At 51.6% G+C, this 285,026-nt stretch overlaps 4 protein-coding genes and 1 pseudogene across 20 annotated transcripts; 2 read left to right on the top strand and 3 right to left on the bottom strand.

Annotated features, from left to right (window-relative positions):
* Positions 1-18,091: 18,091 nt before the first annotated feature.
* CDCP2 (CUB domain containing protein 2) lies at positions 18,092-39,851 on the bottom strand. The gene is made up of 7 exons (XM_060142583.1): positions 39,846-39,851; positions 37,700-37,836; positions 29,772-30,119; positions 26,568-26,903; positions 25,188-25,541; positions 21,484-21,662; positions 18,092-18,706 (listed from the first exon to the last, which is right to left on the bottom strand). Exons 1-7 carry the CDS (start codon positions 39,848-39,850, stop codon positions 18,380-18,382), a joined length of 1,686 nt encoding a protein of 561 aa, XP_059998566.1. The 5' UTR covers position 39,851; the 3' UTR covers positions 18,092-18,379.
* A 3,540-nt stretch (positions 39,852-43,391) lies between these two features.
* Positions 43,392-68,950, bottom strand: LOC132514760 (NADH-cytochrome b5 reductase-like). Of its 4 annotated transcripts, none has more exons than XM_060139982.1 (7): positions 68,865-68,950; positions 63,395-63,670; positions 62,352-62,500; positions 59,516-59,603; positions 56,023-56,127; positions 51,926-52,129; positions 43,392-48,107 (listed from the first exon to the last, which is right to left on the bottom strand). In XM_060139982.1, the coding sequence occupies exons 2-7, from the start codon at positions 63,584-63,586 to the stop codon at positions 47,904-47,906; spliced, it is 942 nt and encodes a 313-aa protein (XP_059995965.1). In that variant the 5' UTR covers positions 63,587-63,670; positions 68,865-68,950; the 3' UTR covers positions 43,392-47,903. The 4 variants fall into 4 exon arrangements, with proteins under 4 accessions (XP_059995965.1, XP_059995967.1, XP_059995966.1 ...); XM_060139984.1 differs by having other exon boundaries at positions 43,392-43,607; XM_060139983.1 differs by having other exon boundaries at positions 68,869-68,944.
* A 71-nt stretch (positions 68,951-69,021) lies between these two features.
* MRPL37 (mitochondrial ribosomal protein L37) lies at positions 69,022-90,448 on the top strand. 3 transcript variants are annotated; one of them, XM_060139979.1, is made up of 8 exons: positions 69,022-69,434; positions 72,592-72,775; positions 72,870-72,985; positions 82,394-82,579; positions 83,142-83,201; positions 84,917-85,074; positions 88,147-88,350; positions 90,227-90,448. In XM_060139979.1, the coding sequence occupies exons 1-8, from the start codon at positions 69,089-69,091 to the stop codon at positions 90,302-90,304; spliced, it is 1,332 nt and encodes a 443-aa protein (XP_059995962.1). In that variant the 5' UTR covers positions 69,022-69,088; the 3' UTR covers positions 90,305-90,448. The 3 variants fall into 3 exon arrangements, with proteins under 3 accessions (XP_059995962.1, XP_059995964.1, XP_059995963.1); XM_060139980.1 differs by lacking the exon at positions 83,142-83,201 and having other exon boundaries at positions 69,024-69,434; XM_060139981.1 differs by lacking the exons at positions 82,394-82,579; positions 83,142-83,201 and having other exon boundaries at positions 69,023-69,434.
* A 9,474-nt stretch (positions 90,449-99,922) lies between these two features.
* On the bottom strand, positions 99,923-263,412 carry SSBP3 (single stranded DNA binding protein 3). 12 transcript variants are annotated; one of them, XM_060139966.1, is made up of 19 exons: positions 263,236-263,412; positions 262,147-262,219; positions 261,863-261,924; positions 259,217-259,301; positions 218,533-218,736; positions 148,725-148,814; positions 126,830-126,910; positions 125,875-125,934; positions 121,686-121,752; positions 121,493-121,569; positions 112,989-113,077; positions 112,256-112,304; positions 111,588-111,623; positions 111,051-111,105; positions 109,671-109,741; positions 101,921-101,999; positions 101,656-101,684; positions 101,440-101,541; positions 99,923-100,591 (listed from the first exon to the last, which is right to left on the bottom strand). In XM_060139966.1, exons 1-19 carry the CDS (start codon positions 263,289-263,291, stop codon positions 100,562-100,564), a joined length of 1,395 nt encoding a protein of 464 aa, XP_059995949.1. In that variant the 5' UTR covers positions 263,292-263,412; the 3' UTR covers positions 99,923-100,561. The 12 variants fall into 12 exon arrangements, with proteins under 12 accessions (XP_059995949.1, XP_059995950.1, XP_059995951.1 ...); XM_060139967.1 differs by having other exon boundaries at positions 112,989-113,053; positions 263,236-263,410; XM_060139968.1 differs by lacking the exon at positions 126,830-126,910 and having other exon boundaries at positions 263,236-263,408.
* A 5,421-nt stretch (positions 263,413-268,833) lies between these two features.
* On the top strand, positions 268,834-269,144 carry LOC132516179 (transcription and mRNA export factor ENY2-like; annotated as a pseudogene).
* Positions 269,145-285,026: the final 15,882 nt, after the last annotated feature.

The raw sequence follows: 285,026 nt of genomic DNA, 5'->3' as shown, positions 1-285,026 counted from the left end.
GATTGAAAGCTTGCCAGCTAAGAGTCCTTGGTCAGGCCACCTCCCCTCTGAACCTGAGCCATCTCAACAGTGGCATAGAGGTGATAATGTCCACCTGGAAGGTTTGTCAGGAGGATCACATGAAGCCTATATACATGAAGCCTGGCACATAGTAGGTGTTCAATAAAAGGCAGTTACCATTATCATTATTATACTGTCTGAGGCTGGGTTTCCCCAGGAACTGTCCCTGAAACAAGGATTTGAGACGAGAGGAAGCACCTGCCGACATGTTGGAAGGTGAGACAAGGAAGGGAAAGAAGTGGAGGATGTTATCAAATAAGTTTCTGATAACCAAGGATTCCACCAAGGGATTCTGGATGATAGTGTAGAACGCACCTAAAAGTTGTCCCAGTCAAGGAGCAAGGGAGCTGGGATGTGTATTCACCACTCATTGGCTGCGATCTGCTGTGCTGTGTCTGTGTTGGTCTCTGTATGGCAGTTTGAAGCCCTAGAATGTCAGGGCATTAGACAGTCAAGTGAATCCATGGTAGAGACGAGAAACAGCTCTGGAACAGAGGAGTCCTAGCCCGCAGCCACTCAGTGAGGAAGTGAGAAGCCAGACCCAGAGCCCCGGTGTCCACATTCTTCCCTCAGCTCCTACCACCGATGTGGACATCACCTCTGGGCTAGCAGCAGGTGGGAGTGGGGGTCCTGTGAGCCATCTGGATTTAAGGCCAGCCCTCCCTCTAACTTTAGGTGCTCCTGGGGTCTCTCGGCCTCTCCCAGATGCCTTTCCTCTTCCCATCTGATGTGCCTGGGGCTCATGAAAGATCTCAGCTTCAGAGAAGAGAAGGAAAACTATTATGGATCCCTAGAAACTCTGGCAAAACAGGCAGAAGCTTCTAGTTCTGCCTTCTCCACTTACCTGCTTCCCAGGGCCACTTAAAGACAGGGGACCCATCAGTGTTCCCTGAGGTAGGGAGCTCTTCCCTATGCAGAGCCAAGGGGCCTGGGTCACATTCACAAGTAAGGGGGTGCTGGGGAGAGTCGGGGGGGTGGGGGATGTGCAGCTAGTGAGGATGCAGTAGAGTCACTGCAGATTCTCCAGGAGCAGCTGTTCAAATGCCTGAGAGGGGAGGGGACTCAGCCAAGTCACTCAGTCAGATCCTGGCTTCCTGACCAGGGCCTAGGCTGACCAGATGGGACCTTGCAGCCCACCCTCTCCACTCCGAGCACCTCTCCTGCAAGGGCTCTCGGGATTGCCCCAACTTTGCACCACTGCAAATCTGACTCCACGCTCACTGGGCATTGACCTTCGCCTTCACCATGTCACTTGCCTGTGTCACCAGTGCTCTCCTCCTTCCTAAATATAAGTCAAAGCTGTTGGATCTTAACAGAATGATGGCTGGCTGCAACATCAGCACCGCTGACCACTTCATCCTTGAAACACATTCCTCTCGATTTTTCCAACATCATATTTTTCTGGTTTCTCCTCCTGGGTCTCTTGGGCTTCTGTGGATTCCTTCATTCGTTCAGCTAGGATGTATGTGGTTACTTTTATGTGTTAGTCATTGTGCTGCAGCCTGGTGAGTCAGTGGTGAGCAAGATGGTCAGGACCTGCCTTCAAGAGCACACAGTATAACGGGACCCTCAGGGTCCTGTTCTGAGCCTCCCCACATCTGCTACCTCCCCACCCCCTCCTGTTAATCTCAGCTACAGGTTGATGACTATCAGACTCCAATCTTCTGCCCAGACCTTCTTCTTGAGCTCCAGGCCCACACCTCTCACTGCTTGGAGGACATTTCCATCTGGTCCATAAGCAACTCAAACCTGCAAGGTCCAAACCAAATTCATGACCTTCTCCTCAAAGTTCTCCTCCCCTATAGCTTGTCTCACAAGCAATGAACTGGGGAGTCATTTTGAACTCCTCCCTCCAGCATCTTACAACCATCTGCCCTCTATACCGATGCAGCCCTTCTGTCTTCCCACAGTCAGTGACCTAGGTCTGCATCACAGACACAGCCTCCAGCCCATCTTCCTCATCCAGTCTTGTCCCCTCCAAACCATTGCATGGACATAGCTAGAGGGATCAAAAGTAAACCCAGACAGCCCAGAGGCCCATCAGTGGATAAATGGATAAACAATCTGTGGTTTATACAGTTGGCCCTCTGTATCCACATGTTCTTCATCTGTGAATTCAGCCACCTGTGGATCGAAAATATTTGGGGGGAAAAATTCCCAGAAGTTTCCAAAAAGTAAAACTTGAATTTGTTGAGGGCTGGCAACTATTCACATAGTACTTACATTGTATTTACAACTAAGTCCATTGGATTAGATAATATAAGTAACCTAGAAATGATTTAAAGTATACGGGAAGATGTGCCTAGTTTATATGCAAATACTAGGCCATTTTATATAAGGGACTTGAGAGTCTGTGCATTTTGATATCCACAGGGGTCCTGGAACCAATCCCCACAGATACCAAAGGATGACTGCACCTACAATGGAATTTATTCATCCATAAAAAGGAATGAAGTATTGATAGATGCTATAGCACTGATGGACCTCGAAACCATTAAGCAAAGGGAAAAAAAGCAGACACAAAAGGTTTCATATCGTATGGTTCTATAAATGAAATGTCCAGAATAGATAAGAGTCCATAAAGACAGAGTGAAGGTTGATTGTTGCCAGAGGCTGAGGGGAGGAAGAATGGGAAGAAACTGCTTAGTGGGTAAGGGATTTTACTTTGGAGTCATGAAAATGTTTTGGAATTGGATGTTGGTTGCACAATAGTGTGAATGTACTAAATGTCACTGAATTGTTCACTTTAAAATGGTTCATTTTATGTTATGTGAATTTCACCTCAGTAAATTATTTTTTAAAATATCTCCTCACACACATTAGGATGGCTAATATCAAAAAAGCAAAATAGGGCTTCCCTGGTGGCACAGTGGTTGAGAGTCCACCTGCCGATGCAGGGGACACGGGTTCGTGCCCCAGTCCAGGAGGATCCCACATGCCGCGGAGCGGCTGGGCCCGTGAGCCATGGCCGCTGAGCCTGCGCGTCTGGAGCCTGTGCTTCGCAACGGGAGAGGCCACAACAGTGAGAGGCCCGCATACCGCAAAAAAAAAAAAAAAAAAAAAAAAAAAAAAGCAAAATAACAAGTGTTGGCAAGGATGTAGATAAATTGGAACATTGTGCATTATTGGTGGGAATGTAAAACGGTACAGCTGCTGTGGAAAACAATATGGTGATTCCTCAAAAAATTAAAAATAGAATTACCATATGACCCAGGAATTTTACTTCTGGGCATATATCCAAAAGGACTGAAAGCAGGGTCTCCAGGAGATATTTGTACACCCATATTCATAGCAACATGATTCACAATAGCCAAAAGGTAGAAGCGACCCACATGTCCATAGAAGGATGAACAGATAAACAACATGTGGTACATACGTACAGTATTCAGCCTTACAAAAAGAAGGAAATTCTGCAATATGCTACAACATGGATTAAACTTGAGGACATTATACTAAGCAAAATAAGCCAGTCACAAAAAGACAAATACTGTGATTCCACCTATATGAGGTGCTCAGAGTGGTCAAACCCATAGAGACAGAAAGCAGAATGGTGGTTGCCAGGGGCTGGGGGGCGGGTGGCGGGGAGAATGGAGAGATCTTGTTTAATGGGTTCAGAGTTTCAGATTTCCAAGATGAAAAGAGTTATGGGGATGGATGGTGGTGATGGCTGCACAACAATGTGAACGTATTTCATGCCGTGAACTGCACACTTAAAAATGGCTAAGATGGGGCTTCCCTGGTGGCGCAGTGGTTGAGAGTCCGCCTGCCGATGCAGCGGACACGGGTTCGTGCCCCGGTCCGGGAAGATCCCACATGCCGCGGAGCGGCTGGGCCCGTGAGCTATGGACGCTAAGCCTGCGAGTCCGGAGCCTGTGCTCCGCAACGCGAGAGGCCACAACAGTGGGAGGTCCGCGTACCGCAAAAAAAAAAAAAAAAAAGACTAAGATGGTAAATTTTATGTTATATGTATTTTACCACAATAAAAAAATTCTTTTTTAAAAAAATTCTTTAAGTAAATCTGACCTTGTCAGTATCTTTTCAGTTCCTCGCAAAGGCCCCATTGTTCTGAAGATTACGTTCCAGCTCCACAGCTTGGCAGCCAAGGCCCTCTATGACCCGGCTCCCTACCCACTTCTCAGGCCTCCTGTTCTGCTTCTTGCCACACACATTCTTTACCCACATTCTAGTTATAGTTTGTCACACCAGCCAACCATTTTCTCTAATGCTCTAGGTGCCCTGCACATGCTATTCCTTCTGCCTGGGACACTTTTCCCCATTTCTTCAGGCTCACATGCCATCCTTTAAATTATGCTTGGGGATTATTTTCTCTAGGAAGACTTTTTTTGCTCCACCGGTCCCTGGTCCAGGGCCTCTGGGCTCCCCTTCATCATACGATACTCATGTCACAGTACCATCCATTTATGTGCCTATCTCCCCCTGCCCCCCAGGCTTTGTGCTGAAGGAAAACCCTGATGAAGTTTTGTTCATCTCTGTGCAGGAGTCAGCAGAGAAGAAGGAATATTAGCGTGGAGACTACTGAGGCGGTAAGCTCTCAGGCTAGGCATGTGAGTAAGACAAGAATACAGGAGGTGGAGCCAAGCAGGGTGTACAGAGGAGGGAGCAATCCCGTCCCTGCCACTGAGCCCCGAAAGCTTCTTGGAGGTAGGGGCGTTTGAGAGGGCAGCATTTCTACAGACAGAGATGGAGGTCTTCGAAGAGCGTGGGTAAAGCACAGAGATGGGAACCCGCTTGGCATGGAGGAGCAGAGAACAGCAAGTCATCTTAGGGCAGCGATTCTTCATAAGGCTTTCAGAGCTGCAAAGGTCTCCTTACAAATGAAGTCATGTGAGAAACCAATACATTAAAACAGATGCAAGTGGATCAGCTCTGGTTGAGGTAGACTTGAGGGGTCTGAAATCCCTATTCTTTACCCCCACCACACACACCATCGTCCCAGCCACTACACACACCATCGTCCCAACCACCACACCATCATCACAACTATCACATACATAAATACCACCAACACACACACCATTCTCACACACACACACACCATTACACACATATCCTCTTTCTCTACAGAACGCAGTTAGAAAATCAGCAGCAAACCCATGCACCTATGGTCAACTAATCTATGACAAAGGAGGCAAGGATATACAATGGAGAAAAGACAGTCTCTTCAATAAATGGTGCTGGGAAAACTGGCCAGCTACATGTAAAAGAATGAAATTAGAACACTCCCTAACACCATACACAAAAATAACCTCAAAATGGATTAGAGACCTAAATGTAAGACCGGACACTATAAAACTCTTAGAGGAAAACATGGGCAGAACACTCTTTGACATAAATCACAGCAAGATCTTTTTTGATCCACCTCCTAGAGTAATGGAAATAAAAACAAAAATAAACAAATGGGACCTAATGAAACTTAAAAGCTTTTGCACAGCAAAGGAAACTACAAACAAGACGAAAAGACAACCCTCAGAATGGGAGAAAATATTTGCAAATGAATCAAAGGACAAAGGATTAATCTCTAAAATATATAAACAGCTCATGCAGTTCAATATTAAATACACAAACAACCCAATCAAAAAATGGGCAGAAGACCTAAATAAACATTTTTCCAAAGAAGACATACAGATTGCCAAGAGGCACGTGAAAAGCTGCTCAACATCACTAATTATTAGAGAAATGCAAATCAAAACTACAATGAGGTATCACCTCACACCAGTTAGAATGGGCATCATCAGAAAATCTACAAACAACAAATGCTGGAGAGGGTGTGGAGAAAAGGGAACCCTCTTGCACTGTTGGTGGGAATGTAAATTGATGCAGCCACTATGGAGAACAGTATGGAGGTTCCTTAAAAAACTAAAAATAGAACTACCATATGACCCAGCAATCTCACTACTGAGCATATACCCAGAGAAAACCATAATTCAAAAAGACACATGCACCCCAATGTTCATTGCAGCACTATTTACAATAGCCAGGACATGGAAGCTATCTAAATGCCCATCGACACATGAATGGATAAAGAAGTTGTGGTATATATATACAATGGAATACTACTCAGCCATAAAAAGGAACGAAATTGGGTCATTTGTAGAGACGTGGATGGATCTAGAGACTGTCCTACAGAGTGAAGTAAGTCAGAAAGAGAAAAACAAATACCGTATATTAATGCATATATGTAGAACCTAGAGAAATAGTACAGATGAACCAGTTTGCAGGGCAGAAACTGAAGCACAGATGTAGAGAACAAATGTATGGACACCAAGGGGGGAAAGTGGCAGGGGGTGGTGTGCTGAATTGGGCGATTGGGATTTACATGTATACACTGATGTGTATTAAATTGATGACTAATAAGAACCTGCTGTATAAAAAAATAAATTAAATTAAATTTAAAAAAGAAAAGAAAATCAGCAGCATAGCAGGTACAGGTAGAGCAATGGATGTAAGCATCACTCTGAGAGTGATGCGAGCTGGTCATCAGGGCCTTGTGGGCAAGGTTGAGGAGCTCCACCTTCATCCTGAGGACAGTGGGGAGCCATGGCGGGGCCTCAGCAGGAAGATCTCCACTGCAATGTGGGGATAGAGTAGAGGGTCCTGCAGCCAGGATCAGCCTGCCCAGACAGAGGCCCTAAAGGACGGAAATGGGACCCTCACAGCCCTTCCAGTGCAGGGTAGGTAAGGAGTGTCCTCAGGCTGGCATGGCAAGAATTCTCAGGACCCAGAACTTGGAACCAAGTCCAAGCTAACATTTTTACTCATCCTCATGCTGTGTCCAGACTCCATGGTCTGCCCATGGTCTAGATGAACCCCAGGCAATAGCTGGAGGCAGGGGAGGCTAATGATGGCAGTGTAGTGGCATTGGGGATGAGAGAGACAGGAGCAAACTGGAGACACGGGGACATGGAATTGACAAGCCGGATGTGGGAAGTGAGGGAAGGGGAGGGATCAAAGATGAGCCCAGGTATCTGTCGGGTGACTCACTGAGATAGGAGCACAGGAGGAAGAAGAGGCTCGGGGAACGTAATGATTCCATTTGAGGCTTACGGGGTGGCTTTGCCTGTGGGGCAGCCTGGAACTGTCATCTAAAGCAGCTCATGAGGGGACTGAACCCAGGAGAGAGGTCTGGATGGAGACACAGGCTGGGAGTCACCAAATACCACAAAGATGGTACCAAAACCCCCAGGAAAAACAAGATTGTCCAAGACCCTACTGGGTGAGGGCAGAGGCCTCCTCTCACCCTTCAGACTTAGCTAAGCTCCTGGGAAGTTGTCTCCACTACACTGGCTGTTTCCCCTTTGACACACTCATCTAGGAGACTAGCAAGTCCAGTTTGCCCAGGACTTCCCTCATTCTAGAACTGAAAGTTCCACATCCCGGGGAGCCCCTCAGTCCTGGCAAACCAAGGCAAGCCAGCACAATTGGTCAGCTTTCACATATCCCAGTTTCAAGGATTTGGTCAGTGTAATAGGATTTAAGAGTCAGGGGAAGGAGAAGGATGCCAGGAGGACTCAGGGCTGTTTGGGATGTTGGAGAAAACCCTCTAGGAGGCATTTCAAACCTTTTTCCTTCAGGGAAACTGGCACAACCCGGATGTAGTGGCTGGGTCTGGCTCCAGGGGTGGTTTGGCCTTCCTGGTCCCCCAGGCCACGCTTCCCTATCACCATTCGTCCTCCCCAGGGAGGCCATCAGTTTCCTGGTGATGCCACGGATCCCTCCTTGCGGCTCCACAAGGTGGCGCTGTGCCCAACGCCAGCCCAGGACTCTGCCGGGTGGGCAGAGGGGCCTCCCGCCCACCCTCTGGGCTGGCTCCCCCATTCTCTCCAGGCCTCGGGCCCTTAGGAAACGTCTGGTGGAGGAAGACACCCCAATGCACCCACAGTGCACACAGGGGTTCTCTCTTCTCTCTCACCAGGCATGTACACCACACTCTCCTGCCCACACAGGCTCCCCAAATACCCCAAACCCGACAGCCCTGCGGGAACATGCTCGGCAGAGCCAGGAGGCATCTGAGGGATCACCACTTCCGGTCCCGTCTAGTGATGCACGCACACACACACGGGAACACCCCTGTACGTGAACACATGTAGCTGTCTCCTGCAGTCAAGTGCCCCTCCCCTCGCTTCCTTCTCAACCTCCCTTTCTCCACGACCCCCTCACAGCCCTTTGGTGGGGATCAAATGAAACGCTGGAGGAGATGGAGTTTCATAGAGCGAAGCAGGTCGGGCACACATGAGAGTGCAGTGGGGGTAATGTTAGACACACACATATATTTCCAAACACACCTGCACACGCAGCAACATGCAGCCTCTCGCACCTGTGACCCAGCCACACGCGAGGGGAATCCCGTCCAGCCGCACGTGGGAAGGGCAGCACAGGGACTCAGGCACACAAAGTCACCTGCTGCTCAGCACTGCAGGCCTGGTCTGCACACCCGACACCCAGCGGGCCCCTCCCTTCCAGGGTCCCTTTCAGGTTTGAAACGGAGCTGGCAAAGAGAGCCAGTGTCCAGGCAGTGTTTCCCCAAACCTCCAGACAAGCCCCCAGCCAGCCTCAATTTCAGCTCTGGATGGACACGTGCTCTTGAGACCTGTCCCCCACCGCCAGCCCTTGTTCTAGCTCCCTCCACTGGCTGTGTGACCTCAGGCAAGGCCTTCCCCTCTCTGGTCCCTCCTCTGTTCCCTGAGACTGGATTGCCCTCTACAGACCTTAACGGGGCTTGGGGGTCCTGGTGAGAAACTTGGGCAGTGGGGGACACATTGCTCTGGAGGGTCCCATCCACCTAAATCGGAGCTCCCTTTCCACCTCTGACTCTGGGCGACCTTGGGCGTGCTCTCCAGGGGTGACACTGTTAGCAAGGAGTCCGGCACACGGCCTGGCACACCAGAGGCAGATGGGAAATCTTTGCTTCCTTCATGATAGGGAACCAGCATTTTGTGTTGGGGTTTGTGCGGACGGGGACGACTGTAAAGAGAGCATTTCCACAACCCTGCCAGAACTAGAGTTGCCTAAGGACAGGGAGCTGCAACCCAAGGAGAAGTGGGTGAGAGACTCAGAGCCCACCTGAGCATGGGGCTGTGGCCTGGGCGTCCATGTTGTATGCATCCATATCTGTGTATGTGTGTGTGTGTGTGCACATACGTGTGCAGGAGGACATCTCTCCGCATGCCTGAGAGCGTGTGCAAAATTTCTCCGATGAGCCTGTGGCTTGGGTTTGAAGTCCAGAGATACTTCTGGGCTTTGTGCCTTTGTCCAAGTTACTTCACCTCTCTGTGCCTCTGGTTCCTCATTTGTAAAATGGAGATTATTAGGATAATACAATTTAAATGCTCGCACAGGCCTCAAGGGATTAAAGAGAGGATACATGTAAAAAGCAGTTTTTAGCCAAGCACCTGGTGGCACACAGTTGGTGTTCAAAAAGCTGTTAGCTGCTATTTCATACGCAGCCCCAGCACTGTGGACTCATTCATTTATTCATTTTTATTCATTCGCTGACTCCATCTCTATGCCAGGCCAGCCCTGTGCTGGAGGCTGAGGGCACAGAGATGAACTGGACAGGGTCCTTGATCTCCAGGACCTTCCAGAATGACGGGGGAGACAGATCTGAACACTGACAGTGACAGCAAAGCAGATGTTGAGAGAGGCAACTGGAGACAAAGGAAGGGAGAAGGGGGCCCCTGGGATGGAGGGAGAGCACCTCCCACATCCCCACACCCCCTGTGCACCAGCCCCCTTGGAATACTCCCTGTTCTGGAACTGTCCACCTGCTTTCCTACCTCCAGGCCTTTGCTCACTCTGTTCCCTCTGCTCAGAAATCCCTTCCCCCCATTCTGCCTGCTGACTGCTGTGCATCTTTGAAGGACTCGGCCTCAGTGGCACCTCCTCTGTCCCACTCAGACCAAATGCCTCCTGGCTTTGCCCACCACCCTCATCAGGGACGAGCCATCTGGTCGATGTGTGGGCAGCAGATGCAGCCTCCTGCGGCTGCTTGTTTCTAACCTTAGATCTGTCATCAACTCTCAGTGTGACCTTGAGCACATCACTTCACCTCTCAGGCCTCAGGTTCCCCCTCTGCAAAATGGGCAACACCTTGGGACTTCCCTGGTGGCGCAGAGGTTAAGAATCCGCCTGCCAATGCAGGGGACACGGGTTCGAGCCCTGGTCCGGGAAGATCCCACATGCTGCAGAGCAACTAAGCCCGTGCGCCACAACTACTGAGCCTGCGCTCTAGAGCCCACGAGCCACAACTACTGAAGCCCGCACGCCTGGAGCCCGTGCTCCGCAACTAGAGAAGCCACCGCAATGAGAAGCCTGCACACCACAACGAAGAGTAGCCCCCGCTTGCTGCAACTAGAGAAAGTCCGTGCGCAGCAACAAAGACCCAATGCAGCCAAAAATAAATACATAAATAAATAAATGAAATTTTTTAAAAAATGGGCAACACCTCATTCTCAGGACAGGTGTGAGGATCAAAAAGACAGAATATTTGGAGAAAGCACTTTGCAAACTGTTAAATGCTGGGCACCCATCCAGGGGAGTTTTTATTCAGACAGCTTCCTTCCCTCTCCTGGGTGTGAGCCAGAAGGTGTGTACACCCCACAGGCTTGGGCTGCGACTACCTGCAGCTCAGGTGTGGGGCAGATTCTGTTTGGGGTTTGTTTGTGTTTGATTTCAAAGACAGGGAAACTCCCTCACCCAGGTGATATGGGTGGGGCCTGGTCAACAGAGTTGCCAGGGGAATGCCAGGGGCTGGGGGCCCTGATCGCCCCCACGGTGATCAGGTGGAAACTCACCCCCCAGGATGGAGAAGGGCCATGAGACTGCGCTGCGGGGATAGAGTGTCCCTTGGAGTCAGGCGACCTGGGTGTGATTCTGGCTCCTCAGGGTAACCTTAGGCCAATTGCTTTCTCTCTGGGCTTCGACTATAAAGCCAGTGCACAGGCTTCATGATTTGCGGAGCCCTTTATACTCCATGGGGTCTGACAGCACCAAATGGGGACCAAGAGCTGACGTGGCCCCCCCAAGATCCCCCAGGCCTTGGCCTCGCTGTGTGGGAAGAATTTCAACAGCCAGGCTTTGTCCCCACCTGCCTTTCTGGGCTTGTCACCTCCATTCTCCGCTCCCACTCTGTGCTGTCCCACCTGGTGAACTTGGGGTTCCCTCGAGGCTCCCAGATCTCTGATCTACAGCCGTGCCCTGCCTGAAATGCCCTTTCTCCCCTTTCAGCTGTTTAACGCCTCCTCATCCCCCAGGACCCTGCCCAGGCATCACTGCCTTCAGGGGACCCTCCCTGCTTCCAGGCAGTGTTGGGGCTCCTCTTCTGGCCCCAGCGCTCACCTGCTTTGTGTCACTGTTGGTTTAGGAGCAGGTTACCCACACCACTCACATCGCCCTGTCTCCCCAGCAGCCGCAAGTTCAGGGCCAGGCACCCAAAGGCATGAATAAATACCCCTGAATTGTCCTCTCGGTACAAACAGCAGGAGGACCATCTGGGAGAATCCATATGGTTCTGGTTTTGTGGAAAGATCCCCCAGAAGGAGCTGGGCTCAAGTTCCCCCTCCACCACTTACCAGGCAGGTGGTCTTTGGTAAGCTCCTCAGCCTGGCTAGCCTCAGCTTTCTAATCTGTAACACGGGATAGTCATGAAGAATAGGGTGGTTGAAGCGCCCATGTCCCTGGGGGGCTCAGTAAGCAGGAGCAACTGCTACTATATCTCCATTTCTGCAGCAACTCTGAAAGATATGGCATCCAGGCTCTTTGCAGTGCAGCCCCCAGAGCTGTAGCCAGGGATGTTCAGTGTAGCCGTGGGGTCCAGGCCCAGGTGGAGCCAGGGTGCTGAGATCGCCGGAGCGGTCTTCTCAGAGCCTGGGTGGGCCTGGAGGAAGCCAGCAGAGGGCAGTGAGCCCACTGATTTTCCAGGAGGGAGGCCAGCTGGGGCGTCGTTGACTTTGGAGGGGAATGTAGAGTGGCCCTGGGAGGCCCTGAGGCTCAGTGTCCAGGACAGCTGGGCCTGGCTTCGGGCGCTGTGTGTTCCGGGGCCTGCAGGGACAGAACAGCAGGCCAGGGTAGCCAAGGGCTCCTGGAAGGCTCCACCGGGAGCAGCCTTTGACAAGGCAGCCATGATGGGGCAGCAGTTCGTCAGGGCCTCTCTGGGACCTCAGGAGCCCCAAGTTGTTTTGTAACTTCAGGCTGGGACTGGTCAATACTTACCGAGTACGTGCTCTGCACTAGGCACTGTGCCCCATAGTGTTAGTCTTGCTGGACTCTGAAATCAGAACTCCTGATCTGAGGCCTGGCAGCACCACTAACTAGTGATACGACTGTGGGTAAGACACCCACCCTCTCTGTCCAAGCTCCTCTCCTGTGAGGTCTAAACAAGTTGATCCATGTGACGTGCCTAGAACAATTCCTGCTGTCAGTATTAGCCTTCACCTAATGAGAGCTACAAGCTGTGACCTCAAGCAAGTTACTCAACTCCTCAGTGCCTCAGTTTCCTCATCTGGGGAATGGGCCTCATAACAGTACTCATGCCTCATAGCATTATTACAAGGATCAAAGGCACTAATTTATGGAAAGTGCTTAGATTCTTAGAAGAACGCCAGGCACGAAACGCTCAGTATTAATATCTAAAATGTATTTTGTTACAGCTACAAGCGTGAGTTACAGGTGTTATCTGTTTTTCTCATTGACTCTCCTCACCTTCTCTGCTGTAAGGTCTGGGCTCTGCAGACAGACCTAGAGCCTGGGTTTCAATCCTCCCTCCACTGTTTCTTTGAGGAAATAATAATAATAATGACTGTTTAGAGAATTAAAGGAGAAAGTAAATGCAAAAAAAAATCTAGAAAAATGCCTGGAATAGAGTAAACTCCAAAAAATGCTTCTACTATGATTCCCAATTCACAGATGAGGAAATTGGGATTTGGAGAGGTTATGGAAGCTAGTGGCAGAGCTAAGATGGGAATCCTACTCCCAAGTCCAACTCCTGACACCACCTGTGCCTCATTCCTCTCTGGACACCAGAGCCTTGGCCCAGGTCCTGGCTTGTGGTGGGTGCTGGGGAAGTGCCTCTTGAAGGGGGCCCAGAGAACTGGTGGATGGACAAAGCAAGGTTACTTGGCCAGGAAGCGGCAGAGACAGCCATGAAGCTAAGGTTCAGCTCACGGTGCTAAGCTGGTTTACCCCCCAACAACCTGCGTGGTGCCAACAGATTAAGAGCCCTTCTACGTGGTGGGCTGTGTCCCAGGAGAAGACATCAATGACAGCTAAGAGCATCATTGATGAAACCAGTGGGTTTCATTCTGAAGCCAAGGACACAGGGGCTGCTTCCATCATTGTTCCGAGAGAAGCTGCTGGTGTCATCCAGGTGCCCTAAATAATAACTTCCCAGCTTGCCTTTCCAGCTTCGCCCCCCAGCATCCCTCCCAGCCCCTGCCCGCCGCACCCTTCCTGCCTCCCAGTCATGATGTGCTCCTTCATGCCTCTGTGTTAGCACATGCAGTCCCCTGTGCCTGGATGCCATTCCTCCTCCTCCGTCTGTTGAGCTTCCTGGCGCCATGAGTCTCTCTGGGCTCCTCTAGCACAAGTTTAACCCTGTCTTGTTCCCAAAAGGCTTTGAGAGGAAAGTACTTTGCTTATTTCTGTGCTAGTCTCCAGATCCACTGTCACTCTTCTCCACCCTGCTCTGTGCCCATCCCTCTGGGTTCAGCCAGTGAGGAGCCCCCCACCCCCCCGGAAGACTAGAGGGCAGGAGGAGCCAGGGGTCCCCTGGCTGGCTGTGTCCCTCCAAGCACAAGTCTCCTCTCCTCACCTTTCAAGCCAGAGGACAGCAAGGACCCCACGGTTAACTAGCCCCAGGTTCTGCACACTCCCCTGTGGTTTCTCTGCACCCACCCGCACATCTGTAAACAGCCCCTTTATTAAACACACTTCAGACTCCTGAATGCAGTGGGCTATCTGCTGGTTCCCGCCAACCCTGACTGACATAGCTGATACAGTCCCTTTGAGCACTGTGTGCCTAACAGCTGGCTCGTCCCCCCAGATGTGAGTTCCTGAAGGGAGGGGTCGTGTCTGAACCAGTCTTCATCTCTGTGCCCAGATGCAGTACACAGAAGACATGGGAAGTGTCCTTGACTCAGAAAGCACCAAAGTACCAGTACTGCCACGCACGTGGGGTCGAACGAAGGGAGTTGTGTGAAATCGTCCATTCATTCACTTGTTTGTTCGCTCATTCAACCACAAGTGCTCACTGAAGGCCACGTGTACCAGGCTCTGATGAAGACAGACTTCACGGAGCTAGCGTTGCACTGAGGGGAAGCGGGCGTAAACAGGCAAAAGTAAGCACACTCCTCACACCATTTCGGGTGACAGTTCATTCTGTGAAGGAGACAAAGCAAAGCAAAGGGGTACCAAGTGACGGGGTGGAGGTGCAGTTTTAGATACGTGGTTGGGGGCCCACTGGGCAGAGAAGGTTGTGCAGGAGCCAGGTCAGGGGGCGCTCGGTGCAAGGACTTTCCACACAGCGGGACCAGGAGCGAGCAAGGCTGTGGGGGGGAACGACCTCGGTCTATTGACGAACAGCAGGGAAGCCGGGAGGCCAGGGCAGGTTGGGTGCAGGGGAGACTCCTAGGAGTGGGTGGGAACTTGCTTTCTTGTAAGGCCCTTCCAGCTCTGGGATGTGAGAAGAGCCCAGGGCCGGCCAGCAACCACTTCCTGAAAGGTCCAGGAGGAGGCCCCATGTGGGGCACACCCCCTTGTTCTCTCAGTCCTTACAATGACCTCATGAGGAGGGTTTTTCTACCCCCATTCCACACATGAAGAAACTGAGGTTCAGAGAGGTTAAGCAACTTGCCCAAGGTCACATAGAGTCAGAGAAAGAACTGGAAAGGAACCCAGGTCTGCCTGACCTGCAGGCCAGGAGAGGTTTTCCCAGGACCAGCACAGCCATTTGCCAAGGGCTTCCTCATCAATAATATCGGCCCTGCAGGGACAGGCTGGCAGGAGAAACCAAAGCTCCAGGCTGGGGGGAGGCACATCCCAAGGCCATACGCCAATAGGGAGGGACCTGGGGTCTAAGCCTGGCTTTTCCCACAGCCGCCTACCCTCTGAAAAGGGGAAATGGTAGGTGAGCTGGAAACCTGCGCCATGCCCGCCCCCTCCACCCCCCGTGCCCGACACCTCCAGGGCCAGGGCGCACTGGCTAATGGGCATCATTTCAGCCCTTTCGTTTCTGGAGACACTATGCTGTCATAAAGACTGTCATTTCCTGCAAGATGATCAATGCACTGGCTGCCCGGAGGGCTGGGAACGGCAGTATCTGGGCACGATCGGGAAGATAAAACCATCCTCTCTTTCTCTGCCATTCCAGTCCTTTCCCAAGCAGGTACAGCCCTCGTGTTTCAGAGCATTGGCCTGGGGTCCCAAGAGGCCCCAGATCGCTGCATAGTCCCCCCAGCACAGGGAAGAACAGTCCCTCTTAGCCTAGTTTCAACATGTCATAGCCATGTGACCTTGGGCACAGCACTTTCCCTCCCCAAACCTCAATTTCCTCATCTGTAAAATGGGGGCAACTATGTCTGCCTCACAAGGTGGCTTAAGTGGGAGGATATATCTTAAACCCTTGCCATGTAGGGGTGCTTAAGAATAGTAGCTATGAAAGTGATTGTGCTGGGGGTGATAGCGATGCCTGCCACATTTTGGAAATAGGGAAACTGAGGCCAGAGAAGGAAATGGGCTCCCCCAAGGTCACACAGCAAGTCAGTGGCAAAGCTCGGCCTAGAACTTGGGTTTCGAGGCCAGAGCCTTTGCTCATTACCATTGACTCATAGGTCAATGGTAATAAGTGAGTTTTGTTGACTCCTTCCATGGGCGGGCACTGTCATGCATTATCTCATTTAATCCCCACAATGGACTGATGAAGTCAGTGTTATTATTATTCCTACTTTGCTGGTAGAAGGCTGCAGCTCAAAGAGATGAGGTGACCTGCCCAAGGTCACACAGCTAGCAAGTAGCGGAGCCTGAGTTCAACCCGGGTGGTCTGTCTGCAGAGGCGCAGCTCCAGCCTCCGTGCTGGGGCCCTTGAAGATCAGCTGCTGAGGGTGGAGATCGAGGCTCCCAGCTTTGTGCGCAGACGCCCTTGGCCCTGCCACAGGCTGGCCTATCGTCTCCCCCATCTGATGACCTGATGAGGACAAGGCAAGCTTAGTTCCCGCTGCCACCCCAAAACCCAGCTCATGGGCCCGGGAGGCAGAACCCCACCCAAGGTCGTCCTCAGAGAGTATATGCTGTGTGTCCAGTCCTGCCCAGACAGGGAAATTGAGACCTGGGAAGTTTATGAGGTGTTCACAACTCAGGCTGGTGAAGGAAGCCTGGCTCAGCGGCTGGAGGAGTCTGAGAGCAAGAAGTGGATGGGAGAGGAAGAGGCTGGGGCCTCTGTTCCAAACACCCCAGAGTCTCCTGCTGGCACAAGACCCTGACAGACCTCTAATTCATCATGTTGCTATGCCCTCACAACAGACCTGGAACTTTGGTCCCATTCTGCAGGTGGGTATATCAAGGCTCATAGCATCAAAGTGGCTCGCTCAGGCTCACTCAATTAAAAAGAAGAGTGTGGACTTGAACCCAGTTCTCCCAATGTGCAGGCTACTCTTTTTCCCTTGCTTGATTCATTTCTTGCTATATCAGCTCTTTTCTCTCTAGGTCTTTTCTCTGCAAATTACCAACTTCTCTGCCCTCCCTGCCCCTGATTTGGCTACACTTGACTGTAAGCCTCTTGAAGTCAGCAATCTCTTTTGACTTGCTCCCCTCTGTATGCCTGGAGCCTGTCGCAGCAATAGGCACAAGGCTAGAAACCAGTGGATGTTTGTTGGATTGTTGAAGGGATTGTAATTGGACTACAATTTTTTAAATTGATGTCAGTGGTCGGCACGGTCAATTTGGAGATTTTTGTTATTATGAAAGTGATTCATTATGCAAATATAAAGGTGAACAGGGGAAATTCATGTATTATAAATGTATTTTTTGTTTATTTTTCATTAACAAGACTGCTCCACTTCTTTGGCCTCTCCCCTTGCAGAGCACAGGCTCCGGACGCACAGCCTCAGCGACCATGGCTCATGGGCCCAGCCGCTCCGCGGCACGTGGGATCTTCCTGGACCGGGGCACGAACCCGCATCCCCTGCGTTGCCAGGCAGACTCTCAACCACTGCGCCACCAGGGAAGCCCTCCACTTCTTGATATATAGGGCTCTGGGGAGTGCTGGACCAATTCGCATAAGGATGCCAGAGGTCTTCTCACAGGGAAGCATTGGAAATCCAACCCCTGGTCACTGTGGTGTGAACTTAGAAAAATGTGGGTGGACTGGAGTAGCTCTGAGTGAAGTCCAATGGCAGGAGAAAGTCCAGAGGACTCAAAAGAGAGCTCAGCTGGAGGAGAAGGATGGGCTAGTAATCTGAGCTCAACATCAGGGTGAGGACAGAGACACATGGGACTTCAATCAGTTTTTCAGTCAAGGATCATGGTTTATTTAAGGAAAAATACCAACATGAAAGAGACACCAGTCCTCAGCCTCCAGCCTCACTACTGAGCATAGTATGGGCCTGCCTGTGGTTTATACTCTAGGGGTCTGTCCATCCGGTGGACAGGCATCCACCAGGATGCCCAAGACCAGTCTTCAACAGCGCCACCATGTGGCAGGGGCTAAAGCAACAGCACTAGGTGGGGTTTCAGCTTCCTTTCTCTCTGTTCCTGGAGTTTGGAAGCAGGACTAATCTGCTTTAGATCAAGTCCTCAGGGTTCCTGGATCAGTTCAGGAGAGTGGAGGCCCCTGGATGGATACCGAACTTCCTGCTAATGAATGCTTAAGATGAGCAATTAGTCAGAACATTAGGAGGGGTCTTATTGGTATCCTGAGCTGGTGAAGCAGTCATACAAGTTATAGAACAAGTCAGTTTTATCAACTCTGTCGCCAGTGACCACAACTATCTATGCTGACAAATACACACAGCAGAGTTCTTTTCTATAGCAGAAAATCTTCAAAATTAATAACAACAACAACAACAATTGCACACACATGCATGGCATGCTATAGTTTACGCAGCTCTTATCCATCCTCTTCTCTGAGCCTCACGCCAGCCCTGTGAGATAAGCAGGGCAGAGTAAAGGTCCCCAGGAAACTGAGGCTCAGAGGGGGATAGTGACTTGCCCATGGTCATCATAAAGTCAGCAAGGCCTGGTCCTGCCCCTGTTGTGGGGTGCCCAAGCTGCCTCCCAGGGATGCCAGATGCCACTTCCCTACCCTCCCTGCTTACAGCAGCATCAGGACCACTATGGCAATGACCATGAGGACTCCAGCCAGGATGCAAAGGCCCAGGAAGATGATGTCACTGGTGTCCTGGGCCACCATGGCCACGGGGCCCTCCAGTGCCTCTGCCTCGTCCCTGGGTGGTGCCTCCTGAAGGTGCTCTGCCGTGGCAGCATAGGGCCCAAGCCAGTGGGAGCCGGACAGCAGGTGGACAGAGGCCTCCTTTCGCCTCGGCTCACAGCGGACCTCGTATTCGTGGATATCCTCCTGCCCACCGGCTGAGAAGTCGATGTACAGCACGCTGACGATCACTGAAGTGTTATTTCTTCTCTGTGGGGGTCAAGGGGCACTTGCTCACACCTGAAGGGGCCAGGGCTGACCCTGTTCCCCTGGATATGTAGGCACTGAGTGCCAAGGGGGCACAACTCCAGAGCCTGGTTTCCAGTCCCAGCTTGGCTACTGACTCCCTTCCCACTCAGAGCCTGTGTCCCCACCTGTAAAAGAGGCACTACGACGGTGTCTGAAAAGACAATATATACTCGATGGGTCAGTGTTTGCTCTGGCTTGAAGGACGTGGGGTCTATGAAAGACAGTAACAGTAACAACAGGGACATTCGCCATGTTCCAGGCTCTGCATTTTAAGGGCATTATCTCATTTAATCCTCACAACAACATTCTCTTATTGGTACCATTAATATCCCCATTTGCCAGATAAGGAAAATGAGGCCCAGAGGTTAAATCCCTTGTCTGAGGTCACACAGCACACAGTTGACAGGGAACGTATTCTCTTCCAGATCTGCCTGATTCTTAACTGTGCTCTTAGCCATCACACCTCACTCAAACCAAAGACTGTAGAACCAAAGGGGAATTTCAGGACATCTAGTTCAATCTCCCTTCCTTGGCAATTTACAGATGTGGCTACTGAGGCCCCGCAAAGGCAGTAATCTGCCCAGAGCTAGATCCAGAAGCCGAGTCTCCTGCCTCCCAGTTAAATGCTCTGTCCCTGGTGTTACTTGACTTTCCTTATGGAATCGTTTTGCCCAATTATGTCTGCAGCAATTATGTGTCCCTGTGGTTGAGTGCTGTTCAGCCCAGTAGCACCACCCTGGGGTTGGGAAGAGCCATTGAGGAGTGTGATGTGGGAAGCCCGTCACACTTCTGCCCTCCCCACCCCCATGGATGAAGGAGGCAGGACTTAGGACGCCCTGAGACAGTGGAGTGTTTGGGCTGGGGACTGAGGGACAGCATTTTGACGGGCAGTCTGGTGTGGTCTGGATTGGGTGCTGCAGTGATGCTGGGCTACTCTCCCCACCCACCCCTAATCTAGCGCAGCCGTTACACTCCTCAGGCCGCCCAACTGCCCCTGTCCAGTCATGGCTCTTCTGAGCTGAGGCTTCTCTAAAATCCAAAGCTGCCCAGAACAGAGCAAACGGGCGTGACCTGCAGGAAGCTGCCATCGTTGGACACTGGGTGGTCCTTTTGGGGAAGGCAGTGAAGGGGAATCACGGATCTGGAGTTTCATGGACCAGATGACCTTGTGGGTCTCTCCCAACTCTGGGCTTCCCAAAAGCTCTGAGTCCGTGTCCCCAGAGGAGCCTCCTGCATTGTGCCCTCAGCCTGTCTACCACCACACCCTCTGAGGAGAACCGGTGTCCTGGACTTTTGTGACACAGAATCGGAAAAAGAAAGACAGAACCTGGGAGTGGAAGGGGACCCAGTGAAAGGGCCGAAGTGAATCCACATAATAAAGAAGGGAGGGAAAAATCACACAAAACAGGTGTGCGGGGAAGTTTCATGGGGTTTTGATGAGTGAGACTTGAGGAAGAAAGAAAGTCCACACGAATGTGGTGTTACGGTCATGAAATCAAGTCTCTGTGGTTCTTAAGAGATGCACAGACAGGCTGTCATGGCTTTTGGCCATTTGAACTGTGCATCTTTGAAAGCAACTCAATGCAGAGACTGGTCCTCATGGGTCTAGGACTTACAAGTGTTACACTAAGAATCCATGAGTCTGAGGCTCTCAGTTTTTATGTTTCCATGATATTGATGCCAAGATTCTATGATTATGTGATTATGAGACCTTGAGTGTCTGTGAGTTCTTTGTTCTAGATTTCATGATTCCTTTCTTCTGTGGTTCTCTGTCTCCATCATTTTATGACTCTATGGAACGTGGTTCGGCCCCCAGAGAAAACCCCAAGGGGATTTAGGGCATGCTGTAGAGGTGAGGGCAGATTATCCTGGCAGCTAAGACTGCCTCCCACTTCTCCTCTGCTCAGGTTAAAAGGATGATGGCCGCCAGGAGGCTGGGGAAGCAGAGGGTGGACTGGAGGGGCCAGAGGCATACATTCGGTTAATGGTGGGTGGTGGGGAAATACGGTTGCTGGAAAGCACGTGATTTCTGCCAAGACAGTCTAACGAATCCCCAGATTCGTCACCAAGGCTGGGGTGTTGTCCCCGATGGAGACCACTGTGCCTTCTCCGCCTTTCCCCTTCCCAACCTGTCCCTGAGAATCCAAACATCCAGGGTTCCTGGGCCACTACCAGGTGACTCTGAGGGCCCCAAGCCTGGGTTCTAGGCCTCCGAAATACAAGGCTAGTAGAAAAACCTCATTTGTACACCTCACTGCCTTTGGAGGGAGGCGGATCCTGTCTCTTGAGGGGCCCCTTTGTTTGGCGGAGCCCAGCGAGGGATTTGGATCGCAAGGTTGGGGAGGGGGTGGGCAGGAGGCAGCAGCCCTCAAACAGCTCTGTGCATTAGAGGGGTGGGGGCCGGGTGGCCCTGGGGAGCTCCAGGGGGGAGGGGGGGCAGCAGGAAGGCCCCCAGGAACAGTCAGTTCCCAGGACCTTGAGGGAGGGGCCTCCAGGAGGGGCTTTTGGCTGTCACCAGCTTGTGCAGCAGGACACGCCTTCTCTGTCTCCCCTGAGTTCTTTGCTGTGTCTACACTGAGCAAGTGTGTTTAGGTAAAATCAAGAGGGGCTGAGCTCTGCATCCAGGCTGTGGGGTGACGAGAGCCAGGAAGAGAAGCTGAATTCTCAGGCCTGGCATGTGCCTCTCCCCAGGGATCAGAGCCCCTCCCTCGTGCCCGCCCTCCTCCCCCAGCCCCTACCTGAGACTCAGTGCCGCAGGTGTCAAAGCGGGCCTGGATCCGGAAGTTGCTGCCGACTTCCTGAGCAGCGCAGCTCCGGCTGCCCAGGTAGACTTTGGTCCGTTCTAGCGGGGCCACTGCCTGCGCGGAGATCAGGATCTGGAAGTCCGTGCGGGAGCAGCTCACGTTCATGGGGACCACTGAGGATGGACGGGAGTGGGGAGCTGGAGGCCATGGGGGCAGGCGGTCTGACCCCCACCCTCTCCAAGCCCCTATCCAAAGGGTGGTGGATGGAAAACCGAGGCCCAGAGAGGGGATGGCTCTTAAGCAGTCCTACGAGGACGTTTTACACGCGTTACTCCATTTAACTCCATCAAACTACGAGTTCCAGGGCAGGCCCCCTGCCTACTTCTCAGCGCCCTCTGAGCCCAGAGCTTGGCAGGTGCAGCGAATGCTGAATAAATGACTGACTGACTGACTGACTGAATATTCTTAATCATAATGAAAGCTATTATTGGCTGATCATGTTTGCCATATACCAGGCAATTCATTCAATCATTTAAGAAGTATTTATGGCCCACTATGTGCAGGCGCTATTCTAAACACCAGATGCAGAAATGAAAAGAGAAAAACCAGCCACAAATGCCTACCCTCTTGGAGCTTACATTCTAGTTGAGTGAGGAGGCAGTAAATATGTAATATACACCTAAGCGTCAGAGTAGTCTGAAGGAAAATCAAGCAAAGAAGAAAGACGGGGAGCGGGGAGAGCAGAACGTGTGTGGGTAAGGGTTGCAGTGTCTGCAGTTTGAAAAGGGTGGTGAAGGAAGCCCCATTCTCCCTCCTCACGATGACGCCTTGAGGTGGACATGACTAAACGCATTTGAAAGTTTGGGAACCCGGAGCTCTGAGAGGTGAAATTGTCGGCAGTGGCTAAGCCAGGATTTTAATCATTGCGTCTGTAAGATCCCACAGTTCCTGGTCTCTCCACCTTATGTGGTGGCTCCCTGCAGCCCCTCCCAGCCAGGCCTGTGTGACTCTAAGTGTCTGGGCTCGTGCGAGCCTGTGTGTGCGTGCATGCGTGTGTGGACGGAGGCAGTGCTTGCTGGGGCAGGGGTGAGGGTAGGGAGAAGGAAGCTGGGTGGCTGGCAGGAGGAAAAGGAAAGAGCTGGTAGGCAGAGGCCTGGAAATCTCAACCCCTCTCCGGGAAACGCCTCAGACATATATCAGCCTCTGGTGTCTGGGCAGCCGGGGATTTATGGGCCCGCCGTCTCCCACGATGATCTTGGTGATGCTGAACTGTGTGTCACCCCTGATTGATGCCGAGGCTGTCCTCCAGCTGGGAGGCCGCCTGCAGCCTGGGCCACATCTGGAGCCTGGCCCAGCCCTAGTGCAGGGTCTGACCCTGGGCTCCCACAGCAATCGGGGAGGTGTCTCTGGAGGCACCAAAAGGAGAAGGAGCTTGTCCAAGATCACACACAGCTGGGAGAGGACCCAGGACCAGAAATAAGATCATCAGAGTAAAAGGGACTTCTCAGCTCCTTCAGTTGATATTTTCATTTTACTGAGACCCGCAGAGAGAAAGCGACTTGCCAGCTAGATGGGGCAGAGCCCCATGGCACCTGGCTCTCTGAGTGCACTCTGGGAAAGGGGTCGCTCTAACAGAGGGACAGCTCTCCTCCAGGTTTATGGATGGAGATAACTGAGTCCCACAGAGGGAGCGTCTGCCCAAGTCACTTTGCTGCCACTAGGTTGCTGCAGCTCTACCGTTTCCTTAACCATCCCTGGGCCCCCAAACTCCTCTTGCACATGGGTAAGGAAAGAGGAAGAAGGACTTCCCTGGTGGCATAGTGGTTAAGAATCCTCCTGCCAATGCAGGGGACACAGGTTTGAGCCCTGGTCCAAGAAGACCCCACGTTCTGCAGAGCAACTAAGCCCATGCACCCCAACTACTGAGCCTGCGCTCTAGAGCCCGCGAACCACAACTACTGAAGCCCGCATGCCTAGAGCCTGTGCTCCGCAACAAGAGAAGCCACTGCAGTGAGAAGCCTGCGCACTGCAACGAAGAGTAGCCCCCGCTCGCTGCAACTAGAGAAAGCCCGTGCGCAGCCACGAAGACCCAACACAGCCAAAAATAAATAGAAAGAAAGAAAGAAAGAAAGAAAGAAAGAAAGAAAGAAAGAAAGAAAGAAAGAAAGGAAGGAAGGAAGGAAGGAAGGAAGGAAGGAAGGAAGGAAGGAAGGAAGAAAAGAAAGAAAGAAAGAAAGAAAGAAAGAAAGAAAGAAAGAAAGAAAGAAAGAAAGAAAGGAAGGAAGGAAGAAAGAAAGAAAGAAAGAAAGGAAGAAAGAAAGAAGAGGAAAGCCTTTTTTTTTTTTGGTTGCACTGTGTGGCATGCAGGATCTTAGTTCCCTGACCAGGGATCAGACCTGCGCCCTCTGCATTGGGAGCACGGAGTATTAACTACTGGACCACCAGGGAAGTCCTGAGGAAAGATCTTTTGAATGCAGACCGGGACTGAGACACGTAAGGGAAAGAAATCCACACTCAGCAAGGATGCCCTCGGAGGCAGGCACTGTGACCTGTGTTACCTCATTTCATCTTAACGACCGCCTATCTAGAGCATCCGTCAACTCCTCCTACAGGTGAGCACCATTGGATGGTCAGTAAATGGCAGCATTTGGCTGAGGCCCCCGTCCGTCTGAGCTCAGTCCTGGGCCTCCTCCCCAGGCCCTGCTTAGCCACACAAAAGGCAAGGGTGTGAGTTCTAGCCTTGGCTGTGCCACCCACTACCCGCGTGACAGCAGTGAAAGTTTTCCTCTCTGCACCTCTGTTTCTGCACCTGCACAACAAGAGGCTCTAGCCTAGTCAGGCAGAGGGCAAAATGGGTCCAGAGCACAGGCATTTCTGGGACCGTGGCCCAGGGAAGGATGATGAGAGGAGGGGATAGATGATAGCTGCTGTCAGCTGGCAAATCTAACTGGCACTATGGAGGATGGAAAAGCTGAGTGCCAAGTTCCCTAGCCAGCTCTTCAGCTAGGCATGGCCATATGACCAAGTGCAAAATAATGAGAACAAGAAGAAGTCTTTTGAGGGCTTCCGAAAATGCTTTTACTTTCCTGATAAAGGAACATTTGTGGCTGGCACCTCCCCTACCTTCTTCCAGCCTTGAACATGGACATGATGCCTGGAGTTGTGGCAGCCATCTTGTGGTCATGAGGTCAAGAGACTCCCAGACATATCAGCTGGGGCACTGCTGAGTCCCTGAACCAATACAGCAGCTGCCTAGCTCTAGGCTTCTTGTGTAAGGAAACCAAAGGTCATTTTTTCAAACCACTGTCAGTCAGGACTTATGACTGTACAAGCAAGGTTGGTCAGCATCTCCATGATTATATCAATTGTTTTCCATAAATAGTATTACCATATCTTGTGTATTACCCCTGGATACAGAGGATTAATCATAGTACAAGAGAGGCCAGGGGCCCATGGAGGAAGGTGACAGATAGGGAGGAATTAGGAATTGTGGATTTAGAAGCTGGAAAAATAGGGCACTGTAATAGTGAAAATAAGCAAGGGCCACATTGATATAGCCTCAGAGGTCCCAGGACGGGAGTCCGCAGTGGTGCAGCCAACCGAGAGGTTGGTGAGATGGAGGAAGGAGGCTGCAAAGACCAGGAACCCCGGCCTCACCTTCCCCCACCAGCACGCCCATACCCTCAACCCCAGCTGACCTCCAATGTAGGCCACAGAGAAGCCCCTGCGGGTGGTGCTACGGTCTGTGTGCAGCAGAAGCAGGAGCTGGTTGTGACTCGAGGTGACCGGTGGTGGCAGGTGGTGGCCACACCAACTGCCCAGCAGGGGCGCCTCCTCGCTGGCCCCGTCAAAGGCTGCCAGATGGTCAAAGTCACAGGTCTTGGTCAGGCTGTTGGGCCCCTCCAGTTCCAGGTCCAGGAAGAACACTTTGACCCGGTAGCCAAGAGGCAGGCGGATGGTCCAGTGGCACCGGATGTGGTTGGGGTAGGAGCTGGGGTACTGTGGGCTGGAGAAGTTGCCCCGCACCGCCGTGTATACCTCCTGGCATTCTCCTGGGTTGGGGAGAGCAGGACAGAAGGAGCAATGGTGAGAAGGGTGGAGACCGTCACCCTCTGCAGCTACAGCTTGGGCAGTAGGCGCTATAGGGTCCTTAAACCACCCTGGCAGGTTGTGGACACCATGGCCAGAAAACCAGACAACTGATCCCAAAGCCTGCTTTAAACTGAAACTAGCTGAAAGCTGAGACTGTCATTCCAATTGGTAAACCATTTCATGAGTGTTGACCCTGATAGGAATTCAATAACAATGCCTAATACCTCTCCTCGCAGTTGAGTCCAACTTGGACTTGACAGACAAGGTGGTTCATGACCTGACCTTGCCCTTTTTCTCCCTGCCCCTCATCTAGCCCTACCTTCCAGCCTCACCAAATATTTCCTAGTAGTACAAGCACACAAATCCTCTCTGTCCTCCGTGCCTCTGCACATGCTCATCCCTCTGCTTGGAACACTCTTCCCTTTCTTCTGCCACTGGCTAACACCTTCAAAGCACTGCTCAATTCTCTCCTCCTCCAGGAAGTCATCCATGATTCTTACTGTTAGACAGCACAGATCACAGTGCATTGTCATTGTCTGTTTCCTTCTCTATCTCCTCCACTAGACAGTTTAATTCCCAAGGGTTCATTCATTCATTCATACAGACATTAATTGAATACCCTCTATGTAGCAGGTACAAAGATAAGTCCATAGGAACTCACAGTCAAGCAGAGGAAATCAGCATGCAAACCAGGTACAGAAGTGATGTGTTAGATCATCGCTATGAGAAAACTTCTCTAAGGAGTTGAAGGAAGGGAATAATTCTGAGTGAATCAAGGAGGCTTCCCAGAGGAGGTGACATGCTTGTGCCTTGGCATCGGCCAGACGGGAGAGGGTGTGCTAGAACATTTCAGGCAGAGAAAGAGCAGGAAGTGTTAGGCCCAGAGGCAGAAGAGTACGACCCCTCCCCACCCCGCCACAGGCGTGACGGGGAGGCAGGAGCCCGGCACACACAGGGCACTCAGCGTGCAGCTCCGGCCCTCCTACCTGAGAAGTAGTAGGCCTTGAAGCCCCGGCCCCCGATGTTAAAGTCAGACTTGAAGACCACCTGCAGCTCGTGGCCCAGCGACACGAGCGTGGGGGGCCTGGAGCTGCCGCAGTAGTGGTGCCCATGGGCGGGGCCGGGCCCCCCAAGCACAGCCACGTAGTCGTAGGTGCACTGCTCGCTGCCCTCCACCTGGAAGTCCACGAAGACCAGCTTGACGGTGGCGGGGCCAGAGGCTCGGATCACCCAGCGGCACTCCACATTGTTGGGGTAGTTGTTGGGGTGCTCGGGGCTGGTGAGGACCCCCGACAGGCCCGTCAGGACGCCACCACACACATCTGCAAGGGAGCCCGCTTGAACCAAACTTTCTCCCTCCCTGTGGCTCCCCCATCTCCTCCCTTGGGAAATGCCACGCCCACGGGTGTTCACGGGATTCTTGTCACCACCCACTGAGCGCTCGGTAAGTGACAGGCACAGGCCATCTTTCTAGGCCATCACCATAACCCCATGAGGAACGCACGGTGGTTTCCCCCATTTTACAGCTGAGAGACTGGAGGCAGAGAGAAGTTAAATAACTTACCTGTGTGAGTTGGGCTTCACCTAGACTGAGCCCGAGACAAGGATTTGAGCCCAAGTTGTTTATCTGGGAGAGACAGAGGACCGCAGATGGGCAGCGAGGGAGAGAGGGTGGGGGAGCGGGGGCATTCCCCAGAATCGAGGCTGAGGGCCGCTGGGGGTAGAGGTGACCTGCCAAAGCTTCGGAAAAAGCCCTGAAGCAAAGAGATGTGGAGATTGGCAAGAGCCATTGCAGTGGCAAGGCCCCAAGGGACAGGGCAGGACCCTGACAGCAGGTCACCCCCTGGTATCGGGGAGGGCAGGATTTGACTAACTTCAGAGTCTGTGCACTTGACCTTATCAGTCTCACTGTCCCCTCCTACCAGGCTAGTGGAGCATAGAGGCTGAGGTACCTGAGACCAGGAACATTATCAAATCTCCCAAAAAGATGAAGAAACTGAGGCTTAGAGGGAGGATCTAAAGGAGTAGAGATGGGCTTGACGTCTGAAGACAGGTCTCCTCTCAGCTCAGTCTTCTATTGCTGTGTGACCGTGGACAAGTAACTCAGCCTCTCTGAGCCTCATGGGAATATTAGAAATCATAAGACCTGTTCAGACGGATCCACCAGGCTCAGACGCATGCAGAGTTTAATAAGTTTCTGGCGAAAGCCCTTTAGAACCCAGTGTAGCCAGTACAACTGGGAGCTAGGTGATAATGAATGCCAGGACTAGCTGGAGGCCACCAGCAGGGAGGGGCACACTTGGTTGTGTCTCCTGAGACTCCAGAATCCCACTCCGTGGCATGGCTGTGTGAACGGAGCACTGTGCTGGGCGGCTCAGGCCTTGACCTCTTGTCCCAGTTTCCCCTTCCCAGATGTGTGACCTTGGGAAGGCACACTCCCTCTCTGGTCTCAGGTGTATTGTTTGTCAAATGAGAGGGCAGGTTTTGACAGTCTGTGAGATCCCGTCTGCTGTCAATACCCTTAGCAGAGACTTTCAAAAACGTGTTCTGGGGCTCCACGGTAACCCCAGGGCATCTATTTGCAGACATCTGGTGTAAATGTCCTTCTTTTTCTGTATTCAAACTATTTTTTAATTCAATGAAAGATAGCATCCACAGTCACATATCTTATATGTAAAAATTTAACTAATCGGAGGCCATCAATATTTACTTATGTTTTCAATGATTGGCTTATAATAAGTAAACGTTAAAAATATGAACTTATAAATGCTTACAACAAAAATGCTGCCTTTGGGACTTCCGTGGTGGTGCAGTGGTTAAGAAGCCGCCTGCCAATGCAGGGCACACGGGTTTGATCCCTGATCTGGGAAGATCCCAAATGCCACGGAGCAACTAAGCCCGTGTGCCACAACTACTGAGCTGTCGCACTACAACTATTGAACCCTTGTGCCACAACTACTGAAGCCCATATGTCTAGAGCCTGTGCTCCACAACAACAGAAACCACCGCAATGAGAAGCCCACGTACCGCAAAGAAGAGTAGCCCCTGCTCACCACAACTAGAGAAAGGCCACGCACAGCAACGATGACCCAATGCAGCCATAAATAAATAAATAAAATTTATTTTTTTTAAATGCTGCCTTTATCTCTTTTACATATCAGGGATTAACATAGGGTTCCATTTGATACAAGGGTACTCCTGTTTTAAAAAATATTGGAAAACATTGCACATGGTAGTATAACTTTGATACCCTAAGAGTCTAAAAATCTAGGGATCTAAAACTCCACTGCTATGATTAGATCGGTCTGTGGTTCTTGTGTTTTACCATTCTCCAATGCTATGCCTCCAAAGCCAGTGGGAGCTGGTGTCTGGCTTTGGAGGCATAGAACTGTGTGCACCCTCGCCCCGGCCCTGATTGCTGTTGGTGAACCCTGCGCACCAGGAGCCTCTGTGGAGCCTATTGCTTGAGCTGTGGTGAGGAAGGCCTTTGGTTTTGGCCTTGGGAGAAGGTAGGAGGTCTGAGTCTGTGCAGAGAAGCCTGAGGAAAGAGGAATGAGTCAAGGAGAAAGAAAGGCAAGGAGGGTGAAGCCTCTGCTCCCCTCACTAGCCTGAGGGGTAGGCTCCAAGCCTGGCTGGGGGAGGGAGGGGTTAGGGATCACTATATAGGAGGCGAGCTCAGGAAAGGCTTTGGGAGGGAGAGCGTCACCAGCTCCACGCAGACGCTCATGCACCTTCCACTCCGAGGACATGATGGGGAGGGGGAGAGAATCCTGTGCCCGTGACATGAGATGCCACAGAGGGATCAGCAGCAGTGGCAGCACGGTGTCCCCTCTGGTGTCCCCTCCAGTGTCCTGATGTCATGTATGGGGTGAGAAGGACAAGGATAGGAGAGCGCGAGAGGCCTCATTCCTGAGCACAGTGAGACCCTCCGAGGACTCCCGGAATAACGGAGGGATACGTGGGGAGTGTTGCAATGAAGGTGGGAACACACAACCACCAAGACTACCAACAGAAAAAAAACCCACTACCAACAGAGGCTGCCTTTGTCCCATGAGCTATGAGAGCAGGGGCATCCAGGTTACAGAGCAGCCTACACGCTAAGATGCTGAGACCCTGCCCGTCACCTCACCCCACCGCCTGCCCCCCATCCCCACCCAGGGCCACCCTCTCCACTGCCAAATCCCCCTTGCCTTTCTGGTAGCCTGCAGAAAAGCCTCGGCTGGCCACGTGCTTGTCTGAGTGGAAGACCACAGACATGACGTTCCAGGAGGAGGCGAAGGGCGGTGGGGGCACCTGGCCGCAGAACCTCCCCAGCAGGTTGCCCTGGTCTCCGGAGGCCCCGTTGTAGATCTCCAGGAAGTCGAAGCTGCAGGTGTCATGGTACTCCAGGTCGAAGGCGTGGAAGGTGAGCAGCACGGAGGAGCCCTCAGCTACCACAATCAGCCAGATGCACTCCGTGTTGTAGGGGTAGAGCCTGGGGAAGTTGGGGCTGGAGAAGTTTCCAGAAGGTGCTGAGAGCACACCCCCACATTTGACACCTGTGGCGAGAGGCAAGAATGTCTCAGAGTCAGCCCTGGGGTCGTGGGTAGTGGCCCAGCTCCAAAGCGGGTTCTTTGGGATGGGATGGGTTCTTTGGGATGGGATGAGGGAGCATGAGGTCATGGCCCTAAGTCAATTCATTTATTCATGTAGCTGTTCATTCATTTACTTATTCTTCAAATACTTGCCAAACATTCTTTTATTCATTCAAGAAATATTGTTTGAGTGCTAAGCATTGTTTTAGGCGCTGGGGTTACAGCAGGAACAAATAGACTAAAATTCTGGTGGGGAAGACAAACAATAAAGATAATAAGGAAAATATAGAGCATATTAACTAGTGATAAGTGATCTGGAGAAAAATAAAGCAGGGAAAGGAGACAAGAAGTGTCAGGTGGGACTATAACTTTAGGCAACTGCTAGGCACTAGAGGTGTGCACTGGGGAATTCGAAAATTAAAAATAACATTACCTGCTGCCATCCTGAGTGAAAATGTGCACAGAGTACTACAAAGTTAAAACTACATTCTTTTTATTATTATTATTATTTATTTATATTTTTGGCTGCATTGGGTCTTTGTTGCCGCGCACGGGCTTTTTCTAGTTACGGCGAGCAGGGGCTACTCTTTGTTGCAGTATGCGGGCTTCTCATTGCAGTGTCTTCTTTTGTTGCAGAACCCGAGCTCTAGGCGCGCAGGCTTCAGTAGTTGCTGCACGTGGGCTCAGTAGTTGTGGCTCACGGGCTCTAGAGCTCAGGCTCAGTAGTTATGGCATGCGGGATTAGTTGGTCCGTGACATGTGGGATCTTCCTGGACCAGGGTTCGAACCTGTGTCCCCTGCATTGGCAGGCAGATTCTTAACCACTGCGCCACCAAGGAAGTCCCCAAAACTACATTCTTATATGTACATATTTGCTTATATTTTGAAAACAATGGAAGGAAACTAATAAAAATTGTTCTCTGACACAGGAAGATGTAATCCAAGGGGAGGAAACAGGCGCGACTGCTAGACCTCTTTAAACGCAATTTATTTGATAATTTTAACTTTATAATCATAAGTAATTTTTAATATAATTTTTAAATTATCAAAAATATTTAAGTAACCCATATGCCAAACTAAAACAAATAAGCTTAACTATATGTCAAGTTGGAGGCACATTCACAGGGGAAAAATGATTTCAAACGATGTTGAAATACAGTATTTTGACTGTACCTTCCTAGTGGAATAGATCCCAAGAACAAAATGAAACACAAAGAAATATTAACCTATATTCAGTAGACTTACTATTAGTGGTAATAGTGAATACTGTTATTTTACAATATTTTAAATATTGGAGTAAAGGAAGTATGTTAATGTCAATAGAAACTAAGATTTGCAGTGTAAGAGGAGAGTGATACAAGTATAGAATTAAAAAACTAAGCAGAACTCTTGAGATCCTTAATTTGAATTGAAAACATCAGTACGAATTTGATTTATTTTTATTTCTAAAAATATTAATTTCCTAGCTTTGTTCATTAAAAACCCTAAAAGTGGGGCTTCCCTGGTGGTGCAATGGTTGAGAGTCTGCCTGCCGATGCAGGGGACACGGGTTCGTGCCCCGGTCCGGGAGGATCCTGCATGCCGCAGAGTGGCTGGGCCCGTGAGCCATGGCTGCTGAGCCTGCATGTCCAGAGCCTATGCTCTGCAACGGGAGAGGCCACAACAGTGAGGGGCCTGCGTACCGAAAAAAAAAAAAAACCCTAAAAGCAATGATATCCTGGTAGTATTTGTACCACTTGGACTTAGATTAGGATTATTATGTCCAACTAAATTAGCTTAGGATCGTTATGTCTAACTAAAATGAAGCAGGGCTCCTTAAAGAAATAGTTAGTCTAGGGCAGTAAATATACAAAATACACTTGGGATATCTTGTCACACCAGAAAGTAAAGAAACTATTGGAACTGCTGGGATTGTGTCAAAAGACACAGAAACCTTCTTGAAGGGGCTCCCACTGGCTAAAGAAGGTATAATTTGAGCTTCAAAAAAATTTATTGCAGGGACTTACCTGCGGTTCAGTGGTTAAGACTCTGTGCTTCCAATGCAGGGGGCGCAAGCTCGATCCCTGGTTGGGAACTAAGAGCCCACATGCCGCCGGGAGTGGCCAAAAAAAAAAATTTATTGCAGTGGGTTGAAACCCATCAAATATATAAAAATGAATGAATTCATAATACAACTAAAAGAAACTAAAAAGGAGCTTATTGATTTCCTTTAGAGATTGCTCGGGCATGAACTCGTTTTCTTCTTGCTACATGAAGAAAGAATTAAGCACTTACTTTGCCTTTCCTGTTACAAACTATATATATCAGGATAACCAAATAGCTGATGAAGAAAAATTGTTATTTAAAGAAGACTACAGAAAGAATAACAACATTAGAAAAACATAACTTTGCAAACCTTAATGGAATCATCATTATCGTTGTCTGTTCTAATCACTGAGAAAAAAGGTAAATGATGAGAGATAAAACCTAGTTGGTTGAGTAGGTAAATATTTTCTGTAAAATTCTTTCACCTTTGCTAATGTTTGTAAATTTTTATAATTAAAAAATGCCAAAAAAGTTACCTTTATAGGGAACTTTATAATAGATGGATCAGGCTAACAACCCCTGAACTCACTGACCAATCTCAACGTCAAAGTGAAACACTGAATAATCGGTGCCCTAATGAAACACCTGTAACATCTTCTTGGGGGGAATAAAAGGAACCTTAATCTAATGGAGTCTCTGGATCTGTCTATAAGTTAGAGTGACTATGGAAGCTAGAGGAACAATCTAAATGACACCGTGAGGACACATTCAGTCAAGCCCAGAGTGTGGGAAATTCTAATGACCCAGGTGCTTCAACAGTAAATAAGGTGGGGGGGGGGAGACACAACTGTTATATTAAAAAAGACTCAACTAGAAGAAAACATAGGAGGTAAGCTCCTTGACGTTGGTCTTGGCAATAATTTTTTGGATTTGACACCAAAGGCAACAAAAGCAAAAATAAACAAGTGGGACTACATTGAATGAAAAGCTCTGCACAGCGAAGGAAACCATCAATAGCGACTTCCCTGGTGGCGCAGTGGTTAAGAATCTGCCTGCCAATGCAGGGGACAGGGGTTCTGAGCCCTGGTCCAGGAAGATCCCACGGGCCAAGGAGCAACTAAGCTGGTGTGTCACAACTCCTGAGACTGTGCTCTAGAGCCCGTGAGCCACAACTACTGAGCCTGAAAGCCACAACTACTGAAGCCTGCGCACCTAGAGCCCCTGCTCCACAACAAGAGAAGCCACTGCAGTGAGAAGTCCGCGCACCTCAACAAAGAGTAGACCCTGCTCGCCGCAACTAGAGAAAAGCCCATGCGCAGCAGAGAAGACCCAACACAGACAAAAGTAAATAAATATAAAGAGGAAGGCTTTCAACTTCTCCATTAAAAAAAAAAAAATGAGTAGAGGACTTCTCTGGTGGCACAGTGGTTAAGAATCTGTCTGCCAATGCAGGGAACATGGGTTCGAGCCCTGGCGCAGGAAGATCCCACATGCCGCAGAGCAACTAATCCCATGCTCTACAACTACTGAGCCTATGCTCTAGAGCCTGCGAGCCACAACTACTGAGTCCATGTGCTGCAACTACTGAAGCCCGCATGCCTAGAGCCCATGCCCCGCAACAAGAGAAGCCTGTGCACTGCAACGAAGAGTACCCCCACTCGCCGCAACTAGAGAAAGGCCGTGCAGCAACGAAGACCCAACGCAGCCAAAAATAATAAATAAATAAAATAAAATAAATTTAAAAATGTAAAATAAAAATAAAATGAGTAGAGAAACTGAATAGGCAGTTTTCCAAAGAAGGCATACAGATGGCTAACAGGTACATGAAAAGGTGCTCAACATCATTAATCATCAAGGAAATGCAAATCGAAACCTCAGTGAGATATCACCTCCCATCTGTTAGGATGGCTATTATGTAAAAGACAAGAGAGTAACAAGTGTTGACAACGATGTGGAGAAAAAGGAACCTTTGTGCACAGTTGGTTGGAATGCAAACTGGTGCAGCCTCTATGACAAACGATATGGAGGCTTCTCAAAAAATTAAAAATAGAACTCCATATGATCCAGCAATTCTACTTTGGGTATATTTCAAAGGAAATGGAAACAGGGTATCAAAGAGTTATCTGCATTCCCATCTTCATTGCAGAATTATTCACAATAGCTGAGATATGGAAACAACCTAAGTGTCCATCAACAGATGAATGGAGATACATATGACATGGAATATTATTCAGCCTTGAAAAAGGCTGCTATTTGCAGCAACATAGATAGACCTTGAGGGCATGATGCTAAGTGAAATAAGCCAGACAGAGAAAGACGAATACTGCATGGTATCACTTATATGTGGAATTTAAAGCGTCAAACTCATAGAAACAGAGAGTAGAAAAGTGGTTGCCAGGGGAGAAGTCGATTAAAAAAGAGAGAGAGAAACTGAGAGAGAGAGAGAGAGTGAGGGAGGGAGACTTGAGTCAAATATCAACCAAAAGCAATGTGTGGACCTTGTCTGGATTCTGAGTTGAAAAAAAAAATCGCAATGGGATTTTTTTTTTTTTTTGCCGTAATGGGGAAAATTGAACATGAACTGAGTATTAGATAAAATTAAAGAATTATTATATCATTATAAAAATATTGGGAATATCTATCTATCTATATATATCTGTTACATATACTCTGAAATATTTATGGGTGAAATAGTGTGATATCTGAGATTGTCTTTAAGTTTCTCTGATCTGCCCCCCTAAAATGGGGGTAGGGGTAGGATAGAAGAGCCAAGAAAGGCAGAATGTTGATAACTGTTGAAGATGGTTGATGGAGACATTGGGATTTATTATACTATTTTCTCCACTTTGTGTGTGAAAATTTTCATAGTTAAAAGTTGAAAAAAATGACCTTCTCGGTGCTTTCCCCAACCATCATATTTACAACTGAAATCCTCTCTCCATCCCTGTACCCCTTCTCTCCCTTTTCTGCTTTATTTTCTCCATAGCACCCATCACTGTCAAATGTACTACTTATTTCCTTATTTGTTTGGTTCACTGCCAAGTCTCTCTCCACAAAACTGTAAGCTCTATGAGAGCAGGGATTCTCGTCTGTTTTATTCTCTGCTGTCTCCCAAGCACCTAGAAGAGCTCCTGGTACAAAGCAGGTGCTCAGTGTATAGTTGCTGAGTGAATGAATCAGTGAACAATCTTATATCATCCTCACAATATCCCCATAAAATAGGCAGCGCAGGTGTTATTGACTCCATTTAACAGATGAGAAAACTGAGGCCCGAAAAGGGAGGTTACTGCTGTAGCTGACATCTCCTGTTTTGTTCCACCCAGCCCTCATTCCTTCACCTCTTGCAAGAACATGCCCTCAATTTTAGACACTGCTCCCTTCCCTTGCCTCCATGTGGTGACCCTCCCTCATCTTTCCCAGGCCCACAGGAGGACGCAGGATCCTAGCTGGGCAATCCTGGGGCCCTCAGCACTGCCACAGCGACTGGCCTGTGGGGTGCGCCTGTGCCACCAGAGTCCTGCTGCTGAGTGCCTGGATGAGAACCCTTTCCTCCCTGGTACCTAAGCTGGGAGTGAGAGCCCTGGGTGGACCCCGCTCAGGGCCCATTGAGAGAGCTTGTCGGCAAGAACCATGTGAAAAGAGGAAATGTCCCAGAACCCAAGCTGCCCAGCTCAGCTATACTCCCGCCTCCCTGGCACCAGCCACTGCATTTCTCTTCTTGCTTAAATTCATCCAGATTAGATTTCTGTCCCTTGCAACCAGAAGCATCCTGAAGAATATACTTAACCGAAGTTCCCGTAAGAGACACATTTGCCAAGCATGTGCCCTGTACAGGCCTGTGCTGACTCATAACGGGCCCCTTCCTGGGGAGTTCCCAGTTGTGGGGTAAGATGGGGGGAGTTAGGCAAATGAGACAAAGCCATGTGGCGTGATTGTGCTGGGGCCACAGGGGCTCTGGGGTCCAGAGGGAGCGGGGGCGGTCTTGCCAGGGCCAGCACTGTTGGGGGAGGGACACAGGGGAGTTGATGTTTGAGTTTGGCTAGAAGGAGCAAGAAGGCTTTGTGAGTTGGGGAAGATCTGGAGGGAGGAAATGGCATGAATAAAGGCTCAGACTCACAATCACTTAGCCTACCTGAGCCTCAGTCACGCATCTGTGAAATGGGGATAATGACCTTGCTGGGCGGCTGTGAACACGGATGAGAGAAAGCAGTGCAGAGGCTACAAGATGCACACCCAGCTCACATCAGGGCTCCCTGCCTGGCCCTGGGGACAGGCCAGGGAGGGAGCAATGTCTGATTCATGCCTCTATGGCAAGAGGACAGAGGGACATCCTGTTCATTGCCTGTCCTTGTCCTTCCCCCAGCCTTGCCCACTGGACGGGAAAAGCCGTGAGAAGGTTGGAGCAGAACTCCTGGTGGCCCAGGAGGCCCTGGGTCCCAGCACAAGTAGAGGCCTTGTCCGGCAGGCACCCTGAACTCCAGGGTCACCCCAAGGCCACTGAAGCCCCAGTGGCTAGAAATGGGAACAGTTAGCTTCTCCCACCACCCAGGCATGGGGTGAGACACCTGGGTGCCCAGGCCATCTCTGCCACCAACTAGGTGACTGGAAAGTTACGTGTCCTTCCTGAGCCCCCCTTGAACCTGCAGGAAGACAAGGCACTGGCAACCGCTGGCTGAGCCCCCGCTACACACACACCCCTTGAAGACGGCCCTGGCTTCCCAGACAGGCACACAGTGCTCAGAGGGCTGGAGCGGCACAAAGCGACCCGGGACCAGGGTGCCAACAGAGGGTTCTAAGATCCCCAAGGAGGGAGTTTCTGAGGCTGATGAAGGGATACGGAAGTCTTCCTGGAGGAGGTGGTGTTTGACCTGAGCTTCATGGATGAGCCAGATGTTCTCAGGTAGAAAAAGAGAAAAGGGACCTTCCAGGCAGAGGGCACAGCGGGTGAAAGCCCTGAGGGTGAAGCATCTCCAGGAGGGGGTGTGATCCTCTGCCAGAGTATGGGATGCCCGAGGGACTCTGGGAACCGAGGTTGGATGTTATAGAGAGATTGGAGCCAAACCTGGGAAGGCACTGAATGCCTTTGATTTCACTTGGCTGGCGATGGGAAAGTACAGCAGGCCCTCAGGAGGAAAATAAGGACTCATTCCAACAACAAATCTTTAATCGTTCTCTGAGCCATTCCCTTCGTCCTTGGTAAACATGTAATCTTGGACAGGTTACTTAACCTCCCTCTTCCTCAGTTTCCTCCTCTGTAAAAAGGAGGACTAATACCCACTTTGAAGCTGGTTGTGAAGATTAAATGCATTCATACATGGAAAGCACCCAGCACACAGTGGGCACTTGATAAATATCGTCTTTCCCCATCTCAGAAGCAATACATCTTCAACTCGGCCAACTGCCCCCAAAAGGGCCTTCTGCTTTCTGGCCTTCCACATGGAAACCTCCTGAGACCCCGCTGCTACCTGCCACCCCTCTGCCCCCCTCCAGGTTTCCTGCCTGTCCCCAGCAGCTCCTACCTTCCATGGCTTGGGCCCTGGGGACTGGGCTCAGCAGTGTCACTGCCAGCAGCAGACAGAACTCCAGCTCTGCCAGCATCTCCTCGCTGGGGGCCCCGCAGGTCTGCCGAGCTTGGGGCAGGCCAGGACCTGAGGGTCTGGAGCAGGGGAAAGAGAGGTGAGGCTGAAAGGGCCTCCAAGTTAATGGTGGTGTGAATAATTCATCAGCACCTTGAATTAGTAAGCTGATCCCCAGGTGCTTCCCTCACTCCACCCTAAGGTGACGGATCTAGTGTCACCAGGTTGACACTTCGGAGGTCTGCACTGGCCACACTGGATGGGGAAGGGAAGCAACTTAGGGCTGGGAGGGAATTTGGTGGTGGAGAAAGGGCACGAGTTTGGGGGCTAGGCAGACCTGAGATCATCTCCCGTCAGCCTCCAATTGGCCAGGTGACCTTGAACAAGTCATCCAACTCCTCTAGGTCATCTGTCCAGTGGTACCATTCCGCCCTGCCTCTAGCGCTACTGTGGAAATGAAATGTGGTAACATACGCTAAAGCACACAGTGAGCGCTTGCTCTAGGTTTCCCTATCCCCCACCGATGGGGGAGTGGGACAGCATCCCTCAGACATGCTTAGATGAGCTCAGAGGGAGAGCGAAGGGAAGAATGCAGCAGGGACAACAGAATGGGAAAATCGTATAGGATAACTCCTAATGCGGTCATGGATCTGGGCCATAGTGTAAATTCTGGCCAAGGATATTAAATGTTCACCTTTTTATTGATCCACAAACCTGGCTTGAACATCACTATGTGCCAGGCCCTGTGCTAGGAGCTGGGCGGCAGCAATACCCTCAGGGGCGCCATGTCCAACAGGAAACAGGATCTTTCAATTTCCTCTAGGAGCCCTATTTGGTTCAGTCCGGCCCAAGGCTCATTTCCTAAGCTCCTTCTCTGTGCAGAGCCTGCACCAGGCACAGGGCATCTGAGGTGAACATGGCATGTTCCTGCCTCCCAGTGAGGAGTCTGGGCTCTGGCTTGACAGACAAGGGCTGAATCCAGGCTCTACCCGTCACTGCTGGGCTGCGGGGGCCTCTCTGAGGCCCAGTCTCCTGGACCACGACAGGAGAGCAGTGCAGTGCCTGCAGTTTGTGGAGAGGATTAGATGAGATAATGTAGGGGAAGCCCAAGCCAGTGCCTGGCTCAGTACATAGGAGGAGTTTTATTGACCTCTGAGGAGCTCAGACATCCATCTTCCAGACCACGTGTTGCCTCTGGCCCAACCTTTTGTCAGGAGGTCCCCAGGGAGCCCTTTGCTGCCAGCATGGGAGGGAGGCCACCTGGAAGGTGTTCAACCAAGAGCATCGGGAATGGTCAGGCCTGAGGGATTGGCTTACCGGTGGGGCCTGATTGGCAGGAACAGAGAGGTTCTGTGTCCTGAGCCGTCTGAGGGGACTGGAGCTTTTATTAAACACCTACTGTGTGTATGAGTAAGGGCGCTAACCCAGCGCCTGCTGAGTACTGGGCACGGTGCTGAGCCTCCCAGACCTGTGCTTGTGTCCCCCCAGTCTCAGAGGCACATATCGGACTCTCCATCTTGCAGAGGAGGAAGCTGAAGTGCAGAGGGTTTAAGCCACTGTCGTGGGTTGAGTTGCTTCACAAGAAGACCCTGTGGCAGGGAGTTGAGGACAAGGCGTTTATCCGGGAGGTGATCCCCGGAAGCACAGGTAGGGGATGGGGGCAGGGAGAGGGTAGTGAGAAGAAGCCGATTCAGAGTATGTTAGCCAGCGGCTGACCACCGTGGGCAACCGAGGCTCCACCCCCAAGGGCACCTCTGGGAGATGGTGTTTCAGGCAGGAGGAGGCAGCGTGTTTGTCCACCACTGCCAGCTGCCCCTGGGGGACGGCCGCTCGAGGCCATCCTCTCCCAGGCATTTCCAACCTGCCTGTGAATGCCCCAGTGTCCAGGGGTCGCAGCAGAAGCTTGGGAATGGTGAAGGCCACAGGGCGTGGGCAGGGCTGTGACAGCATCCACTTGTTACCCCCTGAATCCCTCCTCTGTTATGTGTTTGTCCCACCCCTGGAACAAGCGCCTCTCTCCCTGCCCGCCCATGAAGCTCCAGTCTCCTTTCCCTGCCGTTCTCCCCGCCCCGCCTCGCATATTCCTCACCCCATCTTCCCCCTTGGGCTGAGATTCCAGGCTCAGGGTCATCCTGCCCTCCCTTCATGACATCTGCTGGACAAGCCCCTCTGGCCACACTCTCCGCCAGGTGTCTGGACCTCTGGGCGCTGCTGGGCAGAGTCCCGTCACCATGTAGTCAGCATTAGCACCCATTGTTCATGGTCTCCAGCCTCGTCTAGGGTCTCAGCTCCGCCCCCCAGCCTTTCCATGTTTCCCCAGGTGATTCTCTCTGTGACTCTCCACAGACACCATCCCAGGCGGTCACCAGTCTCCCCGAGACAGTGCATCCCCACGTCTCCTGCAGATGACCCCCTCCCTTCCCGTGGAGGGAAAAAGGGAAACAGTAAAGCAGGAGCCCCTTCACCTTACAGACCTCACCTTATGCTCATACATCCCTCCCCGCAGCCTCTGGGGAAGGTGTTCCCACCTCCTGTCCGAGGCCAATCCCTCCAACCTGTGCCGGGAGCCCAGCCCTCCCACTGCTTTGGGCACCTAGCTCTCCAGTAGCTCTCGCCTCCCCCGTATCCTTACAGCCTCTCCTGCCCAGCTGGCGTTCTCCATCCACAGTTAAGCGCATGCAGGTCTCCCTACCGTGGCTGGGGATACAAACCGTTTCCATGAGCCTGTGTTTCCCTCCAGCTCTCACCCTACCCAGCTGCTGGCTTTCACTGCCAGGCTTCTTGAGAGCAGTGTCTACACTTCTCTCTTCCATTTCTCCCCTCCTCTCCCTCTTCCAAGGTTTGCTGGGCTGCATTCCCCCGCTGCAGTCAAACTATGTGTCCTGGTCACCAACAATTTCTGGTCACTAGGTCCCACCAGTGTTCCCCCTTTCTCCTAAATAAACCATGTGCTTTCAAATCCTGTCTCAAGGTCTGCTTTTGGGAGAGCCCAAACTGGGATGCACACCCACTCCTAGAACATCACTGGCAAGAGGAGGTTAGCATGATTCATCCCCAAAGATCAGGCATTTCACTTCCACAGTGCTCCAGAATTTGGGTTAGCAAGAGCAAGGATGGCCGTTGGGCTGGCAACCACCATAGTGCCCCTCGGGTCCCCCACAGCTCCCAGATGAACTTATCGCCGCCCCTCCCCCAAACTTGCTTCTCCCTCGGGTTTCCTATTCAAGGTGGCGGCACAACCAACCCACCAAGCCAGAAACGACGCAGGAGCTGCCTCAACTTCCCCTCATCCCCATATTGGCAGTCACACTTGAGTCTGGTCACCACTCTAGGCTCTGACACAACTTCTGAAACCATCACTACCCCTTCCCCATCTCACCGGCCTGCGTGTCTCCGCTCTTGCCTGTTCCTTGCCCACCCCACCTACTCTCTACTCTGATCTTTCTAAAATGCTAATCTGACCATGTCAGCCCTCTGCTCAGGATAAAATCCAGAGTTCTCTGCTTGGCATTCATGCCTCTTCAGGACACCCCCCGCCCTCCCACACATGGAGCACATCTCAGACTTTGTCCCCATCCTGAGCGTCACATCCCAGCTACCTGTATCTGTCTCACTTCTCCTACACACCGTGCCCTGAGCCTGGATTGCCTTTCTTTCTGCTCTATCTTCCCTTGACAGACTCTTACTCATCCTTCAAAACACTGTCACCTCCTCCAGGGAGTCATCCTGACCCCACCCCAAGCTGGGAGTGTGCCCCTCCCTGCGTGCACCTCTAGCACAGAGAGGACAACCCGTGCTCTGGCCGCCTGGTTTTTCTGTGAATACCCTCCATCTACTTGGGTTTTCATCCCACCGCCCAGCACAAGCTTCACCCAGAGCACATCCTTTCGTCGTCTCCGTCCCACTGCACGTCCTCCCCCAGCACATGCTAAGTGCTCAGCAGCCATTCATAGATTGAACTGCTCAAGGACACACAGCTAGGAAGTGTCCTTGTCTATTTGAGCCCATGTTCCTCTATGCCAAAGCGTATGCTTTTAACCCCGCCCAGTGGAGTGGCAGGGTGGTCTGGTGTTGTGGTTAAGCCCAGAGCCCCTAGAACCCGGACCATATGGGTTCAGATCACAACTCTGGCAGTTACCAGCTGTGTGACCTTGGACAAGTCACTTTGCTTCTACAGACATCATTTCCTTGCCTGTGACAGTTCTGCCAGGCGTGGTGAGGGTAGGTGGGTGGGGACCTCTGGCGTGGGAGGAGTGCCAGCACACAGTAAGCTGGGAATGCGTGTCTTCCCTTATCCTGTGTTCCAACTGTGTGAATGCCAAAGGCTGCGCAGAGGGCCTCCCTGGTGGCGCAGTGGTTAAGAGTCCACCTGCCAATGCAGGGGACACGGGTTAGAGCCCTGGTCCAGGAAGATCCCGCATGCCGTGGAGCAACTAAGCCCCTGTGCCATAACTACTGAGCCCACGTGCCACAACTACTGAAACCCGCATGCCTGGAGCTCATGCTCCGCAACAAGAGAAGCCACCGCAACGAGAAGCACACGCACTGCAATGAAGAGTAGCCCCCGCCTGCCGTAACTAGAGAAAGCCTGTGCGCCGCAGTGAAGACCCAATGCAGCCAAAAATAAATAAATAAATAAGAAAAATATTTTAAAAAACAAAACAAAAAAACAAAGGCTGCAAAGAGGCTGCACAGACCCCAGGTCTTGCACATGTCTTTCTAACCCATCTCTCCTTGAAGTCACCTCTGGTGGGGCCTCCCCTGCCTAGCTGCCCCTCCCTCCAATCAGCAGCCTGGCCTCAACTGCTCTCCCAGTCCCCAGGGGAGGTGGTGGAGAAGGAAGAAATGCTGCCCGCCGCCACCCCACCAGGGTCACTGGGGAGTGCCTGTGTCATCCACAGGACCGTCACCCTGGGCAGTCGGGGGCCTTCCAGTGTCTTGCTGTGCAGACTCCCATGGCTGAGCCCTGAGGACCCACCTCAAACTTCCAGGGGTGTCTTGGCGTAGAGAGGACCCTCCTTTCTGCAGCACCCTAGAGCTACTGGACACGGAGCTGTCCCTGAAAGGGCGTTGTGAGTATGTCTGGGGGTGGTGTGCTGCCAGGCTGTTTCTGTCACTGTGCATATTTGTCTGTCTCTGGGTGCACCTGTGTCGCCATCTGGTCACGCTGTTTTCTTGGGCTCATGAGCCCACATTAGTGTCTATGCATGGGGCACCACGTACGTTGGTCTCTTTGTGGGTGACTGTCCATTGCTGAGTGCGAATATGCCCTTTTGTGACTATAGCCACCTGTACCTGTTCCTTTGCACACATCTCTGATGCCCCTTCAACACTCACTGGCCAGATGTTGTGCTGGATGGGGTGGTGGGTGGGGACGGCACAGGCTACAGTGCCTGCCCTCATGCAACACCACTTTCTCCACCAGCTGTTCTACCCCGTGAGCATCCGTTTCTTTGTCAATAAAACAGGGAAGCTACTGCTCTCAACATGTTGAGAATTAAGTGAGATAACTCAGTGGACACTGTTGATGTGCCACCTCTGTCGCCCTGGCCCGGCTGGAGGAACACGCACCGGGGGCTTCCTGCGTCTCCCTGCCTGGGGGCTTCTCTGGCTGCCAGGCTGAGCCCACACAAAACAAAAAAAACAAAACTGTGGTGTCTGGAAAGTCACTCTGGTTTGAGTTTACGAGGAAAAGAAGAGGGACAAGCAGAGGGAACAGCATGTAGCTATGCGTGCAGGGCACGGTTTATACCATTGACTGTTGTGACTAATCAGGGCACATGGTAGGTACTCACCATAGTTTCAAATGAAAGACTGAAAAGCTTGGAGGCATAAAAGGGCACAGCCTATCCTGAGGTGGGAGAGAAGGAATGAATGTTTTTAAGCCTCTAGTTTCTGAAGTACTTTGACCAGGAATATTTAATCTTATTTTAACAAATCTCTAATTATGGAACTATTTCAAACACAGACTAAGATAGAACATTAATAAGCAGACAACGGTGAACCCATCACCCAGATTTACCAGATGATCGTACTCTGCTGTATTCAGTTCAAATATTTATACAGTAAAGTGACACAGATAAAAGCCCTCATCCCGTCCCATCCCCCTCCCTTCTCTCGGTCAGAGGTCACCACTATCCTTGAAGTTGGTCAATCTCCTTCCTGAGCATTTGGTATTATTTTGTGTTTTTAAACTTTCCAAATATGGCTATCTTACTGTGCCTTTCCTTTTACAATTTGCTTTTCACTCAATCATTATGTTTTTAGGATTTAGTCTATGTTGATACATGTAAATCTAGTTTACTTACTTTAACTGTTGTATGGTATTCCACTGTGAGACTACATAGAACAGTGCATTTCTCCATTTTCTTACCGATGAACATATAGTTAGTTTCCATTCTTTGCAGTTTCAAACAGTACAGCAGTGACAGTCTTTAAACACGTCTCCTGGTGCACCCTCGTGTCACATACAGCCTTTATAACAATTGCAGCATGTACCCCTGCGTGACCTTGGAGAATTGTTTAATGTCTCAGAAGCTTAGTTTCCTCATCAGTAAATTGGGGTAATAAAATAGCATGCATTTTGGTGACAACTGCATGCTTCAATGTAGGTGAAAAGCCTTTTTCAACCTGTAAAGGACTCCATGAAATGTTAGCTGTTTATCATTCAGGTGTTTGACATCCAGGATGTATTGAGCACCCTTCCACGCTGGGGACACAATGAACAGGGGCGACCCCTGATGCGCTCACATGCATAAGAGACGGCTTGATGGGTGCAGCAACAGAAGAACACGCAAGACTCTGCTCAGTAACCTAGCCTGGAGTATAGAGGCAGGCAAGGCTTCCGAGAGGCAATGACACTAAGCTAAGTCCTCTAGAGACAGGGAGGCTTAGGCGAGTGGAAGATGGGAGGGTGGAAGGCTGGCCCAGGCAGATGGAGCAGCAGATGTGAAGGGACTGAAGGACGCACGAGAACGTGCTTGGAACATGAGTTGAGGGGAGGGGTAGTAAGACAAAATGAGCCTGGAGAGGTAAGCAGAGCCACGATGCTGTACCCTGTGGGCAGCAGGGAGCCACTGAAGGATTGAAGCAAGGGAGTGATAGGCTCAGATCTGCGTGTTAGAAGAAGCAGTCTGAATAAGCTCTGGAGAGCTGCAACACTGGACTCACACTCAACAACTATCCTACACTTAGATCTCATGTTAAGTATTGGGTTGGCCACAAAGTTCGTTCCGGGTTTTCCATAACATCTTACGGAAAAACCCGTATGAACTTTTTGGCCAATACAGTGTTACCACTACAATTTAAAAAAATGGGTCTGGACACAGTGTGAAAGGGGGTGTAGGGGAGAGGCCGGAGGTTGGAGGCTGAGGATGGGAATGCTGCAGGCAAAACATGATGAGGGCGGAACCAAGGCAGCCATTGATTTTGCCACCAACACCCTGACAGCATCACCAGGAGAGATGGGAGGAATGGGCCAGCTCACCCTGAGCTGGGAACCTCACCCTGATTCAAAGAGGTTCATGCTCACACACTCCACCTAGTCCCCTTCTTGGACTCACTTATCATCTTTCGAGGCACAGGACCCAGCCATGAGTTCTCAAGTTTCCGGATGGTATGAGCCCTTTGGCATCTTGGCACCCAGGGCGTGGCTGGGTCTTCACCAATGTCCCATACGGAACCCCACCAGCATCTAGACCACACAGATCCCACACGGAGTGAGGGGAAGGGGAGGGTGACACATTCTAGGGTAAGAGGGGCTGTTGGTTACCACTGGATAGTAATAGCTAAACATCAAATATCTAAAATGGGAAAAGACAGACATACAAGCACTGCCCCAGACCCCTCACTCCCTAAGTGGGGACCACCTACCACGCCTAACTATGAGTGAGAGGCCTCTACCCTCAGTGCAGCGGTGCGTCCTGGCCTCCCCTAGGCCAGGCTAGAGCATTGCCATCCATTCTCCTAGCGCTCCATACTTCCCTTTTTAGCACACTCATCCCTTTAGAATTACAACTTTAATTTCTGCCTTCCTTGTCGGACTATAAGCTCCCCAATGGAGCTTCCCAGAACCGCACCCACCTTGTTCATTGTTCTTCCCTCAGTGCCTAAGAGTCTGGCTCCTAAGAGGCCCTCCAGGAGTATTTGTGAGTATAATCAATAGGACGTACTGAGGGAGGAGAAAGGGTGGAGGAAGATGCGTAGATCCAGAGGCCCTGAGAAAGAAAGTGCCTTGCTCAAGTCACAGGAGAGGCCGAATGAGATCACAGTTCCTGCTCGGGACCTCCGCCTCTCAGGGAAGGGCCTCCCCACTGATTATGCTATGCTGCAAAGAGGCTTTGCAGCAGACCAGCATCTCCTGAAGTAGTCCATGGAATGCTGGTCTCAAAGTGTTCTCTAATTAAATAAGCTTAGGAAACTCTGGGTTAAACAAAATGGAAAACGTTTCTTCACCACTGGACTTTTCAGAGCCTTTAATATGCTCGTGTGCACGTGATTCCTGGTGAAGGTCACATGCAGTATTCCCCACATCTATTTGACCATGGAATTCTGTCTGTGAAACTTGGTTTCAAACCTTTGGCACCATCCCCCAACTGCTTGCCATAATTATTTATTGAACATGGCACAGCAAGGAGATTTGTTGCAACTTTTTGGGCAGTGCAGGAAAACCTTGTTTCACAAATGAAAATGACTCCAAGCTCCAAGATATAAATGGGATAAAAACAAAACTGTTCTGGTCGGAAGGGGGCCTGGAGATCCCACCTGGCCATTCCTTCACTGCTGTCATGCCAGGAACTGTAGTGTCCTGCAGAGCCCAGTTTAAAAATCACTGGTACAGAACTCTGAGGACAGGGCTGACATTAGAGACCTGGCTTCTGACACTGGCCTTGCCATGAGCTGTTTTACCTTGGGCAGGTCACGTGGCCTAGCTGGGCCTTGGTTTCCCCATTGATACAATGAGTCTGGTAGATGGGATGCTTTTTGGACTCCTGAGCTTTAACCTCTGATATGATGAGGGCTGTGATTCTATGACTGCAAAATTCCAACTCTACGATTCTATGGTTCTTTGATTCTGATATATATCCACGGCTTAATATTCCAACTCTGGGACTGCCTATAGCCAGCCTGAGCTGGTGCAGCATACTGGAGCCCAGGCTACAGAAAGCAGAACTCGTGAACTGCGGTGTGCTGTCCAGGATTGCTAAGTTCCCTGCGGAGGGCATGCCCCATGAAGGATGGAGAGGGTGGGGTCTGGAGGAGGCAGGGAGGTGCCTCAGAAACAGCAGCAGCTCCGTGGGCAGAGCAGGGAGAAGGACCCAGGTCTCCGGACTCCTGCTCTATCTTTAGATCTCCATGGCAACCATCACCAGGGCGCTGCAGCTGAAGGCAAGGCTGAGCTGGCTGCCTGCAGGAGGGAGGGGCATTTGCTTCCATGGCTCTTTTGCTGGGGAAAGGACTCTGGGCTGGGCTCTTGAGACAGGAAAAGGAGACTGAGAGTGAAGCCTTTTGCAGCACAAAAGACCTGGTGCCAAAATAAAGGTAATCTAGGGCCCCACCTTGTTCTGAGACATGCTCAGGTCGCAGAACCCACGACCTTCATTGTGTCAGGCTCACGGCACTGGCACTGGAGGTACATACAGCAAGTGCCTCCTCTAGCCTCCGCTATGGTCATTCCCTAACCAGTGAGCACCTCACCTGAGCCAGCCCTGAGGTCACAAGAGACACACATCTCCAGGGAAAGCAGGCTTTGGCACAGGCATTACAGGGCAGGGCCCAGTGGGAGCCCCTCTCAAACCCTTGAAGCTGAGGAACCAGGAAAGCCCCTGCTAGTCCTTCTCCTGCCAACTCCTACCCAGCCAGGACCTGGCTCCCTCCAGGGAGTCCTCCCTGACTTCCGTCCCAATACTCTCCTCCCCAAGGTTCCTACAGCTCCATCTCCCTCCTCCCAGTAGGATGCCTGTTTGAGGGAGTTAGGAACCGCGTGGGGTGGATGAGAAATGGAGGTGTGCAGAGGTAAAGACATTTGTCCCAGGTCACCTGGAGAGTTAGCAGCAGTCTTCCATTCATGTCTTTGGATTTCAGTCCGTGTCCCTTCCTGCGTCCCAGTGCCAGGCCCCTGGCCTGAGCTTTAGAAGGGAGGCCAGGCCTAGAAGAGGAAGTAGGAGTCCTCGGCCAGGCCTGCGCTCAGCAAGTACCCGGCCACGTCCTTGGTAAACTCAGCTGAGCCGCAGACCAATGCAAACGGCTTTCTCCGACAGGAGCCGACCAGCTCTTCAATCAGGTCCTGGCCCAGGCGGCCAAAGTGGGTCTTGTCCCGGTAACTCCAGGGAAGCTGCTCTAGGGAGTTCTCCTGGGAGGATGAGAAACAGTGGGGGTGACTACTGGGGGTCCTCAGAGTTCACATGGCCAGCTCCTCTCTGGCCAACAAGGACACTGAGGCAGAGGGGGTGGGAAGCCAACCTTCACCCAACCCCACCACGGGCCAGGCACTTCCTCACACTGGGACTCACATCACCCTCACAGAAGCCTATGGGTAGGTAGTCATCCTCCACAACAGCTGATGCACAGGGAGGAGGGATGCCTCTCAGGGCACACAATGACAGGGGCAGCAGCAGGACCAGAACCTGGGGCCACTGCACCTGTCACTCAGGGGGGAATGTTTTCTCACCATGACTGTGGGTCTCCTAGCATCTTTCCAAGGTTATCCATCACCATCACCCTCGGAGCATAACTTTTGTTCATTTAAGATTTCAATTAGCTTGTTGAGTTAACAAATGTTTACTGAGTGACTCTGTGCCTGGCCCGGTGCTAGGCAATGGGGATACAGCAGCTGCCCTAAACAGACAGGGTTCCTGGCCCCATCTGGCTGTGTGTATCAGAGATCCCGGGCTGCAGTGCCCTAACCAAGAGAAGGGTTTATTTCTCTCACATGAAAAGGCTAGAGGTAGTATTCTGGGGGTGTGCAATGCCCCAGGCTCCTTCTCTTTCTGCCTCTCTAGAGTTAGCTTGTGGCTTTCATTCCCAGGGCCACAAAAGAAAATCTCCACTACTTGGAAGAATATCTTTTAAGTAAACATTTTATTGGAGTATAACATATGTATAAAAATCGTGAAATTTATATAGTTTGGAGAATTTTAACAAAGGGAAGAAACCATGTAACCAGCGTCCAAAACAAAACAGAACCCGCAACAGAACAGGACCATCACCTCTGCAGACCCTATTGAGATGAACTTCTGGTTCCCGGAGCCAAGCAGCGAGACAGGATGGAGAGAGAGGGGTTGGGGTTGGAATCCAAGCTTTGCCACCATTTCCTGGTGAGGAGCCATGACCTCTCTGAGCTACTGAGATGAGCGCAGCGGACGGGGAAGCGCTGAGAGAGCCTCCATGAATGCAGGCCTCGAATCTCAGGTGCACTCACAGAGCTCATCAGACCCCGAGGGCCTCTGAGGACAGTGCTGTGCTGCTGACAGGGGACACTCCCTGATGATCTGCATCTTCTTGCGTGCCCTTCGTGCTCTGACCTGCCCAATGGGCCCTCGAGGGCAGGAACGAGTAGGGCCCATTGGCCTTGCCCCTCCTTCCCAATGCCCGATCCCCCTAGGCCAGTTAGGTTCAGTGCAGCTGACCTTGACTGTGCACCCAGAGATGCATGGGGTCTGCTGCTCAAGTGGGGAGGGGACCCATAAACAATGATGATGCAGTGGGGTGGGTGCTAGGAAGCAGAGCCTGGGCTGTGACAGCAGAAACATCTACACCAGCCTGGAGGCTCAGGGAAAGTTCCCAGGATGGAATTACACCTTAGCAGAGAGATGCGAGGGATGAGTGGGCGTTAGGTGAAGAAGTGGGAAAAAGTGTGCCTGGCAGGGGGAACCATACGAGCAAAGACCCAGGAGCCAGAAAAGCACAGAGCACTTGCGACCACAGGCAGACCAGTGACACCAGAACGCAGCATGCAGCCGGAGTGGGCCGGAAGGCGAGGCCATGGAGGGCTGGCACATAGCCTTGAGAGCGGTGGGGAGCTAGGGGAGGACAGCAAGCAGGGCAGTGATGTGGTCAGAGCTGCCCTTCCGGCTGCAGGATGAAGGACAAATCGTCAAGGAGTGGCTGGAGCAGGGAGATCCTTGATGATGCTGTCGCTGTGGCCCAGGCAGCACCCGGAGTGGAGGAAGCATGGACAGGCAGGAGGCACCTCTCACTCCACCATCCCTCACCTTCCCCAGCTATTGACAGCCAGCCCACTCGCCTGCCCAACCCCAGGGCACTGGCCTCATCAAAGCCCCGGCCCAGGGTAGAAGGTCCCCTATTGCTGGTGAACTTTAACTCTGCCCTCAAGCCCGGGCTCCAATGCCATCTCCTCTGTGAAGCCCTCTCTGCTTGCCTCCAGCACCCTGAACACCCTCCACAGCACCTATCCCTGGGCTGTCTTACACTGACAAGCAATAAGAGCATGGCCTCGCCACCAACTTGCTGTGTTACCTTGGGCAAGCTTCTTAACCTCTCTGTGTCTCAGTTTCCACATCTATTAAAAGGCAATGATGGCAGTATAAGCCTCCTAATATGGTGGTGGGGATTAAATGAGTTAGTACACATGAAGTGCTTAGGACAGTGCTAGGCACAGAGAAGGTGCTCGATGAAGGGGAGCCCTTGTCAGCCATCTCCGTGGCTGTCTCCACACATATAGATGAGCACCTGGAGGGCAGTAAGAGGTCATCTTCATTTTTATTTATTTATTAAAAAAATTTTTTTCGGCCGCCCTGTGTGGCATGTGGGATCTTAGTTCCCTGACCAGGCACTGAACCCCCGTCCCCTGCAGTGGAAGCACAGAATCTTAACCACTGGACCGCCAGGGATGGCCCATTTTCGTTTTTAAATCCCTGGCACCTGGCACGTGGTGGGGGAAAGGAAGGCTGGCCAACCGCCAGGGCAATTCTGCCAGGTGCCTGCCTTCCTGCCACCTCCCCAGACCAGCTCTTAGGCAGGGCTGAGCGTGCTCCCGGCAGGAGTGGCCCTTCCCTCGCCCCTCTCCCCTCGGCTGGACCTTAGCCCTCTGCTTCATCCCTGACCTTGGGCGCTGCTGTCGCTGCTAATGTTCACCAAGCACGACCCTCTCGGTGTTCACGCCACAGAGCATTCTGCCCCGTGCACAGGCCTGTGGACTCTGGCCCCGGGCACCTCAGGACCTCTGGTTTCCTGACACCCTCCCCCACCCAGCCACAATGTCGAGGATCGTGTAAGTCTTTAGGGACACTCTAAAGCTGTCTCAAGAGGAAACTGATGACAAGGGTGCTCCAAAGTACAGGGTAATGAGGCTGACCCTGACCAAGAGAATGGAGGGGAGGCACCGGCAGGGAACCTCAACCCAGGGCGTGCAGGAAAGAGAAATAAAGCTACAGACCAGGCGAAGGCCAGTGAACAAAGATAGCTGAGGGCCTGGCTTGAGGTGAGGTGCAAGACAGCCCTCCACGCTGCGGCCCTGTGGAGAGGGCCCAGAGGGGCGGCTTGAATGAATGGAGGGGATGGGGAACCAGAGGGAAGAGGGCTCAGGAGGCAAAGCCGCTTCCAGCTAGAGTGGCTGTAACTTGGAGGATCTGAAAGCAGCTTTGTTCCCAGGTGGGAACAAAGTGATGTGGAAAAGACCCTAACAAATGCAGTGAACTGGACCCGGTTTACTCCACCAGCCATTGCCCGGGTGAGTGCCTACTCCATGCCTGGTGCTGTGCAAAGCACTGAAAGCAGGGTGATCCAGACACGTGGTCCCTGCCTCAAGGAGCTACCACAGCCAGAGGACGTCTGTGCCTGGCCCACTGATTCTACAGCCAGGCCCCCCGCCCATACAACAGAGGATGCCAGAGGGTGGATGGCAGGCAGCAAACCATGGTGGGTGAGAGCTGGTGCTCTGGAAGCAGACAGTCTCGGGTTCGTATCCTGGCTTCACCCTGTCTGGCAGCACGACACCAGCTGGTGCCTTCACCTCTGAGCGTCAGTTTCTTCATCTGCATAATGAACACGGCAACACCTGCCTTCCTTGCCAGGCACACACTGGGGGTTCCACCAGTGGCAGGGATGACTATTACAGCACAGGGCAGAGAGCCCACAGCATGTCCTCAAGACGGGTGCAGGGGACAGTAGAGTCTCAATCAGGGAAGGAAATCATCCCCCTGGGCTCACCTGGCTGAGTACAAAGAAGGTGCGGACATTCCAGAAACGAGCCTGCTCCCGGAGGAAGGTTTTCAGGTAGATGCCCTCAAAGGTCTTGAAGCAGCCCACCAGGGTGATGAAGGTCTCATCCTCTGCGTTGTCTGTGATGCTCTGCAGGATGGGCACCATGGGGGCCAGGCCAGTACCAGCAGCCAGCATGAGGAGCTCACCATACTAGGGAACAGGACGGTATATGACAGGGGTGGGCTGGGAAGGGGTCTGACCCCAGCCATCCACTACGGGGGCTTTTCTTGGGCTTGTCTGAACTGGATGGCACTGCCCTTCCTGGGCGTCCCACCCATCTGAGTTCGCCTCTCTACCTCCTCCAGAAAACCATCCTTGCCTGTGAAAGGCTACAGCTTATGAGGTCTATGGAACAGAAATCATGGAATCTGGAGGCTGAAAGGGAACATGATGGTGCAGTCATCCTGCAAGTGGCTTGGCTGCCTTCTGAAGCATCCCTCGGGACTCTGCTTACATACTTCTGCTGATAGGTAGTCCACTACCTCCCAAGGAAGTCTGCTCCATTACAGACTGACTCCCCTTGCCAGGGAAGGCTTCCCACCTGACACTGAGCTGACACCTGTTCCCACCAAAGCTTTGCTCTCCCACCGCCATCCCAGCCCTGCCCTCTGGGCTGCTTCCTCTGCCCCAGGGCAACCCTGCGGAGATCGGAGGCCCCTGGCTTGGACCCTGAGCCTGCTCATCTCTGGACTAAATGAGATACTATACCTCAGTGCCTGGCACAGAGAGCCAGGAAATCAAAGTGAGCTCCCAAGAGGCACCTGTTCCATCAGCTCCCCATCACCAAACCTGTTTCCTGGCTCTAGGCCTCTTTAAGATCAGTGCCTAGAAGGTTAGTGCCTGACCCGCACAGTGAGGTATTCACCAACATCCTTCTAGAGATTAGGCCTCTGTGCGCAGTCTGAGTGTTCACCAGCTTTAGTGACAGCCACTGCACACCACACTACTGCATGGAATGCTTCCTGGACTATCAGGAGTCTGGCAGATCTGCAGGAAAACCCCCAGTCACGCGATCTGGGCACGTTCTTTCACCTCTCTGAGCCTTGGTTTCTTCACTGGTAAGAAAATAACAGCACCTCCCCAGAATAGCACCTATCTCAGAACTGTCATGAGGATTAAAGAGATGACATAAAGTGCCTGGTATGGGACTTCCCTGGTGGTGCAGTGGTTAAGAATCTGCCTTCCAGTGCAGGGGACACAGGTTCGATCCCTGGTCCAGGAGGATCCCACATGTCGCGGAGCAACTAAGCCCGTGCGCCACAACTACTGAGCCTGTGCTCTAGAGCCCACGAGCTGCAACTACTGAGCCCGCATGCCGCAACTACTGAAGCCCGCGCACCCAGAGCCCATGCTCCGCAACAAGAGAAGCCACCACAGTGCAACGAAGAGTAGCCCCCACTCACCGCAACTAGAGAGAAAGCCCACGTGCAGCAACAAAGACCCAATGAAGCCAAAAAAACCGAACACATAAAATAAAATAAATTCTAAAATAAAATTTAAAAAATAATCAAGTGCCTGGTACGGAGCATGGGGCTTAATACAATTAGATTCCTTCCCTCACTGAGCCCTACTGCTAGCCCATCATCCTGTCCTGTGTTCATGCTCTCCCAGCCTCCCAGTCATGGGGTGTGCCATGCTCCCCCTTTCTCCCATCACTGCTCAGGCTCTCCTCTGGGGAGCCCTCTCTGAGCCAGGGGCAGGTGAGGGGTCCTTCCTGTGTTCCCACAGCCCTCTGTGCATCCCTCTTCACACTTGTCACACTATGTTGTTGTCATTTATTTGTGGGCCTGTCTCCCCATCAGACTGTGAGCTTCTGGAGGACAAGACTCATCTGACCCACCTCTGAGCCCCCAGGGTCCAGCACTGGCCTGGCCCTGGGTGAATACCTATGATAAGTCTGTGGAATGTCTCAGGGCTGATGTGATCCATCTGCATTGAAGATGGCTGCAGAGTGTCAAGACTGGGCTGCATCCCAGCATCCTCACAGGAGCAGAGCCAAGTCTTAGCCACAGTTTCAGCAGCCAAGTGTTCATGTGTGACACACCATGTCTTTTCCCTCATGGCTGGGCCCTACACCCTCCCAGACAGGAAGTGCAGGGCTTTCCAATGGGGTCTGTGGATGCCAAGGTAGTAAGGTATGCCAAGGTATGTCCAGGAAGATGGCCTGCAGGTATTCTTTATTTCTTCTTTTAGCTTCTTTATTTATTTTTTTTATTTAAAAAAATTTTTTTGCCTGTACCAGGCAGCATGTGGAACATCCCCGACCAGGGATCGAACCCGTGCCCCTGCCAGTGGAAGTGAAGAGTCTTAACCACTGGACCACCAGGGAAGTCTCTTTTAGCTTCTTTATATCTGCTGAATTTTTTTTTGGTAATGAACAGGTACTGCATTTGTAGTAAGGAAAATACCAATAAAAGCTATTTTTAAATTAAACAAAAAGAATGGACCCACAGACATAGAAAACAAACTTATGGTTACCAAAGGGGAAGGGAGAGGAGGGATAAATTAGGAGTTTGGGATTAACATATATACACTACCGTATATAAAACAGATAACCAACAAGGACCTGCTGTATAGCACAGGGAACTATACTCAATACTTTGTAATAACCTATAAGGGAAAAGAATCTGAAAAAGAATAGATGTATGTGTGTGTGTGTGTGTGTGTGTGTGTATACATATATATACACACATATATATGTATGTATAACTGAATCACTTTGCTGTACACTTGAAACTAACACAACATTGTAAATCAACTGTACTTCAATTAAAAAAAAAAGAATGGAGAGGAAAAATGATTTGTTCTTTTCCATTTGTTTTTGTTTTGCTTTGTTTCCCTAATTATAAAGGTAACAGGTACTCATTATGGATAATTTGGAAAACATAATGAAGAAAATAAAAATCACCCATAATTCCACTACCCAGAGCTGCTAACATTTTATTGCTTTTTTTAAAAAAATATTTTTTCTGGGGACTTCCCTGGTGGTCCAGTGGTTAAGACTCTGCACTTCCACCACAGGGGGCCTGGGTTCAATCCCTGGTCCGGGAACTAAGATCCCACATGCCATGTGGTGAAGAAAGAAAAGAAAAGAAAAGAAAAGAAAGAAGTAGGAAGGAAGGAAGGAAGGAAGGAGGGAAGGACGGAAGGAAGGAAGGAGGGAAGGAAGGAAGGAAGGAAGGAAGGAAGGAAGGAAGGAAGGGAGGGAATTCTTTAAAAATATATATATATTTTCTGTGCAATTTAACTTAGTTTCCTAACATTGTATATTCAGTTTACCTAGTGTTTGTCACTTGATCTTACAGCTTAAGCATTAACATCATTTATAAACATAATTTTAAAATCCAAGATAATAGTCTATCACGTATCTGTAACCCAGTGTACTTAACTGTTCTGTTGTTGGATGTTCAGTTGTCTCCAATTTCTTGCTATCATAAATAAAGCCGCAATGAACATGTTTAAGAGGCAGCATTTTGGATTCTTTCCATAGGACAGACTTCAGAAGTGGAAGCACTGGGTCAAGGGTGTGAAGATTCCTAAGACTCCCAGTGCATACTGTCAAACTGCTTTCCAGATATGCACCAACCGATGAGAAATTACTGATACTTCCTGGGAATGTCAGGGGAGGATGTGAACATGCCGTGAAGATGAGGGGAAGAGCCTTTGGGTTGGGAAGCAGGGGGTTCCCAAGCAGTGAGCCACAGGGTGTATTTAGGGAGTGGTCTCATAGTCTTGTAAATGGAACGTGAAACTGGAAAGATATCTGAGAGTCAGATGGCATAAGGGCCCTAAATACCTAGCTCATAGTCTGAATTTTTCCAAGCAATGGGCAGGCAAGGATGGTTCTGGAACATGGGCAGGCAGTTTTGTTTCTTAGCACCTATTCCCATCTCCTCCCAAGTCCAACCCCAAGGATACTCTTGGGATTAGGTTTGGGCTCAAGAAGAATGGCACAGTGAGATTCTATGGCCTGAAACATGAGAACCACATTCCTGGAAGCTAAGCTGGGAGGGGTCTCCTGAGGACTCAGTGCGGGCACTGACCTGGTTTGGTTTATAGAAGAAGCCTCCGAAAGGTCCTCGCCAGAAAGCCGTGTCTCCTGCTTTCCAGGACTCCACATACTGGGACATCAGCCCTGTCTGGTAGCACTGAGGAAACGAAGGGAGACCTCATTAAGACAGGCACATGTTGCCAATACAAACCACATCAGCCTCGAAAGTGGAGCCCTTCCTGCACTCCCAGTGCTTTACACGTGTTGTGTCATTTAATCCTAATTATCCGTGAAGTTGGTACTGTCGTTCCCCGTTTTCAGATGAGGCCAAGAAGCTTACACAGAAGGTAAATGGTAAGACTGGGATGAGAAACCATAAGACCTACGGCCTTAACTACAGAGGTCTCAAACCAAATAACTACAGTGGCCATGTGGGTAACATAACTGAGTGAAGAACTGGGTATGAGATGACTGATGGCAACTAACAGCCTCAGCATCAGGGAGACAAGAGTGAGTGGTGGGGACTACAGTAAACTGGTGAGTGAATACTCTTTCTAAAGGAAGAAACCACTCTGCAAATTCCAGTACACAGTCTGCGGGGCCAGCGATGCCAGATCTTCTGACTCTCTAAGAGGGGCAGGAAATCCATATTTTTGTGAAAATTTTCCCATTTTTGAAATGTTGGCAATTAATTCAAAATTTTAAAACACTGCAGGCCAAGACCAAATATATTTATGGGCTAGAGTCCACCTCATTTGCAGTCTCTGCATATCCCTGCACTGTCTTCTGGCTGGATGAAAAAAGTGAAGATTATGGAGGGGATTCCTCCACGGGGGAAGTGCACACTGCCCTGACTCTGTCAGGCACCATGCTGGGGCTGCAGGGGAGACAGCTGGACCTTAAGCTCCATGGAGGCAGCCAGTGCCTGAGTCATGGAAAGGACTTAAACATCTGAATGAATGAATGAATGAATGAATGAACCCAGATTCAGGCCCTCCCTCTAAGGAGCTCACAATCTAAGAGGGACCTAAGTCTCAGACATATAAAAGGTAGAGACCACCTAACACCCCGTGAGAAGGATGAAGTGCTAGGAGAGCCCTGAGGAGGTGCAGTCACTTCCAATGGAGTGGGATCGAGGACAGCTTCCTGGAGGGGAAAGCTAAGCTGGACCTTGAAGACTGGGTAGACTCAAACTCACTGGGGATGCGGGAAGGAGGGCAGAGAGAATTCTGGGCATCAGCTGTGGTATGATCAGGGGTAAGACAGCCCAGGAAGGGTGTCTGGAGAAATTATAACCAGGCTTGAAGGAGAGACTGGCCTTTGGTCACCAGACATGCTTTTAAGCACCCACAGCTACTTCTGGTACCATCCCTGCCTTCCTTGGGCACCACATGCATAAAGCAAGGGAAGTCTTCCGCTTACCTGAAGAGGTCTGGGGAGGAGGCTACAGTTTTTCTCCTAAGTTGCTGGAGGCTATATGTCAGCGCACACCTTGTTTTGTGGCCCCAGGCTCGGGGAGGCACAGCCCCAGGGGTAGCCTTAGGGGCCCTATGGCACAGATAGCCCTCAAGGAGAAAGGAAGGATTTTTCTGTGCCTCTGGCACCCACACGGAGCCTGGCACACAGTAAATGCTCAATACACACTTGTTAAACAGAACTGACACTGAACTTGTTCTTCCACTTGAGATCATATTACCCCAGGGACCTTGGGACAATGACATCATCTCTCTGGGCTTCAGTTTCTTCATCTGTAAAGTGGGGAGAATATGATATACTCTGCAGGGTGATTATGAGGTTGAAACGAGATAATTAAAATAAAGAGCTAGAAGCAGTACCTGGTGCCCAGAAGGTGCCAGAGAAATGAGAGCTCCTCCTTTCCATCCACATGGGAGGGTAAACCTTACAAAACCCGCCTGCCTTCCCAATTTGCAAAGACATTTCCAGATCTTCCCAGCCAGCGGCTTAGGGATAATTAAGCATCTCTCTAAAGAGAGGCTTTCCGGCAAACGAAGGAGAAAATCAGCCTTGCAGCTGGGAGAAATCCAGCTGCCCTGAAGAACTGTCTCCAGGCTTATCCTTTCAATAGAAACACACCCAGACAAGCAGCTTGGGGAAGCAGGCCATTTGGAGAGGATTTGTGGAATCTCCCAGACAAACAGTTGCGTGGAAAAGGGATCCCATCCAAGCTTATGTGTGAAGGAATAAATACTCCAGCTCTGAAGGCAGGCGGGGATGGTTGGGAGCCAGAGACGGTGCTGGGGACCTGGAGTCAGAAGGCCAGGGCTCACCTTCCAGCTGTACTTCTTACTACCTGGGGAGCCTCAGGCCCTCCTGGGGCCTCAGTTTGCTTATCAGTAAAATGGGGATAATTCCTGTCCTACAAGGGAGACAAAGGATGTGAAAACTATTCCTAAATATAGGTGTTCCCTAGGATTCCATTTAGAAATGATCTAGAGCTATGTATTAGGCTGACCCATATGAAACTGCTGTTTCTGTAAGTCAAAAATGTTAGCATGTCAGCAATTTCATGTAGTTCAACCTAATTGTTTTTGCACATAATTGGACCTTCATGACGTCTTATACATTTGTTGCCTATTCCTTGGGTCTCTGGGATATTTTGCATCCAGCCCACTTTGTTCATCTCATATCTGCCAATTTCCCCACCCATCTCGGCTGCCCCTACAAGCAACTCTCCTCCCGCCACTCAGACTGGGTACAGTTCCCAGAAGACCCTGCTCTATTTCACTCCTCCCTGCCTTCGGTTATCCGTCTCCCTGGAATGCCACTGCTAACTTGTATTCCTCCCTCAAGGCCCAACTCAAATGCCCCGACCCCTGCCAACCCACCTGCGAGATGATTTCAGGTTACTTTGGCCCCCAAGGTCCTCCATGTCCCATCTTTTGCCTACAAAAGTGTTCCAGGACAAATGACTAACAGTTCCCCAAATCATGCCTCCTTTGCCGCTGTACGTGCTGATACAGCACTCAGAGCTTCCTTCCCACTCCTGAGCTTAAACATAGAGCTCAGACACACAGCCTCCTCTGGGAAGCCCAGCTCACCTTCCCTGCAGCCCCAGCTGCCCTGAGTTGGGTTGGGGCCTCCTGTCACAGCATCTACCACCTTGTACTGTCCCAGTCTGGCCCCTATCTGAGGGTGGGCACCATGTCTGACTCTCCCTGGACACCCGTGCCCAGCACACAGTAGGTGCACATGACTTGGCTCCCCTTTTCCCGGCTCAGTGCTTACACTTCATCAATAGGGAAGAAGGTGAGGAGGAACGGCTTTACTTTTCTCAGTCCAAGCCTGTTTTCCATAAAATCTATCAGGAACATGCCCTCTGTTGGTGGGCCAGTAGCCTCCTTTCCCCAGGAGAGGAGGAGATGAGAAAAGGTCTCTTTCATTGTCCTTGTTCTTCCCTCAAGCCAGCCTCCTCCCATGTGAGCGCTGGCTTTTCCCATGTCAGAGGGCAGTGCCCCACACTGACCAAGCTGGCAAATGGAGGTCCAGTCCACAGCCTCTTAGAGCATCCGTGTGAGTTGGCTCACCTTGATTAAAACTTCAAAGTATCCTTTTGCGTTGGCAGGGCTGATGGGCGTATAGGCTCTCTGAATTTCTAAGCCATCTACTATCCCTCTGGGAAAGAGAAGCACTCAGTCAGGCAGTCAGCCAGTTATTCAACAAACCCTTAGACTACCGAATCTGTGCCAGGCTGGTGAGAGTGAAGGTGGGGGCCCAGTCATCCCCAGGGGTCCTCATTGAGGGGCAGGCAAGATGGAGCAGAAGAAAAGAGCACTGGGCTCCCCCCACTGCCACGTGCTGGCTGTGAGACCCTGGGCAGGTCATTTAAACCCTCAGCTGCCCCTTCTGTAAAATGGGGACAACAGTCTCTGCCCCTGCTGTGTAGCTCCACAGGGGTCACAGATGAAAAAGTGCTTCAAAAAGTACACTGATGGGCTTCCCTGGTGGCGCAGTGGTTAAGAATCCACCTGCCAATGCAGGGGACACGGGTTCAAGCCCTGGTCTGGGAAGATCCCGCATGCCACGGAGCAACTAAGCCAGTGCACCACAGCTACTGAGCCTGTGCTCTAGAGCCCGCGAGCCACAACTACTGAAGCCCACGCGCCTAGAGCCCGTGCTCCACAACAAGAGAAGCCACCGCAATCAGCAGCCCGCGCACCGCAACAGAGAGTAGCCCCCGCTCACTGCAACTAGAGAAAGCCCACGCACAGCAATGAAGACCCAACGCAGCCAAAATAAATTAAAAAAAAAAAAGTACACTGATGATGTGAGCTATTTTAGGACATCACTGGGGTTTTTCCTGACCTCTCCTCGACCACAGAATGATCAAGATAAAAATAACTATATTTAACAAGCGTTTAACATTTATCAAACACGACCGCATGCCAGGAGCATCAGAAGTGAAAGGATCCTCAAGGGTGCCCTAGTCCAAAGCCTGACCGCATGCATGAATCCCCTCCAGTGTTATCAACAAGGGGGCCGGGAGCACGATCGTGAGTAATAATAAGAGCAGCCATGTTGTAGGAAATGCCTATGATGCACCAAGCATACTATATGCAGGATCTCATTTATTTCAAACAATAACCAAAATGAGGAAACCAAGGCTTAGAGAAGGGATGTCACCTGCCTGAGGTCACACAGCTAGAACTCATCTGTAGCTGTGTCTGCCTCCAGGTCTGGGCTCCTTACCACTACTCAGAGCTTCCCTGGAGCACCTAAGCACTCCTCTCTTGAGCCCTACTATGTACAAAATTTTCTTCTTTGAGGTATGCAAAGATTAAAAAGGCCTGTCCCAATGTATCAAAAGTTGGGCAGAAATATTCAATAAATGCTTACAGAAAAAACAAGGAAATAACAAACAGAATATATGGCATGGCTCGGATGCAAAGGGCACTGTGACATTTGCTATGACAGGGGTAAAAGTGACAGGCACTCTCACCTAGGGAACCTCAGAAGGCCTTGAGCTCAGAAGGTCTTAAAGGACAAGCAGGCCACTAACAGGTAACAATGCGCAGGAAGTAAAGTAATTCCAGGCAGAGGGAACACCCTGGGCAAAGGCTTAGAGGTAGGATAATGTAGGGCAAGCCAGGAACTGGCGAGTGGACCTCGGGGCTGGAACAAGGGGCACGTATGGGGGTGGTTGGGGGGCTGTGGAGAAGAACTTGCTGGGCAAGAAGGCTGGGGCCTTGGGTTACAGTGTCACTGGGGAGGCACTGTGGAGTACCAGAAGGGGGCTGAATGAGGAGGGATGTGGTCAGCTGCATGTGTTAGGAATGTCACTGGACTGACAGAGAGGGGCCAGACTAGAGGCAGGTAGTTCTGGGCATCCCTGACTTATGGATGGAGGGTTGCTTGGGGCTGTGACCTGTCCTGTGGCCCCTCTTGTCCACTGGAACAGTGACCTTTAAGGACCGTCAGCCAGGCCACAGGCCAGAACAAGCTGGGCACAAACACCAGGGGTCAGTGCGAGGCAAGTACTGGCTAGACTTTCCGTCTCCTTTGATGGCTCTGCCTCCTCTTGCCAACACCATAAATGCTGGAGTTGCCAGGGTTCGGTCCTACCTCCTTCCCTCTTTCCATGCCCCACGTGCTCCCAAATGCCATCCAGGCATAACAATATACCTGGATGATTCCCAGATCCACGTCTGCAGCTCAGATTTCTCTGCTGAGCTTCAGACCCAGAGAGTCAACTGCCTGGCAGTCACCTCCATCTGGAGGTCCCAAAGGGTCCTGTCCCTGTGTAGGTGGAGGTGGGGATCAAGGTGGGAGAAGAGTACAAAAGTAAGCTGGAAGGAAGAAGGAAGTTCAGAGGAATGAAGGGTGTAACTCAGGAGGCGGGCTGTTTGGGTTTGAATCCTTATTAGCCGTGTGATACTGGGCAACACCCTTATTTTCAACAACAGTGTCTTCTCCGTCAACTGGTGCTAATCATATGAGGTTAGTACCACAAGCTCTGGAGCCATACTGCTTGCTTTCAAATCCTGGCTCCAACACTTCCTAACTGTGTGATCTTGGGGAAGTTACTAAACCTCTCTGACTTCAGTTTCGTCTCAGGCATGACAATGGTGTCTACCACACAGGATTCTGTGAGGGATGAATGAGCTTATACATATGAGCACACAGAACTGTGCCTTGGATACGAAGTGCTAAAAAAGTGTTTGCTGTTACTGTTGTTATTATTTATTAGGAAAATGCATTATCTAGTTCAATTCCAAGAGCCCTCTGAGTCACGTATTACTATGTTTATTCTGAAGATGACAAATGGAGGTTTAAGGAAGGTTAAGCAAGTTGCCCTAGACCACACAGCTAGCAAATGGCAGCGCAGGGCTGCAAAGCCTGGGTCCTCCCACTACCTGAGTGTACCGTAGGATGAGGTGCTGGCCAGGCCGCAAGCCGAGCCGGCTGTTCCCAGGTAATGCAAACCGGACAAGGTAGGTGTCCTTAGTGAGTCTGTCCGTGGCACTGATGCAGAAGGCTAGGAAGGTCTCTGGGCTCAGCTTGGAGGGACAGCTCTGCAACAGGAAAAGATTCAACAGCTAGAAGCTGGGACTCAAGAGACATGCAAGCATCCGTGGGCATCCTCCCCACAAGGAGAGGCTATCAAGGCCAATAAGTTTTCTCTGTAATAGCGTAGTCCCGCCTTACTTCCCTTTCAGGTTCTAAGAATGCCAGAACACTTTACATTGAGCTCACCCTGCTCTGAAGCCTTGTATGGCTCCCCTCAGCCCCAGGATAAAGTGCAAGGTCCTTAACTGGACACTCAAGGGCCCTGTGGATGGGCCCCAAGTCTCATTTTATCTCCCAGGCATCAGACACCAGACTTTTCTCTGTACCCCCAAGAATACCTTGCGGCTCCCTACCTGTGAGTCTTTATCTGCTCAAGCAGTGTCCTCTATCCAGAACACTCATCTCCAGTGTATGAAAGACCTACCCATCCTTCAAACCTGCTAAAATCCAGATTTGCACAATTTAGAAATTGATGGGACCTAATGGATGATCTAATCCAATATCCTTATTTTATATGTGGGGAAACTGAGGCCTGAGTAGTAGTGACTTATTTGTACAAGGTCACACCATGAGCAGGGACTCAAATTCATGTCTTCAAAGTCTCAGGCCACTGTCCTTAATATTCCACCCCACCTCTACCTCCTCCGGGAAGTCTTCTCTGAATGCCACGACTCACAGATCTCCCTCTCCTGTAAAATGCCCACACCCAATTCACTCCTGGGACCTCCCCTAGCCACCTGCCCCATTCCCCATTCACCAGCTCAAGGCCAGGCTTTGAACCTGGGTCAGTCTGCTTCCATTAAGCTCACTCTTTTCTCTCTGCTGTACAGAGTCAAAGGAAGCTTCCACGAGCAGTACACTGCACAGGGCTGAGGCCAGTGGACGCTGCTCCCCCTCACCTGTGTCTCTTCTCCACTCAGCAGGCTCCTGTCCTTGCTGGCTCGGGCTGCCTCCCAACTTGCTAGGTCTCGCTGGTAGAGGTCAAACACGCAGGGTGAGCAGCCACTGCCGCAGCACTGGGAGGGCAAGGGCTCCACCGGCCGAAGCTGCAGCCAGGCTTCCTCATCGTCGTCTTCCTCCCCCTTGTTCATTGTCAGTGGGCCTTGGTCAGGCAGGAGGTGTGGGCAACTGGGTGCTCTTCCCAGAGTAGGCCCAGGTCCTCCTCCCTTGCCAGCCTGGGAGAGGGAAAACATGTGGTTACACTCTGGTCACCTCTATTCCACTCATTCTCCCTGAGCCCTGCAGGTGCCAAGCTCTGTGTGAGCACTGGGGACAGGGATGAATCAATCCTGGGATCTGCTGCCTGGTGGGGGAGGGAGGGAGACAGGGCACAGCGATCGGAACGGGCAATCATGGTTTCTTGACCTCTTCGTGTGCTCTGAGGACTGCTGGATTAAGATTACATAGAAAATCTCATTGAATTTTTAAAATATTTTAAATGATGAAGTACAACATTTATGTACAACTTAATATTTATAAAAGTTATAAAAATAAATTACAGATAAATTATAAATAAAAATAAATAAAAGAACCCTTTCGTAAGCACCACTCACTCAAGTAAAAAGAACGTTGCTGGCATCCCAGAAGCCACACATTTGTGTTCCTCCCTGATCACACCCCCGCTCCCCATTACCACCACCCTGACTTTTTTTTTTTTGGCGGTACACGGGCCTCTCACTGCTGTGGCCTCTCCCGTTGCGGAGCACAGGCTCCGGACACACAGGCTCAGCAGCCATGGCTCATGGGCCCAGCCGCTCTGCAGCATGTGGGATCCTCCCGGACCGGGGCACGAACCCATGTCCCCTGCATCGGCAGGCAGACTCTCAACCACTGCGCCACCAGGGAAGCCCCCCCCTGACTTTTGATATAATCATTCCCTTGTTTTTCCTTAGTTGTGCCACCTTTATTTGCAACCCTATCCAGTATTTATCAGGTTTGCTTAGTTTCTACCTTTAAACAGAATCATATGAATGCATTCTTCTGTGTCTGATTTCTTTCACTCACCACTGTTGGTGAGTCACCTGTCAAATTGCTGCATCTCATTTAATCTTTACAACAAGGCAGTATCATTTTATGGATGGGAAAACTGGGGTCTGGAGAGGTTTAATAACTTACCCAGGGTGACAAAGGTCCCCAAATGATGGCACTGGGACTTTAACTCTGCTCTGTCTGGTCTCAGAACATATTGTTCTTCAATCACAGGAAAACAGGAGGAGGAGGAAGTCATGATGGTCCAGGTGAGAGGTAATGAGGACCTGGACCAGGGGACCTTCAGGGAGGATGAGAGGACAGCGGTCAATTAGAGAAATCCTGAAGCAGTAATTAACAGGACACAGAGACTGATGGATGTGAGGTGAGCAGGTGAGGGGATAGAAGGGACATCCAGGTGTCTGGCTTGGATCCGTGGGTGGATAGTGGGTCCAAGAGAAGCTGAGTTTTAGGGGAAAGAGGAAGTGGGGGAAAGTTCAGTTTGAGGTACACTGAGTGCCTGTGGAACATCCAAGGGCAAAATCCAGCTGCCAGTTGGATTAAATAGGTCTAGGTACCTGAGTCTGGAGATGGAGCTCTGGGTAACTAACAACAAGGGAGGGATGAGTGGGTAGAGGAAGAGAACAGGCTGGAGCCTCTGAAGGCCTGCTTGGCTTCCTGCTTCCTGCAGCACTCACTGCACTTGGTCCAGCCCTGGTCACTGTAGGTGCTCAATAAATGCTCTTCCAGTGAATGAATCTCTACCCTATAGCATTTCACACTGTTCAGAAATTACATGTTTACGTGGTTTTCTCTTCGAGACTGTGAACTCCTTGAGGGCAGAGACCTGTTTTTTATTCATTTTATGAACTAGCACAGTGTACATTTAAAAATATGGATGTTATATGAAAGGAAGAAGGAAAGGAGCTTGGTTTCAGGGCCATTAGGTAAACATTGTCTGAAAGAAAGATAAGGGAGGAAAATTTAAATGGTTATGATTTATTTTGAGATGTTTCTGTGAGGGCAGTTTGGGATTTATCAAGGTTCTCTGTCTTCATATGTGGAACTATACAGTTTATATAGAAATAGACTTGGTCATCTCACCTGTAAGGAAACTATTCATTGAAAATTCCACAGGCAGGGACTTCCCTGGTGGTTCAGCCGTTAAGACTCTGTGCTCCCAATGCAGGGGGCCCGGGTTCAATCCCTGGTCAGGGAACTAGATCCTGCATGCTGCAACTAAAAGATCCCGCATGCCACAACTAAAGATCCTGCATGCTGCAATGAAGATCCCACACGCAGCTATGAAGATCCCGCGTGCCGCAACTAAGACCCGGTGCAGTCAAATAAATAAATAAATATTTTTAAAAAATCCACAGGCAAATCAAAGTAAAAGAGGGTCTTCTCTCCCTCTTGTCTGAGAACAGAACTTAGGGGAAGTCTGATGTCCCAGAGCATTATTTGATGTAAATATCACTCCTCCAAAAGCTCCAGTCTTGGACTTCCCTGGTGGCGCAGTGGTTAAGAAGCCGCCTGCCAATGCAGGGGACACGAGTTCGAGCCCAGGTTGGGGAAGATCCCACATGCTGCGGAGCAACTAAGCCTGTGCACCACAACTACTGAGCCTGCACTCTTAGAGCCCGTGAGCCACAACTACTGAGCCTGCGTGCCACAACTACTGAAGCCCATGCGCCTAGAGCTGGTGCTCTGCAACAAGAGAAGCTACCTCAATGAGAAGCCTGCACACGGCAGTGACGAGTAGCCCCCGCTCGCCGCAGTAAGCCTGTGTGCAGCAATGAAGACCCAATGCAGACAAAAATAAATTAATTAATTTAAAAATATAAATAAATAAAATTTAAAAAATAAAAGCTCCAGTCTTTGATTTCCTCCTATTCATTCCTGCCTCTTAGACACTTACTGGGCAGGGGCTGCTGAATGAGGTGCTGGGACACAGAGGTGACTGACACTCATCTCTGTCCTGGAGGAGTCATCCACTAAACAGATAAGAACCGGGATAAGATAGATGCACTGCCTCACTCAGTCCTCTCGACAGCTGTACATAAGTAGGCCATGCTCTTCCTCATTTCACAATGGAGAAAACTGAGGCCAGGAAGCAGGAGTGGTAAAGTTAGTGCACATACCTGGTCTCTTAAGACTCCAGGCTGCTCTTTCTCCCTGGATTTCATGCTCTAGAGGGCAGAGGAGAGTGTCTTCATCTCCAATTCCCAGTGCCTGGCACTGGGCTGGCACAGAACAGGGACCCAACTTGCCAGACTGCCACGGAATTTTATAGGCACCCTGGAGCTTCCCAAGGGCAGTAGCTTCATTCGTGCATAAAGTGCTAGAATCAAGGTGTGCGCCAAGTCTGTGCAAAAGCAGAGGAGCAAACCACCACACCTACTAGAAGACAGTGAAGTCCTGTTTCTTGGTTACCAATCACTTCCCAGGAGCCCTAACCTTTAAGATCTTTCCCACTTTTCCTGCTTTCCACACCCATTTACACTGGAGCTTCCCATGGGCCCAAATGATGTGCTTCCAGTCTCCCCCTACACCATCAATCAGCACACCTCCCACCAGCTCTGATCACAACAGTCCCCTGCTTAGCAAGCTTCAATAGCTCCCCACTGCCTACAAGATACAATCCAATCTCCTTGTGTGGTGCCCAGTGTTCTTCTGATCAGAACTTGTCCAAATTCTCTTACCACTTACTATCATTGGTTTTAGAAGGGTAGTTCTTCTGTGTGCAATAAATCTTTCTCTTATAGAGGAAAGGCTGCTCTTTAGAGGAAAGAAAACCTGGTTCTACTGCTGGTTCTATGATTTCAGGAAGGTTTAGCAGGTTGAGAACCCCTTGAGGGCAAGCAGGTATCTTATTCTTTCTGTATTCTACCACCAAGCACAGGCCTGGCATATGCAAGGCTCAGGTGAGTGGTGAGTACTCAGTTTACATATAAGGTCTGGGAGCCAGGCGCAGTGCTAGGTGCTGGGATACAGCAGAGGTTAATAAAACAGGGGCTCTACCTTCACAGAGCTTGCAGCCTAGCTTGGTGTCACATCAGGTCAACCCATTTTTCTTGCATGTTATGTACCAGGTTTGTATTAAGAGTGAATGAGATCTGATTCCCTCTTTATGCTGACTTCTTACTCCCAAAAGGTATTTCAGAGATAAAGTGAGGTAAGTGAAGGAGCCCTATTGACTGTAAACTGCTGTACAGTGTGAAGGTTATTTAGCCTTCTTTGCCTTAAATTTACTTTCTCCATGTTTTACTAATCCCACTCTCCCTAGTATTTTGGAAATTAGTAGAGAAGCTGGCCACGTCAGTCATGAATTTTAAAGACCAGGTTCACATCTTCTCTCAGCCTCTACCTTTTCAGTCTAAGAAGCCAGGCCTTGACATGTTGTTGCCTCTGCCTGGATGACACTCCTCACCCTCAGGCCTTGCTTCAAGGTCACCTGCCCTCAGAGCCCTCCCTGAACCACCCCCTTCTCATTCTCTAGAAGGTACCCTATTTGCTTATTCATCACATCATTATGAATTCATTCATTAAACATATATTTACTATGTGCCAGGCACTGGTCTAGGAGCAGGTTTCACAGCAGTGAAGAAACAAAATCCCTTGCACTCATGGATCTTATATTCCAGTGAGAGCGTGATTAAATAAAATCAAAATAGAAAAACATGTTATGTTAGTGTTAAATACTGAAGAGAAAAATAACTGGGGGAAAAGGCATATGAAGTGTGTGTGTGTGTTGCAACTGCTATTTATTTACTTTACTTGCTTTCTGTCTGCATCTCCCACTAAACTGTACGCTCTACATCGCACATCTGTTTTATTCACCAGTGTAAACCCGATGCTCAGCAGTGCCTGACACTCAGTGGGCATTTGATAAATACGTGCTGCGCAAGGAGGAAGGTACACCTCCGCCGCTCTGGCCCTGCTTCTAGGAGGCGAAACGCGACATTCCGAGGAAAGGAACTCACTTTGGGCGCTTGGGAGGAGGCGTGCAGTGCAGCGCGGTCGGTGCGGCGCCGGCGTGGTGCAAGGGCCACGCTCAGGCTCCGCGTGAGGGCTGGAAAGGCAAGGAAATTTACGGCGTACCCACCGCGCGCCGGGTGCTGAGCTAGTTTAGGCGCTAGTTTAGACGCTAGTTTAGGCGTTTCTATCGCTATTTTTACAGCGAGTGACTTTAAGGCTCAGAAGGAAGTGCCCTGCCCAAGCTAGTTTAGGCGCTAGTTTAGGCGTTTCTATCGCTATTTTTACAGCGAGTGACTTTAAGGCTCAGAAGGAAGTGCCCTGCCCAAGCTCCAATTGCTCGTTAAGCGATCAAGGTTGTCCCGAGTTCAGGCTTGAAGTCCTGAATCTCTTCTCTTAGTCCCCCTGCCCATCACAACCACTCACCTACCCTCCTGCGCTTCCCCGGGGAGGCAGGCAGGGTTCCAACTGTGGGAAATCGCTGACGGCCTGCAGGGTGGGGCAAGACGAGGATGCCCTGACGATGATTGGTTAAAGTGGCTGCCACTCATAAAACGAGTCTGGGCGTTCGGCTCTTTTCGTTCCCAGCAGGCCTTGAGCGCGGGAAGATGGCGGCGTCCAGGTGGAGGTCTTGAAGAGATCGGATCGGTATGGCGTTGGCGTCGAGGTCAGCAAGGCTGGCGCTTGCTCGGCCCGGGCGGCTCGGTCTTGGGAGCTGCGGGGCCCCAAGACGCGGGGCGTACGAGTGGGGCGTGCGCTCCACGCGGAAGCCCGAGCCTCCTCCCCCGGACAGGGTGTACGAGATTCCTGGACTGGAGCCCATCACCTACGCGGGGAAGATGCACTTTATGCCCGGTCTGGCGCGGCCAGTCTTCCCGCCCTGGAACCCAGGCTGGACGCCCCCGAAGTTCCGCCGCTTGCCCCCGCTTCACGAGCACCCGCTGTACAAAGACCAGGCCTGCTACGTCTTCCACCAGCGTTGCCGCCTCCTCGAGGGTGAGGCCCCAGGACGGGCGGGAGGGGACCTTGGTCCTCTACCCAGCACTGACCCCGACCTTCTGTGGCCTTGGGCAAGACGTTGAAACTCAGTGGGTCTCGGTTTCTCCGTCTGCAAAGTGGCCCGATATTGATTTTAATATTCTGCGAATTGTTAGGATTAAGTGAGATGTAAAGAGCAGTATGTGTGAGGGAGTATTAGAGTTTTAGTGGCCAAGTGAAAAGATCTGGTTTCTAGGCCTAGCCCTGCCCCTCACCCTCTGTGTGATTTTGGGCAAGTGACTGAAGCTTCCTGAGCCTCCATTTCCTGTGAAATGAGTGGTTTAGACTAGGTGGTTCACATTGACCCAGCTCTTGCACCCTGGAGATGTAACTATGTTTGAGAACTAGTTGGAGGGGGATTATAGTGCAAAGAGACAACAGAAACGGTACTTAATCTGCAGGTCTATCGCCTCATTTCAGGCTAGTCAATCAAGTTAATTGGCAATTAGGATTGGTGATTGTGACAGAGGGGAAGTGATTTGCCAGTGATCTGCTCACAGGTGCACTGTGCGTTACTAGTGAAGCCAGGGCTACACCTCTGGTTTCCCAGGTCAATGTCCTTTGTCAACGGTCAGAGCTGAGATGTTTTCAGGGAAAGGATCTTGGGCCTAAAATCCATCTAGTCCACTTCTGCTCCCTTTCACTCTCACTAAGAACAGGTCAAAATGACTTTAGCCAAAACCATCTGTATGTCTGGGGCAGTACCGGAAATTATGTTCCAGAGTCCCTGGAGGGGGTTGTTTATTGAGAGTCCTCTTAACCCATTTTTTCCTCCTCATTCTTCCTTAGTCCCTAAATCAGAGTGGGGTTAGGACAGGTCCTGAAAACACAAAATGGTCCAGGTAAGTGGGAGCAGAATTTTCCAGTAAGTAATTAGGAAAGAAAGAGACCTGGCAGGATTTGGGGACTAAGCCAGATAATAAATCCTAGGTTTGAAAAAAACTTGTCAACTGGCTAGCCTCTTAAGCTGCTCAAACCCACTCCTGAAAGCTGTTTTTTTGGCCTTTAAATACTTCCAGTATCCTCACAGGGTGCTGTGAAGGACCTCACAAGACTTGGCACCCTTGAGTGGCCCTGGTAACATTACCATGTGGATGAAATGCATTAGCTGTGTCTTAGAAGTTAAGGTTAACTTGTTTGACTAGGCTGAAAACATACCCTATGCTTTCACCATATGTAGAGAGGTTCTGTAAAGTCTGTAATAAAACTGCAAGATACAGGGCTAGAGAAACAGATTGGGGTAATGGAGAGATCATGGGCTTTAACATAGACAGACTCAGGGTCTCCTCCCAGCCCCATCGCTTACAAGGTTTGGGACTTGAAACAAATTCCTTAGTCTCTTGCGTTTCATCCTCCATTCCATAAAATCCCATCCAACTTGTAGTTAAAGCTCCTGGCACAGAGTAGATGGTAATGTTCAGTAAATGGCAGCTCTTACATATTATTCAAATACTAGTGAACCATAAATTCTTAGTATTTTATCCATTTTCAAGTTTAAGGAACAATGGCAGTGTTGGGACTAAAAGTCAGGTTACCTGACCCCCAGTCCAGGGTTCTTTCTGCTGCACCACAAAATCCAGAAGTTAACATTTCTAAATATTTGTGTTTCTGATGTCTTATGAGCCTTAAAGTGAAAAGTCTCATTACCTTTCATTTATCACCACAGAAGAAATCGTCTGAGGGTGTTTCCCTCAAAGTGTGCTAAGTTTGCTTTAATCCCAGACATAGTTTTTCAAATGAAGATACATCTCTGCGTCGAGTGATGTTTGTTCAGCTGGGATGAGTAGCCTGCACCACAGCCCATCCTGCTGAGAGTAAGGGGGTTAAATTAGTTTTTAGAGACTAAGCACTCTGAATCAGATCTTTTAGTTTATTTATACTCCTTCTTTTCCTGAAAAGTATTTTGGGCATCTTACAGAAATTTTGTAGCACAGCCAGATTAAATTAAAAATAGGTGAGGGGATCAGCACAAAGGAAAAATGAAACAGCGAATACAAAAAATCCATTCTGTGAGGTTGTACTTGTCCAGGGGAGCCCCAGAGTTGACCCTCAGCTTGCTAGCAGTCAACAAATGGTACAGAGATGGGGTCTGCTGACTAGGCCAGTTGCCTGTTTCTATAAATAGCTTTATTATAGTGAAACCATGCACACCTGTTTACTTATTACCTATGGCTGCTTTCGTGCTACAGTGGCAGAGCTGAGTAGTTGTGATAGAGACTGGCCCAGAAGCTGAAAATATTTACTGTCTGGCCCTTTAAGAAAAAGTTTGACCCCTGGTATAGAGAAACATTGTGAGTTATGCAATTCACCGTGTCCAAAAGACAAAACAGTACTCTACTCAGGAAAAGCCCAACCTTCCTGTCAGAGGCCAGGGAGAAGTTCAGAAGGTCTCAGGGAGGACCCTGCATAATAAATTGAGCAACATCCTCAGTATGATTCTTTTGACAAATACAGCAGTACATTTCATAGGGCTTCATACAAAAATCTGCTTATAAAATAGCTTGTTACAGAATCTCAGAGTCAGATGCGAAAGATTATCTAGTGCTCCCAGACTCAGGGCTCCTCAGGTTATTCATGATCCAGAAGTTATTTCCATTATTTCCAAAAGCTCTTTCCCTTGATAGAGCAGTATGCACTTAATCCTGGGCCCATATCTATTAAATGACGTATATTTGGCAGACATGAGCTTTTCCAGTCAGGGACTAGGGTGTCGGTTAATAGAAAGGATCTAGGTTTTGAGAGGTTGGCATCTATTGATGTAGTCCTGTAATCTGGGATCTGAATTCTGCAGGTAACAAACAAATCCTTGCCTTCAAGATTCAGCCTCATGATCTCAGCCGTCTTAGTGGCTGTTTGAATTCCTCCTGAGGCAAGTACTCACTGCCTCAATCAACTGTTAACTGCCTTTAGATGGTCATTCCTGAAGCTGAGTTGAAATCTGGCTCTCATAGCTTCTGCTTTTTATTTTAGTTCTGACCCCTCAGATGTCGGAACAAATCCCATCTCTCTCTCAAGGCTGCTTTTTCCCCAAAATGCTACCCGGCAGGGATAAGCATTTCTTCCTGAATGACTTTTTTTTTTTGGTTTTGGTTTTTTGTGACTGATGACTCTAAAGGTGTAAAGCAGGCTCTGTGGCTTACCAAGACCAAGTTAATAGAAGGCCTTCCTGAGAAAGTGCTTAGCCTTGCTGACGATCCAAGGAACCACATAGAGAATCAAGATGAATGTGTTCTGAATGTGATCTTTCACGCTCGTCTCTGGCACTCTACTGAAGACATCCCCAAGAGAGAGACGTACTGGTAAGTCTCCCCCAAGTCAGTAAGGTTTCCAACTGATGGATCTTGGAGTCAGCCTGTTGCTTTACATCTCCAAATGTCTCTTCTTTTCTCCAAGCCCAGTCATTGTGGACAGTCTGATACAGCTGTGTAAATCCCAGATTCTCAAGCATCCTTCTCTGGCCAGACGGATCTGTGCCCAAAACAACATGTTATCCACCACCTGGAATCGAGGTTGGTCCTCCTGTATAGCAGAAAGCCTTTGTCTGTTCATTGTCTTTCTGCTCTTAGCCCCATCACCAGCTTATATTCCCTTCCCTGCTGCCATACCTATTCTCACTCCCATCCTTCATGGTCCAGTTTTGTGGCTCAGACATTGAAATGACATCCTCAGTGTCATTTCATTAGCCATAACCCAGCCTTTTTCTTTTTTCTTTTTTTTTTTTTTGCGGTACGCGGGCCTCTCACTGCTGTGGCCTCTCCCGTTGCGGAGCACAGGCTCCGGACGCGCAGGCTCAGCGGCCATGGCTCACGGGCCTAGCCGCTCCACGGCATGTGGGATCTTCCCGGACCGGGGCACGAACCCGTGTCCCCTGCATCGGCAGGCGGACTCTCAACCACTGTGCCACCAGGGAAGCCCCAGCCTTTTTCTTTTTTAATCATTTCTTTTCAAGACTTAATTCAAACCATATCTGTTGAGTGCCTCTCAGTGCCTAAATGTTGAAGATAAGGAAGTAATAAAACATATAGTCTGCACTCCAAAGCTCATATTCTACTGCAAGAGCCTTCTTACTCCATTCATGCTTTTCTCATTTTCCAAATCCATTTTCCACATAGCTGCTAGAATGATCTTTCTAAAGTGCAGGTTGTCTTATGTCCCCTTCCCTGTTTCAAATCCTTCATTGTCTCGCAATAGCTTGACCATTTATCGTGGTATCCAAGGCTTTCTGTGATTTGGCCACCACCTGGTCTTTCTAGTCTTATCTCCTGCTCTCCTGCTCCCACCTCCATTCCCAGTTTACACTTAGCCACTTGCAGCTTTTTGGCATCAAGCTTTGCCTTTGCATGTGCTGTACGTTCTGTCTGGAATGCTCTTTTCTTCTTTCCTCATTTGACTAAATTCTATGTGTCTGCATGACTCAGCTCAAGCCCCCTTCCCATGTGAATCCACAGGTTAGTTCTGTGCTCCTTGTGTCCATATGCCTACTTTTATCATAACACACATTATTACTATATTGTGATTATTTAACATCTGTCTGCCCCACTAAACTGAACTTCTGATGATAGAGACTGTGTCATATTCATTTTTGTCCACAGTGTCTAACAGTTCATGCCACACAAAAGGTGCTGACTGAAGGGACGGGTGAATTAATACCAAACCTCAGATGTTTTAGACAGGGATGTTCTGAGATCACAAGTTCTGTCTTTGGTGAATCCTGGAGCAGAGAAACCAGCTGTGGAGTAATTTGGGGTTTTCAGGACATCTGCTTGGTCAGGTTTCTCCAACTTGCCCTTTGAGTATGGACTTCCTGGCAAGGAGTCAGCTTTGTAGAGGTAATGGCACCACTAAGGAAGTTAGTGAACCTCATTAATAGAGGAGTACTTGTTGGCCCATTATCAAGTATTCCCTCTAATTAAACTGCCCCATTTGGAGCTGTTGCTGGAGGAGGGATGTGGAGGGAATTGAATTGGAAACCACAGTAGCGTGGTCTGTGGGGAGAACCTAAAACCCAAGGTTAGGAGAGGTCCAGGCACATTTATCTTCCTTTCACATTATGTGTGAGGAAACAGGAAATACTTGAGAAAACTGTTCTTGAGGTGTGGGTATGATGTTTGCATACCCAGTAAGGGAGGACACATGCTAATTAAATGACAGTGCTGTTGGCCAAACCAGTTTTTTTTCCCCACATCTTTATTGGAGTATAAATGCTTTACAATGTTGTGTTAGTTTCTGCTGTACAACAAAGTGAATCAGCTATATGTATACATACATCCCCATATCCCCTCCCTCTTGAGCCTCCCTCCCACCCTCCCTATCCCGTCCCTCTAGGTCGTCACAAAGCATCAAGTTGATCTCCTTGTGCTATGCAGCAGCTTCCCACTAGCCATCCATTTTACATTTGGTAGTGTATACTCTCTCACTTCATCCCAGCTTCCCCTTACCCCCCACCCGTGCCCTCAAGTCCCTTCTTTTATGTCTGTGTCTTTATTCCTGCCCTGCCACTAGGTTCATCAGTACTGCTTTTTTAAATTCCATATATATGCGTTAGCATGCTGTATTTGTTTTTCTCTTTCTGACTTACTTCACTGTATGACAGATTCTAGGTCCATCCACCTCACTACAAATAACTCAATTTCATTCCTTTTTATGGCTGAGTAATATTCCATTGTATATATGTGCCACATATTCTTTATCCATTCACCTGTTGATACACATTTAGGTTGCTTCCATGTCCTGGCTATTGTAAATAGAGCTGCAGTGAACATTGTGGTACCTGTATCTTTTTAAATTATGGTTTTCTCAGGGTATATGCCCAGTAGTGGGATTGCTGGGTCATATGGTAGTTCTATTTTTAGTTTTCTAAGGAACCTCCATACTGTTCTCCATAGTGGCTGTATCAATTTACATTCCCACCAACAGTGTGTGAGGGTTCCCTTTTCTCCACACCCTCTTCAGCATTTATTGTTTCTAGATTTTTTGATGATGGCTGTTCTGACCGGTGTGAGGTGATACCTCATTGTGGTTTTGATTTGCATTTCTCTAATGATTAGTGATGTTGAGCATCTTTTCTTGTATTTGTTGGCCATCTGTATGTCTCCTCTGGAGAAATGTCTATTTAGGTCTGCCACCTATTTTTGGATTAGGTTGTTTGTTTTTGTGATATTGAGTTGCATGAGCCGCTGTATATTTTGAATATTAATCCTTTGTCAGTTACTTTGTTTGCAAATATTTTCTCCCATTCTGAGGGTTGTCTTTTTGTCTTGTTTATGGTTTCCTTTGCTGTGCAAAAGCTTTTAAGTTTCATTAGGTCCCATTTGTTTATTTTTGTTTTTATTTCCCTTGCTCTAGGAGGTGGGTCAAAAAGGATTTTGCTATGATATATGTCATGGAGTGTTCTGCCTATGTTTTCTTCTAAGAGATTTATAGTGTTTGGCCTTACATGTAGGTTTTTAATCCATTTTGAGTTTATTTTTGTTTATGGTGTTAGGGTGTGTTCTAATTTCATTCTTTTACATGTATCCATCCATTTTTCCCAGCACCACTTATTGAAGAGGCTGTCTATTCTTGCCTCCTTTGTCAAAGATAAGGTGACCATATGTGCGTGGGTTTATCTCGGCTTTCTATCCTGTTCCGTTGAGCTATATTTCTGTTTTTGTGCCAGTACCCTACTGTCTTGATTACTGTAGCTTTGTAGTATAGTCTGAAGTCAGGGAGCCTGATTCCTCCAGCTCTGTTTTTCTTTCTTAAGATTGCTTTGGCTATTTGGGGTCTTTTGTGTTTCCATACAGATTGTAAAATTTCTTGTTCTAGTTCTGTGAAAAATGCCATTCATAATTTGATAGGGATTGCATTGAACCTGTAGATTGCTTTGGGTAGTACAGTCATTTTCACAATATTGATTCTTCCAATCCAGGAGCATGGTTTATCTCTCCATCTGTTTATGTTATCTTTGATTTCTTTCATCAGTGTTTTACAGTTTTCTGAGTACAGGTCTTTTGCCTCCTTAGGTAGGTTTTATTCCTAGGTGTTTTATTCTTTTTGTTGTGATGGTAAATAGGATTATTTCCTTAATTTCTCTTTCTGATCTTTCATTGTTAGTGTATAGGAATGCAAGAGATTTCTGTGCATTAATTTTGTATCCTGCAACCTTACCAAATTCATTGATTAGTTCCAGTAGTTTTCTGGTGGCATCTTTAGGATTTTCTATGTGTAGCATCATGTCATCAGCAAACAGTGACAGTTTTACTTCTTTACCAATTTGTGTTCCTCTTATTTCTTTTTCTTCTCTGATTGCTGTGGCTAGGACTTCCAATACTGTGTTGAATAATAGTGGCTAGAGTGGACATCCTTATCTTGTTCCTGATTTTAGAGGAAATGCTTTCAGTTTTTTACCACTGAGAATGATGTTTGCTGTGCGTTTGCCATATATGGCTCTTATTATGTTGAGGTAGGTTCCCTCTGTGCCCACTTTCTGGAGAGTTTTTATCATAAATGGGTGTTGAATTTTGTCAAAAGCTTTTTCTGCATCTACTGAGATGATCATATGGTTTTTATTCTTTAATTTGTTAATATGGTGTATCACATTGATTGATTTGCGTATATTGAAGAATCCTTGCATCCCTGGGATAAACCCCACTTGATCATGGTGTATGATTCTTTTAATGTGTTGTTGGATTCTGTTTTCTAGTATTTTGTTGAGGGTTTTTGAGTCTATGTTCATCAGTGATATTGGTCTATAATTTTCTTTTTTTGTGATATCTTTGTCTGGTTTTGGTATCAGGGTGATGGTGGCTTCGTAGAATGAATTTGGGAGTGTTCCTCTCTGCAATTTTTTGGAAGAGTTTGAGAAGGATAGATGTTAACTCTTCTCTAAATGTTTGATAGAATTCACCTGTGAAGCCATCTGGTCATAGACTTTTGTTTGTTGGAAGATTTTTAATTACAGTTCCAATTTCATTACCTGTGATTGGTCTGTTTATATTTTCTAATGCTTCCTGGTTCAGTCTTGGAAGGTTGTACTTTTCCAAGGATTTGTCCATTTCTTCCAGGTTGTCCATTTTATTGGCATATAGTTGCTTGTAGCAGTCTCTTATGATCTTTTGTATCTCTGCAGTGTCAGTTGTAATCTGTCCTTTTTCATTTCTAATTTTATTGATTTTAGTCCTCTCCCTTTTTTTCTTGATGAGTCTGGCTAAAGGGTTATCAATTTTGTTTATCTTCTCAAAGAACCAACTTATAGTTTTATTGATCTTTGCTATGGCCGAACCAGTTTTTAGACAGATAGGATCATCAGCCTTGGTCAGTTACCATCACATTGCGCTTTGTAGTATTTGATTTGTATTTCTCAAAACCCAAGCACCACGAGGAAGGTTTGACCCCATGGAGAATCCCTAGGAGGCCATTCTCCGGGAGTCTTTCCAGACGGCATTTGGCCTCCTGTGGGGACCTCTGTGAAGGGCATCTGGACACATTCACAGCGTGCAGTCTTGCTGCTCAGTCAGATGTCAGTTCATTTCCTCATATACCTATGTGTCCCTGTGGCAAATATGCTAATCTGACTTAAGTGAGGCTTTCTAACTGGCTCTATTTTTTTTTTTACTCTGAGCTGTTGAGGGCAGTCTGGCCCTCTTCCTGGATTTGGTAGCCTTTCTCCTTAGCCTGTAGTTTCAGTACTTCTCTCTCTCCATCCCTCCTTCCTACCATATCATACTCCAGTTATCTGGATTTATTTCCCTAAGCGCTGCCATGGAGCAGCATGCTCTGTGCTTTGGAACATGTTACTCCTCCTTCAGTAGAACAGTTTCCTCACTTTTCTTTGCCTGGCAAACTCTGACACAGCAGTTTTCAACCAAGGGTGGTTTTACCCTCTTGGTATTGTCTGGAGACATTTTTGTTTGTCATAACTTGAACCAGACCTGGGGCTGGTAGTGGAAGTTCTATTGGCATCTAGTGAGTAGAGGCCAGGGATGCTGCCAAATACCTACAGTGCATAGGACAGCCTCCCTCACCAAAGAATTACCTCATCCAGAATGTGAAGAGTGCCAATGTTGAGAAGCTCCGCTGTTATCCATCTTTCAAAAGCAAGTTTAAAGGCATTGCTTCCCTCAGGAAGCTTCTCAGGTATCCCAGAAGAGGTCCGTTGTCCCCACCTCTGCTCTCTCTGAGTGTGGTTCATACTTTTGTTGTACTCCCTAGCCAGCTCCGTGAAAGCAGAGAGTTACTCTCACTCATTTCTGCGTCCCCAGCTTAACGCAGGTGCCTGGGAGGGTCTGAACCCACAGCCTCTGAGCCCACAGAGATCCCCAGGCCTCAAGGCTCACTGGAAGGAGAACACAGGAAGAAGAGCGCATTGGTCAGTCCCTCTCTCAAGAAACCCGGGATTAACACCTTAACAAATGTTTTTTTTCTTTTAGGATAAAAACTATTCTTAACTAATCCTTTTTTTAAAAATTTTTAATTTTATATTGCAGTATAGTTGACTTACAGTGGTGTGTTAGTTTCAGGTGTGTATCAAAGTGATTTAGTTATACATGTATCTATTCAGATTCTTTTCCCATATACGTTATTGCAGTAGGTCCTTGTTGATTATCTGTTTTTCTTTTTTTCTTTTATGGAAAGAATTGAGGGAGGCTTCCTAGCAGAGGTGATGATTGAGGTGAGGTCTTTTTTATTTATTTATTTATTTATTTTTGGCTGTGTTAGGTCTTCGTTTCTGTGCGAGGACTTTCTCTAGTTGCGGCGACCGGGGGCCACTCTTCATCGTGGTGCGCAGGCCTCTCACTGTTGCAGCCTCTCTTGTTGTGGAGCACAGGCTCCAGACGCACAGGCTCAGTAGTTGTGGCACACGGGCTTAGTTGCTCCGCGGCATGTGGGATCTTCCCGGACCAGGGCTCAAGCCTGTGTCCCCTGCACTGGCAGGCAGATTCTCAACCACTGCACCACCAGGGAAGCCCCTGATTATCTGTTTTATATATAGTAGTGTGTATATGTTAATTCCAACCACCTAATTTATCCCTACCCCCCACCTTTCCCCTTTGGTAACCATTAGTTTGTTTCTAAGTCTGTGAGTCTGTTTCTGTTTTGTAAATAAGTTCATTTGTGTCATTTTTTTAGATTCCACATATAAGTGATATCATATGATACTTGTCTTTCTCTGACTTACTTCACTTAGTATGATAATCTCTAGGCCCATCCATCTTGCGCAAATGGCATTATTTCATTCTTTTTTATGGCTGAGTAATATTCCATTGTATATATGTACCATTATTCCATTGTATATATGTATCTTTTTTATCCATTCCTCTGTTGATGGATATTTAGGTTGCTTCCATGTCTTGGCTGTTGTAAATAGTGCTGCAGTGAACACTGGGGTGCGTGTATCTTTTCGAAGTATGATTTTCTCTGGATATATACCCAGGAGTGGGATTGCTGGATCATATGGTAGTAGCTCTATTTTTAGTTTTTTAAGGAACCTCCATACTCTTCTCCATAGTGGCTGTACCAAGTTACATTCCCATAAACAGTGTAGGAGGATTCCGTTTTCTCCACACCCTCTCCAGCATTTATTGTTTGTAGACTGTTTTTTTAATTTACTTATTGTATTTATTATTTATTTTTGGCTGCATTGGGCCCTCACTGCTGTGCGCGGGCTCCCTCTAGTTGTGGCAAGCGGGGGCTACTCTTCACTACGGTGCACGGGCCTCTCATTGCAGTGGCCTCTCCTGTTGCCGAGCACGGCCTCCAGGACTGTGAGCCTGAGCACTTGTGACACACGGGCTCAGTAGCTGTGGCTCGTGGGCTGCAGAGCGCAGGCTCAGCAGCTGTGGCGCATGGGTTCAGTTGCTCCGTGGCATGTGGGGTCCTCCCAGACCAGGGTTCAAACCCGTGTCCCCTGCATTGGTGGGCAGACTCTCAACCACTGTGCCACCACTCTGCAACCACTGTGTGAAGTCCCTGTTTGTAGACTTTGATGATGGCCATTCTGACTGGCGTGAGGTGATACCTCTTAATACCTCTTAATACCTCTTAATAGTTTTGATTTGCATTTCTCTAATAATTAGTGATGTTGAGTATCTTTTCATGTGCTTTTTGGCCATCTGTATGTCTTCTTTGGAGAAATGTCTATTTAGATCTTCCCATTTTTGATTGGGTTTTTTTTTCGATATTGAGCTGCATGAGCTGTTTGTATATTTTGGAGATTAATCCCTTGCCAGTCGCATCGTTTGCAAATACTTTTTCCCATTCTGTGTGTTGTTTTTTTGCTTTGTTTATGGTTTCCTTTACTGTGCAAAAGCTTTTAAGTTCGATTAGTTTCCAATTTGTTTGTTTTGTTTTTATTTTCATTACTCTGGGAGGTGGATCAAAAAAGATATTGCTGCAATTTATGTCAGAGTGTTCTACCTGTGTTTTCCTCTAAGAGTTTTATAGTATCCATTCTTACATGTCGGCTTGTGCAGGCTTCCTCGTGGGAGGGACTGGTGCTCGCCCACTAGTGGGTGTCGCTGGGTCTTGTCCCTCTGGCGGGCAGGGCTGTGTCAAGGGTGTGTTTAGAGGGGGCTGTGGGCTGAGGAAGACTTTAAGCAGCCTGTGTGCTGATGGGCGGGGCTGTGTTCCCGCCCTGTTGGTTGTTTGACTGGAGCCATCCCTGTCCTGGAGCCTGTGGGCTGTTGGGTGGGGTCAGGTCTTGGCATCAAAATGGTGGCCTCCAGGACAGTTCACGCCAATGAGTACTCTCCAGTACCTCTGCCACCAGTGTCCTTGACCCCGCTGTGAGCCACAGCTGCCCCCCGCCCCCCTCCCCCCACTTCCCCAGGAGACCCTCCAAGATCAGCAGGTAGGTCTGGCCCAGGCTCCTATGAGGTCAGTGCTTTTTCCCCTGGGTCCTGGTGCACACAAGACCCTGTGTCCGCCTTCCAAGAGTGGCATTTCTTTTTCTCCCAGTCCTGTCGAGTTCCTGCAATCAAGCCCCACTGCCCTTCAAAGCCAAATGCTCTGGGGATTCCTCCTCCTGATGCCAGACCCCCAGACTGAAGAGCCTTTTGTGGGGCTCAGAACTCTCACTCCTGTGGGAGAACCTCTGTGATGTAATTATTTTCCAGTCTGTGAGTTGCCCACTCAGTGGATGTGGGATTTAATTGTATTTCGAATGCACCCCTCCAACCATCTTGTTGTGGCTTCTTCTTTGTCTTTAGAAGTAGAATATCTTTTTTGGTAGGTTCCAGTCCTTTTTTGTCGATGGTTGTTCAGCAGTTAGTTGTTTGTTTTGTGTGTGTGTGTGTGTGGTACGCGGGCCTCTCACTGTTGCGGCCTCTCTCGTTGTGGAGCACACACTCCGGACGCGCAGGCTCAGTGGCCATGGCTCACGGGCCCAGCCGCCCCGCGGCATGTGGGATCCTCCCGGACCGGGGCACGAACCCGTGTCCCCTGCACCGGCAGGCGGACTCTCAACCACTGCGCCCCCAGGGAAGCCCAACAGTTAGTTGTTTTGGTGTTTTTGTGAGAGGAGGTGAGCTCAGGTCCTTCTCCTCCACCATCTTGTTCTCATGTCCCCTTCTATTCTTTAGAATGAAGATCACTAGATTAGGAATGATGTGACCTTCATTTCAACTCCAGTCCTGTTACATGCTTGTTCTGTGACTTCAGCCAGGCCACTCAGTCCTTTGGATCTGATGTTTCCTTGTCTACTCCAAGGCCCAGCAGAGGCAGAGGCAGAGGATGGCACCCAGACATCAAGTGAAGGAGGCTCACCTGCTTACATGATAAGCGCAAGGATGAATTTCCAAAGTTCTGTTTTCTGTGATGAGGCAGATCAGATAGTAAAGCTGTGAAAGACTTGAGGAGCATGGCAGGATGAAAGCTTTAGACTTTGCCTAGCTAAGGCTTTAGACCAGGTTAGACTAATCGTTTTTCTCCCCCTTTAGAGTCTACTCTTATTCAGGTCCATGGTTCCAGTGGAGCCCAACTGAATGCCAAGGATCCTCTGCCCCCCATAGCCTCCCAAGAGGAAGTAGAAGCTACTAAGAATCATGTTCTTGAGACCTTCTATCCCATATCTCCCACTGTGGGTCTTCAGGAATGCAATGTTTATGATGTGAACGATGACACAGGTAAGTATCAAAGCCTTTGACTTTAGGCAGTGTGCAGATGAGGGACAAGCTTTCTCCAAAGAGAAAGGAAACACTGAGTACTTAGTATCTGCTAGGCACCTCATGTGCATTTTCTCCTAAGAGCCGTGTAGCAGCCCTGTGAGATAGGTACCAGTAAACCCCATTTTATAGGCAAGGAAACTGAGACTCAGGGAGGTTTGGATTGGCTCAAAGGCTGACTTTACTTTTGACCCCTGAGAAGTAATTCTGTTACATCAGTTGTAATGGGTAGCTTGAGGGGCTTTTGACCAGGCATCAGGTGTGTCCTTTATTCATAGTTCCCTTGAAAGACACCCCCTCTCTGTGTACCCTGTAAACTCTGCCAACCTCCTGCTAGGATGGAGGAAGCCCCACAGTCCTTGAATGGGGCTCTTCATCCCACCTCTGTCAAACAAAGCACCACCACCTCCCCAGTGAGCCAAGACAGAAACTAGGGAGTCAGGCTGCGCAGGCCTGCAGTTCCTGCCATCCACTCAGTCATTAAGGTAGCACCTTTCTCCTTAACCTCTCTCCATTTCCACAGCTACACCTCAGTCAGTCCCTACTGTCTCTCATCCAGCCTGTTACCACAACCTCTCGACAGGTTAGTCTGACCCAGGCTGTTTTCCTCTCTGGTCCCTCTAGTTCACAGTTCCAGAGTAGCCTTTTGTTTGTTTGTTTTATAAATTTATTTATTTATTTTTGGCTGCATTGAGTCTTCGTTGCTGCACGCGGGCTTTCTCTAGTTGTGGAGAGTGGGGGCTGCTCTTCGTTGCAGTGGCTTCTCTTGTTGCAGAGCACGGGCACTAGGGCGTGTGGGCTTCAGTAGTTGTGGCACACAGGCTCAGTAGTTGTGGCTTGCAGGCTCTAGAGCGCAGGCTCAGTAGTTGTGGCTCACGGGCTTAGTTGCTCCGTGGCATGTGGGATCTTCCCGGACCAGGGATCGAACCCGTGTCTCCCCTGCATTGGCAGGCGGATTCTCAACCACTGTGCCACCAGGGAAGCCCCAGAGTAGTCTTTATAGAACACAGATTTAATTCCGTTGCTCTCCATGCCCACCTCCCCATTGCCTGTTGGATAAAGTTTGAACTCCTTAGCTTATCACATGAAGGCCTTCACATCTGACCTCTGTGCCTCTCTCCAGCCTCATCTTTGTCTCCTCCCCCACAAGCTCCCTGTATTCCAACTGTGGCTTTTCTCACCACCATTCTTTGGCACTTCCTTTTCCCTCTGCCTGCACTTTTGACCATTCACCTCTTTTTGTCTTCGTTTAATGACTACTCATCTGTCACAATTCATCTTAGGACTCACTTCTTCCCAGAAATGCTCTGCAACCTCGCAGTCTGGTCCGGGGCCTTTCGTCTGTCCTCACACAGCCCCCTGGCTTCCCTCGTGTCTTGACATGTCCCTCTGTGTGGATGTGATCAGTTTTCCTGTCTGTCTCCCCTCTAGACTTGGTGAGCCCCTCAAAGGCAGTGCAGGCACCACGTGGGCTCTGTTCCTGGTTCCTGTGTTAGAGCTTGGCAGAGAGTGAGTGCTGAGTGTTGGGTACTCACACGTGCGGAGGAACTGAGGCAGACAGGAAAGTCATGTCTCTTTTTCTTAAGTAGTGCTCTCCTCTGGGATTTTCAGAGCCCACACTTTCCCAGCCTCTTTCTGCCTCTGTTTCACCCACTTTCGCTAATCCAGGTCAGTCATTCTAGAAGCCCCCAGCCTCCGAGGGTTTGCTCATGGCCATGTAGGGGAAGCAGTGGTGACCTGGCAGGGTTGTGGGTGAGATGAACAAGTGCTGAACTTTGATGCTCAGCATAGTGTTGTGAGGTATGAGGCAAGTCATTTGTTACTAATAATCAAGTATTGAATTTTGCAAGTGATGTGCTTTTTAAAAAAATAATTACCATAGATTTCAGGTTATCCTTCTAATATCACTGTCATCTGTGTGCTTGAATGAGCGAGAAAGGGGTGGAGTTAGAGCTAGCCTGCAAGAATCACCTGGAACAGGTTGGCAAACATTTTCTGTAAAGAACCAAATGGTATTTTAGGTTTTGCAAGCCACGTATGGTCTCTGTCACAGCTACGTAATAGACATATGTAAATGAGTGGGTGTGGGTGTGCTCCAGTAAAAATTTTATTTTCAAAAACGGGCCAGATTAGGCCGGCAGGTTGACGTTTGCCCGCCCCTGAGCTATAGTGATAATATCTACCTCTACTGAGTCTCTGTCGTGCCTGGCACTAAGCTGAGGTCGGGTGACTTTCCTGAGGCTTTGGGGCAGGCTGATTAATCTTTTCTACCCCTCCACATGATGGCATGTCTTGCAGGATTCCGGGAGGGTTATCCTTACCCATATCCCCATACCTTGTATTTGCTGGAGTCAGCCAATTTACGACCACACCGCTTTCAACCAGATCAGCTGCGGGCCAAGATGATCCTGTTTGCCTTTGGCAATGCCCTGGCTCAGGCTCGGCTCCTCTATGGGGTACGTATGTGAAAAAGACCACCGAGCTGCCTTACATTGTGTTGGTTTCCTGCCTTACACTACTCAAAGGAAAGGGGGAATGGAGGGATTTATTTTTTTGCTTGACTGACGAGTTTTAGGGAGAGGCACTTCCACTCACCCTACAGAGATGAGCTGCCATCTGCTGGGGGCCTACGATGTGCTTGTCTTTAACATAAGATGCCTCATTTTTTGTATCACAATAACCCACAAAGTTTCATTGCGATCTCCATTTTTCAGATTATGCCTCTGAATCCCAGGGAGGCTTGTCCAGAATTACACAGCAGTAAGTGGTGGAGAAAGGATTGGGACTAGGTAGACCCAACTCCTAAGGCTTCAGCTGTCTGCTCCAGCACACTGCCTCTGTTCTGTACTGTTGGAGCCCAGAGCACAAGGCTCCATCGGGCAGGCAGGAGGAAGTGAAGCAGGAGATAGCCCTGCCTGCCCACTCAGGACAGGTTCTGAGGACCCAAGATACCACTTGGATGGTAGCCCTTTGATTCTAAGAGGGGGTCTCAGGGACCTAGATGTTATAGAATGCAGGCTGAGTGGTTGTCACACAGTGCTGTCCCATGATTGGAGGAAAGCCTGGCAGGGGAGCAAAGGCCTCCAGGAAGGGGATGACAGTATGGGAGTCCCCAAGCAGGCCTGGGACACCAGATCCCTGGCTTTTTGTGTGTGTGTTGTGGGGCGAGAGGGGAGGGATGATGCTGAGGGCTGCTGTCGGGCTCCCAGGTATTGGTTAGAGCCTAAGGCCCTCCTGGAGGAGTGAGGAACTTCAGAATGTTCTGTTTCCCATCTTACTTGGTCTCAGTGGGGTTGGTACAGTGTGGTTAGCCTAATGGGATAGAGAGTAGTATGGACCTTGCCTGTGTTGAGCATCTGCTACGTGCCAAACATTTAGTTAGGGCTCTTTACAGCAGTGGTTCTCAAAATATGGTCGTGGGTTAGCAGCATGAACATCATCTGGGGACTTGCTGGAAATGCAGCTTCTCAGACCCATCCCAGACATCCTGCATCAGAAGCTCTGGGGGTGGGGCCTGGCAGTCTCTTTTAACAAGCCCTCCAGGTGATGCTGGTACAAGCTCAGATTTGAAAACCACTCCACTAAAATTTGAGAACCATTATTTAATCCTTGTAGCAACCCCCCACCCCGTGGCAGATACTATTAGCTTCATTTTAGAGATGAAGAAACTGAAGCTCAGGGAGGCTCAGTAACTTCCCCAAGGTCACACAGCTAAGAGATTAGCAGCTCTCACATCTTTATGTGACCTTCTTGTGTCTTTCCAGTCTTTGGGAGGTTATCTTAATTCCCATTCTCTGACATACTTTCTGAAGGCTCTGGAAGGTTTGGTAACTTGCCCAGGATCCCACAGCTAATGAGTAGGGAAGCAAGCATTGGAGCCCTGATCTCTCCAGCCTCAGAGGACATGCTGCCTCCTGACTCTGGGCAAGGGTAGGGAGGCAGAGATAGTCACATGCCAGGTTCCAGGCCTGCAGGCTCATTGTAGCTTCTGTGCCAGCAGAGCATGGGTAGCACTGCTGTCACTAATTGCCACCCAGTTGGGTAGGAGAGGAGGCCTCCCCCAACCCCTCCAGGCACAAATTATTCCTGGGGATGTGAAGTTGAGCAATTACGGGAAGAGCCTCTGTGTAAAAGGTAAAATTGCTGAGAAATTTATGTACTACCTGCAGTTTTATTGATCTGTAGAGGGAGATAAGAGTCAATACAGAATTCTCAGCTAACACTTAGAGGTACTTTTCTTTTTTATTTCTCATGCAGCTAAAAACAGGTATTTCTAAGGCCAACAGTCCCAGTGTGGCCTACACTGAGGTCTGACATTAGCTATTCCTAATGTCAGATTCAGCCCTGGAGCAATGAATGTAGGCAGCATCTTTGAATCAAGGATGCTTTGCTTCATGGGGCCTGCCTATTGAATCTTTGTCCAGTGGATAGCAGTCACCAAACTGGATTCCTGCAGGCTCAGTAGGGTGAACATACGATTTGTCATCCAGACTGGTATACTTTTGAGAATGGCAGAGGAGCTACTATCAGATACAATGGGACACTAGGTGTAGACCAGAACAGTAAGATTCCAAGTGATTTAATAGCCTGGGGTCTGATCCTGGGTAACCTTGAGCAAATTATACCACCTCTCTGAACCTCAGTTTCCTCATCTGTTAAGTGGGTATATACCACTGGATTTTTGAGATTAGAGGTGACTTCATATAAAACTGGTGTGATACCTGGCACATGAGAGGCCTTCAGTAAATGGTTGCTAGTAGTATTACTGTTACCAAGTGGCACTAATTGAAAGAGGTGATCAGCAAATGTGTTGACTGGTGGAATCCTGGGGCCGACACAGCTGGAGTAGACACTCAGGAATCTGACACATACTCAGAGTTGCACTGAGGGGCTGAAGCTCAGGTGAGGTGCCTGCCAGTGGGCTTAGGGCATTCCAGATGCCCAGCGCTGAGGAGTAGAGTAAGGCAGATGGAAAGTGTGACTGGTCTAGCACTAGCCATTGTAGGTGCTGATGCCACACATCATTGTGACTTCAGATGAGTCACTGCCTCACCCAGTCTGTTTCCTCAACTGTCAAATGGAGTGAGAACTGAATGAGATTATATATATTATATGAATTGACCCTCCAGGTTAACATTTGATAGACGTCACTGTTGTCACCATCAGGTTACGGCCATGAGTTTGAGGGGTTCGCCGTCATTAACCTCCCAGCTCATCCTTCTGTGCAGCTTGCCTGGCAATCACCTCTCAGTGGCAGGAATTAGTACTTTAATGTGCTCAAGTTGAAGAGCAGGTACCCCGGGGCCACGAGGCATCTGAGGCCAGGCAGAGCCAGGCTGGGTGCGGGCGAGAAGGCCTGGCCCTGGACAGCGCCCTCAACTCCGCATTCTCTTTTCAGTGTCCTGCGGGGGAACCACTAAAGAGGGGTGGGTTTATTTCAAAGACCAGAACTAGAAATTGCCTGGTTTGTGCTGCTCCTTTCACCCCACCATTTCTGATTTGATTTACTTGTTCTCTTTTCCTCTTAGGACGACACTAAGGTTTTGGAGCAGCCAGTAGTCGTGCAAAGTGTGGGCACTGATGGACGTGTCTTCCAGTTCCTGGTGCTACAGCTGAACACCACAGATCTGGCCTCTGATGAGGGTGTCAAGAATCTAGTCTGGATAGACTCGGATCAGCTCCTCTATGAGCATTTTTGGTGTCTCCCGGTGGTCAGAAGGAAGGCAGTTGTGGTAAGTCCAGCCGCCTCTGGCCTGGTGATGGGCCCAGGGCCAGGACTCACCCTCCCCAGAGTGAGCCTGGCTTGGGGTTGACGGGATGCTTGTGAGTGGGGCCCCGGCTTTAGGGTCTTCATGCTCAGGACCTCTGCCTGGAGGGATACTTCAGCCCTGCCCATTACCTAAAACAGTGCCTTCCACCCTGGGCCCCAGCCCGCTCTTCACCTCACCTCCCGTGCTCCCCAGTGCCCACCACGCCCAGCTCCTTGTAGCTGTCCGGTACGCGCCGCTGCCTGAGTAGCTCAGGATCCCAGTAGGTGCTGTTCCCTTTACAGAGGAGGCTGCTTCCTTCTTGCTCCCTCCTCCCTCTCCCCCACCCAACCTCCCCCATTTCTCTGTCATCTGCTTGTCCTCTAATTGTCATTCCAGGTTTAGCATAAAGACCCACCATCCCAATCCCAGCCTTGCTTAAGTACCTTGGGTGGGTTCCCATAGCCCCTGGGTCCCCCCAATCACAGCGCAGTCACGCTGCTGTTCTATAGTTATCTGTTTATGTGTTCTTCTCCTCTGCTAAACCGAGCACTGATTTCCTCAAAGGCTGAGTCCATGAATGATGCGTTCATTTCATTCCTCCATGGCGTTGTCGCTCACTGCTGCACCTTCAGTGCTCAGCTGACACAGGGCAGGCCTGTGTTCTGTGTAGTGGGCAGTGGCAGTATCTAAATAGAATCATAATGTAGTATCAGGCAGTGATAAGCACTCTGAAGAGACAAAACAGGACTGGGGGATGAGACAGAACAGAGTGGGGTGCTGCTGGATCTGTGGCTGACGAGCCATGTCCCACACAGGGCCTCAGTAGATTTGTTGAAATGTAGTTGTTGAGCCTTTGAACATTATCTGTATGTTAGTGGAATGATGAGTTCTCCAGTGTCTGTCAGTATTGTCTACCCTTGAAATGCCTACTGGTCTGGTCCCTTCTCTTTGGCCCCAGACACCATTCATTGTCCCTCACCTGTGCGGCCACACCAGCCTCCTCCGCGTCCCTCTGCTCTTAGTTGTGCTCTCCCTCTCCCCTTCACGTCTTCAGGTCCTCTTCTTTCAGCCTCTTCCTTCCAAAATAGTGGCTTAGTGCCAGGCCTGTGCTGGTGTGGTCACGTGACTCCTCCTTACCTGTCTCTTCCCGCACCCACCCCACCTCCACCATCACGGACCCTGGGCTCCAGCCTCACCCTAGCTCTTCCCACCTTCATTTGTGCCTCCGGACCAGTGCATATACTGGCCTCTTTGAAGTCTCCTTTTTTCTTTCTGGCCCATTCTGTTGTACTTGCCCTTTAAGACTCATTCATACATGCTCTCTTCCATGTATGGAAGTCAATGTGTTAGTTATTTTCTCCCCTGTTTTCTTAGCATCTTTTTCCTACTTCTATTATGAGGCCCATCACCTTGTATTATCACTATTGCAAACCTGGCTGGAAGCTCCTTGAAGGTGGGAGCCAGATTCAAGTCATTATTGGGTTTCCAGCACTGGGCACAGCTCTGATACAGAGAAGGTGCCTGATAAATGTGTGTGGAAGAAGTGAGGGATTATTGTCCCTGGCAGTTAAAAGGGGCAACAGAACATTTGTTTGTGGTGGTTGAGGTGAGCAGGATTAGGGATCAGGGCAATGTCAACAGACGATTTGGCTGAAAGGTTCTGGGATGCTTCGTATCCTCCTCGCTAGTCCAGCACCCCCGGCATCTCTTGGCACCAGCTCCCCAGCGCTCCTCCTTGGTCGTGAGAGAAAGAAACAGTTATTATCCAGGCACTTAGGATTTGCATGAAACCTACCTTTGTTTTAATTGCTGCCATTAAACCTAGTAGCAGGATCCTAATGGGCTGTGTTCTTTCCAGGAACCTGTTGGGCCGACTGGTTTCCAGCCAGAGACATTCAGGAAGTTTTTAGCTCTGTATTTGCACGGTGCTGTGTGAGCCAAGGACCGTTCTGAGGCCTGGAGCTCCCTGTGCCCCTCTCCCCCTGAGGGTCCTGGGGCCTGGGTGGTGCCTGGGGCCTGCTCGGAGCCCAGTGCTCCTCTGGCTGGTGGTCTCACTGACAATAAAGAGCCTTCTGGTGCACTGGAGCCTGTGCTTGTTGTGGGGGTGCCATCGTGCACTGGAGCCTGTGCTTGTTGTGGGGGTGCCACCGGGGGGGCACCCACAGATGCGTGCGGGCCCTTGCCATGAGCCTGCCTCCGCACAGGTGCTGGCCCTGGAGCCTGACCTACCCCAGCTTTGTCCGTGACCCATCTTGTGACTTTAAATAAGAATCTTCATCTCTCTGAATTTCAGTTTCTTCATCTGAAACTTGAGGCTAATGTGACCTACACTGTTTGCTTCATATTAGGTGTTCTGTGATGGTCGCTAGGTTCTATGGCATTACTTAAATTGTGGACACATTCCACAATGACTGCAGAAGATCTGAATAGAATATTCAGTGTAAATTTCTCACTAGTACCTTGGTTAATGGACTGAGTACATCCCTGGTTCAGCTGGCCTCTGTTCAGATAGCATCAAGTCCTGCTCTGGGCCAGGCAGCTTATACACAGCATCTTGTTCAGTCCTCACAAAACCCTTGCAAGGTAAATGTTTCCATATTCAAGAGAAGTGTTGAATTCCTACTGTGTGCCGGGCAGCATTCTGGGCCCTGTAGATGAGGAGGTGCAGATAGTGTAAGGAATTGCTGAAGGTCACGCAGCTGGTGTTGTAGGTTGACTCCCCTAGGAAACCCTGAGATGGAGATTTGCAGGTGAAAGCTTGGGGAGAGCCTTGAGGGTCAGCACGTGCGGGGAGTGATGATAGCAGCACCGGGTGGAGGAGGGACTGAGCTCAGTGAGTTTGCACCTGAGGCCTTGGCTGGTTCCTGGCTCCATGGGCCCCCTGGAACAGAGTTGTCCTCATGGAGCCGAGGCGCTGAGCCTTTCTACAAACACCAGTGACTTGTCACCAGTCACTGGATAACACTGCTCCCAATTCGGGAGAGACCTCGGGTGAGGTGGCTTTGTTGGGCTGAGTGTGATTCCCGAGGGACTTTACTGAGAGCAGGCAGCCAGGACACTTCCTGCTGTGGGAGGATCACTCTGAAGAGGGGTCCGGGAGCCCATGTCACCTCCATCCATAACAGTGCTGTTTCCAGCCCCGTGTCCCTGACTCCCAGGTTGTACTCCTTCCACTTTACAAGGTACCTTTTAGGCTGGGCAGGGCAGGGTTTACCGGGAAAAGGACAGATTGGGCTGGTGGTGGTGTGTGTGAAGGGGTTACTGGGGAAGGCAGCGGGTGTGCAAAAGCAGGGGGGCGAGAAAGATCCTGGAGCACTGGGGAGTGGTTGGAAATGGGGAGCGCAGGGAGGGCGGGGGTGAGGCTGGAGGGGCAGCTCTCAATGGCCTTGAATGCTGGCGCTTCAGGCTTCCCCAGATAAAAGTTGTCCCCCACTCAAGGCAACTCTGGTCCTTTTCCCCAAGGGTAACCACAGCTTAGAGTTTCTCATGTAGCGCCATTAAAATGTATATGTATAATAAGGATGTATATATGTACATTGCTTAGTGTCATCCTATTTATAGACCATTCTGCACCTTCCTTTTTTCACCTAATACCTTGGGATCGCAGGATCTTGCCCCATCAGCACATATGAGCTATATTGTTTTTTTGAGCAGCTGCATTAATACCTGTCGATGGACATTCGCGTTATTTCTAGTTGTTAGCTATTACAAATAATGCTGCAGCGAGCATCCTTGTTCACGTATCTTAGAGTACTTCTGCCAGCGCAGCCATTGGATAAATTCCTAAGCAGAATTGCTGAGTCAAAGGGATTTTTTTAAAGAACACTCTGTGGGCGTGTGGAGGGCGAGTTGGCAGGGCGACTGTACCGAGTAGAGCTGGAGGCCACTGCGGTCATTCTCGGATGAGTGCTGGTGGTGGCTTGAAGCCAGACTGAGGGGGCGGAAGCCCCCTTGCTACTGGTGGGAGAATGGGGAGTGAGAGGGCGAAGCCAGCCTGGGTCTTGAGCGTGTGGGTCAGAGGCTGCAAGTAAGTGGGCCGTCAGCAGGTGACCTTGCAGCTTGAGGTGACCTTGCAGCTTGAGGGTGCCAGTGTTACAGGGCAGGCCTGGGTGCTCATCCCAGCCCCTGGAGTGAGGACAGCCCTAGTGGTTGGCCTTCGTCTGTCCCCTTGGACCTTGTAGCTAAGCTGTGGAGCTTGGCACCCTCTGCTCTCTCCCTTCAAGCACCTTGCAGCTGGTCTGCAAAGTGAGGCAGGCAGGACTGGCGTTTCTATCCTCCCCATGCAGGTGAGGAGACTGAGGCTCAGACACCACGTGGTGTATTGTGAAGAACTGGGAAGTTCATATGTGATGACAGCTGCTTCCTCCATAGAGTTGTGCCTACCTCCCCAAATCCCAAACGCCCACCTACCTCATCCTCCCCACCCTCTTACCTTCCTCGTTAAACACAGGGAGGGAGGAAATACAGGATGATTTTCAGGCCCTATTTGGCCTTAGACTTGAGAACAGAGTACTCACCTAGTCAGAGCCAGTCTGGGAGAAGGAAGCAGGAGGACTGTGTGAGGAGGGTGGACAGGGATGTCCCACTATTAGTATAAAAGTCGCCCTATAGGGACTTGGACTTTTAAGCAACAGGCATTTGGAACCAAAATTTTGACAATGGCATTATGAGCACGTGTGAACGTGCTCTCATTTGGTTATGTATTTGTGTCATGTTGATCCATTAGAAAGCTCAGTTCATTTCTGGCAGGCATCAGTGGACTGGGGAACGCCATTTCCAAGAGTCTCCTATATTCTACCTTCCACTCAGATCCTGAGTTTCCTCATCTGCAGAGTGGGAATAAAGCACCTCCCTTTCAGGTTTTCCCTACTTTGGGATTAACAGGCTGCATTTGACCAGGAGGTTTCAAGTAGATGGGTCTAGAGGTTTTCAGAAGCTCCGTGAAAAGGTGGGATTACTTCGGGGGGCCCTTTAGGCCGTCTCTGTCCTCTCCCAAGGCTGACTCAGGCTGGATGTAGGGCAGGTGCTCGCCAGAGGCTCTGTGACTTGCTGGGCTCTGTCCTTCAGCAGCAGGCCTGAGACTGGCGTAGGAGCAGGCCAGGGTCACCTCAGGCTTTAGACAGCATCTTCCTGCTTCCTCTTTTGTGGCGGGACAAAGTCCCTTAAAGTGTGTATGTGACCTGGGTGTCTCATACCATCTTCCCTTTAACATGAATACACAAATCACTGTGACTTACGGGGCCTACCTGCTTGGCTGCTGGAAGACCACCCTGTTATAGGGACCCTCTCCCCAGAGATGTCTGGGAACCTGCAGAGAATCCCAGTGTCCACTCCTCAGCTCAGGATGATAAGCTCTCAGCCACTTGGTTCGTTCCACGGGTGTCTGTGAGCATCTAGTATGGGTTAGGCATGAGGCAAGGCCCCAGGTAGAGAGCACTGAGCAAAACAAGGTCCCTACTGTCATGGAGTTTACATTCCAACGTGGGGAGACGGTGCAGAAAGAAAGGTATGTCAGAGGATCCGAAGGCAAGACTCTGAGACGGAGAGTTGTGGCAGCAGGCTTACTGGGGCGCACTCCCCAGAGACCCATGAGCAAGGGAGGAGGGCGTGACTGGGCGGGGGGAGCTGAGACCCCCGCGGGTCCTCTAGAGAGCTCAGTACCGGGTGGCCCTTCAGAGCCATCCCAAATCGAGGCCAAGTGGTCCCACGTCAGCCATTGGCCACTGGCCACCGCCTGGGAGGAGGTGAAACCTTGGGTGAGGCAGTCCCCTGGGGACCAGGGCAGCACCCAGGAAGGGACACCGAGCCACCAGCAGCTGGGGACGGGGCGTGTTGGCCCTTACCTCACAGGGTGAGGCCTCTGTGAGAAGGTAGTGTTTGAGTAGAGGCTGAACGAAGTGTGGGGCAGGCTGGGAAGGCGCTGGGGAAAACGCGACCGCTCTGAGATGGGCGTGCGGTTGGTGTGTTTGTGGAGTAGCGAGGACGCAGGGAGGCCCTGCTGGAGCACTGGCTCTGCCACCAGAACCCCACCCCGAACCCAGCCTGCAACCGCCAGCCCGCCCTTCTCTGCAGAGCTCGCAGAACCGGGCCTGGGGTGGTCTTTGGCAGAAGGAATACGAGTCACATCAGCAGAGTCTATGGAGATCTCTCGTAGAGGTCATGGAACAGCTGAAAAGCTGGGAGGGACTTAGAAGTCAAAGTGAGGGGTTCTGACCCCATTTCTGCTCCTGAGAAGGGGTTTGTTTATCTTTCCCTCTGCCCTCCACCTGAGAGCCCGGAAACCAACGCCCCCTTGCCCAACACAGGTAGCCCCCTCTTCTTCCCCTCCCCACTGGCTCGCACACTTCCAGCGATGCGGAACTTATTACCTCTTGAAGCAGCCTCTCACTGTGGCTGCTAAGCATTCTCGCACTCAGGAGGAATGTCCTCCTTTAGCTTCAGTTCCGGGGTCCCAGCTCTGACTGCTGGGGCCTCACACCCCATCTGCTTTCTGAGCCAGGGGAGATTTGAAGCTGGGAATAATAGGCCTCAAAGCCAAATAGCCCGGTGTCTACCTCCCACTGAGCCTCTAAGCCATTTCTCAATCCACAGCGTACCTCAGCCACCTGCTCCAGGCTGTATCACAGAGCAGGGACCCAGTGCTTCAGCTGGGCTGAGGATGGCAGGGTGGAGTGAGGCCAGCCTCTCCCCTGTTCTGGACACTGATTTGGCTGTTGCCACCTGAGATCCTCAGTCTATCCCATGCCAGATGACCTGGCCATGTCTCCTCATACCCAAAGCCTGTATCCAGGGGGCGGGCTTGTTGCCCCGGGCAAGAGTCTAGCCTGTCAGGAGCAGCGTAGCCCCGCCCAGCTTTCTGTCACCCACCCCACAAAACACATCTGTCTCCTCATCCTCAGCTGGGCTGATGGAATCCAAGAATAGGCTAGAATTGGGGACTGAGCCCTGAGGACAGACCTCTAGGGGATCCAGCAATTCAGCTCCTTTTATAAGTCCCTAGTGTGTGCCAGGCCTTGTGCTGGGAGCCAGAGATACAGAATGAGACATGGTCCTCCAGGAGTTCCCAGCTGGCGGGTGGGCAGTGATAGAGTAGTCAGTCTCCTTTGGATCTGCTGAAGCCATAAAGGCCACCTCTTTCCCCACACCTGAGTGCCTACCCACAGGTGACAGCATGCAGTGGGGAGGAGTGCAGGAGTGACTGTACTCAGCAGGCATCCACTCACTCTGTGAACACTCCCTGAACACCTACTGGGTGCCAGGCCTCGTGCTGGGTCACTCACTCTGGGGACAAACACTCAGGCATGGTCCCAGGCTTCGAGGAACTCCCAGTCTGATGGGGGAGGCAGACGTTGAACCATTACAGCATAGGGGTCGTGGGGGCTCAAAGAAAGCCTTCACCTCGGCCTACAAGGCTTCCAGAAAGGCGGCCCACGTGAGCTGGATTCTAAAGGGCAAGTAGGACAGGCGTGCCGAGAGGGAAGAGCAGGAACAAAGGCCCCAGTGGGCAGCGATCCCTAAGGAGTTCTGCATCACTGGAGCATGCAGTGCTGAGGGTTGAGAACGAGCAGGAGAGGCCCGCAGGGCCTGAATGAGGCGAGGAGCGCGCCCCGGATCCCAGGCCGTGTGCGGCACTCTCCTCTCTGCAGCTCTCTTCCCTTGGTGTCCGGGCACCTCACTCTCCTCACTGCCTCCTTTGCTAGTTCTTCCTGTTTCCCAGGGCCCTGGGCCCTTCTCCGTTCACTCTGCAGATGAGCTCAGTCTCATGGCTTTCAAGAGCATCTGAAGGCCAACAACTCCCCATGTCTCTAGCCGGGACCTGCCTGCTTGACTTCTTTACCTGGATGTTGAACAAGCGTCACCTCAACCTGCTCTTCCCGCAGCCCCCCTCACCTCGGTGACGGGCATCGCCAGCCTCCCACAGCCGTTTTGTTCCCTGCTGTATCCCTAGTGTTAGGACAGTCCTGGCATGTAACAGGTGCCCCATAAATATGTGAACGGATGGATGGAAGAGTTTAAGATGCTCAGAAGTGAGTGAGTGAGTTAGATCTTTGTGGGATTGGAAGGGCTGAGATGGAGGCAGGAAACCAAGGTGGTAGCTGAATGTCCAGGTAACAGATGCCAAAGACTGGGGCTCCATAGACACCTGCGAGTGGAGAGGAGAGTGCCAGCACAGGGCAGGATGGGCCCTCTTGCAGCACCCCGTCGCTTGGTCTGGTCGTTTCCAGCGCTCCCGCCCAGTGAGTCCAGGGAAGCTCCAGCTCCACTCAGTTCAGGGCACAGCCCTCACAGAAGCCTGGGATGTACTCTGGGCTCAGGCCCCTGGAGTCTGTGGAATCCTCAAGGGACAGCAGAGGCTGGGAGTCAGCGATTACCCAGGGTCACCCAGGGCATCAGGCTGAATGGCCCCAGCTGAGCCCAAACTGGAGTCCTGCTCTGGCTCTGCCTTGGTAGTTGCTGACCCACCCCTTCCAAGCCCCCTCCACACACACCTGTCCCCTGCCCCAGGCAGGCCCTGCTGGCATCAGCTAGTTTGCCTCAAGGCTCTCCTTTTCTGGATCCAGGGAGGGGTGCCCAGCCAGGAAGGACAGGGCCCTCACTTTGACCCCCAGGCTGGCTGGCCTCTAGAATTAGGCACTTGTGGGTAGTGATGAGTAGTAGGAAAGCAGCTGCTGAGCTGGGGCCTTTGGCCTGGCTTGTCCACTCCTGCCCAGGTTTCAGTGATGGGCTAAAGCCCTCCTCTGTGAAAGCATAGGAATGACACCCACCTTCTGCCTCTCACTCCGAGACCCTCATCCTGGCTGCAGAACCTGGATCTGGCCCGGCCCTGCTCTCAGCCAGGCCTGGACAGGGCAGGGTGGTGAAAACACTGGGGGGAACAGGAGCCTGTCCTCTCCTCAGAGACCTCTTGCTGAGAAGGCCGACCCCAAACCAGCCCTCATCAGGGCCATGAGTGTGGCAAAGGCAACTCTGGGGGTGCTGGGGGGAATCACAGGCTGAGGGGTGTGTTAGGGTGCCTGGTGTTCGAACCCCGCGCCCAGCAGAGGTGGGCAGTGAGGCACACAGCAGGCTCTCATTACAGGCTGGGGGCCCTTTCCTTCCTCTCTGCAGGGGCCCCTGTGACCTGGGCTCCCTTCTCCAGGCCACTGCTCCCACCTGCGCCTGAGGCCTGCTCTGGGGAGCACAAGGGCAGCGAGGGCATGGAGTGGGTGCTTGCCCGTCATCTCCACCTTCTTTGCTCAGCACTGGGGCTGGCACGTGGCAGATGCTCAGTGCTGGTGAACAAACACCTCTTCAGGACTGTCAGTGCAGGTCAGTAACAGCCTGCGTCTCCTCATCTGTCCAACAGTGATGTTTTCCCAGTAGTTCAAAGACGTCTGTGCTGACGAAGAGCCTAGGAAGCCTTATTCCCCGATGAGGACGGAAGGACAAATGGAATTTTCTAGGCCCTCCCAGCTACTCATACCCATTTAGATGCTCTCCAAAAGAGTAGTACCACCAACAGCTAACACTGCTGCTCTTACTACTTAAAAGGCCCTGTTCTAAACACTTTACAAATGTCAACTTATCCTCACAACCACCACATGATAGGTAAACCATTATCCCCATTTTATAGATGAGGAAACTGAGGACAGAGGTTATGAACTAACTTGCTCAGGGCCACACAGATCCCGCAGGATCTGAAACTGGTCCCTTCAGACCTTGTAAAGGCGGGCTAAAGCCACACTTCGCTCAGACATCGCGTGTTTCCCTCCCCTCCTGCTGCGGGCCTGGCCCCAGAGCTCCAGGGAGGCAGAAAGTTCTACTTTCTAAATGTTGTTCAAATCAGCATCCACAGCTGCTGACTTGGTGGGCTTGCAGTAGTTCTTGCCTAGACAGCAGCTGGGACTGGGTCTCCCCGAATCTGTCCAGCCCCACCCAACCATCTTCCAGGATGTGGCCTGCACCATTTTCAAACATTCAAGTCAAACTGTGCCACTCTCCAAATCTTTCAAGGGCTCCCTGTTGCCTTGGAGGTGAAAAAATAAAACTCAATGCCCCTGTGGCCCGGCACCCTAGGACCTGTGAAGCAAATTCCACCTGAAGGGAGAAAGCAGGGCATGGCTGCAGCCCATGGGGCCAGCCTAGCCGATGCTGACTCTCCGCTGAAAACAGCACACCGGGAACCTTATCCAGAAAAATATACTCTGGCAAACCAGAATGCGTTTGTGAGATCAGAAACCGCAACTGCCTTTTAGAATGTCCCCGAATATTTGAAGTGAGACAATGTCCTCCCAACCATCTTCCCCAACTCTCCACAGAAGATTAACATGCCCAGGAAAAGAAGGCCGACTCCTGAAACAGCACAAACCAAAATCTTGCCCTGCACCAGGAACAAAAATTCTGCCCAACCAGTTGCCTGGCATTTTGTAATCAGTATAATGAACTCCAACCCATGTTCCCCCCAAACATGTCAGGAAGGGCTGCGGAAAAAAGATGTCCCTTTAATAAAACGTTATCAACATATATCGTACACAAACTACAATGTATCATAATTACTTTTTTTTCCTCTCTTAATTCAGAACCAGACTACAAGGTAAGAAAAAACACAGAAACAGCTACAATGTTCCCAATAATCCGCACAAGGTCTTTTTTCAGGCAGATGATATCTCACATAATATGATATACATGGATCAGAAAGGGAGGGATGAAAACAAAGACCAGCTACAGGGGGGGAGGAGGAGGAGGAGGGGTGTAAATGTACAAAGAATTCTGGTGTCTTCAGGGCAAGACACAGAGGTTTCGATGGGGGGGTGGTGAGGTGAGGGAGGCCACAAGTCACCCCTCCTGGGAGGGGACAGGCTCCACTGTCGCATTTGTTGGTTTTTGAAAATAAAAATAGGACCGGAAACAGCACATCTGTTTGGTTGCTGGCGTCCCCCCTGCCTCCCACAGCTATTCCAAAGTCTCTCTGTCCAGTTCCAAGCGCACACAGAGCAATTCTGGTCAATATCCCATTTTTGAAAAAGAAGAATCAAGAGGGGAAAAAAAAAGAAAACCCAAACTCCAGCCCTCCACTGCCCGCACACAGGAGGACGACGATTCGAGGAATGAGAACGCGGAGGTCACAGTTTCCATGTCCCAGGTCATAGCCATCCTGTCGGGGCGGCCTCCCCCACTCCGCTCCAGGCCACCACCCCGCTGGCAGGATTCTCACTGGGAAGACTGGGGTGGGGGCTGAGGAGGGGGCTGGAGGGCGGGATGCTGGGCGGGGAGAGGTCCAGAAGAGAGAGGAAGCAGTCCTGGGAACACAGTGCATGCCACTGGGTCGCAGCACAGCTCCGCTGGGGCGGGATCCTGAAAGCGGTCGGTGGTCTGGCCCCTCCGGCCACGTAACAGGGGAGGGGGTCTGGGGTCGAAGCTGTGCAGCTGCTGTCGCCACCTCGCCAGGAGACCAAGCAGAAACAAGACAGGTTCCTGCCCTTCCCTTGCCCGTCAGCACAAACCAAAAACCCCAAGTGGAAAAGGGTGACTCCTTTTTTCTTTCCCAAAAAGGCCGTTTGAAAGAAACCACCGATTGTAAACTGCCCAGTTTATTATAATTATTATTATTATTTTTAGATGGCTACAAAGACAGGTGAGATCTCACACCTAGACTAGCTTTCCTGGTGGAAGGGCTTGGGTACAGACAGACAACAGGGCTTGGGTTTTTGTTTTTTGTTTTTCGTTTTTTGCTTTTTTTTGTCCTTTTTTTTTTTTTTTTAAAGAAGAAAGCAAAGAGGTTGATTGGGGTGGGGGGGGCTTGCTAGAAGCTTCCATTTTTAAAAATTTTTCCCCCAAAAAACCCCCCTGAAAACAAATTAAAAAAATCCCAACAACGGTAAAACCCCCAACAAAAAACAACAAAAATGTGTCATGTACATAAAAGGTCCTTTTGGGAAAGGGCAAGGGGTGGGATTTTTTCTGGTCATTGACTTGAAATGTATTTTTGAGCTTTGTCCTTCATGTTTTATGGAATAAAAAGTTCGGCCTTTTTATTGCATGAAACTAAAATTGAGAAAGGTTGGGGGAGGGGAGGGGGAGGGTTGAGGGGGAGCAGGAGATGCCCCTCCCCCAGCTCCTGGGTAATGACACCTCACTTCTTCTTGCATAATTTCTGGCACCTTCCCGCCTGCAATGCCGGCTCTCTCAGCGTCTCAGAGAAGAGGAGGGGGGATCACACACTCATCGTCATGCTTGGAGAATACTGGAAGGGGAGAAGCAGAGAAGGGGGGTCATGAGGGCCAGGGTGTGGGAGAGCCCTGTGGGGATCTGACTGCACAGAGCTGGACTGGGACTGTCTGGGGGTGGCTGGGCTGAGACACCCATGGTGGCACTGGGTGGGCAGGGGGCCAGCAGGCGGGACTTAGGAGCCACCTCTTGGCACCAGCCTGTGTCCCTGACTCCTCTCCCCTGGCCCCTTTCCCTCTCCAAATCACCCCTTCTTTCCAAGCAAAGCAGCAGCGGCCCCTGCCGTCCCCTCATGGGGCCACAGACTGCAGAGAACCGGGGTCTGACGAGCCGGAGCACAGACAGGGTGCCCTGGGGTGGGAGCCGGCCTGGGGTTCTCAAAAGCTGCTTAACCATGACATCGTTTCTTCAGATGACACTGTAAATAGAGGCCCAATGTGAAAAAGGAGACGGCCAGCTCCTCTGCACCGAGACCCCCGGAAGTCACTGGTTGCGTGAAACTCCTTCCCCAGGACAGGAGGAAATAAGACTGGGACAGAGACCCAGTGGGCCAGAGCCCAGGGCTCGTCCAGCCACGTCAGCTTCTTCATTGCTGGAGGCGCTGCGCCTCCATGTGGATGCTTCGGGAAGGTCAGACTCAGGTAGCAGGGGTCAGCGCCAGGCAGTGGGGGAGGGGGGTGGGGGAGGTGAGGGCTTTGCACTTTGTGTGGAAAAATAACCGAGGTGAAAGGCCCACTACACAGCTGCCAGGACACTGGCCCAGCAGGCAGGTCTTGGTCAGGAGACTGAAACTTAAATCAACAGGCCCCAGGGGATACGGTGACGACCCAGGGGTGAAATGAGGGTGGTGGCAGGCACACTTACATTGTCGTTCTGGAAGGAGTGGAGGAAGTTCCCTCCTAGCTCACCGTCGTCTCGAGGGGTGCCTGGAGGATTGCTAATGCCACTTATGTTGTTAGGAGAATTCTGCAGAGAGAGCAGAGGAGGTAAGCCCCCGTGCCCCCAGCAACCTGCCCCCCAGATGCGGGGAAGGCTTTCTGGGTGGTGCTGTCAGGGAGGAGACGTGGAATACACACTCACTTTTGGAAGTCCATCTATGTCACCTGACCCTGAAAGGAAAAATGAATCCAGTTCAGTTTCTTGCCCACCCTTCTGTGCAGGGGCCTCCAAACCCTTCCGCCCAAGCCCAAACATCTCTGCAAAGAGGATCTTCTACTTAGGCAACATCTTCCTCTTGGGATCTTCCTGTGGGGACCCGGCCTAGGGGAGCCAGGAGCCAAGGCAGAGAAGGCTTCCCGGGAGGGTTGGGCAGGGGCAGCATGATGAGGTCAGGGCGCTGACTCACCTAACGAGCCGTTCATGTGGTGTGGCTCCATGCCACCCATGCCCCCCATCGGGCCGTCCGAGCCTGGACCCATCGGGAACTGTGGGAGAAGCACAGAGCGTGGCAGCTGAGCGGGCCCTCGGCTCGGCCGCAACCCTCGCAGGGCTCCCATGCCCAGCTGCATCCCCGGGGAGCTTCCATTCTGGCGGGGCCACTCTCACACACTCAGGCATTTAACACCAGGAGGCCGGAGCTGGTGCCTCCCCTCGGCCCTAGGAATTGTGCAAGGCAGAGGCGCTCACTCCTATGCACCACGGGAGGAAACCAACCCAGAGAGAGAGGGACTGGTCCAAGGCCACCCAGAGACAGCTCTCAAACCAGGCCTGCTGGATCCCATCCCGGGCTCTTTCCATCCCTGGGGCAGCGTGCGGGGCTCGCCAGTGAACCTCACCCAGACGGAGTGACCAACTGCCAGGCCAGGAAACAAAAACATTTGTGCTTTTCCTCCCCATTTTACAGATGAGGAGACTGAAGCACAGAGTGGACCATGCTTTGCCCACGATCTCCCAGGTAGGAGAGATGGAGAAGCTGCGGCTGGACCGTGGGCAGCCTGGCCCTGGAACCATCACACTAGCCTCCTCCAGGCTCTTCCTCAGAAATGTGTGGGGAGCTGGGGTGTGGGTGGCAGGACTTCTCTCGCTGGGACTGTGTGGGGGAGCTCACTAATGAGCAGAACTGACGGCGCAGACAGACCAGACACCAGACGTGTAATCTGCTCTACCCGCCTTCTCAAATCTGTCTGGAACTAACGCCCCCCATCTCAGCAAAGCAGCAACCAAAGGCCAGAGGTCACATCGCATGGCCACCAAGGGATGGCTGAGCCCAGTCTGGAGAGCCAAGGCCCAGGGATACAGACTGGATGCCAGGGTGGACAGGGGACGAAGTGGCAGAATGGAGGCCTGTGCCGGGCACTAAGGACACAGAGCTGAGTCACACCTGGGCCTCAGTCTGAAGGAGGAGCACAGCCACGGACACCCAACTTCCCCACAGGATGCTGAGATCCAAAGAGAGCCGCAGACAAAGCACGGCTGCAACTTCAGAAAGAGGCACTGAGGAAAGGGCAGAGAAATCAGAACAGGCTGCATGGAGGAGGAGGCAGAGCGTCAAAATAATTGAGGGATAGAATCTGGGCAGGCAGAGATGGACCATGGCCTTGTTCTCAACAGGGGTCCTGCCTGAGCAGAAGTAAGAGGCCTCCTAGCAGGTGCCAGCACGGAGTGGCTGGAGCAGGAACTGATGTGACGAGACTGCAGGGGAGGGGCTGGGGCACCAGCGGCTTCCTCACCCCGCCTCCCACTCACACACCCCGTGGGTGCAGGATCCTTGCCTCCCCAGTGGCCTCCCAGGGCCACTCGCAGGCTTTGGGGCACATTTTGCCATCTGGCAACCAATTTCATGCTTATGAACCCAAGTGATAGGAGGATGAGGGTGACCAACTTTTTAAGGAGCCAAACCCAGACACAGTCACACCAGAGCAAAAGAATCCCGAAATGTGACAATAAACAATTATGCACATGTGTCATTACTGTAACATACATATATTTAAAAAACAGGTATCTTAAATAACATATTATGTGTATTTTTGTTATTCTTTTTAGCAGCTTGAGATATAATTCACATACCATACAAGTGACCCATTTAACGTATGCAATTCAGTGGTTGTTAGTGTATTTATAGAGTTGTGCAACCACCACCACCATCAATTTTAGGACGTTTTCATCACCTGCATCCATTAGCAGTCACTCCCCATCCCCGCCCCCCTTGAATCCCCAGGCCCACTCAACCATTAATTTATTCTGTCTCTACAGATTTAGCTATTCTAGACACTTCATACAAACAGAATTATATGTGACCTTTGTGGCTGGCTTCTTTCACTTAGCAAAATGTCTTCAAGGTTCATCCATGTTGTTGCATGTATCACGTACTTCATTCCTTCTTACGGCCAAGTAACATTCCATTATATGTATATACCACATTTAATTACCCATTCATCAGTCAATGGGCAGTTAGGTTGTTTCCACTTTTTGGCTATTATGACTAGTGTTCCTGTGAACATCTGTGTACAATTATTGTGTGGACATGCTTTCATTTCTCTGGGGTAGATACCTATGAGTGGAATTGCAGGGTCACAGGGTAACTGTTTAACCTTTCGAAGAACTGCCAGACTGTTTTCCACAGCATCTGCACCACTTCACGTTCCACGTTCCCTCCAGCTATGTGTGAGGGTTCCAATTTCTTCCCATCCTCGCCGACACCGCTCACTATGTCTTTCTGATTCTAGCCATCCTAGTGGGTGTGAAGTGATAGCTCACTGTAGTTTTCATTTGCTTTTCCCTAATAACTGACGCTGAGCATCTCTTCATGTGCTTATTGGCTATTTGTACATCTTTGGAGAAATGTCCATTCAGATCCTTGGCCCATTTGCTTTTATTTTTTGGCTGCGTCGGGTCTTAGTTCCGGCATGTGGATCTTCCGTCGTGGCGCGTGGGCTTCTCTCTAGTTGTGGTACGCAGGCTTTTCTCTAGTTGTGGCACGTGGGTTTCTCTCTAGTTGTGGGGCGCAGGGTCCAGAGCGCGTGGGCTCTGTAGTCGCGGCATGCGGGCTCTGTAGTTGTGGTATGTGGGCTTAGTTGCCTCGTGGCATGTGGGACCTTAGTCCCTCAACCAGGGATCAAACTGGCATCCCCTGCATTGCGAGTTGGATTCTTAACCACTGGACCACCAGGGAAGTCCCCTTGGGCCATTTTTAAGTTGGTTTGTTTTTTTATTATTGAGTTTTAAGAGTTCTTTACATATTCTGGATTCAAGCCCCTTACCAGACATATGACTTGCAAATATTTTCTATGGGCTGTCTTTTTACCTTCTTGACAGTGTCCTTTGAAGCACGAGTTTTAAATTTTTTTTTTTTGCGGTACAGGGCCTCTCACTGTTGTGGCCTCTCCCGTTGCGGAGCACAGGCTCCGGACGCGCAGGCTCAGCGGCCATGGCTCACGGGCCCAGCCGCTCCGCGGCATGTGGGATCTTCCCGGACTGGGGCACGAACCCGTGTCCCCTGCATCGGCAGGCGGACTCTCAACCACTGCACCACCAGGGAAGCCCCTCGAGTTTTAAATTTTAATGAAGTCTAGTGCAGCTACATTTTTTCTTTTGTCCCTTGTGTTTCTGGTGTTGTACGTAAGAAGGCTTTGCTAACCCAGGTCACAAAGATTTACTCCTACATTTTCTTCTAAGTGTTTGATAGTTTTAGCTCTGACATTTAGGCCTAGGGTCTACACCGAGTTAATTTTTGTGTATGTTGTAAGGATGCAGTCTAACTTCATTTGTCTGCACGTGGATATCCAGTTGTCCCAGCGCCACTTCTTTATTCTGTATTATTTACTTTTCTGTTACTTAAATGCTATTAATTAAAGAACAGCTGAACTAGTTAACAGGGGCAACAGTAGGACTAGTTAAACAAATGACGTGTGGAAAAAACACAACACTTTTATAATATTTCTGTGTTCTGACACAGCAAATTATTTTAACTCTTTACTGGATATTTAAATGTTGTAGGCTGTATTACTGTGTATTTATTGAACACACACGTTAAGATTTTTTCTAAAGAGAACCTAAATACAATAGGACTGATTAAACAGATACTACCTATATTTAGTTTCTAAAAACTGACACTTTTTTCTGTCCTGTATCACAATAGGATATTTTTGCTCTGTTTTTAAATTTTTTGTAAAGATTTTAAAAAAAGTTTTACGTACAAAAAGCTAGCATTGTTTCTTTCATTGGGTAGATGTCTTGGATAATCCATTCAAGGAAGTTCATTCAGTCCTATATCCTTTGTGTACTGATGAGAACACTGGTGGCACCTCCTGAGGTCACGTTTCAGGACCAGACCATGCCAGTGTGAGAACACATGGCCAAAGCAAGAGCCTGGCCGATTTTTTTTTTTGTGGCGGGGGTGGTGTCCATTAGAGCTGCTGGGGACCCGTCTTGCTTTCAGGGGTCCAACAGGGCAAATGGTGCTTGCTTTTCCACTAATACTTCCCTGAATTGCCTGCAGGTTCTTGGGCATCCTTCTTTCCTTTCGTGTAGTGGCAAAACTGAATACAGAGTCAAATGGAAAATGTACCGACGTGCCGCTCTGCTCTTATCAAGCCCTGGTGTCAGTCCAACGTGGTAACACCAGACTATCCTCTCCACAAACACGTCTGCACGGACTTCCCTGGTGGCACAGTGGTTATGAATCCGCCTGCCAATGCAGGGGACACGGGTTCAATCCCTTGCCCGGGAAGATCCCACATGCCGCGGAGCAACTAAGCCCGTGCGCCACAACTACCAAGCCTGCGCTCTAGAGCCCGCGAGCCACACCTACTGAAGCCCGTGCGCCTAGAGCCCATGCTGCGCAACAAGAGGAGCCACCGCAAGGAGAAGCCCGCGCACCACAACGAAGAGTAGCCCCCGCTTGCTCCAACTAGAGAAAGCCCGCGCGCAGCAACAAAGACCCAATGCAGCCAAAAAAACAAAACCAAAAAAACACGTCTGCACATGGAGTGCTTAGGATTTTGCTTACGTGCTCAGGTTTTTGGATCTGTAGGAATCGCTTCCAGCTCTCCAAAGATGTCCAACCACTTTGCATCTACAAGCGGGTTTTGGAAGATCAGCTGCTTGTCAGTCAGGCCCTTTTCATCTAGGAGCTCATCAGATGGCCTATGCCTGCCTACGATGACCATCATTTCTAAACATTCTGAGCACACTGGATATCATTATCGATTAAACCTCTCTTAGGGAAACTGGTTTTAAAGCACAAAGGTAATCTGAACTTGTGAGATCTAAGTTGGATTCTAAATAAGTTACAGTTTTAATAAAGAAACTGGGAAAGTTCTAACTTGGCTGCCCTTACCGGTGACACTCTGAGTCCTCAAGCAGCCTCACTGCCAAAGGTAAGCCATTACTTTGGCCGTACGAGGCTTTATCACAACCCCCTACGAATCTGAACAGCTCAAGTGCCGGCCACTCAGCCTCATCTAGGTTCCTCATGGCCTCTTTAAAGATCATCAAACGGTTCTGGAGAAGCAGCAACTACATTTCTATTTTACTGTCATTCCTTTCTGCATTCTCATCTCATCGTATTTCCAAATCAGAGAAGAGCGTCACAGCAGGCTGACATTTTAACATCTTCTCTGTGGCCAGCAACAGCCATCTGTGGGCGTGTGTCCAAGGCTCTCTCCATTTCTATAAACTCAAAAATCTCACTGAGTGCTTCTGCACGTTTTGAGCAAATTGACAAGTGACCAAAACGTTTCATTATGAAAGCTGGATTATCAAAGGTAAGCAAATCTCCCCCCTGGACAGCAGTGTCGGGGACCAGGTGTGTGGGGCATTTAGCAGGTAAGAAGTTTATAGACTAAATGAAACTTGCCAAATTAACTGCACTGTCTGCCAAATATGCAGATAAACGAGCGAAGTCTGGTTTGCATTTGGACAAGGAGAATAACAATCTTTTGTTTTCTGCAGTTTCATTAACATCTTCTTTGTAGAAATCAAGATTATGATTCGAAGCTCCAGTTTTCAAGTCAAAGTACCTAAAAGCTGGGGAGACTTCTGTTGCCACGGTGTGATGAACCATGTGATATGATGAAGGAAGCTCCCTGATTTTCTCGAAGATGCAATAGAATCAGCTGCACGCTGTAAAGGACCAACACACTTGTCATCAAAATTCCCCCTTCTGTTCACCCACAGGACTTAGTTGCAGCCTCTGAGTCAGGAAATGTAACCTTCTCCGTTCATGGACCAACATGGCGATGGTGTTCATTCAAGGGCCAACGGTGTTCATGCCCCGGCCAACGTGGCAGCCGCTGTTTTGCACTGAGCACTGGTCTCTTTGGAGGATGCACAAAACTTTTGATTTAGAAGGATGTGCCTATCTCGTTCTTGACTGTGCAGTTCTGTCTACAATGCGCTCTCCCACCCTTTTTCCACCCACATCCCTTCTCATCTTTTCGGCACACTTGCCGGTATGTTCTGGTTTGGTTATTTGCCTCCCTGACCCAGTTGTATGTGTCCTCACACCTGTCATTAAAATTCATTCAGCCCCCCCTTTTTTTTTTTGGAGGTGTCGGGGTCACGCTGGTGCTGGTGGTCTCATCGTTCTCATTTTCATTATCTGAGCTCTTAGAAAACATGATCGTGATACTCACAATGTGAAAAATGAAAACTGCACTATCTTGACACAAACAGTTAAGCCGCAAGCAGAGTCAAAGGAGGACTCCGCCAGGGCCCGGATGCAGCGCACTCGAGTCGTACCCCTCGGAATGATGCAACACGGATGGTCCATCATTGAGAGCCACAGACCATGACTGCTGGCATCCGTGCTCAGGAAGATATGGTGACGGCAACCATGGGAAGTGGGGAGTCTATGCCACTTTCATGTGCTCAGTACTGTCTTTGGGACCACTATACGGGTCTTACACTTTTCTGCCCAACCTGCATCCATTACCAAAACCCAGCATTTTTGTGTCCTGGGAAGTCATCTCCCAGGACACAGGGCTTTCCGCGCTAAAATCCAAATGGCTGGCCACCCTAGGGAGAGGCAGGGGCTATGGGAGATGCTGGCTGCCCAGGAGAGGGGGAGAGATGGTGGTGGAGCAGCAGTTGAGGAGCGAGGTTCCCACACTTCTCGGTCCCAGGACCCCGGGTAAGGTCCCTCTCGGCACCCCCAGGAGGCAGGGCAATGACCCTCACCCAGAGGCTGCTGGAGGATGAAACACGCGCAGCGGCCAGCACAGGGCAGCCCATAATCAGGATTTAACACATGGGGTGATTCAGGTGGCACATCAGGAACCGAACTGGCAAAACCAAACTGTGCATCCCTAAGGGCCCGAGCCAACCCTGGGGCCACAAGCCCACCCTCTGGCTCTGCAGCCCACAAACTACCGATGTGGTCACGTGACAGCCTCCTTTCCAGACCCTGAGCTCCCGGAGGGCAAGGCCAGTGGGACTCACCTCCCCCACCTGGCAAGGAAGGGTTGTCTGTGGGTCAGACCAGCCCTGTCCTTAGGGAGCTCCCAGCCGGGAGAGGGAGACAGGCCGCCACTGCACAGTCCAGTCCTGACACGGGCGCGGGAACACGAGAGGGAGTAGGTGAGCAGGAATCAGAACAAGTGGAATTTGAGCGACAACATCATTACAGGTTGGGACTTCGAGAGGCCAAGAAGGGAGGAAGTGGCTTCTAGATGAGGGAAGGGCCCGAGCAGAGGCAGAGAGGTTACAAGATGGGGGGGTCTGAGGGCTCCCAGAGGCACACAGCAGGCAGGCCCCCGGGGGCCTCCCCCCAAAGCTCCACAGCCAAGGATACGGACCTGAGACATCGCCCAGGTGCACAGTCAGCCGGCCGAGCAGGGACCGGCCCAGGCCCACCTGCAGCCTGCTGCTCTTCCCCGTCCACAGCCGGCTCGGGCCAGCAGGGGGCCCCACCGTGAGGCTGGGTGCCCCGCTCTGACCAGAGGTGTGCGCATCAGCCCACCCACTTCTCTCCCACCCGCTGCCAGCTATGAAATGGGAACCAAGCTGCCCAAGAGTCAATCACTTTTCTGATGGTTTATTTTATCCATCTTTGGTAACAAATGGCTGCCATCAGCTAAGCCTGTTTCCGCTCAGCCGACGAGGTCAGTCGGATCTGTCGCAGTACCTGATGTGTAAATTATTAGAAGCTGACTTACGTTGGACCGGCTGCCTCCAGGCGGCACCGGGTTAATCATTGTGTAGATGTTGTCACTGGAATTTGTTGAATCTGTAGAACAGTGGAAACCCGCAAGTCGGGGTGATTAATTCACTTCTTAATTAAAACAAACTCATGGCACTTGAACTCATTCTTTTGTATTTTATCACCTAAAATTTCCTCTAAGTACCACCATTTTCTGGCTAATTTGTATTTAATGAAGATTCACAAAGTTTTTAATCGCAGAAAATTCAACTGTGAAAACCACTCGACCCTGAAAGGAAGGATTTCAGGGTGCCTGGATAGCAACATGGACGTGGCAAAGCCGTCTCCCCCATCTCAAACCAAATCTGGTCCCCAGACACTGCCTGGCAATGCAGGGGCGGCCAGACCACCACCTGTGCTCTCCTCCCAACCCCGCCCGGCAGTGTTAGTCAAACGGGGAAAGAGAAACACCACAAGCTGATGGGGCCGCCCTGCCAAGCTGATGGGGCAGGAGAGAGAGGCAGGGATGGTGCTGGCGACGCAGTAACATATGGAGTGGTTTAATGTGACCCAGTCTGAATGTAGGTCATGCAGCTCATAAAAATGCAGCAGCAGAAAGAGGGAACAGGAGCGGGAATATCACGGTCGCCGCCAGAGCCACCCCTGCCACTGAGCAGCTGCCCTGCTACAGGGAGCTGAGGGGATGGGAGAGAGGGACTCCTCCGTGTCCCCAATTAGCCAGCAAAGTCTCCTTAGGAAATCAGCTAACATGTTTATATCAGGAGCACGCACCAGTATTTCTCGGGCAGAGATCCAACTACCTCTCACTTTTTATTTTGGGGGTGGGTAAAGATAGTATGTTGAGTTCCTTCTAGTTGACGGTACGCTACTCTTAGCTGGGAAAAAACACAGTTGTGATGCTGTGTGTGTGTGGTGTGGGTGTGCGCACATGCCCTCTTCTGATTAAAGAAAAGGGGAAAAGGGATCTTTGAAACAGAGGACCAGAAGCCAATAGCTCTAGACACTCAAGAGGCATCACTCTGTAGAGTCCTGGTCCCAGGATGCCAGAACCCAAAAGCCCCTTCTCAGTCATCTAGAGAAATGACAGCCAGGACAGGATTCTCTCTGACCAGCGGGAGCCGAAAGCAGTAAGACCCCCCGTTTCCGGTCTCCTTGCTCTGCCCTGTCCTTTCACTGGAGATGAGGAGTGACCCGGCTGAGGCCACATGGCAGGTTGGTGGCACCGGGGCCTCCTGCCCACTAAATCCCTGGTGCCAAGATGCCGGGTGGGGGGGCGCACTGCTCAGGAAGAGCGGCTTGCAAGCCCTGGCTCTGCACCCAGGCCCCTCCAGGACTCCCTACTCCCTCAGCGGCACCCCTCCCCCAGCCTTCTTACCTGCAGGACTAGGCATGATGGGTGTTCCTGGGGGGCCGCCACCACCAGGGGGTCCCTGGAGATGAGATAAAAACTGGCATCAGAAACCCACGGTAAAAAGCCCATGGTGATGACACACGTGGGGAGAGGCCACTGAGCTCCAGCCAAGTCAGCAGCCAGTGCTCACCCGGGGCCCAGGTGTTTAAGGCTTGGGGGAACTGGGTTCCCCCTTTCTTCTCTTTAAACCACAAGGCAGCTGTGGGCGTGCGTGTGCTCATACACGTGGGGACTGGTGAAACCAGAGGCCTGTAGTGGAAGCTGACTGGCCTACTGGTCAGTCCCCCGAATGGGGGTCCCAACTCTGGGTCTTGTTTGGGGGCTTCTGGGCCACCAGAAAGTACAGACACCTGAATACTGACCGCAAGTTCTAGCACAGTTTGGAACCTGTGCTCAGAATATGCTGTGAGAGGAAAGAGACAGGGCCCCCCCACCCCACGCACTCTTGTACACACAGTCACATGAGGTTAGACACGCGATGCCCCAAACCTGCACACTTACCACGTAGGTGCCGGGTGATGAGGAGGAATATGGAATCTAGAAACAAGAGGGGGATGACACCTCAGAGACACCTCCTCTGACAGGCAATGAGTGCTCTACCTTCCAAATCCTTTGGGGGACACAACCTCACTCTTGATGGGAAACACACTGAGCCACCTGGTTAGTGTCTCTAGGGGGGCCAGGGATGTGAGCCAAGTCCAGTTCCTATGCTGAACCGATCCTGAGAGCCTTGGCAGGGAGCCTTGGGGGGCCATAGGCGCGGGAGACCCTCCAGTTCTAGGTCAGCAAAGTGAGCGCTTCCCCCACCCCCGGCCTCCTGCCCGGCACTGTCTGTGCTAAGCCCCTTCCCAGCTCCTTCCTCTGAGCGCTGGAAGCCAGCCCTGCCAAGAAAGAGGAGGTTGGCAGGAGCCTCTACATGGACAGGGCTCTGAGCCCGGCTCGCAGCTCACACCTCAGCTTCTGCAGAGCAGCGGGGAGAGCCCCTGAGGGCCCCAGCATGATACTCCCACGCTTCGCCTTACAGGTGGGCTTCTCCTTGAAGGCATCAGGTGGAATCCTGCTGCATCCCACTCCCCATGACACCTCCAACCTGGGGACAGGAACCACCCTGCACCCTAGAACGCAGTCCCTAGCAGATAGCGCCTCCCCCCGCCAACCTGGGTACTCACTGAGTTAGCACTGTTAGGATTGGGCCAGGGTCTGCCAGCTCCCGGGCCCCTGAGAGAGGGAGAGAGAGATGGAGACAATGAAAAATGATGCTATAAGCACCAACGGGGTAGTGCCAGCAGGGTCAGAACAAGAGGGCTGAAATCACTAACAGGAAGCCTTCATACACTCCTAGAGCTGTTCTGGGGTAATAATGTGTAGTTCCGTGGGTAGAAATCTATAGATTCCTATAAATTATGTGCAAAATTTGTGAAAATAATATTTCCTCTGCACATGCATTTTCCTAGAAAGGGAATACAGAGATTCTCATAGGGATCAACTACCACAAAGGGGCTACACCACTGAAGTCCCTGAAAGAGTGATCAACCGTACAGGGCTTCAAATCTTGACCCTGCCACTTAGAGCTGTGTGAGCCTGGGCAAGTTACTTCACCTCTCTGTACCCTCAGTTACCCCATCTGTCAACAGGGGATAATAATAAGCACCTCACAGGGTTATCATGAAGATCAGGTGAACTAATCCACGTAGCAAGCTTGGAAGACTGCCTGGCACAGACAAGCACTATAGGGGGGTGTATGAGGTCTCATCACCGGTATGCTCAACATCCTCACTTTACTGATGAGAGACTGAGGTCCAGAGGGGTGCCAGTGATTACTCCCATCACAAGTCTCTCAGGGGGAGCAAAGGGCGGGGAAAGCCATGGGCTCTGAGCCGCCAGCAGGGTGGTTGGCCTTACATGTTAATCCCGGGCATGGCGGGGCCAAGGGAGTTGGGTGGTGGTCTCATGCCGCTGCCGTAATTCTGCAACGATAACCAAGCGTCAGTCTATGAGAAGGAGAAGGGGAACCGGAGAGAGAAGGAGGGGGAAAAACAAACAGAACATAAACGAGAGAGTTAGTCTGTGAGAAGAATCTGATGAGAAAGTAATACATTCATTAAAAAAATGCTGGGTGGGGGCTTCCCTGGAGGCGCAGTGGTTGAGAGTCTGCCTGCTGATGCAGGGGACATGAGTTCGTGCCCCAGTCCAGGAGGATCCTGCATGCCGTGGAGCGGCTGGGCCTGTGAGGCATGGCCGCTGAGCCTGCGCGTCCGGAGCCTGTGCTCCGTAACGGGAGAGGCCACAGCAGTGAGAGGCCCACGTACCGCAAAAAAAAAAAAAAAAAAAAAAAGTTGGGTGGGAACCAACTGACAGGACCACAATGACAAGCCAGCACAAAGGAACAGTCCCAGCTTTAGATGCAACTTCAAGGGCTTCAGCATGGGTCTCCCGAAAGCACACAGGCATCCAGGAAGCAGCTCATGATGCTGGTTGGCACCTGCCCTCAGGACTCAGGCAGGAAAGGGGAAGAGACTCAGTAATAGGACCAGCTGGTGACCACCACCCACCTTAGAAATCTGGGGAGAAGAAACAGCCAGCAGGCTGGGGGCAGGGCTGAGTCTGCACGTGGGAGGGGAGGCACACTCCCGAAAGGCCTGTCCCGCGGCAGGGCATCTGCAGACCCCACCCCGCCCCGGGTCTGGGCTGTCCCTCCATATCGTCACCCGATGCAGGTGTCAGCACGTGCGGCCCTCAACAGGCACAGTACTGGAGGAGCAGGAGGGAAAACTCTGTCTCCCTGCTCAAGGGAATCACTGTTCCATTTAAGAGAAGAGTCTACACAAAACTTGGAAACTTGCAGGAGTCCCAACTCAGCTCGGCACAACCCACCATGGCAGTGGGATGAGTCAGAGCCACTGAACCAGGCACCCAGGCCTTTCAGCTGGCTCATCTCCTTCACCACTGCTCCCCGACTCACCTCTTCCAGAGCTATTTTCTTCGCAGGAATAAATATCTTGCCTCCCTTCTCCACTTGGCAGGCTCCTACACATCCTCCAATACTCAGCTCAAACAGCACCTCCTCTGTGAGGCCTTCCCTGCTCCATCCCATGGGGTTAACTGCTCCATCCTAGTCACTCCCAGAGTGCCTTGTAATGTCCTCCCCCAATGGCCTGCAGCACTCTAGCTTATGATCGTGGCCACATGTCCATCTCTCCCACTGGACTCTGAACCCCTTTGGAAGGCGGGAACTCTATCCTACTGATCTTCATACCCCCGTCACTGCACACATCAGCTGGCACAGACTGGGCGCTGAATCATCAACGGAGTGAAGAAGTGAATGAATGGAAAGTAACATGAGGCTGGCTGTAGCTTGAGCTCTGCCTTTGCAGGAGAAAGTAGCAGGTTGGTGGAATTTTGATGGCAAAGGAACAGCCAGCATTGGCCATTTTTTACTGAGCACATAACACATACAGTCTCTGGTTTGGACCTTGTAACGATGCCATGAAGCTGGTATTATTCCCATTTTATAGAAGAGGAGACTGAGGGTCTGGGGGGAGAAAGATGTGCCCAAGTTCACAGTCAGCTAATGTCTCCGCTGGGGTTTAATCCTGGATCTGCGAGCCTCAGGGTCTGCTCTCTACACCACACATCTGGGAGGTGGGGAGGAGGGTGGGAGTGGGGACACAACAGGAGGCTCAAGGGCCAGAGCTGACAAACAGAGCCGCCATCAGGCTGGTGGCAGGTTCTCCAGCCAGGGACCATCTCGGGACCACCTCCTTGGCTTGGTCACCCAGAGAGGGGTTTGGAGTGAGAGTGTCCAGACAGGATGTGCACAATTACTGCAGCAGCGCCAGGCTGGCTGGCAGACAGCAAGGCCTGCAGTAGGGGGAGGGAGGGGAGCGTGGCCGCGGAGGGCTCCTCTGGCCGCCAGCATCCCCCGTGCCCGCTCAGGGCTGAGTCCCTGGGCCGGAAGACACTCACCTGCCCTGGAGCAAATATGCCGCAAGATCAGTGAACAAAGGGGCCAGTCCCTCCCTACGGACAATGCCACGCGTGGTGAGCAGAGCCACCGATTTGAGGTCAGAACACGGAGAGCCTGCCCCAGCACAACCTGACTCTGGGCAAACCACAAAAATAACAATGCTTCCTCCGTGCCAGGCTGTGCTACGGGCTTAGTATCACCTACATTTAACCACCACAACCTCACTACTATCCCCACTTTAAAGATTAAGACACTGAGGCGCAGAAGCAGAGTGATGGCCCCTTGTGCAGCTATGATCATGGTTTCAGAGCTGCAACCCCTCCACTGTGCTGCCTCGTCCATAAGATGGGGACAAAGAGCCCCCACCCTTACAGGGCCGTGTGAGGATCAAATGAAATGATGGCCCTGAAGTGCTCCCTCAGCCCTCAGAGGTGTGTACTGATTTGGGATGTTAGCAGAGCAAACGCCAAAGCCTTTAATACTGCCTTAAGCATGAGGTCTTAAAGGGCCCTTTCTAAGCCCACGTGCAGTTACTAAATCCCCTGTACAAATCTCAGCCTCGCTTCCGCTGCTCCAGAACAGGAAGCTCACCACCTCCCCAGGCAGCCCACTCTTCCACTGTGTGCAGCCTGGCCAATCAGAAAGGTCTTCCAGAGAGAGAATGAGATCTCCTCCAGGGGCTGCAGCTGCTTCCTGCTCTCTCTCACACCCAGGAGAGCGGCCGGCACTGTGGGGATGGAGTGCAAGGCTGGCCTGGGGGCCGGCGGGAGCCCAGGACGTGGCAGCAGAGTGTGGCGAGGAGGAGATGAAGCAGGGTGCTCACTCCTGAAAGACATCTGGACACGCAGCCCCTCAGGGGAGGCTCCGGGGGCACCACCTGCTGCCCTAACCCGACCCCCTCAGGAGCCTCCTGAAAGCCAGCACGGCCACTGCCCAGGAGGGAGCAGGCCTGCCAGGTCCTCCCTCCCGCAGAGGCCCAGACCCCGATGGCCACTTACACGGCCCCACTTCACAGATGACAAGCTGGAGGCCCAGAGAAGCCCAAGACTCACCCAAGGCCACACAGTAACTCAGGGGTGAAAGTAAGGCTGACAGTCAGGTTCTGGAGGCAAGTTTTCAAATCAGAGACCCTGGCCTTTCCACAGAGGATGGGAGGGCTTAGAAGCACAGCCTCACGGACTCAGTAGAAATGGTTCTCTCTTCTCCCAGTGCCCACCTGCCCGCAGCACTGGGTTCTGAGGTGTGGCCGTAGCCAGACACCCCCTCTTCCTGACCTCAGCACTACTCTGCAGGGACGGGCAGCTGGAGACCCGAGAGGAGTCCTGGGTGCAGCCGTGGAGCCAGCCACATCCACAGGGGTGTGTGCATGAGTGTGTCTGTCTACCTCCCCACACCCACAGCTTGTCCCGACGAGGGCGCCCCAGACCCTGGGCAGGGGGGCTGATCCGTGGTCAGGAACTATAAAGGGTCAGGCCCCACCCTCTTGGTCTCAGCTCTGCGCTCTTGGGCAAGGTCCACGGTGATGCAGAAAGGCACCCTGCAGCTGGCAGGGGCTGGGGCCTGCTTCTGCTTCCTGCAGCTCCTCGGCACAGGGGCTCTTTTTTGATGTTGCCTGGGGCCCCAAAGAATAGTCTTTAGGACAGACCTGTCAAAGGGGTCTCCAGGTTGCTGGGCAGTTTCCTGGGCTTTGGGCCGGCCCTCCACCACCTCTAATCACGTAGCAGCCTGGCCAGCCCCACTGGGAGGTCTCCGAGGAGCCACCGGGGAAGTGCCTTGAGTGGCTCCACTCTCTCCTCCCCAGCCCAGGGTGCCCTGGCCTGGTTTACGATCCTTCCGTCTCCTTCTGGGGTCTCTGCTCAGAGGCGCTGAGCTTGGACTGTCCTGGCTCAGGGGGGAGATGCAGCTTCTCCTGGTGGCACAGGCCTGTCTCTAGGGATGGTGGATTATCCTTGGCCCGAACGTTCTCAAATGCAGACAAGCCAGGTTGGCGATCTGATTCTAGGCTGTGCTGACCCCACCCCAGCCGGAATCCCAGACGCGCTGCAAGTGGCATCCGGGGAGCCCTCAGAGCCCTGCCGGCTTCAGCCTCACACCAACAGGATTCACTTTTGAAACACTGAGCCAGAAGTTCCCACCTGACACAGGCACAGGCATAATTCGTTAAAGGGAGAATACAATTAAGTGGAAATACTACCTCCTTTTCGCCACTGGCTGCTTCACAAAACCAGAATAAGATCTGCCTGAGGAACTGAGGGCAAAGGGCAGGGTGATGCCTAGTTTGCTGGTTCCTTTGTGACATTTAGGCCAAAATGATACACAACCTCAGAAAGTATGATGTTACTCCATTCGGTTTTGAAACCTATAAAGTAACCCCAAGACCACCCTGTACCTATTCTTTGTTCAGAAAGTTCTAGAGTGGTCCCACTATTAGCAATGTTATTCTCCACTTGGAATAACAGGCTGAAAGTTTCCCACCTCTGTGTCCAGTCTCAGCACGGCCCCGTGCATGCAGTGGTGCTTACTAAAGACTGCCTGAAGGGGCTTGGTCACCTTTCTTAACAGTCCAGGCATGGCAGAGACAGGGCTCCCTCCCTGGGCCCAGGTTCTAAGGAGGGAATGGGATCCGTGCAATGCTTTGCGGAGCCTTGTGCTGCGGTCTGTCTCACAGCTGTTGTTTCACGCAGCCCCACGGTAAGCCCTGTGAGGTCATCACCCGGACACCCATTTTGCAGATGAGGGACTGCAAAGAGGCCCAAACAGGCTGAGCTGAGGCCAGGACGGTGTTCCTACCACTAAGCTCATCCGTCTCCTGTCCACTCTGAGTGATCAGGGCAGCACCCTCAGGGGACAGAGAGAAAGGGCTTGGGGGGTAGGTCCTGTCCTCTCCCTACCCTCAGCTTGGGGGGCTAAAACTTCCAGGCTCTGTGATGCCCACTCTCCTTGGCTGACCCCAGAACCTGCAATCCATCTCATACCCCAATCTTGCCCAGGCCCAGGCTCACTCAAGGCCAGGTCTTTCTGCCCCCAGTGAGGGGCTGGTGAGGACATCCAGATTGCTCTAAGGGAGGTTTGGCTCTGGAATTTAATACTGCACCCTACCCAGAGGGGCACACGTGATATGGGAAAGGAAGGAAACAGAAACACTAATTAGAAAAGATACATGCACCCCTATGTTCACTGCATCATTTTTTACAATAGCCAAGATATGGAAGCAACCTATCCATTCATCTTGGATAAAGGAAATGTGGTACACACACACACACACACACACACACACACACACACACACACAGAGAGAGGAATATCATTCAGCCATAAAAAAGAAATCTTGCCATTTGTGACAACATGGATGGACCTTGAGGGCATCATGCTAAGTGAAATAAGTCTGATAAGGAAAGATAAATACTGTATGACTTCATTCATATGTGGAATCTAAAAACCAAAGCAAATGAACAAACGTAACATAACAGAAGAAGTAGTTACAGATACAGAGAACAAATGGGTGGTTGCCAGAGGGGAGGAGGGCGAGGGGGCGGGGGGAGGAAACAAATAAGTGAAGGAGATTAAGAAGTAGAAACATCCAGTTGCAAAATAAAATGAGTCATGGGTGTGAAATGTATGGTGTGAGGAACAGAGTCAGTAACTATATAATATCGTTGTATGGTGACACCATCATAGTAACTAGACTTATTGTGGCAATCATTTTGAAATGTCCAGAAATACTGAATCACTACGTTGTGTAACAGGAACTAACACAGTGTTGTAGGTCAATTGTACTTCAAAAACAAATGAACTCATAGAAAAAGAGATCAGATTTGTGGTTACCATTGGCAGCAGGTGGGGCTGAGGAGGTGGGGGGGAGGATTGGATGGAGACAGTCAAAAGGCACGAACTTCCAATTACAAGATAATTAAGTACTAGGGATGCAACATACATCACGATAAACAGAATGAGCACTGCTCTACGTTATACGTGAAAATTGTTACGAGTAAGTCCTAAGAGCTCTCATCACAAGGAAAAAACATTTTTTTCTATTTCCTAATTCTGTATCAGTATAAGATGATGGATGTTCACTAAACTTATCGTGGTAACCATTTCATGATGTATGTAAGTCAAATCATTATGCTGTATACCTTAAACTTACACAGTGCCGTATCTTAATTATATCTCAATAAAAGCAGAAAAAAAGAAAAAAAAAAGGGAGAGATGTTTTCAGAGCCCCTGAGGTTGGCTGGGTGGAAAGGGTCAGCTGGCCTCACTGCAGGGCTAGCCTCTCCCTCCCCTCTGGGCACCAACCTCCGAGCCTACGAGAGCTCCACCCCTGTACCCTGCTTGGTGAGGCCAGGAGGGCCCTTCTCAGCAAGACCTCGGCCTTCAGGACCACCCCCTTTAAACGTGCCGTGAGAGTGTGCCAGGCTGCTGCTCGAGGACATGGACACGACGAAACTCCCGCTAAGCCAGGAGGAAGCCCTAGACTTCGGGACACTCTGCCCTCGGTCCGTCTGGTAATTACCCATTCCCAGCTTCCGGAACCTCGGTATTACTACAGACTTAACAAGCTGTTAATGGCCTTTGCCAGAAAAAATAAAAGAAAACACGAAGCAATCACCAAACCCAAGCAGCTCGAGTCCTGAACACTGGTTTTAAGGCCTCAAGTTGGAAAACACGAACTGCTTCCTAAGAGGCTACCCTGGGCCAAGCATCAGGCCAAGAACTTGAGCCTCCTCCTTTCAGCAACCGTACAAGGAAGTACTGGTCTCCTCCCATTTTACAGATGCACAGTCTCCAAGAATCAAGAGGGGTGGGTGGTGGAGTACTCCATCCTCTTGTGTCCCCTAGACACCCCCAACCCCCCAGACATCCTGGAAGTCCAAGGCCACTGCTGATTTCCACACCAAGAGGATCTCTAGTGTGTGGCTGAGGAATCTGAGAGTTTCTGACTCAGGACAGGGAACGCTTGGCTTTCAGACCCTGCCACCCCTCCCACGGGTTCCTGCGGAGGTCAGCTCAAGCCAGCCGCCCGGCAGGAAGGGGCCACTCTGGGAGCTTAAAAGGAGCTGGTGAAAACACAAGCTCTGGGGGATTTGAGGAAAGAAAAGAAAACTGGAGCTGCAATTGGTGTGGGCTTGCTTCCTCTTAGGATTAAGGGGCCGACGAAAGACAAGGACCTCCCTAAAAATCTTTCAACGCCACAGATGTTGCAGCCATCGCCGAGAAGAACGCGGCAGCTGGGTGTGCTGTAAATACAATTCCAGACAGAGTGGAGGGCCGTGGGGTGTGGCAGACGCCTCTTCCTCCAAAAGGGAGGCATGTGTGCGTGAGTGGGGGCATGACCTCATGCCCAAGGGAACCGGAAACCTGTGCAGGGGCCCAGAGCATCCCGACACTGACACGCAGGAGTGGGAGAGACAAGCAGGCCTCCAGGCAGGGCAGAAACGAAGGAAAGGAACACCCTAGAACAAAATCCTCCTGCTCTCACTGTGAAATGCCCCTTCTCCTTACTCAGACTTCTGGCTTTAGATAGTCAGATACTGGAGAATTCCCAAGGAGGGCAGAGCACAAACTCTCTGCCACGGCGCCTGCGGGACCCAGAGCCGCGTTCAAACACTCAGAAGAGCGGGAGCCAACTTGAGAAGGTGCTGGAACAGGGATGGCCTGCCAGGCCCCTGCCTGATGGTGCTGTGGGACCCGGGACCTGTGGGCGTGGAGCTGCACCCCAAGGAGCGACCACTGTGTTGCTGCTATAAAGGGGTGGGCAGGGCACTTGAGATAATTTCCTCTAGAGGTTTCTAAACTGTCCTTTTTGGCAGTGGAGCCCCTCTGGGCAAAAGAAAGCTTAGGCAGGAGCTTGGTATATGAAAATGGCAAAAGCTCTGAGTGGAAGGGAGCACCGGGGCCCTGGCCGGCCTGGCTCCTCGCAGCTGGGTGGTACCACCAAGAACCACGGCTACAGATTCACCCCCCACTGGACTGGGGGGGACGCTGAGGCCTGCTGGGGCCACCGAGGTGAAAGTGATTCGTCCAAAGTCAGACAACTGGTGAGCTGCAGGCAGAATAATGCAATATCCTGCCTTGGGTCCCAACAAACTGTGACCGTTGAGCCAGCTCAGGCCCACCCTACCTCCCAAAGGTGGGAGGAAGCTTTGGGGACCCACACCGCTGCTCGCGGACATAGACCCCTGCCTTCCAAATTCCTCAAATCCCTCCCATGGAAGGCTCCCAAATGCTCCTCTTCCCCAGCTCGCTGGGGGTCCCCTCAACTCTGCCAGGTGGGCTGCCCAGCTGTGGGCAGAACGGGCCGCTGGGGCCCTGGTCACGCCCTCTCCCCTCACCCCTCCAAGCTGCGAGACGTGGAAAGACTAACAGACTTGGAAAGAGAAGAGAAGGCGGGTGCACACAGATGGCCGGGAGATGGACAGACAGACAGGCGGTCAGTTACCTGTGGGCCGGGCCCCATAGGCCCCATGCCTCGGGGAGGGTTCATTCTCTGCATTGATCCTCCCATGTTGGGGTGCCCTGCGTGACAGAGCGGGTAAGCTGTGAGTGGCAGGAGGTAGAGGCAGACAGTGGTGGGGGGAAGCCCCTCCTGGTGCCCCCCCCCACCCGTGGCCCACCCTGCCTTGTCTATCTACCTTGTTGTCGCGTGGGATCCATGGAATTGGGCAGCAGTGGCTGTGTCCCAGGAACTCCTCCCGGAGGCTGAAAGAGACGTAAGACCCGAGGTGAGAGGCTGCTCCCCGGAGCTGGGGACAGACGGGAATGCACCTGCCTGCCCAGGCTCCCCACCTGACCATTTAGGGCCACTCATGGCCTCCCCGAGACCGCTCCTGCTGCCCGCCGGCTGGGGGGTCCCCGGGCAGCAGCAGTCAGCTCCAGCTGGTGTTATGGAAAACTGCAGCACGGGTGGGTCAGCATGGGTGCTTCGTCTCTGGGAGAGGAACCACGGCCCAGCGCTGCCATCTCGGCAGGTCTGTGCACCTGCCAGAGCCCAGGCACACTCTGGCCGGGCCACCAGCCACACCCCCCTCAGAGGCAGCACTGCTCCCTCCCTCCCTTTTACCACCCAAACTCCAGCTGATGCAGTTTAGGCCAAACCCTGTCTCTCCTTTGCCTCGTGGAGAGTGGAGATGTAACTCGTTTTATCCCCAACTCCCAACTGTGGGGACCCATGAGACCCACTAGCTAAAATCCTGCCACCGTGGGAGGTCCTTCTTCAAGGGGGCAGGGGAGGAGGTGGCTTTTGAGATTTAGATGAGGGAGCTGAGGTCCAGAGGCCTGAGGGCCCCCAGTCAGCCCTCAGTCACCTGCCGGCAGAGCCAGGAAGAACACCCAGGACTCTGGACCCCAGGGGTGGAGGAGGAGGCCTCTAGGAGAGGGTGAGCAGGATGCTGAGTGACAACCTGCCACCCAAAGCCTGGTGCCCGTGGCGTGTGCTGGTGTGACTACTACAGAGAAGATGAGGACGGGGCCAGCGGTCTCCTGAGTGAACGCCTGGCACACCGGCTACGAAAACCCCTTCAAAGCGATTTATTTGAGACTGAAGTTATTTCAGCTGCAATATGAAAAAGGAGGAAAGCAAGGGAAAGGGAACTTCGCTTTTAGAACCCCACGCCTTAGGACTAAGCACGGGCCCTCGGCTTGGAGAGGAAAGCCTCTGTGAAAGCTGGGCACCTGTGACGGGGACCTCCACCCCCGCCCCCTGCTTTGCCCGGGTCCCCCAGCCCCGACTGTGCTGTGGGGATGATGGCCGAGTGGGGAGCGGATGGCCCAAACCAGTTCTGGAATGAGGTGGTGGGAAACAAAGGGACAGCTTCTCACTGTTGAGCTTCAGAACGGGGTGTGTGCGTGTCTGGGGAGGGGAGGCTTCTGGGAGGGCCATGCTGCTTGAGCAGTGGCATCCGGCACCTGCCGCTTCCATCTGCCTGGGGCTGCGGAGAGTCTCTCTCTGTGGCCCTGGGTTTCAGCTGTTCCGACCTCCTGCTTTCTCCCAGCTCTGCTTCCTCCCCCGAGTTCCCAAGCTCTCAATCACCTGGCTGGTTTGTGTCTGCCCACTTGGGGGTTTGGGATATTTCTCGAGCCTGGTTTCAGGACTCCGAGAGGACACAGGAAGACCTGCCACTGAGGCTGTTTGGTTTGGGGGCTCTTGGGATGTTGAGGTGCCGGGAGATCCTCACCCTGGGCCTTGGTAAGCCCCCATCTAACTCTGATGGAGTGGCCGTAGGGGGTTGGACAACCACTTCCTCTCCAGGTAGCCCAGTGTTGACCACCAGTTCTGGCCGGAGGCTCTTCCTTGGGTTCCCCTAACCCTGCTGTGTGTCAGAACTCAGGAGCAGAGCAGGGCTTCCCGGAGGCCCAGAAGGGACCTAGGAGTCACTTCCTTCACTGGAGTGACCCTGAAGTGAGGTAGTCTGGGCCTCCTCCACCAGGGAAGGAAGGAGTGCAACAACCAAGGTAAAAGGGGCCGCACTGCAAGGGCTGAAGCCCTCAGGCGTGAGAAAGGAGAAAAATAACGGCTCACATATGGGACTGCAAGCACAAGCCGTGCACACACCCTGGGGGCCTGCTGCGGAGAGAGATGCTCTGGGGCCGTCCCACAGGCTCCTGGAACTAGGCCAGCGCCTCGCTTACAGCACCATGGGGCAGGCGCAGGAAGTGTCTGCCCAGTGAACACACAAATCCCACCAGAATCTGCTGGGTCATTCAGCTGCGTGCCTGAGTCCATGGGTTGGGTGCGGTAGGGGCTCCGCTGGGATGTGATGTCAGGGCTGCCTGACAACCCCAGACTCTAGCCTTCCTCTCCTTAACCCTGCTGAACCCCACTGCTCACCGCCCACCCATCTACCCTGGGTTGAAACACCACAATGCTCTCTGTACAAGGCTCCAAACCCCTAGCCAGGGAGGCAGATGGAGGACGGCCTTGCAAGGCTTTAGGGCCAGGTGAACGACCCTGAGCTCCCGGTCTCCCTAAGTGCCCTTCTCATTGCCCTAACCCAGGAGGTCACGTGGGCCTGAGCTGTTTCTGCTTCCTCCTCCTGCCCTGGGGAAGGCTGAGCTAATGGGTGGCATAGAGGCTTCTGTGGAACCAGCAGCCCCAACTGAGGCACTCTCCAAGAGATGCCCAGGGGCAGTTCCTGGGACAGGGACACATCCCCACTTGGAGGAAAGAAATGTCTTGAGTCCACAGGAAGCTGGAAATCGGTATAGATTTCCAATGGGGGAGTGGTGGGGAGGCTGGCCCGACTGATTTGTAATGCGAGGTACAGATGATGGATTTATTCTCCATGTGCCCTCTTGGGCACTTGCTCATGCTTAATTGATAAATAGAAACAAACGTCTCCTCTCGTGTCCCTTAATTGCTGGAGGAAGGGCCACAATTATGATAAGGAAGCATCTGTTCCGTCCCTGGGGCAGAGGCCAGTCTGGGCTAAGGAGAGCCCTGGGTGGGCAGGAGGGAAAGTTGCTGCTGGGGTCCGTGCATGTGATGGCGGAGAAGGCCCACTTGATGGCCTGTTAAAATCAAAGGCAAGGGGCAGCACTTTTACACCTATGAAAGCTAACTGAACCTGGCGAGGTGGAGAGGAAACAGCACTGGGCCGGGAGCTGCAGACTGACATGAGCCCAGCTCACTGAGACGCTTAAGGAAGTCCCTGCTCCACCCTGACCCTCTGTTTCCTCATCTATGATATATCCTAGGGTCCCTCTTTGCTCAAAAAGCTGGGTCTCTTAATTATTGTCCGAATTTTTCCCCTTTATGTCAGAGAAAACAGGAAAGAAAAGATTTTTGGAGAAAAAAAAATAGTGGAAACTGGTAGGCTATTTAACTTTAAAATTGGAGTCCCCTGGTTATGAGCATCTCTCCATAGTCCCTGTATTGTCTCACTCAGGAGTTTTCTTGCAGAGCCTTGAGAATGAAAGGGATCACATTCAGGTAATGCCAATCTAGCTGGTGACCTAACTCCCAGCTCCAAAGGCAACAAGGGCTGGATGTACTGGCACTGCTGGTCAGACTTTCTGAAGGGTTTCTGCAAGGTCACTCTAAGAATTATGTATACAAAGATGTATGGGCATGGAAATAAATTTCCCTGATTTTTTATTTAAAGTTTCTTTTAAGTCTGTCTACCCTAAAAAGAAGATAATTCATCTTTACCTCTGCAGCTCTCTTCCCACCCCTGGATGGGCTGAATCAGGTAGGGCAGCTGGGGACCGATTTCTCCAGACCACCTCGAATTGCCAACCCTAATGGGCCAGGATAAGGCCCACAACCCCAGGCTGAAAACCCCTCCCCGTAAGCAGACCACTTTTCTAATTACATGAACAAATCCTTTCTTATTCTGAGTTGGGTCTGGGAAGCAGGCAGACGTTGCTTAAAAACTTACAAATGTCCTCCTCGCTGCATCCAGGCTCCTGATCTAAGCGTTCCTACTGGCCATTTCTCCCCTTAATAGCAGGATTGTATTTACCAGCCTTGGCAATTCTCAAAAGCTTCCAGGAAAAAATGCACGTTGTCAATTAACTTCATTAAGAAGGAAGACCCTTTTCCAAGAAGGGGCTGGAAGGGAGGGGCTGGGGCGTTACCACCTTCTCTAGAATAGTGGAAACCCTGCGTTCCCCGCCTGCTGCTCCAGAACTGGCTGCCCAGAGCCCACCGGTAGAGGCAGGTGAAATGTTGAGAGGGGCTGCATGGGGACCTGCTTATAAGCCTCCCACATTACAACTGTCCCTCCACCTCCCAGCCCTTCTCTCAGATTGTGATCTGAGTCCGAGTCCAGCCGGGTTCACGGGTGGCCGAGTGAGGGGAGAGAACATGAAAAGGTACAGTACCTGGTTTCCCATTCTGATCGGAGGCCGGGGGCCGCCTGCGTATCGCGGTGACATAAAAGGCTGCAATTACAGGGCATTAGTTCAATGACAGCCTGCACTCAGCGGTGACAGACAGAAATGTGCTCCTCTCCACAAAGTCCAGTTTTGTTACAACTAGTCATCTTTTAAACTCTCTTCCTCTCGGTGGCCTCTTCCCTCCGGGCAAAACTTCCTTTGGGTGGAGGGAGTGATAGGTGCATATACCCTGCACCTGTTGGCGGAGATCTACTCTGGATGCCTGCCGGGGCAGCAACTGGGACCCGGCACAGGACGCGGAGGAACGGTTACAGCAATGCAGGGCAAAGGAGGAGACCTCTGCTCTTGGTAAGGGCAAGTGAAAGAATCGGAAAGGGACTTGTACAGAAAATTTTCAAGCGTGCAGACAAAGCTGGACGCGCGCTCACACGCACTCACAACACTGACAATGGGGGTGGGGAAGGGGAGCGCGGGGGAGGAGGTACACAATGAAAACAGTGAGGGTACAGCGGGCGCCCTAACTCAATGCGGGGGGTGGGGGTGGGGCGCAGGGGAATGGGCAAGAAAGCTTTCTCAGCAGCGAGAGTGCACAAAGAAAAGGCCAGGGATGCAGCTTTGGTTACAAACAATGGTTAACCAAACTCAAAAACCAAACCAAAAGTGAGAGGAAAAGACAAAAACGCAAAGGCCGCTGACAAGGTCACAGAAATAGTTTTCCTTTTCTTTTGGTTTCATATCCAAGCGGGATGTGATGTCCAAGGAATGAAGACTATCTTTAGGAAAAAAAGGTATATTTTGGGGGGGAAAAAATAATCTCCTTGGTCAAATCTCCTCAAAGGCAATGGCTAGAGCACATTTTGATTTTTGTTTTTCCTCTGCTGGCTCTGTCCTCCTGGTGCCCCGCGCCCCCCGGCGGGCGGGCGAGCCACAGTGCGTTTACCTGACTGTGGGGTCCCATCATGCTGCTGGGATTGTGAGGTGGAGGCTGTGCGTGCGGCGAGGGCTGTGACCCCGGAGGACCCTGTGAGGCCAGACAGTAGAGGCAGGTTATAGATCACAGCACATGGAGAAGCGCAGGAGAAGCTTAAAAGAACAAAAATTAAACCAAAACGAAGGGCGGGCGGGCGTGCAGGCGGAGGGCTCTGGTTGGCGGGGAGGTGCAAGCTGCTGCTTGGGTCGCCGGCTCAACGGTGTGAACGGCGGGCAGGAGGGAGAGAAGCTGATAAACACATTCACGGGGGACTTACAGGCACGACAAATAAAATCAAGCTCCTTTGTGGAAGCACACGGGGGCGGGCCGTTGCAGCGGAGTTTGCCATGTTAAATACGTTGATTGAGATGGGGGCGGAGTGCAGGGACGCACAGAAACTGACCCACCCTGCAGGGCACCCACGAGCCGCCCCCGGGGAGGGGGGCTGCGGCTGCGGAAGGACCGGGAGGCCCTGCCCTCTGGGAGCTCCCGGGCTGGGTAGATGGAGACGGGTCCTGGGTCGTGGGCCAGGACCGGGTGACCAGTCTACCGAGGGGAGGGGCCCTGATGGATGAATGGGAACAGACAGGAGGAGCGAGGTGGTGCCAGAGACTGAACACATGGGGGACAAGAGGAGGAGACGGTCACCGGGCGCCCACTCAGCGCACTCATTAACACGCCTTCACTTGCAACTGGTCCCGTGACATGGGTTTCGCATTCCTATTTCCACCAATGACGAAACTGAGTCTCAAGGGATGAGGAGATTTGGCCATGGCCACATAACCGGTAGATGGTGGAGAGAGGAGGAGAAGCCCAGTGGGTCCAAGGCTGACCCTGACCCCTGCAGCCAGACCTGAGCGGGTGTGTGCAGGAGCAGTGGGACGGGGCTCTCCATTCCAGCCACCCCCATCCCAAGCTGACCCCTGAAGCCCTGGGCTATGCTGGCCTCGACTCCCCACAGAAGAGATGAGCAGATGAATTCCCTTAAACCACGGAGTTGGTCAAACCGTGGGCTGCAGCTCATTAGTGGATGGTGAAATCAATTCAGTGGGTTGTAGTCATTGTTTTTAAAAACACAGAACACGATAAAAAGCAGAATAGAGGGCTTCCCCGGTGGCGCAGTGGTTAAGAATCCGCCTGCCGATGCAGGGGACACAGGTTCGAGCCCTGATCCGCAAAGATCCCACATGCCGCGGAGCAGCTAAGCCTGTGTGCTGCAACTACTGAGCCTGCACTCTAGAGCCCGCGAGCCACAACTACTGAGCCCGCGGGCCACAACTACTGAAGCCCGCGCACCTAGAGCCCGTGCTCCGCAAGAGAAGCCACCGCAACGAGAAGCACCCCGTGCACCGCAACAGAGTAGCCCCCGCTCGCCGCAACTAGACAAAGCCCGTGTGCAGCAACGAAGACCCAACACAGCCAAAAATAAATAAATAAATAAATTTTAAAAAAAGAATAGAAAATATTGGACAGCCTTGTGTGTTTTAAGGCAGATACTTTTCATTAATCTCTGTTTATAAATATACGTGTGTGTGTGTGTGTGTGTGTACTGGGTCACTGTGTCAAATGTATTTTCTACTGCGGGTCACAGTCAAAAAGCATGAAAATCCAGTCAGGGAAGTGCCCTGCTGCCCACTCAGGACGTTGGGAGTGGGGGGCCGGTCCCGCTGATGAGGGCACACCCTAATTCACTCTTTGCACTGGGGGCTGTGCTGCTACCCTTGGAAATTGAGAAAAATTCAAAACACGCGTGGGGGATGAGCATGGTTTCATTAAGAAAGAGAGGGAGAAGGGCTCTTTGAGAGACCCAGGCAGGGTTTTCTTCCTCAGCCTCCTCCCTCGAAGCCAGGCTGCGCAGCCTGCTGCTGGCTCAGGAAGCAAAGCCCAGAGCTGGGAGAGGGCGGAGGGGTGGGCTCGGGCCGACGGGCATGGAGACAGAAAGAGGTGTGCAGAGAGAGGCGAGGGGGCCATGCCCAGGACAGGCCTGGAGCTTCTCGGCCAAGAGAGGGGCTGCTCACTTCCCAAAAGCTCCGCGGAGCAGATGTTCCCCTACCTGCCACGCTACTAATTTCAACAAGTGTGTGTCTTTCTAGCGGCTGCCAGCAACGGCATGGTTTGTTACCATGAGCAATTTTCTTAATTAACAGACATTAATTAGCCATTTAGCAATTTTGCAAGCATTTGTTTAGCGGCTTTCCTAAACATGAATACCACTGTGATAATGGCACTGATTAGAGGGTCCCCTAATTAACAGTACAGGGAAGGAAAATTGAAATCACATAAATTAAAAAGGGAGGGGAAGTTAATGAAGGCGGGACATATTTGCACCTGCAAGTCTTTTGTACCGTGAAACTTGGGTGCAATGTAAACAAAATAAGATAATTTGAAGCCAACCCCCAAAAAAAGGAAAATGAAAAGAACGGAGGAGGAGGGTTCAAGGGTGAGGTCCAGTCTCCAAGAGGGGGCAAAGGCCTTCTGTCGGGTCCTCAGTTCTTGGCAGGAAGGAGTGCCTCCTCCCTCCCAGTCCTTCGCCGCCCTCCCTGGTAACATCGTGATCCTCAGGGCCAGCGGTGTGGCTCGGGCAGGTCCCTCACACCTGTGCACCCCGGCAGCCAGGGGAGATCAGGAGCAGCTGACTCGCTGAGTGGCCAGAGAAAAAGTAAGTAAAGCCCCTCAGACAGCCACAGACAGGGCCCTCGGTCAAAGCAGTCCTTGCTAAGGGCCAGCACTCAAACCCGGGTCTTGTCGTTCCAAGCTGCCCCTTGGCCCTGCGTTCCGGCTGCCTGGGCCCCCGGAGGTCCAGGGGGCAGGGCTGGCGTGTGTGCTTCACCTCTGCACCTCCCCCAGAAGCTCTCTGCAGGACCCTGCTGCCTGGGCCCTAATGAGTGGACAGGGAACAACTTGGCCTCCCTGCCGCTGCTTCAAGACAAACGACAAGGAGTAGCAGTAAGGGAGTGTGGCTGGTCCCTTACTGCTACTCCTCTAGCTAGGGCTAGAGGCCCTAGCCCAGCAACTTCTCTGTCCTGGGGGGAGCTGTGGGGAGCAGGCTGGTAAGCCCTGAGAGGGGGCAGTGGTTCTGAAGTCTCTCCTCTGACTTGGAGCTGGGGTTTGGAGTGCCGAGGACACGGGAACCCTAGCCCAGGCCAGCCGGTCACCCAGAGAGAAAAGCCCACCACAGTCTGGACACAGGCAAAGATACAGCTCAGCGTTCACCTTCCCGGGGCATGAAGCTCCTCTCCCAGGCCCAGTCAGGGTGCCCAGGCTCTGCTTATGTACCTCCCAGCACGGCCCCCAGCACTACTGGGAACATCACAGCCAGAAAGCTTTTATTCCGTGGAGCCAGAAGCCCACCTTTGCCAAGGGGGCACCCACATCCTCCCAAATCTCCATCCTCTGTACCTCTGCTGCCTCCACTCAGCCTGACAGCTCTCCGTCACTATATCTGCATCCGGGTTCTGTCCCTGAGACTGGATGCAACAGCGCAGGGAGGGCCCCGCACACCTCGCTTGTTCTCAGGAGCTGAGAATGGGGCTCCACAGTGGGAAAATGTTCGCTCGTGTAAAGATGATGACAGACGTGTTGCCCACCTCCACGAGGAGGTATGGCATCTGCTGCCCTGTGCTTTATTAAACCACAAAAACGTGTTCTTCTCTTTCCAGTCTGCATTCTCAACAAGAGACTGACAGGCAGGTTTAGAGAAAACAGACCTTTAGTCTTTTCAACTTGTTACCCACTCGAGCAAAAGGCTATGTAGGAGGCAGACAAAAAAAAAAAAAAAGAACTTGTTTTAAGATTCTGACCTTTGTTGGGATGTTGGCTTTTCTCTTCCCCAGATGCTGCACAGATCTGGCAGGCAGGTGGAGAGGACGGAGGTGGAAGGTGAGAGAGGGCGGGAGTCTTAAAGCTGGTAATACCGAGTGTTCTCACACAGGACAACTCTCCCCCCTCCCACCCGCCCTCACGCTGCCAGTGGGGCCTTCCCTGGCTTCTACTTGCTGAAAGCTTTAGAAGAACCCAAAATAGGTGCATCTGGAAGCCTGCTTGGCCAGGATGACCCTCTGCATCCAGCTCCATTTAGACCATCTCCCTCACAGACCTTGGAGGCTTTTCATCCTAGGTGCTGCCCAATCAACCCTCCTGACATGCCAGAGAGATGGATACGGGCAGACATCTGAGGTGAGCAGAATATAGGGCTGGACCAGGCTGGGGGTCCCACCAGAAGCTTGGGGAGAACCATACCTGCCCAGCAGTCACCTGTTTGTTGGCAGCCCTGAAAGATCATCACTGCTTCCAATGCTCGTTCATGGGGAAGAAGAGAGGTGCAGGACAGGGGTGTGATTTGTCCAAGGCCACACAGATGAAGCTGGCAGCTGAGCCACATCACCTAACTCCAGCCCAGGGCTCGCTCTCTTCATGGTATCACGTCCCCATCCATGCAGACAAAGAAACAGGGTTTGGAAAGAACTGGGTTCAAATCCTGACTCTGCCACTGACTGCGCTTCTCTCATCAGTGAAATGGGAACGATTACAGTGATAATAACGAAGCCACACCTGCCACGTGGTACAGATGGCCTTCACTTGCATCAGCTCATGTCATCTCAACTCCTCACTGGAAGGGCTCTTAATTGCTCCACTTTATATAGCCACAGAACTGAGGCTCAGCAAGGCGAAGCCACTTGACTTGGATGACAAAGCTATGAAGTGGTGGGTCCAGGCTGATTCTAGAGTCCTGGGCCGCCTAGCTGGTCCACCATTCTCCAAGCCCGTGAGCAGTGCTCCTAGAGGCTGAAGGACTTGTGGGTGCACCCAGCCACTCACCCACATACATATCCTGGGTGCTGACCTTCCATGTGTCTGGCCAGCCCATGCTAGGGTGAGGGAGGGTCACATAAGTGCAGTGGACTCGTCTTGGCCCTGAAAGCTCCCAGGCTAGCTGGGGAGAAGGATGAGGACACAGTGACAAACAGGCTGGAGTGTTGGTTTAAACTGCCATGGGTTCCAAGAGAAGGTGACAGGTAAACCAAAGCTCAGGGAGGCCACAAAACGGAGGCCAACAGGGAGCTGGGATGAGAACTGGGGGCCCCTGGCGGGTCAGAACTCTTTCCATCGTACAGTCCTGCCTCCATGGGGTGACGGCAAGGAGACCTGTGCCGAGGGGACACCCCAACTCGGGAAATCCCTGCCACTGAATCTGGGAAAAGGAAGGTGACTTGCCCACTTCCTGTCTGGGCCTCGCTCTGCCCCAGAACCTGTTAATGGACTTGCCATTCCCCTCAGACGTTACGGAAATACGTTAACTCCCGCACTTCCTTATTCTTTTTCCTGTCACTTCGGCACTGGGTGGCAGCCTCCGAGAGCCACTTAGGCAGGGCCCGGGGAGGCTCTGCTACGGACCATTCCACTAAAACCCTAGATGCTGACAGTTGAGTGAAAGTGCCTTTGCCATCATCGACGTGGTGGGGAGCAGAGTACAACAGATCCAAGGTCTCTGCAGAAAAGCACCTCAGAACCGTCTGCAGGACCCACCTATGCACTCCCCCCTCCGAAGCTATCCTTGAGAGACATGCTTGTGCACAATGGGGAAAGCTTCCTGGCATCCATCCCAGCTCCTCCAGGACATGTGAGTACGGTTTCCTCATAAGGAAAATGGGATATTCTACAGGTATTGCAGGGAGGTGGTACAGCTGACGGTGCTAGGCACAGGTCCCCAAGCTTCCACAGTCCCCACGCCTGCTGCTCCAGAGCCACTCACAGCCCATTTACAGGGCAAGCGAGAGCTAGACTTACTCTGTGGGATCGCCCTCCTCAGCCTGTTGAAAGCCCACACATCTTCCTTTGCGAAGCCTGGCCTATTCCACCCAGCCAGGTGCACTCCAAACGTGGTGCATCCTCTTTGGACATCCTGCCTTATTTGTGGATGCCACGTGGGCTCCTCCAGGGCAGTGACACAGTCCCCACGTGGATGTCCAGGGCAGGGCCTGAGCAGAGCAGTGAGGCGTGGCCAGCAGGCGGACCCCTCAGCCACAGTCAGCCAGCCCCTGGGTGGGCACATCTAACACTTTTGGGTTCAAGGAACCAGGAGGAAACGTTAGTAACAACAGGAAGGACCACGCTGGTCCTCTGAGCTAAAGACTCTTGGGAGTGAGGAAGGACAGTGCCATAAAATTAAAAACCAAATAAAAAAGAAAATCTGTATTAATTTTTTTTTTTTTTTAAGGAGAAAGGTAATAAAAGCTATACGCTAAGTTTAGTATTTCCAAAACTCACGGCTCCTTCGCCAAATGCCATCCCATACTCCCCAAAGCTGCCTTCAACCTGCCTGGACATCATGGACTCTCAAGAGAAACAGAGATGAGACTGAGTCCCTGGTTTTCTGGGTGCAGAGGTGGGCCAGTGGGGAGAACTTGGCTGTTAGAGCCCATGGCACTGGGGCTGGAGTCCTGCCTGACAGCCCCGGGCATGGGGCTGCTCCTCTGTAAGGAGCGAAGAATCCAGGTGACACTCTCCTTGAAGAAAAGCTGTGAGAGTGCTCTGGGAACAGCTGAACACCCCGTCATTACCATCAAGGCCAAATCTGCCTTTAGTCAGAAGGCCTTTGGGGAAAGGGGACTTGAAGTTTTAGGTTGCTAAGAAACAAAGCGCTCCACACATCCCTGTTCCCCCCAGCCCCCGACTCCTGGGGATACTGGCCAGTGGTCTGGCAAGAATGCAGGGGTGGGTTTCATCAACTGGCAGCAGGAAACGGATGACCCGCATTACTGGTGACCTGTGCAATACGCCCATTGGGCGTGTTACTGTAACTGAGTGAATATAAAATTACATTAATTATACACATGGCAACAGGCATGCAACAGACAATCCAATTTGCTCCTTGGACACGAATGCTGACAGGAAATGCCATAAGCCCATTCTGGGGAGAGGGCCAAGGTGTGCCCGTGTGCCACTGACATCCCAAATCTGTCAGCACGATGTGCCTCCACCCACAGCCTCCCTGTGGCAGGAGGCTGACCACCTGGTGGGGTCAAGGAGCTGCTGACATGCAGCTCATCTCAGAAAAAGTTATTTCTCCATTTCGATCCATGGGAACGAACTTGTCAGGGGCTCGGACAGTTGCCTTCCTATCCTGCTTCTATCTGTCCCCTCTGGGGAAGAGGCATCTTTACGTGTGTACGTGGGCAGTAGAGGCTGGAGACAGAGCTAAAGTTACCAACTCAAGGCTACAGGGGGCTGAGCTGGGCCACACCCAACCGTGGAGCTATGGCCAGGCTGCAGCACAGCCCTGAGAGCTCACAGTCAGGGGGCTGCCGGCCTCCGGGAGATGAGCCCACAGCAATCACGGCTCTCCGTGGGCACCAGGTAAGGTAGGTCTGACAAGTGGTGGTGGCCCATCTTCCTGGGATGGTGGGGAAGTTGTCAGTGAGAGGAGCAACAGTATATGACGTGTCTCCCTTGGAGTCACCTCGGCATAACCTCAGGAATCCTCAAAGCCACTGGGGTCCACTATGTGCAAGGATCAGCAAAAGACTCATTGATTTCCGGCTGAGCAAAGGCCCCAGCTGACCTCTCCTCCTCCCCGTGCCTCTCCGAGGAGCCAGGACAGTGCTGGGCAGGTGGCGAGGGCAAGAGGTCTGTGCGCTTGTGAATCTGGCTTCCCGGGACGGGCCGCCAGGACACACCGCAGGAGGCACTCAGATCATGTTTTACTCAAGAGGTCCCATGGAGACAGAGACGCAGAATCAGCAGGCGACGGTTTTCAAAACAAAGGGAGGAAACATGGCAAATGAAAGTACAGGCGGCGTCCAAGACCCAACCACAGTCCCCCCCAATGCTGCTCCCTGAGTCTGCCCCAGCCCTGCGCACAGACGGGAAAGCCAAGCCCCAGGGACGTGGGCTCACTGGTCCCAAGTCCTGGCTTGGCGCCCTGCACCACACCCAGAGTGGAGGCTGGGGCCAGCAGCCGCACGAGGATCCCAAGAGCACGGCCACCACTGTGGCTGAGCTACAGGAAAAATCGGCAACCTATGGCTCAGGGCCAAATCTGGCCTGTCACCTGCTTTTGTAAATAAAGTTTTATTGGAACACAGCTACGCTCATTTGTGTACCGTCTGAGACTGCTTTCACGCTGTATCAGTACAGTTGAGCAGTTGTGACAGAGATCAGATGGCCCACAAAGCCTGAAATATTTACTATCCAGCCCTTCACAGAAAAAGTTTGCTGACCCTTGAGCTTAGTAATGGTTTTCAAGACTGAAAAGGGAAAAAACTGGAGTCTTTTTAAATTCTCAAGGAAAAGCAAAACAGTGCTAGATTTACTTTCTGATTTTAACCTCACATCTCTTTAATAAGATAAATGAAGCAAAAATTAACCCCATTTTACAAAGGAGAACACTGAAGTCCAGCGACACAGCATTATTTACCAGAGCCAGGATCTATCCCACTGACGACAAGAGAATGAGTGCCCGGATCCGGGGTCAACAAACCTGAGTTCTGGTTCCCCCACCAACATGCCATGTGACCAATCTCTGAGCCCTGGTTTTCTGGGCCATTGGTCTTAAACAAGATGATCTTTCACTACTATAACACAATAACCAGCATTCATGACCAGTTGTTTGGTCCCAGAGCATCTCCTTGCTAACCATCTTCCCCGCGTTCATTCTGGCCACAATGCTGGGGAACACACTCTTCCCTCGCTCGCCAGCACGAAACATTCTGGGGACTTGATTCCAACCCTGAATTCTTTCAGCAGGTTCGTGCTGTTTGACCCTCGCCTATGCAATGAATTCAGAAGAATTCTCTAGGGTTACCTCAGGAAAGGGTTCTATCTACCTTGAAAGGCTGTGCTTGGGGTGGGGGAGGGGCAAGGAGAGGCGACTCTGCTTCCAGCTGCTGCTGCTAAACCCTTGAGGCCTCCCTGCTGAAGATTCTTTGTATGTACCTGTGTCCACAGAACTCAGCACTCTTTCCAGGGACACAGGAAAAAGCATTAATACGCAGAACTTATGAGCAGAACCCACGTCCACCTGGCAGTGCACCCAGCCACTGGGTCCCAGCACCCTGGGCTGAGTGTGCGCTACGCGCTGGAGACACAAAAATAAGCAGTACCCTGGCCTTCCAAGAGAGTCCCAGGCAGTGTGGAGAGAGCAAGGTGCAACTGTCACCGCAGCAGCATTCCAACAGAGGCGGGTACCAGGTGTGCGATTACAGAACCATCACATTGCGTAGGCAGGGCATGGAAGGATGAACAGGCGTCCTCTGGCAGAGCAGAAATGAAAGGGGCTTCTGGGCTGAGACTGGCATCTGTGTGGCAGAGGCAAGAGTGGGCGTGGTGCTGGGGGGGGCCTCATGCACAAGATGGTGACCCTGGGGCTGGGACCTTCAGGCTGAGGAGTGGGGTCATTCACCTTTGGGAGCTCGTGCAAGGGAGTGGTGATCAGACCTATGTCTTGGGAAGCACACATCCATCCCACTCCTTTCCAAAGATGTTTCTGTGCCCTTCCTCGAGTTAGAAATAAAGACCTGTGGCCACTGGAAAACAGTGAGTTCACAACTGGAGTGCTAATTCCCATCTCTTGCTAACTACACATGGAGTGTGTACCTGCTCCGCCACTAAGCCACACTACAGCCCTGAACAGCCAGCCCTCTTTAATGTTGGCGAGGGTTTCCGAGACCCAGTCCCAGCCATGTGGGTTTCTGGCCGACATCCAGATAGCACACTCTCTCCTCCCAGACGTCTACTGGTTGCAGTAGAGATCTGCTCTGTGGGTAAGTGGGAGAGGCAGAGACACACCCAGGATCCAGAGCCATGCCAATCCCGCAGAACACAGGGAGGACACGCCTACCTTGCCAAGAGAACCAAATCTCCCCCCCAGCCCCCAACAAAAGACTGCCTTTTGCTCTGAAAGTGGACAGGGCTGCAAAGACGCATCCCACTCCTGCCCGCCAGCCTCCACGCCACCTCTTGCCAACACTAAGGCTCCACTGTTCATCACGGCAGCGCAGTGAAGGCGAGGTGCATGCTAAAAAGGCACTGCCTCGTCCACCCAGATAATTCCTGCTCGACTTTAAGCTCTCCGGGCACATGCGTGCACACAGCCTTCCTGCCCTACCCCCTTATGCCCAGACAGACGATCCAAAAAGTACAGATTCGTCCTACCAACTAGGACAGGGAGACCAAGGCTGTGGAAGCTATAAATCCAGATGCTAGAATTCAACCCCAACTGTCCACTGGGCAGAAGAGGGCTGAGAAGGAAAACAGGAAAGTTGGCCAAGGTTTCCCCTTTAGTTTTGTGGCTTCCAGGATGACTGGGTGGTTTCTCGTGCCTCTTCTCCCCTGACAAGCTTGGGGAATGGCCCAAGGTCTTGTCTTCCTTCCTTGGCTAAGGAGAAGCAACAGGATGGGGTGAGGGAAAGAACCAGGACACTGGGGAGAGACGGGCTGAGGAAGCCCGCCCACTGTCACCCAGGCAGTGGGCTTTGAAACCTGGAGCACCTCAGTGGCAACACGAGGGGCAGCCATGTGGAAGAGCTCTGGATTCATGGGCCAGGGGCATGTCTGCAGTCCCCTCCCAAACTCCCCAACCTCGCCCGTAAAACAGGCCACCCCACCTCTCCACAGAGAGCCACAGATACCGAGCGTCCAGTACTTCGTCCAGTGCTGGGGACCAGCCCTCACCACAGGGCAGCTGCCGATACACAGAGCTGTGCTCAGATCCTCTCCGCCCCAAAGAATCCTTCAGGAAGCCCCTCTTTCCCCGACTAGACCTTCCTATTACCCCACTCCCAGGGAGCTGCCCCCTTGCCCACTAACATGTAGCCTGTCCGAATCTGAGCTAGTCTCAGGCTGGACGCACGGCCCTCACCAACCCCACCTGATGTGGGGTGCTCTTCAGCCAACTCCACAAAAGCCATCTGGCCCCTGAAGTGCCCCCCAAAGCCCTTGATGCCCCCAGAGGACAGGGCCTGGGCTTCTTCTGTTTACCACTGCACCTCCCATGTCTACTCCTTCTAACGTTACATTTTTCTGATGGGCAGACTGAGGCCCAGAAAGATAAAGGCACCGCCCCAGAACAGACTGCAAGTCTCCAAACTCTTAGACCCTTTCCATAACTCCAGAATAAGTCTCTTGGAGTTAGATATTATAATTGATCTGACGAAGGGGCACTTAATCAGATTCACATTTTGGGTGTACATTTTTTTACCTTGAGGCATGGATGGGACAAGACTTTGTCAAAGTCTTCTTGAATAAAAATGACTCGAGATTGAAGAGGCTTCAAGGAGGGGAGGGGAGAATTCTGCAATCTGCAGAAGAGGCCCTGCAGACGTGCTGGGCGGGGCAGGGCTGGGTCTGAGAGCAAAAGCTCTGGCCCTTGTCCCAGGAACCAAGAGCTGGTTCAACAACAGGGTGAGGGTAGCAGGGGCTAGATCACAAAGAGGTCTGGATGTCGTAAAAAAGAGCCTGGACTTTATTCTTTTAACGAAGGGATACCACTGACAAGAAGAAGACCACTTGACGGAGGGGATGAGCCACTCCACTGACCTGCAGAGAGCCCAGGCTGGAGTCTGCCACGCAGACCAGGAACACCTGGCGCCAGGGACTGCCTTGCCTCCCAGCCCTGGGAGCCGAGCAGGGCCAGGCGGAGAGCTGTCCCTCCTGGATGTATGTGGAACGGATGCCCAGAAACCAGCCCCTGGGAAGGAGCCCTTGTGAAGACACCTGATCTGCCTTTCATTCTGACACATTCCCAAACTCAGAGCTGGTGAAGCAGGTAGAGCTGTTCCTGTTTCACAGGTGAGGAAACTGAAACTCCAGTGATACCCAGGTGAGTCACTAGTGACAGAACTCAGGAGTAGTCAGCCCTCCACATCCACGGAGGCAGAACCCGACGACAGGGAGACAGACTGCACTTGGCCATTTGATATAAGGGACTTGAGCATCCACAGACTTTGGTGTCGGTGAGGGGTACTGGAACCAATCTCCCCGTGGGTACCGAGGGACAACGGCAGAAGCAAAGACCCAGCCCCCTGGGGGAAGAGCTGACAGTAACTCACAGTAGCAAGCTCACCCTGATGAGCTTGGCAGGAACAGGGCCAGAGGCTTTTGGACATACAACCTGCTTTCCTGCTTCCACCTCCCCTGTCAGCTCCTGTCGGTGGACCAGGGACAAGGAGTCAAGGTGGCAGGGCCCAAGGGGACCGCCACGTGGGCAGGGTTAAGGAAGGTGACACGTTAGGGGACCAAATAAGACCCAGTGCTTAGCAGGTGCCAGAAACGTCAGTCTAACCGAAGGATTCAGCACTAAAAAGCCAATCAATCTCGAGAATACCCCGAACCTCTCCCACACTTCACTGCCACCAAGGCTGTACTGAGCCTGAGATTCCTTATGGAAAAAGAAGAAAACTCACGGCGACCCTTGCTCCTGGTTGAGCTGAAGACCTACCTCCATCCTGGCCTCTAGCTCGCAGAAAAGAACAGCCCAGGACACCCCTGCCTGTATCCACAACACAGGAGAGCCAGAGTGTTTACCCGCGCCAGGCAGGGCTTCCCAGCCATCATCTCGTGGTGTCCTCATATCCGCCCCAAGAGGTAGTGGGTATATCTTCACCCCAACCTGTCAGGTGAAGCAGCTGAGGTTCACAGAGTTTAATGGACTTTCCCAAGGCAACCAACATGCCAACCCAGGCTGCATGACCCCAGGGCTGTCAGGAAGCACGTTTAGAGAGGGTGAGGGAGGGATGGGACACACAGGGGGCAGAGGAACTAACAGGCACGTGGAAGCTCCAGGGGCCCAGCCGCTGGGCTTCTGACCATTGGTCAACACTGGGTCACGTTTCCACGGCAGTAATAAACCATCACTGAACATGAGTGTATAGTCAATCCTCACCAGTGTTCTGGAAAGGAAGCACTGCAATGTGCCAAACAACTGCTTCCCAGCACAGCCGAGGAGAGCAGTGCCTAGAGAGCTCGGATAACCCGCCCAGAACACGTCACCAGGAGTGGCAGTGGGCTGTCTTGCTCCAAAGCCCCTGCTCACAACCACTGAGCATTGACAACCCTCTTTGGCCAGGCCTCTCCTGCAGCTGGGTGCCCTCTGCTCCCCTCCACTGCAGACACAGCTGAAGTGGTGTCCCCAGGGTCAGGGAGCCCCTTAGAGAGCCCAGCACGGAACAGACACTTCATGAAAGCCATGGCCCCACCCGTGCTCTTAAAAAGTCTAATCCCACCCCTTTTGGTCTTAGCAAGAGATGGGGCTTCCTGGAACCCAGGGGTGGACCTAGGCCAGGGGCGTCACTGATTCCAAGGCCTTCGTTTAAGGGAAGGAGCTTGTCAGGGAAAGGTCAGCTGGGGAGTTAATCTAGGCAGAAACAGGACATGAACCCCAAATCCACACTATGGGTCTCCTGCTATGTCCCCAGCTCTTAGAAGAGCACCTCTGCAAGATGAGAGGAAGCCCTCTGACCACCCGGTCTGGGCCCAAGGCCCCGAGCCCAGCCCAGACTCCTCAAAGGGCACTTTCCTTTCAGGGCAGCACGATCTTATTCAGGGGGTCTATCTCAATCCACGTAATGCCAAGGTGTGTTAATTTCAGGATTCCGCTGGAATTCCCTTCCTCAAACCTCTTCTGCTACAGGGCTGAGAAATTTGATTTTTTTTTTTTTTAAGGAAAAATACCTTCAGCATGATTTGTGGAGAAGGAAGCAAGAGCTGAGGAAGGTCTACCCCACCCCCTGCCCCCCACCCATGAGAGGTGGGGAAATGTTCTGGGGGAACAGAGGCACCCATGGCAGAGCAGCTCTCCAGCACGGGGGGAGAAATGCAATTCTAAGAGAAACCCAGGTCCAAAGGGGAGAAGGATAAACCAGCCCAAGCTCTTAACAAACCAGAGGTGAAGGTGCTGCTGACACCAATCCTCGGGCATCAGATCCATAAAAGTCAGAGACTCGGGCGTCGGTTTAGAGCTCAAGAGAAGAGGCCCAGAGCTGGGGGGGGGGGGGGTCGTGGCCCCGGGGCTCTCCCGGGGCGGGAGAAGCAGCAGCTGAGCACAGCCCCCGGGCCTCCCACGTCTGAGGGTCCCTCCGGAGCCTCTCCCCTGCCTCTCCCTGGAGAGGGATTGGAGCCAGGACGGGTCTGGGGCAGCAGGGGCAGGCGGCAGGGCTGGCTGCAGCCCACGCGATCCCGGGTGTGGGGCTGGCTCCACGACAGGGGGCGGTCGAGGCCTGAGGAGCCGCCGGGTGCTTTGTTACTGAGCAAACCTCCCAGGCACTGACTGCTGATGCATAGCTAACAGGGTGGCAGACACTGATTTATGTTCAACTTTCCATTTCATCAGCGAGAGTGGAGTTCACATTTTGGGGAGGGGGAGGCAGCCTGCGTGTGCAGACGCAAACATGCCCACGCGTGCACTCAGGCACAAGCATCGGTCACGGCGGCAACTTTTTTCCCCCTTTTTAGGAGGAAGGGCGAGGGGGCGAGGCAGCCTGGCACGTCAGGAGTAACCTTTTGTCCACGGTTGCTAGGAGCCCCGGCCGGTCATCTGCCGCTGGGCAGACGTTAGGCACCAGGCTGGTTGCCGGGCGGGGCGGGAGCACAGACTGACCTTTGTGGAGGTAGTGTTGGCAAGAAAGAAAGTCTTTTTTCCCCCTCTCTCCTGCCCTGGCCTTTCCGCACAGGCCGGGTGAACGTGGGGCAACGTCTGCGAGTGGGTCCACAGCAGGGAAGGGAGGAACAGCCCGGTGCACAACGCTTCAGAGTGGCAGGGGTTCATAAAGGCCTCTTGGGCACCCCTCGCTAGAGTGATGAGCAAACTAAGGTCCAGACAGGGGAGGGTGGCCCCCCAAGGAGCAGTTTGGCAACAGCGGGGCTGGACTCAAAGCAGGCGTCCACCTCCCAGGGTAGGGGTCTTCAGGCTTAAAGGCTGCCCCTGGCTTCATCTCAGTAACGGGAGGGGCGGGGGGGGGGTGTTCCGCTGTTGCAGGCAGCAAGTCAGTTTGGAAGTGGCGGGGGCTCGGGGTGGGAACAACAAGCGCTCCCACCTCCAGCCCTGGCCCAGGGCCCAGCGTTTGCGGCGCCCCGCCTCTGCTCTAATCCTTCTCAGCGGGGGTGACCCTGCCTTCTGTCAGTCCGGAGGCAGACAGCAGGGTGAGGGGCGGGGACGAGGGGGTGCTTCTGTCCCCCGGAGGACCCCGCCTGCTCACCCGGGACACAGCTCCTCTGTCCGCTCCCATGGACCGGTGCACCTATCAGATCCCCTCCGCCCACAGGGAAGCAGACAGGGCAAGGGGCTGGGGTCAGAGAGCCGGCCCAGAAAGGGGAGGAATCTGCTCCCCAGCAGACAGGGAGTTCCTCAAGAAGCTCCGAACCCCACCACCCCGCCCAGGCCTCTCTTCCCTGAGCAGCACTCTGGCCAAGCTGAGCCTCGCGTTCCTCACCCAGACAGTGGGAATGCTAGCAGCTCTCAGGCCTACCTGACAGGCAAATGAGATCACAGACGGGGCGCCTTCGCTGACCTGGAGGGTGCTCCACCAGCAACTATGAGAGGGCTTCGGCCAGTTCCACTTTAGGACCTGCGAGCACGGCTGGGGAGGCCAGGAAGGGCTGGCCTGGGCAGCCACGGGACCACATACGGGGTCTCGTCCCCTGCAGAGGGAAGGCTCCAACAGGGTAGGAGGTACCAGACACTCGGCAAGAGGCTGACTCTCAGCCCCACACCTGCCTCCTGCTCTGCCCTACCCCGCACCTCAGTCCAAAGCAGGCCTCCTCCTGGCCCTGCTCCCCGCGCCCCCCGCCCCAGCTAAAACATCCAGCGAGGGGTCACCCGTCGAGGGCAGGGGGCACCAGCCACCGCACTCAGTCACCACTCCAGCTCAGGCCTGGCCACCTCCCATGGGGACCACAGCCTGGGCTTCACACCTCCATGCTGGCCATCCTGCCATGAGCCCAGCCCCTCTAGGCCACTGGTGCTCTTCCTGGGACCATGTCACTCCCCTTCTTAGGGACCTTCCACGGCGCCCCTCTGTCTTTAAGTTCAAGTCCTTCGTGTGTCTGTCTGGACCTCCTGCCATCCCAAACTTACCCCTTCACATCCACGCCCAGGCACACTGGCTCCTCTGTGTAATCACCCCTGCCTCCTTCACCAGACAGTCTGTGTGAGCCACTGAGGGCAGGTTCCCTGGCTGCCTCCTTAGTCTGCAGTGCTCAGCACGGCTGGGTGGCTGGGAGGCTGGTAGGTCGCTGAGCCCTTAAGAGACCATGTCTGGCCGATGAGCTAACAACAAGCTGGGGCCAGGCCTCACATGGTTCTAGCCTCAGATTCACCAGCTGTCCAGTGGGGATCTGGGCCCTCACCCATCAAGTCCTCCCTAGTAGCAGGGTTTCAAAGCCACAAAAACAAGGTGGTTTAATTCTTCCCAAGTCTCCCCTAGTCCCAGACTTGCCCTCATCAGCACAGAGTAGTCCTTCCTGTTGCAGCAGCTTTCTGGCAGGAAGAATGTCAGCTCACTCTGCTGCTGCCTGCTTCCCGCTGGACAGGAAGGCAGGAAACGGCCCAGCTCTTGCGAACTGCCCGAGCTGCTGCTGCCGGCATGTTCTCATCTGCTGGGCTTTGATCTTCCCTGGAAACACATCACCCCACCCCAAGGCTCACAGTCCTCAAGGATCTCTGCTGGGCATCTAGTCTCTGCTTGGTTACCACCAGTGTCAAGGAGCTCACTACTTCATCATTAAATGAGCAGGTGGTAGAAATGTCTTCCCTACAAAGACTTCAAGTGGTCTCCCTCTCCTTTTCTCAGAAGGATCTGCGATCTACGGGGCTGACCTCACAGAGGCAGGGCTGAATATCTTCTACATGGCAGAACTTCAGATACTTCAAGTCAGTCATCAGAGCCCTCCTGAGGCTGCTTCTCTCCCAGAGAAACCCCAGCTACTCCAGTGCGAGATAAGCAGAGAAGTGTATCCTATAACCTCAACAGCAAAGGACCAAGGTCATGTGTACCTCCCTCCCTCTTATTTCTGGATCATTTCTCTGCTTCCTGGGCTATACACATCATTTGTTTCTTCTCCTCTCTCCCCCTGTAAGTGACGGGGAGGGGTTCTCTGGGACAGACCTCAACCTCCTTCAACGGTGGGTGGGCTGGCCCAGCAGAGACGAGGACTCACTGGAACAGGGGACATGTCAAGCCCTACATGTCCCCCACCGTGGCGGAAAGTCTCTAGGCATGTTCAGAGCAGGAGGGGCTGGGCTTGGCAAAGGGAGCTGGGTCCCCCAGGGCTGTCTTTTCCAGAGAAGGCACAGTCTGTAGACCTATGACTTCTGCTGGCATTTGAATGGAAACATTGGCTCCTTTTGAGAGAAGATGGCTAGAGTTTCTCCTTCTCCTTCCATTATTTTTCCCCCCTTTTCTCTTGTGCTCTATTCTCTCTTCGTCTCTTAGACAATCAGACATGTACCTACATTAGGACCCTGACTGCTGTGGAAGAACACGAGAATCAGGAACCAGGAACCTGGGTTTAGGCTCTGATTCCAGCCCTCGGTTGATAACTTTGGGCAGGTCATTCACCTTTCTGAGTCTCACTTTCCCAATCAGCCATGCCTCCTCTGCAGAAACGCTGTGATCAGAATGAAAGCAGGCTGCATGTCCAAAAACACTTCATAACTGAAAACAATTATTGGAATTTAAAACAAAACAAGAACAAAAACAGCCTGTACCCAATGCTCCCTTCTCCGTGACCCCCTGCCCTCCTGCAGTTCTCCAGCTCTGGACCTACAAATCCTCATTGGATGGTGCCTCCCTTCAAACCACCTTAGGGCCAAGGAGCTGGGGACCCACCCAGACCAGCAGGCCTGGCCAAAGCCAAGCTGAGTTTGCCAGATGTGCAGCCCAACTGACTTCAGCTGCGTGAAAAAAAAATGCCACTGCTTGATTATGTAAAATCCATCTGGATCCAAAGCAGAAAATCCAAGTGGGAAGGGCCCTCAGAGACCATCTGGTCCACCCTGCTTTGTCTACTGCTGAAGAAACTGGGGCCCAGAGATGGGGAGCAACTTGCCCAAAGTCACTCAGCAAGCACATGGACAAGCAGGGGGCTACAACATGTGTCCTCGGGCTCCAGAACTCCAAGTCCTTCCCCACTCTCCACACCACCACCCCTGGACCCGCCTAGCCTGGTCAGAATGCTGGACCTAGAGCTTGGGGGCCGGTTGGGCTCCACTCCTAGTAACACGAGGAACACAAACTCAGTTCAAACATTTCCTGGGTCCCCAGTGCACACCAGGTGCTGGGATGCCAAGATTGAGGCGGTCTTTTTGTAAGGAACACAAAGAATTAGAATGTCCTTGCTACGGTCTCCCATGACCCGTAGAACCCCACAATATTCCCCAATAGTGAGGTGTGGCCAGGTCAGGTCCCAAAACATCTCCCCGTCGGCCCTCAGCTTGCTACCAAACACATCTCATGCCACAGGACCACAGGCACTGTCCGCCTCGGAAACCCCAACACCGAATAAGGAAGAGCAAACAGATGGGACCTAATGTGAAGATGGCCAAACCTTCTGACCCCAAGTGGAGCCTTGCAGCCTGGCAGTCAGAGGCCTGAGGCAGTAAGTCCTCTGTGCTGCTTTCTAAGGGGCCAGGAGTGGGGGTGAAAAGCTGGTCCCTCACACCCACCTTGGAGTCCTCAACTAAATTTAGCACCAACTAGGGTTGGAATCCTGACCAGAAAACCGGGCTGGCCACCTTGGGACAGGGTTTGGCCAAAGCTGGATCAGCCAAGCCAGGCTGGCTCCTTGGTGCAAAGCCCCTCCTGCAGCAGAGCTGCCTGCCAGGCCGTGACCAAGCAGGGGAAGAAGTGCAATTGTTGGCAGGAGATAAAACCCTCGATACCATCTCTACTTCCCTCCTAATATCAGAGTGGCTGCCTGCAAGGTGCGCGAGGGTCAGGGCCGGCAATCAATAGCTAATACTCCTGCTGGGAGACGGCCTGCTCCGGAAATGGGCAGCCACTACCTCCTTCCAGAGAGATATCCTTTCCCCGCAACAGTGACCCAGCCTGAGCAGTTCAGCACCCTGACTAGGGAAGGACCTCGTCCACCTTCATCTGACTGATGGAGAAATGATGCCCCTTGGGGTGGGAGTAGGGGTAGGGGTCTAGCCAAAGTCACCCAGGAAGCAGAGAGGCTGGGACACAGCCCCCTGGCTCAATGATCCAGGAAGCTCTTGATGGTTCACCCTGCCTGGGGATCAGAGAAGACCTCAAGTCAAGAGGGTGGGTCCAGGAACTCCCCTGGCGGTCCAGTGGTTAAGAATCTGCCTTCTAATGCAGGGGATGCAGGTTTGATCCCTGGTCAGGGAACTAAGAACCCACATGCCGCAGGGCAACTAAGCCCGTGTGCCACAACTACTGAGCCTGTGCGCCACAGCTAGAGAGCCTGTGAGTGCCGCAACCACTGAGCCCACATGCTCTGGAGCCCGCACACCACAACTAGAGAAGCCCACGCCCCACAGCGATGAGCCCGCACGCCACAACGGAAGATCCTGCATGCTGCAATGAAGATCCCACGTGCTGCAACTGAGACTCGACACAGCCAAATAAATATTTAAAAAAGAAAAAAGAAAGGGGGGGGGGGTGGATCCGAAAGTTACCTCTGTTTGATGGTAGCTGGTAGTGGCTAAATAAGGACAGGAATCAGTCTGGGCTTTCTGACCACACACCCCTGAACGTCACATGGGAGGGCCGAAGAAGTAAGTCTGGAATTAGGCCTTAACCATGGACAATTGTACCAAAGCAGGAAGTTGGGAGCTGCCCACATATCAGGCAGACCTCTCCTTGCCCCAGACTCAGGCCAAAGAAGAAGACGACGGCCTATTTAAAAAAAATACAGCTGGCTGTTGTCCACCTCTCCTGCCACAGTGGCCTGCACTGGGCACCCAGATGCCAGCAAGCAGCCTCAAGAGGGATGCACACAGGTGGAGCCTGGTACCTGGGTGAGCTCTGCCCACTAGGCAGGAGAGCCACATCCGCACTGTATGAAGGGCAACCATGGCATCATTGGTGAGGATATGTGAGCCTGGGAAAGAAGTCCCAACCAGAGAGAACACCATGGGAAAGACCACCAGCTGGGTGCAGAACACCAGTCTGCAGTGGCCAGGAAGACGGCTGCCCCTTGGCATGGATGACCTTCTCAGTCAGTAGCCCCTTGGGTTTCTCCTCTGGGGGAAAGGGAGAAGCCTGTCAGGCTCCTGTCTTGCTTGGGTTCGTGGGTTTCCAAGGCTTTGAACGTCTCACTCTCTCTTGGAAGTCTGGCCCCTCTTCCCAATGTCTGTGGCCTTACCCCAAGCCTCACCCTAGGCAAGGCCTGGTCTGGTCCAACCTGAAGCCTATACACCCATTTCCATCCCTGGGACAAGGTCCCAGTGTGCACCATATGCTAGGAATGCATATAGACACATGCATGGCCATCCAATGTCTTGAGTTTCCATCCCTAAATCCCTCTTACTCCTCTCACTGCCATCTTGGTAGGCGACCTGCTGTTTCTGTTGGAGAACACCCATATTTCACTGATTCCCTTTCTTGCCTGGTAAGTAGCATGCCCTAATCCTCTACTCCTGGGAGTTAACATCAACCATGATGTGAGACCTTGCAAAGCAGAAGTGTCTTCCAGGTCACCTCCCATCCTGGGAGGAGGTCACGTTAAAATCCCCAAGAGGTGCCTGTCCCATTTTTGCTAAGATACCTCCAATGCCAGGGAGCCCCAGCCTCCTGCGGCCCACGGCTCATGGCGAGATGCACACGGCGCGAAATTCTGGCTGTCACCAAGCCAAAGGCTCCTCAGACTTTGCCTCACTGGTCCCAGTTTTGAATTCATGAGCTACACAGAGAAATCTCTGCCTTCTCTTCTAGACAACAGCTCTTTCCATATTCTTATCTGGAGGAGCTAACCTTTCAAAAGGTGTGAGGAACTCAGGCAGATTCTCAAACCCGGCCGGAGACAGGTTGGAAAGAATGTCACACTCAAGAGCTTCATCATAAAAGTTCCTTCCAGCCCCAGACACCGATCTCTCTCTGACAGCCTTTCCCAGTCTCAGTCTGGTTTAAATCCAAGGAGTTCACGGAGGGGACAGCGGAGATGGAGGAGGAGGCAGGGTGAGGGTGAGGCAGGTGCACCCACCCCAGCAAATCAGAAAGCCACCTCCCCACACCCCGCACCCAGACAGCCCAACAAGGTGTCTTTCAGAGAAGACCAGGCTCTCAACCCACATGAGAGCTGCTCCTGCCTTGGCGGGCAGAGCACGGGCACAGATGCTTGTGGGACGCCGTCTGTGATCACACTTGGAAAAAATCAAGTGGTTAACCAGAGGGAAAGGATTCCCAGACCTGCCAGGATGGTGGGTTTTTTGTTTCTTTTAGATTACGCCTAAGGTTTGTAGTTTGGACAGGCAAAGTAAACAATGACAACGACAGCAGCAACAAAACAGAAACAAAGAACAGTTTACTTGTTTAAAAAAGAAAAAAAAAGCCTTTTGTTAAAAGACAGTTCTACACGGACTTGGAAGCAGCCCGCCACCGCCACCGCCCTGACCAGGGGTGGGCTGTGTCGTGAGTGCGAAGCTGGTGTGAAGAAAACAAACTCCGGCAGAAGTGACAGAGCACATGCAGGAGGGTGTCTGCTCTCCATCTTTCTTTTCTCCCCTCCTCAGTTTTTGGAAGGGGTGGAGAGAGGGACGGGATGGGAAGGGTCTGAACCAGCATAAAGCAACTGTATTTAGACCATGGCAAACTGAGCTACCACTTACTTCTCTCTCTCTCCCTCCCTCCCGCCTGCCCGGGGCCTGGCCTGGAGTGAAAGGAGCAAAGGACGGCGGCCCAGCACGTACCTGAAAGAAACCTGGCGGGATGGGGCCTCCCGGCATCCCATCGTTGGGGGGAATGTTGCCAAGCACCGGGCTCGGGGCGGCGGCTGCGCTCTGTGGGGAAGAGAAGGTGGAAAGTGAGAGGCTGCACCCACATCGAGAGACGGGGAGTTCCCACCCCCACCCCACCGCCATCTACCCACGTCCTCCACAGACTCCCCCCCGCCCCGCAAACACCACCTTCCCAGGTGTGTCACTCAGTGGGCGAGGGATGAACTCTCTGAGCCTCCACTTCCTCATCTCTAAAATGGAAGGACGATGCCCACCATGTGCACACCCTGCCAGCCAAGCAACAGTAGCTGTTATTAACCAAGGATGCCCTGGCTTCCCCCTTGGCTGCTTTGTGAAGCTCCTTCAGGGCAGGCGAGGTGCTTCGTAAATGCCTGTGCCCTCTCCAAGAGGCTGGCATGTTGTACAGAGGAGAAGATCAATAAATACCCACGACGCAATGAATAAACAGACAGCCCAGCTGGGAAACGTCCCCAGAGAGGGTGGGGGCAGACAGGCATGTTTTTGGCACCGTCTGGGTCCTGGGTGCTGTAGATGAGGTAGGCCACACGATGGGGAGACTGTCGTTACTTTTCCTTTTAAATGCTGCTATTCTGGCATTTACCTGGTACATCTGCCTCAACAAATGCCTCCCGGGGTGAACAGACGTTGCTCTTCCCAGCCTGGCCTCCTTCCAGACAATCTGTGTCCCACCTGTTCACGTGGCCGGCATGTCTGTGCCTGGCCCTGTGCTCACATGGGAGGGTGAGGCTGATCAGGAAGCCCCAGGCCTGACTGGCCCACCTGGGCCCTGCTCCTCCCCACTGACTCTACACCTCCCAGGGGCTCCTCCTGCAGGAAGCCCGCCTCCAGCCTTGAAGGTTCCCACACCCCACCAGGACTGAGCCTCTGAAACTGCATCACCAATCATCTCCCAGGGGTCTGACTGGTTCTCTGGGATGACAGCGAGCCCCTCGGGGTCAGGAAACGAAACGAACGCAGCCTGCCATCAACACCTTGAAGGAATCACTTCTCTTGTCCCCTCCTCAGCCAGAAAACAGGACCCAGAACTCCTAACTTTCAACTTGGGTGGAAGGGAATAAGGGAATATGTGAATCCCCCAAACACACTGCATGCAGCAAGAAAACGGACAGCCCTGGGAATCAATACATTGGGGTTCAAGCACTGTTGCCTGTACTAGTAAGGGACGACGATGGCAAGCCACTCTGCCCTTCTGCACTCGTTTCGTGTCACTGTGGTCCTGCCTGCTCATAAGGGTTGGGGAGGATTAAGCAACGGGATGGGCTGTGTTCTGTAAGCCAGGAAAGCTGGTAATGTGGAAGCAAAGAGGATTCAGCAGGCCCACAGTGGCTGTTTTAACAGACCCCAGGTAAAAAACAGGGTGGGATGGGGCTGGCTACTCCGGCCCAACCTTTCAAAATGATTCGGCGTACAGAAAAGCAACACTCCCTGTAAAGAGATTCTGCCAACTATCCTGTAATGTGTTACGAACACCCCAAAACACCAGGATCAGGTCTTCCCGTTCCCACCTCCTCAGCTTAGAGGAGAAGCCACACGTAGCCAGGCCGAGCCCCTGCCCCAGGACTATCCAGTATGAGGGTCGCCTGGGGGAATATGCCAGGTTATCCATTAGCTGCATTGTTTGTTTGTGGCTGGTGGTTCTGTGAAAATGCAACTTTTCATGATTTACAGCCAACAATTACTGCCCAGCAGCACAAGCAGAAAAGTTTTTTTTTTTTAAATAGGGTGAGGTAAACATCCTCCTATATTTTCTTCAAGTTCTTTCAGAGATCGGTTTTACGTTTAACTCTAATCCTTCAGGAACTTATTTTGGTAAAGAATATGGATTTTACTCCTCAGTCAGTTGGCTCAGTACAATTTTTCCCACTCATTTGAAATCAGAGACAAAAATTCTTACACAGGCATGGGTCTGTTTTTGAGCTTTAAAAATTCTGTCCTGGACTTCCCTGGTGGCGCAGTGGTTAAGAATCCGCCTGCCAATGCAGGGGACACGAGTTCGAGTCCTGGTCCAGGAAGATCCCACATGCCGCGGAGCAACTAAGCCCGTGCGCCACAACTACTGAGCCCGCGTGCCACAACTACTGAAGCCCACGTGCCACAGATACTGAAGCCCGCGTCGCCTAGAGCCTGTGCCCAGCAATAAGAGAAGCCACCGCAATGAGCAGCCCGTGCACCGCAATTAAGAGTGGCCCCCACTTGCCACAACTAGAGAAAGCCCATGTGCAGCAACGAAGACCCAATGCAGCCAAAAATAAAAAAATATATAATATTTAAAATTCTGTCCTAATTCTGTCTATTCTAATGATCAGAGTTGTACAATGTATTTTATCATCTCCTTCAATTCTTTAGTGGAAGTTTTCTTGTTTATTTTTACTTACTTACACCCCCCCAAACTTCCTATTGTTTAGAAAAGTCATCTTCCTACCAAAAGAGTTCTTATATATATAAAAATTTGGAGGAGAACTGACACCTTTCCCAAACAGAGGCACCCTCCCAGGATGTGATCTTTCTCCAGTTATTCACATCTTTGTTGAAGTCACCAGTCAAGCATGGTGACTGGACCAACGACAATGATCAGAAAGGCGGGTGAGTGTAGGCGATATGTCTGGGAAAACCAAAACCCTCTGTTGCACTGACTAAACGTTTTATTCGGCAAATGTGGCACTGACTTGTTCTCAGGGTGAGAATGAAGAAGATGGAGCTCCTGACAACAGTGTGAGAAGGATGGAGTGGATGGCCCAACCCTGGGTGGGGTGGGTGGCGGGGGCCATCTGGCCTGATGCTCAGAAACGAGCAGGGTATTTTCACACCATCTCTCCCTGAACCCCCAGGCGGCCTTCTGAGGCAGACACAAGAACCCCTAATTTACAGACAAGAAAACAAATATCTACATGGAGAGAAGGCTGAAGGTGGCCTTTTTCTATCTGTCCTCCTTAGAGTCCACATCTACTCTTCCTCAGCCTTCAGCTCAGAAACTATGCTTTGTTTTTAAAGAAAGATCTGGAAAGCTTCAGCAACTCAGTTCTTTAAATTAGCATTTAACGTTTAATATAAAACATTTGCCTATTATAAAACATAGCAAAGTAAAAAGAAAATTAGTCACTGTATTTTGTTAAATAATGTCATAAGCACTTGTCCCCCTCTCATTAAATGGCCAAAGAAAACATGAGTTTTCAATGAGCCTAATATCATTATTCAACCAATTTAATTAACAGGGCATTGCACCCGTGTTTGCTAACTTAGTAGATACAAAGTCATATCTCTTTGATCTCTGGTATTTTGACTTATCTTTTGGATCACTAACCTTTTGAAACGGTTTACACTGGCCATTTAGTAAAACAAATGGCAAATCATTCATGTCCTTTGCTATTTAGTTATTTGACTTTTTTCCTTAGTGATATATAGGAGCTCTTTATATGTTAAGGGTATGACATATAGATATCTTACCAATTTTTTAAAAACCTCTTAAATGAAAACTTGAACCTGGGCTCATGACTTACTAGGCTCCCTCACGCCAAGATCTCATTTTCCTACGAAATCAGGAGTGAGCCCATGGTCCTTTGAATATCAGGGCTGGAATAACCATGGTTCTAGTAAATGGATAGTATAATTCATTGACATCTGGGTGGAGGATGGACTTTTGCTATCCTCCAATGAAAGGAAGCTCATGTTAATGGTGACTCAAACGTCAGGAAGCTGAGGAGATAACTTATCCATATCCTTTAAAGGCTCTTCCAGCTGCAAAATTAAGTAGCTCTGCCATGCTTAACTCTGTGTCCTGAAGTATGACAGTCACTGCTATTCTTTGATTTTGAAGTGAACATGTGCTCCTAATGGAAAACTTTCAAAGGAGCAGAAAAGGACAAAGAACAGAATGAAAGCAGCAACCAGTGTTATAGGGTGACAAAAGGGTTAAGAAATAATTCTTGCACATAAAACCCAATCCAAGGGACCCCCCCCACACACACATCCATCAACATGACACTGCCCTCACCCCACTCCTCAAGAGCAGGGGCTGTTTTACCCATCTCTAAGACCCAGCACAATGTGAGGCATACAGCAGGTGTTCAATAAATGATTACAACTTTTTATTAGTCAAAGACCGGCTCAAACCTGGCCATCTGAAGCCGAGGCCTTTCCGGATTGCTAGGAATTGGCCTCTCCCTGTGGTTTCCAACTTGGAGTTAGAACTCCATTAAAGCACTCAGCAAAGCGTCTCATGTGAGTTTTCTCTAAAAACACAAAACCCAAACCGAAACCCCATGACATTCACTGAGGCCTACACATCGGGGCTGCGGTAGGTGCCCAGGATGGAACTCCCCAGCTGGAGCAGGGGAGGAAGGAGTCAGAAGCCAGAGACCACCTGCGTGGGCTCGGGTCCTGGCTGGGAGCCCGTGGGCAAGTCCCTTCTCTCTCTGGGCCTCAGTCTTTCCACGTGTCGAATGGTGGAATTGGAGAAGGTGACCTCTAGGGCTCTTCTTCCAAGGTGCTCTCCCCAGCCCAGTCCATACACCCAGGGCGGGGCAGGGACTCGAAACAGCAGTTCCTGCATGAACAGGAAGACCCTGAATTTTAACTCTTCTCCATTCGTTATAGAACACTTAGAGGTCAAAATTTAAAAACCGCCTAGAAACCTATTGTTATCGAAGTTTGCAGATAACAGCTGATGACACTTGGGCTCTCCCCTGCACCAACCGCACCCCCTAGGAGCCCCCTCACCAATCTTTACCCGTATATGCATACGTGCATACATGGACTAAAATAAAAAAAGCAGAATCAAATAGGGCACACAGTTTGGTAACTCAGGCATTTTTTAAAAACTAACTAAAATTCTTTTCTAAATAGAAAACAGGCCTTGCACCGAGCGGTGTGGACCACTCCAGCCAGCTGCCTCCTCCAAGCCTCCAGGATACTGTCCACTTGGAAAGCCCGAGGTGCCTTCAGACATCTGCCTGAAGCTGTGAAAATTCCCCTCCCTGTAAAGTATTTTATTTTTGTTCACAGCCAGGGAGACTTCCAAGGAGGGCTCATCCTACAACTTTCTCCCTGAAGAGTAGCGTTTCTTTATGATCCCAGGGTGGTTACACAGCCACCGGGGCTTAGGGGTTCTCTGCAGCCCCTCAGCTCTGTTTGTGTGCTCCAGACACACATCAGCTGGTTTCACACATGCCACTCCACCTATAGGCCTCCCCTGCCATCCAAATATGGTTGTCAATAGTGAGGGGAGATCCAGACACCTCCCCTGGAGGTGCGCCCCAGAATAAGCACGTTCTCCCCCGACCCACCCTTCCCCCCCATAGAGATGCAGGGCTCAAACCTGGGGCCTCAGGATCTGACCTACTGGGAGGAGGCTTGAAAGCTGTGCTAGGGAATCTGGACTTGCTGCTCTAAGCAACGGGGCAGAGTTCCCAGCGGAAGAGGCCCAGGACTTCTGAGAATCCCACCTGACCCCATCTTACCCCGTGCCAGGCATCCCAATGCACCACTGACAACCCACCCACCACCACCAGAGCACCCAAGGCTCCACAAACGAATGGAGTTGGCAAGTCCTGGATGTGGTGCTGGGCCTTTTCCTCACTCCGTAGCAAGGAGTCCCCTGCGGCTCAAGGAACAACAGGGTCAGTCCAGAGGGACCAAGTGACAAGCTCCCAGGAGCCTCCCACCTCAGATCTTGTAGTATCTTGTGGTAGGCGACAAACATTCATGCTTCCTTCAAGAAGGGGAGACCTGGGGGATGTTCCCTACAAGATATTACCTTCCAGCCTTACCCCGAGACCCCCAGTTAGCCCCACTCACAAACTAGCATGGGAATCCCCCCACCCATTCTTATTCTCTTTTTAAAGTAGTTCTATGCACACGAAACTCCTGGAAAACTGAATAAAAACATGCTCAGAGTGAACGGCGGGACTCCTGCCAGGTTGGCCAACCCCTCCTGACTGGTTTACAAGGCTGCAAAATGGAACTTTGTTCTGCAAATCCCCTCCCTCCTCGCCCCACCCCAATACTCAGGCATGTAGCAGCACGGGGCCCACATGTGAAACCACCAAGTGTAGGCTTCCTTGACTGAAACCCAACACAGGCCACGTGGCCAGCACTCAGGACACCAGAGGCACGTGGTGTGTGGTGTGTGGCTGTGTGCTCGCAGCTGGGCAGTGGAGGACTCTCACGGGGGCGGGGGCACTCCTGCACTGAGAAATGAGGCCCTTTGAGGGATGCTTGTGCCCTGGGGAAGGAGGGATGCTTACACAGGTGTCATCAAGACAGAGGCTTCAGCATTCTGTGCAAAATATTGGAGTGACCTGGGGCCCTCTGGGCCAAGTTTCCTAGAGGGAATTTTAGCAGTATCAACGGACTGAAGATGTAGCTGAGGGAATGGAGTGAATCTCATCACCCAGACGGAAAGGCCAAGACGGACAGAAGCAAGGTCAAAAGGGGAAGGTAAGGAAGAGGCCTCTTGCTTTTGTGTGCAGACCACAGAAGGGAATGTGTTTGGAGAACAGAGGCTCTAATTCTGCAGCTTGGAGAAAACACAGAGCTGTTGCTACGTGAAGAGACAGAACCAGCTGGCATTAAAAATAGGTTCGGATGACACACGGGAGTGAGCGAGACAGGGTCCCTGCCTCCAAATAGCCAGGGGGTCGTCACGTGCATGAAGGAATGGGCGTCTCTCCCGTCGCCGAGGGATGGACCTGGGTCCAGAGGTAGATGCTCTGAGCCACAGAAAGCACAGGAAGCAGTGGGCCACGCCACCTCGGGGTGGCTCAGCGGGGACAGGGCACAAGCGCACTCCAGGCCAGAGTACCTGGGTTCCATCTCTACTCGGCCACAACAGAGCCACGGGGACTGCCTCAGCCTCCCCTCTGAAAAGGGGAGAGCCAAGTTACCCAGCACTGCCTGGTGTTTTCTGGGGATTGTTAGGAGAGGAAAGAGCCCTGGACAGAGGGTCCTGGGATCAGGGGTCCAGCTCAGGCTGCAAACCACCTGCTGTGTGACTAGGGCTAGCCTTCCTGCCCCCGGGCCTCTGCTCAGCTCCAAGCGAGGCGGCTGAGGTCCTGCTGCTACAGCGAACCAAGTGGGCATCACATTGAGCTCTCAGCCAAGCAACCCGAGAAAGGGTGACAAAAGCCCCACAGCCAGGCCATCAGGCCCAAGTGAGGGCTGTCCTGACACCAGAGCTTCTTCCCCTAAGTCCCCATCTCACTTCTGCCTCCCCTGAGCAGAGAGGATGGATGCAGGAACGCAGAGAGGGCAGAGAGAAGCAAACGCCTTTTTATCCTGATCCCAGAGACCAGGGGAGAGGGAGGGGGGTACGATTTACTCCTCAACACCCCTGGGAAGGTGTCACTGCCGTTTACCAGTAAGAAAACAGGCCCAGAGAAGTGCATTATCCTAAGTGTTCTAACTTGAGTCTCTCTGTCCCTCCACCTCCAATTTCGGCCTGAGAAACCCAAATAATGCACCCCCCTCACTCTACCACCAACCCCTGCAGTTCTCAAGGAGAGTTCTGTGTGCTTTTTGATGCTTATGAAAAGAAACGACAGGCATCATTACAAACATAAGGTAAGCACAAGGCATTCTCTACATCTGAGATCATCCACATGTTTTTCTCTTCCCAAAGCAGACTGGCCTTCTAACTCTGCTCCTTCTGGCAAATATTCCACTGAGCTGGCCTCCACTAAGGGTGTGTGTGTGTGTGTGTGCACGCGTGTGTGTAGGAATGCAAGATCTCGGTGAAGAGTCTGTTGGATCTAATAGGCAAATTACCCTGGGAAGAGAAGGAGAAACAAGGGAGGTGGGGAGTTTAAAAAGGTTACGAGTGCTTTATACATGTCCATGCGTTCAGCAGACACTGGCTCCTGGGCCGCCAGGGATGCACTGTGCCTGCCGCGGTGGGAGATGACAGAGGCTCAGCTCTGCCCTTAAGGTCTAAGGGATGAAATGAGTCTCCGGAGAGAACTGAGGGACGTGGGAAGGTGCTCCAGGGGCAGACGATCAGGGAGGCTTTACGGAAGAGGTGGCACTCAAGCCAGGGCCTTAAAGGACGGCAAGCCTCGGAGATGCAGGAGGTGATAGGGAGGTGAGAGATTACTGCTGTCATCTTAGCCCTCCCCTGGAACCAGGCCTTCTGACAGCTTCTCCTTCAGAGCATAAATCCCGCCAGGCCTCCGCCCTCCCAGAGCTCCACTCCATCTCGTTGACGGGGTGGGCGTGGGGCTTACCCACTCCCCCCCACCCCAGAGAGAGGCTCTTCCAAGGAAGGGGGGCCAGCTGCCCACCCAGCTCGCCAGCTAACCTTGGTGCAGCTCATCCCCATTCTCTCAACAACCGGGCAGGGACTACAGATGAGAAAACAGAGGCTCAGGGACTTGTCCAAGGTCACTCAGCTCGGAACAGGCAGAACTGGAAGTCAAGCCCAGACCTTTTAGCCATGTTCCAGCTTCTCTGGTCTGTTTTGAAACTGACGCTTAAAAATGCTGCCCAAAGGGGTGGGGGGAGAGGTCCAGGCTCTAGGCCCAGCCCCTCCATTCTCCAGCAGCCGGGGTACACAGGCACCTCACTTTACCTTTCTGAACCCTTCATCATCGTCTATTAAGGGGGGGGTCTCTACCCTGGGCAGGGGTGTGGGGAACCTAAATATGACTCTTCAGATAAGGGGCTCAAACTCCTGAGCCAGCGACACAGCACCAGATGGAAGACAGGCACACTTGTTTTTTATGATTCCATGAACGTGGGGCAGGCCAGGGCACAGAAAGGGTCAGGGCCATCAGAGGACAACGTCCTCGGCTCGACAGAACCTGGTCTTCTGAGAAGCGACCTCTACTTTTTAAAAAAATGAAACAAAGGCACCCCAGTGGGAACATTTCCAAGAGGAAGAGGAGCTGGCTTCTCTGTGCTGAGAAGATCACGGCCATGAGCCCACCGGGCCCCTCCCCATCCATCTCAGGAAGCACTCAGCTTCTTCTTGGAACTGGATCAGAGGGCATCGCTTGTGTGAGAGGTGGAGCCCTGTGTAATTAATACCTGGTTATGCTGTGGATGCCAGCCAGAGTGCCCTCCCCCGTGTGCAAACACCTCCCCAGCTGGGCCGCGTGGCAGAGGGCGCGGGTCCTAGGCATGTACACGTGAGACAAGGGAGATTAAGGGCTATAGGTCCCCCCTGCAAATGAACAGTGAGGAGTGGATCAACAGCACGCTGTTTGTACAACGCTGATTTTCTTCTTAAAGAGAGATGAGCTTCAGGCCCTGGTTTACACCATTAGCAAAACACACACACACACACACACACACACACACACACACACACACACACACACACACACACACACACACACACACACACACACACACACACACACACACACACACACACACACACTGTCTTAAAGGAGCCTTTTACAACTGCAAACATGTCATAGTGGCCAGTGACAGCTCCTTAACAAGAACACTGGCAGCTGCTTCTGCAAAGTGGAAAATTCCCTGGCATGGGCCTGCACACATGCTCAGTTCCAACGACAACTTAATCCTGCCAGGACTGAGGTGTGCAGAGAACAAAAAAACCACCCACTTTAGAAACTTTCTCTTTTTAAGTTTAAGAGAAATCGTTAAAGGTGTGGCCCCTGGAGCACCTTTCAAGGATGGGGACCCACACTTTGCTCAGCTGGCGCCAGATTCAGTAGGGACAGAGTCACCTTCCCTCGGCCCAGCCTCTGTTGTGACAGGACAAGGTGCACAGTCTGAAAAGTTCACCCGGGTCCCCTGACCTCAAAGTGGGGAAGTTTACACTTGGCTGGGGAGGGGTGTAAACGAAGGAGCCGGGAATCCTTGGGCTCTCTTGATGGGCCAGGAAGGTCTGCAGGCGCACGGGCTCAGCGCTGAGCAGATGCCGCCTAAGCCTTTAAAGCAAGTACTAATTGCGCTAATTTAGCTAACAGTCTCTGTTTCATCCCCCATGCCAGTCAACCAGGGTCCTTTGGTACTGCTGGAGAGATGCAAGCTGTTGGCCTTACTGTTATTTTGTCAGCCACTGAACGACTCATTGGAGTCATTAATTGATTTATTACTGCTGCCTGCTCAGAGGGTTTAGCAAATAAGGATGATGTAGGTCACAACACAAAGGAAACTGGACCGAACAAGGCCACGAGAAGCTGGGCGCTTAAGAGTCTGCCGCTGTCCACTTGGGCAGCCCTCCATGCCCAACTGTCACATGGGGGACAGAGCTGCTGGCTCTCCTGCCTGCAATCCGGGTGCCAGCCTGCCTCCAGCTCAGGTGTCAGTACTGCCCAAGAGGCAGAAGGTGGAGAAGCTCATCTGGAGGGCTCCTGGGCATCTGCCAGGCGAGGTCACCAGCAACTGGGTAGCAACAGCTGGGCCTGTGGCTCGGCCCTCCAGGACACGGGGAAGCCAGGGAGAGGGCCCCAGCCGGGGCTCTACTCCTCCGGAGATGGCATGCTCTGGCCACACCTTCCCTCTCTCCCTGTACTGCTCACAGGAATGACAGGACAGCAACAGCTGACAGTAACACGTAACTCCTAATGCCTGGCCCTCTTGTACTTATCTCTGATCCCCTCAAACTCCTGGGGGCGGGGGCGGGGGGCAGGTGGCATTATCATCCCTATGTTACAGAAAAGAAAACTGAAGCTCAGAGAGCTGATCTGCCCATGGTTCCACAGCAGGCCAGGAAGTTAAGCTGTCCTGGTATCTGAACCCAGGTCTCGCTGACTTCAAAGCCCACACTGCTTCCCCTCTGTCAAATTCTTTAGCTGACACAAAACAGCACTACAGCTTGACCTCAATGATAACGCCCCCAAAACTAGCTAGGTGAATGAGAACAGGGCGACCCCCGCCCCCTTCTCGGAGCCCCAGGTGCAGGGTTAAGGTGGGTGAGCCCTGAGGCTACACAAGGAATGAGATCACAGAACTCAGCCCCTTTACTCCCCACCCGCCGCCCTGGCCCCCTGTGATGCTGACGGGTTGGCTGTGCCAGCAACACACGCCTAGTGCTCCCTTCCTTCTGCGAAGGCTCCTGCCTTCCCTATGGTTTCCCCTGCTGCGCTACCTGCCCTTCAAACCTAAATGCAGCAGGTACAGGAAGCCTTCCCAGGACGAGGCCAGTCACCCAGCAGGTGCACAATGAAGGTTCGCTGCACTGCATGAGACTGGAGAAAAGTACCCGTGTCTTGCCCTGCTCCCAGTCCCCGGGGCTCTGAACAAACACAGGGAGTGGTGTTGAGACGAGGGAGCCAGGACGGGCATTTACAGAACTGTTAACACCCCCAACAGGAGGATTCACGAGGTCACAGATCCTGGACACGTCTGTGTGTGCACGCGTCTCTCTCTGTCTCTGAGGCAGGAACGGTGATAGCTCTGAAACTCAGTGTCCCTAAGGAACCAAACACAGCCAGTCTGACTGACTCAAATTCTGTGATTACAGGTATCAGCCCCTCAAAGACGATTCATCTCCCACGCTGCCTGGTGGCATTCTAGAACAGAGCCTACCCTGGCAAGCTTGCAGGAGGCCCTCTAAGGGTGGTGGACTGTTTAATTTGCTCCAAAAGTGACGCAGAGGGGCTAAAGGGGTAGGTCCTGCATGAACTAAGACGCACGCTACTTCAGTCCTCGACACAGCCCGGCTGGCAGAGCGGGTTTTTGCGGCCTGTTGAGGCCTGGCCAGAGCGCTGCAGGGCAAGGTGGGGCTGCCCTTCGGAGGTCGTCACAAAGAGGTCCACAGATATTTGTTGAGTGTCTACCAGGCACACAAGGCAGGGCTTTCTTGTTAGCATCCCCGCAAAATGGGGCCAGAGCGTGCAAGGGCACACTCAGCCTTTTGGATCCTAGTGAGAAAACTGATAAGGGGGTAAGGCCAGGAGCCCAGCCTGGAAGGACCAGAGATGACCTGACCAGTCAAAGGCTTCAGAGGGGCCAGGGGACTTTATCTACTGCGACTTCTGACCCAAACTTGGCTTCTGAAACATACACGAGATTTCCCACAGTGGTCCACCCCCAACTCCCCCCATCAATCCGTACGGTATCGAAAGCACAAAGGAAGGTCTTTATATAGAGAGACCTTCATCAGGGTCCAACAAATTAGATCCTTTAAGTCCCATTGGAAAAAGAATAACCTATCACTACTCACATATATTTAGTACTCTCTAGCTTACAAGGCCTTTCTTTCACCCAAAGTCACTTGATGGATACGCTCAACCACCGCACCGCACAGGCCAGCCCCTCTCTCTGGAACACTCACCTCCACTCTCTCCCCCCAGGTGACTCCTCTTCCTCCTTTATGTGTTCCTCATCACTGCACTTGTCACATCTGACTGTTAATTCCTTACTAAATTAGCCAACTGTCTTTGCAGGGATGGGGGCCGGAATGGTGTGCACAGCATAGAGAAGGTGCTGGCTCAGTAAATATTTTTTGGATGAATCAAGTTCTTGCAGAAATCCTGCTTATCAAGAATAGTCGCCACATCCACAAGGTCAAACTGCAAGACTAGCTAACTCAGTCAGCAACTAACTTACCATTTGGCTACATCCACACAATTACCTTCTCCCCTCCAAACGATGATCTCACACACACACACACATACACGCATGCACGTGCGCGCGCACCCCACCATCCCCACACACATTTTAAAACAGGCTGTTTCCTCTGCCTGCAGAACCCAAGCTTTGGGTGTTCAGAAAACCTGGGCACAGGTTTTCTGGCAAACCAGAAGTCATTGGCCTTTCTGGCAAATGACTTGGGTGGCCACTTCTCCTAGAGTCAGGTCAGTAAAATGAGATCATCATTATACCTCCCCTCCCAAGACAGCTGTGGAGACAGCTTAGGTTAACATCTGGGTAAAGCATCTGTAGTTCCAAGAAGGACAAAAGCAATGTGAGGGAGTGGGGTGGCCTCTAGGAGCTAAACTGCCATTGTCCATCCTTCCCACTCTGGAAGGAAGCCAAGCCTGGGCCCAGTGGGCTGGGTGCAGTTGAGGGTACCGCGTTGGTCTTTATGAGCTGCTGAGACCCAGCCACCTCTCCCAGCCCTCCGAGTCGAGCCTCCCTTCCATCTCCAAAGCAGAGCCTGCTGTTTATTCTCAGACAGGGTGGATGCCCCGGTTCTCAGCCTCCCTGAAGGCAGATGTCTGCTCCGCTGGCCCAGGGAGAGCCACTTTTTCCACAGGCTTCTTAGAGGGGCCAGAGAACTGGCCCACTACCTCAGGGCTTGGGGACAGGTGGAGGTGGGAGGGGTCCCGCCTGGGCGGAAGGTGAGGAAGACCTCAAGGCAGAGTTCTCACCCTGAGATGCCTTTCTCTGTGTCCTAGAAAATGCACCCCACAGACAGAGGAATCCTCTGCCAATCTGAGGACTGCCCTTCGCAGCTGGACCCTCCAAGCCACAGGTTTAAAAAAGACGTGGTTCTTGGAATCAGAGACAAGCCACAGAGCAAGCCCTGAGCTCACTCAGTAGGAATGCGTCTTCCTCCTCCTCCTCCTCCCTGATTCAACCCCTCACTTGACAGGGCAGAGAAAAGAGGAGGGTAAGAGGCAGAGAGAAGGTGCGGAGGGTGGGCAAAGACCACCCCCCCCCGCGACACTGTATGTGCTATTTTTACTTTCTCTGCTCATCAAGCTCCTCCACCACCTTGCCTTTATCTGCCTGCAGAACTCCTAGTCACCTACCCATGCCCAGCTCAAATGTCCCTCCTTCCCAGCCCAAAGCAAGCACGGCAGTCCCTGAGTAGGTTCGTGAGCTAGAACTCAATGTTAGAAGATACCTGCTTCCACCTGCAACTCTCTCAACAAGGCGTCCAATGGAACATTCAATACCAATGAACTCCTAACCAAGGGCTGCCATGGTAAAGTGAACAGAGCACTGGACCCAGGGGAGGAGCTTCAGCTCCCCAGCTCCCTGGCTAATTCAGAGGCAGACACTTCACTTCTGTCTTGAGATACTCTCCCCCGATACAAGACAATACCTCTACTGGGGTTGGCATGAGTTAATGCAAACAAGGAGATAATGGAAGGGCTATGATCCCATCTCAGCCTCTCTCTTCCTCCCATTCCAACCTCCCACTTTTCTCGTTCCCCAAGCTTCAACCATGAGAAGCACATGTTGGTCCCCAGCCTTTGCACATGCCATCCCTCCAACCAGAATGCCCACCTCCCTGCTGGTGTCTGCCATTTAAATCCATCCATCCCTCATGCTGCCCTGGGCACCGGACAGGATGACTTTTTCTTCTTCCAAGTCCACGTGAAATTCTGTGACTCCTCCAACACTATCTACTTGGCCTTATTACAAGGACAAAGGCTATCTCCCTGCAGGACTACTGGTTCCAAAAAGTAGAATCCAAATATTTACTATGTCTAATAATCAATAACTGCTGAATGACTCGGGGCTGTGGGAGAGTTTCTGGACAAGGCTAGGTCTGGCTCTTCTGGGAAATTTCTTCTTGTTTTTTTCCTTTATAAAGATGCAACTTTAAAGAACAGAACATACTCTCATAAACCCAAATGTCAAAAGGGACAAAGGGGTCTTATCTTCCAAAAGTTTCCATGTTTCTCTTCTCAAGCAATCACTGGAGAAGAGAAACATGGAAACCTTGGAAAAGGGCTGAATATGAATCTTAGTTCTGTTCCTAGCTTGAAAGGTGCAAGTCACATAGACATGGCAGGACCAGCCTTAAAGGATGATGACCAAGCTTCCCACTCTGCTGCAAATCTGGTCTAAAAGAGTCTGGTTTTCTTCTGTCTGCTCTTCTCCACTGAAGACAGGAGTTTTCAATCAGATTTGGGTAATCCACAGGCCTCCAGAAAATTTGAATCTAGAACCTTATAACAGGAAGGAATCCCCCAGCCCCTCTGCTAATAGACACAGCCTCGGGCCCACGGACCTGGGTGGAGGGCAGGAAAGGTCTAAGACCTGGGTCTCCCAAGACGTCATGCCTTGGCAGTCTTACCTAGAAAATGGGAATAATACGCCCTGCTTCACAGAGTTTGTGAAAGTAAAGTTTCTGCTTCCCCCGGAACAGTGCCAGACCTACATCCATCAGGTGCTCGATAATTACTCTGTTGAATGCACACTCCTTCTAAACTCTCCTCTCCACTATTTCTCCACCGAGGAAGGCCCACGCCCTGTAGGGACCAGGTGGGAACCAGAAGGAAGACTTCAGTCATGGAAAGGAAAGACTTTAACCCTACAATCAGGCCCTCCAGTGCTGGAACCAGTGTGAGGCAGGTCTCTTCAACCTTAACGTGCCCATCTGTGAAATGGGAAGTCACCATTCCCCGCCTGGCCTACCTGACACAGGAGTGTGAAGAAACAAACAGGAAACTGGGTGTGAATGGAAGGGCAACTGCATCCCCTGCCCCCAGACAATCCAAGGGGCTGGAAAGGAAGGAGGACACTATAGTGACAAAGGTTTGTAGCTAGGAGTCACTGGCTGGTTGCCCCCATGAGTCCCTTCCCCTCACCTATAAAACAACGGGGGTGGATTCAACTCCTGGTTCCTAAACTTGGCTGCATATCAAAATCACCTTGTGGGGAGACTTCCCTGGCAGTCCAGTGGTTAAGACCCCCACGCTTCCACTGCAAGGAGTGCGGGTTTGATTCCTGGTCAGGGAACTAAGATCCCACATGCCACGCGGCACAGCCCAAAAAAAAATCACCTGGGGACTCTCAACCACGCAGCCGCTGCTCTCCTGAGGTTGTAGGGATCCAGCTTTGGGGAGCTCCTGGATCAGATGTCCCAGAAGATCCCTCCTGGGTCTGGCCTCCGCCCTGACCAGCCGCCGGTCTGGGGGTGGCTAGCCAGATGGGCAGCCTCTTCTGCCCCTCACCCTCCCCAGCCAGGCTCCCAGGAGGCCTGCAGGAAGCCTCCGGATGCAGGTCGGGGCTTAGACAGCCGCCCAAACAGGTACGGGCCCAGATTTAATTGGCCTCTTGGTTAAGCTTTCTAATCTCATTAAAGCTGCCTCCATCATGCAGACCATGGCTCTGAATTTAATAACAGAAGAGCACTGCCCCGCCCCACTGTAAGCTGATCAGGCCTGGGGAGGTCCGAGAGGACCGCTCTGGACCCAAGGCCCCCCGGCTGCAGTCGGACCCCTCTGGGCCCTACCATGCCATGCTGCCATGCGGATGGCGCACACTCAGACTGAAAGAAGAAGGGCACACTGCAAAGGGGGCAGGAGGGAAGGAAGTGGGAGAAAGCGCTTAGAGCAGGGGTGCAGGGCCAGACCTGCCTACCTCACCCTGGAGAGCCGGCGCTGTCTCCACGACTTGCAATAAATACAAACCACCAAGGAATTGCCTTCATCTTATCAGGGCGCAATAATGGCGTCCACCCCACACCAGGAGACAGCAGCCCTTCTGGGCAGAGTGCAGGCCTCACAGCTGCCATCCCCCATTCGTTCTGCAGCTCTCAACCCCGACTTCATTCACAATGGGAGGGAGAGAGCAGAGGCCTGGGGTTTGGGGTCCACATGGCTTCTCTGGAAGAGAAGGCTTGTGCTGCCCCCCATCCTTACCCCACCCACCCCGTCCCCCTGAAAGGAGGTATGCACAGCCCTTCCCCGACAAGTATGTGAGGAGGGCTGAGCAAGGAGCCAGCTCTTGGACATCGGCTCCAAAAACACCACGGTCAACGTGTGCAAACATCCCTGTGCAAATACACATCGCCCACTTCTCGCTCATCTCGCGCTATCTAAATATATCCCGAGGAAGTAGCTTGGCAGTGATGAGAAATTCTGCAGTGGCTCCAAAGTAGCAACAACAAACACACACACACACACACACACACACACACACACACACACACACACACACACGCATGCTCTGCTCTGTTCTGGGTGCCATGCTGGGTCAAGGACAGGCGTGGAGACACATACACACACAGGCGATAACCGCCCAGATTGTGCTGGGGGCTCAGTCTTAGTGGTCAGTTATTATTAATGTTTAACAGGGAAGACGAGATTTTAGAAGGGAAGGGACTCCGTGTAGGTTCCAAGCTGGATGAGCACAGATGCCCTGTCCAAGGGAGATGCTTGGGGGCACACCTAACCGAGTACACACACACCCATCCCTACCCCCTCTGGAACTCTCGTTAAGACACTGGCATTTCCCACTCCACTTGCCAAGAACGGAGCCACCCTGCCCTGCATGATCCTCCAACCCCTGGAAACAAAGGTGGCAGTCATGGGGGCAGGCTAGCACACTGCAGGCACTGGTCCCACGCCTCCCCCACCCCTGCCATCTTCACCAAAGGGGAAATGGAGCCCCACAGTAAGAGACAGACACGCCCAGGACCAGGCCAGGGTGCTCCTTATTCCACCATGCTTTTGCTCTTTGGATAATCTAGACAGAGGTGGCTTTTAATTTTTTTCCAATGCCCTCAGCAAATCCAGGCTGTTTACAATCACCCCTAAGCCCACCATCTTGGGTACCAGGGCACCAAATTATTAGGAAAATGTGTGAGAGTCGGGGGGTAATCCTCCCAATTCTCCATAGGCCAGGCTGACTCCCAGCTTCCACACGATACCCCAGGCCATGTCTTCCCCACCCTTCAACTGGACTCGCTCCTCAAGGCCGGATCAGTGCACCAGCCTCCTCGCTGGTGGATCTGCCCCAGTCGTCCCCTTATCCCTCCTCCTTTCTCCAAGCAAACCTAACCGGGCCACTAACAGGCAGGCTCACAACCTCAGAGGAACCTGCTCCAAGCTTCACGCGGCCCAGCTGGGCCCTTCACAGCTCTGGCTCCGCCCCCCCCCCAAGCCTTCCTTCCTGAATGCAGCAAGTCTTTTCAAGCTTCCTAGCGTTTATACAGACTATTCCCTTACCCTGGAATGTTCTCATCACACTCTTCCCTTTCAGTCATCATCTTCTGCTCCTTTTTTTCTCTTGGGGACCCACACAAAATGCCACCGCACCCAGGAAGCCCTCTGGGTCGAGCCAGGAGAGCCTTCTCTTGGGACATGCAGTGACGGGACGCTGTACGGCAACATCAGCATCTGCTTACATCCGTCTTTCTCACTAGACCATCAGATTCCAGGAGGCAGATGGCCTCTTAGGCATCTCCAGACCCAGCTAAGGGTCCGGCACACCAAAGGCATATCCAGGCCAACACAACTTCCAAAAGAAACTTGAAGTCTCAGAACCAACACCAGAGACATGGTTTACTCCAACTCCAGCTTTTTAAAGTCAGGAGAACAAAGGCCCGAGGAGGATAAGGGAGCATCGACATCACACCACTGGCTGGCAGCGCTGGACCGGTGGCTGGCCAGGGTCTTCATCGACTCCTCCAGGTCGGCCAGAAGCTCCTACAGCAAGACCCAACTCAGGAGATGGCTACCAGGATGAAACATCCAAGAAAGAGGGGCACCAGACAGGTCGAGAGGCAGCAAGGGAAGAGCCGGCTCAGGGGCTGTGGAGCCCAGCAGCAGGGAACGCACAGGGCAGCCTGGAGGCCCCAAGCAGAGACACTGGCTCAAGTGTCCTGAGCAGGTGCTTAACCAAAACAGGAGGAAGGACTGAGGACAGGACCTGGCACGTGGAGCACTCAACAAACATGTGCTGCTGCACTATTAATGGCACGAACGACCAATTACACACCAGCGCAACGCAGGATACCGCGCAGGCCTGCACCCAGTTCCGGGATCCCAGAGAAAGGAGGATTATCTCTGCTGGGGTGTGGGGCAGTCTGGGGCGGTGACATCTGATCAGACACCATCTGTTATTTTTCTCTAATTGTTCTACATGTGTAAAATTTTGATTCTAAGCTAGAATCATGGACTCCAAGAGGCCGAGACTACGGCTGTTTCCCCTGCCTTCCCCAACCCCTCTCTCCAAAACACCCATTCCACAGCAGGGCTCCTAGTAGAGACTGAGGGACCCCGACAAGATGGACGGCCCTTCTACTTCAAAGAGGTAAAACCAGCACTGGTTCCCCACAAGCCTGCTTTACCTGCAAAAGCTCCCTGAGCCCAACGAGAAACCCAGCAGCGTCCACGGGCACTACCAACACCCCCATGTGCCCTGTGTCCCTGGCCCATGTGCCCTGTGTCCCTGGAGTGGCATGAAGGCATGGGCACTCCTAGGCTCTACCGAACACTTCTCTGGTCTGCCGGGTCTTACACACTTACCTACATCCCCCCTGAACAAGCCTGCACGATAGGAATCACCATTCCCACTTGACAGACTGGGAAGACAGGCTCAGACAGAGGCCCCTTGACGAGGTCAGTGGCAGGCCCAGACGGAGTCTCTTAGCACATCACACAGCCCATAGGACCCATTCTCTGTGAGCAGCTGCCTGCAACAAAAGCCTCACCAGGGTCGCCTGGTGTGAATCAGAGCCCACTCAGACACCCGACTTGCAAGAACACCAGATCAACTTTGCTTTCCCAGCACCAACTAACCTGAGGGGCACCCCGTACCAGGTGGGGTCATTCACACAGACCATACCGCACCCCAGTTTCTACGGCCGCTCCCACCTTCTCACTTTCCCGAGGCCTCACTCCCACCCGCCCCCAGCCGCATCCCAGTTTCCAAAGAAGCCCAGAAGAACACAAACTCCAATTATTCCCTTTCTTGTTTGAATAATGGCCACTTCACAATTCTCCCTTCCGCGCCAGGACCCTCACAGCTCTGAGCGGGCGCTCGGGCCAGGGAGAGAGAACAAGCGGGAGGGGGATGAAAAACACACGCAACAGTAAGCTCCAACCCAAACAGAAGTAATCCATTCAGAGCCAAAGGAGGCCAAGCAGATGGGAAGCTGGCATCCCCCGGCCGCCGTCACCCCGGGTTCCGGGGCCTTCACCGCAGTGCTGTAATTATAAAGGGTGACCCAGCCACATGCTCCCGGGGCCGTCCCCAGCTCCCAGGCACCCGTAGGCACTGCCTTCATCTGGTTTGGGTTTAGAGCCCTTCCCGAGCCTCCCCTAAATCATACATGCAAGGCAGCAGCAAAACACCCCAGCCTTAGGACGCTTCCACGGGAAGCAAGGAGGCTTTGACTTTGTGCTTTTCCCTCCGGATTCTGCGACACTTAGGACGCTGGGCAGGAGGCGCAAACCCCCCCCAGGAGCCCCCCACCTCCATTCTTCTAGCCTGGTGCCCCCGACCCTTCCCACGTGCGTGACGACATCTTCCTGTGCATGTGTCCGTGTGTCTGTTTACCCCTCCAGCCGGTACGTGTGAGGGCACCTCCAGTGCGTAGTACGGGGCAAGGCTCTGCAAAATGTATGCAGATCTTCTAAACAAACACAGATCAAAACTCTGATTAAATACAATATGGACATTTTTACTCCTTTAAATCTGTTCCCTTCTCTAAACCGTAAGCATCCTGAGGGTAGAAATCTGTCTCGCTCATCATCATCTTCCCAACAGCTGGCACTTCGTGGATGTTCCATATTTACTTGTTAAGCAAAGGAGGACCGTGCACCATTTTGAGCACATTCAAGATCAGCCAGTGGAGGGATACCCACTAAATCAGAGGATGTTAGGGCTGAATGGGGCTTAAATATGCCCGTGTTACCCTGCTTGTTTGTAAAAGGAGGGAGAGTGACTTGTCTGCAGCCACAGACCAAATCAGTGTGGTAGATGCAGGACTCGAACCTGGGCCCTGATGCCCAGCCCTCCCTGGCTGCGGAGACAAAAGCCACGAAGACGGCGCAGGCTGCTCAGAAGGAGCAGGTAATCTGGCAGGGCAGACGAGACCGACACGTGAAACAATTAGTGAACAAGATAACTGCCAGCCTCACAGTGTTATACCCTGATATAATAGAGTACATGCCGTACAACAGAATTAGAGACAAGAGGGAGGCACACCGCACTAATTACACAGGACGAAGAGTTAGCAAACAGGAGCTGCAGGGGCGCCGGTGTCGTCACAGAGGGCTCTGGAGGCCAAGGGACAGAAGGTAAGCTTGGGGTGGGGGCGCCTCCACCAGGAAGCCTCTCCTGATTACCAGCTCCCTCCTCGATGCTCCTGCTAGCTCCTGTCCTGAGCGGGCCCATCTCCCTGTCCCTCATGGCCCTTGTGTAGGCAGTTCGGTATCGGCCACCTTGATAGTCAGCCCAGGGGCCAGGGGGTAGGTCCTGGGACCAAGCCAACCCCTGGTAGTCACTCAGGAGGTCATTGTTTCAGCAAAAACAATCATCAATACTATGTGCTGGGCACTGTGCTGAGCCTGTGAATGCACCGTCTCATTCAGTTCTTCCGACAACCCCATGAGGTGAGGGTGCATGCTTTTGCAGATAACCAGCTCAGAGAGCGGACGTCACCCTCCAAGGCCATAATGCCAATAAATGGCACAGTCAAGAGACAACATAAAACAAGCCCACCACTCTACAAACCTCGTGCTCTTAACTCCCCACACCCACAGGTCTAGCGCGGAAGCCCCAGCCCCAAGGGGCTACTGAGTACTTGAAACGTGGGCAGTTCTAACTGAGATGTGTAAAATATGGACCAGATCCCAAAGACTTGGTATGAGAAGAAAGTATGTAAAATAAGTCCAATAATTTTTATACTGATCACTTCTTAAAATGACGATATTTTGGACATGTTTGCTTATGACTAAATATATTCTTAAAATTAATTTCACCTGTTTCTTTTTACCTTTTTCTATGTGTCTACCAGAACATTTAAGACGACATCTGTGGCTCCCATTCTATTTCTATTGGACAGCACTGCCTCCAAGATGTTTGCTGAATGAATGACGATGTAGACAAGAGAAAAGGAGAAAGAAGAAGACAGGGCAGGGGGAAGCTTGGGGTTGGGGTGGAGGGACCCTGAGCCTGTGCAGGATGCCTGGGCAGGGGTGAGATCTGAATATAACTGGGGGAGGGCATGCTGGGGTATGTGGGAGCCCAATGACAGAAGGCATGGGAAGTGGGCAGGGCTCTGACCTGGGCCTTCTACTAAGAACAGGCAGCCAAGCTGTTTACCGTGCGGAACTGGGAGCTGAGAACAATGACTCCATGGGACTCCAGGGGCCTAGAACCAGTCACCCACCTAGCTGCCTTCCAGAAAACAGCAGCAATGCTTCAAGTTCCTGAGCTAAAGAGCTCTAGAGCGGGTCTCCCCTGAGGACCAGGAAACATACATTCTAACTGAGCACCAGACGTGTAGGCCACAGGGGTGCTGAAGAGGCCTTTCAGAGGAAGCGGGCCCTGAACGAGGGTTTGGGAAGTAGGGGTGGGCAAACGGTACAGCAGGTGGGGCTCCAGAAAACCAGATCATTCCAGGCAGAAGGTCCAGCATGTGCAAAGGCCACATGCACAGGGGGCAGGCGGCAAGAGGGCAGCCGGGGCAGAGCTGGAAAAGCAGAGTCCCGAGGGGTCGCTGGAGCCAGACCCCAGGATCTTCTGCTAATAGGGAATACTGCTGGTACAAGGCTGAAGGTTGAACTTGGGGATGCTCTCAGAGAACAAGCTGGTCCTCACTCATGGGAACAACCCCTGGGCCTGAGCTGTCCTCTGCTGAGATGGGCCTTGGTCCACTACAGCAGCTGCTGAGAAGGCAACACAGAAAAACCCATACCACCACCACTGTGAAGGGGCGAGGATGTGTGGGACCTGGTGCCGCTCTCAGTGGAGGACTCTTAGGCCAGCACGTACACAACAGGAGAAAGACAGGGCAGAGAACAGGGCTGAGTGCATCTAGGGGGAGGTGTGGCAACGGGAGCACAGCTAGAGGTAACATATCCCAGCTTTGATTACGGTTGCAAGCTGAGAGACTTCAGGCTGTTTACCGAGTAAGAAGGGAACTGCTACCTACTCCACAGGGTCCTTATGAGGAACCAAGAGATTCAGTAAATGTAAATTACCCAGCACAGAGCCAGGACCTTCCCTTCCCAGTGTCACTGGTCCCCCAAATGCCTCCCTTCCCTAGTCAATGGGGTCACAGCAACTGCCTAGCACAGTGGGCAGCACACAACAGGCATTCAATAAAGAGTCAAATTTCTATTATCAGATGTCACGGCTGAGGAACAGCAAATTAGATCTGGTTAGGAGAGCAGAAAGTTACCTTAGTGAGCAAGCACAGGCCGATGGAAGGTTCCTAAAAATGGAAGAAAGCTTCAAGCCGGGGGCCACTGGCTTCCTTTGCAGGCAACTGGGAGACACAGAGAGGCAGCAAGGGGTCTCAAGTTTGGATATTTTTATAAAAGATGCACCATAGGCAGAAGGAAACTCTCATTTGGTCTTAGGGCACAAAGAGGGTCATTACTATCTGGTTCTCCACCTAGCAGACCTTTTTTTTTCTCTCCCAGTTTTGTCCCAAGCCCAGTCACCCTTACCTGCTAGCTGTTTCCTCTCTTCCATCTATCTTATCTTCTACCATGATACCCTCCCATCCTCCACATGTGTGCAAACTCCCTAACCTTCAAGGTCCTTAGAAACGCTACATTCCTCAGCAGCCTCTCCCAGACTCCCCCCTACTTGAATGGATTCCCCGCTCCCACCCTGTCCTCAACTCCTGGCACCCTTCTGTCCAGTCTGGCAGCTCCTGGGTTCCTTTCTTATTCCTCCTCCTGGAATGGGAAGCCCTCCCAGGACAAGACCAAGTCTTGCTTGCACAGAACCCAAGGAGCCTTCCCAAGGAGGCAGTGCAAAGGGGAAGAATGGGAGGAAGACGATAATGCACATCTTGGTGCGATAAGCCCCAGCCCGGTGTCGGCCATGTGTCACAGAGCGCATCCACTGGAGGACTGGGGGAAAGCTACAGGCCCAAACAGGCATAGAGTTTCAGGCCAGGACACCAGGCTCATTATCGGCAAACATCAGGTTATTCGAAACCAGGCTGTGTAACAGAAGGAGAGTGCCATGGCCACAGCAAGGCCTCACCCGACCATGTTCACCCCTGACCTGGGCTATCCCTAGGATGAATGGGAAAGACGCTGGATGGGCAGAGTGAGGCCAGCACCCTGACATTTCTTAAGAGCTCTTACTGGTAGTATCATTACATAGATGATAATCACAGTACATGTTTATTTGGTGCTTCCAGGTGCCAAGCACTTATGATCACTTCTCTTTATCAACCTTCCCACCAACCTCAAGATATACTGATAAATACTTCAGAAGATCCATTTCACAGAGCAGGAAACTGAGGCTTAGCTTACCGAGGATCACACGGTGGTAGCTGGCAGAGCTGGGGTCTACCTGACACCCACAGGCTTTTCCACTGGGGCCCACCACCGTTACTGACCTTGACACTCAACCTCTGGACTCTAATGCTGAAACAATGAAGACTCAGACAGGATTCCAGCCGTTCCCTGTTCCCACAGCCCCCAGGATGAACGAAGCCCAGGCTTTAAGAAGCCACACGGGCCCTGCTACCTCAGGGTACCCTACACTCCCATCACATTCTCCTCCTGCTCTTCCAGCTCCAGAATCGAGGGCACATTGCCTCCCCACCGTCCTGGCTGCTCAGCAAACACCCACTCTCAACTCCTAAGTAATTACCTTCTCCACCAATCTTTATACCCACCCCACCTCTCCCCCGACCCTGCAGAACCAATCTTCCCCATCCTCCCTGCCCGACATAGCCTGGCCCGGACCCTGCATGGAACCTACACCACTGTACTGTGTTCAGTGCTCTGTCTACCTTTACTTGATGGTGGGCTCCTTGAGGGCAGAGACCCTGTCTTCATTTATCTTTGAATTCCTAGTTTATAGAATAAACTAAGCAGGGACTTCCCTGGTGGCGCAGTGGTTAAGAATCCGCCTACGAATGCAGGGGACACGGGTTCGAGCCCTGACCCGGGAAGATCCCACATGCTGCGGAGCAACTAAGCCCGTGCGCCACAACTACTGAGCCTGCGCTCTAGAGCCCGCGAGCCACAACTACTGAGCCCGCGTGCCGCAACTACTGAAGCCCGCGTGCCTGGAGCCCATGCTCTGCAACAAGAGAAGCCACCGCAATGCAAAGCCCGCGCACCGCAACGAAGAGTAGCCCCTGCTTGCCACAACTAGAGAAAGCCCGCGCACAGCAACGAAGACCCAACGCAGCCAAAAATAAAATTAATTAATTAATTGATTTTAAAAAGAGTAAACTAAGCAATATTTGAAAGCACATCTCTTCCCTCCCCAAACAAACAACTCCCAAGCCCCTCACCAGAGTTGCTCATCAACAATTAACAGAAGAGTAGGATAGGCCACTGATCAGGAGGGCAGGGATTCACTGCTAGGTCCATTCTGAAAATTAAGAATACATAAGAAAGGGAATTTCCTGGCAATCCAGTCGTTAGGACTCTGCACTCTCATTGCCAGGGGCCCGGGTCCGATCCCTGGTCACGGAACTAAGATCCCGCAAGCTGCGCAGTGCGGCCAAAAAATTATTAATAATAAGAGAATATCTGAGAAAAAGGCAATCTCTGCCAGTGGCTTGTATAAGAAAAATTCCACTGATCTGGAATAATGAGAGATAGGAGATGAATGGCTGGTCTGATTACCACTGTAACACAGTTATACCGCACTTTTGACAGACTGTATGAGGCACACACAGTGCATGGAAGCACACAGAACACACCGATTTTGAGCAGCGGAAGATCATCAAGCAGATTTCCTCATCTTATCAACACCACTAGTTTGCTTGGCAAACCTGCCTTCCACTCTCGGCCTGAAGGAGTGAGGCGTGAGCTCTGTCTTGAGGAAGGTTATAAAATTTCTACCCGACCCCATCAAACTGAGCGGCCCCCAAACAATACACATTTTTGCAAGCAGCCTAATGAGACTGGTTGCTGCTGCCGGGACAGGCCAGATGGAGTCAACGCCGGCCTGCGCAGACTTAACCACGACGTCGTAACCAGGTAACCAAGGAAACACCAGCATCCTTTCTCTGCACAGAGAAGGGAAACGAAGGTGGTTCTCAAAACAGTCAGCCTTGAGTTCCACTGACATTTTGGGAAATGTTCCTACTAGGATTTGAGGCCGACCGCGCTGTGAGAAATTACTTGTCCCTTACACACGTACACAATGGGCTGAGAAAACGCCAGGTGGTCAGAAAGTTGCCTTCTCTGCCGCTCACTGTTCCTGACGCCACACGGTAACTCAAAGACCCTGGAGTGGTCCCGAAAATCCCCAACTCCCCAAATGCCCTATGCTCAGAAATAACCAAAAGCCTTAGCTGCTGCCAAGAAAGGAAAAAGAAAGAAAACCCCAGGAACACACCAAATCCATGTCCAACTCCTTTGCCCCTTGGAACAAAACCCAATGCAGGCGCACACAAAGCGGGGGAGGCCGGACAAAGGAGAGGCCAGGTCACACTCGACAAGGCGCTTTCTTGTCGTTTCCAAAACAGAACTGTCCTCTATTAAAACGCTCTTGTTGCTCGGATGTTGACGTGGGAGGGAGGGGGGTACAAATCTCAAAACAAAAGGCGAGCCGTGCGGGTGGGGAGGCCCCGAGCAAGGGAGCCGCTCCCTCTCCCCGCACACTTCCCAGCCTTTGAATGCCCGCAGACCTCGGCCCAGAGCTGGCAGCTGTCTGTTATTATCCCGGCAACTCCAAGGGCCCCAGCACCAGGGAGCGCATCCCGAGCAGGTGAACGCCATCTGCCCGGCTCTGATGAGATGCCCGTCTCCGTGCCTGCTGCTGCCAGCAGGCCGCGGGGACTTCAGGGAGGCCCAGCCAGCCTCGCACCCTCTCTTCGCCAGTTCTTCAACACTCAGCCAGGCTTTCTTCTCTCTCCCCGGGGTGGGGGGATGGGGGCGGGCTCAGTCACTACCTGGCATTTATCGCAGAGGGGGAGCTCTTTTAAAAAACACTTGGTCACTTTGTCACAGAAATTTCTAAAGGCGTTGAGAGTATGGAGGTTTTGTGGGGGGCGCGGGGGTTAGTTTGCACAGAGTTGGGTATACATAGGAAAACAGAGCGCACTGACACACCTTCCAGGGCTTAATTTTAAGAAGGGTCTTTAATTGATCTACAAAGAGAAAAAAGTTTTCTACCTGCCTTTTAAAAAGCACTCCCTGCATTAGCTAAAACATCCCCAACACACCCCAGCCCATTTCCTCCTGCTCCCACTCTGGCTGTTTTAATTGGGGTAAGTGGTTCCCTGATGCGATCTGCAAAGTACTAGTCCAGACCTCAGGGAGAACGAGAGCTAAGTGGAAAAGCAGGGCTGGGGTGGGCAGTGTCCCGGGATGGGAGTCGGAAGGCCGGGGACTGGGCCCTGCCTCTCCTACTCCTGGGAAGAGGAGAGGTCCCCCCTTCCGGTATTTTCACCGTCTGGTCTGTCAGACAACTGAAATGCCTGCAACACGTGACGGGCAGGGGAACAACTGTGCTTTACAGGACGAGGCAAGCTGAGGGAGACGGTGCGCCTGCCTGCCTGCCTGCCTGTCTGGGTCTCTGCACTGAGGGCTGATGGCAGCTGGAAGGAGCCAGGTCCCCATCCTCATCTCTCCAGAGTCTAGAGCAGTTTGAGGTCTTCCAAGCCACACGTGCTGGGGTCTGTTTCATCGACACCCACCAGTGACAGATCTCTCCCCCTGCTCCCGCCACGCAAGGTGGAGACAGGCACGGGGAGAGAACGGGCCACCCCAGAAGGGGGCAGCAGAGTGACAGTCTGGCCCTGGGCAGCCTGGGCTCAAGGCAGAAACCCACCCACAGCTCTGAGTGAGGACCAAGGTCCTCTTAGGCTGGAAATACCCACGGGAAGGGCCGAGCCGGAAGCACACTCTGCTCCTCAACAAAAGCCAGAGGGCAGTGAGGTGGTGTGGAGAACCTGGAGAGCAAAGTCAGCTCCAACCCCCACTAGACTCCCAGGCCCTGGGGGATGCGGGGGCCGAGTGAAGGAAGACAAGCACCCTGCCTAATCTGTGGGACTGTTATGGGGCTCACCAAGGAGCAAAGGCCTTGGACAACTATAAAGGACGGTACCGACAAGAGCCCCAGTCGAGTCTACCCCGCCTACCTCATAGGGCCCTCATCAGGAGCACGTGAGCCAGACAGGCAGCCCACAAGGGAAGACGTGAGGACAGCTGGCCGTGTCACCACCACCGTCACAGCGGTTTCTCAGGGAGGGAGCTACACGTCGGCGGGCTCAGGAAAGCAGCCCCACTGCACTGAGCCCTTCTGCCCCCAGCCCCACCGCCCTGTGCCGGTCGACAGCTAGAGAATGAGCCAAATTATCATCACTGTGAAAAGGCAAGACGACGGCACAAAGGAACAGTCCTTGTGTTACTCTACCAAAGCCCAGGGTTCTGTGGCCTCACATCTACAGCAGCCAGGCCTCCCCACAGCTGGTGGAGGCGCTGGTACACGTCTGTCTTAGCCTAAACCCAACTGCCTCTCTCCAGCACTCACTGGCCAATTGGTCTTTCTCATTCTTGTGCAACAAAGGAGCGGCCCACAGGAAAAAGGACTCCAGCACGCAGCACCAGCTCTGAACTTTGTAGTATTTCAAAAGAAAGGGAGAGTGCTTGGGGCAAGTGGTCAGAGGGGGCTTCCGTTCACAAGGAGGGTGAAGCTCACGATAAGCTGTGAAGAATGGCAGGATTTCATAGAGGACCAGAGAACCCTTTCCATGCACTCCTTCACAGACCCCAACCCGAGCCCAAAGGCGAGAGACAACCCTCCCTGGGCCCTGAGGGCTGTCCCATCTTATTGTCCTAGATCCTGAACCCAGTGTTCAGAGACCAACCCCCATGCCAGGGGCATGCCAGGGCTCACGACCTGCTGGTCCCACCTGGGGACAGCACACAGCTGAAGTCCCTGGGTGTCCCCTCCCCTCCAAGCTGCCCCTCCGGTGGGGGGGGTGATAGTCCAGTTTCCTGGAAACTCCTGCCCGTTGAATCCACTTTGGAGAGGCAGTCCCAGGGCGGGCGGAGGCCTGGGAGGGGCTGGGATGGGAACATCCTGTCTGCATCAGAGCAGAGCGGGGGGACTTGAGGGCTGCCCACGTGTGCTTCAGGCTTTTTTTTTTTTTCCTACATTGAGCAGGAAGTGTTCATTCGACTGACAAACAAGCGTCTGGGGGTCGTGGCAGGGTTAGGGCGGTGAAGCCAACCTCTGATTTGTGGAAGTGAACCATCCAAGACAATAGGTGTGTGACAGCAGAGAAATCGGCTCCAGATGCAGGCCAGAGCCAGCTGCCCAGGGACCGATCGGGTGATCAATCCTGTTGATATGTTTATTCTCAAAAGGACTGGGGGGGGGGGGCGCTACGGTCACTGCCACATCAGACAATGAGAGGCAGCTGGGAGCAGGGTCCTATGACCCTCCGTTCTCCCGGCACAGTCTGCAGGTTGTGCAGTTCTCTCCTGCCTCAGGTTCCCTGCTCCACAGCCAGGAACTTGGGGAAGGTGGGGGGAGGGGGGAGATGACCACACCAAAGCCTGCTGTGTGCTGCTTCCTAACATCCACAGTCAAGTCCCCTGGGGTCCTATACGAACATGCTGAGGCCTAGAGGGCCCCCTCTCCCCCACGGCTGCAAACTGCCCATCACCTCTGTGCAGAGGTCTTACGTCGATGCTACTTAAGAGTCAAGATAGCTAAGCTTTCCCAAACCTCAGGCAGCTGGTAAGCACAAACTCCGGGATTTTCACTTTTCAGGCCTGGAAGGCACCAGAAGGGCCAAGATGGAAAATGGGGGCTGGGAGGGGCCTTGCCATCCAGTTAATAAGTAGCAGGGTTAGGACCAGCACCCAGGTTTCCCCTCCTATCCTAGGGCTCTTCCCAGGAACCCAAAGAGCACCCACCCCCAACATGTAACCCTAGACCCAGTCCGCAAGGAGAGATAGGATCACTTGGTTCTCTGCCGGGGGCAGGGGAGGGTGACCACACAATGACAAACCACACCAACCCAATGTGTGAGCTCTTCTGAGGACCTACCATGCAGCACAAACTCTGTGCAGAAGCAGAAAGAATAAAGGACTTCCCACTTCGCAGACCCACAAGGAAAAAGGGCATAAGCACACTTCTATGCGTGACAGTGTGACCAAGAGATGTGGCCTTTGGGCCTGAAACCTCTAACCCTGCTTCCCAGGACAAATATTCTATGACCTTACATTTTTCTTGAGATCCTTCCTAAAAAGGACCTCCAAGGGCTCTGGAGAAAAAGCCTGTAGAGTGAGCCTAGTTAGGTAGCAAGCACCCCAGCAGGGACTGGGGTTGTGGCTTCCAACGTCCCTTCCCAGCATGGAAATTCCAGGTGGTCGAAAGCCAGCTGGGTAGAAGCACTGGACGAGGAGGGGATACTTGTTGATTTGCCCAACCTTCCTTGCTGGTAAGTAAGGGAAGCCCCCAGTGCTCAGGAAAGGGAGAAGGGCGTCAAAACTCTGAAGAACAAAAGAACGGCAGTGCTTGTCACTCTGGCCCTGAGCATCCATGGCACCCTCTCCAGCCATCTGTCACATCACATAGAAGCTCCCTGTGTGATTCTGTCTGCCTGGAGAGACTGCTGGCTCTCATCCATCTCCCTATCCCCACTAAGCCTGGTGCCCAGGAGGCCCCATACACAGTGGAACAAAATGATGAACCAGGGCACTCCCAGAGCCTTCTCGTACAGAGCAGGCACCGGCTGTGCCCATTCCTCAGGGCCACGGCTCTCCTGGTCTTCCTCAGCCTCTGAGAGCACCGGCAGCAGCATGAGATCACGCCTTGCTCTACCTTTGTTCCCACCAGCCACCTGTCTCTCCTCTCTTGGGCAGCTGTGAGTCCCTGGCAGTCAGGGAACAGAAAGGACTCACTCACCATGCTCCCCTTGGCACTACGAGAAGCACACCGCAGTTGGACTTGGTGGTTGGTACAAAAAGTAGGAAAGTCCAGGTTATAACATTTTTCATCTAGGGCAAAAAAAGACCTTCCTTTAAAAACTTGTTTTATAATCCCCAATACAAGTAAAAATGCAGTTAGAACACCCATTTATCTGAGCATCAGTATACATGAAGATGATCCTTTTGAAAATAATCTGGCAAAGTGACACAAGGATCTTGAAAGGAGCGGTCCATACTTTCTGACCTGGTAATCTCCCTTCTGGGAATTTATTCCAAGGAAATCATCCAAAATGAAATGCAAAGATGTTCACTGCAGCGTTATATACAATGGTGGGGTGGGGAGGGGGAGGACAGGAAGGAATATCCAGTAATAGAGGAATGGTTAAATAAAGCCTATGCAGCCATCAGAGGATAATTAGGAATAACTGGAAACACGCTTATCGAAAGAAAAAGCAGCAGGCCACAAACACATGTGCAGACCGGGAGAGCGTTTTGTCCAAGTCTAGAAGCTGTGATAAGATAATGGTAGAGTGAATGTTTTCCTTTCACTTTCCAAACTTCTGCTAAAGTTGTCTTTAAAAGACAAGGGGCATCAGACATAAGGTAGGAGGAGAGCAAAACCTGGGTCTCCACCCTGCTCCGAGCCATCTACCTCATCTCCAGGCTGGCTGGGGACTTCAGCAAGGGGAGAAGAGGTGGGGGAGATTCTGAACCATGGCAAACGAACCTGGTTTCAAGCCCTGTTAACATGACACCTCCAAGAATGACATTTAACCAACAGGATCCTTCTGGGAATATTGAAATACCCTCCAAAAAACCAAACCAGGCAGGCAGTCTTTATAAATAGTGTGCAAGCGCGTACAGAGAGCCATCATTTTCAATATAGAGAGACAGAGACACCATTCCGTTCCCCAACAGCAGCAGTGGCCAACTTTCTACACCAATCAGCCATCTGGGGCTCAAAGGGAAGGTGTCAGATTGATCACCAGGGTTGGATTAATTTTTTTTTTTCTTCTTAAATCCCCTTAACTGAGAAAGCAGCTTGAGCCAATTCTGCTTTTCTCACAGACACCAAAACACCAAGCTATAGTTACACCAGTTCATCTTCACACCCCCAGAGTTTGGGGGAGGGGGAAGATGAAGCTTTCCAAGCAGCTCTCTGCAGAGTCTCACCTCCTGGTGGAGAAGCTAGAAGCCCGGGCTTAAAGGAACAGGATGCTGGGAAAGGACCATGTCCCTAGCCTTCCCCCGCCCCCCAGGTCTCCTTCTGATGAAGAAGGTGGCAAGACCTCCCAGAAGCTTCTCCAGATCCCCTACCCCCAGTCAGGAATCTTCCCCCCCTCCTCTGCTCTCCTACTGCAAAAATTTTCTAGACTATTATACTATTTGCACCAACCTGACCTACACACCAGTTAATATATCCTTAAAACTTATTGAGGGAGTGATGGGAAGAGAGAGAGAGAGAGAGAGAGAGTGTGTGTGTGTGTACACATATATATATATCTCCTGTCCCAGGATATACCCAGCACCTTCCTCCCATGATCTCATTTTCTCCCCTCAGCAACCTGAGTATTTCCATTTTATAGATGAGCCAACTGAGGCTTGCAAACGCTGCAATTCTGTGGCCGAATCCTTAGTGTTCTAGGTTTTCATCACCACACTGGCTGCTGCAGACCATGCTCAATGGAGAAGAGCAGGGGACCAACCAGTATTAGCACCGAGTCTGTGTCAAGTGCTTCTACCTGCATTTCTTCTAATCCTTATAACAAGCAGGAGAAGAAGGAACTACATCCTCATCCCCAACCTCTAGATGGGAAAACTGAGGCTCAGAGATGAGCCGACTTCCATCTCCCAGAGCTTCCAAGTAATGAGCTGGACTTGAGTCCAGGTCACGGAACTAGATCAGAGATAAAGCCCAAGTTCCCCCACATGGCGACTGCTTAATCGTGAAAAGCTCCTCCAGGAACGGGACTGTAGACCCCTGTGTGGCTCCCAGCCAGGTCTACACCAGCCACCATGTAGGTACGCAGATGTGCTTTTTTTTTTTTTTTTAACATCTTTATTGGAGTATAATTGCTTTACAATGGTATGTTAGTTTCAGCTTCACAACAAAATGAATCACTTATATATATACATATATTCCCATATCTCTTCCCGCTTGCGTCTCCCTCCTTCCCACCCTCCCTATCCCACCCCTCCAGGCGGTCACAAAGCACCGAGATGTGCTTTTGTTGGGGAGGAAGGGAGGTAAAAACCAGGGCAGGGGAACCCTCGAGGTCTTCCCCCTAACAGGGGTTCTCCTGGAAGGAGGGCGCTGCCTCGTGGCTCAGCTTCCTGCTGAACCTTATAACCGCTTGGAACCCACTCTTAGCCCAGCTGTTGGAAAGTTCCTTAACATTCCCCCTCCCAGGGCAAGTCCACTCTCTGTGTTACTGCCTTTACCACCCAGACCCCGCCTGAGTTTGTTAATGATCAACCCTCCAGGCAGGCGCCAGCTTTCCAAAGGGACAATGACCACCTCCAGGAAAAATGGCCAAAAGCAGGTTCTGCATCAATTTATTAGGTTGTAAAACAGGGTCCTGAAGAACACTGGCGGGGGCGGGGGGGGGCACGTGGGCGTGGTGGCAGGCAGCTAAGACATGCTGCTTCCGGTGTTTTTATTGTTCTTTTGTTGGCCCTTCTCTTTGAAGGAGGCAGGTGGTCTGGGAGGTCCAAAGAATGAGCCAACCACAAAGACTAATGCTGGGGAAACTGGTCTCAAACTCCAGAGTCTGGAGAGACCTCCCAATTTTTCAGGCTCTGACAGGAGAAGGGGGGCTCCCTCAGTTCCCAGACTCCTCTGCAATGCAACAACCCCTGCCTCCTGCCATCCACCCATGCACTGGGTACCTGCTTCACCCCAGGCAGGTGGGAGGGAGCAGGACTTCAAGGTGACTCAGACGTGTCCCTGGCCTCCAGGGGCTTCCAGTCCAGGGGAGGAGAGATTCAACGTAAATACCAGTGACTTATGGGGGGTGGGGAAGGACCAAGTAAAAGTTATGTGGAAGAAGAGCCAATTTCTGAGGCAAGAAATGCTGGCACTGCCAAAAAAAAAAAAAAGACCAAGGAGGGGAGAGGTCCGACTTCAAAGAAGCCAAAGACAACACCAAACAGGTTTTAAAGTTAATACCCGAGTTGCTGTGTAGTCAGTCAGGATCATGAGCATCATTCAGATGCTAAGAATCTGGGGCAGAGACACAGAGATGGGCCCCAACTTCAAGGAAACTGGGCGGGGGAGACAAACAGATAAATACCTTCGATCCACAGAGGTAAGCTCCAGAGGCTGTCTCGGTAACTCTAGCAACTAGCACCACACCTGGCATACAGGAGGCATTCATTCAACCAGTGAATTTGTGGAATGAATGAAGTACAAAAGAAGGAGCAGCTTATTCTACCTTGAGGAGGCAGAAAAGATTTGCTGGGAAAAGAACCTAGAGCCCAGCTGTCAAGGGACACTTGCCCTCCAAGCAAGCAAAAGGAGCATCGGGCATCCTGGGCAGAGGGGACTGCATGTGCAAAGGTGCTGTGGTGCGAGGGAATATGGAATGTCCAGGGAACTCCAAGGAGCCCTTCTGTTCATGCCTGAGAGATGAGGGATGCCGTGATTAAAGGAGAGACTTCTGCTTCATCCTGAAGCAGAGGAGACAGAGATTCCTTGAGATATACAGACACAGGTGTAGCAGAGCCAGATGGGCATTTCGGAGAGAACTCTGGTGGCACTTGGCAGTCCCTATTCATCCCAGTGCCTCCAGTTTCCAGATGAGGAAACTGAGAACTCGGGTAGGACCTCACTTGCCTGAGGTCAAGTGGCTGGATGGTGTCCATCTCTGGTTTCCGTCCAAGGGCTTCCATCCTGAAAGCTCTCACTGCATTACCCAAGTATACCACAGATACTGTAGTGTAGCCCTTGGGTCAGGGGCTTGCAAGGGTCTTCACCTGCCTGAGCCCCAGCTTCTTCCTCCTGTGCAAAACAGGGGAATCGACGCCAACCCTTGAGAGCTGCTACGCACACCAAATGAAGGATGTGTACCACTTCAGCACGATGACTTGCACACAATGAGCCCTTCGAGGACAGCAGACTAGACTCCTTCATTCATTCAAACATCCTGGAGTGTCTACTCTGTGCTGTTCTGATCATTCAGGGCAGGATAAGTTAAAGGCAACTGAAGTCCACCAGGGTACAAATAGATAGAACGGCCCTCACAGTGGAGGACTGGGGGGCGGACAAGGGATCTGAGCCCTTTTGTCTATAAGTGAGGGAGTTAGGTAAGCAAGGAAGAGAGTAAAACCATAAAGTTTTATGCATTGCTTCATAGCTTGGACATAAAAACAGAAAGCTGGTTGGGAAAGGGGCTGGAAAAATGGAATGCCAACTGCTCTACTGTGCCCCTTCCAAAGCTCCAGGACCAAAAACTCAGTAGGTCCACCTGACATCCAAGGCTGCAGGTGGGGAAGGGAGAGGGCACAGCTCCACAGGTGTGGCCCTCATTGTAGCCTTCCCAAGGAGCAGTTTTTAAGATCACTGCACAAGAAGGCTCTGATCTACCCCCATGTCCCTGGCTGCCGGGACAGGTGGACTGGGCAAGAAAGAGTAATACACAGTTCCGGCAATAGGGGGTGGTAAACAGTGTTGATGAGGACTAAAGAATCTCGTGGACTTGAGATCTTAAGCGGCACAAGGCAAGGAGAATGCATCAGTGGGTTGAGGGGTACGTGCGTGAGCAGCCATGGCCAGCAGCCACCAGCGTGGACAGGGGCCAGCCTTCTCTGATCCAGGTCCACACTAAGCCACTGCCCCGGGTCCAGGAGGCAAGCCCCTCAAGGGCCCACAGTGTAGCTCGTTCTTATCACCACCATCTAATAATGCATCTGGCACATAAATGTAAGATGGTACCTACCGAATACCGAAAGATAACGGCCAGGCCAAGTCAAGCTGGGTGTCCACTAAACAGATGCAGAAGACAAGGCCCTTCCTCCCAGGATGAAAAGAAAAAGCAGCTATGGGCTCCAAGCAACAAGTCAGCTGTCCATACCCCACCCCCAACCTCAGTACCCCAGTCAACTCAGCCAGGTTCAGGTAAAACCAACAACCCACTTATGCCTCCAGGTCAACTGGCATTACCAGGTGGCTTTGAAAGTCCAACGCAGCACCTGTCACAGGGCAGACACTCCACACAATCACTGGTTTCCTCCAAAACTGCACCAGATACCTTACTGGGGCACTGGGAATAAAAACACACAAGATCCCTGCCTTCCGGGACAATACTGATAAATAATGACTTACACTCCACACAGTCTGTTCACTGAACTCTAGCCTAAGAATTTCAAGGAACTAAGGAGGCGACTCCAGGCTCCCGGGACAAAGAGATGGCGAGGATATTTGAATTATTAGGACACTCAGGAGGCAGGAGGGTGGCTGTCAGAGGGGAGAGGTTCTGGGTCCTTTACCCTCCCCCATCCCAGCCCCCAGATCCAATGATCAGCCCTTGAGCAAGTCAATTAAGCTCCCAGAGCACCTAAAACAACTCTTTAGTTGGGAAAGAAAAAAATCTAGGCCCCAAAACTCTGCCTCTAGGGCTTAATTAGCTTTGCAAAAGGCCAGGAGATGCACAGATAATAGGTACTTTCGCCAAAGGGGGAGGAAAAAGTAAACTACTCCAAGAAACACAGACCAAATCCGTGGCCCCAGCCCCCAGGACCCCTACAGCAGGTGGGGCTGGGAGTCAGGCCCTGGAAACCAGTTCCTCCAGCAGGGCGGGATGCCAAGGTGTCCTGCTGGAATGAGGCTCCCCCTCTTCCCTGGAGAAGGGGGTGTTCCAGCCTCCTGTCCTGGCCTGCTCTCCAGACCCTGTCCCAACAGGCAGGAGAGGACTGGTCCCGGCCTCGCAGCCATGCTATCTGCCTTCAGGCAAGCAGAGGGCAGGGAGAAAGCCTGCAGAGGCGGTAGGCGCTTGGGGGAAAAGCCCCATCTTGGATTCCAGTGACAGCAGAGACATACACTGAATTCACAGAATTCTCACCTGTTCTCGAGGTGAAAAGGACTGACTCTGGAAGGAGCCAGGGAAGGCCCTGACCTACGGAGACATTCCAACTCTGCTTCTTCTACCTGTACAGTGAGACTGCAAAGACTGGGGGGAGGGCGGTGGGGACTTACCGAAAAAGAGGACTTCCTCCTTCAGGCTGCCATGGGCCCATCTCAGCAGGATGAGCAAGTGGGGTGTGGGAGGTATGCTGTGTGCCCCCCATCAGATTTACAGAGTATCATTTACAGAAAGCCAGCACTGCGCCAGATATTATCTTAGACATTTTACAAGAATTGACTCATTTAATCCTCAAGCATGCTTGCAGAATGAGCTTCATCCCCATTTTACAGATGCAGCATGGAGGAGGGGGAGACGGGGGACCTGGAGACCATTGCTGTTCCTTGTCTTCCTTTTGCTCAGCCCAGGCCCCCTCTCTTCCAAGTCACGTATCTTTTCTTTTTCAAGTGCCCCTGAATTCCTGAGGTTACTGACCAAGAAAGCTGGCATTCAAACCCAGGTCAGTGGGCTCCAAAGTCCCAGCTCATGGATATCATCTTCTTCCAAAAGGAGGAAACCTCTAGTTATAGGAACCAGAAGTGTGGATGGACCAACAAGGACCTACTGTATAGCACTGGGAACTCTGCTCAATATTCTGCAATAACCTAAATGGGAAAAGAATTTGAAAAAAAAAAAAATACACATATGTATGTAAAAAAAAAAAAAAAAAAAAAGTGTGGATGGAATCTCATTAGCCTTTAGGGCCCTCTTCAGCAATCAGGGATGAATCAGTGAAGGGGTCTGCCCCCCGCAGACAGTCCTTGACAGGGTCCCATCCCCTCAGCAAGACTGAGCTCAGCTAAGCCTCTGTGCTCCCACTAGGGACCCACTGCAAGTTTCTGTAACCGATCCTGATGGCAGCCCCAAGCCTCACTCAGAGAACACTTCACTCAGGGATCCCACAGGTCAGGGTGGCCTGAAGAGTGCTGTCCATCCCCAGGACACTCCCCGGAAACCCCTCGAGGCTGCAGCTTCCCCCGCCCACGTGGCATCCCAGGCATCCCATCACCAAGGCGATCGAGGCAGGCCTGCTGGGGAGTGAGGAGAGGAGAAAAACAGCCTGATTTACAGAATTTACCAAATGGGTCCGTTTTTCACCACGTTCCAGTCCTTTTGAGAAAACTTCAGGTTTTTAGGAGGAGTAGATTAATGGCAGGGAGTTAATGGGGCAGTGATATATCCTGCCTGAAATTTTTTTGAAAAGTTCTGCGTTGAGGCGTCCAAGTCCAGTGGACCTGCTGTGATTTAGGATGGCGGCCCTTGAGAACAGGCAGGCCCAATACATCAGTAAATCTGCTAAACGAGGTCGTTTCTGGAGGGCGGTTTTCAAGATATATGGCCTGACGTGTTGCCAAACGTCCCAGCTAGCTGAGCCCCAAATATGAAGACAAAAGGAGAGTGCTCCCTCTTCCAGGATGCAGCAAAGTACGTCAGAGCAGACGGCAGGCACTGTGGAACCGAGGAGTGCTGGACTGAAGTTCTCTGGCTTTCTGCTTTGGTGGGAGAAGGGGGTTCAAGAATAAAGGAGCTTCAGAGCGTACAGCCAAAGGGGAACTGAGTGATCACCTACTGCAGCTCCACTGTATCAGCGGGAAGACAACGCCCTGGACACCAGCACACACGGCAGCCACTCTTTCAGGCCAGGACCTAACTTTACGTAGGCAACGGCACCCCACCCTCCCCTCCAAATCCCAGCCAGACCCCACAGCCCAGGTGAGCCTCTGATCTCATGGAGAGAAGGCAGGATGGAAACATGTTTTTCTAGCTCAAGTATCACCAGGCTCTCCAGCCCCTCTCGGATCTACAGACACTGCCTGAACACGGGAGCTGAGGGCGGGGGGGTGGGGCGCTCCCCTCTGACAAGCCCTGTGGGGTAAGGTCACACATACCTTACCACATCTTCCCATGGGTCATTCACTGTCACTCATTATGCTCCCTTACTTTGCAGCTCCCACTGATGTAAGAGTCCGTATCAGATCAATTACGATGCCATCATTCCCCATTACCTTTGCTGGAGGATTCAATGATTGGATTAATTTATAATCTGCCTTCCTGGTTGTGTTTTGCCTATTGCTCTCTTTATACCAAAATCACATGTAAGTAGAACTTAATCGAACGGTCCAAAAAGGCATCTGAATTTGTCTTGACTGCTGATGTCAATTCATTAGAGGCATTACTGCTGCTTCTCTGGTTTTCTCCACACTCCTCAACCTTGCTTTGAAATCCCCAGAACCAAACCTCTTATCTGTGGACTTAACACAGTGGCAAAGATAATCCAAGGGAAAGTCCTGCTTGACATCAGAGGTTGCGCTTTCGGGTGGATTTCCCGGGCCCATCCCCGGGCACCTGTGACCCCTTCATGCGATGGCTTTGCAGGCACAGACTGGGAAGCGGCACAGTGGGCCAGGTGCTACCGCTGGGTCCCTTTCAGTGGAGATGGTGCTGCTGGTGGCTGCCACAGCAGCTCAAACTCAAATCTCCCTCCTGGAGCTCAGGGTAATCTGATGATCGCAGTGGATAATTAGAGTCTCTTATCAAAACAATTAGCGGATGAATGAACAGCCAGTCCTGTCTCTGACACAACTGCACAGGAGCAGCAATGAGAGGGGAAGGCGGAGGCAGGGGAAATGACGAACTCCAGCCTCCCGTCATCCTGCCGGGGCCTCTAGAGCAGAGACACAGTGCTCCAGGCCCACCTCCAACTCCCCCAGCACCTCCCCCGCATCAGCATCTGCCTGGAATGCCCTCCCCTCCCCAGTGCCTTCCCTTTTTTAGCCAGGTCAGGCTCCTTTCCCTCCTCCTCGTGAGGTGTCAGCAGCACCCTCCTCCCTGCAGAAAGTCCCCAGCATCCTGAGCTGTGCCTCTGCTCCCACAGTCCCCATCACAGAGGCTGTGTTCTCTATCTGACAGAGCTGGGACACCCCAGGGCAGGACTCCGAGAGCTCTTACTTCACGCAGCTCTTGGCACAGGGAAGGGGCTCCATAAATGTTTGTGGAGCACATGAGCAAGCCCGGCCGGCCTCTCCCTCACAGCTGACGGAGAAACGTTCCATGGGAATACCCAGGCCGTTCCACCCAGTGCCCCCGTCTGCAATTTCATTAGCTAATGTTTAAAATTCAAAGCTCCTCCATCATTCCCGTGTCTCCCCATCTGTAAACAGGCCTGGGAGTCTGATACCATTTGTTTCTACCGGTGAAAACACACAAGGATTAGCCGGGAAGCCCTCTGGAAACATAATCCGCAGTAGCCCAGATCGTATGGTGGGAACGATTTGCCCCAAGAGTTGGTCCTCCCTGTTTGGTTTTCAGATTCAGAAGATGGGGCCGAGGAGAAGGTGGGGGATGCTTACGGGGCTTTTAACAACGGGCAACGTGATGGAAGAGCCTGGTGGTTTTTAAGCAGACGCCTGCTTCGAATGGGGGTGCCCTCTTGGGTCCGGCCTCTCTAGGATCCTACCCGGCGTCACACCCAAAAGCGATACTCCTGGAGTGTGCTGATGGAGTGAGGTGCCCCCCCCCACTTCCTAACGTTCAACAGAAAAGGGAAGAAAAAGGAAAGAGAGAATAAAGAAAAAGGCAGGGGCCAAAGCAGAGTTCTCCATCTGCTTTGTTTTCCACCGAGTTCCTTTCAAGGCCTGGGTTCTGCTAAGCCCTCGAAAGCCAGGGCATCATCTGTCCACTTCCCCTTTGCAATCTGCCGCCCTGCCCGCTCCTGACAGCCATCAATCACTCCGTAATGTGCTGACCTCAAGGCTCAGGGGACGGAATTTTCAAGTCAAATGTAGCCGTTAACATAAATAAAGCATTGCCCTGGATTTCTTTCTTTCTTCCTTTCTCTCTCTCCCTCTCTCCCCTGTCTCTCTCTTTATGATTCTGCAGCTGCTGCTGGGGACTCGGTAGGCAACAAAAGTGAGGGCAGACAGGCAGAGTGGATTGGCAATTCTACTTTTCTGAGTCATAACAATTATGACGTTGTGATAAGAACATTTTCTATGAATTTTTAAGTACCAGTTATCCTGTTTGGCAATTGTCCCCAGGGAAAGGACGGCAGATTCAACAGGACTGAAGACTACAACCCAAATGTCCTGAGCAAGGCAGACCTCAGTCGGGGTCCCTTCGGCACCCGCCCCCCACGTGCCCCGCTAGCTGGGGCTCACTCTGCTTCTTCAATAAAGCAGTTGTCCTTTAAGCACATTTATATGCAAAAGACTTCCATATACCAAATATAGTTCTGTATGCCAGCGTTTATTTTTAAACATGAGGAAGAGTCGCCCATAATAAAGCTCATGATGCATGTTATGCTCCTCAAAATGGTTTTCAGGGGAAGAGGAAGAGCAACTAGAGGGACTAGAGAGGGAGGACGGGGGCTTTTACCCCAGGGTCTCCCCCTTCTGTTCCACAGCCACCTCGACCTCATATCCAGGCAGATCCCACGCAGGAAGATGCCTCCCACCCTCCCATCCTCTCTCCCTGCGCCCTGACAGCAACACACAGGGGACCCAGCAGGGGAACAATGAGCACAGGCAAGGTCCTCAATGCCACAGGGACGGTCCTCAGAAATCAAACCCACTGACCCAGAACAGAGTAGGCAGCCCTGCGTGAGCCCGGTGCTGGCCAAGCTCTGTTCATGTGCTGCAGTCAGGACCTCTGAGTCACCAGTGAGGCCCACTTGAGATAGTAAATCAAGGTGATGAAAAGCATCAGACTGGGGTCAGGATACCTGGGCTGGGCTGGGCTGGGCTCTGGTTCTGGCTCGGGCGGCTGATCTGTGTGACCTTGGCCAAGTCGCTGGGCCTCCATTTCCTCATCTACATAATGGCGGGAGCTAGGGTAGAGAGACCCCTCCAGGTTCCTTCCAGGCCTAACCTTTCATGACTACCTGTCAAACCACAAGCTCCCCTGGCAGCTCTCCCCCAGGCACAAGGCTGCACTGGCCACTGAGGTTTCTAAGTTCCTCAACCAGCCTAACAGTGTCATGACATCCACACTCACATCTTGAAAAACCCTGGGGTTCCCCTCTAATTCTTTCTGGGACAAAAATCACCAGCGAGGCTGCCAGGGTATCCTGCTAAAAGCCACACACAATGACAACAGGATATAAACCTCACGACCGATTCACCTTCCAGCAGCATCTCCCTCACCTGTGGCTCAAAGCCCTTCCAAATCTGAACTGAGCTTAGAAGGCACCATTACCCCAACCACGGAAGTGAAGTGCTGGCCAAAGGCACCACCACAAGAATGGGGCTCCCCTCACACCAGGCCCACCTTCCTCAGTTCTACTGCCACAGGAGCCAGTGCACGCCCGTCTCAGAGGGCAGGGGCTGGAGCATGCATTTTCCCTCTTTGGCTCCTCTGGCTGGTGGGTTGGGAAGTGAAAAGGGTCCCCTGATAGATTAAGTAGCTAGAAGCCAGTGCCTGTTCCACAGGTCCAACAGAAAGTTCCAAAAAATATTTTGGAAACTCTCTGTACACCTTTAAACTGGGGAAACAAACGTATCTCCTGGGAAGAAAGGGACTTTGAAGCCCAAACAAAATTCTGCTCGTGGAAGAGAGATGGACACACCACACCATCAAAGGCGGGGTAGGGGTGGGGGTGGATCTGAACACACCTGTGACCCTGAGGATGAATGACAGACTTTTTTTGTTAAAGGCTGTTCAAGGCAGACACATAAGGAAACCTGCATATTTATCTCTCTGACATTTTAAAATATGCTGCAAAAAGCTGAATCCTAAATCAAGATGCATTTTTCAAGGCATGTTGTACCAGGGACAAATCCACTTCCTTTCTCCCTTCAAGGAGCGAGGATTACTGTATATGACTGAGTCTGGGCTTCCTGCACAATCAATATTGAGTTATGTTTTGGAGGTGGCAGACCGGCCGGCCAGGCTGGGGCTTGCAATCACACGTGGCCCATTATCAAGGGCCTCTGCCTCCCCCGGGGCCCTGAGGCTCAGCCCAGGCCCCACGCTACAGGGGAGCTGAACAAAGCCTCAAGGAAACCATAGGCTCTGTGAGGGTTCACCAGAAATGGACATTTTCCAGACCCAATTCAGGGATCCAGCTCCCCGTCAATTGTTCCGAGGCACCATCCCAAGCAGGGAGCCCCCAGCTTCTTAGAATCTGGATGCCACGGCAGCAAATGCTCTACACAAAACAGCTGCACCTCCCTGAGACCTGGGGGAAGGCCCTCCTCACCTCACAGTTCCCGTCAGGCTGCTAGGGCTGGGGTGGGCAGGGGAGAGGAAGCTTGGATTGCTTTTCAGGTGGATTTTGGTCCAATGTTCCATAAGCTACGGCGAGAGCCTTCAACATTCACTAAAGGGCTGCACATCGCAAACAATCGGGTTTACACCTGCTGCCCTGACACAATGATGCATGGCGTGGCCTGTTATGAAAGTATCCTGGCTTAGGTATCATTTGGTCCCTAACGCACACCCCCACCCAGAGCCTTGAGCAGAAGGAGGAAAGAGACCTGCATTATTCTCCCCTTAGGCAGTCCCCAAAGCAGAGAGGACAGGACTGAAAATGCATAAGTGCGTGCTCTCAAGGGCTCTCATCAGACCTGAGCCAGAGGGAGACCTGGGCCAAACTCCACTGTCAACAGAAAAAAAAGCAAAAATCGATAAATGTAACTGCTGCCGCCACGGAGGGAGGCTACCCCAGGGGGCACTAGTGCCAGGGGAAAGAGGATTAGGGGTGACCATGAGGGACTGTTACCAGCCCCACCTTACCTTACACCCCCCATCTTAACCTGCAGTTCAGAGACGAGTTAATAACACGCCCCAGGCATCATCCACCGGCCTCGCTCACCTCCCCCTGCCTACTCCAAGGCCCATTCCTGTTTTATTCACCCTTGTGGTTACCACAGTCTTCCTGGCATTGAGTCTAAGAAGTTACTATAAATCAGCCTCCCAGCAGTCCCTTGGGGCAAAGGGGAGCAAGGACAAACCCTAGTCCATGGGAGAGTGAGGGGGGTGTCCTCTCCCTCCACCTTCATCTCACTCGCCTCCCCTGGCCATCCTCCACCAGATTGGACAGAGGTTCTCAGAGCTCCCTGCCTATCACCCTCGAGGTGAGGACACAGGCTCTTACCTGCTGACACAGCCCAATCTCAATACAACCCACAGCTCCAACCTTGTGCCGTCAAAACATTCCTTCCCTGAGCCCAAATCTGAGGGACACAACAGGTCCAGAAATCCCCAGGACAGGCTCCCATCCACACCAACGCCAGGCAGCGAAGAGATACCGTTAAGAGATGGTCAACAAGGGGCACCTTGAACCATGCCATCTCTCTAGAGCACCCAACTCTGGGTGGGGGCCGCCACAGTATGGTGGGGACAGGGTTTTGGGAGGCCTGTTAAGGCAGAGCCCAGGAATAATGCGGAAACAGCTCATTACAGTCATGAAGGCAGTGCTAAATGGTTTATTAAACCTTTCAAAGAAAAATACATCCATCAGTGCAAGAGCCCTTGCACTGCACAACAAACATCAAGCCCTTGAAAATTTCCTCATTCTAAGTAGAAATAAAGGTTTATACATGTATACACACGTAAGCATATGTCCCGATATAATGACCTCCATATGTAAAGTCATCTGCATAGAAAGAAACACAGGTATATGGAGAGACAAAGGCATGTTATGTGGGTGAGGGCATGTTATATTCTAGAAGTGTGTGCATGCACGCACACATACTTAAACCAGATGCCAAATCATTTCCAGATGCTGCAGTCTAGGATATCCTTTGTTAAGGAAGAGGAGAAAAAAGCTTGCCCTTCATGGCCAGATACTTGGGTTCAGGTTACATGAAACAGGATTAGTTCAGAAAAGAGTACAACTTCACAGCCAAGGCAAAAACCAAAGAATGAAAACCATGTAAACAGCCAACACAATTGCAAGACTGAACACAGTGACGAAAGCCCAAAGGCTTCTGGTTTTACGCTGACACCCCTCCCTGCACCTCACACCTGTGGTCTAATGTGGAGTAGAGATCTCTCAGGCCTAATAACAGGGCTTGAGTTCCTCTCACGACAAAATCCAGCGGCATTCAATCCAGGTGAAATGCTGCACGATTTGACACCTGCCTGTGCCCAGCTGACCCAGGCCATGCCCATCAGCTGGCCAACCCTCCTCCGGCAACCTCTCTACTCTGAGTGGTCACCACCAAGGACAAACAGTGTCCATGCCCACAGCATGCATGCAGAGAAAGAAGTAGCAAAGAAGGGACAAAGAATGGCAGGGTCCCTTGCCCCGATCACCCACCAGCACCCAAGGCCAAGGCAACAGTCCTCCGGTGAAGCCAGAATTCTAAACGCATGCATGCCCTGTGCCTCCCAACACAGGCCTTAACCCGCTAGTCTATGTCACCTGCCCTTCCCAAGAGCCTCCAAATGCAGGTCCATGTGGGTCACACTCACTTTCATGAAAATCACTAGTCAAAGACCTGCAGGACTGGAAGGCCACTGGAGGTTATCTAGTCCAAACCATCTTAACTCCCAGATGAGAAACCAGGGTTCAGAAAGGTTAAGCAATTTGCCTAAGGTCACACAGCTCACAAGTAGAAGAGCTGGGATTGGATCCCAAAGCTGCCTGGCTAAGGCTACGTTCCCTCCACTTGGCTAAATTCCTATAAGCCAGCCGCTGCTACCAGTCCTAGGAGGCAAAGGAAGTGACAACTGGGATAATCACACACTGGCAGTCAAGGAAGGCAGTGGAAGCAGTGGGGGAAAGGAAACCTGTGTGGCAGTCACAGTCACTGCACCAGCCCTGCAGAGGCACCAGCAGAAATGAGATGCCAGGAAACCAGAAGTGGAGGAGAGGGCTGCAGAGTAAGGAGGACACGGTATTTGGGGGCAGGAGACCTGGGTCCTAGTTCTGGTTCTGCCACTGATGACCTGAGATGCCTTGGCCAGGTCAAGCTGCAAATCTGGGCCTTGTTTCCTCATCAGTAAAATCAGAGGTCTGGACCAAATGGTCCCTGTTTCAAGTCACCAGGACCTGATTACAGCGTCAGCCATACTCGCTGGTTATGTTGGCTTCCAGTAAGTCACTCCGCTTCTCCGTGCCTCCATTCCCTGACCTGACAAGGAGGTGCCAGGCTCCCAGGGCTCCTTGGGAAGTGCTCTGAGGAGACCATGTAAGCCGAAGGGGTGCTCCCAACTTCCCTGGAATCAGGGCAAACCAGAGCCAGTGTCCCCAACTCCCCTGGCATCAGGAGGGACTAGAGCCAGCTGACTGGCTTCCCTGGCTGCAGCCAAAGCTGCAGCTGGACCAGGAGCCCAAGTGGGAGTCAAAAGCATCAGAGAGGCCGGCTGAGTGCCCACAGGGGACCAGAGGGGACAAAGTGTGTCACTGCTGGCACACAGGTCAGGAGGCGAGCAAACGCATGCACACACCTCCTCCCACGCAGCACTGTTCCCAGTGCCTCCGTCAGCAATTCTGCTGGGCTTGACAGCCGGGGCTTCCTAATAGGGCAGGCTGGACCTGGCAGACACCCGGTCACTTCCCCTCCAGCGGTCCACAGGGACGCACCACTGCCTGGGGTGGGGGACGTGCCAGGAAAGCTGGGCCTGTCCTCAACAAAAGGCTGGGAGCCAGCCAGCTACATGGGTGGGCCCTGGTGGGGTGTCTCCCACACAGGTGGTCTCCTCCACCTCTCGCCTCTGCAGGAGCCCAAACGGGTGAGGAGTCACCCAGCAGCAGGGAGCTCACTGCCTCTGCTCAAAGGGCCTACTCCACAGGCACCTGGTATCCAGATTTAGGAGAGCTGACCCTCTCGCATTTACACACTCACCCGCAGGCCCTGGTCTGCCCTGGATCCAAACGCAGCAGCCAGCATCCTGCAGACAGTCTGCCGCAAAGAACAAAGAGCACAGTCGGCTCTCTCCCCACCCCAACCAGTCTCCCCAAGCCTGCATGGTCTCAAAATTAAGAACACTTATCCATGCTAGTTGGGTCTGATTCCCAGCTCAGCCACTTAGAAGCTACATCATCTTGGGCAACTCACTTAACTTTGTGTTTCAGTTTCCTCCTCTGTAAAACAGAGATAATAATGGAGTTGAGGTACGTACACACACATACACACACACACACACACACACACACACACACACATCAACTGTTTAGAATTGTGCCTGGCACAGAGCAAGGACCATACAAAAGTCAGACATTATTAAAACTGCTTTCAAGCTAAATGCCATCATTTCCTTCAGCGTTTCTTCATTCAGAGGCTCCACCATCTACTGACCCTCTACTTCACTCAAAATAGCACAGGCTCTGGGTTCCAGCTGATTCTGCCACTTTTTTGCAGTGTAACACTGGGCACAGTGTAACTTCTTTTTTCCTCTTCCGAAAAAAAGAAGATCCTCTGACTTACCTCAAAGGATGAATTTAAAGATGGAATGATAATGCGTGTAAAGCACCTAGCTATTATTATGAATTATTAACAATAACATCATCCTCCTCCTTATGGACACAGTCCTCATTCAGCGAGCCTGAGTCACTTTCTTTCCGTGACGGCCAACTGCTGGCACACAGAACCGGCTGGTACATTCGAGGGTCACTTTCTTGCTCACCATTCAAGTGAAGCTTCCTCATCTTGTGCCTGTGAAGTTGGGTTGTTTTTTTTTTAACCCACCTATAGGACTTTACATTTATGCCTATTAAATTTCATCCTGTCGTTTCCAACCCGGAATGGGAGCGGGAGGATTCACTAATCAGCTCTGACTCAACCAGCACAGAGGCGCTGTCCCTGGAAGAGCTGAAAACCCCGAGAAATGACAGGGCCCAAAGAAGCCAGACTCTCAGAACTGAGAAGGTGACAGCCACAGCTGGGAAGGTCTTGGCCAGCTCTGCCCTCTGTTTGTCCAACACCCGGATACAAGAGACAGCTCTTATTACCAGGGTTCTATCAAGGAAGTGGGGGGAGGAGGGGTACCATGCTTTCAAAAATAAAGCCACATGTGCAAACTGTTGTCATAAACACGGCCCCCTTGCAAGGCATCTCCTGCATTCCTCCCCACACAGTAATGTGTTTCATTTCTTCAACATAAACACAATCAGATTTATTGCATTCCAGCAATATTTCCAGGATGGGGACTGAGAAAGCTGCGTATCTTAGGAATAAAAGGCACTCACGCATACGTGGGCAAAGAAAAAGGAGAGAAAGGGCAAAAACCACCGTCCAGCAGACTCTGGGGCCAGGCGACTGTGCACCATGCGAGAACATTTATGCAATCAGCCCGCAAAAGCTGCAGGAAACAGAGGCCAATTTAAGGTTGGGGTTCAAGGTCATGTGTCGGGCCAGCCTTAAAACTTGCCCACCACAGGCTACAGAGCTTCACACCGTTTAAAGTCTACCTCCCCGATCCCAGACGCATCGATTCACAAACCCTCCTGGGACCCTGAGAGGGCCGACAAGTCGTGAGCCTCATCTCTGCCTGTCCCCAGGAGCCAAGTATGCACGTAAGATCCAGGAAGACAAACACTCTGTCCCCTGGAATGTGGCGGAAAAGCAGTTGGGGGCGGGGTTCTCTCTCAAACTTTCAGCTCTTACTACTTCTCCCAGGCTGGATGAGGCAGCACCCACAGAGGGATTCCTGGAGAATGCAGGCAGGAAAAGGAAGCAGTTGGGGGAAGGGCAGGAGAAATGAGTCTCACGAGAAGGGAGGAGCCAATGTGATGTCATGGGACAAGCATGGGCATTGGAGCCAGAGAGACTACTCAAATTCCAGCTTTACCACTTCCTGTGTGGCTTCGCACAGATTACTTAACCTCTCTGAGCTTCAGCTACCACACCTTGCTGCACATCTGTAGAAAGAAGGCAATGACACTCCAGGTCCCAGCCAGGTACTTCTGCACCTTTGGTGAGCACTAGCTTTTTAAACCTCTCACCATCCATTCAGAGGGACCATAATACGGTAGGCCATCTACTCCCCTTTTCACCTACCAGTCTTAGCATCAGGCACCGCAAACACGAGTTTAAACAGATACTGACTGACATGTCCCCCCCCTACTTTGGGGGACCCACTCAAACCCCTTCTGAAACCTCAGAGACTCTAGCTCCTCCCCTCTGCTCTCACTAAGGAGAAGGGACTGGACTCAATTGCTGTGCAAGCTCAGTGGGCACCGCCCAGCTCCCAAGTACCTGAAGGAGACAGCAGCACTGGCCAGGCCCTCCCAGGCCCAGGAAGACAGTGGGTACCTGACAGATGCCCCCGCCTCTGCAGAGCAGCCCGGTTCAGCAGCTTTTCAAAGTCAACAAAGTAAGGTTTTCAAATCCTAAAAGGCTTCTCAAGCCCCTTCTAATCTGCCTGCCATTTTGTTTCGTCTGCTCAGCTCAAGTCAAGGGGAACTTGACATTTGGAATACTAACTGCAAATAATCCCACGCCAAAGACAGGGCCTGGCATGCTGCAGTGTCAGCATGTGGCTCACAAGGATGGTGGGAACACTCCAGACATTCCAGCTCTTTGCAGAGGGTCCCAGAAGGCACATGAGGCCCCTGTGGCCACCTGGGCGGGGACCACCCAGAACTGTCAGCTACCCCAGGGGCAGGGCTGTACCTAATTCACTGGCTTCCTCAACACCCTGCCCTGGGCGTGGCAGAGGAGAGATGCTATGCAGGATGCTACGTTGGCAGAACCTATGTTGGATGAATGAATGCATACGCACAGAGTGGAAGTGGAGAGCGCACTGAACCAGGACACATTCTGCAAACTCCAGGTGTGAACCCTGTTCTGAAGCAGCCTCCGGTGAGCACTCTGCTTCTTGGTACTTCCACTTTGCAACAGACCCCACAGCTGGTCTAAACAGTGAGATCCACCAACCACCCTCCTCCCCCAGGGCCACAAACCCCAATCAGCAGGATACGCAGGTAGGACCCCATGCCTGTCCCTGGCATGCACACTCAAGGCCCTGTGCGCCAGCCAGGCCAGGGCCCAGGGTTTGTGGACCTGGGTGTCTTGACCCCTGCTGTGCAATAACCCACTCAGGCCTGCCCTTTAAGAGGAAGAGGGGCAGGAAGTGCCAAGAGGCCAGAGGAGGCAGAGACTTCAAGGGCAGGCTTTGCGGGGCTGAGGCTGACCTCCCATCTCCGACCTCTGAAGCAACAAGGGCTTAGCTGACATACAGTGCTTTTCAAAGGCAGCCAGCCCTTTGGGCATAAAAATAAAATTCCAGGACCTCAGCTGAATAAGATACAACGACTATAACCATAATGTCACATATGTATACCCTCAGCCCTCCACAGGCACAGGTTCCTCATCAGCGGGATACGCAGGTTTTCTGAATCTGCGGAAATGGAACCTGCGGATACGGAGGGCCAACTGTAGTAGGCCCTTTTATATAAGGAACTTGAGCAACCATGGATTTTGGCATCCACCAAATCCACGGGATCCTGGAACCAACCCCCGCAGATACTGAGGAACTGACTGTACAAATAAAGCTCAACAGCAAATAAACCCATGTACACACGTGAAACCTCCTGTCCCCCAACGCATTAGGTCAACTCCTGCAACTCATCACCTCCTCCAGGAAGCTGTCTCTGACCATGCGTGTGATCTGGGTGCCCCTCTTCTGTGTTCCCACCGGCCCTGTTCCCCCTACTATGATAGCACGGGATCCCCAGAACCTCCAACGGAACCTGGGACATATGCTCGGCTTGCATAAGCTAAAGCAAACGTTTATTTATTGTCCATTTCCCCAACCAGACTATAAAACCCTTGAGGGGGACTTCCCTGGTGGCACAGTGGTTGGGAATCTGCCTGCCAATGCAGGGGACACGGGTTCGAGCCCTGGCCCGGGAAGATCCCACATGCCGCGGAGCAACTAAGCCCGTGTGCCACAAATAGTGAGCCTGCGCTCTAGAGCCCATGAGCCACAACTACTGAACCCACATGCTGCAGCTACTGAAGCCTGTGCGCCTAGAGCCCGTGCTCCGCAATGGGAAGCCTGCTCCGCAACAAGAGAAGACACAGCAATAAGAAGCCCACGCACCACAACGAAGAGCAGCCCCCGCTCACCACAACTAGAGAAAGCCCGCACGCAGCAAAAGACCCAACGCAGCCCAAAAAAAAAAAAAAAAAATCAATCAATAAAAATAAATAAAATTAAAAAAAATAAAATAAAACCCTTGAGGGATAATACTTTATTTGACTTCACTTTGCAAGTACCTGAAAAAGATCTAGCATGTACCTCAAACTGGAAAACCATCTGTTGAATCAATAAGGGAGGGGATGAGCCTATGGCCTCTTACCTATGCTGCCCCCTCCACTCCAGGAAGGAGTCTGAAGAGCCCTGGAAAATCTAAACCTAAGAAGGCAACTCCAAACTACCCAGGGTGACGGCACAGCCAAACGGGTCCCTCCGCCTTTAGCGAAATCTATGTACCCAAGGGGCATGAGCTTGAGTTTCCATACAGACCCAGGCAGCCAAGGGAATTCTCGCTTCCCGGCTGAGGCTAAACAGGGACCCAACCACAAACATCCAGTAATACTGAACATGACGTGAATGGTGTAAAAATAGCTCCTGTATCTTGTGCCCCCACCCTTCTACCCAGCAACACAAAGGGCAGAACAAAATGACACCCCTAACAAGCCTCAGCTTGTTCCAGCACAGACAGCCCCAGCCTCCTACATCTGGACCAGCTGCTGGGAGCCAACTGGGGATTCCAAATTACATTTTAATTACCATAATTTTTCACAGGTACCTGAAACCAGGCCGTGACAACCGTGCTAGAAATCCCCAAGTATGACGCGTGAGGTTGGTGTTACAAGTCAGTGTTCTACGCACACACCTTTTCTCCCGTGCCCTTCATTTCATGGGGCACTTTACAGTTTGCAGAATGATTTCAGGGCCCTTCTCTCACCCAGAGGCTCTGGATTAAGACAACATGGTTTAATTCCAACCTCTGAAGTATAGTGCCCTCTACAGAGACCTTGGATTAAAGGGGGGTGTGCAGATTGGGGTTGGGGAGTGCCTTCTCATCCCACAGGGTTACTAGGAATATTAAAGACCAAACAGAAACCATAATGAAGATTTTTAAAGAGAAAGCATCTATTTAGAGTACTTCACGCTGGGCAGATAGTGGATGCTTAACCGACAGACGTTCTCAGTGAGGACGTGTCTATACAGCTAGCAGTTAGGAGAGTGAGCTCTGGAATTCATCTGCTTACATTTGAATCCAGGCTCTGCAACATTTTAGCTGTGGGATCTTAAGCAAGTTAATTAACCTTTCTGGGCCTTAGTTTCACCAACTGGAAAATAAGGACAATAGTAGTAATTACACAGGCACGTTGAGTCCAGTGAAATAAAAACAAGTGAAGTTCTAGCAGGGTGCCCAGCCCCAGCACAGAGTAAACACTCAAAAAAAAAAGTATTTACCAGGGGAGAGGGGAATGGCAAGTGTCTTAAAAAAAAGCGAAAGGCACAACGTACGGTTCAGCTTTTACCTCCCCACTCAGGCACACGTCGTAAGTGAATTCTAGAAGAAAGGGTGGTGAGGGGAGCAGGACTCTGTGGCTCCCCTGCTCTAGTTCTGTCTGAAAGCTCACATCTTTCTCCCCTGACCCTGAGGATAAGTGCCTTCAAGGAAGGGACTGTGTCATGTTGCTTGTTGGTAAGCCCTCGGGTCCCTGACATGTGACTGGCATAAAACTTCGGCTCGGTCAATATTTACAAAATTAACTGAACAAATTAATTTATCTCTCTTGCCTCTGTGCATTCCTGATATCAAAAAGAAGCAGGCTACACAAAGAAAATCCTCGAAAGGTGGTTTGTCTCTTCTGCCGCGGTAATATACGCCAAGGGAGTAGACCTCCCCGGGCGGCCCGTATGCCACAGCGCCCGCCCGACCATGCGGCTGTTTGCTGCCACAGAGAAGCAGAGCGCTTCCTCAGAAAGGCCCCAGGGGCGCTGCTCTCAGAGGTGATGAGTGGCATCAAGCCCACCCATGTCCTCACATTGTGGGAAGCCCCACACCCGCCGAGAGTCAACGGGGAAAGGGGACAAACGGAAAAGTGGCTCCCACTGAAACCCCAAAAGCAAGCCTACAGGCAGTGAGGAGCAAGGACACGTTTTATTTTTAGCCACGAATGATGGAAAGTTACTCCCGGAATGGTGCAAATTCTGCTTCATCACCCTCAGAACCTTCCCAGGATCCCCAGTGGCTTCCCAGGGAAATGGCGACTGGTAGGAGAGAGGAATTCCTGAGGCTCCCTCAGCAGAGGAGAGGGAGGACACGGAAAAAGGAGGTGAGCCAGGTGGAGGAGGAGAGGGGGGTCTCCGGGAACCACCGTTCCCCTGAGCCCAGATGGCTGGAAGCAACAGAGGCTCCTACAAGTGGTCACAACTCCCCTGGCTAGTAGGAGGCAGGGGGTCCCCCCCAGAGCCAATCCAAAACCCAAGGCTGGCACCAACCCCTGCTCGCTGGGAGGCACCGGGCTATGGAATCGGAAAGACTTGAGTTCCAATGCTGCCTCTGCTGTGTTCTGAAGCAGGTACCAAAGTTCACCGAGCCTCCATTTCCTCTTCCACGAACTGGCGTCACCACGCGCTGCAGTAAAACGATGCCTGCCCAGTAGGTAGCTGGTGGCTTGATTAATCACCTTTTAACAATTAAACCGGGGCCCAAGTAAAAGCCTTCACAGGCTCTGCTGTGTGATCCTAGCCAAGTGGTTTCTGTTCTCTGACCCCACGTCTTCCCACCCACCAAGAGAACAGGCAACCTTTGAGGGGCACCAGCTCGGGGACCCCGCACCCTAACTACTGCTCTGTTGGCAGAAGTCTCCTCCTTTCAAGGGTTGGGGGCTCCACTCTGAAACCATATCCTGACCTCAAAGTGGGCCCACACCTCTGGAAACATTAGAAAATCACAGCGAATTCTGATTACGATGTTTATTCCTTCTACCCTCACCCAAACCGTATCTATGGGCCAAATGGAATAGACCCTGACCCGCCATCCACCCATTCCGTGAGGATTTACTGCTCCTTTTCAGTGCCAAGCTGGACAGTGAATACTTAGCAAACAGGACAGACCAGTCCCTGCTTTCCTCAAGCTTCATTACTAAATGCTGTAAGATGTAAGTTAATTCTTTTATTATGCTTGTGGTAAGAGCTACAGAGGGGAAAGTACTGGGAGACTCGGGGGTATGTAACAGGAGGCCTGACCCACCAGGGTCAAGAGGTGCCCTTTAGGCTGAGATCTGAAAGATGAGTGCAGGTGCTAACCTGCAGCCCAGGGAGAAAGGCAAGAGATGGACACCCCTTCCAGGCAGCAGGCAGAGAGAACAGCATGTGCAAAGGCACTTCTGAGAAACCAAGAGAAGGCCAGTGTGGCTCAAGGGCCAAAACAGAGACCAAACTGCCCAGGTTGGGGGCTGGCAAGGCAGGCTTTCAAATATGGATTGCCTCCACGCTCCAGCCTGCCCCACCCCCAAAGGGTTTCCTGGAACCTCTGGATTTGGGGAAATTTCCTCTGCACAGACGTCAGGAGAGATGCAGATGGTCCAGGGCACAGCAAGCAGGGCAGTCCCGAGCTCCAGAATCCAGGCATGGCATCCCGGCCTGCAACTGGCATGGACTTGGAGAAGGACCCTCTCCAAACACCCTTTTCCTGTCCCCATTCCCACTTGTTTTGCTTCTTCTCTTACTTTTATTTATTTTTAAACTGGGGCCTGCTTACGGTCAGGTTAATGCATTTTTAAAAAGAAAGCTTGAATGTGCTGCGGCCCTCCCTCAGAGGAGAGGGTGGATCAATAGCCCTCTTAGTGTTTTTTCCCTCTGCCACCAGCAGGCCGGAGGGGTGGGGCGGGGGTGCAGGCCTGGAGCACGCCCTGCTAGGTGGGCCTGAGAGCAAGGCTTACCCGCTCCCTCTCCTCACTGCCTCCCTCTCCCAGGGAGCATCTCCCACCCGGCCCTGCACCACCCAGAGCGGAGAACCCAGGAAACAGGAGGAGAGCCTCGGCTAAGAGAGAGCACTGGACAGAGCCTGAAGACTTCAGTTCAATCTCAGCTTGGCCTCTTAGCAGCTTCAAAATTTTGGACAAGAGCCTTAACCCCCCTGTACCTCAATTTGCTTAAGGAACAAGTGGGGATCTGTCTAAAAAAGGAGTGAAGTAATGGGAAAAGGGATCTGTGAGGCTGCTGGCCAAGGCACCCAAGGACGTCCCACCCCTTCTCTCGGGCTCCCGGCCCCCCAGCCAGGTAGACGGCACCCTCCCTGGAGGAACAGATCCACTGGCTGTCACAGATCCTTCCTGCCCACCTCTCCGCACCCCCCGGCCCCGGGTGAGCTGGCAGGCTTTGAGCTCCGTCAAGTGAAAGCCCTCCCCAATGCTGACAGATGGGGAGTCCTAAAATACAGCGTATGGATCATGTTTCGTGACTGGCAAAACATGCCAGCCAGGACACTCTGAGAACCCGGCCGGTTTTCAGGAACAGGATTTTACACATTTCCCAGGATTGGCGGATCTGCGCTCGCCTCCGCCCGCCCCACAAACCCCGGAGCCCGGATCCTGCACCGGGAGGATACTTAGGACAGGTGGAGGCCGTGGGGGAGGGGGAGCCCCACTACCAACAGGTTGGCTGTGCCCTAACCCTCTGCCGCTTTTAATGTCGTTGATACCCTTTACTGAGCACCTACTGTGTACCTTGATGCGAATCAGGCATTCGGCACTCGTTCTAAAGCCACACAGCCGGGGTTCCAACCCTGACTCTCACCTTATGGCCCTGGGCACATGGCTTCGCCTAACTGAACCTCCGTTTTCTCATCTCTGAAATGGGGTTGGTAAGACTTCCCTCACTGGGTCACGGTGAGCACTGGGGAAAGAACTGAAGGTGAGCAGCTACAACCACCACAGTCCTTGTCACAACCGCAAAACTGTCGGGTAACTATTGTTGCCATTGTCCTACAGATGGCAAAATGGACACCGAGAGGCCATGTCAGCCAGCGGCGGGCGGGGTGGGGGGCGGCACGTCTGTTTCTGAAGGGCCTCAGAGATGGGTTTCAAAGGGTCTGCAAACCCCTGGGCTTATTATGCACAGTTGCTTGTACATGTGAACGTGCAGTACCGGAGGGCACCAGAGTTTATCAGTCTCACAGGGCTCGTGGGCCCGTAAAGGTTAAAAACCATAGCTCCATACAAGCTTGTCTGCTTGACACATGAGGTCCGCCTGGCAGTCCTAGACTCCAGGATTTGGAGCAAGGATTACCCCCCATTTCCCTCTCCCCAAGGGAAAGAAAGTAGTTCTTGGCAACATCAGTTACAAGAGCTTCCAACCAGAGAAAAGAGTCGGGAGAACCACAGGCAGTTAGGTGTGTGGGCAAGACCCCTGGAAGGGAAGCCACAGGCTACACAGGTTCTAGAATCTCAAGATCCGCCATCTAGAGTCTCAAGAGGTACCTCTGGTTAGGTGTCGGGCTGAATCAGCCAAGTGGACAGATATTACCTCCTGAGGGCAGGGACATGTTTAGGAAATCAGCCAGATCAACAAGACATAAACCAGGGCTTTAACAACATTAATCTTTGGAGAGTATAAGTGCCCGAATTTTATGTTTGCTATCTAATTCCCTTCACAATGAACATATATCCGTGAACTTTTTTGGAAATAAGACATGAAACTAATCTACTTACAAAGCTACCTAGGTAAAGCGCACCATCAGGCTTGGCCTAATAAATACTTGTGCTTCTGCCCAAAGCAGGTTCTTGAAGGCCCCATCCGGGAATGGGAAAGCTATCATTCTGGGGGGCGAGTGGGGAGACTAAAGCACATTCCAGATACTTCTGTGGGTCCTCTGTGGTGTGGTCATTCAGGGACACACACAAGAGTTCTGCCTCTCTGGAATGATGGCTAGAAGGGATGGCGGATCTAGCTGACCTCACATATTCTGATGGTCTGGTAAAGAGGTGACAGAATTGGGGGAAATGCCTAATTAACTTTTCTCTCTTTTTTTTTTGGTTGGGAGGGGCAGGTCAAGGAGGGGAGGGATGGAGAACAGAACACGTACCCCTACCACCTGAGCCCTCCACAGCAGACAGCGCTCTGAACCGTGCACACCTGTAAATTTCTTTGGGTGCATGTGGTTTTCAGTCCCAGTGTCTTGAGGATACGTATAATCCAGACTTCCTATTTACATTACATTGGTTTTCACCAACACAAGAACTACAAATGCTTTCTGCTCCACTCCTGTTGCCTGTGTGGAAATCCTTGGCAGACCAAGGAGACTGTAAAGTCATGGGAAGAATTTTCCGACTCAGTGTCAGATCCTTCTGCCTGAATGGGAAACTTCTGTGAAGGAAGACAAGGCACTGGCCTGAGCCATCAGATGCTGACCCACGTGCATCCACAGCAAAAACACAGTAGCCACTGTAAAAAAACCTCCTTATTGACCCCGCCCAGTATCTGCCATTCCAATAAAACCGTTCCTAGCTCCCAAGGCTGCCTGAACAGACAACACCAGGAAGCACACTTCAAAGACCTTCTAAGTCCCACCCTCACTGGCAGGGAAGAAACAGAAGCACCGAATGTGAGCAGCAGAAACAAAAGGTGGTGGTTCCCGGCCACCTTCCCCATGTCCTTCTGCCAGAGGGCGGGGAGAGTAAGTCCTGGCTTGATCGAGGTGGCCTCAAAATTAATAGGGCAGGAAGGAAGAGCTTGTCGGTGTTTCTAAGGTCATCCCCGAGGCACTTGCATGAACATTTCCTTTAAGCTTTCTTTTAAAAACCCTGTTTCCACAGAAGTAGCCTCTCACCGAAAGGGCCAGGAGGCATCTCATCTCTGTGCAGGGCCAAGCCCGGAACCTGGCACATAGTGGATTCCTTACATAAATTTACTGGACTGGCTGCAACTACAGAGTCGCTTAGTATCTTTAAGGCCCCTTAAAATAGGAATTTGAATACCTCCTCTGGATACAGGTGCTGTCGCCTTGTATTGTGGGTTGAATTGTGTCCACCTAAAAGATATGTTCAAGTCCTGACCCCCAGTACCTATGAACGTGACCTTATTTGGAAATACAGATCATCCTCGACTTTCAATGGGGTTACGAGAATATCATTAAGTAGAAATGCACTTAATACGCCAAACCTACTGAACATCAGAGCTTAGCCTCGCCTACCTTAAACGTGCTCAGAACACCTACTTCAGCCTACAGTTGGGCAAGATCACCTCACACACAGCCTATGTTATAATGAAGTGTTGAAAAGCTAATTCATGTAACATACTGAATACTGTACTGAGAGTGAAAAGAGAGTGGTGGTCCAGGAATGGAATGGTGGTCAGTGTTATCTTGCTCACCCTTGTGGTTGCTGGGCTGACTGGGAGCTGCGGCCACTGCCGCTGCCCCGGCATCACAAGAGAAGATCTACCGCCCATCACTAGCCTGGGAAAAGATCAAAATTCAAAATCTGAAGTACGGTTTTTTACTGAATTTATATCACTTTGCCACCGTTGTAAAGTCGAAAAATTGTAAGTCGAACCATCAACTACTATGTTGTAAGTCTGTAGATCCTTTGCAGATGTAATCAAGTTAGGACGAGGTTGTACTGGGTTAGGGTGGGCCCTAATCCAATGACTGGTGGTGTCTTTATAATATAAGGGAAATTTAGGCACACAGACACACAGGGAGAACACCATGGGATGACAGAGGCAGAGATCGGAGAGATGCAAGCCAAGGAACATGGAGGAGTGCCAGCAACACCAGAAAATAAGAGAAAGGCAAAGAACAGACTCTCCCCCAGGGACTTGAGAGGGAACGTGGTGCTGCCGGACACCTTGATTCTGGACTTCTAGCCTCCAGAACTGCAAGAGGATAAATTTCTTCTGTTTAAAGCCACCCCATTTGTGACAGTCTGTTACTGCAGCCTAGGAAACTTATACACCCTGAATTATTTCCAACCCGCCAACCTCCAGCTACGACCGTACCCACCCCTCTCTTCCTCCTCTGCACTGCTCCCAGTTCAGGGTAATGTGAGCCACCTTGACAACCGTGCAACCACGCTTGACCTTTCACCGACACCATCTGGGAAAGGTCAGAGTCCCCATTCCCCGTCTGGGTCAAAGTGACACAAGGTGACCTTTACTTGGTGGTGGACTCTGCCCCTTGCCCTGCCAACTGAGAAGAGCCAAGGAGTGTCTGAGGCAATGCACAAGGTGTTAGGAAATACAGAGAAGATGTGGGGAAGGGGTGGAAAGTAGGTGGAAATTAGGAGAGTCAGCAGAAAGGGAGAGAGAAAAGGAGAAAGTTCAGAAGAGAGCCTGCAGGTCAAGGGCACAGACAAGAGGCAAAGGAAGTAGCCCATCTCCCCTGCTCCCCATGGCCAGCCACATGCCTCCCCCACTCGCCTGACGCCTGTTGGAACTTTCTACTCCAACAGCCTGCCAAGCAGGTTAACACCCGGAGAGCAGTCTACCCACACAGCTGTTGCACTTTGAGCTTCCCCAAAGAGAAAGCCAACCCGATTCCGTCCAGAAGCTGGGCTTTATTTGTTTTGCATTTTCAATACCTGGAACTTGAAGGGGCCAAGTCAACATCAAGTGGCCAAAGAGTTGTCTGGGCAGATGAATGGGGCCCAAGGTTCCACACGTTGCCTCACCTGTGCCCGCTTAAGGAGAAGAGTCACCTGGGGTCCCGGGGCATCGGGGCAGGCGCATCCCAGTCTCAATCCCCTACCACACTCACAGCTCACATGGCAGTACCAATGTGCCTCAAGTGGAGAGAGCAGGAGACTGACGGCAGTCGCCGGGGAAGCAAGTGGCCACTAAATCTCACCTCCACTTCTATAAAACCACCAGAAACAAAGCATCTTCCAGCAGTGGCAGCGGCAGCGATGATCGATAATACAGATCTAGTGGGTCAGAGACCACACCAAGACCTTGTACCACAATCTTCCTGGGCTCTGGCACTCACACTCAAAGCCAGTCTACAAAATAAAGCCAGCCTCACAGGACAGGTGCAGCACTGGAAAGGCAGCCTGACATCTTGTTGAGAACCTGGGCTGGGCTAGAAACCCAGCTCCACTATCTGCAAACTGCACACCATTCAGCTGGCCAACAAGGATTTATCGAGCACCTGCTATGTGCTCTCTGAGGCCTCATCTGCAAAAATGGGGTGACAATACCCGCCTTAACAGAGCTCATCCGAGGATGGAACACGATGGCAAACTTAAGATGCCCCGCACAATGTGGGGTATAAAAAAAGAGCCACTATGAAGGAGAGATTAGAATTATTACAGTCCTATCTTCCAAATCAGCTTGAGACCCAAGGTCCACAACAGATTTCTGTACCATCCACTAGAACGTCAGCCCCACGAGCACAGACAGGGGTGTCATCTGTGCTGTTCCCCACCGTGCTCACAGCACCTACAACGGTGCCTGCCACATGGTAGGCACTCAAATGTTTGTTATACGAATGAAAAAACTGCTGGCTATCCAAGGCAGAAGCATCAAAACTGCCATGACACACTGAACATCCTGGCGATGAAAGGACAGAATATGAGGTTGTAAACAAGCAGTCCTGCCCCCCCCCAGCCAGGAACAAAAGGCCCTGGTGCCCAGTGGTTCCCTCCCAGTGAAGCCAAATTAGAAAGGGAGCCCAGCACTGCACTGCCTCAGGAGAAGCATGCTGGCTGCTCTGGGAGAAACCAGGTAAAGATGAGTGCTGCCTTCACTGTATTCATAAAACGAGGGCCAGAAACACATATCAAAATCTAGAGGTGGCTCCACTTCAGGCAGGATTCATGGCAAGTCATCTACTTTAACCTCCCTCTCCTTTACCCATTTCCATTTCAGGTTCAAACATATCTGGCGAGTGTCCTGGAACACATAACACAACATGGTGCCCCCTGGAACCCCCTGGTACATCACCCACCCGGGGGCCCTTCCGCCGTGGCTGCTGGCTGTCACTCCAACTCTAGATCTGCCCCAGATTAAACCTTACCAAACCCCAACCCTGGGTACTTCACTGGAAAGGCCTTTACCATATCCATCCCTGCTGGCTGTGCCCCACATGCCACTCCCAACCTGGGGCCATTAAGACCCACTCAGATGTATCCCATGTGAAAAAGGCTTTATGACAGAGGGACAGTGTACAGGCTGGTCCACTGCCTTCCTCGAGTGTGTGACTGGAGGACCAGACGCTTGAGCCTCTCTGAGCTCCAGGTCCGCCATTCCTGAAAATGGGCATGTATATTATAGCAAAGTACCTCCCAAAGGGTTGGTGTAGGGGACTCCAGGTAAGAACACGAGAATGGCCCCTAAACGATTCCCTTTTACAAGTGCAGTACAAACGCTGTTCTAGGAACTCTAGTCTTCTCTTTCTCACCCGTGTAAGAATGGACAGAAGTACAAGCTAGAAAACCATGCCAAGCAAGAGGCAGCCCTGCAAAGCAGTAGTCGTCCCATTTTTCTCAAGTGATTAACAGGTCCAAGAAAGGCTGGGGTGCGATTTACAAGGGCCACAGCCAAGAGAGATTTATAGGCGTATGGCCTTCCATGGTTTTCGGAGACTGTGCACAACCCTCCTTTGGCTGCCGATCTCAGCAGCAAGTAATTTTCTAATTGATTCATTAGCACTCCAATCAACTACTGCTTTAGACACAAAGGGCCCTGCTCGGGTCTGAATGCCTGAGCCAGGGATGCTGAGCTGAAAGGAACACTCCAGCTCCCCGGTGAGCTCAGCCCAGGGGCACGGAGACAGCCCCACATAGAGACCCTCTGAAAAGCACACCAACACCGAAAATGACTCAGAGCCTGGAAACAGAAACAGAGCCTACACAGCTTCTTAAATGTTACTTTTCGCAATGAGAATTTTCTGACTGGAACATGATTATGCAAAAATGCTAAGTGAAAGAGGAGGAAAAGAGCCTGAAAGGAAATACTCCCCAAAAAAGTTAGCACAAAGTTAGTCTTGGTGGTGGAAAGACAGGTAACTTTTTCTTCCTTCTCCTTTTCAAAATGAGCATGTACGGGACACATCATTTCTTCAGTTCTCTCAGGTGTAAAACCACAACAATGATGTCCGATTCCCAGGGTTACTGTCAGGATGAAATCAGATCATGCATGAAATAACCAGAACCCAAGAGCTGTGGGCGCAGGACAGAGCACCAGGCTTCCCCACCAGCTCTGCGACTCGTGAGCCCACCTCCCACTCTCGGGCCAAGAACCAAAGTGATGCTCAGGGAGGTTACAAATTACTCCTGTCACTTGTGAATTGTTGAAGCTACAAATGCTAAAGTTCACAGATCTCAAGAGCAATGCTGTAATAATTTAAATATAAATTAAGCTTTAAAAACAGTCTTCCTTCATTGTTCCATAACTCCTTTGGCATGTGGGATATGCACGTAAGACAGGGTTCCTCAACGGACCAGGGCATTAGGAAGGAATCTCCAGCAGATACCCTAAGGGAATGATCAGAAGCTGTGCTGGACCCTCGTGGGATTGGGGACCTGCTTGCTGCCTGTACATCCAGCTGTACAAAAGTCCTCAAACAAAACATGGCATTTTGGAAGGACTCCTGACTCAACCCAGCCTGGATGAGCACGCTCCTCTACCCAGCCAGCCACCCACTCACCCATCCACCCAATCTATCTATCCCCACCCACCCATCCATCCAAACATCAAGTTTATTCTCCATAAGGAACTCCGGGTGAGCCAAGCAGTGGGAACTCCCAGCAAACTAACAGTCTTCCTTATTACGAAAGACAAAACACATCAAGTAGCCTCAGTCTGCACAGCCTTGGGCTAGACAGGGCTCAAGGTACATAAAAGGACCAAAGGCCTAGAGACGCGACTTTGCTCATCAAAGCCCAAAGCTTCAGAACTAGCAAAGGACGCCTTAGGAAGCCTGAAGGGAACTGATTCAAGCCCTAGTTCCCCTAGCAAGGAATTAACTTGTTACCCTATGAAGTGACATCCTCCAGAAAAGCCAAATGGGTCCAAATTTCTTGGCTGGTAAGCAAGGTGGCTTCTTCAAGTGACACAGTGAAAAGAAGTCAAACTTCCACAAAACATCCCTAGGGAACCTTTGTCAGAAACTGTCCCACCAGGTATCCCCCACTTCCTATGAGGCTCCATTTCTTCTCCAAACCCTTTCCCCCCTTCCCCTCACCTCCCACTCTCTAGAGTAGAAAGTCACCCATGTCGTGTCTTACTATGGCAACGTTAACACAACAAGGCAAACATAAAATGTGGGTGGCTACCATCTGATGAGTCTCATCTCGCTAGGATCCGTAGCAGGAAGCAGCTGCATTTCACTCCTCTTTTTTACCATCCAAGCATCTACCATGATCAGCATTGTACTCACTACTATTATTACTGTTAACAGAAATGTGCGAACAGTATAACTGCTCTGAATTTCAATACGGAGGTAAATTCTTTGTCAATTTTTCCTACTCTAAAACGGAAGATGGGGACTTCCCTGGTGGTGCAGTGGTTAAGAATCCGCCTGGGACTTCCCTGGTGGTGCGGTGGTTAACAATCCTCCTGCCAATACAGGAGACACAGGTTCAATCCCTGGTCTGGGAAGATCCCACATGCCACGGAGCAACTAAGCCCGTGTGCCGCAACTACTGAGCCTGCGCTCTAGAGCCCGCGAACCACAACTACTGAAGCCCGCACGCCACAACTACTGAGCCTGTGCTCTAGAGCCCACGAGCCACAACTACTGAGCTGGCGCACCACAACTACTGAAGCTCGCGTGCTTAGAGCCCGTGCTCTGCAAAAAGAGAAGCCACTGCAATGAGAAGCCCGCACATCGCAATGAAGAGGAGTCCCTGCTCGCCACAACTAGAGAAAGCCCACACACAGCAACGAGGACCCAACACAGCCAAAAATAAATCAATTAATTTTTAAAAATAAATAAATAAGGGCTTCCCTGGTGGCAAAGTGGTTGAGAGTCCGCCTGCCGATGCAGGGGACATGGGTTCGTGCCCTGGTCGGGGAAGATCTCACATGCCGCGGAGCGGCTGAGCCCGTGAGCCATGGCCGCTGGGCCTGCGCGTCCGGAGCCTGTGCTCCGCAGCGGGAGAGGCCACAACAATGAGAGACCCGCGTACCACACTAAATAAATAAATAAATAAATAAATAAATAAATAAATAAATAAATAAATAAATAAAATTTAAAAATGGAACAGAGGATGGCTAATGGTAGAAGAACCTCAACGAAACCCATGAGGCTCAACCAGGACCCCCCAGAGCAGAGCACAAAACTCATCCACCCGCACAAAACATAAGCAGACTCTGAGGGGCACTCTCTGAATGGCAAATCCTAGAACTGCAGGAGAAACTTGAGATTTGGGTGAGAGTGAGGAGCTGACCCTCAGGAGCCCCAGGTTTTGCTGGCGGCCCTGCAGGTAATGCATCCCCAGGTGGTCGACCATCCCATGTGGCCCTTGGTTTCCTCATCTGTAAGGAATCCACTAAGGTTCCCCCCACACGCCCGCAATGGTGAAGGCAGTTCTCCGAGGGCTTCGACTAACTTTGGAGCGGAATACACATTTTATTTTATCTATTTTGCATCTAATGAGACCTCGGCCCTCTAATTAGAACAGGGCAGATCCATTCCTTCCTTTGTGAGAGGAAGAACTCTGGGCCAAAATCTAAGCCAAAGTGGGAAAGATGCAGGTCACCTTTACTTTTACATCCTAAAGGTCCCAGAAATCTTCAGCTCAAGCCACCCCTCCCCCCCCACTTCACCCCGTGACTTACACACACACACACAGAACTAGCCCAATCCCAGAGGCTTCAACCTTGAAGACCTCTCCTTTTAGCTGTTCTGAGATGCTTCCACCTGTAAAGGCCCTGTGTACTTGCTAAACTCGCCACCACCACCACCCCAAGCCAAGAAGATCTCTCCCCATAGGAAAACTAGAGTTTGAAGGATCCAAGTGAACTATACGCAGAGTCGGAACCCAATTCCAACCACCCTCTCCCAGGCTCCATGGAAGTCAACAAAAATGGGCAGGGTCCTGACGCTGCCCCCAAGGTATGGGCTGACCCCCATTCTCCCCTACGCTGCAGCTCAAAGACAAAGGAGGTGGCACTCAACAAACCCTTATTGAAATGTATTGAATTAGATGAAATTACAGATAAAAACTAGACAAAACCCTAAAGCCACATTCTACACTGAGAAGCCAGTCTGAGGTACAGCAGAGCAGAGAGACTTGGCCAAGATGCTTTTTCCATCCACGGAAATGGACCGAGGGACCCAAGGGGCCGAGGATGCTGAGGTTAATTCCTGTGTTTTACAGACAGGAGACTGTGCTGCAGAGGGGACCAGAAGATGAGCTGGACCCTGTGCCTCGGCTGTAGGTGGCAGACCATGTCCCCTCCCAAGAACACTGGTGCGTCCCAACGCCAGGCCAGGCTGGCCAGCAAGGGGTGAATCTCCCATCCCACTGCCCCCAGCCCCATCCTCTGAACCCAGAAAGCTGAAGCCCGCAGCCAGTGCGTCCTGCTGTCCGTGGATACCCCTGGTCTTACAAGGGGGCACGTCCCTTTGCCATCTGCAGTGTAGGTGCACCTCCTAATCCCCCAAACTCCCGCCCATCAAGAATCACATTCTGGCCCAACCTTTCCCATGCACCTGCCACACACATGGGTGGGCAGCCCATCAAGGGCACGGTACAGTGTGGGGCAAGTCCTTGCCTGAGATCCCAGAGCCCTGAAGATAGACACACTCTCGCCTCTCTGGTCCTCTGCTTCTGCATCTATGAAGTGGAAGCAGTGATCCTCCAAACTGTCCACTGGGCCTTTAACCCACAGACCTCTCTTCAGAGAGCTCACGACTGCGATGGGAAGAGGGAGTAAGTCACATAAAATTCCCTCACAAATCCCAGGAACCCTCAACCTCTCCAGAAGGGAAAAAATTCGGAGAAGCGAGAAACCCAGGAAGCCACCAATTGGCAATACCTCAGAACCTGGGCACAGGCTAACATAGAACTCTGCATGTTCTGTGTTTAAGGAAGGTCTGGGCTTCTGAACACGCCATCCACACGTACCATTTATCGGGCCCATGGATTTCCGGGTAATTACAGGCAAGAGGAAAAGGGGACAAACAGAGCAGACCCCTCGGAGAAAGGCGGGCTGAGAAATGTGAATGCCTCTTGCCTTTCCAAGCCAGAAAACCCCTCCCTGTCCTCAATATAAGGTCCCTCTAAAAGTAAGGGGCAAGGTAGGCAGAAGCCCCTCACACACCCGGAGCCCCTCACGCCAGGACAGTGATCTGAGCTGCCCCTTCTCCCAAATGCGGCAATCCAACCAACATGTGCCGAGTGAATGAATGAAACCAGGTATTCCGTTCTGCGCCTCTCTGCTCCAGGCACGGGGCCGGGTCCACAGCAGACACGCAGTTAATGTGCTGAACTGAACCAAATTTCTGGACAACATCCAGCTGAAGGTAAATAAAAGACAAGGGCATCAAGTGTAGAAATTGCAATGGGAGTCTCCCCCTACTTTAAACAGCCCCACCCCCACCAAATCTAAGGAGGATTCTTGGCAAACTAAAGTTCTCCTAAAATCCTCCTAAAAAGTCAGTCCCTCTCAGGGCACTAAAAAACAGGATTCAGTTTACACGGTGGTGTTTCAAGAAGGCAGCTATTGTGTGCAGAAAGCGAACCTGAGTGCACACCCTTTTACCCACACCCCCCTCTTTGTGTGAGGGACACAGTCCCATGTTAGCGCTCCTGGAACCCAGCTCCCTCTCCTCTGCCCACCCGGCCTGGCCAGACCCCCATTAATGCACTGCTCGAGCCATCAACACTGTTGTTTTGGAATGTGCCAGTAATTCTAGTGGCAGGAACAGCAAGCTTTAAGCTCAGCAGAGAAACCAGCTGGAGAGGCAGCCTCATGAAATAATGAAATGCCAAACCAACCCCTACATCTTCTCCAGTCTTTCAGGTCACCTACCAGATTAGAAGGCCTGTTGCCACGGCAACCATATCTTGCAAGTGCCGGCTGAACTTCCCCATAATTTTTAACCCTTTAACTAGCTTGGAGAGGGTGGTGTGCGGGTGAACCCAAATGGCGGGAGAGTTGGCCTGCTCTAGGCTGCACTTTTACAAATTAAAGCAAGAAAAGAGAAAAACAGCAGAGGGAGTGCAAGGGGTGTGGGTGCGGGGCGAAGGTCCCCAGTTAAGCCAACAGACAAACCGTGGAAAGGAAGCGCGGCACACATCCACCTTTCCTGTCCACCTGCACGCCACAAAACCGTCGCGATGCGGTCGCGCAGCAAACTTTTCACGCACCTGGCAAATCATCCAAAACGCAGGAGCCGAAAATTAGATGGGAATAAACAAAGGCAAGATGGGCCTCCGCCTGCCCCTCCCGGCCAGGCTCCGCGGCCTCGCCGGCAGACAACTGCGGGCCTTCTGGGGTAGGCAGAAGGCGGCCAGGAGCCAGGCGGATGGGGACAGATGGCCGGGCAAGCACTGGCACTTTCCAGTTGTCTGATAGGCGCCTGCTGCCAAACAAGCCCTCCCCAGCCCCCAACCCCACACACAGCCTGGGGGTGCAGTGCGGGCTCTGAGGGACACAGACGCCAGGCCAAGCGCCAGGGCTCAGGGGAGCAGGCTTCTCCCGCCCTGACACCCACATCTGCAAGCCCTGCGAGGTGCGCCCGGGAGCCCCCCTGAACTGCCCCGTACTCCCTCTCCATTTCGCAGGAAGTCTTCCTCCCCGCCAACCACTCAGCCCTCTCTGTGCTCAGAGACCAGAGTTCCTGGGGTCTTCAAGGATGTATCTTGAAAACGACTTTCCTCGGCCTATCGGATTTGACGGGGACACTGAATAACACCACCCAGAGGCAGAAAAACGCTGGCCATGGCTTCACCACTGCGGGTGAAGCCCCCCAGCTCACACCTCACGTTCTTGGGGTCAGGGGGGAATTGGGGGAGCGAATGGGCCTCCTGGTGGGAGCAGAGGCTCCTGACTGACTGGCCTAGGGACGAACCAGCGGGAGGCCTGTGTGGCTCCCCAAAGGACCAAGCAAAAGCCTCTGGGAAGGAGGGGAGGCAGAGAGGAGAGGCAATTTAGAGGAAAGAGATGTCAAAGAGGACAGGAGGAGGGGAGGAAAGGAAGCAGGCAGCCAGGGAGCGAGGAAGGTTCAGGGGCAAACGGGGCTCCAGAGAAAGCCCTGGCAGTGGTGGCAGGGGGGCAGCCCACCAGCATCTCCCCAGACAGCCCGGCACGGTGCCTCCCCCCACGCCCCCGGCAGCAGGCCCCTGATAAACGAGGCCGCTGGGCCGCAGGCAGCTCACAGCCCTGCTCCCAACAGAGGGCTCGGGATCCACTGAGAGTGGGGCAGGGGGACGTAGGGCAGGATGGGCCATGCTTCGGTAAGGTTGGGGGGAAAGATAGAGGGTGCTGACACTATTAGCAGAAAAAAAGGAGCAACTTCAACCCCGCACACCCCTCCACACCCTGCTGCCTGGCTGGCCTGGCCACCTCCACCTCTCACCCGTGCAGGGGGACACCTGGGAGGAAGGCCAGTCCAGCGAATTATAGTCCTAATGTTCTCTCTGCCAAGTAATTAACGAGACGTACCACAAACGGCCCAGCGCCCGGAGAGGAGTGATGACTTTTATTAGCATGTTCACGGGTCACCCAGCCCTTCTGCATGCCGAGAGGTCAGTCGGGTTAAAGAGGAGCCGAGGAGGGGCCATGGGGTGGGGGTGGGGGTGGGGGTAGGCCCTGCCCTTGGGGAGAGGGAGGGCGCAGCTTCAACTGGAGTATTAGCCTCAGGCTGCACGCTTAACAGACACCTATCTGGGCACCATGTTACACATGCGACACTGATAAAAGCAGCTGGGGAGGGACCCTCAAGGAAGGACCTTCCACAGCCAAGGCCGGTGGGCAACCAGCGCTTACAGGGGACCTCCTGTACCATCCAGGCATGGGACAGTCCTTATCTTAGGGTCTCCTTCCCTAACCTACTCGAGGGCAGGGCTGTGACCGTACCTTTATATCCCTCTGTAGCATCTAGGACAGGGCAGGAGCTCCAAGAACATTTGCAAGGTAAAAAAGAATCTGCTTTTTCCATTTTAACCCACCAGATGGGAAGGCTGCCACCAAGCTTATGCATTGTTTGGTCTCATTTATACAAATCCTTTGGTTCATTCAACAAATCCTTATTGGGCACTTACTATGTGCCGGGCACAGTGCATTCAAAAATGAAGACTCACACACCTGTCTGCCCTCAAGGAGCACCTCTTATCTGACAGCTCACCGTCGTGCTCTGACAGCTCTCCACTCCCGCCTCGTGCACGGTAGGCCCTCAGTATACAATGGATACCCTGAACTCTTGGATTCTCATTATGTGTGCCCCTAAGGTCTGGCCAGCACGCCAAGCTCGGGTGGAGAGGAAAACAATGGCAGAGTCTCAGGGCTTCTGTGCACATCCCAGTCCCACTGCTAACCAACCAGAAGCTTCATAAGCAATTCTACAACTGCTAAACTAAAGCCCCAATTTTTTAGGGAGTGCAGCTGGGGGCTCACTGCAGGGCAGAGAGAGCACCAGCAAAAGAGACAAGCCTGGCTCCCAGCCACAAAGGCTAACCTGCTGTGTGACAGGAGAATAGGGACAGGTGGACTTTGACCCTCTGGGCCTCGGTTTCCCCTGCTGGTAAACCGAGGAGGTTGTCCAGTCTGATCTCTAAAGACATCCTAATAAACAACAACAGTAGAACAGTACCATCCGAGCTGGACAGGGCTCCGGGAACAAAGGATGCAGGAGGAGGATTCCAAGCAGAGCCGGCATCCTACTGGTACGTCCCCACCCATGTGCTCAACGACACAGGGAAACTCTACCCACGGCTCTGAATAATAATAGAAGTAACATTTAGGTAAGGTTGGGCATTAAACTAAACCTCACTTAAGAGGCAGAGCTGTTGGCATTTGGGAGTAGGAAACAGGCCTGGGAACGTACTTGATACCTACCACAGAGTAAAGCGGATCACAGCCAGCTCTTGACTCAAGAGCATCTTCGGCCCCTGCCACACTTTTCCCTCTTGCCAACTGCAGATACTTCGAGGGTGCCCAGCCAAAGCGTAGGGGCTGGAGGTCAGTTCTGGAAGCTACGCTTTCAGAAGAACACTGGCAAGCCAGAAGCCAGGCGAGATGTCTTCCAAAACACAACAGGAGCTATTTTAAATGGAAACCCATTGGTGGAGGCGGAGGAGTTTTATGGGAAGAACAGAGAACATGAATGAGTTGCTATAATTAACCCCTTGAAAGAGCTGTCATAAGGAAGAGGAAGTCTTTCCACTTGATGGTGGTAATACCAAGAATACAGACTTCTAACCATTCTAACCATCTAAAACTGAAATGTGCTGTCCTGTCAGGTAATGAGTTCCCCGTCACTGGAGGCGAAGCAGAGGCTGTAGAGGAAACCTGAGCCAAAGAGACTCTCATATTCAGAAGGGACTTTAAAGGTTATCAACTGATAAAATGCTGATGAGAGAAAAATACAAAGGGAATCATTCAAGTCCTTCATGTTTTAAAATAGCTTTTCCTTTAAAAAAAAAAAAAAAGAGTGTAGGACTCCTAAGGGGATATGGAAATGTTCTTCCTGCCTCTCACTAACCTGCAGGAGGGCTTTTGATAAACAGAAGGTTTCCCCAATATCCTCGGTCAAACTCCACCCACACTTCTTCCCGGCTGCAGAGGTCACTGTGTTTTTGTGGCAAAAGCTGCAGGTGGTGACGGAGATGCTGGATAAGTAAGAAAAGCTCCATTATGTAAAGACTCAAATGTTTACGCCGCTTCTGTGGAGCAGAGAATCAGATCAGCAAACAAGTTCTGACAGCAGACCCTATGTAAGAAATGTAGTGGGTCAGCATTCATCATCCTGGGAGGATGAGCTAGCCCCGGTCCTCCCACAGCAGCAGCACCCAGCCTGGCCTGCTGATGTGGACGGCAGACCACAGCAAGCGCTCACCACCTACCCTGGGGAAATGTTCAGATCGCAAATCAGTGGTCACCACGCAGGCAGAGGGGGACCTCCGACCACTACCAGGTTTCCAAGAGAATCAAGCGCGGTGTCCTAAGTGGCAAATCCTGCAGAGCTTTGTTTACTTGCTGAATTCTCAGGACCTAGAACAGGGCCCAGCACGCAACTTGTGCTCTGTAAACGAATAAGTAATCCAAGTATCTCTTTTTCTCTTGTTTTGGAAGCAATTACATAACTTCTTTTTCTCCAGCTGATTCACCCATCTCTTTGCATTCAGCTCAAAATATTGCACTAAAATTATTTTGCCTTCCCCGAGTCCATGGCGGGATAAAGGAGCTAGCTATCTAGAAGCTTAGGGAGAAAAGTTGTGGTGTGGGAATATGGAACGCTCAGTTTGAGCTCCAAAAGGGTAGGAATTTTTGTCTGTTTTGTTCACTGCTTTATCCTCAACTTTGTGGTATAATACTGGCGCTCGGTATGCACTCAAGTATCTAAAAAGAATCAGGAAGTATATCCACTGTATGATCCTGACAACTCACTTTTCTCTCTAGGCCGTCTTTTCTCAACCATAAAATGACAGCGCTAGAGGGGCTCAGGGGTCCCCAGCCAGTTCTAATGCGTTTGAAAGTCTCTGATCCAGGTAAGCTGGCCTAGGAATGGCTTTGATCAGAGAAAGCCTGCCTGGGTCCTCGCCCCCGCCTCCCCCCACACCCCGTGTTTCCACAAGGGAGGAAGCTAGGAGGCAGTGTGGTCCCACAGAAGAAGCACCGGCTTTAGAGCCCAAATATTTCAAGTCCCAGCTCAGCTTGGGATACGGAAACCTTAGGGATGTCACTAAATTTCCCTGAGCCTCAACTTCCTCTTCTGCAAAGCAGGGGCCATGCCTAGGTACCTCTGCAGGTTGCAGCCTGGATTACATGATGATAATGCATAGAAAAGCACCTTGCAAGGGTTAAGGTTAGCAGAGCGAGGCTCTACAAACCCTCCCATGAAGAGGCACCCATGTCACTTCCAGCTCTAAACCTTACAATTTACTTCTACCCTCAATGGGAGAAGCCAATTCAAGACAAAGGGTGATCAAGACCAGTCCACAAAATATCATTATTCAAAGATTCATGATCTGTAACTTGACCTGTCCTAATGACGAAGACATAAATTTTTATATAATGGTTCATCTTCAGCTTTTTGCTCCCTTCTCAGAACACTGAACAGACAGAAGTTTAAAGCAGAGAAGGAGAAATATTTGGAAAATTGAACACCCTGAAAAAGAAGACAAGAGCCCTTCTGAAGCTGCAATTCAACCCACACTGGTGGCCAGCAAGGGATAAGCAGAGACTGACTCCTGCCCCCAATAGAGCTAGGCCCTCCCAGGAGGCGTGGCATTTCGGAAGAGCCTCTAGGATAGCTTTGGTCCCAGTGTGGCCTCAGAGAGGAGGTATGGAGCCTGTTCTCAAAGAGCAGGGGCCGTCCCACCCTCCTCCCCACAGCCTGGCAGCCACGCAAACAAGCAAGGCCCTCATCAGTGGTATATATCAACACAGCATCTATGAGCAGCAGAAGTGACAGCCAAAATCAAGATAACTGACCCTTCTGGACACACCGGATGCATTCAGGACCACCACACCACAGTGATGCTGCCAGGCAATGTGTGTTATCATTAAAAAGTGAAACGCCTCATTTTTAATGCTCCCTGACTGGGAGGTGTTACCATCCCCCCAACCATGGGTTCAGTTCTCCCTTCCTCACTAAAAGAGGGTATCACCAGGAGTTCTCCTGTAAAGAGACTTGGGGTGGGGGGGGATAATTAAAAGAGCTCAGGAAAAAAAGGGGTTCAAGGCCTGACAAAGGTTTCTCGGTTGGCTTAAGGCAAAATTTAGAATGTACATCTTTTCATTCGCAGGCCGGCATTTTATTTAATCATGTTCATCCAGGTCTTCATCTCCACGGTTAGGACAAGCAGAGCAGACCACAAATAAACACACCCACAAAAATATCCTAGCAAGGAAAAAACCCTCTCTCTTTTCTCACTACTCATTTCCTCACTCTACACCGGGAGCTCCCAGGGGCACACGGGGAGGTTACTGCCAGCACTGCATCCCCTAGACACTCCGAGCACCAAGTAGGTGCTCAAGTAAGAACAAACTTCCTAGGAACTTCCCTGGTGGCACAGTGGTTAAAAATCCACCTGCCAATGCAGGGGACACGGGTTCGAGCCCTGGTCTGGGAAGATCCCACATGCCGCAGAGCAACTAAGCCTGTGCGCCACAACTACTGAGCCTGCACTCTAGAGCCCGCGAGCCACAACTACTGAGCCCGCATGCCTAGAGCCCATGCTCCGCAACAAGAGAAGCCACTGCAATGAGAAGCCTGTGCACCGCAACGAAGAGTAGCCCCCGCTCACCGCAACTAGAAAAAGCCCGCGCGTAGCAACGAAGACCCAACACAGCCAAAAATAATTAAAAAAAAAAAATTTTAAACCAAAAAAAGAACAAACTTCCTCATGGTCAAGGAGTGCAGACTCTCTATACCGACAGTCCTCATGTCCCCAAAACAACCTGGCGAAGAGTGGGGGTCACCAGGGTTTGCTTTGTGGAAAGAGTGACTTAGCTAAAGAATGGGGGAGGGGCATCTGGGCTCAGACCCACCCCTCCCCCTCTTAAGGCCACAAACAGTGGCAGTCCACTTGGTGAGTGAGGACACAACAGGTGGAAGCTCCACCCCACCCCTGCTCCTCTAGGTGGCCCCTGCACAGGCACAGGCTCCAGAGATCCAGGGAAGAGGTTATTCCATCAGGAATGACAGGTTTCCTACCCCATAAGCTCCTGGCCTTGAAAGCTTCAGGAAACAGCAGGCCCCCAACTCTAATTTTTCATAGACCAGATAGGGGGTTTTATTTCTTTAAGTTCTAGTTTATCTTCTTAAGCTGTCCAAACATTCGTCAGAGCATCTCAGCCACATGCTAGGCTGCCCCAGAGGTTAGTAGTGCTTTTAGTGTGGTGAATTTTTTTTTCCCCTCATTCTCTTCCCCAGATAACAGCAATACCTCATATTTACAAGAGCTGTATGCTTCCCAGGGGTCTTAATTTTATTGGATGGGGGTGGGGGAACAGAGTGAATTGTCTCAAAGTGGGTTTGCAGAGCACACTGTTGTTTTACTTAGACTGCATATTTACACGGGGAGTCTGGAAAGAGGGGCGTGGCATAATCCTCCCAGCCACCACCTTCAGGATACACCACTCTCTGGAGGGCATTCCTGGGAAGGGAGGCACCAGGCCTTAGGAAGCCCCCGCCAGCACAGCACCCCTGAACGCCCAGAAACTGTTTGCTAAGACACGGTTCTGTTTCCACAGGGAAAATGATAAAGACGCTTTGCTTATCACAGTGAGATTTTCAATCCAGAACTGCAAACTGCCTTTTCAATCTTAACTGCATGCTGCCTTGTTTTATCAATCTGGGAAAAGGGGATAAGTGTTCCTTCTCCCCAACACAAAGGAGGACACACAGGGCCTTCAGCAATAATGTGAATAATGAGCATTTCTTCACCTGGAAGAAAAGTATTTAGTACAACTCAAGGAAATGAGAGACAATCTTACTACCAAATCAGCCATCTGATACCACATTGAACAGTTACAAAGAAGAGGGATAACCTTTACTTAGACTCCTTTCCCCCCGCTAACCAGTTTTCTCTTGCTCTCAAAGAAAGAGCCTCTTAAAAAACCAAGAAGGGCTTCCCTGGTGGCGCAGTGGTTGAGAGTCCGCCTGCCGATGTGGGGGACATGGGTTCGTGCCCCGGTCCGGGAGGATCCCACATGCCGCGGAGCGGCTGGGCCCGTGAGCCATGGCCGCTGAGCCTGCGCGTCTGGAGCCTGTGCTCCGCAACGGGAGAGGCCACAACAGTGAGGGGCCCACGTACCGCAAAATAACAAAACAAAACAAAAAAACCAAGAAGTTATGTTGGTTATGTGGGGGAGAGCACAATACAACTGCCCCTGAAACCACCTTATGCACCACCAATTTTTTTTAATGTCAATAAAACCACAACATTGACAAGAGCAAAAAACAAGGTTTGATTTTTTTTTCTCCCACTGTACAGGTACATCACAGGGAAAGGTATATTATTTTGTAATAGTTTCCTTAATCGGACTTAACCTGGGATTTACCAAATCTTATAATCCTTCAGGAAACGGAGATTTGCGTAGAGGTAGGCACACCTCCTCTCTAGAGATGTCTAGATGGGCAACTTCCCCAGCTACCAGAAGAGGAAACACGGGCGAGAGACCAGGTTCCTGGCAAGGTCAGCCCTCAGGAAGGCTCAAGCGGTCGGTCCTTAATTCAAGTACTTCTTTCCTACAGACTAGCCTGGTGTATGAGAAGATGTTATGGCAACCAAAGAGAACACGTCAGAGCTGGGATTGGCAAGCTAAGGTCCATGAGCCAAATCTGGCCCACCACCTATATCTGTAAATAAAGTTTTATTGGAACACAGCCACACCCATTCATTTCTGCACTGTCTGTGCCTGCTTTTGTGCTACAATGCAGAGCTGAGTGGTGGTGCCAGCGACCATACAATCTACAAAGCCTAAAATATTTACTATCCGGCCCTTTACAGAAACAGTTTGCTGAACCCTACACTCCAGAGTCAAATGCACTCCGTTATAAAGGATATAGTAGTAGACGGGATTCAAAGAATGCAGACAGGTAGTCCAGCATCCCCACTTTACAGATGTAGAAACTGAGGCCTGGAGAGGAGGAGGTACCTGCCAGGGTCCAACTGCTGGAAAGACAGGTCCCACCTGCTCTTCAGCCCAGATTCCATTTAACACAAAGTGTGAGCCTTCTCAAAAAAAACACCAGCAGCAGGGAAAAACATAAATAGAAAACCAAATCCTACAAACAAATATTAATGCTTGACCCAAGCTTAACATCAGAAATGTGAAAAATGGGGAGGGGCGCACAACAACATGGGATGCACTAAGCAAATTAATATCCAATAGGACAGACTATTTTAAGCCCTTAAGAAATACCCCTTCCACATACCCGAAGCACATATGCTAATCCAGCCCAAGCACTCCGCCTCTCCGCAGATAATGAACTTGGCAGTACCAAACCCAAATAGACTTTTTTTTTTACCAGTTGTCTACAATTTCAGTTTTTTCCTGGTTCTCACACAACTCAGCCCTCGAAGAGACCAAATTAGTGAGGTTTGTGCTCAGTTTTAACACCCCCCCAGTAATTAAGACCTCTCCCAAAAGGAGTGCCCAGCATTTCCCCCAAAACAGCTGTGGAAAATCAGGCAGAGAGGGAAATGCAGATGGAAAGGACCCCCCTGGGTCCCCTCACAGAAGGGGGAGGAGGGGCCCAGAGGGAGGGTCAGAATCCACATCCTCCATTTCCAGACCTTTCCTCGAATCTGCACCGGGAAAACACCAGACAACGTGAACGGTGCGTGGAGACGGAGCAACATCACAAAGTTAAAATTAATTAGCTGGCACGTTGACAGAGGCTCCATTGTGCTGTGCGGTGAAGCAATCAAAGTGCAAGGGCACCACACACAATGCTGAAAGGGCCATGACAGCCACGGGTACAAGAGGTGAGGACATGCTCTGTCGTGTCACCAACATGGCACTCTAAACGAAGGCGAGGCATGCTTTCATACGTGTGTGTGCGCACGTGCAATGGCTAGTGGAAAGACAGGTCTGGAGTTAAGATTTTCTTAAATTACTTTCAAAAAAGCAATAACCAAAATGCCGATAATAGTTACTCTTCTATCGGAGAACTTGAAGTGAAAGACAACAGCTCAGGAACTGCGCAGCCCAAAGCTTGCCTGTAAGCTCCCGAGTGGCCTGTGGGAGGAAGCCAGGCATTGGGAGTGGCCACTCCCATGGAGGATGCCAGGGAGGGCAGGTGCCCTCCACTCAAGTGACGGAGCTAGCGTGGGATGAGGCCCAACGATGACAGGAACTGAGGACTCTGGACGCCCCCTGATCTGCTTGCGATCACCCCATCCAACCGCGTCATGAACCACCACTCCCATGCGCCTGCACACCCTGCTGTTTCCCAGATCTGCCAACAGCTGCCTTGCTCCCCAGCCTTGTTCACACTGTTCCTATACTGCTCTGGCCACAGTCTCCTTGAAATCCGGTGGGCTGTGCAACCCAGCTGTTAAGAGCATGGAATGCCTATGCTCGAATCCCAGCTCAGACATTTACTGCTGTGTCACCTGGGGCAGGTTACTTAACCTCTCTCTGCCTCAATGTCCTCATCTAGGAAACTAATTCTAGTTCTGACCTCATAGTTATTGGTGTAGGTTAAATGACTTAATTTACACGGAGCACTGAGAACACTGCATGGAACAAAGCGAGAGCTAAATAACATTACTAAGGTCCCCACCCCTCCTTCTTGGAGGGCACTTCCTCCAGAATGCCTTCCCGAATTCCTTTTGTGGGTTAACTGCTCTTTTCTGGAGGCTGGAGCTCCAAGTGTCACTAATACCTCTCTGATGGCACTTATAGCTTATTTATAGTTTATTTATAAATAAATAAAAGACCTTGAAACCATTCAGATTTAATTCTAACAAAACTTTAGAAGTGTTCAATTTTCCTGTACAAAAAGCATGGTAAGAACTGACTTTGGGGAATTTCCTGGCAGTCCAGTGGTGAGGACTCCACGCTTTCACTGCCGTGGGCCCGGGTTCGACCCCTGGTCGGGGAATCGGGGAACTAGGATCCCCCAAGCCACACGGCTCAGCCCAAAAAAAACAAAACCAGAAAAGAACCGGCTTTGGATTCGGACAAACGTGGCTTCCAGTCCCAATACCACCCCTCTCTTTACAGCGGAGGGACCCTGTTCAAGTTTCTAAACCTCTTGGAGTCTTGAATCCCTGTGCAGAAAGGGACAGGGACCCAATTTACCCTTGGATTTCCATGAGGCTTCACTTGAAGTCCTGCTCCGGCACTGGGCCACAGGAGGCCAGAGTATGGCTGCCTCCCCCTGGTTGTGAAGGGTTAATCCTAGTCTATTCCTAATCTATATCCATGAGTCTGTCCCTCTCCAAAATGATCTACTTGGGCAAAAGAAAGGAAGAAAAAAAGAATGCCACCAACCACTCCTGCCCATAAATCCCTACCCCCAAGACTCCCCTTCTGAGAACACCAGCCCTCACTTCAGAGTCAGGCAAGATTCAGGCAATAAAAGTGGCGACAGAAACCTTGCAAGTGAGGTCCCCGATGCCCCATTGTCTCTGCAGTCCAATCTGTGCCTCTCACGCAAGGTTTCAGGGATGTAAAAAGCATTCAGATAAATGGGTCTCCACTACCGAGCTCTTACACAGGGAAAAGCATCTAAATCTAAATCAATTAATACGTATGAAGTCCCCACAGAGCCATGCCCCGGAGACAACATCGGAAGGGTGAGAGCACAAAGAATGAGCCTGATCCCAGCCTTCCAGTGCCAGACGGGCCAGACAGGGCAGCACAGCCAACGACAGGAGGCCGGCTCTGACTTCCCAAGCACTGGATCCTGGGCTAGGCCACCTCTGCAGTCGGCCCTTCCAAAGGCACTCACGAGTAACTTCACCAGGGACAAAGCCGGGAAGTGAAACTCAGCTTGTGAAGCAATGTGCTGGCAGTTCTGACAGGCTTTTGTTTTTTTTGTTTTTTAAATACTTATTGATTTAGGCTGTGCCAGGTCTTAGTTGTGGCAGGCGGGATCTTTGTTGCGGCATATCGGCTTGTTAGTTGTGGCATGCGGACTCGGTTGCAGCATGCGAACTTACTTGCGGCATGCAGGCGGGATCTAGTTCCCCAACCAGGGATCGAACCTGGGCCCCCTGCATTGGGAGCACGGAGCCTTACCCACCGGACCACCAGGGAAGTCCCCAGGTTTTTGTTTCTAAAGTGTGCTGTATATACCGTATGACCCAACCACTCCACGTCTAAGAACGTCATCACATATATGTGCACAAACACTTAGCCACAAGGGTGTTCACCACAATGCTGTTTACAATGTGAGAAAATTGGAAACAATCTTAATGTTCCAGTGAGGGACTGATAAATTATGTCACATCCAAGAAGCAGAATACTCGGTGATCACTGAAAAAGATGGAAACTATCTAATGACATGGAAGTGCAAAGGCTTACAGGAGTCCTTCACCCAACAAAACAGGTGCTTTAGTGAAGAAAGACAGACGGCTCTAAAGGATGGAGATACAACCCAGGAAAATGTGAGTGCCGACTAGACCCACAGTTGTCCATATCTCGAAAAAAATCGGGGACTAACTCACAACCCAGTCATCTCCCAGCCTGCACTATTTATGAAAGTTTTAGGATTCCTCAACGAGATGAGGTCCTATGGTCAAATAACTGTCAGACTCGTCGTATTTTACACTGTTTATCCACCCTCTATGTCCTATCCCACTTCTGAGATCTGCAATGCATCTTAATGCACTGCAAACTCTTGAGAAGCCCTACATTAGAGAAACTGCTGAACCCTGCATTTCCCACAAGATCCGGCTGCAGCAGGCCCTTTACTGAAACATGTCTGAACATCGCACTACAGAGCTGGGGAAGGCTGACAGCTTGACAGCACCCTGGATGTGGGTGGGAGGCCTGGGGACGCCCGTGCGTCTCACTTCCTGGGGAATCTTCAGCCAAGTCATCTCCTTATCCTGGGCACAACCTCTCCATCTGGGAGCTGGACTAAATCAGAGGGCCACGGGGGCCACAGGGGGATGCATAAAGGTGGGAAGCTCAGCAGGCAGGACCCTTTGCACCCTCCTCCCCTTAAACTGTTACATGGCTCTGTTTTTCTGTTTTATTATTTGGCCTTCCACCTAAGATTTCATTTAAAGAAAGGGCTCTCCAGTTAAAAAGAAAAAAAAAGTAAGTTAAAAACTCCTGAAGCCTATGTCCTGTGAGGTTCCTCTAACTATTACAGTTGACTTTCTTTAAATCTGTATTTCAGGTGGGAAAAAGTCCTCTCAAAGGGAGCGGACAAGCCAAGCCAGGCTATCTGGAAAAGGCGAGGGTTTGAGCTGAACTTACTGCAAAAGAGGCTCTGCGGGTTTAGGGCTGGGATGAACCAAGGAGCCTGCCTATGGGCAGGAAGGCAGGGAGCAGTGGTGACACTGCTGGGGGAGATGAGAGGGACCGTGCAACTAAGTGGATGGATGAAAAGGCATCTTGAAAACCAAGGTCAAGAATATCCATGTGGAGGCTGACAGCAAGAAATCAGCTAACGTTTGAAGAGTTACACGATCAAAACAAGAGAGCCACTAGTTAGGTGACCGTGGCACACAGTTTCTGTGACTCAGCGTGGAGGAAAGGCTGAGGAGGAGAAGCACCGCGGTCACCTGTGCTCACGGTCCAGCTATACGAGGGTAGCTGCAGAATCCAAGGTTCAACTTGAATGAGGACTTCAAACTCAACCTAAAGCTCGAACCTGGTTCGTGAAGATCACCAGAACAGGATTAGAACTCAGACTCGCCCACCTGTCTCAGAACTTGACCTTGTCATTCTGGCCAAGGTAGGATTCCCACGGATGGTACCTGCAACGCCATGCCAGCCACACACACCCCGACTTTCTCATTCCTCCACTGCTCAGATTGCCACATCCTAGGAGGGTCTTGCGTGGTTTGAAAGGTCATCCTGGGAACATCCGAAGAGAAATCATAATGTGGAGTGGAACTCAGGGTGTCTGGAAGAGAAGGGCATTCGTGCTTCCTCCAACGAGGAGGGTTCAATCACATTTTGGCAATTGGCCCGTCTCCCCCGTCCGTTCGCTTCTGGCTGGCCAGCGGGCACTCCAATTCAAGCAGCTCTTCTCCAGTCAGACACCACACGCCCTACGAGATCCTCCAAGGCCCTCCTGGAAGCTGGTGCTTGGCTCTGTCAGACAGGTACGGGGCTTCCAACTGGAATGCAGTGACGCTCTGCATCCAACTTTCACCTATCTGGAAACTCGAAGAGCCAGGAAACTCGCACGTCATCACTGGCCAACTTCAAGCCTGGAGTGTGACACCGATGACAAGGAACTCATCTCGCATGCCGGTGTTGTCTGACTGATGATGACTGACTAAAATGCTGTATTGTAAAGAATTCTGAACACGGGTCGGAAGGAAGAGAGTTCCTGTGATCCACTTGCAGAATCTGACGTGAGTGCGGAGCATCGGCCTGTGTGCCAAGCATCTGCCGTCTGTCCTGGATGCCAGGACTAGCCTTCAGGTTGGATTCTGACTCTTAGCTTTGTTATATACTTGGACCTGTGACTCTGGAAAGTCACAAAAGCCACCTACCTGCCTTCTCATCAACAACACGGGATAACAAGCCTGGTCCATCGCCCCCGGGAGGACTGCTGGAGGGAGGGTGCCAACGGGCTCACGCATAGGAGGCTGTTCTTAAACATGTCCAGCGCGGGGGATTATTATATTTAAGGGATTACAGCTCCTCTCCACAAGAGTGGCCCCGAGGCACTACACGATCCTGAAGAGCTTTCTAAATCAACAGAGAATTAGCACGAACGAACGCGGTGGCTGCGAGCAGTGGCAGCCCTCAGGGAGGCGAGCCTCGAATCTCCCCTTGGGAACGGGCTCAGGGCCTGGTTCTCTGCTGTGTCACACAGGACCAAGGGATGCTGGGATCCCTGTGTCTTCACCGGTTCTTCCCACTGCTGCTTGGCACAGGGCTGTGGGCACACAGGGCCCGAGATGGGAATACGCAAGGCCACGGGGCCCAGTTTGCAAACCGATGGGACCAACCACCTCCTCCCAGCAGGGTGGGGTGGGAGGAGAGCAATGATGTGGCTGCCAGAAGACCACCCACAGGGGCACCAGAGGGCCAGGGGTGGGGGGGGTGGGGTCTCCAGGCAACCCCTAAGCTATGGACACTTCTCCCACTGCTTTGTTTTTATAACCACACGGGTCGCCTGCAGGTAAACACCGCACTATCTGGGCCGGAGCAGCCTGTTCTTGGAAGACTTAGTACCCAGGGTCCGGACTGGGTTTAGGGTGTGCTCACACACCAGCACACAGGACTCCTGTGCTGCTGGTGGAGCAGAGACACTCTCACGAGCTCAAGCGCCCAAGTGAGAGAAAAAGTGTGTGTGCACACCACATGCCGTGAGCATGCTTCACGTTCCACAACCAGCGTGCTTTGGAAGGCCGTCTCCGAGGAAGCCCTGTTTGCTGGAGCCTTCCCGTGATGTACCACAGGACAGGGGTGCGAAACGCCCAACTGGGAGGCTCAGTGTGTCTGCCAATTACTGTGACTTTGGAGGCATTATTCACCCACGAAGCTGTTTCCTCTTCAATAAAGTGTGGCTAAAATCACCCCACAGGACTGATGAGCGGACCATCAATAGTAATTACTAATATGAAGAGATAAGACAGAATCATGAAAATGACTACTGTTTCCAGGGGCTATGGCCTCCCAGTGCTGTGCTGGGCACTCTGCCCACGTTCCATCTAATCCTGCCCCAGTCCCACAGGCTCCTGAACAAGGACAGCCAGCAGGGGCTGGGGAGGGGGCTGCCAGAAGACTGAATATCAGCTACCTTGCAACCATGGCCTGCTCAAGCAGCTGGGGCTGACAGCGAATGTAGCCCATAGAGCACACTCCACCCAAGAACCTCATCTCATTTCACGGAAATGGGCGATTCTCATTTTACAGATAAAGAAACTGAGGTGGGGGACTCCTCAACCTGCCCAATTAGTGGGTCATACCACTAGTTAACGAGCATCTATCTCCCAACAACCAGTCCTGGGTCCTGTAGGGCAAGGCAGTGACTCAAGCAGCCTGTGTGTGGGCTCTGGAGCCTGAGTCTCGGGCGTTGAACACTAGGTCTTCCATGCTGTGTGAGCCTGGAAAACGTTTTTAACTTCCCTATGGCCCAGTTTTTGAACTACAAAAAGGGATCACATCTGCCTCACAATGTCCGTTATGGGAATTAAATTACTTCACACATGCAAACCACTCAGACCAGGGCCCAGCACAGACTAAGAGCTGAAGAAATGTCAGCTGCTATCAACGTCCACTGTCCACATCTTTCAAGACGAAGCTCTGCAGCTGCCTCAGAGGCCCTCCTCTCCACTTTCTCCTGTGTTCTTTGAGGCCCAGCTGCAACGTCCCCTCCAGGAAGCCCTCCCAGCCCCTGAAACAGCCAGCGACACCCCTTTCTGGGCTGCCTTCAGATTCTGCCTGTGTCCCCTTCCCAGCACTGACCATGACCTGCCTATTCAATTGTCAATTGATCTGTCTGCCCTTCTGGACGACAACCAACCTGATCCTCACCCAGCTTTGAATCCCCTGGGTGTCAAGCCTCTGGCAGGACCTAGATGTCCCTCAATAAACGGTAACCCACCCACCACAGGTTGCCAATTCTTCTTAGAGTAGCAACCCCTTACTGAGGGCTCAGGGGTGTCAGGCAGTGCTAAGCGCTGCTAATGAACACCTGTGCCTTGATCCCTGTTTTATGGATGAGTAAACGGAGGCTCAACGGGGCCAAGCAATTAATGCAAGTCCACAAAGCTAGAGAACAGCTGGACTAGGACAAGAGCAAAGTCTGCCTGACCCAAGCAGACCTTACTTTAGCCTTTACTTTGTCTTTGCTTCTCTTCAAATTTCTTTTGTGTGTATAAGGGGTGGGGGGGGGGAGGAAGGCATCTTTTTGCACAAAGCAAGGCATCCCTGCATGTAATTTCCCCAGTACTGGGAACAATTAGTAGCAAGACCTCGCCTGTGCACTGGATGACTCTGGTATGCCCCGGCCCTCCGCACAGTGTCACCAGCCCTAACCCACTGACACAGACACTCAAATGTCACCTGACTGACTGACAGCCTGGCTTCCACCTTCTTCCCTCTTCCCCTCGAGGGCCCCCAGAACCAACAGGGGAAGTTGGTTGCTAATGGTAACGGCCTTGGGAGCAAGGTGAGACCTACCAGCCCGCTGCTAAGGGCTGGAGGGAAATTTTCAACAGCCTCTGGGGCCCCTTTCTGTCACTCAAGGCAGCCTCTTCCCCGCCTGGGCCTCAGTTTCCACTTCTATAAAAAGCGGGTAAAAAAAAAAAAAAAAAAGCGGGTGCCGCTCTCCATGATTCTGGTTATAGAGCTGAGAAGGGTTAAGGGAATCCAGTCAATCAGGCCTCTGCGGGTGCCCGGGATGGATTCAGATGGCCCGGCAAGTGTTTTTAAAAAACAAGAACGCCTCTCAGCACCCTAGCTCAGCAGACCCCCTCCCCCACCAGCCTATTTATACCTAGGGGCTGTACACCGAGGTGTCCAGGCCGAGTACCCTGGGCTGAGCCAGTTCCGGGGTGTGTGGGATTTGGGACCACTGGAGCTGCAGCGACCATTAATTGCTTTCATTCTGTCATCTCTACTAGACTGTAAGCCTACTCGACAAGAAAGACAGGCTAATACTGATGCCTCCCCTGAGAGCCGGCACCTGGGAAGTTCCCAAGAAAAGCTGCCTGGAGGGCTCAAAGGGCCAATAGGCATGGGGCTGGGAGCCCACCTTCGGAGAGTGCCAAGCCATCCAAGCAGCTTTCTAGGAGCAGCTAAGAGGCAGGGGAGTGGGAATGTGTGCGGGCATCGGGTGGTGGGCAGCAAATGGGGTGTCTGGAGCCAGTGGCCAGAGCAACCCGGTGGCTGGCAGGCCTGACCCCTCACTCCTACAGCTACTCACAAGGGGGCACAGGCTCCAGGAAGATGGCCCCTCTGAGCAAACACCCTGGGAAAGCTGTCTCATCCCAGTGACCTTTGTTATTAATCCCGTTGACAAACCACAAAGGGCAGCGTCATCAATTCCTTCAAGCGCCACTGGCCCTACCCCTCCCACCCATCAGTTCTTGACCTGTCCAAGCCTTTCCGGGATTATCAATGCCAAATACCTACCGTTTTCCGGAGTGAAATTTGTTCACCAACCACCCTCAACCCATCCTGCAAAGGATACTTACATTCTCTCCATCTCACAGGTAAAGAAGCTGCGGCTCAGAGAAACCAAGCAGTCAGTGAAACTGTACCGCGTGGAGCAAGCTTCCCCATCCCTCTCCTCCATCCTCCACCCGGCCTGGCATCAAGGATGCCAAGCAACCCCACACTCCCCGCAGGGGACCTGCCAGGAATACCAAGCACACAGCCCCAGCCCCACAGGAACCCAGAGGGGTTTGAAGCTGATGGCTCAAATACCATCCCCACCCAACCCAACTTGGGGTGTCAGGGAGCTAACTGGCTGCTAAGGCATGAACTTGCTTTAAAACGTTTTCAGTCCTCACTGTGTGAAAGGACCACAAATTGAGCATAAATACAAAGATCAATCTTGGGGTGGGGGAGGGGGCACCCCCGGGGAGATGTCAATGGCAATAGGTACCTACCTCCTCAGTACAACCTAGGAGTCTGACCTCACAACACATAACCTTGTCCTGAGGCAAAACAAACAGGGAGGCAGAGGATGCTGACCCCGCCTGCCCCTTCAGGTCATCTTCCCGCACTGCCAGCAGCTTTCTGCCACGTGGTTCTCTACTTGTTCGGGGCCTGCTTCTGTCCCTATGTCCCCAGAGGATGGGGAGGACGCTCTGCTCAGAGCCTGGAGGGCTCAATGTGCTCAGCATTATGGCAATAATCATCATGGGGCATCTCAGTTGAGTCTCATGACAGCCTGAGCAAGAAATATCACCACCATCTTACTGATGGGAAAACTGAGGCCCAGGCAGGGAGACAGGCCTCCCAGAAGGCACCTGATACACAGACATGCTAAACAGAAAAGCCCAGAAGTGGATGACAAACTGCTAGGTAGTATTTATTTTTGTTTGGGGTCACACGACATGTGCCCATTCGTTTACTGGTTTAGCAAAGATGCGTGGTGGACCCACCAGATATTACTGTTTAGGGTCTGCAGGGGTGAGTCTCGCGTCCACGCTGGTACACGGGTCTCTACCTCATCTCTGTGGGATTCCCTGAGGCTTGGTTGAAGCTGCTACGGGACAGCCCAGCTACCAGCCCCCTTCCTTTCCAGCAAGTATCATGCTGTGGGTCACAGGAAATAGCCCCGGAAAACCACTTTATGTGAGGGGACACCAAACATGGTCTCCCTCCAAAAGCCTCCAGCCTCCAGGCAGAAAAGATGATGGGGGCAAGAACTTGAGAGCTCACACAGAAACCGTTTTTATAAAGCACCAGTCTTTAAAGAGAGACGTGCACAGCCAGAGGCCTTCCTTTTGGACTTTATCTTAACTTGACAGGCGTCTGCGGTAGCCCTGCCCGCAACTGGAGACGGGGCAGTAAAACCCTGTCCACTGGGCAACAAAAGCAAGGCCAACCCTGTGCCATTAGCGGGGGTACAGGTGGTGCTGACCAGGCTCAGGGGCCTGGCATGGGAAGGAGCAGGGGAGGGGATGGAGAGGAAGAAAAGGGAAAGAAGCAGGGCAGGGAAAGGAGGGGTCAGGGAGGGGAGAGGGAGGAAAGTGCCTTTGTGCTAGCCTCCCATCCCCCATCACAATCCCGAAGAGCAACAGTTATGCAAATAATGACCCCTCCCCCGAGCCTGAGCCATCCACCACTCCTAGCTCTGGGTCTCTAGGTTTGCTCTGCTGTCGGTCTCTCTCCCTCTCTCTCCCTCTCCCTCCCTCCCTCCCTCCCTCCCTCCCTCCCTCCCTCTCCCTCTCTCTCTCTCTCTCTCTCTCTCTCTCTCTCTCTCACACACACACACACACACACACACGGACCCTGAGGCTTTACCCATTCAGAAAAGAAACAGGCCCCTGCCCCCCACCCCCTCCTGTAAGACCTTTAGTCTTTTGACATTAAGTTTACCCTGGTTTTACCCTTGCCAGCCTCTTTCTCCATTTTACTTTCTCACTTTGGGGCCAGGAACAGCTAAGCCAGGGACCAAGTTCACAAATGGAAGAAGGGATGCATTGCTCAAAGCTTCGCAAAGTAACTAAACACACGACCCGTTTCCGTTTCGTTTCGCCAATTCTACCAACGAAATACAATAATCTGAAGAGGGAAAACTGGCTTCAAGGTGGCACCCTCCACATGAGCTCAGTCTGGACCCCTGCCATCCACCTGGAAAGTCGCAGCCAGGTGACAACTTCCGGCCCGAGCTGTTAATAACCCCCCTGCTCTTTTTTTCATGAGATACACACTTCTGATTGTTTCAGTTTCAGATTACCGTCAGCGTCTAAATTGGGGATCCCAGCTCCTCCACCAGTGGCGCATCAGAGGTGGATATTCAAAGCAGGACTTATTGACAAACGGCGATGCAAACGGCGATGCAAATCTGCCCCGTAAACCTGGGCACGCATGACACGCACACCGAGGCCACTGTCCATCCCAGGAGCTTCCATCCCAACCAATAACTGGGGGGTGTGAGTGTCATCTGTCACCCGCAGCCCCAAGACGGCAAACAATGACTACAACAATGATGACAGACATCTGTGGGCACACGCAGAACCCAGTGCCTGTTACACCTCCAGCTAAGCTTTTGCCAGCTTTGAAATAAAAATCATTAAAAGACAAAGCCTAAATGTTTTCTGAGTCCCAACTACAGACTGGTAAAGGCTTCTCGTACCTCCTGGGCACAGGGGCCCCAAACCAAGGACTTTTAAAACATTCCACTCTGGGAATGCCAGAGGACAGGACACAGGGACAATGAGAGGGGTCCACAGGCCTCACCTCACCCCATTGCTGGGTTCTCATCAGCTGAAATTGCAACCCCTTTCCTTTTCCCCTGGAAAGTTCCCACTCCCAAAACGCACAATGGTCCGTCTGGCTTTCCCCACAAGGGTTGCCCCCAGGCCTCACCTGATAAGCCCTCAAAGTCACTCTACAAACCAGAAGGGCCAGAGTGCTCCAACCAGTCCAACCTCCAGCGATGCGTCTGCTGAGTGCTTGCTGTATACGGGGCACTGTTCTGCGTTCCTCACGTACTTAACCCTGAGAAGCGAGCCTTAGGCACTGTTATCCTCTGTTTTTTACAGAGGAGGAGGCTGAGGCTCAGAGAAACAGCAGGGTCACACAGGGACGCTCAGGAAGGGTGCCCCCCTCTCACTCTCCAGCAGCAGAACTGGGGTCTCCTATCTGCTGGAGCATTTCCAGCAATAGAATTAGGAGACAAATCTTACAAATTCAACTGTCTAAACTTTATCGTGAGTCCCTGTGGCTTTCGGATAAAATTCCTAGCGACAGAAATCATAAAGTAAATTTGAAAACACATTATCTCAAACAACTTAGATGGAGTGTGGATGATACACATTAGAAAGGTGGGTCAGAAGATAAAAAGTGGCTGTGGGGACAACATTTAGGATACTGATGCCAAAAATGCATGTGAAAACTTAGAAAAATACTTTTTATGCAAGTTGAGGGCAGAATACAATATTTCTAAATTTATGCATTCTCTTCTAGGACATATTTTAAACACGTGTAATTAAATTAGGAACTCCAACATTCTAAGTAGGGAGAACCACGCCAGCAACAGCGAAGCCACACCGACCAGCCACAGTTCTGCTCTGCATCACAGATGCACACAGACTCCAGTGACCCCCTCTGCAGGCCTCAGGCCCCTCTCTCTCTCCTGCGCTGGGCCACACCACCCAGGAAGCCATCAGGTTAGAAACCAAGCGCTGAAGTTCCCATTTTCATCATGAAAAATGAAATCAAGCCCATCCTTTCCCATAGACTCAGCAAATTAAGTTACTGGATAGAGTTTTTCCCCCAACGTTGTTTTTCTCCCCCAATCTTTGCTTAACCCCCCAGGTGATTGCTAATGCTTGCTTAAAGATGATTAACACAATCTTTTAACAAAGGTGGGTGTTTCCGTACCCAGAAGTGTAGGTTTGGCTCTTTTAGAGTTCAGCATGTCCTTATTTCTAGGGGCTGCACACAGAACTCATGAGTGAAAAGGCCCAAGACCACTCAGAGCAGGAGAAAGAGGGGCTTCACCAGGGAAGAGGGTCCCCCAGCTACAGCTGCAGCCCCAGACCGCTCTAACTAGCGCAGCAGGTGCCCCCAGTAACACTGCTCCCTCCGAAGGGGCTGCCAACAGCCAGTGGCAACCTTCAAAACTAACCACCACCTTTGGGGGCCAAGGCCCCTGCCTGGTTCCTTTGAGTCCTGTGATGACAGCCAGGCCAGGACCTACCAGCTACTTTTGTTTCATGGGGAGCAGAGGAGGCAGGGGCCTCAGGCGGGCTGGAGGCCCGAGTTAAGTTTCGCTGGTGAGTGGCGGGGGCACAAAGGAAGGAACCTGGTGGGGGGGGGAGGGGAGGCCTCAGAGCTGGAGGGCTGGGACAAAGGCGACAAGAGACAAAGGGACAGGAAAAGGGAGCCCGCTTTCTCCTCTGAGGAAGGAACTCTCCACTGAGCCTAATATTTCACTCACACATCCCCAGGCAAGAAATGCATGATCACAGGTTTTAGGAGGTGGTGGCTTCAGGTGTCACTCCTCCTGCCTCTGCAGTGTGTTGGCTTTCCTCGTCATCGTCCCCCTCCCCGCCCTGTCCAGACCCCCTCCTCAGCCCACTTGTTCAAAGTCAGCAAGGCTGCCTTTGATCGGCTGCCTCTCTCCAGCCCTGATCTGCCACCCTGAAGAGAGACAAAGAATTATTTATTTGGAGAAAAGAAAAACCCTCAAAGTGTCAGCCAGTGACAGACGTGATACTCTCTCTACAGGAGCAAGATGGCAGGAGCAAGGTGCCGGCTCTTCTAGTCTGCGGGGGCTTTCACCAGCAACACACACCGGGGCCCCTCTGCACCCTCAGATGCTCTCTAAAATCCCACGTGCTCGGTCCTTTGGGGTTTTTCCCCTTTACACCACTGCCTACCTCACTGGGAGGTTGTAATGATTAATCTGTAGTGACGGTGAACGTGCCAAGCACCAAGGCGAGGTCTGCAATAAAGATGGCAAAATCTGAAACGCAGGCAAGGTCAGACCAGAAAGACCCTGACTGTCTGGCTCTCAGTGCCACAGTCAGGGAAACTTCGGGGCTGTCTTCCTTGCAGCTCCTGATTTGTTTTATTTCAATTTGCGTTTGATTTTGATTTTAGTAAGGGAGAGACAGGACGCCCCCGCATCTTACATTAACAAAGCAGATCTGACATCCACACTGAGGTCAAGCCAACCAGCTAACCAAGGGGCCGTTAAAAGGGTGAGGCCAGGAGGCTGTCTGGAGGGACAGGCGGAGAGAGCCAGGAGCCACTGGAGCAGCCCCCTCCAGAGACCACAGCCCTCCTATGCAAACAAGCTTGGCTCCTTCCCTCCATGCTGCTGCCCACGCCAGAGCCCTGCTTCTCTGGACACCACTCCATTCACCCAAAGAGTGGAGGACCTGCGATGCACCAGGCACGACACGTGGCAGTACGGTCCCCGCCCTCCCAAAAGACCGTCACTCATAACGCGTCAAGTCCTTCACGCACGCTGTTTTAAACCAAGACTTTTACGAGTACCGACTGTGCGCCAGGCACTGGGGGCTCACGCATCTGTTGGGACCTGGGGAGGGACACTCCTAGGCTCGCAGTGGGGACAATGGGGCTTGAGGAGTGGTAGAGCCTGTACCCAGAAGAGGAAGAAGGCAGCCGGGCCAATCAACCAGAGAGAGGCTGGGAGAGCTGCTCCAGGTTCCTCCCTCCTGTGTGGTCTGGTCTGGGGCTGGGCTGGACGGCCAAGCTGGTGGTGGCCGTGGCTCCTGCATCAGGGTCAGGGGCAGGTCCTCACCCAGAGCAGCAGATGCTGCTGTTCTGGAGGGGAGTGGCGCTGTCTGTGGCCTGGACAGGCTAAACCACCCCTCCCCCGACCCTTCCCTTCACTGTCACAGCAGCTCCTCCCCACAGTTCCTCCTCACCTCTCCCCACCCACCGGCCCAATGCTGAGTCCCATTTACACCCTGGTCAAGCCCCAGCAACTGCCCCGCCAAGTAATCAGACCAAGGATCAGGCCACAGTCGGCTCTGGATCAGAACCAGCTTTTGTCCTCGTGAAAAGAACTCTGCGGTGACACATGCTCCGAGTTAAAAAACATTTTCAAGAAGAAAAAAGGGAGTAGGAAAGAAGCCATGTGTATCTCAAGTCTGAGAGGCAGTTCTGGATGGGGCCAACACGGCTTCCTGAGAAACAGCGGCCCAGAGTGGCCCCGGCCCGTGACCCTGGCCCTCCCCAGGGCGGGATATTCCAGGATAAACTCACTGACTCACCCACCGGAAAGGGTGGCACTGTGGCAGGCACCTGTGCCTCGGAGGTGGCCTGGGCCCGGCTGCAATGTCCAGCCCCCAACCGCAAGGAGAGGGATTGCGTTTTTGGTAAAGCCTAGGAAATTTAACTCAGGTTGGAGAGAATGTAGACCCCTGAAAGCTTCCTTAAAACCAGCGTACCCTTCATTGTTTTAGTTTATGTCCTTGTGGATTTGTGTTTCCAGCAACCAATTCTTCAAAAATTTTCACTAGAGTAACAGCCGTACGTGAACGTTTTTACTCCGACTCCTCTCCTGTCTCCAAGGTACGATCAAATCATCACCTTCTCCCATCTCTTAGCCACACCTTGACGAGGTGTTGGATGGCTTGGCTCCGTGGAGCCACACACTAGACACCGGGGCCACAAAGGTATCCTTTACCATCACTTTACAGACAAGGAAGCAAACACTCAAGTTCTCTTCAAGTGACCAGTCCAAAAATCAGAGCCGGCCGGCACGACACAGGGGGCTGGGGCAGGTGGAGCCAAGGGCGACCCGGCTGTTTTCCGGTTGGGGGCAGCAGCGGCAGCCGAGGGGAGGCTAGAATGCATTCCGGTGCCTTCTTGGGGGAAGAGCCCATCTGAACCTGCAGGATATGTCTCCCATTTAAAGATGCTCGGTTAGCATCTTAAAACACATGAGCCCCAGATAAAAGGCAAGAGTAGTCTGTAAGCTCTCTGAGGACAAAGGATTTGCCCACGTCCTTTTGTCTGGAGCCACATCTCAGGGGCATCAGCTATTCAAAGGAAAGACTAGACTGACCAGATGAATACCTGGGAAAAACAAGTATGTGCACTGACCCCTCAGTGGATTCTGGATAAAGTGTTCTCCTGAACTGATATCATTACGGTAGCCTTACTAGAAAGGGGTGATTTAAAGGGAGTGAGCATTTCATGTTCTAGGAAAAGCCTGAATGGCCAGCTTGGAACCAAAGAAGCACTCCCCCCACCCCGCCCCTGACAGGGTGTGGCCAAGACCTTCCCCGAAGCACAGATAGGAGCCACTGGCAATTAGAAGCCACAAGGTTGCTGCACAAAAAACCACAGCCCAAGTCTTGAGCCGCCCCCGGGAATCTTGTTTATCCTCCGTGGCTAAGCAAACACAAGTCTTCTCAGATAATGCAAAGGTCAACTGTAGACTTGTGTGGGCTGATACAATCGCCACCAACCCTGAATTACAGGGGGTCAAATCATAAAATATTCCTGCACAGATAAGCAGGGGGAGTTAGAGGAATCAGAACCAGGCTGTTTCCCATCATCTGAGGTTAACATCCCCCTAAGACTCCAGCTGAGTAACACCTTTCGGGATTCCAGACCACACCCCTGCCCACCCACTCCTCAATCCTCTTCACAAAATGCAAAAACCGGGCAAGAGAAGAATCACAGGGCTTTCAGTCTGAGAGGCCTCAGAAGTTGGCAAAAGTTGGGATAATTCAATTCTGGTCATTTTTGCACACATCTCTGAGGACACTTCATGTCTAAGGCTCCATCAACGTCAAAAACCTATTTCAGAAAACACAGGCAGGGACTTCGCTGGCGGTCCAGTGGTTAAGACTCCACGTTCCCAATGCAGGAGGCACGGGTTTGATTCCTGGTCGGGGAACTAAGATGCCGCATGCCACACGGTGTGGCCAAAAAAAAAAAGAAAGGAAGAAAGGCAAATGCCAAGGCCAGGGCTCAAAGCAGGCAGCCACACTTGGACATGTTCTGAGGGCACTGAGGCTTCAGGGAGCCGTTCAAACACAGAGACAGGGCCCTGGGAGGTGGGGGTTCTTCCTGGTCACTTTCCAGTCCACAAATATGAACTGGGTATCAAGCCAGCAGGTGTCAAGCCCCCAAGTTTACAGGTCCTAGACCATGGGCTCAAAGATGATTGTGAGAATTTTCTTAAAGTTAGGTGATGTCAGGGACTTCCCTGCTGGCGCAGTGGATAACACTCTACACTCCCAAAAAACAAATACCATACGCTAATGCACATATACGGAATCTAAAAAAAAATGGTTCTGGTGAACCTAGTGGCAGGGCAGGAACAAAGACGCAGATGTAGAGAACAGACTTGAGGACATGGGGGGAAGGGGAAGCCAGGACGAAGTGAGAGAGTAGCACTGACATATATACACTACCAAATGTAAAATGGATGGCTAGTGGGAAGCAGCCGTGTAGCACAGGGAGATCAGCTCGGTGCTTTGTGACCACCTAGAGGGGTGGGGTAGGGAGAATGGGAGGGAGGCTCAAGAGGGAGGGCATATGGGGATACATGTATACTTACAGCTGACTCACTTGTTGTACAACAGAAACTAACACAACATTGTAAAGCAATAATACTCCAATAAAGATTAAAAAAAAAAAGACTCCACGCTCCCAATGCAGGGGGCCCAGGTTCGATCCCTGGTCAGGGAACTAGATCCCACATGCATGCTGCAAATAAGAGTTTGCATGCCACAACTAAGGAGCCCATGTGCCGAAACTAAGGAGCCTACCTGCTGCAACTGACACCCAGCTCAACCAAATAAATATTTAAAAAAAAAAACAAAAAAAAAACCAGGGGACGTCTAAACTGAGACATGAACAATGAATAGGGATCCCCCAGGGAGAGAGAGAATGGAGAGAGGTGCTCCAAGCAGGGAGAACGCCTGTGCAAAGGCCCTGAGGTAGGTAGCCTGGCCCTTCCTTTCCTTAACTATAGCCTGGCAACATTTTGTATCTAAGTCTCAGGGTTCACACTCCACCCTAATGACAGAAATACACAGTCATAATTTTTATTTTCCAACACAGAAACATTCCAAATTACCCAAATTTTTTTCCCAACATACAAGGTCTACCACCTCCTCAGCTCTCCCTGCTGACCACCTTTCCATTTCTGCAGTGGCTTCTTGGGAGCAGGAGCTTCTCATTCCTGAACAGCTCACACAGACCTACAGTTCAGGAAACACCCTAGCTCCTCACTGTCTAATGGTCACCCCAGCTGCCCGTCCATGTCTCCAGAGCAGGCCTGGGCAGGGAAGGGGGAGAGCATGTTTCCTAATCCAAAGAAAAGAGCGAATCCGATCTGTTCTGGACAGCGTAGGCCAGGAAGGAAGTAGGAAGTCATCGCAAGTGCAGGAAGTCCTCGCTCATCCCTAGATGAGACCAGAGCACAGCCCCGCAACCGGCACTCCGTTCCGCGAAGGGAAAGATGGTCTGGGGGCAGGGAGCAGCGGTGAGAACAAGGCTCTTGGCCCTGCACATGCTGTGCACTGGAAACACACAAACACTTCTAACTTAAAAGCACTTGGAAGCTCCATCCTCACCCCCAGTCCCCACCAAAAACAGACTTTGGGAAGAAAATGAATCAAGTTTTACAAGCTTCCCTCTTTACCCAGAGCTACAAATCTATCAGTGGGGAAGCTTTTAAAATAAACTCTCTCCCAGCACTGTCACTTCCTTTCTTCTATTTGCTACAATCCACTCCCCCATACACACACATACACACACACACACACACACACACACACACACACACACACCACCTCTTTAACCTTGGCTGTGGATCCTGAGTCTGAAAGAGAAATTCCAAATTCAGAACACACACCAATCCACCACTTGTAAATGCTTCCTGCTTTTTATTCTGTTCCTCTCATTTACTCATGCGTCTAAACATACCCAGCACAGCTCCCTAAGAAGGAATACCTTCCCAAGAACCCTGGCTACCTTTCAGTCTCTCATTCAGGCATTCCAGAAATACTTCCCGGGCATCTTCTAGGGCACTCTGCACCACTGCCGCAAAACAGTACTGCAGGTTGAGTGCAATCTCCATTTTACAGATGAGGACACTGAGGCTCAGAAGTAAAGCAACTGGCACAGGTCACACTGTGGTAAAGGCCCAGGTAGGGATTTGAACCCAGGTGGCTTCACCCAGTTCTCTGTACCCTGGTTCCCAGCATCCCTGCCATATATCCATCAGACACAAAAAGCAAAATTGCTTCCTTTAAAAACAAAGAGAAAAAATGACTCATTCTAGATCACTAGCAGCTCTAATACTAAATCTTGAAAACTGGTGCTTGAAAAAGGCCATTTTAACTGGTGCTTCCAAAAAGGATCATGGAAAACCCAGCCAGCAGAAAGTCGAGCCTGTGCTTCAACACCGATGACACCATTCACGTGGCTCCTGGACGCACAGGGTCTAGGGCGGCTTTCCCCAGGACAGGGAGGTTGCCCGAAGGGCTGCAAGGAGCTGGCAGCCCAGCGGCCGAGGTTAACCTCTTGCTGCCCCCAGAACTTAGGGAAGGAGAAGCGAGGGCTGGGTGGCCTTCCTGCAGTGATCCCTAGACCTCCTCTGAGACTTGAGGTTCTCCAATTTACGCGACCCACGGGCCTAGCACCTTACAGAGCAGACCATGTCGTGAACTCCCAGGAGCTAGGGGGTAGCGGGGGAGAAGGGAGGGCCCCTCTGCAGATGAGGGGATCCAGGCTATACATTGGGGTCTGTGGCTAGAAGCAGCTCCGACCTCACTCCCAGTTCCGAGGCTGCTTACAACCCATATTCCAGCCTCACAGAGGAGGCAACAACACAGCATCCCCCAGAAAAACAAAACAGAAGAAGGGCTTGCTCCATTTTAAAACTGGCCTACCCAATTCGTCCTCAACTCTCTGGCTGGCTTTCTGTACCCTGAAATCCATAAACAGGCCCTACTTTCTGATTCCATCTTCCTCCCCGGCAAGAAGCCCCTCTCCTCTCTGGCCTCTGTCTGTCCCCAACCACTACCTAACAGAATTCCCTTCCTGCCTGTCTGCTGGCAACCCTCCTCCCCCACCAGCCCCCAGCCCATTCCCGCCTGGACCCTCCTGCCCCAGCTCTCAACTTGCCTCAGTTCTAAAGGAGAGCAGTAAGAACTTTCATTCCTCCTGTCCCTCCCACTGGGTTGCTCAGCACATCAGAAAATACTTTATAAAAAGTCTGATGATGTTATTCACATGTGCTGGTGGTGTCTCTGCGGTCCCACTGTGCTTCATACACACAGTAGTGTCCTCACTGGATTCTGTCTCCTATTGCCTCTCGCCTCCAGGACGCTGGTCAGAAAACCCCCTTTAGGTGAGAGACTGGGAGAGACACTAAAAAGAACTCTAACTCAATGACTGAATTGCTTGAATGTGAAATCCAACTTCTCATTCAAAGCAAAAGCAAAGCTGCCAAACGCCGGGCCATCCTTCCTTCAAGAAAGGAAGGATTTCCAACTCACCCTTTCAACCAAATCCAATGTGGCCTCTTAACTAAAATCCCTCTACTCTACAGAAGGGCCTTCTCGGATTATTTTCCTTCAAAAAAACATAATTTACACATCGAGTGTCTTTACATTCCAAACCATTCAAAATTAGGAAAAGGGGGGAGAAACACGTCTGTTTCTCTTTGAAACTGTCAAAATTAGCATTCAGTAATTAAAAATCACACCCTTTCTCTTAATAACCTAACCAGCATGATACAATCAGGTTGTGCCAACTCTTTAATCCAATTGACTAATTACAGATTTTAATTTAGTCAGTTACTGAACAACTGTTGACAATTTGTTTTCATTAGGGACAGAACAGAATAAATATTTAGGCTTCTAGTCACAGAGACTCCTGCGATCAGCTCTCCACCGTGACCCCAACTTCGGAGTGAGCTCTGGCTCCAACAGCACCCTGAAACTCAGGTAAGCGCGTGGCTGGGAAGCCACTTCTCAGCTCCACCCTGTGCCCACACAAATCCTCCCCCGAGTCGCCCCTCTTAAGGCAAAATCCTGAAGTGCGAGCAGCGGCCTCGATCCCCGAAGTACAGGCAATTCCCAGATTCACACACGTCACTCAAGAAGGGGCAAACACTTAAACGCTGTGAAGAAAAATAAATTCAACGCTACATGTCACTGGCTTTTAAGCAACAAAATAAGTTAACAGTCAAAATAGGTTTATCTGCATTCATCTCACTGGGAAGCAAACTGTCACTAACATCTTTTTTTTTTTTTTTTTAAGACACATGTTTACGGGTTTCTACAGAAATGATTCAATTCTTTCTAAGAACATTTTTTTTCCCCAAGGTTCCTCATCTCTCAAAGTCATCCTAAAGTTTATTAAAATAACGGTGTGGCTCAAAGACTAGGAATGGGGCCCTGGGTTCAAATTGTGCTCCGTTATTTAATGACTTCATAACCAAGGCTAATGACTTCATCTTGGAGCCTCAAGTTTACTCATCAAAGGAGTGGGATAAAAACAGCCCCTGCCTTGTAGAGTTACAGGACTAGACGGCATGCCCATGCACGGCGCCTAGTCCAGGGTAAGTGTGCAATAAAGGCTGGTCACTGCTACATCAGAAATCGCTTCTGTATCCCTCCCTGTCCCCATGCTACAAATGGGGAAACTGAGGCCCAGAAAGAAGACAATGGCCACTCAAAGGTTACAGCTAATAAGTGGGGGAGCTTGGTTGAGAAGAACGATTTCTGGACTCACAGTCCAGTCATCCATCTCCTCCACTGGATGCCAGCTCAGAACAGCAGGGAACATGGTACTTGAGTGTAGGGGTGGGGGCTCTGGAGCATCCTCCAGAGGTGGGAGCTCTCCACCCAGGAGCTTACACCTGTGGTGTCCATTTTCCAACCCACATGTTCCCTCACAGGGAAGCCTTGCCTGAACTTTGGTATATGACCTAAGAGCAAACTCTGACCTCTGACCCTCCTGACTCTCAGGGGAGAACGTGAGGGCCTTTCTTCCACCAGAGCCCAACTCTGGCCATTCTAGAACACAGCTAGAAGGAGCCACCTACACTGCTAGGTAGGTGGGGGAAGCACAGACGTTAAGTCAGAGGTTCCCAGCCTGAGGACTCCAGCCAGGTCTCTCAAAAACTTCACGGACTCTGGAGTCGGGCTGATATATATTTTTTTAATTCAACACCAAAATCGGGTCTACCTCAATCGAAATAAATCCCAAATTCCCAATTTTTTCTGAGCTGATGAAATGCTCTAATCAGCAACTATATAGCTCTTGTTTTTCCTATGTCTTCAGTAAAATTAATGGTCACAATGTATATAATCTATTTGTAAATGAAATATTTTCAAGCATGGAGTCCACACAGGGTGGTAGGAGATTAATAAAAGGGAGGCTTAAAAGTGAAGAGATGGGGAAACTCTTCTTTCAGGTATATGATGAGCCTGAAGCAAAATATCTCCTTCCTGAGGGAGGTCACTGAAAACCAGCCCAGCCCCTCTGCCTCTGGGAAGCACAGCGCTGATAAGGAACCACACGACCCACAGACAGGGCTTCAGGTCATCTGCCCCCTTGGGACCGCTCCCACCTAGTCCTGCCACCTAGACCCACCAGGGCTGGGCAGTGGGTCACCAACTACTTAAGCAGCAAAGATGCCAAATCTGGTATTAACTCTTAGGGAAACAGCATGATAGAGCAGTGCAGAGCACTTTAGTTTAAGTACACCTTCAACATTCCTGAATCCCTCTATTGCCTCAATTCCCTCTTCTACAAAATAGGACAAAAAAACAGAACTTAGGGACTTCCCTGGTGGTCCAGGGGTTAGGACTCCGTGCTTCCACTGCAGAGGACACAGGTTCGATCCCTGGTCGCAGAACTAAAATCCCTCATGCCACACAACACGGCCAAAAACAATAATAATAATAATTAAAAGGAAAAAAACCCAAAAAACAGAACTTGACCCACGGGGCTGCTTTGAGGACAACATGAGATAAAACCCAAAGCACTTAGAAAGGTGCCTGACATACAGTTAGCACTCAATTATTGTTTGTTGTTATCAGTTCTTCCTTCATGAAATGGGAGGAATGTCCTGTCCCCTACCCAGCCTGAATAGGGTGAGAATAAGAACACTTTAAAAAAAAAATAAAAACTTGGCACATAGTAAGTGCTCAATAAACACCAGTTTCCTTCACTAGAGAGTCATCATTATTAAACCACGACACTGTAGTTTAGTAACTCATCCCTCACCAGGAAACCACCACCCCGACTCCCAGCGGCTCACTCCCCCTGGAAGATTTTCGCTCAAATCGGGTGAGGCCACAGGCAAACACGGTGATCTGTACCTGCTCTCTTCCCTTCCAGTTCCCTTTGACAAAGATGCTGCTAGCAAAATAATGCTGAAGAAAGTATGTGGCGACAGCCCACTAGATTTAAGTTCATTTTCCGTAGCTTGGGGTCAGAATCGACTGAAGCACTCCAGTGATCAGGTTTTCTGCGATGCCCTGTGCTGCGCGTTAGCCCGCTGACGGAAAGTCACTGTGGTATTTAAAGTGGCAGCCATCACGACTAACTCAAATTGTATTGGCTTCCCCGATGCTGAAATGCTCTGCTGAAACCATCAATTGGCCAATTCGGAGATAACACGGTGGCTGAAATTCCCTGTCATGCTGTAAAATCCCCTTTTGAAGTGGCTCCGCAGCCCGGAGACCCGCAGGGAAACCTGCGCCCAGAGCTGTGGCCAGAACCGCTCGTGTAACACCAGTGGGCACTGCCAAGAGGAAGGGCCTCCAGAGAGAGGATAACATTTTCTCCTGGAAGCCTTCTAAAAGACAGCAGAACAGAGCGGCCGCGTGCACACGCCCGGCACCAGGCCTGCCCACTGGGCCGTCTGCCCCCTCAGCACTGGCCGCACGGCCAAAGCCACGGGAAGCCCACGACATCTCCCAAAAAAAGCTGCAAACTCCTGCCGAATGGCACAGAGGCAGACCCAGGCGCCAACCTCCCAGGTGCAGGTTTTCTAAAGTCAGTGGCTGCCACAGGGATCAGGGGCCCATCCAGTCACAGATTTGCTACCACTCTACCCCAAGCTTCAGTTTCCCCCTCTGTAAATTGAGAGGCTCTTTCTTGATATACGTTCTATGATTTGACAATATGTTCACATTTGAAATAGACCGCAGTTTACAAACCATTCTTATATGCTCTCACCTGGCTTCAAAGAAAATCTTGAGAGGCAAAAAAAAAAACAAAACCAAGCCTTGTTTCACATCATTTGTTATCACAGATAAACCAAGCCTCAGAGAGGCCAAATGACTTACCCAAGGCCACCTGGAAGAACCAGAACCTGAACCCCGGTTATCCAAGTCCAAATCCTCTGTGCTGTCCATGACACTGCCTTAGTCCCATCACCAACCAGCACAGGGCCATGCATGCAGCAGGCTCACAGGAATAACTGCCCACCAGCAGACTGCTATCCTGGGCCAGTGTGCAAAGCCACACTCTGTCCATCCCAAGAACTCGCAAAGCTGCAGCCAGCATCCCGGGCAGTGGGGAGGGCTGCCACCCTAGAGCCTGTTCTCTCAAACAGCCTTTTGTGACTGGGAGAGAAGGATCAGAGGAAAGCCTCAGACAGGGGCCCCAGGGAGCAGCTGTGCTTCTTAAGGTCAGAGGACTATAAAACAGAAGTGAAATGTCAGGCGCTTCACCCAAACACACAAAGAGCGAGGGACACAAAGCCTGCCTCGGAGCTGTGCAAACAGCTGTCACCAGGAGGGGACAGGGAATTTTGAAAGCTGGGCCAACCTGGGTCAGACAGGATGCCCTGAGATCTGTTCTCAAGATTCCTGCCGCGACCAGAGTCTGAGCCCTGCAGATGTTCAGACAACAACCACCACAAGGGGCTGGAGACCACCACCACTACCCACGCCCCCGCCGCCACCTCAACTGCAGACAGGCAGAGGGAGCTGCCACCCAGCAGAAACAAGCGACGGACTTCAAGTGGGAGCCACTGCTTGTTCAGCACTCAGCAAGCATCTGCTGGGCACCTCTCACAGGCTCCATGAACTAAGAATATGGCAGCAAAAACGAAAGGCAAAGGTCCCCAGGAACCACCAGGCACCACCTGGAAGCAAGGCAGGGAATCAATTCTCCCAAGAACCCTCAGAGGTGGGAATGACGCCCTCCTTATTACCCATCAGGAAACTGAGGTCAGCAATCGCTTGCCACTTGGCCAAAGTCACACAAGCCTATAAGACCCAAGATTCAACTTCAGCCTTTTCTGGGTAAGCAGCTTTCAAAGTTTAGACTGAGGGCTTCCCTGGTGGCGCAGTGGTTGGGAGTCCGCCTGCCGATGCAGGGGGTGCGGGTTCGTGCCCCGGTCCGGGAGGATCCCATATGTGGCGGAGCGGCTGGGCCCGTGAGCTGTGGCTGCTGAGCCTGTGCGTCCGGAGCCTGTGCTCCGCAACGAGAGAGGCCACAACAGTGAGAGGCCCGCGTACCGCAAAAAAAAAAAAAAAGTTTAGACTGAGACCCGCAACAAGGCAAATTTTACATTGAAAACCCAGGGCACATGTTTATTTATAGGCACCCATAAATTGCTGAGAACAGAAGTTTCCCGAAACAATGCTTATGTTTACTCTTTGCGATACAGAGTTTCTTTTTTTGTTTTGATTTGATTCTTTTGGTTGCACTGCTCTGCTCGGCATGCAGGATCTTAATTCTCCAACCAGGGATCGAACCGTGCCCCCTGCAGTGGAAGTGCAGAGTCTTAACCACTGGACCGCCAGGGAAGCCCCAGAGTTTCTTTTTTTTTGTAATTGCCAGTTCGTGACCCACTAAGTTGATCTCACAAAGCACTAACAGGTCATGACTCACAGTTACCATTCACCACTTGTCCATCTCCGTTAAAACGCATATTTAACATACTTGATCCCTGGGCAGGGATCAAACCCTTCTCACTTCTCAAGGCCCAGAGCCTAGCTCACCCCCCTCAGGATTTACTCAAAACTCTGCAACAGGCCCCAGGAGCAGGGGCAGCAGAAAGGGGGTGGAGATAAGAGCTCCTGCCCTCAGGAGCTTTCAGTCTAGAAGAGGGAGAGGAAGAGATACAACCTTGACCCCCATCACTCTACTTCCAGGCAGCAAATAGCAAATGAATAAAAGTCACAGAGCTCCCGGGGGGGAAGACAGAAGGAAAGGTGGGTGTTCCCCTAGGGGTGGTCCTGGCAGGCCTGGTAGAGGCAGCCACATTCCAGGTTGGCATGTGCTCTACAGCAGGACTGGAGCAAAAAAACCCATCTTAAGTACCAAGGAGAAACACCAGGGACGGGTCAGAGGGGCCTGGGGAAGTTCCAGATTCCCAGAGCAAGGGAAACGGCTACAAGAGTAGGGAACGGACACTGACTGAACACCACAGGCCGGCGCTGGCCAGGAGCATCCACGCGTCGGCACTTCATCCTCACGAGCAGCGGGGCTGGTTTGGAGGCTGCATGTATGAACCCCACCCCCAGTCACTCGCGGTTGCTTGAAGAAGGTGGATTCAAACCCAGGGGTCCAGAGTGCTAATCAACCAACAGGTGGGTCACGTATCCCAGGAGCACACCTCTCACACCAGCATCATTCTGCTGCTGCCCTCCCTTTCGGCCATCAGAAAGCCAGGACTCATACCAGGCCTGAAATGAGATAATAAGAATGAGAGCACAGGGGGTTCCCTGGTGGTCTACTGGTTAGGATTCGGTGCTCTCACTGCCGTGGCCCAGGTTCAATCCCTCGTCAGGGAACCGAGATCCTGCAAGCTGCGTGGCATGGCCAAAAAAAAAAAAAAAAATAGCACACGTTTACGGCACTTACGCTGTACCAGACACAATATGTATTGTGTGTGTGCGCGTGTGTGTGCGTGTTTAATGTGTGTGCGCGTACATAAACTCATTTAATCCTTGTAACAACCTCATGAGACAGGTATACTTTATTAACCCCATTTTCCACCTGAGGAAACTGAAGCACAGAGAGGTTAATTAAGGTGCCCAAGTTCACACAGCTTGTAAGTGCAGCAAGACAGCACAGAGCAAAGGAAAGAGTTATGGAATCTGATACGGTTTATAGGTTTAAGTCCTACTGATGACTTCAGGTGGGGCATCTTTCCCCTCTGGGCCTCAGGGTACCTCCTTGTAAGATGTGACCTCCAATTCTACCACCTGCAACCCTGCTACCTACACATACTACATTAAATACCCTTCCCGGCCACCACACGGGAATGGGGCTGTTTACCTACTCCCATGACCAGTCGTGATGTTCTGCATCCTGGGCTCTCCAAAGAGAAGGTTTAAGCACACGAGCGCATCCTGGGCAGCATCTGTCTCCTCCACTGGACATGGAGCAGAGCGGGCACTCAGTAATTGGACTGAATCAACACCTCAAAACTTGGCAGTGTCTTCTGCTCCTGGTCTGGGGGCCAGCTGACCAAGGCCTCGGGCACCCAGAACCAGCTTCCTGTGGACCTGCAATGGCTGACACATCCCTTCCTCACCTTCTCCTTAAAGGCCCTTTTAGGGACCCGTCACTCAATTCAAAGGTCAAGTGAGGCCCGAGGCCGGCCACCAAAGAGGACAAAGAGGGCTTCCCTGGTGGCACAGTGGTTGAGAGTCCACCTGCCGAAGCAAGGGACACGGGTTCGTTCCCTGGTCCGGGAGGATCCCACATGCCGCGGAGCAACTAAGCCCGTGAGCCATGGCCGCTGAGCCTGCGCGTCCGAAGCCTGTGCTCCGTAACGGGAGAAGCCACAACAGTGAGAGGCCCGCGTACCGCAAAAAAAAAAAAAAAAAGAGGACAAAGACAAGACCCCCAACTGCGGGGCTTTCGAGGCTGGTCATCCCTGCAAATATTGACACAGCACTGTCCCGCACAGGTAACCTTCCCTGGACAGTTTTCCATGCCTTTCTCACTGTTACCCCCACAGTGGGCTGAGCAAGTATGACCCTTGTGCCAACCTTACAGTCAAGAGAACAGACCTTGAAAAGTGGCGGCCCCCCGCAGCTGACAAGGGGTGTGAAGCCGAAATCTGCATCTAGGTTTCTGCACGTGCCAAGCTGCATGCTCTTCCCATTCAGCAACGCGGCAGCCACACACGGGAGTGGGACAGGACCACTCTGTCCGACACAGATAAGGGGCACAGACGTCTCAGGGGAGCATTTATCAGTGCCAGGCTATGCCAGGACCGCCTGCTCTGGCCCTGGCAGGGGTCTTGGGGGTGGGGAGACAAGACACTGGTATTTGGGGGAGGACTCCATGACACATCAGAGGAGCCCAGGCACCGGAAGGCATCATCGGGAAATTAATGTATCCAGTTCCCTAGGGTCAACTTGCTCTTCCAGAAAAACATGCTGTTATCTCCATCATATTAAAAGGTTCTGGGGGAAACTTTGGGGATATAAAAAGAAAGAAGGGCTTCCCTGGTGGCACAGTGGTTGAGAGTCCGCCTGCCGATGCAGGGGACACGGGTTCGTGCCCCAGTCCGGGAGGATCCCACATGCCGCGGAACGGCTGGGCCCGTGAGCCATGGCCGCTGAGCCTACGCGTCCGGAGCCTGTGCTCCACAACGGGAGAGGCCACGACAGTGAGAGGCCCGTGTACCGCAAAAAAAAAAAAAAAAAAATGAAAGGAAACAAACTCACCAAGCACTGGCCACAGAGAGACAACCATTTTACATATATAATCCTACTTAACCCTCACAACAAACCCATAAAGGATTCACCATTTCCCCATTTTACAGATGGCGAAACCAAGGCTCCAAAAATCCACCCTGCCAGGAAATGACAGAGCAGGAATTGGAACTCAGGTGTGCATCCCAGCCATCAGTCAGAACCCAAACCCTTCAAAATCCAGAGGATTCAGGATCCAAGGGGGAGAAAAAAGCATAACATGAGAGAGAAACATTCCTAAAACTCATCTTGCCCAGGCTACAAAAAACCCCATTACCCTGGCGAATCAAAAACAAACAATCATTATTGTCTATTTGCTGTAAGCTCCCAGCAACATGTATTAAAGAAGTTTATGTGAATCGTCTAATGCACTTGTGCCGTGGTCAGAATTATTACCAAGCTAAAAAAGATTAATTTTTCTAAATACTCTAAACCCCAGACACTATTATAAAGGCTACAGCTAGTGTAACATTTCTGTTATCTTGGCTGACAGGCCCTCAAGCACACACACCTCCCCTCCACCGCTCCCTCTTAAGCTCACACACACACACTCACCCACAGAGGCGGGAAGGTCAAGAGAAGGGGCGAGGAGGCTCTGGCCCGAGGTCCCCACTACAGAAGCAGCTTGCCTTGGAAAATCGAGCTGGGTGTCTCCCGGCTCCCTCAGAGCAGTGAATGGCACACAGCTAACTCTTGGTCCAAGTCTGCAAAGGCTTAGCTAACAAAGATGGCATTATGCACAGACTGGAGCGCACGGCTGGTCTTGGAGTTCAAATGAAGTGACCACTGCCAAAAACTTTGTTTGGGTCCCCCCTGCTCCCCCCGCCCCACCTCCCGCCTTGAAATAAAGGGCAAGGATTTGCAATTTGGGGTCTTGCAGCCACTTGAAACCCATTAAGATGGCCACACTGCCCGGGTTCTGGCAAAAAGCAATTCCAGTTACTCATTTAGTGTTTAATTAGCTACCGATAGAGGAGGCTGGCAGCCTCGGGGGTTAAGAGGAGCTGCAGCAAACAGGGTGGGAGCCCGAAGAAAGGCCACAACACACAGTCTGAGCTCCAATGGGGGGCTGGGGGGAAACAACCGTGTGTATGTTTTGTTTTTATAATCCGCCACACAAGGGTGCCAAGGGTCAGAGCCAAAGGCAACGCCGTGAACTTGCCAGGACCTCTGGGCAGATAGCTAGAGCGGCTTATCGCGGGGGAGAGCACACCCCCAGCTCCTCAGAGCCCAGCTGCAGCCTTCTCCCGCTCCTGCCCACGCTGCCACCCTCTCACACCCCTGCCCCCAAAGGGTTCTGGCAGGCGGGGACGCTCCCCGCCTGGCAGGAACCTTAGCTCGGCACATCCAAGGAGAGTCCTCTCAAATATCACTTTGCTATTTCAAACCCACCAAGGACGCTGGACCCCTGCCACAGAGCCACAAATACCTCAGCTCCCGTCCACGCCCAGGACTCTGGGGCGCTTTCCGACTTTAACCAACCCGCCTGAAGACACAGGCTCACAGCTGGGAGTGGAGGGGGGTCAGCTGAGTCCTGCTGGGGGGGAGCACAGGGGTAAGAGAGCCAGCCCCACTGAGGCTGACCTGAAAGGGACCGCAGGTCTTCAGAGAAGGGAAACTGAGGCCCACGACTCGCCAAGGTCATGGGACTCCACATCCACTTGGCACCCCACATTCTGCACTGGGGATCACAGAGGGGACAGCAGCCATGAACCTCCTGAAATCATGTACAAAGTCTCCCCAGTGGGGATACATGCGTTTTCTGGAAGGTAAGGCCATAGCTTTATATCACATTTTCCCTGCCAAAAGAGCCATCGCACCATAACAAACTCCCTTCTCAGAGGCCAGGTCCCACCTCTGCCAGTGACTCTGCAATTCACCTCTCAGGGGCTTCAGTTTAATTCTCTGCTAAATTTATTTCTTCAGTGACTATACATGGGCACACTTTGGGTCAAATGATAATATCTTCCCTCTGTTTTGCAGGAATTCTGTATCAAATGACGGTTGTCAAAAGCTCAGAGGTGGAATTTGGAAGAGTGGGGTCTAGTCCCAGCTCTGCCACCTCCTGGCTACATGCCCTCAGACAAGCCATCTAAACTCTAGGCCTCAGTTTCTTCATCTGTAAAATGGGAGTGAGATTAAATAATAAAACCTGACCAACAGACAGCTGTGAAGCCAAACCACAACCATGTACTGAAAAAGCGTTTTGAAAAGTACAGCAATGTGAGGGTCACTGCTCTCCAGCACCTTCAACTCAGAGGCACTGAGCTAGTAGGAGGGACTGTCCACTCCACAAAAGGCCAGGACCAGACAGACATCGGCATCTAAGAGAACCCAAGGGGACCCAAGGGCTTCACCAGAGAACCTCTGCCCTGGCCGGAGGGGAACAGCAAGGAAACCACAGGCAGGGTCCCTGCGAGCCTCTTCCCATGGCCTCTGGGCAACAGCAAGGAAACCACAGGCAGGGTCCCTGCGAGCTCTTCCCATGGCCTCTGGGCTCTTCTGACTTCAGGTAAACCAATTTCTCAGAAAAGTACATTCTGGGTACCAAACCCTGCATCGCTCTTCATTACGTGTGGTCAACATCAGGGTGCTCCGGCTTACACACAATGAGCCAAGCAAACTGAAGTTTCCAGGTGTGTGGAGGAAAATAGACTGTGACTCAAATAAAAACTCACCAATTCAGAGAAAATTTAAACCCCCTCTCCCACCGCTGAGTCACCTGGTTCATTCCCGGCCCTGTAGCCTGGCTTGAACTGACCTACCACCAGGAAGGAGAGACCACTGGCCAGGGACAGAAATTCATTTCTCTAGGAGAGCTGAGACCAGGCTTCCCGAATGAGGACCTTCCCAGCCCCACAGGAGTCCCTCCTCACCCATGCCCCACACACACTCACTACTCACTACCCACTGAGGCCCAGGCGGGTATATCTGAGCTGCACGGACAAACCATGAGAATCTTTGAATCTCCTTGATTGAAAACAGAAGGCCAGTTACCGCATGCTCTTATTTACACTCCACTTTATCTTCTAAAAAGGATTTAGGGTAACTAGTCAACCCACATTAAAATCACCTGGCTCAAGATGACCCAGCAAAAACGAGTCACTAAAAGAACATCTTCCAATATTCTACTGGCTATCCAAATTACCAAAATGCCCCAAAATGAGTATTTTTTCTTACCCATAGTTCCTTAATACCTTCGTTCATTTAGCATGCGTACCTACTATGTACAAGGTATTGTGGGAGCTACAGAAATGAATAGCTCTTAGATGAATGGTCTCTGGCATGGAAAAAATGAATAAGCTGTGGTTAGAAAGACAAACCTGAATGAGAAGTTAGCAGGAATGGGTGCAAACGGGTGACATTTGCCACAGACCTGTGCGGCCAAGTCTCGGCAGTGTTAGGAACACAGATTCTGGAGTCAGTTATGACCTGAGTTTGGATCCTAATTCTTACAACTATGATAACCTCTCTGTGTCTCAGTTTCTTCATCTGCAAAATGGAGTTAGCAACATGTCTTCTCTCCCAGGGCCACTGGCAGCTTGAAATGAGAGCCTGAACCTAGAGTGCCCAGCACAGGGGCCCAGCACATGGAAAGCCACCAACAAAGGTTTGTACAGGTGGTTTGTATAGCCACTGAGATGAAGGAGTGATCAGAGTGTACAGCAAACTATCACCAAAGTCCTCCACAAAGAAGCTGAAAAGTGGACAGGATGTGACGGATAAGAGAGGCATTCACCCCAGACAAAAGGAAGGGAATCCAAAGAGGCTTCAGCAATAACTCTAGCAAGAATGATGAGGGTGAACAAGATAGTAGCCATGAGAATGGAGAGAACACACGAAAATTTGAGGAAGACAAAGAGAAAAAGAGGGTTCCTTTTCTTCATTTTCTTAAATATTTTTTCATTTTCCCATTGCTTCTCCTTCACCCTTGCAACTCAATACCCACCCCCCTTAACTCCTTCACAATAGAGACGTTCCCTACCCATCCCCATTCATCACTCCATCCCTCCTTTCACATGACCTGACTCTCAGGCCACAGGACACCAAGTGGATCCCAATCCAGGAGAAAGGGTTTTGATCCCAAGATCTGTGAATCCTAGGCCTCAGGCACTGTGATTTCAGCTCTTGGTAGCTTCTTCTAAATGTCTACACCGACCTCAGCAATCTCTACACAATTCTGCTGCCCTTCCTCAGCAAATTACTGAAAAAAAAAACCCATGTAAACTTTCACTACCACCATACTGTTCCAAGATGGCAGACCAAACCACAAATTGCCAAAGAGAGTCTCACATTATGTACTAGAGAGCCAAACTTAGTTAAAAATTATTAACTTCTCTGAAAGATAGCACAGACATCCCATATCAAGAGAGTGACTGGAAATAGGTACGTCCCCCGCCCCACTCTAAAATGAAACCATTTTGCATAGCTGTCAGATACAGGCCACACAGGAATTGGCCATCCACAGGTTAAAACACACACACACACACACACACACACACACACACACACACACACACACACACACACACACACACACACACACACACACACACACACACACACGATTTTTACTAGGTAGAAAAGTCAAATTCCCCAACTATTTTTATATGGCTAACGTAACTCTTAGCCTCTACCCCAGGAAACCCTGTGATCATCACCACCGATTTTCCCAGAAGAACCACATCACAAGTGAACCAGCCCTCTCACCTTGTACTACTAAAAGTTCACCAGGCTATAAGTACCATTCAGCAGCTTCTCTTTTTCAAGCCTGGAGAGGGCACAAGAACTGGTCAATTTCCTCAGCATTCCACTCCAAGGGTATTAACCTTACAGTCATAGCAAAATTTCATCGCACTGAATGTTCTCAAAACCAGGGAGCCCCCAGGGGAGTCTCTTAAGTCCTCATATTACAAGGAGAAATTTTCACCAGAAAGATACTTGTGGCATGGGATCTGACCACTTGTGAAACTCAACCAAATGGGTTCTGGTCTCCCAGGCCAGTTTCAAACTGCATGCAGGGGATGCAGATGGCCCGGCCAAGTGGGTGGGCTCTGATGACGTTCAAAAAACCAACTTCCATGCCCTAGAGCTTTGGGACCATTTCTTCCCACCTCATGCAGAAGTGCAAAATCCAATAAATGACCTCTTAAGTGCACTTGTGTGTGCACACATACAGGCACACACACACACTTAACCTTCTACAAGACCAACAGGAAGCAAAGGAGGCTGGGAAGATCTTCGGACACTTCCCCTTCCATCCCCCCGCAGAAAATCCTAACCTGTTTCATCTGATCATAAGTCCGACTCCACCCCAACTGTAGTCCAATTTTTTTTTTTAAGGGGACCTTGGTGGGATATGGACATGTGACAGACATCTCTCTTACAATCTTAAGAAACTCATCCAGGGAGAATGAACGATAGAGTAGAAAGCACTACAATGTGATGATCCTATCTTCACAAGAACATTTTCAACACAGGTTTATGGACCAGCCAAGGACCTCAAAGTACACACTGTCTTAATGGACAACACAAGCCCCCCCCATAAACACACACACGCACCTCCCTCCAAAAACATAATTTGGAAGATCCCTCCCTGGAAAGTAACCTAAAAATCTATTTCACCAAATTCTCACTCAAACACACCTTCTACTCCAAAACACAAGTTTCATATTTACTTTTCATTTTTCTTGGTTGTGGTCAACTTCTTCATAAACCAGCACCAAAGAGGCTCAGCCCCACCATCCTCCCAGGTGACTGCCCAATCAGAACATAAATCCCACATGGTTGAGCCCCGCATAACGCCATTTAATTCTCCAGATAGGTATCTACACTCTGCTGCATCATTATAACATTATGAAACACCATTCACCAAGTTAGACCACTGCTGGAGGAGAGTACGGGGCGAGGGCAGCAGGGAGGTGGGCAGGACAAAAAGAAAGGCAAGGAGAAAACAAAGACCACTGCCAGTTGGCTGTGTATTTGCTTTTGGTACTAAAGAAGTTCAAGTTATCCAACCCTGCAATTATCGCCAGGATTAAAAATTTGTTACTCACGTAATCATGAAAGGCTTTTGCTTCACTTGAATGTTCACAAGTGTCTCGCCTTTCAGGAGCTGCACAGTAAAGGTCCCAAAATACGCTGCAAGTTGAAAAATAAAATAAGATCAGGTTACTAATTATTACTTGTGTGCCCAACAGCAAGCGTACAATGCACGGTGCTAACAGCACCACGTCTCCCCAAGGCTCAATCCCACCTTCCCAGCCTTCACTGGGCATACTCAGCCTAACAACAAAATGGACCCAACCTCTTCTGACAGCCTGGCATTTGTAGTAAGAGTAATACCTCTCACCCATCAGACACCTACTATGTGCTGGAGGCCTCACGCCCATGACACTGCTTGTAACTACCACAGCACTGTAAGGTAGGTGATTTTATCCCCACGTTATACATGGGGCAACTGAAGCTCCAGCAGGTTAGGGTAACCCACCCACTGATGCCCAGATGGGAGACATGAATCTGGATGAGAATCCATGCCTGTCTCTTCTGTGCTCCGGTAACCACCCCCCACCTCCACCCAAAATGGCTGCACTTCATAAAAAGGTTAAATTGTCAAAGTCAGGACTATGACTCATATGCACAGCAAACTGGGTGACTCTGGCAATAAAGGGAATCTACAGGTTCTTCATCCCAGAGCCCACATCCCCATCTCCTGCCAGCCCACCCGACTCTCAACCAGGCCCTCCCCAAGGTGTTCTCATACAGAAACCATTCCCCCCCCCCGCCCACCAAAGAACATATATCAATTAACCAAAAGTTATGTTATGGATAACCAAGTATCTCGGTCTTTCACGTTGAAAGAGAGCCCTCCTCAGACAACCACCTGTCCAGCAAAAGGAGGGGGGCAGATTTCCCTGCCTAACCCCCCTCCTTGATTCTCGTATGGTCACCCCAACACTTTGCATTATGTGAAAACAGACATACAAGTCCTCTGTCAACCAGTAAAACCCTATACAAACACAGGGTAGCCACTGCTACCAAAAAGGGGCCTTAAAAACCCTCTCCAGGTCGGGAGCCCAAGGCCCAGGGATAGGAACCCGCTTGAAGGGTAAAACGTGCACCAGAGCGGAAGTCTGACTACCAGACCAGTGCTCCTGTCACCATCACAGACAGACAGCCCTGCCAGTCACCTGACAAGCACCTCACTCCAGGTGCGTGAAGAACGCAGCCTGGCCCTCTTCAGATCAGCTCCACCACTTCCTGCCACCCCAAAAGCCACGGTCGGTGTCAAATCACAGAGCCACCACTGCCTGCGCCCAGCACGACGCACTCTTAGTTCCCGGAGCTGAGATAAGGCTGGAGAAGTTGCGGGGGATTAAGGCTAGAACAGGATAATCGGGGACTTCTGCTGACTGCAGAGGGAGGCTCGAGAACATTTCTTTCTGTGCTCTGAGGCTGCACACATCTGACTAACTTCCTCCACACACTGAAGATTTCTAACACTACAAACTCCCCAGTCCCTTCTGAGTAACTTTTACTCAAAAGCCTAAATTTCTGCAAAATCCACGGTGGACAGACCCGCCAGCTCCAGCCCCACACTCCTCTCCAAAAGCCACCCCAGAAAACCTACCACCCACTCCTACAGACAGAATCCTTACACCACACCGAATGCCTCCAACTCCGCAGTTCCGAGGTTGGCAAAAGCAATTAAAACCTCATTTTTTCCGTGCAAGTTAGAACAGACACTTCATCCCCATGCATTTCAAAGACACTTGAAATAGTTACCCCAGTGAGCTGGCGGTCAGGTAAACGCGCTAAGATCCCAAGACAGGGCACTCCGTTTTCCTGAACTTCACCAAAATATCAAAAGCCACTCCGCTCTCTTTTCCTTTTGAAAAGAATGTCAAAGACTCCACCAATCGGTCCCACAAAACACCCAAGACTTACACTCACAGCAACTCCTTCCCGTTGACCCTAAGCCTCCCTCCTGCGGGCTGCAAACCGGGAGCACACCGGCGGTGGTCCCACCCGGACAGGGCCCAGGGGCCTGGGAGAGGGTCACAGACAAGAGAGAGCCCCCATCTACCAACTACAGGCCCTCTTCCAGATTCTCAGTAAAACGAAACTTGGTGGTTTTAGGGATACTTAGAGCAGTGGGGGGAGGGGGGAGGTCCAGTAGGTCTGAATCAGTATCTTTAAAGGAAGTGGCAGTCCCTTCTTGCTCTTTCTCAGGGTGCCTGGAAAAGGTCCCCATGGATTTCTCTCTCAAGGTTTTGAGCTCACAGAAGAAAAAGGAAGGGGTAGGCCAGTTGTAAAACAGACCTGGTGCCCCTCCACCCACCCCACCCCCACTCCCTCTAATTAAAGCAACGTGCAGAATTGACAAAAACCCATGCAGGTCTTTTTTTCAAGCCCATGCCCAGCGCCTCAGAGTGAGATATAAAAGTACAGTTTCCATGCAAACACCAGGCACGATTAGTAGGGTTCTCAACAGTGGGCAAAGAGGAGGCAGAAACTTAGGCACCGACCTCGTCTGCCCTTTTCCTCCGTTGCCAGTCCTGAGGGCCCCACAGCACCCTGCTCTATGCAACGTTGGGACTAAGGCATGGAGGGACCCGCTCCAGATCTCCCATCTTTGTTCACTTGAAGCCGGGGGCTCAGAACAAAACAAACACACACACAAAACTATCACACAAACTTACCACCACCACGAGTGCAAAAACCCAGGCGGTTCTCCCAACGTGATGTTTTTTTCCCATCGAATCTAGAAAGGAGAGAGCAGAGACAGCTTAGAGGAGCAGAGAGAAGGGGTGGGCTAGGGGCTTCCCAGAGCCAAAAGGCTGTGAAGACCAACTAACAATAAATGCCAAAAGGTGATAAAAATTCAAAATGGTGGCCACAGTGGCTGCTCCAGAAAACAAAGGCTTTAAGAAGAGTGAGGAGGAGGGGTGTCAAGAAATTGGATGATGGGGGGAGTTCCACTCACCTCCGACAGGAAGGTCTGTGCAGATTTCTGTGCTCCTACGTGCAGTAAATATTCGTAGACGTATAAAGCTAACCTGGAAAGTGGGTAGCAGGCACAGAGAGAGAGAGAGAAAGCGTCAGACCACACCGGGCGCTCGCTCCTGGACCTTGCCAGTTGGCCTCCAAGCCTGTCCTCCAACCCTGTCCGTGCTGTCCCATTGTGGCCCCAACCAGAGGTGAGCAGCTAGCTCGGTCCTGCCTGGGGCCACGGGTACGAGCAGTTAGGGGGTGGGTATGAGGAAACGCGTTTACTTCAAGCCGCGAGGGCTGGAGAGCAGCCCCCGAACTTGAACTTCCAAGTAGCGTCGGGACCAAACCCACCTAGGTCTCTCAAACTCGCAAGCAACCCAACCCCCCGAGCCTCGCTCCTTTTCCCGATGCACTCCTTGCCACCGACCCACCCTCTCCCCACGTTTGAGAGTCCGGGGAGACTCAGTCCTGGACTCTGGAGTGCTCCGCGAGCTCTGGAGAGGGCAGTAAAGCACCGCCCTCACCACCTCCCCCCAAAACAACTGTCCCCCAAGCCTAGGGCCAAGCCGGCGCCGCCGTCCCTGCCCAGCTCGGCGCCCCGGAGGGCGCGGGGCCGGCGGCGAGGCCAAGGGCAGGGAAGGGAGAGCGCTCTCGGCCGAACAAAGCCCCCGGCACGCACTCCTCACGCCGCGGGCGGACAAAAGGAGCCTTCGGGGCTGCAGAAGCCACGCGCCCCCTGCCCGCGCCCGGTGGGCAAAGTGCCGTCAGCGCGGCGAGCGCCCCGGCTGGAGCGAGCGCCCAGGCTCGCTCGCGGGACCTCGTCCATCCCTCACCGCGGGCCCCCGCGCCCGGCACGCCCCAAGGCCACCAAGTGCCCCCTCCCCCGGCGGCGCCCCCAGACCCCAACCTCCGCCGGCTCCCAACAATGGGCTCTCCCACGCCGCCCGCCGCGGCCTCGGGAAGGGACCAAGCAGGCGGCGCCGGGGCCCGGGGCTCAGCAGCCCCCGCCCGCCCACCTGCCTCCCACCACCCGTCCGCAGCCCGGCAGCGGCGCGGCCGCCACTTGGAAAATAGGGCTTACTTTTCCCGAGCCTGCCCGTCCGAGGGCACCGCCGAGCCTTTGCCTTTGGCAAACATGGTTTGCAGAGAAGAGGGCGCCGAGCTTCGCCGCCGCCGCCGCTGCTACCGCTCCGGCTGCTCCCGAGCTGCCCCCTCGCTCCCGGCCCCCTCCCCGGCGTTCGCTCGCTCGCTCGCTCGCGCTCTCCTCGCCGCGCTCCCCTCCCTCCCCCCCAGGCGCTGGCTCCGCGCTCTTTCCAGCTGTCAAAGCGTCAGCCCCGGCCGCGGCCCCATCGCCCTGGAACTCCTCCCGCGCCGGCTCGGCCTGGGGTGCCGGTGCCGCCGCCGCCGCCGCTCTCCCGCCGGCCCGGCTGCCCACTGGCTCGCTCGCGCGCCCGCCCGGCTCCGCCTGCGCCTCCCTCAGCGCCTCCGGCACCGCCGCCGCCGCTGCCGCTGGTCTACTTGGAGCTCAACCGAACGTGGCTACCCGGGCGAGGGAGCAAGGCGGGCGTCAACGTCCCGTGATTGATATGCGCCTCGGCCAATAGGCGCGCGGGGGAGGGGCCGGGGCGGCCCGGGAGGGACGCCCTGTCAGCGCCCGACCGCGGCAGTCCCCGCTGCGGCCGCCACCGAGGAGCCGCTATTCCTGCTCCTGCGGGCCAACGGGGTGGGGGGGGCCGGGGGCGCGAGCCTCCGTTTTCTCTAGATGTGGGGAGGGGACACGAATCGGGACAGGGAAGATCTAGTCCCCTGGCCCCCCGCGAGAAGAGGGTCCGACGGGCGCTCTCCGCGGCTTGGACCGCTGGGGAGTGGGGGGGGTGGCGCTGCGGCGTAGTCTGAGGGGAGGGGGCGCGGACCCCTGAGCGGAGCACCGTCGGCTCCCCCCCGCCACGTCCCTTTCCCTTATCTGCCCCTCACCTCCCCCAGCCTCAGCCCTGCGCCGGCCCAGCCCTTATCTCCCCTCCCCCTCGCCTGCCCTCCCCTTGGGCTCCGACCTCGGCCCCCTCCCCAGACTCCCACCCGTCCACCCCTTGGCCGCCCCGCCCCCGGTCCTCCCTCTCGCCCAGTCTGGCTTCGGAGCGCCGGGCCCGGGGCTCCACGCTGAGAACTGGGCGGCTCGATCCGGCGCCGAGCCGCGAGGCTGCTCCTTTACTAGATCATTAAAATACTTTGGAAAACCCCAAAGTGGAGTCGCGCGAAAATGGCCCTTGGACTGCTTTGGGGAGCCTGGGGGAAGGGACTGAGGACTTTGGCTAAGAGAACGGAGAGTGATTGCTCCCAAATTTCCAAGGTCTGCCCGCCCTAGCAAGTTAGCCCCTCGGCTTCTCCACGAGAGATGGTGCCATTCCGGGGTAGGGGGGCGTCACCTGGGCGCCCCGCTATGCGGAATGCGCGCCACAGAAATCTGCGAACTTCAAATAAATGGAGCTAAATTGGGGAGCGGGGGACGAGAGTCAGGCGTGGGGGGAGGGGAAGCTTCCATTGTCAGTGACCCAGGTGTACAATGGGAAATTGAGGGGGGGGCTGGCAGAGTGACCCAGCTATTTGCTGCTGACTCCTTTCTGCCCACGGCGAGAACCCGAGGACACACTGAGTGTACCTCATTAGAGACTCTTTAAGACGAGAAACCAACCAAACGGGAAGACTCCCCCATTTTCAGACTGTTTTTAGAGCGCGGTTCTCTTTAAATGTGATAAAACACTGTCGGCACTGTCTCTTTAAAAGAGTCAAGCAGAAAAAGCTGTGTAAGCGCTGATTGGCTGCCTGTTTGGATACATCTTTAGGGGAGCCTTGAAACTGTTAGCCTAGGTTGATTTTTTTTTTTTTAACAGCGCTGTTCCAATAAACAAGTAACGCCCCTCCCCCTAACATGCCTCGCACCAAACAATTAAAGGATAGGTCAGTGTCCTGGGGAAACACGTTTCAAGTAGGAAAACTCAGAACTAGATTCAACAAAATCAAGTATAATTCACTACCATTAAAGTTTGCTTATTTTGATTTGTCGAAGAGAGAAAAAGGGGCTTTAAAAAGAAATGCCCCGCAGCAAACGGATCTGCATTGGTTCAGGAAGGAGACTCTGGGTGCATTTTTGGAATAATGTTCTGCTCAGTGTAGCAGCCTCCCTAAATTAGAATATAGCCAGGCCCTACCACCGCTTCTGGACGCGCTGTGTTCTCTGTTGGGACCTAGCGCTGGAAGGGGAAGGGGGCAGAAAAAGGAAAACTGAACCCTAGTCTCTGGTTGTCTGTGCTAGCTCCCAGTTTAAAGGTTGTTTTGTGAATGAGAGAAGCATGGAGGTTGGGAGGGAGTTGAAATACAACGATAGGGGAGAGAAGGAAATAATTACAGTTATTTTTTCCCCCAGGCGTTTTAATTTAATAGGGCTAACTTAAGGTACCTTAGAGCCCACACTAATTAGATTGGCCTGCTCATACCCTTCCCCTGGACTTCTATTTTTGATGGGCTAGGAATGGCCAGGAATGGCTTGTCAACAGCCTGACTCACAAGAAGCCTGACTCATCTTGGGTCTGCAAGGCCCACAAATTATGAGTGTCATGAGTGTGGGTTAGGTCCCAGCTCAAGGAAAACACTGCCCTTCTCTGGCCCTACTGCATCACAGCTCTACCAAGTTGGCCATGCTGTGTCAGAGTTAGGGCTGCAACACAGGTATATCTGTTTGTGCATCATTTTCCTCATCTGTCAAATGGGAAGGGGAATCTTTAATATCTCTTGAGAGTCTGATGTTCTATGATGCTAAGAGTTCCTTTCTATAGTTTTCTTTCCCCACACCCCACCCTGAAAACTGGACAAGCACCTCCTTTCCGAGCAGGTGTGGCATGCATTTGGGGAACCTGTGCCAGGCTCTCTGTCCTTGTGGTCTTCCCTTTGCTGGGGCTTGACCCAGAATGTTGGTAGGTTCATGGTGGACCTAAAAGAGATAGTGGGAGGGCCCAGGCCGAGCGAGAAGGGAGGGTGCCATAACCTCCCAGCCTGCTGGACAGAGGGGAGCTGATGGGTTCCCAGAAAGTAGGACCACTGAGCAGCCCCAACTAGGTGTGCAGTTGCTAGCACAGTGATCCAAAATGCGGTCAGATCAGAAGCAAACACCCTACCCCAGAAGGGCACTTTCTCTGGAGAAGCCAAGTGACTAACATGATAGGCGGGCAGACCTGGGAAATTTGGGTGCAATCACTCTCTCTTCACTTACCCCAAGTCCCCCACCCATTCCCCCAGGCTATCTTTCCCCACTGGATCCCCAATCCCCACCTTCCACACCCCATCCCCACATCTTCTGGCCCTGGAGAGCCTCCCACCCCAGCCCCCTTCTTTGCTCATTCTTTAAGGCTTGCATCCCCTCCAATGCCTCCTCCATAAAATCCTCCCGGCTTTTCACTCCTGGAGTAAAACCCATCCCTCTAACCCTCTGCTTGCTCTCATTTTGCTTGAACCTCCAGAATAGCTCTCCATTCATTCTGCCCATTGTTGTGGCCATTTGTTTACTGTCTGTCTCCCCAGCCAGAGGTGGTTGGGGGGCTGGGCGGGCAGGAACTAGCTCTGAGTCATCTGTGTGTCTCCAGCACCCAGCACAGGTTCAGTACCTGTGTGCAGTTAGCACTCCATGTACGCACCAGGGGCTACGGGGAACAAGAAAGGAAAAAGTGAGCTCATCCCCAAAGTAGCTCTGGGACGGGTAAGGAAATAAGAAATGCACACCAACAACAATAAGATTAGATAAGGCCACACCCCCAGCTCAGCCCCACAGCCTAAACTATAGCAGCTTGCAACTACTGTACTTTCAGTTCCCAGAATACACCAAGCTATTTTACACATCCACCCTATACTCATTCTTTCTTCCTCTCCCTCTCTCTCTCTATTCCTCCCTCCCTCCCTTCTTCCCTCTTTCCTTCCCTTCCTTTTTTTTCTTTTAGGACATGTTTGTTGAGCATCTACTATGTACCAAGCACTGTTCTAGGCACTGGGTAATAATCTAGCAGAAATCCTTACGCCATGTTGCTTACACTGGTGTGAAATCCTCTGCCCTAAAGGCTCTTCCTGTGACAGACTTCTAATATTCTAAAATCCAGCCTGGGAAAGCCTTCCCAGGAAGCCATCTCTGGGCTCCTGGTCTGGGCTAGGAATCCCCTAGTGGCCCCTCTGCCTCTCCCTGACCATGACCTATTGCTGTTGGCCTCTGTGCATGGGTGTGGTCCTGTGTGCATTTCCCCCAAGGGAATGTGAGCACCTCTCCTCCGGGTCAGAGAATGATCATCATTCACCTGTGGACCTCCAGTGCACAGCAACAGTGGTGAAAGGAACAGAACAAGTGAGTACCTGAGTGACCAGAATGTGGAGGGACAGGCAGGTGGGGTGGAAGAGGGGAAGGAGAGGTGAATTACAAGTTTAGGCTAAGATGACCACTCCTTCACTCAGGTGCCAGAAACTGGGGGGCAGAAATCCTGGGCTCTGGGATCAGGTTGGTGGGGGCCAGGCCTCCAGAAGGTGGCACTTAAAGGAATGAGGCTTCAGGTCCATGGGCTCAACCCAGGAGGTTGTGCTTGCCAAGAATGCCAGAGGATCCCTTTTCTTCTCCCTGGTTTGCAGCTCTGTTTCTGTGTTCCCCACAGCTGCTGGGAGTCTGGGGGCTGCCCCACTGTCCTCCACACCACGCCCAGGGACGTTCGAATGGATGCTGAGCACGCAGCCCAGCCCCTTCCTGCCCGCTGGGTCCTGGGATTTTGAGGAGGCACCTCAGGTCAATACCTTGGGTAACTCTGCCCAGGGAGGCTCAGGCCCAGGCTGGTCAGCCCCAGTTTTAGCAGAAGTTTCCTCAAGGGCATTGGGGGCTTCCATGGGAGGAGTGCAAAATCCAGGGCCTGGAGACTTGGCTTCGGCCTGGCTCAGGGCCTCGCTGGTGGACCTTGGGCAGATGATATTCTGTCTCTGAGTCTGTCTGTGAAATGAGGATGTTAAATGAGGGAACTGACGAGGAATCCTTTGCTGGGCTGTCCGTAAGTGTTGGCCGAGCCCACGGTTCTGACACCTCTGGACAATGGAGAGTCACTACTGTGAAGGTTGTGTGGAGGCTCTGAGGAGGTAGTAATTGGGGTAACATTTTGTAACTCGAAAAAGATGATTACTCCTGATGTTATAGCATAGCAGAGCCAGCAAACAGAGAGGTTCTCAGGAAGAAGGAAGAGGATTTAAGTTTAGAATCAAATGTGTTTTTACATCTTCTGATGATGCCTTCTGATGTCCTGAGCCACGTTGTAGCAAAATGGGTTTTAGGCAATTTCTTGGATGGGTTTAGTTCTGTCTAGAAAGTACCTACTATGTGCTGAGCCCTGAGTCAGGGACACTGACTGGGAAGTACAAAAATATACAAAGCAAGTTCGTGCCAGGGATGGCTAGGGCGAGGACGCTGACACTCTGCCCCTTCCCCGGTTCCTGCTACACCTCCCTCACCTCCTGTCCAGAATGCCCCAGCCTGGAGTTCATTCTCATGAACTCAAGGAGAAGTCTCCATGGAGGGTCTAGGTCCGGGCAGCTGAAGAGTGTGGTAGGTAACGGTCATCAGGACAAGGGTCATTTTGTCACTGGGAAGGGACAGCCCTCGCCCGCGGTGATGGTGGTTAGTAAGATGAACAAAGATGAGTAGATGAGAGCAGCGATTAACCAAAAGTGGATAGAAACTGGAGAAAGAGAACGCCTCAAAAAATTGCTGAGAGCTAAATTAATTGAACGTGTCTGGAAGGATCGGTAGAAGGCACACTGTAAAGAGGTAATGAAAGAAAAAGGACTAGAACACGTTACTGTTGATGACCTGGTGGCTGAAATCACACCAAAAGGCAGAGCCCTGGTACCTGACAGTGTAAAGAAGGAGCTCCTACAAAGAATAAGAACATTCCTTGCTCAGCATGCCAGCCTTTAAGATTGAATTAGAGGGCTTCCCTGGTGGCGCAGTGGTTGAGAATCTGCCTGCCAATGCAGGGGACACGGGTTCGAGCCCTGGTCTGGGAAGATCCCACATGACGCAGAGCAACTAAGCCCGTGCGCCACAACTACTGAGCCTGAGCTCTAGAGCCCGCGAGCCACAACTACTGAGCCCGTGAGCCACAGCTACTGAAGCCCGTGCGCCTAGAGCCCATGCTCCTCAACGAGAGAAGCCACCGCAATGAGAAGCCCACGCACCGCAACGAAAAGTAGCCCCTGCTCTCTGCAACTAGAGAAAGCCCACGCGCAGCAGCGAAGACCCAACGCAGCCAAAAATAAATTAATTAATTAAAAAAAAAAGATTGAATGAGATTGTGTTGTTTTGTGGTTTTATTTCTGAAAGTAAAACTCTGTCCAGTCCCGTGACAGGGTTCCTCCCTGCCTCCTCCACCCTGCCTTGGACCAGCATGTCTCTGTTTTCACTCACCTGCCATACCTTTGCCCCTGCTATTCCCTTTTCCTGGGACACTTTCCCTCAGATCAAGGCTTCCCTCATTCCTTTACTGCCTCTAGGTCCTTGATCAAACATCACTGGAACCCTCCCTAAAGCACCTCTGTGGAATGGCTCCTGTCCCCACTCCTTATCCTGTTCTATTTTTCTCCATAGCAACCATTACCACCTGACATATGTTTGTTTATTTTTTTCTTACTATTTCCCTCATTAGAATTTAAGCACTGTGCATGGGAGTTTTGTTTTTGTTTTTGTTTTGCATGCATGGGAGTTTTATCCCCACTTTTAGAACAGGTTCTCAATAAAAATGTCTTAAGTGTTGAATAAAATAATTCACTTGGGCTTCCCTGGTGGCGCAGTGGTTAAGAATCCGCCTGCAGTGACATGGGTTCAATCCCTAGTCGGGGAAGATCCCACCCGCTACGGAGCAGCAAAGCCCGCACGCCACAACTACTGAGCCCACGCACCGCAGCTACTGAAGCCTGCGCACCTAGAGCCCATGCTCGGCAACAAGAAGCCACTGCAATGAGAAGCCTGCGCACCGCAACGAAGAGTAGTCCCCGCTCCCCATAGAGAAAGACTGCGAGCAGCAGCGAAGACCCAGCGCAGGCAAAAAAAAAAATGGTGGGAGGCATTTAAACTAGCCCAGTGTGTGTATGTGTGTGGCGGGGCGGGGGATGAAGTGGGAGGTGGTCAGAGAAAGCTGGAGGGGGCCAAGTTTGAGTGGGAGTTAGGCAGTGGGAGGCAGGTGTAGGATGTGTTTCAGACAGAAGGGACAACATTCATTAATTCATTCAGCTGACGCTGGACCATTCAGGGCCTTGGGTGTCATGCTAAGAAGTTTGGTCTTTGTCCTGCCGGCAGGGGCTTTAACCAGGGGGTGACCTATTTCTGCTTCAGAAAGAGCCCTCAGGGGGCCATTGTGGAAGAGCCAAGCGCGGAATGCAGTGAGGGACCCAGCCGCAGCTTCGGTGAGGGGTGCTAGGCCAGCGAGGTAGAGAGAAGCTGATGGATGGGAATCTCCTGGGCTCGGTAGCTGACAGGATGTGAGGGAGCCGAAAATGACTCCTATGCTTCTGGCGTGGGTGACGGGGCTTCCAGTCAGGGAGTCCAGGTGGGGGAGCAGGTCTGTGGGTGGGGGAGTATGAAGAGCGCAGTCTGGGATGTGATGAGTTTGAAAAGCCCATTGGATGTCCAGATGGAGACATCCAGGAGACAGGTAGGTAACGAGCCTGGAGTCCCGGAGAGCAGCCTGCCCCGACGATGTAGCTGGGAGAGTCATCAACATCTGGAATTTAGATTCAGGCCTGGAAGGGTAGCTAAGGTGATCCGGGCATAACCTGTCAGGAAGAAGACTGGCGTGGTGCAAACCGTGCGGACCTCGGAGCATCCGCAGTCCCGATGCTCCTGAAACCCGCTCCTACCACAGTTTCAGGAATGCAGCTCTCTCCTGATTTCCTTCCTTCCCCTCTGACTGTTGCTCCTGTTATCCTCTGAAGGATTCTTTTTTCTCCAGCCTCCTCTCAAAATTTTATTAGTCAGGCTATTGCTAATCCAATGTTACATAACAAAGAGCCCCCTTATCTCAGTGGCTTATAATAAAAGCCGTTTATTTCTCACTCACAGGTCCACAGTCAACTGGATGGCTCTGCTTCAGGGTGCAGTTCGAACCTACTCCGTGGGTCTCCCCTGCCCGGACCCAGGCTGAGGGGCAGAGGCTGCCTGGCATGATTTTTTTAGAGTGGGTGAAAAGAGCACCAGGAGCCAAGCCAACCCATGCAAGCATCGCATCTCCTCCCAAGTCACATGGCCAACCCCAGCCTCCGTAGGGAAGGGAAGAGTGTGCCTCCCACAGAAAGGGGGTGGATGTTTGCGAAACAGAAACACAGTCTACCGCAAATGAGCATCTCTCAGGCTCTGTCCTTGACCTCTTTCTCGCTGGGCACGTTCAGCCATGCACATGGCATGGACCACACCTAACCTCCGTGATGATGACTCTTGAATCTGGCCCAGAGCTTTTTCTCAGCACCGTGTCTGTGTAGTTACAAGGCATTCCCACCTGGATGTTCCTCAGGTGCCTCAAGGTCCAAGTATCCAGAACCGCACTCCTTCTTTCTCCCTATCTGGTTCCTGTTCAGCACCTATTTCTGTACACCACACCAGCACCTGGGCCAGAACCCTGAGTGGATCTCTGCTCCTTGTCTTCCTCACCCCCAGCCAATACCAGGGTTGGTCAGCTGTATCTAATAAGCACCCCACGTTCTGTCCGCTCCCCCCAGCCCCTCCCTGCACTGTCATCACTGCAGTCGAGCCCTGGATTACAGCCCCCGGTGGCTCTCCCTGCCTTCAGACTCTCCCCCAACCATCCGCCCTCTCCTTGACAGCCAGAGGGATGCGTTTAAGGCATAGATGTGGCCATGGCACCCTCCTGCTTAAAACTCCTCAGTGCTTAAAACTCTTCATCTCATGCAGGATGAAGCCCAAGGTCCTCAGTAAAAAGTTCAAGGTCCTAGGGCTTCCCTGGTGGCACAGTGGTTGAGAGTCCGCCTGCTGATGCAGGGGACACGGGTTCATGCCCCGGTCCGGTGGGCCCGTGAGCCATGGCTGCTGAGCCTGCGTGTCCGGAGCCTGTCGCTCCGCAACGGGAGAGGCCACAACAGTGAGAGGCCCGCGTACCGCAAAAAAAAAAAAAAAAAAAAAAAAAACAGTTCAAGGTCCTTCACGATCTGGCTCCTGTCTCCCTCTGCAGCCCGTCGCTTACCAGTGTCCTGGGCACCAGGGGTAGACGTGATCCCCGGGACTTTGCAGCCTATGCGGGCAGCAGACAACTCCACTGGTACTTATGATACAACATGGCAAGTGTCACAACGGAGGATACAGGCATTTTACATATTACAGTGGTGCTCAGCTGGTCTGGGGGGTCAGGGACGATGGCCTGGAGGAGGTGGCCTTCCTTGGACCCCAATGGGAGTGGACAAGCACTCTCAGGGAGAAGCTGGAGATGGAGCTCTGAGGAGCACCAGCAGGTCTGATGAAAGAGGAGCTGGTGAAGGAGGCTGAGGAGGCCTGTCCAGAGGGGCCAGTGGGGAAGAAGCCTGGGGAGGGGTGCCAGGGAAGACAGTGCTGCAGGGAGGATGTTGAATGCCTGACAGTGGTTGAGTAGCAGAGTGCATGAACATGGCTTTCAGACAGCACTCTGCAGAGGGCATGGTGGGCTGGTGAGAGCAGCCTTAGGGGAGCGATGGGGGCAGAAGCCAGATCATGGCGATGGACACGTGGGAGCGGAGACAATCAGTGCAGACTACTCTTCCAAGAAGTTTGGTTGTGAGGGATAAGAGACAGACTAGCACCTCTGGGTAAGGAGCTTTGCTGTATTTGGGTTGAAGACAGGAGAGACTAGACCTGTGTAAATGCTGATTGGAAGGATGGAGTAGAGTGGGAGAGGCCAGAGGTCCTGAGTGGAGGTCCAGGATGACGTTAGAGCAAAGTCCCTAAGAAGATGGCAAGGTAGCAGCAAACACAGATGGGAACCTCTCTGGGAATGAGATGAGGAGACTGGGCCTGGGCCCTCGAGGTACTTACCGTCTAGTGGAGGGGGCTTTGCAGAGGACCTAAGCTTGGAGCTGGGGCTTTGAAGTTTGAGTAGGAGTTTGCTAGGCAGCCCAGCAGTGGTAAAGGGATTCCAGGCAAGGGAGCAGCATGATGCCGAGGACAGCTAACAGGTCAGAGTGCCACAGTTGGTTCGGGAGTTTGAGGGGGTGGCATGGTGCAAGGACGGGACACCGGGGAGCTTCGGCACCTTCTGCATTGACTTTGTGAGAGCCTGGGAACTCGGGGCCCAGTGTAGTCACCCGTGGACCCTGAAGGAGGCCAAGGACTGTGTCCTGTTCACCTCTGTGCTGCCCAGGACCTAGCTTACATGTGCGTTGAGTGAACAAAGGATCTGTGCTCAGACAGAATACGTCCAGCCTGAGGGTGAGTGTTGTGTAGACCACAGGCTTTCCTCATCTGAGTCATTCATGACTCTGGGCCGGGGCACCCAGTGAGCATTCAGTCAATGTCCCTGGGAGCCACCCTTCCCGTGGGGTCAGCCCCTGGGGCACTGAGGACTCCAGAGCCCACAGATGAAGGAGGGTGTGGTGGCTGCCCTCTTCCCCAGCTATCTGGGACACTCAGAGCAGAGCTCTCCAGCTCATTCTCCCATTCTGAGCTCCGTTTCCACGGAAACAGACATCAGCAACTGTCAAAGTCCCGGCTTTCAAACACGGGTCTCTTCCAAAACTTACTCTCACGTGATTCATAGACTCCACGGTGGTAGCAGCCCACCCTCCACCGCTCTGTGAGGAGGAGCGCCAGGCGTCACGGGCAGAGCCAGACTCAAAAACGGGGCCCTGGCTCCCAGGTCAGCACTCTGTCCTTTGTCTAGCGCTGGCCCCAACCCAGGAAGCCCAGCAGCCCTCCTGCCTCATTAGCCTGGGCCTCAGTTCACCCATCCATCCGTATAATGAGAAGATAGTACCTGAAGTCCACACGTGCTTGTTGGGCATCTCAGGGTCAGACTGGGATCCTGACCCTAGAGCAGCCCACAGTCTCCAAGGCTGATGTCACTGGAACCCGAGATCTGCTTCCTGCTCACTGAGGGCTGGGGACCTGCCCCCAAGCACACTGGGAGTGGGGAGGGGAGCACAGAGCAGGCTAGCACGAGAAAGGCTTCTCGGCACTGTCCACTGGGCTGTGCCCTCTCCTCCCTTGGAATGCTGTCCGTCCACCCGCACTCCCAGCCTACACCTTCACGTCCCTCTGCTCTGTCTCTGTCTTGCGGTCCACTGCTCTCTCCACCTCTGCACTCCTATCCTCTGTGCCTCTTCTGTCTCTTGGTCTCTCCATACAGTTGCCTCTTGGTCTTTCTGTGGGCTTCTCTGGGCTTTTATCTGTCTCTCTGGGTTTCTTTATTTCTCCCACTAGAGAGACCCACGAGGACAGGGTTTTTTCTTTTGTCCATTGTTGCATCCACAATGCCTAAGGCAGCACCTGGCACGTAGTAGGTGCTCAGCAAACATTTGTCGAATGAATTATCTTTTTATATGTCTTTTTTTTTTCTCTCTCTCTCCCTTGCTGCTTATCTTTTCCTCCTCTCTCTGTCCTCCCTTGGCCCAGCTACTGTTGTTGTGTTTCTTTTAACTTCTGCTTCTCTCTTTTTCTGTCTTTGTCTATCTCTTTTGCTCAGTCTCTCTCATTCTCTCTCTCCCTCTCTCCCTGTTCTGCCTCGCAGTTGCTGCCAGCCTCCCTCTCCCTCCCTCCCTCTCTCTCTCTCTCTCTCTCTCTCTCTCTCTCTCTCTCTCTCACACACACACACACACACACACACACAACCATCTGTGGCATTCTTTCCTGTAAAAGTTTCCTAGGTTGATGTGGGTTTAGGAAGTCTAACTTTAAGCTTTCAGCTTCAACCCTCAGATAGCTGCCTACACACATTCCCCCCACCCCCAATTACCATGATAAACAGGACCAGGCACTGGGGCAGCTGACAGCAAAACCGGGAGGTCAGCGATTTGTTTCTATTGCCTTCACCTGGCTCCTGAGTCACTGTCTTCCTCTGCCCAGTGCCCCTCCTGACCAGTGAGACCCTCCCAGGGCTGAAAGACTGCCCCTCCCAGTAATGCGCTGTAGGGAAAGGTTCTGAGGCAGCCACTCACTGCTCTGTGTGACCCCAGTCACCACCAGCCTTCTTCAGAGGCCGGTCTAAAAGTTTCTTCTTGGGGGCCTGGAGGAAGACAACGGTTTTGCCCCAGGAAGAGGTGTTTTAGGCCGCTAGAAGCATGAGGGAACAGTGTGTGGTGGGTTCAGAGAAAGAGGCCGTATACCCCTAGGTAACCAGCCTTGTAGACAGCCCCTACTTGAGAGATAGTGGGATGTGGTGGAGGAACACCCCGTGGAGTCCCACAATAGATCTGGTTCAACCTCAGCTCTACCCCTTCTTCTCTGTGTGGCCTTGGGCAAACTACTTGACCTCTCTGAGTCTCTGTTTCCTCATTTGGAGAATGGGGGTCAGGATACCATCCTTTTGGGGTGAGATTTAGAGTAAAGTATATCAAGCACTTCACATATAGTACATGCTCAGTGAATACCATTTCCACTTCTCTCTTAGGACACAGGATATGCCAAAAAAAAAAAAATGGAGTAAAGATATATGAAATATGTGCTATGCTGGGAGTAAAGGCCGGTCTTATGTGGTTAAGAGCTCCAACTTTGGGGTCAGAGAGGCCTAAGTGTGAGGCCTCGTTCTGCCCCTTACTGCTGTGTCATTGACCTGCTGTAAGCCTGGGGTTCCTCGTCTGTAAAATAGAGGTTGTCACACCAACTCTTTAGGTTTGTTGCAGGATTAAATGAGATAATAGCTCTAAGTGCTTGGCCAAGTACCTGGCCTGCTGCGTGATCAGGAACTATTAGATGATACTAATTTTCCAAATGTTAGCTCATTGACTGTCACAGCTGTTCTAAAAGTGGGTGTTATTTCACCCATTTCTGGGGAAGGAAGCCGGGTTTGGAGAGAAGGAGTGATTTACCAGGTGACCCAGCGGGCAGGAGGCAGCGTGAGGACTGGAACCTGGGTATCCTGACTCCAGCCATTTTCTTGGCATCATCACCCAAAATTTAGAAGTTGAGCCCTAGCCCATAGGTCTTCCCTGAACAAGCTCAGGCGCTCACTCTTGCTAGGCAACGATGTGATTGCAAGAGGAAGCAAGTTATAGGAGCCAAACCCCTGCTCTGGGAGGCTAAATACCCAGGCTCATCCAGGACACCCCAAGCTCTTGAACTTGACATAGAACCACAAAGAGTGGGAGAGCGGTGGGGAGAGCCAGGAGCCAGGAGCAATGGAACATGTGAAGTCCTTTAGCAAAAGGGTGTCTTCTGATGTGAGTTCCAGGGAAGTGTTATTCATGAATGTGGTTCATCTTGTATAGTGACATGGAAACAAGAATAGTAGGTGTGGCACCCCACTGGCACTCCAAGGCCTCCTACAGAGGGAGGGAAGAGACGAGGCGTTTGCTTTACAAGAATTATCCTGGGAGACAGTGAAAGGATGTCATGGCAGAAAACAAGGCCAGGCACACCTGGAGCCTACAGACTCCAGGACGGAGCCCCCCAAATGCCTTGGGGCTGGGTTCAAACCCAATGGATAGCCTGGATGGGAGGACCCAGCTCAGTCACAACATCTGGGCCACATATGCCCCATTCTATTCTCTACATAGGTCAATTCCGAGAGCAGCATGGGACTGCTAACTGAGCCATCTGCGGGTGAATGGAGGGTTCCTTCTGGAAAGAGAGTGGGAATAGAGATTACCAGCAGTGACTTTAGCTGATGAAAGTGCCTGATAACACTAATACCCCCATTTAAAAATTTTTTTTCAACTTGTCAGAGCTGTGAGTCACCCTCTAAGTGAAGGGATTCCCACGCCTAGGTGCTAGTTGGCTGGCAGATGCCAAAACAAAGACCCAGCAGCAAAGTGCTTGGCTAGATCTGAGCAAGGTGCTGGGGCGGTGTTGTAGGTGAGGCACTGTCACTTCTTGGGAAAGAACTGTCTTCAGAGCAGCAAGTTTCTCTACTAGGCATTTATTTATCCTCTGCCACTTTGCAAACATGATTCCAGTTCAAAAAGCTTGCAACGAAGGGATTGTGTTTGAGGTTAATTAAAGAGAGAAAAGAAAGCAGGACCAGGGAAATAAAAAGAGAAGAAAAATGAATGATACATCTGCTGGGACTGAGTACCAGATAAAGCTATAAGCTCCTCACGGGCCAAGGCAAAAAGGGAAACATCACTTACTGAGGTCTTGACACAGAGGGGATAGAAACTACATTTGTTGAGTACAGTCTGGTATTTTTAACATATATAGTATTATTTCCTCACCAATACCCTTGCCAATAAGCCATTGTTATTCCCATTTTCTGGGAAAGAGAATGAATCTCAGATGTTGCAGTGGATACTGTGATGGTGCTTCACTGAGATGTCCTCTCCAGGACCAATGCACTCATCCCTCAGCTTCTGGGAATTGGCTGCCAACAGCTCACAACAGCATTCCTCCCTGGGAACTGACTTTGGCTGCAGGGAACTACTTCACCCAAAGTGACACCCTCCCCCCTTCCCCTTCAAGTAGAACTTCTTAGTCCTGCTCTTAGGGTCTAGAGATCCCAAATGGGGTAACATTTCCATCGGGGGCACAGGAAGTGTTACAATGAACTTCAAATATGGCTGCTGCCCGATTATTTTGAACTCCTTGACCTAAAGCTCATCAGCAAGGAGAGGAATCCCCACCCTGGCAGAGGTGACTGACCCTGGTCATCAGGAGGAGGTACGGTAAACAGTAGGAGCAGAGGAGAATCTGTGTCATGCTCAGGTGATCCCCAGGGGCGTCCTGTGTGCTACATGCCTGGCTTTCATGGTACATGAACAAGACAGGCAGAGTGTGGTAAGGTGGGGTTCAGACCCTTTATGGTTGAGGGTCTGGGTCTCCACCAGGAAAGTTGCCTAGACCAGAAGAGGTATTAGCAGGTGAGGAGACTCCAGATCAGGTGGTAGAATAGTGGTTGCTAGTATCAGTTGTAGTCTTGAGATCAACTTCCACAGCTGGTGCTGTAGTTCACCCTACTAACCTTCTCTTTCAAGTTTCCCAGGAAACAAACCCAACTGGAATCTTGGAGAAGTGATTCCCAAATGGGTCAAACTTCACGGAAGCAAATGGATCAGGACAGTGCCAGGGGACACTCTGTAGTGGACACTCTGGTCCCCACCTAGATCTCTTCTTTAAGGTTGACCCACCCACCCTAAGCTGCTTGGAATATTGCTGCAGGGGTCCTCACCCAATGGTCTGCCCCCTCCCAGGGGTGGCTAATGTGGAGCTGCCGTGCCCAGCTACCTCGCTTCAATTTGGGACACCTCTGAAGGGCCATCCCAGCTCCAGAGCTTTCTGTAGGATCAGCTGAGGCCTCCTTTACAGCCACATTGCAAGTCAGCTTATACCTGTGACCAATCCTGCCTTCCTACCTTCCTTACGGGCATATCTTCCAAGAGCACTTTCCAATAAACCTTAAGCTACAACACTCAAAGTCAGGGTCAGTCGGTTTGCAGAGAACCCAATCAAAAGCATGTTGGTGTAGTCGCTCAAGATATCAACCCAGATATACATATGACCCCCTGTGTCATAGAGGCACTTTCTCAAAGGAAGCAAAAGTGTTCTTCCACTGAGTTGTAAAATTTTATTAAGTATTTAATAAAGAATCAAAAGTTTTAAAATGTGTAGGCTCTTTAGAAGAGGAATTTCCAGTTTTCTGAGTACTATTGTTGTATAATCAACAACCTTAAACTTAGTGGTGTAAACAACAGCTGTTTTATCATATTCAGGGATTCTGTGGACCTTGGGCAGGGCACAGTAAGGATGGCCAACCTCTGTTCCATGGTGTCTAGGGACTCAGTTAGCAAGACTCCAACAACTGGGGCTAGAATATTCCAGAGGCTTCTTCTCTCACACATCTGGTGCCTAGGCTAGGATGACTCAAAAGTTAGTTTTGGCTAGGATTGTTGTGGCCTCTCTGTGTGACTTGGACATTTCACCATACGTCACCTGGGTTTCAAACGGGAGAGACTTGAGGGGATGCTTTCCAAAATTCCGAGTCGGAAGCTGCATGAATCTTTATTTATTTATTTATTTTTGGCTGCCTTGGGTCTTCGTTGTTGCACGCGGGCTTGTGTTGCACGCGGGCTTTCTCTAGTTGCGGTGAGCGGGGGCTTCTCTTCGTTGCGGTGCATGGGCTTCTCATTGCGGTGGCTTCTCTTGTTGCAGAGTACAGGCTCTAGGCACGTGGGCTCAGTAGTTGTGGTGCACGGGCTTAGTTGCTCTGCGGCATGTGGGATCTTCCCAGACCAGGGCTCTAACCCGTGTCCCCCGCATTGGCCAGCGGATTCCTAACCACTGCGCCACCAGGGAAGCCCAGCTGCATGAATTTTTATGACCTGGCCTCAGAAGTCAAATAGCATCACTTTTGCTGTATTCTAGTGGTTAAAGCTGCACAAGTTCTCCCAGATTTCAGGTGGGAGAACTTGATAGGAGGAGTATCAAAGAATTTGCAACCATTTGCTTTTTTAGACCACACACCACTTGTGGGGATTTATCATAGGGAACTATAGGATTTATCTTAGTGGCTAAGATTTATGTGAAATGAAGTTTACCGCAACATTGTTTCTAATGCAGAAAAACTGGAAGCAATCTAAATGACCAAAGACTCACAGGGGTTGGTTAAATAATTTGTGGTACAGTGTGTCAATACTATGAAATACTATGTAGCTATTTTAAAAGACAATATAATATGATGGAAAGATTTTTATAATGTATTGTTAAATGGAAAAATTTGGTTGTAGAGAGAATATATTGTAAAATACGTTTTCATTTAAAGAGTAGAGTTTTGGGGAGTTCCCTGGCGGTCCAGTGGTTAGGACTCTGTGCCGTCACTGCCATGGGCCTGGGTTCAATCCCTGGTCGGGGAACTAATATCCCGCAAGCCGGATGGTATGGCCAAAAAAGAATAGAGTTTTTTAAATTACAGAAATATTCAACAAATTAATTGAGGTTTTCCTATGCCAGCCCTGAGCTAGGCACTGGGGATACAGAGTAAATAAGAACGCGCTTCTTGCTGTGAAAGAGCTTACAGTCTGAGGGTGAGGATGGTAGCAGTGGTGGTGGTGATGGTGACAGACACATAGAGGAAGAATGTTTCTATTTGGTGACTTTCCAGAGGAGATAGCACTTGAGTTGAGTTTTGAAATAAATTGGCCAGACACATTAAGTGGGGAGGTGTTGTAGTCATGGAGGTTGACCCCCACCCCTGTCTCTTCCACCAATTATAACTTCATTTCTGTTGCTGGTAATTGGTTTAGAAATGGTGTTTCCAATCCTGAACAATGTGAGGTGAGGGGGAGTCTGCTAGGGGGCTCCTAAGAAGAGTTTCCAACTGCCTAATAAAGAGACACTCGGCATGGTCTCTTTCTTCCTGTCGATGTTGTCATGTCTAGGAGAGAAGTATGAATCTACTGCCATCTTCTTCCAACCTGGAGAGGATTCTATTTTAGAATGAATCTACTCCCAAGGGTGGCAGAGAAATGAGGCGGAAAGAGCTGACTCCTCCACATTTTTGAGCTGCTAATTGTATAGTGCCTAGGACCCATCTTGCCTCCATGGCAAGTGAGAGAGGCATTTCCTGATGTTTAAGCCAGTTTGAGTCAGGGTGTTCTGTTACTCGCAGCTGAAAGAATCCTCACTATTGCAGAAGAGCATTCTAGGCACCAGGACTAGATGAGAGAGAATGGCTTGTAGTTCAGTGTGGCTGCAGGGGAAGCTGTATGGGAAGGAGGAACAGCAAGGGCTGACAACGGAGAGGCCAGTGGGGCCAGGTCATGACAAGATTGTGCCATGAGGTTTCCAAGACTTCATCCTGAGGGCAGTGGGGAGCTGGCCAAGAGTTTTTAGCAGTGAAGTGATGTGTTCAAATCTGTATCGTAGGAAAATCACTCTAATAGGTAAGAACAATTTGCAGGAGGGAGAGAGATAGAAAGAGAGAGAGAGAGAGAGTGTGTTAGGGTAGGGAGATCAGTTTGAAGACTTATGCAGGTGGGAAGAGATGATTGGGCAATGGCAGTGAGATAGTTGGAGAGCGGGAGAAAGTCAAGACACAGTAAGGAGGCAGAGTTGGGTACCAGGCTGGGTGATGAACTGGCTGTGGTGGACAAGAGAGGGGATGAGGCAACCTCCCAGGGCTCAGGCTTGGGCATCTGGGAGGATGGTGATACCATGTACTGAGAAGGCAATGCCAGAAGAAGGTTTGTATGGGTGTTCCCGAGCTTTGTTAAGAGCTCGGTTTAGACATAGTATGTACATGGTGCCTCAAGATACTAGTAGTGTAGGCAAGCTTACTAAAAAGGTCATCTCTCACCTTTCTTCTTCTTTTTTTGTTTTGCGGTATGTGAGCCTCTCACTGTTGTGGCCTCTCCCGTTGCGGAGCACAGGCTCCGGACGCGCAGGCTCAGCGGCCATGGCTCATGGGCCCAGCCGCTCCATGGCATGTGGGATCTTCCCGGACTGGGGCACGAACCCATGTCCCCTGCATCGGCAGGTGGACTCTCAACCACGGTGCCATCAGGGAAGCCCTCGCCTTTCTTCTGATAACCATCTTGATTGGCTTTGGGAAACTATCCCTCCACCACTGGATAGAGCCTTGGGGGGGCTGCCATCATTCTGACCAAAGGATGGACCATGATCTAAGCCTGGACAATTAAATGCTTTCTTTGGAATCTGAACCTTGACCTGTCTCAAGCAAAGTAATCAATCATCCATCCCCCAATATGAGGTTTTGTCATGGTCTGGGCTCCCCTGAGCTTAGGGCCTGAGCAGGGCTTTTGTGCAGGAAGTATATTTGGGAAGTGATTCCAAGGAGCGGGAGAGAGGAACTGGGGAGAGAAATCTGACCCAAAGGTTATCACGTTGGATGCTCCAGTCCACTGGAACCTTCTGAGGAGTGGAACGTGAGTCTCAGAACAGCCTGCAAGGCGGGTAAAGGGAGACACCCGTGTCCATTGACTCCTGACCCTACTGGGTAAAGATGTTCACCCCTGCATCCCTGGGTGGCCCCTGAATGCATGCCCACCAGGTTCCCACAGGCACCACAAGTGGCAGCCTGAGAGAAGCTTGGGGCAGGAAGTGAGAGGCTTTGGCGCATCTCATTTTGAGATGAAGCACTGTCAGTGCAAATTGGGTCAAAACCCTTGCAGAGAAGACCACAGTGGCAATAGAAGGGAGCCTGAGAGGATGTGAGCCAGGCAGAGAGATGTCTGATACACACCTCGGAGGGCTGTCTGCTGCCTCCTGCTGCCGGGATCTCCAGAACTACACCCACGGTGTCCTCTCCAAGGCCTGATGGTCCACCTGCATGCCGCATCATAGCCTACCAGTGGACTCCTTTCAGGCTCACGTTTGTCTATTTCTGTTGCTTAAGATTAAAAAAATGCTAATGGTTGCAACATGTGACATCATAGAGAGCAAACTCAAATACTGTCACAGAGCAAATAACAAGACATTTTCCTGTGGTGTTTCTTGAAATGTCCCTTGGTAAAGTTGGAGGGCTGAGGCATGCCTTCTGAGGGTGCTCCCCCCCCCACTGTCCTCCCTGAATCCAAGAGAGCACTTGGACTCCTAAAGGGAGGGGTTCACACACTCTTGCCCTTCTCAACCATACTCCTGTCTGAGAACAGCACAGACATACCTATGACTCATCAACAGCCCTGGCTGGGTGTGCTCCCAGGCTAAAAGAGGGTCCTTAGGGCTTCCCTGGTGGCGCAGTGGTTGAGAGTCCACCTGCCAATGCAGGGGACACGGGTTCGTGCCCCGGTCCGGGAGGATCTCACATGCCGCAGAGCGGCTGGGCGTGTGAGCCATGGCCGCTGAGCCTGTGCTCCGCAACGGGAGAGGCCACAGCAGTGAGAGGCCCGCGTACTGCAAAAAAAAAAAAAAAAAAAAAAAGAGGGCCCTTAATGTACCACAAGTGAGAGAGGGCCTGCTTAGACCAAGGTGTCCGCCCTGGGTGGGGGGGCTTCATGAGTTTATGGGCACAGAATGGAATCACACTGTAATTAAAACATATGAATTTCTCTCTCTCTCTGTGTGTGTGTGTGTGTGTGTGTGTGTGTTTTGCATATACATTAGGCCAGCTTTCTTCAGCAGAGATAGTACTGATGGTCACTGACCAGGTATCCCTTTTAGGGAACCATGACGAAAAGGCAGGGAGGGAACAGCAAGTAAAGACTTAAGAGTCTTGGAATAGAGACACTCCAAGTGGTGTGTTCATTTGTTCAGTCTATAAACATGAACTAAGCTTAGATATTAGGTACCCGTGTCTAATAAAGCTGACAGACACAAATATAAAGTTTAATAGGAAATTATAAGAGCTAAAATAAAGGGATGTGTAATGTATCACAAGAAAGTGTGTATTTTATTATGGGAAATCTGGAAAGACCACCCAGAGAAGGAAGTGGTTGGGTGGGTCTTAAAGGCTGAGGAGGAGTTTCCAGGCAGATGATGGGGGAACAGGGAACGGGAGACAAGCAGTCAGCATAGCAACATCACAGAGGTGTAAAGCAGCATGGCGCATAGGGGGCACGGTGAAGAGTAATGGTGGCAGTTGGCTAGGAGGGTCGTACTTGATTCTACGGGAAAAAGGAAGCCGCTGAGGATTTAATTCGGGAAATAATATTCCCATATGCATGTTTTACATACTTTAAATAAAACATATGTGTGATGTAAAAAATAGTTCAAATAGTACAGAAAAAGTGAAAGCCCTCATTGTCCTTTCCTCCCACCTAAACCCCCTTGGTTAACCGTAACAGCTAATAGGTGGAAGTTTCTTGTGTATCCTGCCAAATATTTCTGTATACCTCTATACCTCAAATTATGTATATCTCCTTTCTATCTCTAACAAGTGAATTCATGTTATATATCCTATTCTGTAGCTTGCTTTCTTCTCTTAGCAATATGTCCTAGACATCTTTCCATATTACATGTAGGGACATCTCATTCTTTTTAACAGCTTCATAGTATTGCATAGCATAGGGGAACAAATTACCCTCCAAAATTACTATGCCCGTTTATATAGTCGCTAAGTGTGTATGAACGTTCCAGTTAGCTTTCCTCCTTGTCAACATTCTAGCCATCTTTTTCATCTTGATGGATCTGATATCTCATTGGGATCTCATTGACTATCTTGACAATCTGGTATTTCATTGTTTTAATTTGCATGAATTAATTGAATTATAAGTAAGGGGCTCATTTGTTACTGTGTTTATTAACCATTTGTTTTCATTTTTATGCAAACAGCTTGTTCATATCCTTTATTTACTTTTATGTCCGTTAGTCATTAAATTATTAAAAGTATTTATATTTTAATGAAATTAGACTTTTGTTTATAAATAAGTTATAATAGTGCATATATATTATATATATATAAATTGTATATTAATTGTCTTTTTTTTTTTTTTTTTTTGCGGTACACAGGCCTCTCACTGCTGTGGCCTCTCCCGTCGCGGAGCACAGGCTCCGGACTCGCAGGCTCAGCGGCCATGGCTCACGGGCCCAGCCGCTCCACGGCGTGTGGGATCTTCCCGGACCGGGGCACGAACCCGCGTCCCCTGCATCGGCAGGCGGACTCTCAACCACTGCGCCATCAGGGAAGCCCTATTAATTGTCTGTTGACTTTGTTTACAGAGTTTTTGCCACATGGAAATTTTAATTTTTTTATGTTCTAAAATTTATTATTTTTTTCTCTAACAGCT

Source organism: Lagenorhynchus albirostris, chromosome 2 (assembly GCF_949774975.1).
Source record: "Lagenorhynchus albirostris chromosome 2, mLagAlb1.1, whole genome shotgun sequence".
Lineage (NCBI taxonomy): Eukaryota > Metazoa > Chordata > Mammalia > Artiodactyla > Delphinidae > Lagenorhynchus > Lagenorhynchus albirostris.
Note: the sequence above shows the minus strand (reverse complement) of the source record. Positions and strands in the feature narration are given on the sequence as shown.

Coding starts and splice junctions, on each gene's coding strand:
- CDCP2 (XM_060142583.1), bottom strand. Junction 30,120..37,699: donor CAGGGCCCAAGCCATGGAAG/GTAGGAGCTGCT, acceptor CTCTCGCCACAG/GTGTCAAATGTGGGGGTGTG. Junction 18,707..21,483: donor CCTGCGGCACTGAGTCTCAG/GTAGGGGCTGGG, acceptor TGACCCCCACAG/AGAAGAAATAACACTTCAGT.
- LOC132514760 (XM_060139982.1), bottom strand. CDS start 63,586: ATGAACAAGGGGGAGGAAGACGACGATGAGGAAGCCTGGCTGCAGCTT. Junction 62,501..63,394: donor TGAGTGGAGAAGAGACACAG/GTGAGGGGGAGC, acceptor TTCCTGTTGCAG/AGCTGTCCCTCCAAGCTGAG. Junction 56,128..59,515: donor ACTTTGAAGTTTTAATCAAG/GTGAGCCAACTC, acceptor TCGTTTCCTCAG/TGCTACCAGACAGGGCTGAT.
- MRPL37 (XM_060139979.1), top strand. CDS start 69,089: ATGGCGTTGGCGTCGAGGTCAGCAAGGCTGGCGCTTGCTCGGCCCGGG. Junction 72,776..72,869: donor CCCAAGAGAGAGACGTACTG/GTAAGTCTCCCC, acceptor CTTTTCTCCAAG/CCCAGTCATTGTGGACAGTC. Junction 83,202..84,916: donor TTACCACAACCTCTCGACAG/GTTAGTCTGACC, acceptor CATGTCTTGCAG/GATTCCGGGAGGGTTATCCT.
- SSBP3 (XM_060139966.1), bottom strand. CDS start 263,291: ATGTTTGCCAAAGGCAAAGGCTCGGCGGTGCCCTCGGACGGGCAGGCT. Junction 111,624..112,255: donor ATCCTAACAGTGCTAACTCA/GTGAGTACCCAG, acceptor TCTTGTTTCTAG/ATTCCATATTCCTCCTCATC. Junction 101,685..101,920: donor CCACATGAACGGCTCGTTAG/GTGAGTCAGCGC, acceptor TTTTCCTTTCAG/GGTCAGGTGACATAGATGGA.